A 280,922-nucleotide genomic window follows, 5' to 3' on the forward strand; every position below is an offset into this window, starting at 1 on the left:
GCACACACTGCAGCATGGAGGAAACCAAAGTAGGTGCTCTCCTGGCAATGGCCATACATGTGGGTGCTTGAGACTGCCTTAAGAGATCCCAGCCCCCACGGAGACTGAGGGGCAACTACTGGTGACCCCCTTCACCATTCATCCAGAGCATTTCTAGGGTCTCCCTGAACAGAAAGAAAAATTAAAAACAACATCCATGAAGAGTGTGAACAGCATGCATGAACGCTGCAAGCACACTGAAGTCTTACCCCCACACTCTTAATCCTACATTTAATTTAGTCAGATTTACTAGGAATGAAAAACAACAAAATCCCCCAAACCCTAGGGTATCCCCTTTGTTTGGGTAAGTGATCAAGCAAACATCTCCCTTGTTTCACCTGAGAGTGCCTAATTCTTTATTTACCCACTGGAGTGAGTGATGTGTTTTTCAGACCTTTGGAGCAATCAGTAAATTCAGCATGTAACTTTGGCAAGTGGAGCCACACGGCTAATTTATTCCCTAGCCCTCTTTGGGAGAAACAACGGATGCTTGTAACCTTGGTGCTTGGGCCTGTTTTACTAGCAGCTTTTAAATATACAGCGTTCTGTGTGACTTGAGGCAACCGTAAGTGGAAGGATTGTCTGGAAACGCTGCAGATTTCTTTCAAGTATGTGCCGTGGATCTTGGTGACAGCATGTACTGAGTGAAGTTTAAACATACATGTAATCAAATCATACAAAGTCATTTTTCAAAAGAAGCTGCAATACATATAAATAAGGCATGGCCTGTACACGATACATCTTGACTAACTGCCTGACAGGTAACATGAAATTAAAGCATTACAGCTTTTCTGATTTTCGTAAGGCTTCTGCTGCCCAATGTGCAGTGTTACGAGATTTTTTTTGTGTTTGTTGTAATTTTTTTGTTGTGACAGAAAAATAATCCTGTGCATTTCCCATCTCTGGAACACTCCCACCCAGCGAGATAGGTGTAGCAAGGACAAAATGCTGGTCAAAGCCCTCAGGTAGCTTGCTTTGGGGACTAAAACATGTTATAAAAAGGACTGCTAACAAGTGTAATGTTAACACAGGTACCTTGCCAGCTGATGGCTTAAACACAAGGGTAGAAATACCATTTTCACAGTTAAAACCGTGAGTCTTGACACAGTTGCATGTTCTCTCCTTCCCACTCAGTACAGGACTCCCTGTAGTGGTTCTTCCAGCCCAGAGGATGGGGTAGTGATCCTGAGCAACCACAGCCATAGGCAGAAGTTCCGTGATTTTCTTTTCTTCTAAAGGAGTTAAGTTATGCTTCCTACAGTCAAGGCAGGAACCTTGCACCACTTTCTGCAAGAGCACAGTTTAGTCCTGGTGTCTTGGGTCATTTGGTCCTCTCAGCTCTTGCAGAGAAATAGGTTTGAAAAGGTGTGTACTGAGAGCCAGTGGCACTTCTTGCGGCACTCTATGTATGTTTAAAGAAAACAAGTGCTAACAAACACAAATAGAAGCGTACTATATCCTTCCCAACTTGAACCCCCAACCCTGCATGTTGTTGCACAATGACAGATTGCTAGCAACCAGGGGGAGAGCAGGGAGGGAGCAATCGCTGGGAAGATTCACTGTTTGCTCAGGGTAAACAACTCCTCAAACACCAGTTTAGCATCCCTCCTTATTTAAATGGCCTCATTTTGTAGGGGAGGTTTAGACTTCAGAGCAAACTGACCAACAAACACAAGTAACCAAACATAAAGAGACGGAAGGAAAGAAGAGGAAAAGCATTTATAAATGTCACTGTCCAACGTCTTTTCAATTTAAACATAATAAGATTATCTACATATATCTACAAATATCTACAATTATCTACACTGTTTGCAGCTATGATTCTTTGGTTGTCTTCACTTTTTCCCTACTCTGGAACTAACAGGAAAAAAAAAAAAAAAAGCATTTGTATAATCTTTGAAAGAAATAATAAATATAACAACTTCATTAAACGTTTGACCAAAGCTTTGGCACTAATCCGTTTACACATAACAAATCATAACTGAATACTCTGAAATAACAGTGGCAAAGCAACAGAGCACATCAGAGAGCCTTTTCCCACTGACCAATAACAAGCACAAGGCTATTTTACATCAACCTTTCTGAGAACATTAATTATGGTTTAGTCAGACACTAAGAATCTCACAATTCACTGCAAATGTCAAATAAAATACATATTTCTTGCACAAGTCTTTTTCATGGATCCAGATATATTTTTTATAACAGGAAAAAAAATACACATAAAATATTCATGTTATCCTGCACCCCTTCTTAAATCCTTCCAAAAAGTTTTGGAAGCCCAATGCCCACTGTGAGACAGAATAAATGTTGCTATTAACACTGCCACCTGCACAAAGGGATTATATTTTAAAAGATATCAAACAGTTGCGGAGTTTATTGTTAAAATGCACAAATATGGACGAATGGAGGACTTAGAAGAAAAATATCCCCTCTTCTTTTCATAGAATCACGTGGAAGAATTGGGAGAGTGTTCATAATACTGTATACCAACACAGCTGAGGAGCTGTTCTATACCTTCTCTGAACACAACATGTCTGGCATTCGATGAGCAGTTGATAAAAAAACACCAGCCAACTGTTCAAAACGCATCACTGGAGTAAACCGTGATGAACAGGTCCATCTTTCCAACATGTAAGGAAAGACTGCTGAAGGAGATAGTTTAAAAAAAAAAAAAAAAAAGTACTTACCAACTTTAAGAGGAAATGCAGCAAGCAGGTAGGTGCAGAATAGGTGCTTTGGGACTACTGCAGTTTGGGTGAACCAAATACAAGGGGGAAAAGCTGCCCATTTCCTCTAAAAGGCACCTCTCAGTGGGAGAGCACCAGGAGCTCAGTGCAGGATGTAGGAAGGCAGTGTCGTGAGGCTGCCTCGGGAAGCAGCCAGACCACAACCTATTGCTGCGAACACCCCGCGGGGACGCCCCCCTCACCCCCAGCCTCGTTTTTACACCTTGGTGGGAGAGCGGGGAGCAGCTCGTGGCTGTGCTGGTGGCCGCGGCCTCGCCAGCGCTGCTCGGCCCGCCGGGTGAGGCCCAGCGCTGCCGGGCAGCTCAGCAGCGGGGCGCAGCGCTTACAGTGACGATTCCAAGTGTTCCCTTAGGTTAAACTCTGTGTCCTTTCACAGTCTCCTCCGGCAGCCCCCGCGGTGAGCCCGAGGATCCCGGGCCGGCTGCCGGCAGTTGGTGCAGGCGAGGCCCCTTCCCGGGGCCCGCCGCCGCCCCGGCCAGCCTCGCACCGCCCTCGGGGCCGGGGCCTCGGTCCCGGCACCTCGCCGCTCCCCCGGCACCTCAGCCCCGAGCGGGGCGCGGCGGGACAACGCCCGGGGGGCTCCGCTGAGCGCCGGGAGGCGGCGGCCATCCCCTCACAGCCCGGCCCCCTCACGGCGGAGCGGACGCGGCGCCGCCTCGCCATTGGCCTGGCCGCTTGTCAATCACCGAGCCGGCCTATCAGCTCCCGCGCAGGGCGGGCCGAGAGCGAAAGGCGGGAAGGAGGCGGCTGAGGGGAGCGGCCGTTTAACGGTCGCGGCACGCGGGGCCGGGGAAGGAGGAGGAGGAGGCGGAAGGCGGCCGGGGGGGGCGGGCGGCGTTACCGGGGCCCGTAGTCGTAGGCGGCGGGGCCGGCGGGCGGCGGGTAGACGTTGGCGGCGCTGACGGGGTGGTGGTGGTGGTGGTGGTGCGGGTGGTGCGGGTGCGGGTAGCCGTGGCCGCGGATGGCGGGCAGCGGGTAGGGGGCGGGCCGGCTCTTGGCCCCCAGGTAGTGCTCGTAGGCGGCGGGCGGGTACTTGTAGGGGTGCTGCTGCAGCGCCTCGCCGGCCTCCAGCCGCACCTCGTGCTGGGGGGGGCTGGGCCGCCCGCCGCCGCCCCCCAGGGGCACCAGGCCGCCGCCGCCTCCTCCTGCTGCTGCCGCTCCTCCGCCGGGCAGCGCCGGGCTCAGCACCCGCGCCAGGAGCTGCTGGTGCGCGGCCTCGGCGTGCAGCGGGGCCCCGGCGGCCGCCTCCCGCTCGTAGTCGCGGCGGGCGTCGGCTGCGTCTGCGGGGGGCAGGCGGGGAGAGGAGACGAGAGGAGAGGAGAGGAGAGGAGAGGGTGAGCTGGGAGATGGGAGCGGGGAGAGCCCCCCCCGGCCCCCGCAGGGTGGGACGGGACCTCCCGGCCGCCACAAAGGGAGCTGCCGCGACACGCCTGGCATCGCCGCGGTTGTGCAACGCTGAATAAATAGAGGCGGCCCGCGGTGGCTGTGGGAGAGGGGCCATGGGTGTGTGTGTGTGTGATGGGGGGGGCGGTGGGCAGGGGGAGCTGGGTGACCCGACGGCAGCTCCCCGACGCGCTGCTGGGGTGTGCCAAGAGGGCACGGGCACCGTGAGGTGCAGAGCTGGCAGCCCAGGAACCCCAGGTGGGACTCACTAAATAAATAAAAAGCTGTTGTTCTCGAAAGCAGCAAAGCTGTTGAAGCACGACAGCTTTACACCTAAGAAAGGGGAGTTAGGGTAAAAAGGTGGCTGGCTTTGTCTAAAAAATATGTGGTAGTGCAACGCTCAGGAGCAAGGGCAGCTGCACACCAGCATGGCAAGCGAGGCTGGCCCCGAGGACATGTGTTGGCCCGGCCCCGGAGGGTGCTCACCTTTCTCTGTGCCGTTCTGGTGCGCAGGGGAGGACACTGGGTTCCGTGATCTGGCAAAAGCACTCATGAGAGGCAGGGCCCCCGGCCTGTGATTCCTGGGCCTGGAAGAAGGAGGGGAGAAGTAATCCGGAGGCAGTGGTCCTGCCAAGTGAATACCTACAGCCTTGCTGCCAGCAAGCAGAGCTGACCCAGTGGCACCCAAACACCATGAAAAGTGTTGTGCAAAGGTGCACTGGGCAGGTGCACGCTACGCTCGGTGAGAAGGGGGCTAGCAGTAATCAAAGACACAGCCTTACCAGTCCTCAGGGTCGCAGTCTCTGAATCCCTTGGCAAAAGGGTTGCTGGCGATCTTCAGCTGCGTGATCTGTAAGGAGAAGGTGGGAAATGTCTCAAAGTGGAACACGGGGCAACTCCGTTAGCGAGCGTGTCTCTGAGCAGCTCCGGGAGCCAGCAGTGCCCGGTTTAATGGAGCCGGGCGCTCCCTGCCACGGCACAACCACGTGCATTCCCCATTAGAAAACGCGGGACAGGACGCCACCTAATACGAGTTCAAGGCAAAGGGAGAGGCGGCTGCAAAAGCTGTGTAAATGCACTTGTAAGAGAATGCCACATTATATGGGTCACCACCGGAGCAGCTAAGACAAATCACTGGATAAATCATACTTATGTATTTATTTAATTCGCCGGGGAGAAGGCAGGACATCTTCTATATTTAAGCAAATCCACGGATAAAGTATGTGATTGTGAGTTTCCGGAATGGGTTGAAAAACAAACTTTAAGCCCCTCCGTGACAGTTCCAGCCTTAGAGGTCAAACTGATAGAAAGCAGGAGAGAAAGAGCAGCTGTCCGGAGCCATCAGGCAAATGCCAGCCGGGGAGGGACTCCGGAGCCCCTTAAAGGCACAGCCTTGCTCCGGCCCGGCCGCAGCATCCCGCAGGGGCCCCGGCACGCCCGGAGTGGTGGTGCAGCGAGGCACGGCCCCGGCTGCTTGGGGACAGCCCTGGGGACAGTCCCTGTGGCATCAGCGCAGAGCTGGGTCAGCGCTGAAAAGCCTCTGCTCACAAACTGTGGTTGTGATCACGGCTGGGATTCCTGCTCCTTAATCTGTGATTTAGAGGAGCAATTGGATTAAGCGCTGCCCAAAAATCTGCATCAGTTTGGGGGACGGGTTGGTTCGGTTTTAAATATATTGTTTTCTGAGCGGGAACAGACCGAGCCCGGAGAAGCAAAATCACAGATTTAGCCAAACAAATAGTGAGTGACATCCCGCAGCGGGGAGCCTCCAGTTTCCCATCGAGCCCGAGCCCGGTTCTCGGGTTTACAGCCGCAGGGAGCTGCCCCCGGGCCAGGGAACACAGCAAGGGGGCCAGCGCTGCCTCGGGGCGCAGCTCCTGCCCGGCTCCCGGCACTGCCCCGGCCCTAAGCGCCCCTGCCTGCACTTCTGGGGCTCCCCCCCAGCGCCCCGGTCCCGCTGCCGCCTCACCCGGTGGTTCTGGTAGGCGGTCACGGCGGTGAAGCGCGTCTCCTCAAAGACGAAGGTTTTGAAGTTCTCCTCCGCGTATTTCTCGCTGTCTTTCCGGGGGTCCACGTAGACCACGTGAAAACGCGGCTGGTATCTGTGCATGGAGTTCAAAATGATCTGAATGATAAAACGAGCAAGGAGACAATAACTGATCCAGGCGGAGCTTTGAGAGAGGAGAGCGCAGCCCCCGGTCCCCCCTGCCCGGGGCAGGGCGCTGAGCCCCGCGGGGACACCGGGGTGCGGGCAGCGGCCCCCCGGGAACCAGGGCGCGGGGAGCCCCCGGGGCTCGTCGCCTCCCCTCGGGAACACTTACATGCCCGTTGTCGTCCAGCAAGTTGTTGGTCAGTTTGAGCTTATCGAAGGAAACGATCTGCTTCATCCACTGCGCCCCTTTGGCCGGGGAGTCCGGGTGGTAGTGCACCCTGCCGGGGGTGGCGGGGTCGGCTTTGCCGGCCACCAGCCAGGAGGAGCTGTGGAAGGCGTACCTGCCAGCAAGGGGGGCACCGTCAGCCACGGCCCGTGGTGCTCCCAGACACCCCCCCCGGGCTGCAGCGCTTGGGGACCCCCGAGGAGCCCGGCCTGGGGGTAGCCCCTGGTCCCGGGAAGGAGAGGAAGAGGCTCCCGACAGCCGGTCAGGTTGCGGGGAGAGAAATCGCGTTTGACAGGGATGGAGTTGGCGGGAGAGAAATCTGCGGGACGCAGGAAATTTATAGCTACCTGTACAGACTGGGGAGAGAAGCCACAAAAGCTCCCCCTTCCTCTAAAAAAAAGTGAAAGGGAGCTCTCTATACAGTAATGTTCTGGCTCTAAGCGAAGAGTGGAAATTTATGTGCAGATTAATAGCAGGTCCAGAGTTTAGCAGCCTTGTTTCATTCTTTCAAAGTCCGTATTCAACAGTAACATTTAAAACAGAGAAACCAATCTTCTATACACGTGTTTACTTTAAAAGCCAGTGTTTGCACAGGGGGAATTAGACACCATTGGACTCGAGCAGAAACATTACTTTTTAAAGATATACTCAATTGGATGTTATATATCCCACTTCCCTTGACAAGCAAACATTTCTAGGACGCCCTGAGAATTTGGATATCTGTCTAAATATTTATATATTGGACCTGCGATTCCTACGCGCGCTGCCTGCTCGGCGTCCTGATCTGAAGCTAAATACATAATGCGCCTTTCACTGTCTTAAAATTAAAGGGGTTGCAAATCAGACCGCATCTCTGCCTTGCGACTCGCCCGTTTCCGAGGCCTTCCTATGCTGCTGCTGGAAACAAGGGGAGGGTTTTGTGGCTTGGACAGCCGGTGCCTTCCCTGCGAACAAAACCCGCTCTCTTCACCCCAGCGCCCGGCAAGCGAGCTCCTCAGCCGGCACAAGCAGCCCCTGGGGGGATTTTTGCGTGGGGCAGTGGCGGAGCAGCGGGGTGGGGAGGCTGTCCTGGGCAGGACAGCACTGAGCCCCGCGCTTTTGGCTGCCCTGCTTGCGTCTGGGTGCTGCAGTCGCTGTGCACAAGCCCAGGAGGTCAGGGGGGGTCCCCAACCCCAAACTTGTCCCGGCAGGCAGGAGCGGGGTACTTGCCGGTATCGCTTGTCATCCACAGGGACAAAATCCATGAGGAGCATGTAGTCAGCCATGGGGTCCATGCCGAATATCTTCACCTGGAAGGTGGGGAACATGCGCCTGCCGCAGAGCAGAGAGAAGGGAGAGCTGAGCTGAGCCGAGCTGAGGGGCCACAGGGAGCCCCGAGGGGGCACACGAGGGTGCTGGGGCCGGCTGCGGAAGCCCCACGGCTGGGGAGAGGAGGGCAGGGGCATAATTCCTCACTCTGGATTTTCCCCTTTCCCAGATCAGGAAGCTGATCTGAACTGAGGCTGATGAGAGGCATTGCCCCTACCCTGGACCCACACCTGAGCCGGGTTAGGGCTCTGGGCTGGCACAGCCGGGCCCTTCTGCCGGCGACCCCAGGGAACCAAATTCCCGTTTCTACCCCTCCAAAATTGGCGCAGTTTTAAAGCTGCAGCCACAAGAGCAGCGCAGCCCCTGCACACAGAACAAAACCTCCCCCAGCCAGGAGGGGCAAACGAAGCCCCCAGGCTGGTAGGAACTGGAGGGCAACCGGCATCTCCCAGCGAGCCCCCTCCCGGTCCCCGCAGCTCTGCAGCAGGAGCGGGGCGAGAAGGAGCCGGGCGCTGGGCAGGGCGGCCCCGGGGCTGTCCCCGCGCTGCTCCGCGCAGCCCCCGGGGAGGTGGCCGGGCTGGGGCCGCGGGTGCCGGGCTCGGGGAGGGCACGGCTCCCCCGAGGGGCTGCGGTGGGAGTGGGGCCAGGGGCCGGGCTGGGCGCACGGCTCCCCACCGGGACCCGCCGAAGATGCGCCCGAGCGCCGGCGCTGGCTGCGGCTTCCGTTTGGTTCCGTGAGGATTTCCCCGAGTAGGAAACAAAGCGAGCAGCGGCGGGCGGCATTTCGGGAAGGGGGGCTGCAGCCGTTGAAAAACCAAACTGAAGCCGCCGCCCGCAAAAGCAATCCGGTCACCAGCGGGTACCAGCAGGCCCCCCCGGCTCTGTCTCGGGGCGCACGGCCGGGCTGCTGCGCACCTCCCCGGGACCGTTTTGGTTGCGTACTGCTCCCTGCCGCCGAGGAGAGGCTGCCTGCCCCTGCCTTCCCCTGCCTTCCCCCGCGGCCGTGGCATCCCCGGCCCGGCCCCGCCGGCAGCAGCGGGGACGAGGAGCGGGGTCTCCTTCTCCGTAACGCCTTAGTAAAGTCTGGAGGACGTTTCCAATAGCTTCCTCTGTTATTATTATTTTTAAAGGTGTAAAAGCCCCCATTAGCTCCAGTTCCGGTGTTTCTTGTTTTAAAACGAAGTTTTAAAACAAACAACCCGAGTTGATAAGACCCACCTAGACAAACAGCAGGGCCGGCCCAGAGGCGCTGGGAGAGAACAGGCTTCGCAGCGCCTTCCCCAAGCCTTTTCCTGCCGTTTTTACCCCATTTTCTCCTGTTTTTATCCGCCTGCCTGGAGATTTGTCGATATCATAAAATAAACGAAGAAGAAGGGGGAAGAAAACCCGCGATTCAAATCGACTTCGCTCCTTCAGGGGCCCTTTCGGAGTCGGCTACGGGCGACCCTCCCGCTGCCTCGGGAGAGCGAAGAAAGGCAGAGCGAAGGGCTCCTGTTTGCAGAGAGCGTCCGCCCGGAGCCTGGCCGACCTTTTCCGCTGAGGAAGGCAGCGCCGAGCCCGGCGGCAGCGAGCGGCACGGCCCGGCGCCGGGCGGCCACCGGCTGCGGGAAATGCCGCCCGGGGTCCCGCAGCCGCGGCCGGCCCCTCGGCGGCTGCTCCTCCGGCGGGCGCCGCGGTGGTTTGTTTAGTTTGAGGAAATCGCTGTATTTTTTAAAAAATACGCAAATATTTGCCTATAAATATATTTAAGTTTTGGCACCCCCAGGACCCTCCCCATGGCCGGAGGGGACGCGCGGCCGCTGTGGCTGGGCCGTTCCCGAGCGGCCCCGGCCGCTGCAGCCGTTCCCGGGGCTCACGGAGAGCAGCCACCGGGGCGTTCGTTGGTTTGGTTGCTTTGCTTTGCTTTCCTCCCCCCAGCCGGGACCGCTTTAAATCACGGGAACGACGAGCTCGCCCCCCAGGAGGCAGCGTCTGCCCGCAGCCCTCCGCAGCTCTCCGCGAGCGGCCCCGGCGATCGCAATTAACCGCAGTAATTAGCACAATTACCGTTCTTCACCCCCCCCACGCGCTCTGCTCCCTTCCAGCGCGGCCCCATCCTTTGCAGCCCGGCCGGGAGCGAGCTCCCGGTCCCGGTGCCGGGGCGCAGCGGAGCCGCCGTGGCCGCGCAGGGCCGGGCCGGGCCGGGCTGTGCCGCGCTCCTTCCCCGCTCTTCGGGAAGTGCGGTCGGCCTGGAGGGCGCTTTGAGGTTTAAAACCGCCTGAGCCGGGGGCTGTTTGCAGTCCCCGCCGAAAGGAAAAGTTGTGCCCGTGCTCAGCATTTATCCAGTTACAGGTACTGCGCGGGTGCGGGTCGGGTGTTGTTTTTTTTTCTTCCTCCCGTTCTGCTGCTGCCCGCCCCGGGCAGGTCCGTGTGCTCCGGGGACGGGGCCGCCTTTAAATCCCCAGCGGGACAACCGAGAGCCGGCGCCCGGCGCCCTCCCGGCGGCGGCGAAACCCCGCGGCGGAGCCTCCACGGCCCGGCCCGGCCCGGCTCGGCCCTGCCCGCCGCCCGCCGCCCCTTCCCCGCAGCACCGGAGGCCTTGGGGCCGCGGGAGCTCGCCAATTTCTCCCCGGGTAAGAGGCCGAAGGTCAACCGACGGCAACCCCGCGGCCGCCCGGGGCTCCGCACTGACCTGCCGGCCTTGGTGACGATCATCTCGGTGCCCAGCTGGTTGAACTCGTCCCACAGCGCCTTCATCTCCAGCTGGACGCTGACGTTGGCCACCTTCGGGTTCTTCTTCACCGGCGCCTTGGCCGCGGCGGCCGCCCCCGCGGAGCAGCCCGAGACGGCGGCGGGTCCCGCGGCGGCTCCCCCGGCGCCCTCGGGCGGTTCGGGGCCGGGGGGCGGCGGGTTGGGGCCGGCCGCCGCCGCCCCGCCGAAGGGGTAGCCGTGCTGGGGCTGGGGCGGCGGGTGCGGGTGCTGCTGAGCCGTGCAGGGCTCGTAGTGCGGCGGCTCATGCTGTCCGTACGGGTCCCCCGGGGAGGGGGAGAGGTGGTACCCCCCGGAGGCGTTCAGGCTGCTCAGGCTGTTGGCCGTGAAAGCTGCAACATCGCAAAAATGGGACAGCTGGGTGAGCCAGGGGCTGGAGATAGCTGAAATCATTCCAAAAAACAGGCAGGCGGTCAGGGCTCCGCTCCGGCAACCGCTTTCCCCCCAGCTCCGCGCCGCTCCGCGGGGTGCCCTCCGCCTCCGCCGCTGCCCCGCGCCCGGCCCAGCGGGGCGCCTCCCCCTTCCCGCTTCGCCTGGCCCCGGCCCCGCTCCCCCCGGGGCAGGCGGGGAGCTCGCTGCTCCCGCTGCCTGCCTGCCTGCCTCGGCGCTTTTTCCCCCCCCTTTTTTTTTTCTTTTTTTTTTTCCTTTTTTTTTTTTTTTTTCTCTGCAAACCCGAGAGATCTGCCAAGAGCCTCGGCGGTGCATTGCCGGTGTTATCTCTGCAGAAGGCCTCCCTCGCCGCACGCGAAATGGGACAAAGCAAATTCCCCTTCCCCCCCTCCCCCAAATTCTTTTTTTTTTTTTTTTTTAAAAAAAAAAGGAGGAGGGGAAAAAAAAAAAAAAAAAAAAAAAAAAAAGAACGAAACCGGTTCTTATTTCCGTGTAGCGCCGGTGCTGCAGGTAAAGTCCCTCGCTCTGGAGCCGCGGGGCCTTGGCTGCCAGAGGCAGGAGGAGCGGGGTTGGCAAATCCCCCCCGTGTGGGCATCCCTGAGCGAGAGCAGGGGGCGGCCGGGGCCCAGCGCAAGGCTCCGGGCTCGGTCCAGGGCCCCCGGCACGGCCCCGGAGCGCAGCCCCCGGCCGCCGGCCCGAGCGGGCCCCGCGGCGCAGCACAGGGCCGCCCCGGGGACGGGCGCGCTCCTCCGGGTCCCCTCCGAGGCCCCGAGGCTGCTCCAGGCCCCGCGGTCTCTGGGATCTCCTCCGGCGGAGCCCCCGGGCCGGGCAGGGGCCGCGGAGCCGGCGGGAGCCGAGCCCAGGCCCGCCGCAGCCCGGGGCACGGCCGGTGCCGTCGGGGATGCTCCGCGGGCAGAGCCTCGGCCCCGTCCCGGCCGAGCCGGGGGTGGGGGGCACCGCTGCGAGCCCCCGGCAGCGGCCCCGCGGGGGCAGGCCGGGCTCCCGGCCCCTCCGTCAGGCCGGGGGGCGTTCAGAGCGTCGGCCGGGCGGCGGGCGGGGGGTCGCGGCTCCCCGCAGGGCGCTCACCTTCCATGTCCCTGGTGACGGTGCTGAAGTGCATCTTCGGCGGGCGGCTGGCGGGGCCGGCGGGCGCGCTGCGGCCACCGCGGCGCTCCTCCAGCGCTCCCTTCCCTGCTCGCTCGGCGGCGGCGGCGACTGAAATCAGAGAGGCGATACTGAAAGCATTTGCCTTGGGAGACAGAGGGCTGTTTTCGTCCATAGGGGAGACACCAATGCAGGAGCGGCAGCCGCGGCAGCCTCCCACCACGAGCCCCCCCCTCCCGCCCCTCACTCCCCTCCTTTCTAGCGCACCATCCAGGGAGGTGCGAGCGGGACCCCCCCTCCTTCCACACAGGGGGGAGGGGAGCTAAAAAAAATAACACAACAAAAAACGCACACAAACAAAAAAAAAAAAAAAAAAAAAAGAAAAGAAAACAACCCAAAGCCTCTGCCCCCCCTCGGGAAAGGCGTTGAGGAGCAAAAATCTGCCCCGGGGCCCTGTGCGGACAGCGCCGAGCGCTGCAGCGCCCGGACCGAGCCCTGCTGGGGACAGGGGATTGGGGCGGGGGGGGGAGACAAATAAATAACCCCCCGAATTCCTTCCCCGGGGTCTCAGTTTCTCTCCCCCACAACTTCTCTCTGTGCAGTTTATTAATTTCTCTCCTCTCTTCCCTTCCCCCAGCCGCCACCTCCTGCTCCTGCCCCCCCGTGCCCCCCCGCACGCAGGGACAGTGGCTCCCTTGGAGGCGCTTTTCCCCCGTTCAGCGGCTGGGAGGCGTCACATGGAAGCCGGGGGTGTTTGCCTGCAGAAGCGGCGGCGGCGGCGGCGAAAGCGAAGTGAAACTCCTGCCGAGACGGTGTCAAAGGGCTGGGGAGGCCCTTCCCCGCCTCCCGGGCACGGCGAGCGGCCGCCGGGGAGGGCCGGGATGTGCCGCGGGGCGGGCGGAGGGGCCGCCGGTGTCAATCACGGCGCCGGGAGCCGGCCGACGGGAAGGGAAGGGAAGGGAAGGGAAGAGCCGAGCCGGGCCGAGCCGAGCCCGGCGTCACGCTGCGGATGTCCGGGAACCAGAAGGGGATTGCTCCCTTCCTCCGGCACCCAGCCGCCGCGGGGCTCCGGGCTGCCCCGGCCCGGCCCGGGGCTCGGTGGCCGCGGGGGCTGCCCGTCGGGGCGCGCTGCGGGAGCGGTGCCGCCGGTAGCCCCGGCCGTGCGGGCTGGGAGCCCTGGGAAGCCAAGCCCCGGGCCACCAGAGCCACGAATCGCACGCAGGCGTTGGAGCGTTCCCTTCGCCCATAAAAAAGAATACTAATACCAAAATACATTTCAAAAGCGCAGAAAACGGAAAGCAAGCGGCGGGGCACAAGGCGAGCCCTTGCGCGGCCCGGCGTGAGAGCCCGCGGTGGCGGCAGCACCTGCCTGGCTCGGGGGCCGCCGTCCCCGGTCCCCGGCGTTGTCCCGGCGAGGCGCTCGCTACTCACCGCCCGGCACCGGCCCCTCGGAGCGCCGCCGCGTCCCCCGGGCCCGTCCTCCGCATCGGCGCGGGGCCAGGCGGCTCACCCGCCCCGCCGGGCCCGGCCCCGGGCCCCTGTCCCCGGCCCGGCCCCGGTGCCGGTGCCGGTGGCTCCGTCGGGCGGCCGCGGCGAAGTCCCGGGGGAGCTGCCCCCGACGGGGCGGGCGGAGCCGTGGGGCGCGCCGGTGGCTACCGCCGCACCGGGGCTTGCATAACCCGAGCGGTGCGCCGAGAGCCCGAGTGAGCAAGCGGGTTATATATAGCTGCCCTGTCTGTAGCCTGCGGGGCTTGATTCTTCTGTTGAAATATTATCTTTGGATGCGGTAAAAATATTTGCAGAGAAAAATCTAGACTACTCGTACATATTTGAGCATATGTTCCTGCAGCTGAACGCACAAGGGCACAACGGGACGCGGGCGGGGGTTGTTTCCGTGCCGCTGCTGTTCCCGGCCGGGGCATTTTCGGTGCCGGGAGCAGGGGCAAAGGGGGGCCCGGTGCGGCCCCGCGCTGCTGCCTGGCTGCGAGCAACGCAGGAGGGGAACGGATTTCGTTAGGAGCCCACGAAGCAAAGCTCCCGGGGTGCGGGGGGAAACGAAGGAGCCGCGAACGCGAGCGGCAAAGCGGCCCCGGGAGGTGCCCGGCCCTGGGGCAGCCTCTCCCGCGGGAGGAAAAAATACCTGGGAATTAAGAAAAGTCCCGAACCCAGCGCCCCAACAGAGGAGGGAGCTGAGGGGTTGCTGTCCGTGCTTTGCTTGCCCCGACTTTCTCCCTTTCTCTCGGCTCTTTCCCTTTCCCCTTCCTGCTTCGTGGCTGCAGCCGCAGCGGGAAGCGGCGCCCCGTCGGGCACAGCCCGGGTGCGGAGCCCTCGGCCTGGCCCCCCGCGGGGGACTGCACAGGACCCCCCGGGATCAGGGGACCCCCCGGGATCAAGAGACCCTCTGCGAGCTGGGGATCCCCCGGGAACAGCCTCCAGCCGTGCCACGGGGCCGCCCGCCCCCCCCCAGCCCCCAAATCGCTGCTGCCCTGGGGGTCGTGGAAGCCCCGCGGCCCCGCTCCCAGCCCCGGGCCGGCCTCCCCGTGCTCCCACCAGGACCCTAAAGCCCCCGGCCACGTTTCGCGGCCGTCTCCCCAGCCCCCGGGCGCTTGTCCCGCTCCCCGGCCGCTCTGCTTCGCCGGAGCACTGCGAAGCGAATCCAGCCTCGACGCGGGGCTGTGCCGCCGCCGGGCTGACACCGCGCTGCCGCCGGCACTGCGGCCCTCCCCGGTCCGGGGCTGAACGGATCGAGCCTGGGGGCTGTCGGAAAGGCAACGAGGGTGAGGGGGGGTCCTCTGAAACCCCCTCCCCCACCTCGCCCGCTCAGGCTGGGGGGGGCAGCCCGGGCTTGTCCCACCGGGAGCGGCTCTGCGCTGCGGGAGAGGCGAAAAAAAGCCGCCCCCCCCGGCCCGGGGCACCCCTCTCCTGTGCCCCGCCGTCCTCGGGCCTCGGCGGTGCAAAACCCAGCGGCGGCAGTGGGAAAGCAACGCGGCGCTCCAGTCCCCGCGGCCCCCCGACGGCAGCCCCAGCCCCGCGGCCGGCTCCCCCCGTGGGGGTCCCGCAGCCCGCAACGCCCCGCACCTTTCAGGCGAGCCGGGGCCGGACGCCGCGGGCAGCTCCCTTCGTCCTCCCTCGCAGGGTTTTTCCCCCTCCGGCTCCGCTCCAGCCCCGGGGTCGGGCGGTGGCACTTTGGCCGGGCTGTGCCGCAGGTGCGGCCCCGACGGGCTCTGCCCGCTCCCGGGGGCCCGGCGGGGACAGAGCCCCCGCTTTCTTTCGCTCTCAGCCCTCCCGCAGCTCCCCTCCCGTCCCCCCCAGGCCCCGCGTGTCCCTCCCGCCCCTCACCTCTGCTCCCCGACGAGCCCCCGGCGAGCCCGGCCTGCGGGGGAGCTGGGGGGGCTCGCACGGCCCGGCTCGGGCTTGCGGCGGCAGCCCCGGCTCCCCGCCGAGCTGCGGGGCTCGGGGAGCAGCACATAAATAGCGGGGGGTGGGGGGGTGAAGGGGGTGGGGGGCAGCGGCAGCCAGCCGGGGCTGCGGCCGGGCAGGGGCAGCCCCGCACTCCGCGCACGGCCCGGAGGGGAACAGCCCCGGGGCCGGGGCCGGGGCCGGGCGAGCCCCGCGCTGGGAGCGGAGCGGAGCGGAGAGGTCCCGGTCCCGGTCCCGGTGTCCGGCGTCTCTGCAAGCCGGTGCCACAAACCGGGAGCCGGCACCGCGGCGACACCGCGGGGGAGCTGGGCTGAGGAGCCGCGGGGAGTGCGGGATTCGTTGTGAGAGGGCAGAGAGGGGACAGCCGGGGCTGCCGGCAGGTGAGGGAAGCCCGCAGCTCCCGCAGCTCCCCGGGAAAACGCGGATTTTCTGCCGTGGGGTTTGGGACCGTTATCGACGAGCACTGCTGTTACTCTTGCAGCCAACATCGTTATTATTCCGACTACGGCGCCTGTTAGGATTATTTTGCAACTGCCGCTTGAACTGTAAGAACCGAAATTAACGAATGCATCTGACGGATCGAAAAATCAAACGTGTCGTTAACCAGCAGCCACCGAGAAAGACTGACAGAAGGGCAGAACGAGAGTAAGAAGAAGGAAACGAGAAAGAGATAAAGATACATAAAGATAGAAAAAGAAGGAAAGAGAGAGAAGAAGAAAAGAAATTGAAGAAATTGAAGAAATTGAAGAAGTAACAGAACAGAAGAAGGAAAGACAGGAATAAGAAAAAGAGAGAGAGAGAGAAAGAGAGAAAGAGAGAAAGAGAGAAAGAGAGAGAGAGAGAGAGAGAGAGAGAAAGAAAGAAAGAAAGAAAGAAAGAAAGAAAGAAAGAAAGAAAGAAAGAAAACAAACGAGAGAGGGAAAAAAAAAAAAAAAAAGGTGAGAAAGAAAGAGAAAGCAAAAAGAAAGCGAGAGCGCCCACGACGTCGGGGAGACCGCTAGGAGCAGACAGCAGGCGAGGGGAGGCGGCGAGCCGGGCTGGTGGCCCCGCAGCCCCGCTCGCCCCTGGCGCTCTCGGGGCCGCCGCCGCCGCTCGCCGCTGCCCCCGGGGCGCCCCCAGCCCGCTCCCCCCGGGGCGCGGCGCTGCCTGGGCTCGGCCCGGCCCCGCTGCCCCGCAGGTGCCACCTGAGGCCGAGCCGGGAGCGGGTCCTGCTCCGGCCTCCCCCGGGCGCCGCACGGGGCTGCTGCGGGAATCTGGGCCGGGACCCGGGCTGGGGAAGAAAGGCGGGAGGTGAGGGAATGGAGAGAAAGGGAGAGAAAGGGAGAGAAGGGGAGAGAGAGTAGAGAAAGAGAAGAGAAGAGAAGAGAAGAGAAGAGAAGAGAAGAGAAGAGAAGAGAAGAGAAGAGAAGAGAAGAGAAGAGAAGAGAAGAGAAGAGAAGAGAAGAGAAGAGAAGAGAAGAGAAGAGAAGAGAAGAGAAGAGAAGAGAAGAGAAGAGGAACAGAAAGAGTAAAGAAAATAGCAAAGAAAATGAAAAGAAAAAGAAAATGAAAACGAAAAAGAAAAGAAACAAACAAAAAGAAAAAAAAGAGCAGAAAAAAAGGAAACAAAAAAAAGGAGAAACAAAAAAGAAAAGAGAATCAGAAAAAAAAAAGAAACAGAAAAGAGAAAGAAAAGAAAGGAAAAGGGAAAAAAAAGAAAGGAAAGGAAAGGAAAGGAAAGGAAAGGAAAGGAAAGGAAAGGAAAGGAAAGGAAAGGAAAGGAAAGGAAAGGAAAGGAAAGGAAAGGAAAGGAAAGGAAAGGAAAGGAAAGGAAAGGAAAGGAAAGGAAAGGAAAGGAAAGGAAAGGAAAGGAAAGGAGAAGAAAAGAAAAGAGAAGAAAAGAAAAGAGAAGAAAAGAGAAGAAAAGAAAAGAAAAAAGAAAAGAAAGAAAAGAAAAGAAAAGAAAAGAAAAGAAAAGAAAAGAAAAGAAAAGAAAAGAAAAGAAAAGAAAAGAAAAGAAAAGAAAAGAAAAGAAAAGAAAAGAAAAGAAGACAGAAGGAAAGAAAGCAAATAGGAAAGAGAGGCAAACCAAGAAAATTGATTGTGAAAAAGAACAAAAACGAAAGAAAAAGAAAAAAGAGAGAGAAGCCCCGAAGAAGAAGGAATTCAAGAACAAAAAATTGTTGTTACAACCAGCACAGTCCTCCCGAACAGCCGCGGCTTTCTCGCAGACAGGCGGTGATGCGCCCGGGGAAGCCGGGACTCCGGCGGCTCCACGGGCTGCCTGACCCCACGGCCGGGCACGGGGCAGCCCTCGTGGGGTCCGTGGGGCCGGGGAGTGGGGCTTGGCTCCCGCACCCCACACCCCCGCACCCCCCGCCAGCTCCCTCTTGCCAGCCTTGGCTCCACGTTATTTGCTATGGGGATTTTGGGCTGGTTTTATGGGGTCACTTGCCTGTAGATCCCAACAGAGAGATCACGCACAGTGAAATTCTCAGAAATAAAGCTGTCAGCCACCCACCGCCGGCATGCAGCCGGTGGGGTTTCTCCCCTTCTTTTTCCCTTTTTCCTTCTTTTTTCCCTTTTTTTTTTTTTTTTTTTTTTTTTTTTTTCCCTCTGACAAGAGCCTGTGTTTCCCCAGTGCAAGGTCTGTACCTTCCTGCAGTGTGGCTGCCCTGCGTGCTCACAGGTTGGGACCACGAAGTTTGCAGGACCCTGCTTGGCCCCTGAGCTCCCCGGGGAGCCTGGGGCCGGCCTGGCCAAGGGCCCTGCCATTTGGGGTTACCCCAGCTCGTCTGGTCGTGAGCACACCGGGACTCATCCCACAGCTGTGCAGGGGGTGACAGAGCCCTCAAGGGCAAAGTGGCCCTGCTCGGAGCTGGAAAATGATCGGGGTGAGACGGGATGCGGGGAGGGAGCTGGAGCTCGGAGGGGCAGTGTTAATTAGCAGCCCAGCGCCCGCTGTTCTGTCCTGCCCCCGCTCCAGCCGTGGCCCCCACGAGCCCCTTTCCTTGGTGAGAGCCCATCAGCAGCCCTGCACGCTCCCAGTGCACAGGCAGGCTCCCTCGGCAGCCCACAAAAAAAGGTATAAACGTGTCCTAATGGCGATCAGGGGCTCGTAAAGAAAATAAAACAAGATGTCTGCGTAGTCGGGTGCCGCATGGGACAGGCTGCCCCTCCGGCTTCCCCCAGCTCCTGCCCCGCTCCTTGCAGCCCCTCTGTGTGCTGTTCTTGAATGCTGTCAGAGAGCTCTGATCAGGGGTGCTGCTGTGCTGTGCTCTGTAGGGAATGAATTTGTGCCTGTCCCCTCTAGCCTGGCCCTTTCCCTGCTCGCACCCCAGCCCCGTGAGCGGGGGGAAGCTCCTGCCTGGTTTCCTGCACGCCCCAAGCACAGAACTGGGGCCACAGCCGCGGGGAAATGAGGCGCTTTTAGTTTGAAGGAAGGATCCCCCTCGCCGGTACTGAGGTGCCAAAACTGGTTCAGTTGAAGCGTATTTCCTTATTGCAGTGCAAGTTTGGGGCAGAGCAGCGGGGAGCCCCTCCTGTGCTCTGCGGGGCAGGACAGCACTGCTGTGCTGCAGCCGAGGAAAAGCGGCGACTGCAGCGCTCCTCTCCAGGTGCCCCCTGGGGGGGCAGAGCTGTTTTCAAGCCCTCCACTCGTGAGCGAGTCACTGGAGAGAAAGGGCAGCGTTTCTCCGTGACTCAGTGGTGGTTGTTGCACCGAAGGTTTATATTCGCTCAGCCCTGAGCAGCATCCTGTGCAGACATTTATTTTGGCTAAAGCCGGCCCGGTTTGCATTTGGATGCAGTCGCTGAGGCTTGACCCACGCGAGGCTGTGTGGTGCAGCCGTGCTGGCCACACAGGTTGGCTGCCTGCTGGTTTGCTTCCAAGCAGAGGGGCCCGGACGGAGCCATCCTGCGCGGGGCAGCGGGCAGGCAGGCACAGTCCTCGTGCGCAGTGGAACCCGGCCACCACCCGGAGACGCGGTGTCCCCAGAGCTCCCCGCCTGCAGCTGCTGCAGACTGTCCCGTAAGGGCTCTTTCCTTGCAGGGACTTCCCCCCTTCTCTGTTGGGATACCCGATATTCCTCGCTGTCCCACCTTGTTCCCTGTCACGGCAAAGAGCAGATCATCGCCACTTGTTCTGCAGCTCACATGTTTTCACGGGGATTTGGTGCAGCAGATGATGCTATATATTAATTACCGACATAACACACTGTGCCAGCACAAACAAATTAACACAAACAATAATCTGCAGGGCTCAGCGTCCTAACGGGAAGCTGCACAACCTACAGGGCTCCCGCTGGGATAATTCTTCTCCCCACGTTGCTGGGTATTTCACTGGACACGTTGCAAACTTGACCCAAGCACCATAAGGAACGGATGCTTCAGCCAACGTCAGCTGCTTCTTCGAATCCAATCCAGCATAAAAACTGACTAACTCCATCCCAGAGATTTTTCTTCTTGCGTCAATGCTGGAGCTGTACCCTCTGGAACGCATCCAGCCGAGAGGCACCCGGGCTCTGCGCTGTCACTGAGGGCGGCTTGTGCATGTTAACAGCATGCAGGAGAGTGCAGCCTCTGGGAGCATGGACCAGACCTGAAAATAAGCCTGGGATGCTTCCCAGAGCCCAGATTTGTCTTCATAAAGGCAGCGTGGCTTCTACCAGCTTGCTCCACTCCTTCTCCTTCTCCTTCTCCTTCTCCTTCTCCTTCTCCTTCTCCTTCTCCTTCTCCTTCTCCTTCTCCTTCTCCTTCTCCTTCTCCTTCTCCTTCTCCTTCTCCTTCTCCTTCTCCTTCTCCTTCTCCTTCTCCTTCTCCTTCTCCTTCTCCTTCTCCTTCTCCTTCTCCTTCTCCTTCTCCTTCTCCTTCTCTTCTTTCTCCTCTTTCTCCTCCTCCTCCTCCTCCTACCTTTGCCCACCTATACATGTGCCCATCCTCAGAGGATTTTGTGACCCATTTTTGTGGGTCTCTCCCTTTTTCCCTTTCCCCAGTGGGACACTGCCCATTTTCGGAGCGTTGTGGTGGGGCACCTCACAGGGAGGACAGATGAGGCAGGGCCTTTCCCAGCTTGCCGACCCACACCACACAGCACAGCCGTCCCCAGACACAAGGCACGTGAGGATTTCGGGACATTGCTCTGGCTCCTGCCTCCACCACCCAGCAGCCCAGGAGGACGCAGCCCTGCTGCGGGTGCTGGGGGCAGGCTGCCCACGCAGGGGACCGGCCGGCCGGGCGCTCAGCCCTGCCCGTGGGCAACACGTGGCCTTGCTCGTGCCCAGCTCCCTGCGTGTTCCTGCTGGCACAGTCCTGGACAGGGACCTGGCAGCCCGCAGCAGGCGCCGTATGGGCAGGAAGGGGCAGGGACCTCCTGAGATGCCGGGAAGGCCTCACAATGGGCTTTGTAATCGCTGCCCGAGCTCTGGTAAGGGCAATGCGTCTTACTGAGCTCCCTCAGCGCTGTGAAGCAGAGCAGAGCTGAGCAAGGCTCAGTGCTGCCAATCCGGCCTCAGCCGTGGCTCAGACAAGTTGGGTGTGGGCTGCCCAGGTCACTCGGCACTAATTTAAAGCCTTTTTCTAGCTGCATCTTGATGTGCTCAATGTAAGCAACAACGAAGACGTTTAGTCACCTTGAGAAGTCTGTTTGGCATTGAAAGAGATCCAGGATAATTTTGGCTTAGGCTTCTGTATAATTTATTTATTGTATTTTTAGGTTTTGTTGTATAAAATAACCCTGCACCATTTCTAGCTCTTCTCCAATGCCATCTTAGTTAACTCTTGTTCTTCCTACTCGTTACCTTGACTTCCCACTTTGTAGTTGAGATGCCAGCCTGGAACCGGTCAGGAATCACCATTCCCATGGATTTTCGTGTTTCTTGTGATTCTTTCAAATAACGCTTTTAAAGGAAAATGGTGATCGAATCCAACTTGTTCTCAACCAGGAGGAACATCCTCCTGCTTGTCCGGGACAGGTTACGGACGTGGAGGTGCGCAGTCAGGCTTCCCAGAGGTGAGAAGGAAAGCAGCCGCTTCCTTCCTCTCCAGTTTTGCAGGGGAAAACCTGGCGTTGGCGAAGCCAGAAGCGGGACCCCCATCACCCGAGGAAGGCAGATGTGTAGGGGAACCTGTAACCTGTGGGGCCCGAGCTGTGCGGCTGCCGGCCCCGTGGTGAGGGCTCCGTGCCTCCAGCAGCCGCCACGGGGAGCTCTGTGGGGCCATGGCCTGGGGATCGCCACCAGCCCTGCAAAAAATGCAAACCGAGTGGCACTGAGGGGTGGCTCGCTGTCAGGAACTGCCGATGCGGTGGCTGATCTTTTCCTTGCCAGCACAACTCGGCTCAGTCCTTCCTCTGCGGAATTTGCACAAGGACAGATTAAAGAAAGCCAATTTCCTTTCTCATCAAATCAATTCCTTCTGGGGCAAACAAAGCCACGAGAGCAGCGCTCTTGTCCTCCCGTGATCTTGTGGTTTGCTCTGGCTGGAAGAGGCAGCTTTGGAAAACCCGAGCCCGTTTCCTGCTCTGCGTGCTGCAGTGTATATCCTCGCTTCAGCCCTGGAAACGCTTTGATGGATATTATTAGGCCCGGAAAGCATTTGGAGCTCCTTTCTTCCGTACGAGCCGACCAAACTGCTACGGGATGAAAGAGGGGCAAATTGGAAGGGTCTGTGGGTGCTGTGGGCAGGCGGCGTTGTGCTGCTGCCTGCGATGGGGACCAGGGCTGGGTCACTGCTGGGCCGCAGGGGAGGCAGGGCAGCACTGCCACCAGCTGCCAGGAGGGGATGGCAGCTGCCAAAAGCCCCGCTCTGCTGCTGGCAGAGCCCGGGTGCTTTGAAACTGGGATGGAGTCAAACCCTGCCACCCCCAGGTTTCCACCCAGGTGCTGTTACAGCACCATGCCCCCCATGACTGGTTTTACCCAGTGACTTTGAGGCACGCTTGTGCTGGCTGCGGGCACAGGAAGGGACTCACCAGGCCAAGGCAGCGTGGCAGAGGGGAAGGCTGTGCTGCTTTGCCCTCGGGCTGTCTGCCCCTTGGTTTTGTTGTCCTCCAAGGCAGCTCCTGCCTTTCTGTCGCCCGCCAGCAGGACGGGCTGTGCTCGGTGCTGCCGGGCAGGTGGAGCAGGGGAGGCTGGAGAGGGGCAGCGTGTCACCAACTCGATGCCAGCACAGCCCAACCCCTGCTGCCTGCATCCAGCCCCAGGTGACGGACTGTGACCCCTTCTGAAATAAATATTCCAGGTCCAGCGAGTCCCATTCCTCCCCAGCCTGCTCACATCAGGTCCCAGGAGCGAGGCGACCCAGCCTGTAGCCCCTCTCAGAGCAGCCATTGCCCACCCTGAGGCCCCGTTCACACTCAGCCCCGCAGCCGTCGGGAGCAGGAGCCTCTCACCACTTTGAATGGAAAAGTGGCTAAAAGCAAAGCCAAGCAAAACCTTTCTGCAGCTTTGCTTTGCGCAGAGCTGGAGCTCTGATCAGTGCCTTGCCACTAACACAGTCAAGAAACGACCGTGCGGAAATCTTGGGGAGCGAACAGCGCTTGTGGTTGTTGGTGAAATCCCATATTAGTAGAAAGGTCTGGTAAGTGGAAGCAGGAGTCGCTCTGACTACAGCATCTGTTGGATGTGGAGAGTGGTTATGACTCTCTCCAAATACAATGCACATGTACTGGGGAAAATGACTGCTACAATAACAGGAATAAATCTTAATAGAGACTTGGGTGATAACAGACACCGTAGGGGAGTCATCGAAATGAAAAACACATGGCAGCGGCGCTGCCAGACCTGAATGGAAACCCCTTGGAAGGACCAGCAGACCCCGTACCTGGGAAGGGGAAATGTGCAGGGGAGAGCGACAGGGGAACGGGGCTGGGGTACAAACGAATCCTGTCGTCGTGCCCTGATGTGAAACTACAGCAGTGGGGTTTGGTGTCAGCCCTGCTGCCTGCTGCCCTCGTCCACAAGTCTGGGTCCAAACACCGCCCAGTTCACACGTACCCACTTCTCTGAGCTCACAGGGGCCATTTCTGACTGCTTTCAAACAAGACCTCAGCCTGGGCTGTTTGGCAGCTCAAGGTCCCATTTTCTCTGCCTTTAGGCAGCAAGCTGGGGCAAGGCTGGCAGAGGAGGAATCGTGGAAGAGCACACTCAGGGCCTAGGGAAGTTCAGGCACAGCCCTGGGCTGCAAGGGCAGGACGGATCTGTTTTCCTGCAGTCACAGGAGCTACAAACTGAGCCCAGACTTCATGGTATGGCAAAGAACAAGCAGACGGGAAGCGTGGCTGGAACTGACAGGTTTTTGGCAGGAAGCAGTGAGAGACAGGACAGAGCGACGTTAAATGAAATCGCACCTTCTCCCGAGCGCCGGGAAATGTCTTCAGCAGAGGAGAAACCACAGATCAGCCAGAGCGTGGAAACCCAGCTTCACTTTGCTCTCCCCGAGAGCAACCTGGTGGGTAATGATGGATAAACACGTGTGCTGCGGAAATACAGCCAGGTCAGCACGGGATGAGGGCATCGTTTCTCCCCTGGGTTTGCAGGGAGGAGCAGGAGGTGTGAAGGGCACCCCCAGGATCCCAGGGCAGGTCAAGCCTCTGCCAGTCAGACCCCGGACTCTGGGCCAGGAGCAGCCCGTGCTGCTCGGTTACCTGAGGGGTTTCCCACCACCACGGGGGCCAGCTGGAGCTCCTCAATCAGTTCAGAGTCTGGTCCTGCACCAAAGCCCGGCCGTGCCGACCCCTGTGGCCACACAATGTTGGGGCAGGGCCCAGGGACAGGGGTGGGTCTCAGGCAGGGACTGTCACCTCCTCGTTCCCTCTCAGAGGTGAATGTGCAGCCTCCAATCATCCCATCCAGCCCAAATGTGACAACTGGGGATCAAATGGTGGAAAATTCAAACCACAGCTGAGGAAGGGGCTTGTCCTGGTCAAGACACACGGCTTGCTAGCATGAGACAACCAGGGGCACCAGCAGTAAATAGAGATGTAACGGTAATGGAAACAAGGCTGCAGGGAGGGAGGGAGGATCACGGAGCAGACCCTAAGTGCCTAATGCCTCCAGGATGTCAGGCGCTTTGCCCCTTGTTGGCAGTATTTCAGTTGTATCCTAATTTGCAGCCTCTGGTTGGAGCAGGTGTCTGAGGACAGCACCCAGGGGACGGAGCGACTCTGGTGCTTGGCACAGCCCGGGCTGCACTGATGCCAGAGCTGGGCATGGCGCTGGGGGCACCACTCATCCACCCTGATCCAGGCCAGGTTTAATAACCCAGGCTGAAGTCTTGTTTGCTTACAGTCAGAAATCATCCCTGTGATCAGCAAGGAGGAGCCCGGAGCTTTGGGCTGGTCTGTTCCACCAGGAGAAGGACAGATCCTGCTCCAGCCTGGGACTCCTGCCCACGGCTGGGACAGTCGCTGGGACAAGCCTGGCGTGGTGCAGATGCCTGGTGTTGGCTCCATGTAATGTGCAGCAGGCAAAAGAGATCAAACAGCATCTTTACAGCAGCCCGGAACAGGAGTTTTGCTTTATCTTATTCTTAGTCACAATAAACAAGCCAATAAAATAGTAATAAGTGGTCACCGAAAATTATTCAAGAGTCAATAAAACAGAGGGAGAGCTTAACAAGGAGGAGTGAGTCGTTAACACTCCTCCTCTTCCCTGTCACAGAACACGGGCAGGGTTTTACAGGTGACGAGCGAATGCATCTGAAAACCCCCAAACCCCACCAGCAGCAGAGCCCCAGCTCCCGTTGCTGGCTGGGGACCCTCCCTGAGGCTGTGCCCCCCCGGCTGCAGGATGCGGCCGTGCCCGCGTTTCCCCTGCGGTGCCGCTGCCTCTCCCCGCACGGCCGCAGCTTCGTCGGGAGCCAGGCAGCAAAACCGCGGGCGCTGAGCTGAGCTCTCGCGCTGAGCAAACAAGCCTTCCGAAAGGTTTAGAGGACCACCTTCACGCGCAGAGTGACCCCCCGTGTTTAAACCAAACAATCTTGACCTCTCTATGAGTTGTAACCACATAAAAGCTCACCTTTTGGACTCTCCATTAGGTTTTATGATGTGCTTCCATATTTAAATGGACATGACTCACACCAGGGTTTCTGCCGTGCCTGTGAAAAGAAAGAAAAGATGAATGCCAGATGTTACGTATGACTTACTTCAGGGGGGAAAAAAAAAAGAAAGAAAAGTAAATTAAATGTTGGGCTGGGCTTTTGCAGATCTCCCCACTCAGGTGAGCATCAGGCTGCTGTTTGCGTTTGCTTTAAAAATGTCAAGATTTCCTCTGAGTGAACAACCTGATTGCTTCAATTACCCGCCTCCATCCCCACAGCCGCGGTGCTTTTGAGGGGAGGAGACATCAAGCCAAGGCTGTGCTGGTCCCACTCCCGAAAAGCACAGCCAGCACGGGAGCCCCAGGTGGGGCCCAGGACACCGCAGCTGGCCCAGGGCAGCGCAAGCCCCTGGGGCTCCTGGAGGAGGCAGAGCCCGGGCTCCCCTGGGCTGGGGGAGCGTTTTCCAGCCATGGTTTGTGGCTTCCCCAAATGCCAGGAAATTACTGATTTATTATTTTTTAACTCAAAATTACAATACAAAGACACCCTTCTCAGGGTATTTCCAATGTCAGTGCCACAGCCCCGGTGGGGACACACAGCCCCATGACACTGCTCATTTTTGGCACGGACAGGTCTCACTGGGCTCTGCAACATGAACTGGGACAGGCCCAGGTAGAACCAGTATGGCCCAGTGCCTTTACTGGGGCAGCTGAGCTCCTGGCTCCCTGCGAGCACGCAGCCCCCCCCCCAGCTCACCCTCCTCACCGGGGGGCTTCAGTCGTCTGTCAAAAGGCTGCTGGGCGCTGTCAGCACCTCCCTGTTTATTTGTGGAGAGGAAGGGAGCGGGGGGCAGCCCCGCTTTGGGGTGGTGCCATCCCTCACCCGGAAAACCTTGGGGAGGGCAGCGGGACGGCCGTGTGGTGGAGGAGCTGCAGGGGCAGGGGCTGAGCAGGCTGGGGAGGCACGGGCATTTCCCAGTGGTGGGCAGGGAACGGCACCCAGATGGTGGTAGGGGAGAGAGGGGGGTGTTTGAGGGGGGTGTTTGCTACCAGGGCCTCGCTTTAGGGCTGGGTCCAGAGCCTGGAGCCTTCTCTGGGCTTACTGAACTGTGTGCCGAGGACAACTTCAAGGTGTCTCTGCGGCAGACCTGGGGCAGTGAGGGATTTTTTCCCAGTGAGGTTGGATTGCTTATCCCAGAGCACGGTGCGGGACAGACAGACCTGTCAGGGTAAGGCACTGGGTGCAGCCTCGCAGCACGTTTTGTATGCGATGAGTGAAGCACCAGGAGGCTTCGCAAAGGTGTCTCAGAGTCCCCTAGGGGCGAGAGCGAAGCCAGAGCTCAGGTGCTGCCCCCACCGCTGGCACAGCACCAGGCAGGACCCAGCACTGGCAGGAGGCAGCCCAGAGCCCCAGGTCAGTAAAACATCACCACCACGAAGCTCTGCCCAGCCGCTCTGCTCCCTCCCTCCCCGTCTCTCCAGGTCTTCCCAGCCACCTGCCCAAGGTGCACGGTGTGAGCACACTGTGTCAGCCTGAACCATGCACACACCACCGGGCTGAACCAGGGCTCTTCTGCCATGCTCACGAAATCCAAATTGCTGGTTTTTGTCTAAAGCTTCAGTCTTGCGCTGGTAAGAAGCAGGCTGGGTTACTTGAAAACAACCCCTTTGTTTTACTGAGAGACTGCGGCTCCACTGGTGCCTTTTCTTTGCCTAGAAGCCATAAAGGTCTCATTGTGTGAACGTGAATCTTAGCTAAACAATCCCCTTTCTGGGGCAGCGAAGGCTTCTGAGAAGCCAGATTTAATTTCTACGCTCGGTAGCAGGGATGGAGGGGGGTGAGGAGTGGGGGGGGTTGTTCGGGGCCGTTTTTCAGGTTCCGGGCTTGTGCCAGCCCCTCCAGCCGCAGGGCGCTTTGCCAGCCAGGGAACCTGGGGGCAGAGACCGAGGTGGCCACGTCCCACGTGTGCTGTTGTGTGTGCAGAGGCAGTGCCTTCCCCGAGGGACCCACCCCGCATGTATCCCCTCCCTGTGAGCCCGGTGGCAGGGATTTTGGCTGCGCGTCGCAAGGAACAGGGCACCGGGTGCTGCAGCGACAGCCCCCATGGCAGCCTGCCCGCCCCCAGCTGGGAGTGATTGCCTTTTCCCTATCCATCCACCCATTTCATTTGACTCTCTCATTTCTGCACTGGGCACAGCCAAGGCTCAGCGACGCATGGGGACACACGGGTGCTGCCCCGTGGCCCGCCTGCTCCATGTGCATCAGCCTCCCCCCGCCACGTCCCTCCTCCAGCAGTACCATTTGCCGTATTCCTCCCTCGCCTCTGACTTTCGTCAGCGTTTTCCAGGCATTTCCCTGAGTCAGCCCCCACGTGGCCCTCCCCAGCCCCGAGGTGTCACAGCACCGGGCGGGCCGGGCGCTCCCCGCCAGCACCCGCTCTCGCCCCGAGCAAGCCAGGTGAGCGGCGTGGGCTCGAGGGTGCTCGGCCGTGCCGGCAGCTTGGCTCCCCCAAGAAAACCTTCGCCTGGCTCTGCCAGTAAAAGGAAGAGGCAGCTCCACTGCTCGCTGGTTGCCTGTCCCTCCTGGCAGTGCAGGTGCTGCCCCCCACTCCTTTCTAGTAGCATCGTTTCTTGCCCCATGGGGAGAGCAGGAGGGGGCCAGCACCAAGCCCTGCGTAACCGGCTCACAGCCCTCAGCATACTCCGGGTCTAGCGCCAGAAGTAACGCCAGAGGAACCAGCCTTCAGGTGCTGCCTGCCCTACTGGCCACACACCCGGACCACGACCCACGCACCTGGAGCGCTGCGGGGCAGTGGTGCCAAGGGGTGGATACCTGCAGCGAGCATCTGCAGGGCAGACCCCAGAGCACGCAGGGGAGGTAGGCATCGTGCCTTGTCCCCACCATAAACCAGCTGGGATGCATTTCGGGTTGTTTAAAAAAGGGTCACTCTAAAACCAGCAGGGATAAGCAGGTGAGCAACCCCCAGGCTCATGCCGTGCATTGGTCCTTCCCTGCGCTGGGTGCCGCACACGCGGAGCACGAAGCTCGGCTTTGCCCATGCTGAGGTCACGAGCACCAGATCCTGCCCATCGCAGCTCTCCCGGCACAGCTCTGTAACAGCCCCAAAACACAACCAGCTATTCGTGCTCAGCCCTTGTCGGGAGGCTCCTCTGGGGAGGACCCGATGCTCCGCATGGCCGCTGCTCCCCGCAGCTGGCCGGGGACCGGCACGTCGACATGAAAGGGGTCCTGTGCTCCCCACCGGGGCGGGCTCTGCTGCTGCAGACAGATGAGGCTGAAACTCCACACTAAGCGTGTGTAAGGACATTAAGCTGTTGGAACTAAAGGATAATTTGAAAAGTATTTTTCTTAATACTGGCATTAGGTTTCCCTAGCTTGCAGTTGGTAAAGAGAAAAAGAATGTCCTTACTAAGGGAAAGCGAGTGAAAGCCGAACCGGGGAGGAATTAGGGGGTGGTGGGTGCTCGGAGCCAGGTCCCCTTGCTTGCTCAGGGCTCCGACCACGCGTGGGGCGAGAGCAAGGCTGTTCCCAGCCCAGGCCCTGCTGAAACGCCCTGGGGGCCACTGCTTGTTTCTCACTGCCAAACTGCAGCATGGGGAGAGGGGAGCAGCACGGCCACACACCCACATCCACGCCGTGTCCTGCCCGCACCGAGCACGGGGCTCGATGCCTGTCACAGCCCTGGAAACGCTCGGGTTAGGCAAAGCTCTTTGCCAGCGGTGATGAGCTGGAAGGTTTCCATCTCCACGTCCCACAGAAAGCCCCCTAGGTACCGACTGAGCACTGCGAGGTCCTTACCCAGCTGCTGAGTGAGCCGGGCATGAACAGGGAGCACAAAGTGCTCTGCGACTTCTGGTTCCCTTCACATTTTGGGGCCTCGCTCCTTGGCTGGGGCAAATCAGTGCCGATTCAGTGCAATAAGGGGTTAGATGTGTCGGTTCTCAGCACATTCCCACCCCTGGACCCCACGGGGATGGCAGCGCAGCCTCTCCCCTGCCTCTCTGCTTTCCCACCTCCGTCCCATCAAAGGCCCTGGGGCTGTGGGCTCTGCGCTTGCCTCTGCTTCTGCTCGATGCCTCTGCCACCATGGGCCAGGGCAGGACGCAGGGCCCGATGCTGCGCCCGCGCTGCTGAGTGCAGGAAGCTGATAAGTCGGAGGCTCGGGGAGCACGGCGAGGCGCTGCGCCGCCCGCGGGGCATCAGAGGAGCCCACGGCCCTCATAGAGGAATTCCTGTGCCCTTGCAGAATGCCCGTGTGAACGGAGGCAGGAAAATTAGCTGCAATATGGCTTTTTGTGATCGCAGAGAAATTGCGAAAGGAAGGAAAATAAAAAAAGGTTCCGTTTTCCTCTCGCTCCCCTTCCCCGCGATGCTGGAAAGGCTCAGGAAGTGCCCGGCCATCAGGAACAATGTGCAAAAAAGCCAGCACCGCTTTCCCTGGTGAACCTGGCGGGGTCCCAAGCAAGGACCGCAACACCCGGCGGGAGCAGGGCTCCCCGTGCCCCTCGTGGGTGAACGAGGGCTGGGCTTCCCCTGGCTTTTTCATCCTCTTCCGCTGCCAAACCCCGCTGCCGTGCCCCTGGTGCGATGAGCCTGGGGAGAGGGTGGGGAGGCCAGCAGGGAGGTCTCACCCTGGCTCTTTTACCAGCCGTCTCCCCCAAAACTGCTTTTTGACTGAGCATCGGGGCTGCCCCAAAGCTGCCTCATTCTGACCCACTCGTGCCCCCACAGACACTGTGGCTGTGACAACGGGGGAGGAGGAAGGGTAGGGCCCAATTCCCAGGGTCACACCCAGTGCATCGCTCACTCCGGGGTGAGGATTGCTCTGTGGGCAGGACGGGGCCCCCACGTCCCCACTTTGGGTCAAGGCTGCCAGCCAGAGCCTGCCCCACAGCCTGGTATCCTCCAATGCCTCGCACATCCCCTGTGCTCGTGCACAAATGCTGTGCTTCCCCAAATAGCTGCTTTTCTGGGAATGTCCCGTGGCCCCACGAAGGCTCGGCTGGTTGGCATCGGATGACCGAAGCTGTTGCGTGCTCCCATTGTTCCCCAAGGCGGTTATTAATAGAGCACCATAATAATAGGGGATATTTATAAAACACCTCCATGCCTGGGAATCCAGAGCAATCTGCAAACCTAGGCAGGTCCCTCTGCCAGCCACGAGCGGCTCTGGCGATTGCCACCAAGGGAAAACGACCCCTGTACCTCATCGAATGGTATGGGAAACGTGCGGGCTGGAGGGGCACTGCAAAGGGCTGCTACAAGGCGTGGGCACTGGCACCGTGCTGCTGTGAGGGCGCAGGGCAGGGACAACCCCGTCCTGGCCACTTCCCTGCCAGCAGGGTGCAACAGGGCTGGGGAAGCCATAAATGCTGTTCTCCAGCTTGGGAAGAGCGTTCCCACTTTGGCTTAGCTTTACAGATGGGAGCAATGAAGCCAGGTGCAGGTCTCCGAGCGGTGCCAGCCCCGCTGTGCCCCGTGGGCCAGGGCTGGGCTCGGTGCCGGGAGGTGCCGTGCAGGTGAGCGGGTGCCAGCCACGGTGGGACGGGACGGGGCGGGAAGGCGCAGAGCCCGGCTGTTGCCCCGTACCAGCAGCATCACAAAACCCAAACAAATCCGGTCCTCCCCCCAGCCTTGCTTGAGGAATTAGAGAAATGAGGCCATTTATGTCTTCACACGGGCGACTGAGCCTGGCAATGACCTTTGGTCACTACGGAGCGGGGCTGGATTTGAAATGTGAACTAGAGAGCAGGAGGTGAAAACCTCTGTATCCCATTACAAATCCCTGGGGATGCCCAGGGCTTGTCAAGTCGTGGTGCTTTGCTGCTTATTTATTACTGTTTGTCCACCACCGGAGCCATCGCCAGGGCTCGCGTTACTGCCCGGCCAGTGGCCAGCTGCTCAGCGGCCTCGGGGCCGGCCCCGCTCCCACGGGGCTGGAGGCCAGAGCCCGGGGCTGGGGTGGCCGCGGTGCCGCTCCCTGCTGGCCCTGCCCCGGCAGCAGGCAGGGTCCCCGGGCTGGTGAGAGCCGTGAGCGCTGCCCCTGGGATGTGCCGGGCAGGTGAGCTGCAGCAGGAACTGGATTCATGCTTTAGGGTAATGAAGCACATGGCCCTGCACAACAGGGATTGAGACAGCACAGCCCTGAGCTACGTTATGGTGAAGTTACCAGATTGAGATGCAGACTTGTGTACTGGCACATGCACAGGCAGGTAACACCTCTCAGTACCGGTGCTAGTGGCCGTGCTGGTCCCGGTGCCAGCATCAGCTCCCAGTGTGGGGTTGGACCCTTCTGCAGCAAGGGGCCAAGGCAAGCCCGGGGCAGCCCAGGGCAGGAGCCCTGGAGCAGTTTTGCTGGATCTGCCCTCTGGACACAGGGGCAGGTTCCCGTACCCGAACAATGGGGTTTGCAAGAAGATGTTTTATACAAGAAGTTTTAGCACCCCTGTGTGGCATCACTCTGCTATGTGTGAGCCGAGCAGCACACAGAAAATCTGCCTGGAGCTTCGTGGACTCAGCAGCAGCCTGAGTGTGCTGATGGAAATGTGAGTCTGCCGGGAGGCCGAGCCCTAGCGACTTCCCCATTAACAGCCCAGCCTCCAGGGAAAGCTGCAAACCCTCCTCACGGCAGGGACAGACACCATGGGGCTCGCGGAGGCAGAGCTTACACGTACAGGAAGGTCTTTTGGAACAGCAGAGAAAAGCGTGCAGAGAGCTGGGAGTGATAAACTCACATGGGTGGCTGTGTCTGGCTGTGACACGACATGCTTCATAGCAGAAGTGATGATAATTCAATTGCTTACAGCATGGGACAGCTGACAGGTTACCGAAGCTGCTGAAAGTCAGCAGAGCTGCATCGATTTCCACGCAGACTCGGGGGCTCTGCTTGTTACACCTGCTGGGTTACCTCCTACAGGGCTGCAGCGGCTCAGGAGGAGCAGTCCCATTTTCAGGGGGGAGAAAGCACTTCAGTGCCTGTCCAAGAGTACCCACAGGTTTGCCATCTGGAGGTATTCAGACTCTGGTCAGTGATGGAGAGAGAGAACAAAGCCCAGCAAAGAGGAGTAAATCAGAGCAATGCTGGCCCTGGCCTCCCCACAGGGCTTATTAATTTCCCTCGGCACTCTCTGCACTAACCGGGGACCCTTACACACGTCTGAAGATGTGATGCAGGCTGCCAGATTGCTTGGACTCTCTTGACAATGCTACCCTGAGTCTCACTGACTCTCAGGGGGATTTATGCCCTTACATCTGTGACTCTGGGAGTGCCAGCGCTTCTTAAGGGACCCTGGAGGTGCTTTCCCCCAGGGCAGGCAGCAGCGTGTAGGGCAGCTGGAGCAGCTCAGCTGCTGCAGGTAACTTGTTAACCCATGGTGAGCGTCGACTGTGTCGGGTGCCATGCCTCTTCTCAGCCCTTCACTTCTTGGAAGCTCCTTTCCCCCGTGGGGCTGCCCTGCTTGGTGCTGCAGCCCATCTCCGTGGCAGTGCTGCCTCGTGTCCCTGCCCCTGGCACAAGGATCCCAGGGGGCACAGCACGAGCACCTGCTGCCCAGCGGACCAACACTGCTCTGAGGTCATCAAGAATAAAACCAAAGGAAGAGAAACGTGGGACTGTGAGAAAGTGCAACACAGGCCTCGTGCTGGATAATGGAAATTCCCAGGCTTGGGGCTCGCTGGTGGCTCTGCACGCCCAAAGTTAAGCTTTATTAATCCAATAAAGGGCATTGTCCAGTGCAACCTTTCCAGTAGAGCAGCTGACGTATTGAATAGGATTAACTTTGGGCTCAGAGCAAGTAAACACAACCTTTGTATCCGATGCTGAAGCATTCTGCCTCATTGCCTTATTGGAGCCTGAATTTATTATTTTCCATCTTCTTTCTCTAGCAGAGGCATATAGTGGTCAACCTGAAGTTACAGCCTGATTCAACATGCAACAGAAACTGTAAGGCTGCCCTGAAACACAAGGTAGTCATGTGTAAATAATGATTGTACTGTTTGTGATCCTAAAAGTTAGACTGGCTTCTAGGTAAAATTACATATCTGTTCGCTGTGTTTGTTTTTGTTACTTGTGTTAGGAGTAGTCCAAAATACCTAGGACTACCTAACAGCTTTGGGAATATCACGTTTTCAGCCCAGTGGCTGGGTTGTGCTGTAATGACTTTAGGCTTCTTGAAAACATGGATAGAGAGAGAATACATTGGCTAAGCGGAAAAAAAAGTAAATGTAAAATCTCCGTAAGACAATCAATGTGTGCAGTCATTGCAAAATAAGCTGCCGGATCTGTTCTTCTGTTGGTGTTCTGTGCTGAGAGCACTTCTCACTTCAATGCCGGGTTTTAGCGATTCCCACCTTCCTTCATGCTCCGACAAACCTTCGAGCACTTTGCCTGGCGCGGTGTGAAGGGCTGCGCTGTGCCAGAAGGGGCAGGCAGCTCGGAGGGCGAGTGGAGGCAGGAACCAGGCGCAGCTTTCTCTGCGGCACTCACCCTTGTTGGGCGCAGAGGAAACCTTTGGCAAAGCCGTGTGGTTACTCTGCCCATCGGCTTGGACAAAACTTTCCTTCTGCCCGGGTGCCGAGTCAGCTTCCAGCTCCTTTGCTGAAAATGTGCTTCCTTGTGAAATCTCCTGTCCGAGGCATGCGGTGGGCACAGGGAGCCTCTGGGTCCGTGCGGCAGCCTGGGCACCCCTCTGCCTTGCCCATCTGTGGAGTGTGCGGGGATTTGGGGCACAGCTGATGCTGCCAAGTCAAAGTGACAGCAGAATAGGGACGAGCTGGGGCAGCGATGGATTTTCGGTATATTTCGGGAAGTCTGGGTTCAATCACACCCTTTCATGTTCCTTCTGCACCAAGCCGTCAGGGCATCTCCGGGCACAGACCTCTCAAGCATTGCACTGCCTCTAGCGAGCGGGTGAGGCGTCCCTGCGAGGCAGGGCTGGCACGCAGCGCAATGGCTGCTTGCTGCAAACAGACATCGGATACAATCTCACGGCCAAATTGAGTGTGGGTAATTACATTTCCCCATTTAAACTGCCGGCCAGTCTCGGCTGGATAAAGTGTTCCCCTCTGGAAGTGTTACCATGCCCTGGGAAACAGCTGCTGTGACGAACGTGGGGGCAGCTGCCACGAGGAGAGGGCAGACGTAGTGGTGGCACGTGGCTGCCCGAGCCCAGGTATGCGGCCATAGGAGGGAGCCTGGCCATGAGCGCTGCTGGGCTTCAGAACAGCTCAAACCCAAGACCGGGAGGGAGCAATGGGGTAGAGAAGGGCTCAAAGCCAAGTGCAAGCGGGACTTACGGGGCTGGGAAAGGGGCCATCGCTGCCCGAAGCAGTGCCAGCAGCAGGGCACGTGGTTTGGGATGGGGGAGAGAGCTCCCTACACCTGGGTGTTGGGGTTCCCTGCGCAGCACGCTGCCCCAGCTGTGTGATCCTGATACCGTTAATTTTGCAAATGAGACCAAGTCCAAAGACATCTGAGTCGAAGGCAAGCTGAGCCAATGGCCCAGCTAAGTGAAAGCTGGTGAAATGCAGACTTTCCCCTTTTTCTTCCTTGCAGCCCTGGAGAAGTGCACAGTCTCTCAAGTAGGTCTTTATAAACGATCAAAGCATCTGTGTGGCTTTTCCACTCCCAAACCAAGGTCCAGTTTAATAATGCAGCTTGTTAAATAAACAAGTGGGTATGCAGAGCCCCAGCACTGTGACGATGGAGAAGATCCGGTGTTCTCTTCCCACTCCAGCGCCAGCTGTTGATGGACATCTGTCTGTAAAACATTGGGCCTTTTATTGTTTTTAATGTAAGAAACGCCTTTTCCTGGAGACCACCACCGAATACTGCTTTGCCAGAATGGCCCCTTCACAATCCAAACAGAGAGCAAGTGAGCATAGAGGATCCATTACCCAAAAACTCAACAAAATCTTCCTCACCCATGAAAAGTGTATGCACAGCGGAGGACGATCCCGGGGAAGGGACTTGGCGGAGGGGGCGGCTGTTCGGGGAGGGCGGCGCGCTGGGACCCGCCGGAGGAAAATGCGTCCATTTTCCTATCCGATAACTCCACTGCCAGCTAACAAAAATAATCCCTTAGTAAAGATACCAGGAGTCTGGCTAGCATAATGGATTCATAGAGACTGATGTGCTGAACAGTTTTCAGAGTTGCTGTGCCTTCAGAGAGACTAAAAGGATCGGCGTGCTGGTGGGGACAATCTCTTGCAGACACAGTTTGGGTTCACATTTTTGCACGTACACTGGGATTGTGAGCTTGAATCTGATCTCAGCCACCAAAACAGAGTTGTTGGGGTCTTCGCCTGCCCAGGAAGGTGGCCCACTCAGCCTAGCATGCTCTGGGTACCTGAGGGGTGTGTGTAAGAAATGCTTTTCACCACAGGCCTGGAGCCACGCTATCTTCGTTCTCATCCTTTTGTTAGACCAGAGATTTGTTTTACTAAGGAAATAGAGAAAATGCAAATGCCAGTAATACATTCCCTTAACTAAGCCAAATTCCACATTTTTGCTCTCAGACACTCCCACAAGCAGCATTATTTTGTACACAAAGCACAGCAGGCTCTCAGAGCAGGACGGCACGGCAGAGCCACGGGAGCTGTGGCACAGCTTCCACCCGCGGGGCTGGCCCGGGGTCCCCCGCCACGGGACGGAGCAGCCGGGGGGTTACGGCAGCCCTGCGGTGCCGCAGGTGCCCTCAGAGCCACCTCACCACCAGCACACGGCCCCGTGCTCCGTGTGGGAAGAGGTGATTTCAGGCTGACAGGGAAAGGATCATACGGATCGCTCCTGGAGGAGACATCGGCGGCCTGAGAGATGCTGATTGCTAACGAGAGACGGGCCATCGGAACTGGCAGGGGCCCCAGCTCTGAGGAGCTGAATAACCCCAGAGCTTTGTTGGCAGTAGAGCAAAAATCTGGATTTGTGCAGTGGTCAGCAGAGGTGAACTCAACCAGAGCAACCCTGGGGTGTGCAGGGGGGCTTCGAGGGAGAAGTTTAAGCCGCGGCTGTTTTACTGCCTCGCAGTATTTGTGAGCCTTTTTTGTGCCCGGAAAAGGGTTGCTTCATATAGGAAAGTTCCACCCGTCTCAGAATAGCTTTGGTTTTCCGAAAACAATTTGATGTCATCAACAATGATTTCACGCTTTGCCTCTTCAGGGGTGAAATTGCAGCTGGGTGACATTCTCACGTTATGCAGGGACACACGCAGCACAAATTCCTCCGATCGAAGAGCGCTGGATCGCGGGGTCACCTTGTCACCTCCCCACCTTGTCGGCCTGGGCAGCAGGCGTCCCTTCGGCTCCCACCGAGGGCAGGGTCGAGGGGGGCCTGTGCCCCGCGGCTCCCCCCGGCACTGGGCTCTGCCAGCCCCAGCTCCCTGTGCCATGGCAGGGCTGTGACAGCGCCCAGCCCGGCCGGCCATCTCCCTGCTCCTTCCATTGCTGTTTTTCACAGATGAAAAGAATGATTTCCTCCTGGTAACACCCAGGAGCTGGCAAGTTTCAGCCTGGAGTGATTTCTTTCTTCCTTCCTTTCTTTCTTTCTTTCTTTCTTTCTTTCTTTCTTTCTTTCTTTCTTTCTTTCTTTCTTTCTTTCTTTCTTTCTTTCTTTCTTTCTTTCTTCCTTTCTTCCTTTCTTCCTTTCTTTCTTTCTTTCTTTCTTTCTTTCTTTCTTTCTTTCTTTCTTTCTTTCTTTCTTTCTTTCTTTCTTTCTTTCTTTCTTTCTTTCTTTCTTTCTTTCTTTCTTTCTTTCTTTCTTTCTTTCTTTCTTTCTTTCTTTCTTTCTTTCTTTCTTTCTTTCTTTCTTTCCTTTTTTTTTTTTTTTTCTTTTTCTGAAGAGCCATGATAAAAATAACCCCCGGGAAAAAAAAAAAAAAAACTCAAGTGCTCAAATCCTTGAGGGCCTGACGCAACCTTCACTCGCAGAAGCAGTGGGGCCGACAATGCCATAATAAAGATCTGAGGTATCACCAAGAAAAATAGGAAGCAGCCGAAGAAAAAAAGGTCACCACGGGCTCGCTGTAAACACGCTCGCTTTGCACGTACCTCGGCTTTGCCGGTGTGATTGCTCGCAGGCGAGAGTGTGACGCTGCATTTTCGGTGCTCCAGGTATTTATTTTACACTCTGGCTCCGAGTCTGAGCCTCTGAATGTAAAAACAATCAGAAGGCTGAAGTGTAAATTCTCCCTGCTGATTTATTTACTGTTGTGTTTTTATAGCACCACATGGCTCTCAGTTTGCACTGGGCCCATTCAACCAAAACCCGTGTCATACACTTCCAGAGAAATGAATGACTTTATAAATTCTCTACAATAATAATCCCACGTACAGGAATGCATGCAGAGAACACCCAGACAGGGCTGGAATGTTTTAAGAATATAATATTGTGCTTTTTTGGTCAGGGAAACACATTTCTCTCAGGGCTATGTGGTGTGGCCTAGGCTCCAGCCCTGTCTGCCTACCACCTGTAATGAGCCCTTGGGGAGATTTTAGTTCAGGCCACCCAAACCGTGAGCTGGGCAGAGACATCAGCGCGCGATGTTAACAGCCTTAATGAAGCCCGGCCCAGCGGAGACTCGAAGCATCCACAGCAGGGAAAAAAAAAGGAAGAAAGAAAAGAAAAGGCTTTGATAGGAAAAACATCTGATCTGTGTTCTCTAATCTTAGCTTTGTTACTTAAAGCATCTTTAAAGGGCTTAATGCCTCTGGAACAGGGATCTCTTTCTCTCCCTTCAGAAATGCCAATTAGAGAAGCAGGAAACTGCTTCCCGAAAGGGATACTCTTTAAAAGAAAAGTTAGCTTTAGCTCGAGGGATCCGACCGCCTGTTTCATGGGCTGTTTTCCCCCGTGTGTGGCTGGACAAGGGCTTTCCCCAGGGCAGAAAGCAGCTCCCTGCGCCCAGCCTGCCGCGGAAAGCGATGGCAGCGGGGAGAGGAGTGGGGTGATGTGTGGGATGAGGGGACAGGGAGCAGAGGGTTTCCCCCTTAAATACACCGCACAGCCAGACTGCTGCCAGCGGGGGTGGCTGTGACACCCAGCAGCACCCCAGGGACCATGTGCTGGCTGCTCCTGCCCCAGGTGGGAGCAGGGATGCTGGGACGAGTTGCTGTCACCTGTCCGTGGTGGCTGCAGGTTGGGCCCCGGGGGCTGTCCCCCCCGAAACCACCCTCCCTGATGTCCCCGTGCGGGCCGTATCGCAGCCCCAGTGCCGGCACAGCTGCTCCAAATGATAAACCCGCTCATCTCCACGGGCCCTGCTAACCCAAAGCCGAGAAGGGAAACATCTGAACAAGCTCCTGGCTCTGTTCATGGAATTCCTGGACAAAGTCCATGCTAAGATCTTTTTCCCTCTCGCAGAGTGTTTTTCTTTGGACCTCAGGGATGTTACAACAGCTGTTTGTAAACATTTTGCATCCAAAGTTAGCAGGGGGGCAAGCAGGGGAATCGCGTATCAACTTTGTCCCCTCAAACATCTTGGAAATGTTGCAGCTTCATTGGCACTGCCCCTGCAGATTGAAGGAGCCAGCCTGAAGGGCCAGTAGCCACCGGGCAGCCGCCGTGCCTCCAGCCACACAGCCCGCAGCTGCCAGCTGGCTGGGGCCCTGCGCTGCCTCTGCTGGGGCTGGAAGCCGTCCCTGAGCCCGCAGCCAGGTAGGGACTGGCAGGAGGAGGTTTTTAGGGCAGGAAGGAGGCAGAGGCCGATACAAGCAGTCGGAGCCAAGACGCCACGGGGCAGGTGAGTGCTTTGTGGCGAAAAGGCAAGGCTGGGGCTGACGGGCACTTTGGACAAGCTGGTGTCCTGCTGCAAAGAGCCTGGGTGGCTGCCGGGTGGCGTAGAGCTGGGCTGGAACGCAGGCGCTGTCCCCATCCCCTCACCCTGTGCCCCTCACAGTCCCCAGCCCCAAAAACCAGACACAGAGCCGGGCCCTTCCCTGGCCTCCCCTCCACCACGAGTCCCTGCTCGGAGCCAGCTGAGATCGTTATCAAAAGGAGAAAACTTGCAACAAGATGCCAATAATCTCCCTGCGCAGTAATAGAGACAGAATTATATCTTGACACGACTGCATGAACGGATTTCTGGGTTTGGGAAGGATTACTGCTTTTCTGCCCAGCCCGAAATGGCCTGGTCCCTGTGGGAGCTCAGCCCCGCTGCGTGAAGCTGTTGAGCTGTGACCCCTGGGGACACCCGTGGGCTCTGCAGCCCTGACCCAAGACCTTAAAGCCGGGACAGCCGGGGCTTGTCACCCTCCAGAGAGAGCTGCAGGGGTCACAGCGCCAGGCACCGCAGGGCTGGGGGGCAGCTGCGGGCCACCTGACTTGGCAAAGCTTTTCCCATCCCTTTTTCTTCTCAGGGTGCCCTTGAGATTGTGTTACCTGTCATCATATCTGGCAACAAGTGTATTTTAAGAGACATCTTTAAAACTGGGTCCAGTGACAGGCTCCCGTTCGTGCACTGCCCGGTGTTTGCTCCCTCAGGCTTTCCCCGCCGGAGATGCCTCGGCTGCTCGGCTGCTCCCGGTGCCTCCGCGCTGCTCGCGGCCGGCCCTGATTGACCGGCGCCGTGTGCTGGCACAGCCCTGCCGGCTGACAGCCCGGCGGGTGTTTTTCTGGACGTGACGGATTGGCACAGGCCATCAGCAGAACCCAGAATTTTTCTTTCCATCCTTAGCTGGCAATCTTTCAGCTGATGTTGGGAGGACCTTGTTTGCTTTCTTCTTCGACTAACACTTTCCCTGGACGCTAAAAATATTGGCAGTGGTGCTGACGCTGGCAACAAGTCGAGAGTATTTTTTCCAGCTGCAGTGAAAAGGTGAGCCGTGACTCATTGTGCGCAGCCCGACACCAGATCATGTGGGGCATAGACGTGTGCAAGACGTGTGAGTGTCTTGTGTGCGTGTGCTGTGGCTGCTGCTCGCTTTCTTTCTTGCCTGATGCTATTCGAGGCAAGCCAAACGTAAGCAGAGAAGCACAGCAGGCTGGAGCACACGACTGCTGGCACACCACCGGCGGTGTGAGCTGCCTGGAGTGGGGGCGAGGGGGCTGCCCCGTGCTGCCCTGGGCCAGTTCAGTGCCCGTCTTTTGCAGCAGGGGGTCACTGCAGTCTGCTGAGAGCACCAAATGCTCCCCCAGGGACTGCACCGCCTGCTCGCCAGGTCCGAGGCTTGGTTAGTGTGCCAGCAGGGGTGCTCACGGGTGTCACACCCCAAAGCAAAGTGACCAGGACGTACGCTGCAGGTAATTGCTCGGTAAGAGAGGAGAAAGGCAAGGTGGACCTGGTCCGTGGGCTCTCCCAGGAGAAGGGCCTTGGCAAATGAAAGCAGAGCACAAGCCAGAGGCAGGGAGTTACCGTCCTCTGCTGCTGACCATGCCCACAGCCGGCTTTCTGCTCTCCCGGTCAGACGTTCTGCCCTGCACCAGGGCCCTCCGCTGCCTGCTGCCGCTCAGACGCTGCCTGGCTTTTGCTGCCTGTCCCGTCAGACTGAAACAATACAGGACACGTTTTACAAGGTACTTCTGCTGTGGGGAGGGAGAATTTGTAATTTTATGGAGCTTGTAAATGAACTTGTAAAGTCCTTTAAAACCCACAGCTTGGGCATTTCAGCCTAATGATGCTCAGGGATAAAGGCCAGCGAAGGCAGAGGCGAAAGGGGCCAGATTCATTGCTGAGGTGACAGCAGGCACTGGAGGTTATGCAGGGAATGAGTTAGTAATTGTTTAACTATTGCCTTTATAAAATCAGCCTAGCTTGTCTCCCTTGCAGCTCTTGAGAGCCGCTCAGGGCTAGTTACATCCTCATGGGGATATGTGAGCGTGACAGGCTCCAGCTCAGCGCAGCAGATACACTGCAAGGCCCCGATGAGCTCCTGGTTTGCACTTCACCAAGTGCGGTGGCAACTGACACCTCTGGCAGGTTTTGTTCATGTGCCTCAGAGGTCGGGGTGAGCTCCCCTGGGCAGCGACACCGCAGGAATGTGAGGTACCTGCTGAAGCAGCCCCGGGGAGGCACAAATAGGCATCTATTGCAAAGCACCAACCAAAATAGGCATCTATTGCAAAGCACCAACCATGAACATAACCGGGGCAAACGACAGCAACAGCGAGCGTAACGCCGGGGCTGCTAATAAAGCCGCTCTGTGTCCCGAGCCAGGCGCTTACCTGCTGCTGTGGGCTCAGCAAGGTAATTATTCCAGGGGCAGCCGGGATGATTGATGGAGATATTCATTAAACACAAACCTGACACTTTGCTCTCTAAGTCCAAATAATCCGGCCAGGCTCTCTTGGAATCGGGCACCCTCCCCTCAGCACGTTTTTGACGGGGGGGTTCAAACTAAAAGCAGCAGGCGAGTACCGGCGCCCAGACCTGACGGGGGGATCCCGGCTGGCTGCTGAGGGCCCAGGGCAGGTGCTCGGGCCAGAGCCAGCTGTGCACACACAGACCCTAAGCAGAGAGTATTAGGCTGTGACAGCTGCAGCTGGCTCTGAAATAAGCACTGAGCATGGAGAGATTATGATAGATTTTGCCTGTATTATGAAACTGATTTTACATCATATACGAGGTAAAAAAAAAAGCTGTCTCTCAAAGGGCTGGAAATCCTTCTGTAGGGCCAGAGCCGCCAGCAGAGCCGAGCTAACAGCACCTCCTGGGCACAGTGGCTGCTCTGCAGCAGGCGGCACAGCAAAAGCCAGTATCCGCTAGTCTGGCTTTTGTTTGAGGGAGAAATGATCTAATTCTTTCTTTTCTCCTAATAAAACAACTTTCAAATTCCTTGCCTCTTTTTGACCAAGAACCAGGCTGCTTTGGTCCAGCTGTTTTTGTAGAAATACAAGCAGGGGAGAAGGACTCGTGCCCTCTCTCTGTCATCACGGGATGCCGTTCCCATCGGGGCCGATCACGCTGTGTTTGCTGTGCTTCTCGGACCAGGCTGCAATGCCAAGGCTGGGCTGCCGGCAGGGCCTGCCCGTCCGTCCCGAAGGTCTTGGTTTCGGCAGGTTTGGAAAGAAACGGCCTCAGAGCAGAGGGGAGGCCAAAGCAATGGGCAGTGCAGCCCAACCCGGGGCCCTTCTGTCACTGCTACTCCACTAGCTGGGGGTTTCAGTCCATAGTCAGCAACTCCTTGGGCCAGGCAGACTTCAGTGGTAGGTCATAAAGCCACCAGCCTTACAGTGCTGAATTATACCAATTGCTCACCCAGAATCACCTCATTAGTCCTCCAGTAACCGCCTTGCAGAAGAGAAGTGTTTAAAGGAACGGTGGAATACAACTTTTAAAAACCACGAACATTTTTACTAGTATCTCTGCAGCTATTAAAATGCCAAAGGTTTTTGTTACTGGTGAGAGGCTGTACAGCTGCTAGTGAATTTTTATGAGTAGACTAAACTATAGAGCAAATAGGATACGTACTCATTTCTTGCCCAGATCACCTGTTCTGCGACTGAAATAGCATCTAATTGCCCTTCAGTTAATGCCACAAACCAACACCCATGCCCAAACTGAAGAAAAGCATTATAAATATATATATAACTTCAGATCTTATAAAACCCTGGCTGACGTCTTAATGAAAGGAAGTTCCAAGTTTGGACATCATAAAGTCTCTGTAAAAAAGCTATCGACGCCTGTCACCTTCCCACAAAGTTAAATTCTCTGTCAGTAACTCTGCTGTGAACTGGCAGAGTACCTCTTGGGCAGCAACCAGCTCCCAGGGCAACAGCTCTGTGAGCAGGGTAAGGCTCTCCCACACCTTTGCTCTCCAGGGGCAAGGGAAGGGTTCATGGACACCCATGAAGGAGCCCTCAGCGGAGCACATCGCAGGTTTTGTCTAAGGATGGACAGTGCCCCAGCAGCAAGTCACAGAACTGGGAAGCGGGGCTAGAAAATGATGACTTAAACACATGATCCAGAGAAACACGTCAAGGGGAGATCCCCTGATGGGCCGTGAGGAGTTTGTTTGAATCCTTGGAAAGCTTTAATTGGTTTTTCTTTCCAGATGATCCATCAAGCAACCCCGCTGCGAGAGCAAGGACTCTGCTGCAGGCAGCCGGCTTCGGCACAGCCTGTGCGTGGCTCCACGTGCTCGCGCCCTGCCCGGGGCTCCTGCTGCTGCGACACAGCTGGGGGGGGCTGGGGAGGCCACTGCTGCTGCTCTCCGCAGTCAAACTACTGGAAAGAACCAACTGGGGTAGCAGGAGTAGAAAATAAGAGCTTTGCAATGCCTTGCTGGATAGGGGTGGGTGTTTGAAGTCTTGCCTGATGGCTGTTGGATGTCACTTTGACCATCTCAAGCCAGGTTTGGAGCAACAAAGTGATTTGCTCCTATGATGAGGAGGATGTGAAGGACCAGCCTCCCAAGTACGCACACCGTGGACCATGCGTCTTCATTGCCCACAGACAAAAACTGCTGCCTTTCCTTTCCCCATGAGCAGTAAGTGGAGTGCCTTTGTGCCAGCCTTACCCAGGGCACAACAATCCCAGCGTGGGCTTTGGCGAAGCTGTGCCTGGACCCAGTGCTGCCTGCTGCACCTTGCCAGGGCCCTGGGTAGCAGTGGGAGCTGGTGGGACCCAGCATCTCCAGGACACTTTGCTGGGCAAATACTCACAAAGCTGCACATTTGAGATTTTTTATAACTTGCTCTTGACTCTCTTTGAAAGCCAGTGAAAGGCTCGTGGTTCCCAGGGTGCGTCTGACCCCTGTGGGATGGATCCTGGCTTCCTGCACGGACCAGGTGTCGGTCGTGGTGCCTGGGGAAATCCGCATGGGGAAGCAGGATGCATCACGGGCTTCAGGCTCACCTCGCGGCATTATTTAGTCACTGGGGTTATGGGAAATAGCCTGAGCTATCCAGGAACTGACAGCGGGACCCCATCCTGTTATCATGCTATACGATTGCCCATCAGGAAATGACATAAATACCCTCAATACACTCTATTTTATTTTTCACTATTGTGAAGCATCTTTTCTGTTTTGTTTCTGCTGGCAGTGGGTGAGCGGTTGCAGTGCCCTGGCTCCCCACATCCTGCTGGGCAAGGTCTGCCTCTGGCCCTCGGAGATTCAGGCAAAGGATGTGCCTGTTCGCCAGCGCTTTTTCTCGCCGCCCAGTGATATTGCCTAGGTCAGGAAATAAACTAATTTGGAAAGTGGCAGGAAGACAGGCTTTTATCGACCTGCCTGTGCTGAATGTGCACAGCAAGATGGGCACCGTGTGTCAGCCAGGACATGGGCTCTGGGACTGTGAGGTCCTGTGGGTCCGGCTGGTGTGATCCCGAAGGACCGTGGGTCACTGCATCCAGCAGCCGGCCCTTTCTTCTTGGAAACCTGCTTCTGCCTGGAGTGACCCTCACAGCAGCGCCCTTCGTCTAACGTTGGCACCCTGCGTCCTGCCTGTCCTCTGAGAATGGAAGCTCCTTTTCTTTGCATCTGTACAGATACACGAAATGTTACCGCAGGTTAACTGCCAGCTGGGAGCTGTGCACCAACCTGCTAGGCAGGACACTCACGAGACCCAGGGGAGCACCCGCCTGTGCAGTGAGCACCTTTGTCCTCCCTTGCCCTGGTGGCAGGCTCCTGGAGGGCAGCGATGTGGCTGCCCCGGGTCCACCCAGCACCTGGCACTGAGCACTGCAGCGCCAGCCTGGGCCCTGGGCGAGGGAATCCTCTTGCTCTCCTCTGCTTGTCCTGCTCCGAACAGCCCAGGGAGAACTGTCACAGGGTGATTCTCTGATTTACAGCAGCAATGTGGTAGAGTATTTCTAGCTCAGGTAACAGCTGTTTTGTTAATTCCCAATTTCTCCCATAATCTGTATATTTTTGTCCCAGCTAGGGCACGGTCTGTGATATATGATGGAGAGCTCTCCCATTAATCAAGTGCGAGTGAAAGCATAAACTGGTTTTTATTAGTTTTCAGAGTGCCAGGTCACATAAATTAACTGGAGCCTGTGTTTAATGTGTCCTGAGCAGTGTATCCCACCTTCTCTGGTGAGACCACATCTCACTGAAACTTGCTTTACCTGCACAGGCAGCAGGGCCGGACTCTTTTGTGCAGCCCCTGGGGTGACTTTTGCCTACTCTGCCACCCTGGGGTTTGGCTGATTATCAGAAAGACAGAGCTGGAATGAGCCTCAGCTGAGATTCAGAAACAGAAACACAAGAAGCGGAGCAATGAGAACGGTGTCCTGCTTATTGTTTGTTACACAGCAACTTTCCTAAAACCTCAAGAAACAAAAATGTCCCCTATTTTAATTACAACAGCACTGCTGGGGCTGTCCTGGCACTAGATCTTGTATTTGCGTTTTGAGTGGCCTCCCTGTCCCTGAGAAAAGGGGGTTTTACTATTATTGGAGGTTATGGATGAGGGAAAATAAGGCAAACTGAGCTGACAGCGGGTGTGCTGGCAGCATGGGCAGAGCCAGGAGCCAGCCCGTACCTCTTGAGAGAGACATGAAGGATGCAACTGTGAGACCAAGCAAAGCTCCCTGAAGTGATTTCACTGCAACCCAGCATGCTCCTGCACCTGAAACTCAGCTGTTTAGGGCAAAGCCATGCTATGAAAAAAACAGTGACTCAGCTTTTCACGGGTTCCACTGCATTTACTTTCCCCGTGGTACACAGGGAGTATCCCTCCAAGGGCTCGGGGTTTTTTTGGAAGGAAGGGGTGTAACCGATTCATTAGCTGACCCTGGCATCCCTGATTTGCATAGGATGCTTCTGCTCTGTAACTCTGGAATAATGACGGTGATTATAAACACACGGAGAGGGGTGAGGGTGGTGAAAACCATTGTAATCACGCATGGGGCAACGTGCTGACGGACGGGCGGTGCTTGCAGGGTCCTGGGCTCCGGGCAGCCCGCGGGGCTCCCACGCGTCGCGGGAAATCCCCCGCAGGGGCAGGGGCTCGGCTGCTCTCCCCGCAGGAATCCTGCTGCCCCAAAAGGGTCCTCCCAGCGCGGAGCCGTTGCCATTGGGCGAGAGAGAAAATAAAATATTGCCTCTCTGAAATGTTGTCATCCAACTCCCAGATCAGAGCCTGTGATCCTGCACGTGCAGTCTAGACAGCCTGTGTCTCGGTCCCGCAGCTCGGAGCCCCTGGCATGGCGAAGGCAGGGCAGCTGGAGCACAGCGACCGGGTGGTGGCTGCACGCTCCTGGCCTGGAAGGGTGCAGAGGCTGCCCAGGTGCTGACACAGACAGGAGCTGCCTTCGGGCTGATCTAACCCACGCTGGCTGCCAAGCCCCTGTGCTTGCTCTTGTATTGTAGGTGGGCCCGTGCTCTCTCCTGACCTTAAATATTCTCGTTTGATCTTATTTGGATAGCCAAATTTTGCTCCAAACACCTCCCGTTCCTCTTTGTCATCAGAAGCAGCTCAGCATGAGGAGCAGATGCGGTACCTGCTCTCCCAACACCCATTCACTCACACACAGGCTATTCATCTGCGCAGGAGAGTGTTATGAACGGTTTGATATGCATGTAAATCCCCGAGCTGGAGTGTTGTTCTTGGCAGCTTCTTCCACGAATTGATGCACAAAACTGTTTTCTTTGAAGTCTGCAAACAATTTGCTGGATCTCAGCACCTTCCATATGAATTAGCTGGGGCTCTCTGTGAGAGATGAGCTACGCCAGACTAACCTGCCCTTGCTTTGGGGAGCTGTCAGATCTTCCTCCTGCCTCGTTCCAGATGAATGCAGATTCCTGGTCTGTCCCACTCGCCTCTGATGCTCCCCAAACAGCTGCAGATAAGATTCCAGTGACTTCATTTTCCTGCTCCTTTGAGAAGGTACAAGCTGGAAAACACCTCAAGCCCCTCTTAGGACTTCATTTTTGTCTGTCATGGTCTTAAGGATGTGGGCATGGGCTGAGCCTTCATTGTGCTAGCTCTCCTAGCAATATTCCTGCTTGCCACCGTACCGTTTCATCTCTGGAGAGTAGCTTGCAGCAATCTTTCCTGTTAACTTCTCCTTGTCCTCCAGTCAGGAGGGACACTCAGCAAAGAAGTCTTTCACTGTTTGCAGCAGGCTTTAGATGAGCTGCACACTCCTAAATCGCAGGGAGCTAGGGACCAACCCAGGTGTGTCTGCATTGAAAACTGTGGGCTGAATGCCACCTGTCCAGCACTGTGTCAATCCACCCACATTTTCTGCAAAGCCAAGACATGAAACGCTGGCATGCTTAATGACTTCATGTCAAAACTGTTCAGCTGCCCCCAGACCTGGAAGCCCAGTGGCAGCATGGGCTCCCTCTAGGAATGATGTCCATACATTAAAATGTGACACACAGTGGAAGAGGGACTACTGGACAAACACCTCCTTGCTTTTCTCTAGTTATGGATTATGTGTTTAACAGATTTCTACTCCACTGTTCTATAATTCCCCTCAGCAGGGAGGCTTTTTTTAACCAAATACACCACATTTTTCCTTGTTTTTCTAAGGCTAAACCATCTGTGCACCAGGGGTGCACCAGGGAGTTTTTTTATGGGCTATGAAGGAACACTTCTAGGTGCAAAGTATCAACATTCCTGTAAAATTAAATTAATTACCTGCTAGGAACAAGGATTCCTTTTTCCCTGGTTTGATTAAAATTCCTGGGTCTGCCCTCCAGTTCCCTTCCAAACTGGGAGCGTGCTCAGATTCATCAAGGCTGAAGCCATTTCTGCTTGCTATTAAAAACATCACAACCCCAGTTTGCCCTTATCTCAGTGCTGTTCAGTCACACGCTGCCACGGCGGAATGGCTTGGTTGGGGCACAGGGACCGTGTGTGTGCTTCCTTTAGCTCAGCTCCAAAAGAAAAACCTCCTCCACGGGGACACAGCAAGGTGCTCAGCTAGCAAATGGACTTGGCAAGGTGGAATAAGCTAGGTTGTAATGTCACTGGTTCATCTTTCCTAAGAGGTCTGTGCCTCATTTTTGCTGCTCTTCTCTGAGACCGATGCATAACTTTCCTATCCTTAATTATCTTTAATTATCTTTAATTTTCAGATGGCATCACCTGAAAAACGGCTGCTATCACATCCTTCCCTTTGTTATGAAAAGGATCCATAACCCCTCAAGCAAACGGCCCCACGTTGGCAGGTATGTGCTCAAAATTCAGTGATTAGTGTAACATATACTGGGCATTTTGGTGTGGAAGGAAAGTAGGAAGGCAAAAGAGACACGGAGCAGTGCAGAAACCTATAGAAACCCAAGAAGCCTCTTCAGTTTAGAGCTGGGGCAAAATCTTTTCACACAAATAAACCAGTCCCTTAGAAAATATACCCTCCTTCTGATCGAAATACAGACTCGCCAGCTGCACAGTTGTTATTTCTGCTTCTGAAAGCCATTTCAAAGACAGGGGAATTTCACAAGAAGCTTACCAACCAAGCAATTTATGGATCCAATATGGAGAAATCACAACCAAAATGGTGGGATACCTTGCAAACACCTGCCCAGCTGTTAAAGCAGTTCAAGGATTTGGACAGTGAAAACTTGGCCAATTTTGCTTAAGAAGCCCAGCATATCGCCATCTGCCTGACCACAGCCTTCAGGAGCATCTACGTCTGAAAAACAAGCATGTACAAACGTGAAGGGCTGCCCATGGAGATGGTCACATCTCCAGGTTCATGCACACTTCTATAACCCAGCCTTGGTCACTGGAGCAACCCCTCCGTGGCCTTCTCAGCAATTGCACGCTACGAACGTTGGAAGCGGATGGAAGCACTTTGAGCTGGATGCTGTAACTTTCTATATTCTTACAGTTGGGGCTCGAGTTTTTAGGCAGTTGATTCAGATCACCCACAGCAGTGATGGAGCCCCTGTGTCCCTCCAGGTCCCCAGGTACAGAGCCCTGCCTTACACTGCTGTGTGCAGCTGGCAGCAGCAGAGCTTTACGTGTTTTGGACAAGGGGTTTCCCTCACTTCTCTTGGAAGATGTTTAGAAACCATCCCCTGGACATCCTTTGGCTTTAGCTTATTATTTAGCACGACAGTACTCATGGTGCTAGCCCAAGTCCCCGCAGGAGCATCCGTGGGCTGAGCTGGCCTAGCGAGAGCTCCCTGCTGAGACGGTCGGGCTGGGAGCAGACAGCGCGTGCTGGCACACGGCTCGCAGGAACTCGGCACCTTTAAGACAATTCTGTGGCCGTGCTCATGCAGGAGGAGGAGTTTCCCCCTTTCTTTTTGTCCATGTGACACGCACTGAAGGATCCCTGAAATATTAAAATAAACAGAAAGCTTGACTTGCAGAACCTGTCTGCTAAGCCAGGAATCACATTTCTTGCCGCAGTTTCAAACCGTCATCCAGAGACTTGTAAAACATTGACAAAAACCTCTGTGCCCCCAGAGCTTTCAACAAAAACAACAGCCCAGCACTTGCACCCATCCCTGAAAGAGCAAATATTTTAGAATCTGTTCCCGCTTCACTCTCCTTGCTTTTACCCCTACAAAAGGAGGAGCTCCGAGCACAGTCTCCTTTGTAATTTCAATTCCTTTTCCATTCTTTCTCTTCTAGCTGATTTAAGGATTAGAAGGCCCCAACATGCCAGATGTGGGGGAAGTGAGCTTAATGGATGTAGTAAAAGAAATGCAAGGAAAACCCCTGATCTAAGGCCCATTTCCTGCTAACTCTCATCGCCGCCTGCTTTCAATGAGCAACGCCTGGGCTCTTGTTCGCCAGAGCACTGCTGGCGTCAGGTGGGGCTGCTGGGGGACAGCTCGGTACTGCAAGGTGGAGCAGGGCACAGGCCTGTCCCCAGGCTCTGGATGGAGCTGAGTAGATGTTACATACCCACTGCCTGTGTCAGCTCCCTTCCCCAACAACCTGATGGCCTGAATGGCAATGACAGGAGAACCCAGGGCGTACACACGAGGACAGGGCAGGGTTAGGCCCTGTCTCACCCAGGAGGTCTGTGGCACAGCCAGGATCTGAACCCAGGTCTGAAGGATGAGCGCTCCTGTTCTGCATGAAGGTTTGTTCACCGTTGGAGATATCTAATAAAATGGCTGTTGCCATCTCTACTGTGAAAAGTGTGGGACTTCCCTAAATGACCTTATCAGAAAAAAATCGTAGCGAGCAGAAATCGTGAAAAATATTCATGGCTGGGGTGTGAGCTTCACAATAACCAAGTATTTTTTAATCTCCTAATACTTCTTGGTACCAAATAGATACTCAGAAGGATGCTGGAAATGTCTCACTGAGACTCCTGTGAGGTGAAGCACAGGTGATGATTTTTACAGATTGTGACCCAAACCCTTCTGCCCTTGTGTTTGGACAGAAGGTTCAGCTTGTATGTAACCCACAGGAGCCACCGAATCTTAAAAGAAAAAAAGAAAAAAAAAAAAAAGGAGTCATTTCCAAAGGGCCTTGTCTAGATCTTTCTGTTTTCTCTAGACTTTGCCCCTCAGCAATCCTAAGCAACAGAATTTGAGAAGCTAATTGAAATGAAAAAGCAATTGAATTCTGTATTATTTCCATGCAAGGCAGCTGACACTACCCCTCTGTTAGGACCCAACGGTGCCACCGTAGCTGCTGTCAGAGCATCCCAGGCTGGGTGCCCAGCACTTCCAGCACTGCCCTCCCATCCAGCTGAACCCAGCCGGGGTGGTTGGCTCCCCTTACTGAGCTGGAGCATCCCAGACTCTCTCCCTACTGTCAGCCTCGGTGAGCCTCGAGAGCCAAGCTGGAAAGCTGAATGTATCCAGACAGGCCCGCCGGTTCTTTTGGCGAGGGGAAGGACGGGTGCCAGTCAGCCAGAGCCTTTCTAAAGCAGCAGAGAGGGAGGGGGCAGCTGGCTGGCCCGCCGTGCTCTGGGTGACAGGAGACAAAACCATCCAAAAAGCAGCCCAGGGAGATCAACTGTTCAGACCCTGACAGCTCCCTGCTGGATGAGCGGCTCATAGCACCTCAACTGGTCCTGTTTCCTCCTTCCTCACCAACACTTGTGGCCATGTGTCTCAAGTCTTAACAAGAAATATTCCCTTTCCCTTTCCCTTTCCCTTTCCCTTTCCCTTTCCCTTTCCCTTTCCCTTTCCCTTTCCCTTTCCCTTTCCCTTTCCCTTTCCCTTTCCCTTTCCCTTTCCCTTTCCCTTTCCCTTTCCCTTTCCCTTCCCATTACATCATGATGTTGGTAGCCTGTTTTTCCTACAGCTTGGCTGGCTCTGTTTCAAATTCATTGGAGCCAACTGATCAAGAAGCTTCTCACTGCTCAGTGAAGAAGTCCAGAGAGGCTGTGGATCGCTTGGACCTCTGATCTGGCTGAAAGACCTTGACCCTGCTGAAAGGCCAGGATTTCACTGACACCTCCCAGCTGTTCGTTGCTTCCTTCATGCTCCGTTCTCTTGCAATGCAGAGTCCAGGGCTACAGCTATCAAGTTAATCCTCCACATTTCAGTAAGATCAGGCCTCTGCTCTAGCTCTTCTGCTGTACAGAGCTCTGGTGTCTGCAGGGGAGGCTGGGTGGTGGACACCATCTCAGGGACTTGTTCTCTGCCCACATCTGCCCATGGCATTGTGCTGCGCACAGCAGAAGCTGAGCCTAAGCGTTGCAGCTCTAAAACCAGAGTCTGGTGGCTGACACCAGGAACTAACGTGGCTCTGGCAAAAGGTATAAGCCAAACCTGGTCTAGAAACCTGCCTGCAGTCAGGAGGAAGGAGAGAGAATAACTGTTTTTGCCATGTCGAGGGTCAAATCAGGCCAAACAGTCTCTATGTCAGTGGTGGGAGCTGCAAGATAGGGGGGTTGGGAATTGGGCTGGGTTTTAGCAGTAGAGCAATAGCAATCTCCTGTACGGGGAGCCCCGTGCCTCGGGGATGTTTGCATTCAGTTTAATAGAGGACTGCCCATACAAGCTCCAGGCACTGAAGAGGCCAGAAAAGCACAGGACTTAGCATCTCAACAACTCGCCGAGAAGGTGACGCTGACATGGGGGGACAAAGGAGGGAACACAACTGTGAGCTTTTATTAGGTGCGGATGATAACACAGGCACTCTAGTGATGGCTGCGTGCTTGGTGTCCCAGGAAAACTGACTCCAGAACTGGCACCTAGGGAAATGAGCTCTCCAAACTGTAAAGCTGCTGAGAATGTAAGTGGCTCTTTCTTTATTGACTTGTGCGGGAGACCAAGTGAGAGAATTTGGTTCACCTGAACCAGCAGATCCCTGCTAGGTCATTGCCTGGGCTCATCTCTGCGCACAGCAAGCACGGCCGGCCGGCCTCCACCAGCGCGGGCTGAGGGGTTTGTGACTTCAGACATTGAGTGCTGGGAGCAAGGCACGGGGTGCTGGACTGAAATCACCCACTGACAGCTTCCAGGGAAGCGAGGGAAGCTTCCTGCAGCCCATTCCCTCTCACACCCTCAGACTCCGGTGACCTCTCCGCGGATGTGTAAATGGCACCGCCGAGGCCTGTGCGCAGAGCTGGTAGTTTGTCCTCACCCAGTCTATCCCCCACCGGTATGCAGAAACATGCTTGGTGTGAGAAATGAGTCCTTGGCACAAAGCCAGGGCCCAAACAGACAAAGAAATAATGTTTACCCCCAGGGCCTTTCTGACAAACAATAAAAAAGCAATAGAGTCAAGATAGATTACGCGTCAGCTAAAATATTACCTCTTCCTGCCAATTCTTATAAAAGGAGGCAAAGCTGCTCTTTGCGCTGAACTAAAACTTCTGTTAAAATACTCAAGGAAAATAATCATTTAGACAGCATCTTTCTCTCTAGCCAATGACATTAATATTCTTGTTAAACCTTTATTGTGACAGTCTGCTTTGTGGGATGCAACAAGCAGTTTGCTGTGTTTGAACACAGGGTCGCTGCCGAGGTCCTGCAGCCCGAGATGAACGTCCCGTGACAGCACCAGGCAGCCAGGCTCTGTGCAAGGCCAGGGAGCAGCCACAGGTGGGTCGCTGCCTTCTCCCTGCTGTGTGCTAAAGGCATCAGGAAAGCCTGGCCAGCGGGGCATCGGGCGCTGTGGGAAGTGGGATGGGCCAGGAAAGTGCTGCCAGGCACCGACTGGATTCCTGTGCTCACCTGAATGGGTCCTAACCACAAGGAGATGAACAGGCACCGTGTGAATATTTTATTCAGTAAACTTGGCTCTGCTGTTGTATGGAGGGTGAGGCGTGTGATTTATTACTTACAAGAATTTGGACAGCCCCTGGCTTAATGTGAAAGCACTGGCAAGTGTTAGGAAATTCATGAACTTTACACACATGATTATTGATGACTTTTATTAGCAAACAACCCTGGATATCCTCCCTTTTGAAACAATGTCACTAACCAGGCAGAGCAAAACAACTCCTGGGACTAAGGCAGCAAATCACATGCTGCCATTTGCAAATAAACCATAATCCGTTTTTTTCCTGGGTAACACCAGCAAAAGGCAAAGGTTCTGCCCTTTTCTTTTGCCCAGACTAAGAGAAGGGCTCACACTTCTGCAAAGCCTGGCAAGGCTTCAGCAGGCACCACCGACAGCAGCATCCAACACAAAGCAAAGCCGCGTCCAGCTGCAGCTCTCCTCAATAAGCATCGCCCAGAGTGCCCGTGGATGTCTGTGCTATGGCACGAGCTGACAAAGGCAAATCTCATCTTTACAGAGACAAATCTGATCAGAGAGGTGGATGAGATAAGCTTGAGATAGCATCCTTGCTTTGGCAAGCCTCAAGCTTCCTGTTGCAGATAACTGCTCTCTGCACCCAGCAGAACCGACTGTGAATACTGGGCTTCCATGTTGGTTATCAGATGAAAAGAAATGTTCTGTGAGTCAGCCAGATCCTACTTACATCCCCCCAGACTTGTGTGAACCCACAGATCTGGCGGTGAGACAAAATGTTTGCTCACTAGCATCCGCACCTGAAATGGAGAGTTCAAGAGGAGCATATAAGCTAAGTATTTACTATATAAAGTATGGTATCTTTTAATAAAGACACCAACATTACTTAATTGAGGCAGGGAGTCCCGTCTCTCCCAAAGCCCAGGGGTGATGTTTGCCCAGCAGAGATCAGATCACGGGTCCCACTGCGCACAGACACAGGGCATTAGTTTTGCAGGCAGGGCAATCTCATTCTGCACGTGACTTCAGCACTCACCGGTGTCGACGCTTTGGAGTTAAGAGGTTGTTCAGATCTCTGTTAAGTGCTTAAACATATGCTTAATCAAGACCTGTTTACGGACAAAGTGCAATGGAAACTAAGCCCCTCCAGTTTAGTGGTGTTTAAGAGTGCAGTTGTTTTTGCATTCCCTCTCCCACTGTGAGAGGGAAAGCAAAAACTGCCTTTCAAAGTGAGAAGAGCCATAGAAAACTACAAGAAACATATCCAGAAGCAGTGAACCCCATTACAGCCACGTATGACCACCCCATCACTCAGGAAGCAGACTCATAAATACCTACTTCTGGTCTGAATTTGAAAAGAAAGAACAGTGGCAAATTTATACCTCTCAGTGACAATGTCCTCCTCTCTGGTCCTTCAAAACCAGGGAGAACTTTCAACAGGAATCAGCCAAGTGATGTATTTTTAAGATCAGCAGAAGCGGGAGCTGTATGACCTGCTACTGTTGGTTTTAAGGAAATTTTGGTACATGAGGGAAATTCCATAGGACTGAAAAGAATTGCAAATTGTTCCAACATCTGAACAGGAGTGGATACGAAACCCCAGGTGGTATTAAGCCAGCTAATCTGATATTGATTCTGGGTCCAGTTGTGGAAAGACTGATACTGGATACAAGCATTGAAGACTTGAAAGGTAGCATATTTCATGCCAGTCAGCGTAGTTCTGGGGAAAACAAGTTTTGCCAAACTAATGTTATATTGTTTTCTGATGGAATTAAAAGCTTCATTAATAAAAATGTCTGTGTTGATGTAATGCAGAGAGTTTCCTGTAAGGCATAATGCTTAGTCTGCAAGACATTCTGACAAAAACAGTAAGCACTCTGCGAAATAGTGTAGCATTTCTAAAGCTGATTACAATTAGGGAACTGTTAGAACATGAAATAGATGTAAATGAGGAAATGTGATGAAATGGGGCTGTGTCTGGTAGAGCCCTAGCAGGCAGTGCCCTTGACCAAATGCTGGCCAATTTCTCTCTTAAGGATATTGAACCGAAAGGCAATTTATCCAGAGATGATGCCTACAGCTAGCTCGATGTGGCTGCCGGTAACAAAGACGAAGAGCAGCTCCAGAGATTGCTGGGGAGCTTGGGCTCGTTTGATCAGTGTGAGACTGAATTTGACCAAATGAAGAAATGAAGAGACTGTGTGAAAATTGGAGGTCCTATTTCTAAGATGTGAAGCCCTAAAAACGTTAGAATAGACTGGGGGAGCACAGACACAGCAGTGTAAGACTATGAGTAAGGGCATTTGGACTTTCAAAGAGGAGACTGTTGGGGGAGAAGAAAGTGATATTATCTTGGCCTGAGGAATTAGTGAGACCTTTGCAAGAATATTCTGTCCTGCTCTTGGGTCTGCCCTTCAAAAGGATGTGGAGAAAACTGGGATGAAATCCCAAAAACGTATATCTGAATGAGGCAAGGTTCGGAAAGTATGACATGCAATGAAAGGCTTCTAGAATGTAGTCTCTATAGTTCACTGAGGAGAAGCTGAGAGCAGGCTGTGATGAAAGCTTCAACATTTTTTGTGTCCATTTTCGCTTGGAGTGAAACCAAATTTTAAAACTTGACATCTTTCATGAAATGGATCTTCTGCTCTCTGAGCTGTTCTCATCACAGCACCCCTAAAAGCTAATGAATCCTGTGCTAAGAGTAACATAAAACTGAACTTTAACTGGGGATTGATCACATTTCTTTCTAGGTAAATCACTTGCTGGTGTGTGCAGCTACAGAATTACACACCCTGATGTCAGGAACAATTTCTGCCTGCACCCAAAGAGGCCAAGTGGCTGAGCAGTGGTTAGAGAAAACGAGGACTAAGCTGGAAGCACCCTGGGCTCGAATCCCCCCAAAGTCCCTGCCCAACATTTTGAACCTGAGCAAGTCATTTAGCCCCCTCAGCCCCCAGCCCAGCTGTAGAACTGTGCAAAAATTGAGATCTTGCTGAAAGCAGATGTTGTATCTCAGCTGAGCTTGGTAAATACACATTGCTAAAAAATAACTCAATGAAAGCACCTGCTGGGGAATGCAGGCGAGTGGATGGATGGAGGCTGTCGCAAATATTGTAAATTCACACTATTCACATGGATTCCTAGGGAGAAAGGAGGGGAGGCTTCTCCCCGGTGATCAGTTTATCCCAGTAGCATCCCCAGCATCCACATCCCAGTGATTGCACCCCCAGTGCTGCCAGCAGCCGGATTTGGCTTTCAAGGCCTGGTGGCCTGGGCAGTGCCCTGCCACAGGGAGAGGGGGCGGAGGGCAGGCACTGCCTTGCCACCCTCTGCTTTGGAGCAGGCCAGCGAGCCCCGCCACTGGAAAGCCCTCTGTTTCGGCTCATATTTATTTGTACACTTGTTTTTCTTGTTTGGTGAATATTGCCGGTCAATATTTAGTCATTGCTGTGGAAACAGCAAGATGCATACAAAGGGAAAGGAAAAAAAAAAAAAAAAAGAGGAAAGAAAACAGCATTTTAAGGCCCAACCAATTTGGCTGTACTTGCCCCTTTGACTCAGGAATGTGAGCTTGTTTTGCCTGTGAGCCTGCAAAGGGAAACAGGAATTGGAAAGGGAAGTGGTACCAAACTGTTTACGTGAAACTGTGGGCAAGAACAGGAGCCAGGACGTCTGGGAATCCCATCAGGCATCCTCCGTGTGCACGCAGCTCCCTCCAGGCAGGGAACAGCAGCCCAGCAGAGCGACCCAGGGCCAGTGCTGCAGCAGAGCTGTGGTGCTTCCAACCACCTCCCCTGCTCTGCGGGGCTTACGGGATAGTCTGCCCATCGCCGGGAGCAGTTCCTCTCCTGATGCCTGTGCCTGGAGGGGCTGGATTGGAGCTGAGTGTGGGCGGCGAGGACCAGAGATGTGTAGAACGAACAGGGATGTGAGGCTCGCTGTGCTGGGTGTGGAAGAATGCCCTGCTCTCACTCACAGAGGCATCGCCTCCGCTTTTGGGTGGGTGATACCTGCAGCGGTGAGCTGGTGTAATTCAAAGGCTTCCTTGGTTAGATGCTAGAGGCTAGCAGGCTGCCCTGCCCTGCTGCTATGCACATGATGCTCGTGGGCTGTGCATCTCCTGGCAGTGTTTCCAGCTGCCCAAGGGATCTGCCCACCCACCAACGAGGCAATACAGCTTTGGGCACCTGGTCCCCCTGTTTGCATGCAGCTCGACTGGAAATGCAGTGCTAACAAAGACAGTTCTCTAAAGACTTCTGCTAAGAAGACCTATAAAACACTGGTGACAAATGAAGTTGCAGTGAGTAATACAAAAAAAATTGCCCAGCATTTTTTAAACTTTATTGCTGCTGATAATATATACCTGCTGCATAATAAAACCTAAATGACATTGGGGAAATACTGGATTTTAATTACAAGGAAGGACATGGGAAAATTCCATAAGTTTTATGTTTGAGTTATATTCGATTTGAAAAAAAGAAAAAAAAAAGAAAAAAAAAAAAGAAAGACAATGCAGTGGATATGATTTCCTAAGAATATGATTCGCTTCACGTATACCAACAAGTTAGGAGAGATCCCCTTGTCTCTGATGTTTAACGTGGAAGGGGGATGCCTCTGGAGGAAGATCTGGAGGAAGAGCTGTCAATACAGCGAAGAGTAGTTATTATCTGTTGCACTTGGCAGTGGGTACATCCTGAACAAAGATACAGGGATGTGCATGCAGAGACCTGAGACAAAGCCTAACCTGAAGGGAAGGTCAGCTTGTGCTGCCAGGTAGGGCTGCAGGGGCTGTTCTGCTCAGGCTCCAGCCTTTCCGTACAACACTACTCGTTGTCGAGAAATGCCGAGTCTCGGCAAAACCCTGCAGAAAGGGGAGACCGCAACACCCCCTAGGCTTTGGCAACAGTTGCAGAAAATGTGTGTGTGTGCATTTAGATCCTTGATTGCAAAAGAAAAATGGCATTAAGCTGGCACAAAAAAGGAATTTTATACCTGTCAGTTTCTGCACAGGTCTGTAAATGGCAGAAACTTTCAACATCTGCCAGAAAAGCATCAGGGTTCCCAGACACAAAGCCAGAGAGATGATATATTTAGAACAAATATAAGAATTTGATTTTGATTTCACTACAGTCACTCTGGATGTAAAAGCTGAGTAACTTTGCAGAGACCCGATACAATCACAATGTCAATAGCCCTTGGTACTCAGAGCCATATCTGACATCTCTGTACTCAAACCAGCCTGTAGCTTATAAGCACCAACATAAGACTCTTTAGGAGATGCATCTAAAAGCTGCACTGATTTATAGTCACTGATGGTTGTGAAGGGGCTGATTTGACCTCTCCTGCAGGATCTAGAGCACTGGCACTGGAGACCAAGTGTCATTAAGCACAAGGCAAAGGTGATGTGTAGCTCTGCCCTCTCCATGGGAGTGCTCCCAGCCTGGTATCACGATGGTATTTGTGCGTTTTCTGCCTTCCCACGTGGCAGGGGCTAGCCTCTGTGTTAGGGCTAGCTGTGGGATGCGAACCCCAGTCACCACCACAGCTGGCCTCTGGGCTCCAGCCCAGCAGTGCAGGAGGGCTCTGCTGAGAGGCGTTGGGGTGGCCTGGTGCTGAGGGGGAAGGCACAAAACCCCCTGCAGCAGGTGTGTGGTGTGATGCCCTTTACCTGAGCCTCACTGTGGATCTAGTTCTAGTACCTCAGGACTGGCCTGAATCCTGAAGCCCTTCCATAATTCTACATGTCAGCAGCTGCAGATGATCTCTCCGTAGGTGCCAAGCCACTTACAGGTGCTTCCAGGCTTTGGGCCCGTGCTGCTGGGCGCCAGCTCAAAGGAGATCTGCGGGCCGGGCTCCAGGCCGCTATGGAGGGCTGCCTTCACCAGGAGTGCTCCTCCCCGTGGCTCTCCACTTGCCATGAAGAAACTGCAGAAAGCAGCTTCTGGCTTCTGTGCCACGTTCCCAACAAGACCAACGCTGTCCTTTCTCGGAGAGGGTGTGTAACTTGTGCCAGGGCTGCACTGTGAATGTTGAGTACACGCAGTGCCTTTTGAATCACAGGAAGCATGTAGGCTTTGGAGATTATCAGCCCATTATTAACATTTCAGAAAAATATAAAGTGGTTTCCGCTTTATCTGTTTACTCTGTGGCTGATAAAATATTACCATTTTTCAGCCTCCACTGAATAATCCCTGGTCCCCATATTCCCAGACAATATGGTGTGTGGCTTAAACAGATCACCCCAAATGAAGCTGTTTCTCTTGGCTACTGTCACGCAGGAAGCTGGTGAGAAAAAGGTTGTTTGCACAGGATTTAAGCATTTTGAAAAAAAAAAAAAGTAATATGAAAATGTGATGCTGAGGAAAACATCAGGCAAGTAGTAAAAGTGCTTTGCTTGTGCGCAGCTGTTTCCTGGCCATTTCTTTCTATTGCAGGGGCACTTGGTTTACAGGAAATTCCAGCTCACACACAATGCCAGCCTCCCCAGAAGACGGGCTCTGGGCTCAGCTGCACCGATCTGCTTTGTGCAAATGGTGGTGCCGGTGATTTCACCACCTGCACGCCCACGGGCAGCGGGGACTGTTTGGATTTGATCCTAAATGGCTTGTAGGAAATAGTAGTAAATTCTCCTCCATCTGTTTTCTAGTGGGGCTGTTAATTCCCATGGTTAGCTTTGAAATGACCTGCCCAGATTAGGTGCCGGTTCAGGTATAACATAGCACCCGAGCTCTCTGGGCAGGTGGGTGGCTCTGTGCTTGTGCTGTGCATGAACGAGTCCTGCATTTTGGTGGCAGCTCCAGTGGGAAGAAGCAGAATGGCACATCTATGAGCTGACGTACCTTCATGGGCCACAGATCTCAGACATCAGCTTGTCTGTGCATCCCGAATTTGTACCAAGTTTAGGGGAGCTGAGAAATGTGTGATTCCTACCAGCTTCTGGGCTGTTTTTTGACGTTTAGAACGGTGACAACGGTAGCTGGGTGGAAACTCCAGCGAGGCCAGATGAATGTAAATGCTTCCTATCTTCTGTTGGATAGAAACCCGAACACAATCCAAGCCCTGGTATGGCTCTGAGGGAGAAATCCCGTGGCAGATCCAGCCATGTTCACTTCTCATCCGGAGGTGCTGGGAGCGAGACAAGTGCAAGCAGGATTAGCTGGAGTTCCCATTCTGCTGAGTTGGCAGAAAGCCTCGTAGCAGCAGATGCAGGGGGATTGAGATGATAAATGGACTTTGGAAAGCAACCCAAACATGTACATACAAATTAGTATTTAACATACAGTTGCTATTTGCAAATTATCCCCTTGTGATTCTGCTCTTGAATAAGAGCAAATGTGTTAGCTGAGCAAACAGGAGCACAGGGCGCTGCAGAAATGCACCCATCCTCGGCCCCCCGCCCTGCGCACACAGCACAGCCACACGAGCCACCCCTGGGAGCTCTTCTCCCAGCAGCAGGAGCCACATGCGCCTGCCTCGCGAGCCACCAGCCCGTGTTGGGGTGAGGTACAGGGGGCTGACGGCAGGTCCCACCACCAGCACGCTGGTGGCAGGGCGGCAGGCGGCCAGGTGCTTTGCCAGCTGCGCTGGCGGCAGACGAGCTGGGTTGCTAGCCCAGCTTTTTAATGGGAAGTGAAGTCATGGCAACACATGAATCATAACTAATTTGACACCAAGAGGAACAAGCCACGGTGGCTCAACACCTGAGCACCCGCCTCGACATCCGGAGTGACACAGCGGGCTTGACGCAGCAGGCCGCGCTCTGACATGTGTTGCCAACCCTCCAAAACCCCGTAACCCCTCCAAACCTCAACAGCCAAATCCAGATCTTCCCAGCCTGGCCCCAAAGCCCTGGTGCTCAGAGCCTGCACTGCCACCGGACCTCTGTAGGGAGCAGGGCAGAAGGGAGGAAAGCACGGATGGGCAGCACAGCGAGCTGAAGCACCAGGAAGGTGCTGTACCTCGGCGGCCCGGTTCCTGCAGGTCAGGTCTTTCCCAAACGCAAAAAGAGGGAAAGGATTTTCATTTCAAAATAGTTTCCATGCCCTTTGGAGGGAGAAGCCAGAGGTAGAGCCAAGCAGCTGCTACCGCATGATTTAAGGAGATAAGAAGAAGCAGCAAGAGGGAGAGAGTGGGATTTATGGCATCAACCCTAAAAATAGCTGTTTAGAGAAAGTCTAAGCCTGGCAAAGCCTCACTGGGAGTAGCCCCATATGCGATTGCTCAGCTCAGCAGACAGCATCTAGGTGGGGAAGATTCGGCTTTGAAGTTTCTCTTCCTCAGGAAGTTGCCCCACTTCAGGTCCCAGTTTACGACTGGGTTCCAAGTGGCGCAGCCCCTGGTGCAGGTGTCCCCGGGAGACAGGCACACCGAAACCCAGCTGTCAACACGGGAGCTCACACGGGTTATAAAAAGAAAGTTCAGCTGAAGCCAAGCTAGCTTCCCCTTTGAGCATCTCTGAGCGGGGACGTGACTTGCCCAAGCAGGCTGGGGGCAGACAGCGGCGTGGAGAGGGGCTCTCCAGGCTGCATCTGCAGCCGAACCCGAATCACATGCCCAGGTTGGCAGCTGGGCCAAGAAAGATCCCCTGCGTGTTGAGTCTAGTCCTCGGCAGCCGCAGACAACCATGCCGTATAATCCACTTAACTTCCTTAACTACTGCGCATCCCTTCGAACCTACCAGGAGCCTTCAGCCCCTCTCCCGTCTGCTCTTGTCTTTTTTGCTTCCACGCCAAAACAAAAGTCCCACTGAATACACACCTGACACCCCACCAGGAAAAGCTGGCAGCTCCAGGGAAAGAAATGTAAAGCGAAACCCTAGTGCGAGTGAGATCAATAGTGTCAGAAAGGTGTCGGCTCTTCTGCTGGAGACGAGCTGCACAGGTACGTTTTGTGATACGCTGTGGTGAGAAGTGCGCCTCCATCAAGTGTCTGGTTTGGAAGTTACTAGGAAGCCGATTTGCTGCCCAAGAAGAAATATCCTCCTGTATTTCCAGGTAGGGAAAAAAATAAATCTATTTTCCGCTAAAAGGGCATAACCATTAAATTTTTGATCCACCTCCCGTTTGATCGCCTCTGTCTCTCCCCCCCCTCCCCGTGCTGAGCTCCCTGTGACCCCAGGCTGTGCCCTGAGCTGGCCTGGCCCTGCAGCCACATCCCCGCAGCTCAGCTGGAGCTGGCGGGCGCGTGCCGGGCATCGCTGGGCGCCTCGTCCTGCCAGCCTGCAGCCACCGGAGGCGTGCTCGCAATGCTGGCTTTGCTCAGACTGTCCACATGCTGTTTCTAATAAAACCTGATCCCGATCCTTTTGACGCAGACGACAGGAACTGGCCCTGGTTTCAGTCACCCTGCCGGGGAGCGCGCGCTTACGATAACACTGTGGGACTGCAGAGAGGGAATCAGGAAGCAATAAATCAACTGCGCTGAGTTATGACATTGGTGACAAAGGAACAGTTTCTCCTCCAGCACGCCCTGCTGAAGGTACGTGGTCTTTGAAGGCACTGTAGGGGCTGGGCTGGCAGGCCCCGTGGTGGAGCAAGGGGTGTTTATTTGTCCTGTGCGCACTCCAGCAACAAGCAGCGCTGTTGTGCACGTTTACACACACGCCTAATGAATAGGATCAATAAAACCGAAGGATTCATACCTCAGTAGCACTTTGTGTCCCCACTGAAAGTCTGCCTGCTGCTACACTAGGATTATACAGCCTCCTCATAGGAACTGGCTGGTCCCGAAACAGGGATGATGGATGAGGAAGGGAGGCAGCCGTGCAGGGAGCAGTGGGAAGATGCTCCAGGTCAGCCGGCAGCTTGCTGGTTCAGTGGGGCACTCACTGCTCCCCCTGTCCTTCTGCTATCACTCACACCAGGGCAGTATCTGATTTTCAAGTATATTCAGTATTATTGGAGTGCTAAATCCCGGGATGGAGACAGGAGGAGAGAGCCACTGGGAAGCCAGAACCAGAGCCCTGACAAGGTACAGCTGGTAGAAACTAGCCCAGAGGAGCCGCAAGGCTGCTGCTTGGACAGACAAAACCCTCCCTGAGCTCCAAGGCCACCTTGCACAACCCATCCAACAAGCACCATCAGTCACTACAGCCCCTCAGCCCTTCCAGGAGGGCAGCATTGTGACAGGGGAACTGGGAGTCCAGGGTGCCAGGTGTTTTTCCTACTCCATTGCTCTCCTGCTCCAAGCTAGAAGCAGGATGCCCGCTCAGTGCTGCCGGCCACCAGCACCTCACCCACACAAGATGTCCTCAACCAGAAGGAGGAATCTGGCTGGAAAGCTGCAGCAGGCAGCCATGGCGGCCTGGCTGGTTGGCCTGCACACAGACACAGAGCTGCGTGGCTTCTAGGAACAAAGTGTAGTGAGCTCAGGGTGATTTCCTCCGCGCTGCCCTTACTGGAAAGCAGACGGGTCTGGGCCGATCTCACAGCAGCACCGAGCCCGCGCGCCCCAGGCCGGGTTGTGCAGAGCACGGCTGCCTCCGCAGGCAAAGGCCGGGGTAATCCCCTGTGTGTCCAGCTCTGCAGGGGCTCCAAAACAAATAAGAAAGCACACATCTCGAACTCCGGGCTTGTAAAAATGTCATGTCGCCCTGTTTACATGAGATTCCTCTGTGATATTTGCTCAGACAGAAGGTAAAGTCACAGCAGAGGAGCAAACAAGAACGGAGAAGGAAGTCACACAGAGGTGAGCATTAGGGAGAACGGGGGCTGTGCGTATGGCCATGCCACCTCCCTCCCTCTCCTGTACATCCAGGTATTTGCAGCTGAGGAGAGCAACCCGTTAACAACCGCTGGGAGTTCTCTCGTGGAAAGGCTCAGACACCTAACGGGCCTCGGCTGCAGGGCCCCGTCCTGCACCCTTCTCCCTGCCTCCCCCTGACAAAGCTGTGGGCCTCGGCAGATGTGACGGAGACTCTTCTGCCCCTGGGGGTTGTCCCTTCCCTCCCGTCCATCTGACACTTCAGAGCAAAGTCGGAGGTGACGTGAGCCCGGTGTGGGTTACACTCGGGGTGCGTGTTGGTCAGGAAACAGGTGGACATGTGGCAAAGCTGCCATTTGGCACTCCTCGGGTATGCGGCGTGTGAGTGACCCCTGGCAGCATCCTGCTGGAGTCCTGGGAGGGCGCGGAGACGGCTGCAGGTGGAGGTGGAAGGCTGAGGGCTGATGGCACCGCACTTCATGGCCTCTGGCTCCGTGCTCTTCCTGTGCTGCAGGGCGGTGTGGGAGGGCTCGTGGCACCCACCCAATGCCGAACCCAGCGAGATACCCTCACAGCAGCTGCTTCCTGGCTGCCTTATCCCAGCGTGTCAGTGATACCATCCATGGCTTTGTCTTCAACACGAAAGGATGAGAGTCAAGGTGTGGGGGGACTGGGGGAACAGCCCTGCGCCTTGGAGCAGTGCCGGGTTTCCCAAGGTTTGCTGAGATCTGTACGCGCAGAGCCAGCCCCTTGGCTATCACACTGACGTGGTTCACAGCTCCAGAGTGCAAAGCCCCTTCAGCTGTTGGGGCTTCAGGAGACTTCAGCCCTCTGGAAAAAAGAATTTAAATGCTGCTAATCCAGACAAAGCGGGAGCTGGGGGGGTGTCTTTTCCCTAACACCCAATCTGAAGGTGTTTGCTCCCCGTGCTGCCTGCCAGCCCCACGCAGGCTGCAGGACCTGCCGGTCCTCCTCCAGCCCCTTGTCAGCAGGTTGGTCCATCACTCAGCCTTCAGCGCCCTGCCACCTTGCTCAAGCTGCATGTTTTCACACCCGCAGAACTGCTCCCAGCAAAATATTTGAACAGCTCCTTCTCAAAACACCAGGAGATTAATATTAGGCACGTGCAGCACTGTGAAGACATCTCTCCTGGCGCAAGGAGTGCGCTGAGTCCCACTCTGCTGGTAGGCACCTTTTTATTTCTGCATGGCCAGGCCATGGCAGCCACCCTGGTGCACGCCAGCATCAGCCTGGCCGTGGGCTCGGGCTGGTGGCTGTCACCTCTCTCGGAAATGCCACTGTCAGGCAAAGCTGCCCTCCGCATTGTACCAGCCTGGCAGTGCTGTGCTGGGTGGTACAGGTGCAGAGCAGAGCTGGGAGCTGCGCCCTGCCCCTGTCCTGTACTTCCAGGAGATGAACTGGGACTCTTCTGACCTCACACCACGGGTATCTGTAAGCTTGAATGGTCCTCTGGCCAAGTGGGTAGCAGTGAAACTCGGCAATCCCTTGGCATGCCCAACACCATCTGTTTTTTTTTTTCCTTCCATTGCCATTTAATAAAATATAAAGACTCTCCAGTAGCCATGGGTGCCTTCTCAGCATGCATGGCTCTCTCTGGAGCTCTGCCAGGGGTAGGGGCTGGGGCCCCTCCATAGGACAGGGTGAGTCTCAGACGGTCGTGCTTGCTGGGCTGTGCATTCAGAGCTACCCACTTCTCCCTCAGGCCCTAGGTGGGCTGTCAGCACAAGCATTTTTGAGCTCAAAGGTAAGAAAATAACTTCTATGTGACAACCTAACCCTTACATTTCTTCAGTCTCTTACTCTGCTCCCACAATTGCTTCTATCCCTCTTCTCCTGCCTCCTACTTTCCATTCTCATCCATCTCCATCCCTGTGAGCTGCCTCTTCTCTTTGCCATGCTTGTCCTTGCAGCAGCTGCCACCTCTCCCCAGCATTAGTGCAGCCCCTTTTCCATTGCACTTTTGCCAGCGGGGGAACCCTGAGCTGATACAGGTGTGTGCAGCGTACGGAGAGGTCTTGCTCAGCAGAGCTGTGTCCCGTCCCCAGGGTCAGGCAGGATCGGTGCTGGTGCATCTGCAGCCTGCGGTGAGACAGCGACTCCTTGCAACCACAAAGGTTAGAAACTTCCTTGAAAAAAAGAAAAAGGAAAACTGCCACTTGGGAGAACTCAGGACTGCATAAATACCTCGGCTGGATGGGACCTGTCCCACTGCCTCTGTGCCTGCACCTCTGGCTTCACAGGCTCGGACTGGATCAGTCCCAGTAAGGGACGGGAGGCTCTGGGAGCTGCACACGCCTGTCTGCAGCCTGCTCTGTCTGTCTTCCAGCTCTTCGCTCCCTCCTTCTGTCTTTTCCTTTCTGAGGGTGTTGATGTTGGATCAAGAAACACTTCTGATCAGCTTGTAATAAATGAAGCACAGTATTTTAGCTCCAAGATACTTTGGAGAGACTCACGCAAGGCTAGAATTTGGCTTTCATTCCGAAAGCCAGGCTGCAGAAAAAAGCCCTTTGAGATCACTTTATTATTACCTGGGTTACTTTTTCCCACCCTTTGGCAGGAGGCTGCAGCGCCAGAAAGTGTCAATTTACTCTTGCTATTGGGCCAAGAACATCCCTGGTACAAATTTATTGCTCTTAATAGGGCTGGGCCTTTAATTCCTAGCACATACCTGTGAAGAATTTTGGCTTGTCACTGAGGAGCAGGAATTATTTTCCTCTCTGCAGGTAGAGGCAGGTCTCCCTTTGGCTGAGGGCTCTGCACATCCCGAGAGAAGCATTACTGCAGCGCTCCCTTAAAGGAGATTTGAAAACTCCATAAGCACCTGCCTGTGCTGAAAGCCAGCAGCAGTGTGGCTACTGTTCAGCACAAGGGATTTTTTTCTTATTCCTTCCCCCTTTTTTATTGCTCTGCTACCAGTTCAAGCGCTACTGTGGGATCAATCTGCTCCCGGTCCCCTGAGGAATCCCCCAGCGGAGTGAAAGGCTCGTACACGGAAGACGGGGCGCTTTTGCTGTTGAGGTCACTAACAGCTGAAGCTAGGACTAAGGTTTCACAGCAGATTTTATGACTTCTTCCAATTTGTAAAGGGATCTGGCCTGCATGCTGGTCACACTCAGCTGGCTGGGGTTTCTGCCGTGCTTCTCGACACACGGCGCTGACGTCCTCACTGCTGCAAATCTGCCGGTGGCTCCCGCTCACGGACTGGGGAAGGGGCAGCCAGGAAAGGCAGCCCACGGACAGCACTTCCCTGAGACAGGCCTGCTGGCAACGGGAAGGAGCCTGCCTCCCGTGAGCTGACTCGGTGTCTGTTCGACAAATCTCTGCTGAACACAGCTCACAAGAACACCTGTCCCGCAATCAGACAATCAAAAACCAGGCTTCATGAAAGCAAAAGGCAGGGATGAGCGCACTGCAAACACGTGCCGAAAGTCTGGCCAGCCTGTTGGTGTGCCGCCTGGCACCCCACCAGCATCCCCAACCACGCAGCCCAGGAGAGATGAAGAGATGGCCCCAAGAAGGTGCCCTTTGCAACCCAGAGGTCAGCCAGGCTGGGCCAGCAGCTCCGCTCCCAGCTCTGGGAGACAAAATCGTGACCGCTGCAGGAAGCGGCGGTGCCAGCGGGTGCCACTGCCCGCTCACATCCCCACCAGCTGCACTCACGAGCTGGGAGCACCAGCACTGCAGGCGGGGGCTGAGCATGGCTGGCAAAGAGGCGTGGTGCCCTCTGGTTCTTCCCTATCCCCATCCCGGTCTGGCTGGGGATGTCCTGCCTGGTTGTTTCATCCTGTGCGGACGCTCCCTGCATTTTGTCAGGACAGGTTCTGCTCTCCAAATTCTCTCCTGAACATTCCCCACGCTCCGTAAATTCACACCTGCACAGCCTGGGTGGGACAGGGCCACTTTGCAGAGCGGATGGAGGAGCACCGATGAGAGCTCCCTGCTCTCTGCTCACCCCACTGTGCGTGGGGAAAGCTGTGTGCGGCTGCAGCATTTGTACCCCTGATCCCAGCTTGCAGTGGGTTTCCTTTTGGTATCTTTCCCAGTAACACCAGTAACTTCCCCCTTCCCCATGAGGCTGTTACCCTGTGAAAGCCCCATCAACAGCACATGGTGGTTTGCAAACTTACGTGAAAGATGGGATTTTGTTTCAGTTGTTCGCATTACTGAGATGTGAACGAGAGCTGCAGATAATCAGCCGGCGCTTTTCCTCTGCAAGGAACAAAAACCAGGCTCTGTGATCAAAAATCCTCTTTGGATTTCAGCTAATGGGTGCCCCTGGCTTGATCAGATCTACAAAGGAGGATTTGTGATGGTTGGAAAAGCCCAAGTAAGAACATCTGTGAGAATGGAAAACAAAGAAAATTCCAATGTCTGCCTTTACCTCCCTACCAACCGCCCTGGTCATTACGGGACATTTGTGAGTAGGTGTAATAAAAAGGGTCTCTGTTCTTGCAAACTGAAATGATGCTTACAACAGACCTTATCATCCTGGGGAGGGGGCTTGGCAGATCTGTCCCTTTCTCTACAAATCCATTTCTGCTTTTGGTGCCTTTGTGAGTCTCATGATGTTTCCTGTACATCTGAGAGTCAGCACAGAAACTCAACAAACCATTTGCCTGAAGCCTTCATTTCATGGGTACTAATGTGGGCTGAAGTCTCCAGACAGATAAGGTTGCAGAGGTTAAATAGCCAGTTACAGTACGTAAAGTTTTTATCCGCTCTGCCTAGATGAAGCTTTTCCCTTGTTTTAAATGTCCTTTAAGTGTTTTAAGTTTTTGTCTTTATGAAGAAGAGAAAGAGGACTGCAGTCACATCCCAGCTCTACTATACAATCCTAGTTTTATGGCAGTAACGTACAAAATCCTTCCTACTTTTCAGACAAACACCTGCATTTCCCTTCTGCAGCAGTGAGCGACACAGCTCAGCCTGCTCAGCAGTCTGTCCGGCCCAACGCGCTGCCACGTGCCCTGCCTGCCTTCCTCCTCTGCTCATTCCAGATTAGGGGCTTCCCAAATGCTGCTTCTCTAATTGATGTTATTCATTACGTGGTGCACTTTGATTAAAAGGATTACTAACTGGCATTAGAAAGTGATTTTATTCTCTGGTCTGTCAGATGCACAATTCTGGGACCAAGGTGAGCGAGGCAAGGTACCCGAGCTGCTGCACGCTTTGTGCCAGTGGGTGGCTGTGGATGTCCCCTGAGAAGTGCACTGCACTTTGAACCTGATCTTGTATTTGCACTTTTGGAGTAATTAGCACGTTACTGTCCACATCTAAAGGAAGTATCCTGGGATTTCTGCTGCCAGAATGAAACAACATTCATCCACATTCATCCCAGACAACTTTCCTTCCTCTGTTGTTCTCAACAGCAGCCTGAATGTGCCGTCATGGCCTTCCTTAGCCGAGGAAGCACACACATCTCCCAGGCATCCTTCAGCACTGAGCTCCCTCTGTAAGCTACCAGGCCTCTGAATCTTTTCTCTAAAAGAACCAACCAAGCACAAGACCAAACACACGATGCTGTATCTACAGCCTCAGTTAGGAAAAGAAGATACAGATCAGCTCTGGGTTGAGGTAAGGGGAATAAACCTGAAACACAAAAGGCAGCAGGGCTGCCATGCTTCGTAGCTTTGCAGTCTTAGCTCTGTGAATGTTTCTAAAGCATTAATAATTGCAGCCAACCCCACCCAGGCTCTAAGCTCAGACCAACATGAAGGAAATGCTGCTCTTAACCTGGGGAAGGACAGGCAGCTCTCTCCTTTCCCTTTTTATTTCTAAGCACATTTCTAATTTTTAACAGAATGTGAATGAAAATGTTGAGCAGAGCAGCATGCTTCATCCGGAGTTATTTGTGGCTCCATCAGAAGGGGGGAGTACCAGAAATCTACAGGCCTCATGGCACTTCCAGCCCAGTTTCGAAGACCCAGAAGACACAGAAAGAGAGGACAGGTCAGACAAGTTTAGTATTTATTTCAGCGATCCCCAGCCTTTCGCTCTGTATCATTAATTAATTACTTCTACCCAAGTGATCACTGTCAGAGATTTCTAGCATATCTTGGCACTGTCGTGTCAGTGCTGCTTGTTTGCTAACAGTACAGCGCAGTTATTTTCTTTTTCTTTGCTCTCTTTAAATAGTTCTGAGGTATTTAGGCAAGGATGTAAAGTTAAGCTTTGGAAAAAGAGATAGATTATGTGAAATGCAGCATGCTGGAAAACCCGCGGTAGTTAAGGGGTTGCCTTGGAGACACATGCTCAGAAGATAAAGGAGCTTAAAGTTAGAAAGTTCACGCAAGCCGTATAATGAATTGTTTTCATCTGAGCCTTTTGCCTGTGTGCGTACGTGTGTCCTTTTCTGCTGGAGCTGGGGGAACTATTCCAAGATGTGACCTCCACTCCGACATGAGATGAATTTTTCATTTTTTTTCAAAGAGCAGAAGAAACAATTTTTCTTAGAAATGGCCGAGAGAACCTGTACCAATGGCAGAGCACAGACCACCTCGCTGGGGCAGCTCACGGGGGAAAAGGGCTTTGGATTTTTCCCACATAGCAAAAAACTGATGGGACAATCCACAGGAGATTTAGAGAACCGGAGACAGAAAAACTCTGCAAACCTGTCTGAGCTGCCCAGGCCTGGAAGTCTGGGCTGGAAATCCCTTGGGAACAGATTCTGCCAGGAGTCTCCAGTATTTTCAGGCAGCCCCTCTGCTCAGGACACAGGGAGCAGGAAACAGCCTCTGGGGACTTCTGCTTTAGGTCTGACCATAGTGAGCAGGAGCTGGAAGAAGATGGGAAGTAAACCTCGCTGCTTTCAAACTCTGAGGCACATTTGGTTCCTTCTGCCTTGGTGTGGGCCAGCAGGGAGCACACAAACACCCTGCCCATCACACTTGTCCCAGCAGGAGCTATCGGATGTGTCCTTGCTGGGGGAGAGTATCAGCAACGCTTCTGATGCTGACCTTATGTCTCTGTAGTTCTTTAATACATGAAAATTGTTATTTAAGAGCGTCGTTGACGTGCAGATGATTCTCTATCTAAATAAAAGATCTCAGCTCCTCGATCCAAAGCCGCGGAGGCATATGACATAAAGTCAGTAGACAATGACATGAACATGGGACAGAACAAAAAAATGGGTGTATCCTTTATTTTCTGGGGCACCGTACTGCATCATTCCCTTCCCCTCGTTTGTCACTGCTGGTCAGGAAGAAGAACAAGGTGGCTCCCACTGGATGCGCAGAGGAGGCCTGCGATGCTGGGCTGGGCCTGGGAGGCTCTGCCAGACACAAAGGGCAGCAGCGATGGAAAACAAATTGAGACATCCCTACGGTATGCCTTCTTCCCACTGCCAGCGTTAAAAATGACACTGAGGCAATTACGGGAACAGTCACGGCAGAGGGGTTGTAAGGCTTAATTAATGTTGTAAAGGAGTTGAATTTCTTTGATGCAAAGTGCTCTGATTATTATTATGGCTGGGAAAAGGGAAGATTAAGAAATTAGGTTTGGAGGAGAACAGCATTGGTCTAGAGAGTGGGCTGTGAATGTTATGACAAAGGAATGACTTGTGAGAGCTCATTGCCTCAGGGGTAGTAGGTGCTTTGGAGGGGAGGGAGCCATAAATTGAAGAGGAATGAGGAGACAGGTCTCAGAGACCTGACAATCCTATATTTCAGACTTCTAGTGAGGTGAGCAGGGTTAGATACAGTGGGGATCCAGACTCCATCCCCAGAAATTGAGCTCCGCAAGTAATTTCCTCCCTTTTAGGGAAAGTATGTAGCCAGCATGCCAGTTCCTTCCTGCTGCGCTATGCTGGGCAATTTGGGATCCACCTTTCTACCAGATTTCACAGAGAAGGTTTACAGAAGCTCCTGCAGTTGGTAGTAGATCTCCCATTTCATTTCATTTCATTTCATTTCATTTCATTTCATTTCATTTCATTTCATTTCATTTCAGAATCTTTCCCAAATTAAAGGCTCATACCATTACCAGACAGTCTGTGGTGGCCTTGATGCAGCTACACAGTCCCAGGCATCTGGTGCCACCGCTTCATCCTCCCCCAGGCCAGGAAATGCCATCTCCCTGGTGGCCTCTGGGCACATCCCACAAGGATTGATTCCTCCAGGGGCTCGCAGGTTTGGTGCCTTGTTCCTAGCCGCTATCTTGTCCTTAATTGCTCTAGTGCAGAAAGCAAGGAATTTTTATATGACTCGTAAGATAGACAATTAGAGGAGCAACCTTGGCTGCATCTAGACTGTCCTACTACTGACTGTCTTTAGCCATCTCCTCCATGAGAAATGTGTTTTGTTTTTTATAATGATCCCTCTGTGCTCTGCACAGGCGCATCTCACAGCACGGCCTGCTCACTGGACCACAGCACACTCGAGTCTGTAAATAGATGTGAGGAAGCACAGAACTGCAAGGCAGGAAACGGCCACTTGGCCCAACGAGTCTAGCCCTTTAAGTTTATCTCAAACGCACCTCCTTGCTTTGTCTCTGCATCTGCAAATCTCCTTTCTCCTCATAAAAATGTCTAGCTGTCTCTTAAACCCATTCAAACTATTTGCTTAAGTGACCTAACTTGGCAGCGACTCCATAGCGTTCGGGCCGGCCGGAGTGACATAATGCTGCTAGAATCCCCTGTTTATTTTCCATGTTGCCCGCAATCCTGCCAGGCTGGGCTGGGCCGCAGCAGATAAACAAGTCCTGCTCAGCACACAGGAACCATCCACGGAAAACCCAGGGCTACCAGAAGTGGCAGTGCTGACTCAGCACCCCAAAGCCTTCCCACGAAATGGGAAGCCAGCCCCCTGCAGCTCAGGAGCAGTGCTGGTGGTTGGGCCAGCGCTGGGAGGACGTCGCATTGGCCTCTGTTGTGTTTTCAAGGACAGACGGAGAGCTTCTGCCACCCTCTCCCCACCTTAACTTCTCTGTAGTAGGCATATTGAGGCGTCTCTAGGTCGCAGTTGCCAGGTAGCTAATTTTAAACTTGTTTACAGTTAAATAATAAAGATTTGGGGACGATTAGTTGACTGCTGTGCTCCTTCTAACTTTTCTTAGGACAGCCACCCACCTGCTTGGTGTCGAACGAGCACTGCCATTTGGGACCATTTACTATGGCTCCTTCCTCCCAGCTTCACCTGTCTGCTCAAACCGACAGAAGCTCGGCCTCCCACTGCAGCTTACAGACCTCACTGCGCCTCCAGACGCGTTTTGGTGATGGCGTGCATTTGTACCTAGCAGTCCTATGCAATGGTTTTCATCCGTCTTTGCTTGACAGGCCTCCCAGTGCCCTCTGTGGGACCGTGCACCTGACAGCAAAGAGAACTGAAGCCAGTGAGCTTGGCACCAGTTTCCCCACCTACCTCACTGGGTCCTGGGGAAGACTCCAGGGTGAAAATCAAATCAGGGGGAAACTCGATTGGAGAACAGGGAACCAGATCCATATGCACTGTTACCTGCTCAGTAGTGGGTATACACATTTACTAGTGGATCTACACCCTGTCTAAAGCCTTAATGAAAGGCACTGCAGTAAATACCTCAATATCCAGCCTTTTGCCTGCTGTAATTCATATTCTTGAACACACTGAGAACAGCTAGCACCGGTCCCCCCGTTAGCTGCCTGAAAGCCAGCTGAAGTTCAGCAGGGGGGAGGCAGAAGAAATGTCTCCAACCTACTGCTTCCACAGGCGCCGTATTCTTAGCTTGCAAGAGAAGCCTACATATTCTTGTAGGTGTGGTCTCACTAAAGCGAAGTGATCGTTGATATGAAAACTTCCCTGGAGTAACAGGATCTCTTCAGTTCTTGTTATTTTCAGGACCATCACAGGTCCTGTACGTGGAAGGAAACCAAACCAAACCAAACCAAACCAAACCAAACCAAACCAAACCACCTTTGCTCTTGATTCGAATTACAGCTCTGTAAACATTTCAAGATACTATTATTCCAGTTTTGCAAATAAGAACAGATTTTTAAAGCATATGAAAACAGCTTTTTGTTTGTTTGTTTGTTTGTTTGTTTTTCCCATCATCCCTTTTGCTCTGCTCCAACTGTTTTTTCTTTGAAGTATTTTCAATGACGGGGTTCCTGATGTAGCCCTTCTACAGTCACTAAAAAACTATTGCTGTTTGATGTTTTGTTTCACTTTTTGAGTACCACTGATGTGTTTTATATCTAATGATGCCATCCACAGAAAGCATATGTCTGTCTGTTTTCTCATCTTGTCCTTGGGTGCACCTGTGCCTTGTAAGAGGACACTAGAAGCTGCTCTCACTGGAAACCTTAGTTCCAGCTCATTTCATCTGGTCTATAATAAGACCTTCTTCCCCTTCTCCCAATGGACTCTTACTGTTTAAGCCTACCACATGTACTACCAGGTTGTGCTGACTAAAGCTACTTCTTCATCCATGTGTGCACAGAGCAGTCAGCACGCACAGGGACGCAGGCAGTGCTGTGTAACACTTCCCTGCTGCAGGCACTGAAGAGTAAGCCCCAACCTGTGAAAGTCTGGATGAGTGTTTGCCAGTCTTAAGCCATTTCCCAGAAACTGTCGGTCATTTCAGCCTGCATTGGGATTCCACATTCACTTTTCCCCAGCCTGGCCAACAAATAAATTCACTCAACAGCTCGATATCGACAAATACTATACCAAAGAAAGTCTACAGCTCATTAAACTGTGCGCAAAGACTTATAAAAGCTCTGGAGAAGCCCAACAACACACAGCTACAAGTCCCATGCGCCCCGCTCCGCACTCCCTCAGCCCCAAGCAGCCTCACCCTCCCCGCACATCTTTCCCACAGCCAGAGGGCTGCAGCTGGTGCAACCCTTCCTGCATGGCCCAGCATGGGCACTGCCTCTGCAAAAGCCCTGACTCAGCCCTCGCTGCTCCCCGGTGTGCAGCTGTGGCTGTTAAGCCAAGGAGCACCCAAGTGCGGCTCGTACAGTCATTTAGCTCATTAGACTCAGACAGCTGTAGATTACACAGAGAACAACCGGGGGCAAACCTACCAGAGGAAAGGGAAGAGAACGCCCCAAGGATAGCTGCCCTGTAGCGTTGCTTCTCCTGTTTCCACACCACCAGTTTTGGCTTGCTCCTCTGAGTAGTCCTAAGCAGAAATCTGATCTGCACATTTGGGTTCAAAATGGGCCAATTTCCTGCCGTAGTACTCCATGTGTTTGGTATCTAGATCGGCATGGGAAGGGAGCTGCCTTCACAGCAGGGGCTCTGCAAACCTTCCCTGAATTTCAACGTGGAGGCCTGGCTGTGGTTTCACAGCATGCACAGCCCAACCATGAGGGGCAGAACGAGCCTGGGAGAGGGGGACAGCCTTTGGAGGAGAGCTGGATGCTGAGAGCAGGTTGTGTCTGCCCGGGATGTCTTTTGCCACTGATGACAACAGATTATGTCCCCTCCCGCATGTCCCCACGGCCGGTGTGCACAGAGCAGCTGCTCTTTGGGCTCTGTTGCCCCACGAGGGCACCTGCGTGTCCTACCTACACCAGTTGGAGCAGCTGTGAAACGCATCCTGTAACCTGCTGGAAGGTGACTTCCCCGTCACGTCATGGCAGGCGTATTTTCATGTGGACAGGGCAGGAGGAGCCAGGGCTTTGCAGCAATTGTGCCGAGCAATATTCCAAGTCCCAGTCCTGTCTCGCCGTCCAGATGTTTCTAGAGACACCAACCCAGTGCATACCAGACTGAGGGCTGCTCGTTCCCACCAGCCAGGCCCTGCATGAGGAAAGGATATTTGCTCTGTTTAACCTCATTTATTCCTTAGCAACCGAAAGCTCCCTGTACTTTCCCATCTTGGGGGCTTACGTGCGGATCCCCACTCAGTGACATTCTCACACCATGAATGATTAAGGAATCTGAATCTTTAAAAATTGCCAGATCCCATTTCTATTCCTAAATACTGCCCTATAGAGAGAGATAAGCCTGGGAGGCCAAGGGATTTTTGTCAGTGATCCCCTTTTATGGGGCCAAGAAGCAGTGCTAAAAGGGAGGGCTGGGCCATTCCTGCCCTCCGTGCCCACGCTTTGCAAGGATTTATGCATTCGTCCTCTTTCACCTAGCTGCACGAGGAAGGCTCGGCTCTCGCTCGGGTTGTACCACGCAGCCGTGCAGCAAGTCTCAGAGGGTATGGTCTGCACCAGCCAGTGCTAACGGGAAGAGGGGATTAATACCTGCTTAATCCCTGGGTATCCGTGCCAGCAGTGAAATCCTAACAAGGCCAAGGCCATGGGCAACTATCTCAAGGTTAATTGAGGTTAATATTCAAGGTAAATTAGATACGAGGCTACTTTGAACAGTCTTTTCCTGAGAGAGCTGCCCATTGCCATGGGCAATGTCTTTGCATTTTGGAAATGAATGGCATTTTGCTTCTCATTCATTAATATCATATTTTTACCCTAATGAGGGCGAAGTGCGGAGGGTTAACCTTTCAGCAAGGTCGCTGCTGTGCAGGACATTTTTCCCCAACAGAGCTCTTGAGAACATCGTATTGGAGTGCTTTCCTGATCTACTGCACTATTTTCCTGGCTGGATGAGGCTGACTGGACCTGTTTAATTTATGCCTAGGACCAACTCAGTCATCAATCCACTACAGCCTTGGTAGATGAGTTTCACTGTCTCAGCTGCATCTTCCTGTGGGAAGAGATGGGATTACAAACCAGGGGGCAGGAGAAAACAGCCAGAAAACACAGAATGTCCTTAGCAGCCCTGCTTGACCTCAGAGCCTGCAGGCCCAGGGCAATGGTAGCGTCACAGCAAAGCCAGCAGCTGGAATTCAACTGCCCCAGCAGGAACTGGAGCCAAACGGACTAACTGAAATATACCTTCACGCTGATCTCTCTGAATCAACACTCTGCTATTTACAGTAGTGTATAATAATATTGAATCAAGATTTGCATGGGGCAATTTCTATTCCACAGCTCAAGATAACTTTCCAATAAGTTTTTTTTTCAGAGATGCGAAAACATTTACTTTAATGATAATGAAAATAAAGTCAGTAAAATCTCTTTGTCCTGTCGTTTCGATCAGATAAACCATATCTACCAACTGTTAGGAGGAGGATTAACTTGGGTTGACATTTTTTTTTATGTACTATGAGAAAAGCCCTGGGGCCAAAACATTTACAGGCCAGGTTTTAGCGTATGTTGATCTAATAGTTTCTCTGAAGAAAATTTCTTTAGACCTGGCAGGTGTGTATTGGTTTTCATTACTTCAAGTGTCTACTAGCAAAGTTTTAATTAACAGGATTGTACATAAAATATTTCCTGTGTTGTAAGCGTGAGGAAGATGGAGGCAAGACTCCTGCTTCTCTTTCTGAGCAGGGCATGGTGGGCAGGGCTGCAGTACTCCTGCCTAACTCTCTGGTGGCCGTCAAGCGAGGAGGATAAAACCTCCTCCGATACCAGATATGCCTGTGGTGTGTTACGTGCAAGACCTCAGTCCTGCTGTGTCAGGCCCTGCAGAAACTCTCTGCTGTGGGCTAAAGGGAAACAGAGGGACCACGAGGTGGGGACACTCGGCTGCAGTCACCCGGCGGGTCTGGGACAGCTGCACCAGGGACTGGCCCTCACGTGCCCCAAGACCTCCCCGTAGGATCTAACCCTCCTCAGCTGGCTGTCCACCTCTGCCATCCCTCCTGGGGAGATGCCCACTTCTGAGGGCTGTGGAAGAGCAGGCAGCGAGCTCGGCAAGCTGCTCGCCTATTGCAAACATAACAGGAGAAACCCCAGCGTTTGCTTTGCCTCTTATCAGAGACGTTAGACCACAAGAGATAAGGTTATTAGCAAAAACATAACGCTGGTGCTCCAGTCAGATCGTGGAGGAGATAGACCACTTATCTTATCAGCTCTTTTAGAAAAGCTCCCTCACTGGTGCTGTAATTTTCTGATAATATTATAAACAAAATTGATAACATTTTATTCTTTCTGATCAGGTTCTTTTCACTTACTTTTTTTTTTTTTTTAAACAGGTTGTCTTTTTTCTTCTCAGTGAGTGCATTTTCCCTATGAAGTCCTCATCTCGCCTGCTCCATTTTTCTCTTTTAGATCCATTTCATCCTTGTTCTAGATTGTTTTGATTGCATTTTTTTTTACAGTCCTCTGCTTTCTCTCTTTCAGCAGAGATGCTGGTCAAGGGAATAGGCTTTTGATAGTGACAGCAACAAATGGGACAATTTGCACTTCATCCCAAGCCCCATTCTTTATCTGGTAAGCGTTTATTTAACATGGATTGTGGAGTCCTTTCGAGGTCTTAGGAAAGAGCAGCTTCATGATTTAGCTTTGGATTCCCCCAGGAGAGGAGGGTGTGTTCCTGCCCCGCAGGCACACAGTTAGGCAGGGCTCTCCTTTCCTTGGCATCTTGGTGGCAATGAGAGGTGAGTGGTGGAGAACTGGGCTTCGTGCACCACGGACGTGCTGCTGTGTGAGTCCAGGACCAGCAAACCCAGCTGCTGGGCAGCCTGACTGGGATCCAGGAACAGGCATTGCTCCTGTGTCCATAGATCTGTGTGCCCTGTGCATGTCCAGCAGTCCCTCGCAATTTCTCCTTTCACACCACCATCCCTGGTTTTGAATGACTTCATATTTTTTTCTGTGAATGTTCCCATCCCTGGCTCGGTGCTGCGATGCTTGGTGTCTGCTCCACGTGCCTAGAACATGATTTCTCTGGGGCTCTATTTAAACCAGCTCCCCCATAACCCTGCACTAACATTCAGCAGTGCTCTGAATGTTAATTCAAAGCTTGCTTTTACTACATTACATAAAACTGAAGAATCAGGAGGCATGAAAGCTCTCTGGTGAGCTGCTTGCAAAGGGAGGTTTCCTGAGCGGTACCTGCTGTAGGTGCCTTTTCTTGGACATTAGAGTTCATGGCTGGGAATGCAAAAGCACCTTCATGCAAACAAAAATTAGGTCCTAAATTATGAAGTGCTAATCCTGTACCACTCAAATTAGTGAGAGATTAGTCACTTGTTTCAAGGGGCACGGGGTCAAGCTCTACCAGAAAAACACAGTCAGCCTCGATTTATCGTGCAGGTTTTCACGGGACAGTCTTTGAGAAGATCTCAGTATGGCAAATTAACCGGTATGTAGAAACCCCCATTAGAGCCATCTGTATTCTCCTTATCGTGCCATGCAAGTCAAGCTGAAAATTTGGGTCGTTACCATGCAGATTATAACTAATTTCATACATATGATTTTGAAAGAGATCACTTTACAGGACCTTTGCACAGGGATTACTCGCAATCCTCCTTGAGGGGTGATCTCAAAAGTTTTTTCTCAGTATGATAGATTGATTTTTCTTTTGTCCATTTGGATGATTAAAGCAGAGATCTTGACAGGTCCTCCTACAAAGGGTCAAGTCCTGCTCCTGGAAAGATGGGAGCTGGCATCTGGTAGCCTGAAACTGGGACAGGCATTCTGAAATCCAAACGCTTGGCCATGGCATTAATTCAAAATGTCTGGATGGGACTGTGTTTGTCTGCCCGTGTGCTTCTCATATGCACTTTCCAGGACTTGTCCTTCCTAGAATAACATAAATCTCCGAGTGACGCTGTCTGACTGCCCTCAGAGTACCTCAGCCAGAGTAGGACACGTTGCCTTAAATCATTTTTAATCCTGTCCCTTCCGTGGCGTATGTTAATGCCTTGCGTATGCTGCTCTGCTCTTAGAGCCCGGGGAGAGGCTGAGTTACTGCGCTGGCTGGGGAACCAACAGCTTCATGCACTGGTGTATTTTCCCCATGTGTCAGTAGTATATGCTTTAAAAAGACTTTTTTTTTTCTGTGATATACACTCTGGCAAACCGAGTACTGGCAAAAAATGCAGAGCAAGATAGTTTTTCCCGATCAGCAGAGTTCCTTACTTATAAAGCAGCAAAGCAGCAGCCCTTCCCCAGGGGCAGAGCAGCGCTGCTCCATGCACAGGCTGGCAGTGACCGCAGCATGCTCCGGGCTCCGCGATCCAGCCCGCTTCCTTCTTCATTCCAGGAACACCATGCAGCCCTTAAAAGCTTGACTTTGCTAATGGATGTGGTTTCTCTATAAATACTGGCCTGGTTTGTAATATGTAATATCGGGTCATTTTGGCTCTGTGTCATATGAAGATCTCATTTATAAATGACTCCTAAAGGGAGGATAAGTGCTTAAAACCACACATTTTATACACATGAATGGGCTCTGTTATAAATGGTTACGACAAGATGAGAGGAAGATGTCACGATGTTTTGTAGGACCTCTTGGACTCTGTAAAAAGCAGTAACAATCAACTGGCCTATTGGTCAGTCAATAACAACTCACATTGTATTTGTAAAAGGAAAACTCAAAATACATCCTCTTTTCCTCTTTCTCTTTCTCTTTCTCTTTCTCTTTCTCTTTCTCTTTCTCTTTCTCTTTCTCTTTCTCTTTCTCTTTCTCTTTCTCTTTCTTTAATAAATATTGCAGGCTGAGGAATCCTTTAACTTGTAGGATCCCCTCGAAGATCCCCAAGATCCACAAGTAGGAACAGTAACTCCGATCCATTTCCCTCTCACTGCTCAAATCACAATCATGAAGCAAACGACCTCCAACACAACACACAAAACAATTTGGAGACCTATTTCAGCTGCTGCCAGAAGTCCAGTAGCCCAGAACACATAGTTCAAAATGGACTTATTAACATCTGCAGACAGACCCGAGACATACATACATCTCCTGGTTTGAGAATGTAGGAAGAATGTGAAAGGGACAAATGAAGAGAGACGCAAGTTCTCCAGCTGCTACATAAGGACAGAAGTCTTTACCTGACAGCAATGTAACACCATCATTTAATACAAACCAACCTCAAGCCCCTTTTCACCAAAGGAAGCGGTGGCAGAGGGAAGCAGAGCGGCACTATGTGAGTGCTCGGCCGGCCTGGCCAGCTGCTGCTGCGTGGAGCGAAGCGGCTGCGGGGTTTGGTGTGGAAGCGCACCCACGCGAACCCCGCTGCCGCACGCTGTGTGCCTCCAGCCAGAGCAGGAATTGCTTTGACTCAGCTGCAGAAGCACTCAGGGGTTGTGTGGGAGGCCCCAGAACACGTAACAAATCATGGAGTAACAAAGGGAATTAAAAGGTGGTAATGTGATCCATGATTTAAGAACTCGGATTAAATATTGAATTAAGCCCCATTCCCGTTCAGCCTGCAGCCAGTCCCTTCTTTGCTGTGAGATGGCACTGGGGCCAGATTCTGCTCCTGCATCCATCTGAATGAGGAACTGCAACGGAGTTATGTCAGAACAAGCCTGGGATGGCGAGAGGAGCCTGAAGCCAGGGCAGCAACGCGGTCAGGGCATGCCCAGGAGGGAATGGGATGAACGGGTCTCCTGACACAGTTGTCAGTGTAGGCAGACAGGCCCTAATTGGTCTGATCTTATTACTTTTTCTAAAAGCTTTGAACTTTGCACAGGATGCCTTGGGCCTGCAGGAGCCTCGCAGCTCTAGGTGGGGAATTAGCAGGATGGCCGGGCTGCCTCCACCTCCTCCAGCTGAATGTCATCGTCCAGGGGCAGCGGTTTGGTGATGAAGGGCTGGCAGGTGGGATCAGCTGATGGCCATGGCTGGGGCATCCACACGGCAGCTTTACCAGGCCGTAATGTATTCTGCAGTAGGTAAAGGATAAAGCTTGTAAAACGTTTGTTTTAAGTCTTAAAATATCAAATTCCCCATAACTATGGGCTTCCTAAAACTGGCCCTGGTAATTGTAAGTGTTGAGCCATGAATAATTTCACGCTAGGAGGTGCATTAATTTTAAACTCCCCCTGCCTCCTCCAGACATTGTGAAAGCACATTTCCAGTGAGGACAAGTTTATGATCTTATCCAGGACAACTGGTGCAATAATATGAAATGAAAACCAAGACAAAAATGTCATTGTCTGCGCATTTGGTACAAAGGGATCCTGAAGAAAGTTCCCTTTGCAGCCTGGGAGCAGAGGTGCTCCAAAGGTGTGAGCGAGATTTATGGAGCCTCTCCAACCCTGCCAGCTCCAACCATCGGCAGCCTGGTGTCTAGGGACTGTTTCAAGGAACAGGAAGGAGTTTCAACACCGCTGTCCCTACAACTGTTTGCATTTAAAATCTTTAACCACCCCTTTACAAAAATTCCCTGAGACCTCGGACCAGGTTGATCCAGATGTAGCACGCTTGGTTCCAGAAGTAGCCTGCAGTCCGGGGTACTTGGGTTTGTAATCTCACTGTCATTAAGTTCAAGGCGGTGGCATAAATGTCAAGGATCTGTTTGGCAAGCTCTGCCTGCTTAACATCTACACGTGTTTCTGTCTGTTCACATTTATGGCAGCAACCCCATCGTTTCCCAGCTCACTCAGAAATCACACCTCAGTCAGAGAGGAAACAAGCGAGGCTGACTGCAGAAAAGATGCGAGATTGCTATCTTGGGCAGGGCACCTCGCAGCGTATTTACCATGCAGGCTGTGTCTGAGGCAGCACTGTCAACACCGTCCTCAAGGAGGATGTATAATACAGATGTTAAACACCGATTATCCTGCTGAAGATCAGGTAAGTTAAATACCAGTAAGGGTGTGATGCTTAGCACTGCACACACTGGGGGTGATATTCTCCCCCCGACTTTCCCAGCAGCCCTCCTTCAGCCCGTACTGTTAGCACATCGCCCTGCATGAGCTGTTACAGCACTGCACATTGGGAGGCAAAAAATCTGTCCGGACTAACTCTTAGAAGCTGCAGTGCTAACGCACTGACAAATTCATTCTCAGTTGTTCTCAGTCCCTTTGGATTGAGCTAAACACCCCGAGCTGGAGGTGCAGGAGGTGCAGGCGGTCCTGGTTTATACCAGGACACGGCAGTTCAGAGGTCATGAAGTTCTCGGGCTGCACAAGGTAGAATTTTGCTTCTGTGCCTCATCTGTGCCCCTGAAAAATGTTTTTTAGGGGACTGTTTATGACTGTGCCCTATTTGTCCTTTAAAACAGTATAATACCACTGAAGTCAGCAATAAAATATTTTCTTGGGATGTTTTTGTGCTTCCTTTTGAACCTTTAAGAAAAATATGTCAGTGTGACACTATTACTAGGATGAAATTTTCCCCTAGAAATCAAAGCACAACGAAAACTCTTTATCAGTTTCCCCTTTCTCTTCAGAAAGCTGTGGTAGCAGATGCTTTAAACTCTTTCTTGGGTGAAGGGGAAAGGTTGGATTACTGAAAAAACAAGGCAGGCTTCAGCGTGTGGAGGAGGCATTAGGAACTGCTTAGGATCTCAGACCTGCAACACCTTGAACCCATCACCAGCCAGAACCGTGATGGATGGGAGAGGATAAAGGGCAGCCTAGCTGACCCATGATGCCTTCCAGTGCCCTCCAAGAAACAAGAAGAAAAGAGATTCTTATCACTCTGTGAAAGAACAGAGGGGAAAATTATCATTAAAATGCCTTCCTAATAAAACTAACAAACAGGGGCTCTTTTTCTTTCAAACGCCATTCTCTTATCCCTTCCCTACAAGCTTCAAGATGGCCATGACTTGAAGAATTTTAGTCCTTGGGTGAACCTCTCCTGAGCAGAGGTCACATCCTTTTGCCTAGACTTTAGTTTTGTTAGACAGTCTTCTTTGAAAACCTCAATAAAATAAATAATTTGGGGTGTATCTTTTTAGTCTTCAGTGCATCAGCTTGTTATGTAGAATTATGGTAATACACGTAATTAATACATGAAATACAATTGTTGTATTTGTGACTCTGAATGCACACCCCACATCACCTGCTGGAGAATCACTGATGAAACATGAGTGAGTCACTTTATTTCTCTGTTTGCTTTAGGTCTGGGAATTTTGCTATCGCTGTGGTAAACACTGACGTCAAGTAGTGAAGAGTTAGGTGTGCTATGGAAACCAGAGCAATTACAGATCTCATAGCAAACAACTTACAGGATAATGCTGACCACTGAAAGTTAATTTCCGCATTTTCCCCCATTGATATTTGCAGACTGGCACTCACAGCCCACCAAAACCCATCCATTTCCCCTCCCAAACTTCCATGCCCAGCTTTCCCCTTGCCTCTGCTCAGCATCATCCTGCACCCCAGGAACCTGACTGCCTCCTCATGCTCCAAACGCCTGCCCAGATGCTGTCCTGTTCGTAGCTCTCAGGGGACAAGCCTCTGTCTCTCCTCTCAGCTCTCAGAGCCCATCCTTCTTAACCTCCCAGTCCCCTTCTGCTCCCAGGGCTCTGCACCTCTCATCTTCCACGGTCAGTCTTGAAACTGAGTACCACTTAGTTTGAAAGCCAAAAAGCAGGAATTTCTTTGGACTTGTGGATGTTTAATAAGCCAGTATCTGTGGTTCCCTAACACCTGGTGCCCCATAATCCAAAGTTTTAGGAAGCCTTCAGGCTCAGATTCCACCTATGCATCAGGTTGTTTGTTAGGCAGACACCACGGCTCTAAGGGAAACAGGCACAGCTCTAGGAGCTGAACCCTGAATCCAAGGAATTCTCCATCCAGCTGTCCTAGTATTTGGTCACATATTAACCACTCCAAAACATTTGATTTTAGGTTCTTTGAAACCAATCCTTTACCCCAGTATTGGGTTTGGGTTGTTAGCATCATGCTAATCCCCACAGACCTTTGGAATTTATCCTGCAAGTTGATGACTACATCAAAGGTGTCTGGGTAGGAGAAGGCAGGACAGATACATTAATTCTTAACACAGGAAATCCCCACTGTCCTGTGGCTGCGCTGCCATTTGTGAAGGTATCCTCATGTTCTTTCCTTTGCCACCCTCACCACCTTGTCGCCCTCTCTTGACGTACATCCAAGAGTATTGCCCAAAATAGGTTTCCCTGGTGGGGAAACTGAGCTCAAACTCCTGAAAATCAACGTATTTCTGTAAGAAAAAAGCTAAACACACTCGTATCTGGTAGCTGGATGGGACCTGCTCTCTGCGTGGGTCTCAGAACTGATATGCAATTCTGGGACCCAGCAAATTCATTCCTACTAATTCAAAAGCTCACCCTGCTAATCCTTCTCCTTTATTTTCATGCTATTCAAACCAAGGATCAAGGTGTACTTTCAAAACAAAATGCCGGTCTTACTCCACAACTGCTCCATGAGAGCAGAGCCCTGTGCCCCTCGCAGCCAGCCAGATGCATTTACAGAGATGATGGGTAGCTTTAGGAGTCAGACCTGCCCAGAAGTGACATGATGCAGCAAGTGTGCTTTTCCATCACACCTTCTTGGTGGTCTCAGGGGCTGTTAGGAGAAGCCTGCAAAGCTGAGTGATTCCTGGGGCGTTCTGTACTGTCCAGCTACAGGACACCTCACATGGCTTCAAGTTCTGGATAACTGCAATCAAGGAATTGCACGCGGAACTGCTGCAGTCAGTGCTGAAACACTGCAGTGGGGATGCTACCAGGCATCGTGGTCTTTCTGTTGAGTATGGAGCTGGAAGTGTTTCCCAAAGGCTGTTGTGATATGGTGTCCCAGATTTTGCCTGCCCTGGGACATCACGCTAACACCAAGGAATTGCTTTTGGACGTGAAAAAATCAGGTCACTTATACATACAGGCAAAAGACTTGGTTTAAATGTAGCTAAACCAGCAGAAAAAGGCTCTTTTGCCCCCATGCTGTCCATCACCCAGCACAGCAGCTCCTCGAGCAGGAAGAGCTGTACCAGGCAGCCAGGGCAGCGGGGCTCACATCAGATGCTATAAAAATGTGTGATTTCCTGGCCTGCCACCACACAGCTCCGACCCATTGCAGCCTTGCTACCGAGTGCCCGACTTACTGAAACACCCCAGATCACTTGTAAACCTTGGCTCTTCTCCTCCAGAGCCTGCCAAGTTCCCATGATCACTGACTGGGGGGTAGTTTGTAACCTTTCTCCATTAAGGGTTTATTCCTAATCCTGTCGGTTCCTATCTCACAATGACATAGCTTGGATCCCCCAAACATTCCAGTAATTCTTCTCTTTTGAGCCGGCAGACGCTGTGCTTCCTTGGCAAGCAGGCGTCCTGCATTCCTGGACTCGCTTCCCAAGCTGCCTTGCCCACTCCTTAGGAATGGCTCCCTGCAGGGACTTATTTCCTTAAGGATAAGATGTTTTCATACCCTGGCCGGTTTCCCACTTCCTATCATCACATGTATCCCATGCAAAGAGGGAGCAGAGTGCCGTGGGTTTCTCCTCAGTAGTTGTGAGCGCCTGGACACCTCAGGAGGACAAACAGGTGCCTGCAGGGTGTGCGGTCCCTCCCTGCAACCTGGGGGCCTTGGTGCAAGCTCTGCCTGAGGCATAACAATCTACAAGGAACAGAAGTGCCTCATTAAGCCCCAGGGACTCCCAAGGAGTGCTCCCAGGTTTATGGCACAAAGCAGATTCTCAGAAGATACCAGCACTGGGAAAGCCAGTGCAGTACAAGACCTCACACTCACAAGCTGTGCTGATGCACGAGGATGTCTTGGACTCCAAGCCCCTTTCAAGCTCACGTGAGAGTGCCTGAACATGATGCTCTTCTCCAGGAGCAGTTGCTGAGATGTACCTGGGCTGAGTTAGCTGCTGTGTGCACTGTGTGCCTCCTACCGTGGTCCATACGCACGCAGTCCAGAAGAGCAGCATTTGGCATCCCACTGTCTCCCTGGTCCCACTGGGGTTCTGCAGCAGGAGCTGGTGCAGGGCCCCCATGCAGGACTTCCTCAAGCCTCAATTCAGGTGTTTTCACCAAGCAGCGTGGCACAGAGCTGGACACAAGCTAAACACCGACTGTTGGGCTGCTTATTGCAGGTCTCAGCCAACGCGCTGTTTGGTTTAATCTGTCTCCAAATGCTCTTAGCTACTTGTTTTCTCATTTGCTTTCCACCTCTGGGCTCCCAGGGTTGCTGCCAGCGCTTGAACACATTTCTGTACGAATTCCAGCTTATTTAGGACATGAATGAACTCCCTTCCCGTTGAGGAAGAAGCCCGGTGTTGGCAGGGAAGGTGACCCGGCTGCTCCAGAGCGGCTCAGCCCGCAGCCTCCCTCCCGCAGCCTCCCTCCCGCACGGCTCCGGCTCCGGCTCCGGCCGCAGCCCGGCGGGGGCAGCTCCCGGCCCGGGGGGACCCCTGGCGGGCACCGCCCGCAGCGCGGCCCCGGCCGGCCGCAGGTTTCCTGCTGCGGAGCTGCTGCCAGGAATGGTGGTGGCTTTTTTTTTTTTTTTCCATTTTCACCGAAAAATCTACATTGCAGATCTAGTTTCAGGGCCCTCGCTGCCTTGTGCTGGTTCAAACACAGCCTTTAATTACTTCTGCCAGAATTTTAAAGCAATTATATAGGAAGATAATGTAAAAAGCATTACGATTTTCACAGTATCTCTGCTGAGGAAGAACTTGGCAGCTGTGACTGCGCAGTGTGCCAGACTCCCTCTCGCTGTCCAAGCCCACTGGCCCCACGAGTCACTGTCAAAGCAGAAACGCGAACGGGGTGAGTGAACGTCCGTGTCAGCCTCGGGAGCACCCGAAGCCCAGCAGCAGCACAGCAAGCTGGGGCAGGAGGCCAAGGGCAGGGAGATGCACAAGTCTGCTGGCCAGAGCAGATGCTCTAAGTCAGTATCCAAGAAGCTGTCACTACTGCAGGAGCCCAAAACACGGGTGATCCTGGGACAGCCTCCTGCTCTGCACAAGTTTTCAGGACAGGCTGGAAAAGTTGTTCTCCTTTTTAATGTATGAGAAAAAATACAAGGCAGGACGCTGCATTGGAGCTGGGGCATTCTCCCATACAGAAAATGCCACACAGGCCTGCACATTTCCAGCACGCACCCAGCAACATGCAATTTCCTTCCCCAGTACTGCAGGGGCATCACCTGCTGCATCGCCAGGAGACAGGGAGCGTGCTGCAGCTGCTGGCTGAGCGCAGGCCTCTGCAGCTGAGCAGCTGGGTCCCTGTGGAAATGAGATGCTGGGAGCTTCTGGTGCTGAGGAGTGCCTGGGAGGTTGCTCTAGCTGAGCACTTCATTTTCCTCAGCTTGAAAACAAGGTAGTAATGTATGACCTGCAAGGGTGCCGTTAGCATTACAGAGATCTTTGACATCCCTGGATGAGAAGTACTGAAGAAATGCAGCCTATCAAAAATGCAGTTTTCTCCTTTGCCAATTCTATTCTGCTCCAAGAAAAGGCGCTTTTGCAATGACAGCCGGGATGAGCTGGTTTTGACAAGTCAGAGTATGCAGATTTTGATGGAAGATTTAAGTGAAACACAAGTGAAACACGACTAAAAGACCAGTATGGGGTACACTGCCTTCGCCTTCCTTGCACAGGTGCTTCACCTCCCTTTGAAACCAGAGAGGCAGGGTGCTCCAAGTGTCAAGGAACTCCTGCTGGATTACAGCAAGACACCAGTGAGTCCAGGAGATCACGTGGAATATGTTTGCTCAGATAAATTCTCCAGCGTATTCTCCCGTTGGGCTTTCTGCTGGACCAGCCTGGAGCAGAGCCAGCTGTGTCATTGCTGATCTCCTCAGCTGCTGTAACTCACTGTAGTTTTCAGGTGGTGGATTTATTACAGGGCATGTTCTCACACTTGCATGCCACTGTCTAGAATAAAATCTTTTGCAGCTAAAAAAATCTGCTGTTTTTATTTTAATTTTACACTGAGGGTGGGATTTTCCTCCAAGTTTGGCTCCCTCTCTCACACCTCCTTGTGGGAGCTGCACGAAGGCTGTCCAGGGCCAGCTGAAAGTCAATGCTTCCCTGCTCCAACTGCAGGTCTTTGTTGCAGCCAAAAGCCTGGCTTATGATACACCACTTGAAAACAAAATTGTGCTCAGTAATTCTGGGACTTGAAGCAAAGCCAAGATCTTGGGCATGTCCAGGTAAATAGCAACAGTTTCTTTTGGAACAGGTCAAGGTTTTGTCTGTTAAAACCTTGCGCTTGGAAACTTAGCTGCTTGGCCACCCTAGGCACCAACACCTGCACTTAGGCTAGCGACAAGCCCAGCAAAGCGAACGTGCACTTACTGAGTGCCCCGGACGGGCTTCGGGCAGAGCTGCACGTGGAGGTTTTCCCTGGGATGCCTTGCAGAGCGCTGCCCAGGCTGCCTGGGGTGGGCTGAGCCTCACAGCCCAGAGGAAAGGCGCTGGGCAGAGAGGAGCGTGCTGCACCCGTGCTGATGCGCTGTGGAAAGCTCCGCTGGATGCAGCAGTTGGTCTCGGGGCTCCGCTGACAAGTGCTGGCGTGCCTGCTCACGCACTTGGGAGAAGGCATTCGGAGAGGTTCTTCTGATTTTATAGCATCAGCTGACATCTGGGGCCACAACCTGCTTTGGCGGAGTTAAGGCAGAAGAGAAAGGAGATTTTGCCAATGTGTTAACTTTTAATTAAACCTTAATGCCTTAATTAAAGCAAGGAGGGCTTAATTAAGGACTTAACTAAAATTTAATACTTTAATGGGACTAAAGACTTTAATTTATCACTGAGCTGAAAAAGAAAAAAAAAAAAAAGAAGAGGGCTCCCTCGGAGATGCACATACACAGCAGCCAATTATGAAAGAATCCCGGGGTGTCAGGTTCGTCAGTCAGAGCGTGCTGTGCGCTCGGGGGATCTGCGCTTGTTTTCCATGATACCTGCCTACGACTTCAGCGTAACTTGAGGTTGTCTGATTAAGAGGCATGTGGTACCTTCGCTTCTTTCCAAACATTTTCGGTGCTGGCAAAGCCCTGTGTCTGGGCTGTCTGACTCACGCTGTGAGGTCAGCCCCGGGACGAGCCGGGTGTCCTGGTGCACCTGCAGCCACCCAGGCTCCCAGCCCACAAGCTGCGTGGCGGGGCGGTGTGTGGCTGGAGGTGCCCCGTCACCGGCACTCGGCCCACGGCTCCCAAAGGACTGGCCAGCCCTGCCCAGCGGTATGACAGTGGCAGGAATGCTGCGAGGCATTTGGCTGGCTTTTAAAGGGCAGGCTTTCATGGGGTTCAGAGCTCTGTACCTCCCACCTTCCTCAGACGGGATGTTTATCTACTTTGTGGCATTTTGTGCGGCTGGGAAATACAAATCCAAGCCAGCAGAGCTCACTTTCAGCTTAAGTGTGCTGGCATTACACAGCAACGTTTGGGCCACAAATAAGTGAACTTTAAGGGACTTCTGTTACAGCATCTGAAAGAGTCCCTCCATGCACTGACCTTTCAAAGGAATAATTTCCAGCCATTTGGCCTTTGAAAGCTCTTAACCCACTGAATCGATGAATGTAGTTACTTAAAAAGAAATCAGGACTATTGACAAGAACAAGAAAATCTACCCTTACACAACTGTGGTTGTGCCCCGTAGTATTTTCAGCAATGGGTCTGGAAAATCTCCTGAAAGGCCAGTAGGTATTATTGCAATTTTACCAGTGCAGAAGTTGAGGTACGGGGCAGTTAAATGACTAATCCAAGATCAGACAGTGACCTCGCAGATATTTTGAAGACCCTTCCCTACCAGGCAGTGTGCAGCTGCATGCCTTTGAAGGGGATTGGAGCTTAAAAAGAGCCTTAGGTTCAGAAAATGCAGCCCCTCTCCTGGGTGTAACGTGATCCTGTTTGGAGCTTGGCATTTTGGCCAGACTGTCATTTCTTCCAACAGCAATCTGCCCAGCCTATGCAGAAAGGACACATATGTTTCCTATAACGAGACTGTACGTTATTTTTTATATACATAGGAAGACCATAATACTTGAGAAGACTCATTACTGGCTATCCATTCATATCTGCCATTCTCTACGGAATTGCCTAGGCCTAATATGTTAACTGCATCAGACGTGCCGAGGGCCAGAGCTTCATCTCTGTCCAAGGAGCGCACAGCACAGCGGGGCGCGGGAGGGCCGGCGTGTCAGGGTGCCAAGTCTGCTCCCTGGCTCTCTGCCTGCCTTCGTCAGGAGCAGCGCAAGCCCCCAGCAAGCTCAGCGATGCTTCAGCAGCTGCTCACTGCCAGAGGGGAGAGCGCAGCTGGGGAGCAGTGGGGCAGGGCGTGATGCAGGTAGCCCAGACGCATCCCCTGGGCCAGTTTGCTACAGGGACACTGAGGCACAGGAGCCTTCAGGGCGCCTCGCTGGGGTGCTGGTCCAAGGATGCGCAAGCTTTAGGTGCTCCTCCAAACCATGTTGGCGATTCCTCCCATAAATCAGGAAGCTGTGGTAGGCTTTGCTGCTGGCACCCCTCCCCGGGACAGCGGGGGAGCGCCCTGACAGCACAGCCCGCTTGCTGTGTCCTCATTCTTGGCCCTGTGGAGGCAGCTGGGGGTGAGGGGCTGGGGACCTGCCCCGTGCACTGCCAGTAATTATTCCACTTTGATTCTTGCTCATCTCTGGCCCATGAAATCAAGGCCAAACTCTGGAGCATGTGTGGGGGTGAGGAGATGGAAACTGGGCCCAAACCGCCTTAACTGGTTCCACAGAGCTGCTGCTTTCCGCAGCGAGCAAGCCAGAACAATGTCATCTCAATACCCCACACTAATCTGGGGGAAACTGAGCGTGACTGACTTCACGCATGACAGCCTGGAAGCCAAGCATGGGAGGTCAGCACCAGCCTCGCTCCAAGCTCCCTCGCAGCCGGCTTGGAGAGACGAGGCCCACGGATAGCTGTCCCGCTGCCCTGTCCCCGGGGCTCAGCATCCACTGCCACCGGGCTTGTCCGTCACTCCCCGACCCCAGTCCCCATGCTGACAGCCTGGCCGGGCTCCCAGGGTCCCACCTACCCACCGACGAGAGAGGCCGGTGCACGTTTCAGGCATGCTGTCATTAACAAATGAGGCACAGCGCTTGATTAATTCCACAGGTTTCTTCCATTAGGAGCCACTACATCATTGCTACACAAGAGCCTTCCTCCCCTCAGCGCTGACCTTCCTCCCACAGCTCGCCCATTTCCCTCGGCTGTGGAAGTTATTACAGACTGGTTATTTGAAAGACCTGGAAACCGGGGCAGCCGCTGCTTCCTTTCATCTCCAGCTCTGCTGCTCCTCACTCCTTGGCAGTTTGGAAGGATGGTGGAAGTAATTAATGGCTGGGGAGGGGAGGAGGAGGTGCTCCTAAGAGGGGAGTCAAAAATTCCTCTTGACAATGACCACATGTCTGAGGCTTGGCTACCAGTTCACCTGACAGCAGTAAGGGCCTAATAGTCATTAGTCACCACTGCAGACACGCTCCTTGCACTTCTCTGTGTTCCTTTTTTTCCCAATGAAGGCAGAAAATAAAACAGCATCAGCCACCCCAGCGCTTTCAACCATCTTTTGTCATCTCGTGGGGAAGAGAGCGGAGAACTGATGGCTCGGAGAGCTTTGTCAGCATGCCTGGCCAAAGGCAGAGAAGTAGAGCAGATAAAACTAAGGTTCACAAAGGGAATGAGACAACTGGGAATGGATGGAGAATTCCCCCAGGGATTGGTATGGAAAGGTTGTGTGACCTGATTTCGTGTGGCTTTAGCTCACCGTCTGTTTTCTGTAGAGGACCTTCTGTAGCCTTTTCTCTAGCTCCCTGCCTTTCATTTTGCTCTGTACCTGACATTGGGTTATCTAAGGGCTTATTTTCAAATAACTTTTTTCCTCAGATGCAAATTACAGAAGCATCGTGTTTGGGGCAGCGTGGAGCAAGGCTCAGAGCTCAGCTCCTGCCACCGGCCCCGTGCCTCCTGCGGCTGGGAGGCTGAGGCACGCAGCCTGCATGCTGCTCTCCTCGCTGACTTCCCCGCCCGCTCACACATGATAATATCTGAGGTTTTGGCTCGGAGTCCCCCATAATTAGAACAAAACTGGCAGCTTTTTGAGGCTGAACTCCAGATAAAATTGGTTGGGAATAAAAAAAAAAAATAAAAGAGAAGGAGTGCTATAAAGTGGAAATGATATACTTGAGAGCTGATCAGGATCTAGAAGAGCGGCACAGGAATGCTAATGCTCCTCTGTGGAGGATTTGGATATTGCATTTTGGATCGAGTGCAAACCCAAAAGATTTTGAAACATACATTAGAAGAGAGCGCGGCTCAGGATCTTGGCGGTCAGTCTGCCTGCCAAACTGTCCTGGAGCCATGCAGAAAGCCATGCAGAAGGCGCAGACCTAGCGGCTCTGTGAGGCTGGCAAGCAGCAGGGCATGGCGCCTGGCCCACCTGCTGCCGCTGTCACAGCCCCACGCGCCGGCACACAGCGGGAGAGCTGGCCGGGCTCTGCAGGGCTCTCTGCTGAGCGCCTTTAGCATCCCTTGCAACGGGGCTGCTGCCCTCACCGGCTGCGGTTTGGACCCAATGTCTTTCTCCAGCAGAGGCTCTAGCTTTGCTTTTCAGAGATCCCGGCAGTTTTTCTAACTCAGCACCCTCGACCACCTACCCCCAGTGCCTCTGCTGGACAAAGTAATTCTGCTGCCCCCGTTTTACACAGGAAAATGGGGGTATAACAAATCACAGCAGCCGGCCCAGGGCCAGACAGACCTGACCTGTTGAATCCAGGTCGCACAGTTCCTCAAGCAGGGTCTTAATTGCTGTATCATCCATTCTTCCATCTACAGCTGTCCAAGACAGGATTTTTCTCCCAGAAAAAGAGGGTAAAAGATTCAGTGGGCCCAGCTGCATTTTGTAAGTGTCTTTGCCAAGCCTTTCTGCCCCATTTAAGAGGGCCCAGCCGTGCTTTATAAAATATCAGATGGAGATCTCTGAGATAAAGCCACGCTTTATCATTTTACACGAGCCATTTCATTTTGTCCTGCCTAGTACGGTACGTGATTTGGCTGCAGAGGAAACGCATTGCTTATTCGCAAAAGAGTTCTCCTATCTGTCTGACCCAGAAATCAGTCATTATAAGTAATTGTTGTATTACCGAGAGAAGAGCCTGTGCTTTCCCCAGAGGAGCAGCCATCCGGCCTTTGAGGAGAACTGCACCTCTCCAAGGAAAGCCGCGACAGGCTTGATTGGCGCCCGGCTGCCATGCAGAAGTTAAACCAGATGAGCTGTGTCAGCCCAGTGGAAGGCAAATGCATGGTAGCCACTTGGAAAGCCCCAGATTTGTCACTGACTGCATTGTTATCTGCAAGGGGGCAGAATGTAATCAGAAACACATTTTTGAGTGAAGGACTGACCTCTGCAGAATCACCAGGAATTTCTGAGGCTGCACAGCTGTGCATGTGCCTTCCCATCTCGGCGAGGCCGAGCCATGCCAGCTTCATTTCAGTGCTTCAGGCTCTCATGTAGTACTCAGTCCCATTTCTTTCCACCTTAAATCCATGTACCGTGCTTGAAACACAGCTGTGGAACACTGAGATGCTTCAGAAGATGGCAATTTTAGAGAGCCAGAAAGTTTCAATCCAGTTGAGAGAATCAGACTCCGATCTGAGCTGTTCCCTACCCCAGCACTGCACATAGGTACCTCCGTGAGCAGTGCTATACCGTGTGCTTGGCTGCTGCTCATGTGCCAGAAAAGCATGGTCTCTCGATTTGAAGACAAGCAAGAAGTGCAAAAATGTACAGGTAGCCTTATTCTAACAATTAGTTATTCGCTATTAATTATTTTTAAAAGTGCCTAATTTTATAGTTACTTGGCTTCAACTTTCAGCTGTTAATTCTTGTTCTGTCTTTCTGCTCTCAATTAAACAGCCTTTAGTACCATTGTTTTCCTTCTGAAGAGGTGCTCGTATACTGCACCCAAGTCACCTCCCAGCCTTGGTTTGGGTACACCAGCCGGTGATATCCCTGCGCTCTGCCCTGTCCCACAGCCCCTGTTTTACAAGAAAAACTTGTAAAGTTTTGTAAAACTGTGCTGGTACCTGCAGTTTGGCCCGTCCCTGGCTACCCCCAGGGACGGGCCAAACTGCAGGTCCCAGCACAGTCCCAGCGCTGTAACTCAGTGCTACAATCCTTACTGCCATGTGCTGATCCTTTCTCAGAGCGCAAGGCAGAACCCCAAGGCCATCCCTAGACACAGTTCCCGCTTCAAAAGTATTTTTGTGAAGGTAAAAACTCACTTTGGGCTGAGGTGTGCTCAAGCTGTGGATACTCTGGCCTCAGTCTCTAACGGAGCAGTAGGGGGAACTCTACAGAAGCTACTGGCAGCCTGGACCTGTAATCCCTTTCCATCAGACCGCAGTGGCCGAGGACAGCCCTGCTCTCAGCAACATGCAGTACCCGAGGTGCTCGGCATTGCAAATCTTTGTAAACGTGGCCCCCAGGGCCCAGCCTGGAGGGTGCCGAACGCCTTCAGGTCTCCTTGAGGCACCGGGGCTGAGCTCAGCACTCCCAGGCTGTGGCCTTCAGCTGTCAGTCAGGGTGAAAATCCCTACCGAAGCCCTACATGCACCGGGCTGTGCCTGGAGGCGGCGTTTGCGTGCCGAGGTGATGCGTTTGGCGCGCCTGTTCCTGCCAGCAAGCTGATGGCTCTGCTGATGTTTGTGGGCAATGCACACCCTCAGTGGAGCTCCTGGTGGCTCTCTGGGAGGGAAAGGCCTCTCGCAGCTTCCTGAAATGCGCCAACCTGAGAAAGAATGGCTTTGGGATGGAAACCCTGGGAAGGATTTGTTGGCATACCCGTGACAGGAGCTTACTGTTGCAATCACTGGTAAAACTTCATAACATAAGAGCTATGCTTTCCTTGTTCTCTTTCACCTTTGTTTTCAGGAATGCAAATAGAAATCAAGTGCAAGAATTCTGAACACAAAAATTATAAGGATAATAAAATACCTAGAAACTGAACAAAAGCATTGTTATTGCTCTGTTCCCTTCTCTTGTTCTAATAAACTTGATTTTTCTCTAACCCTGCTCACAAGCTTCCATCAACAGAATTGAGCTCATTCCAGCAAACGGGTTTCACTTTAGGAGAAAGGATGGCTCAGCAGTGATAAGGAACATCTTTGTTTTCCAGTGATTTAAGGTCACTGTGGTATCAGAGAGCAGGTGAGCAAAACATATGATTTTTTTCTTCTGGTTTTGCAAGTAAAGGCAGGCCTCACAATTTGCTTGCATACATTAATCCCATAACTGCCTGTGCACCTCATATACAGGATTAAAACCATTTCAAGGTGAGAAGTTGTAGCCACAATGCTGTGGTTGGAAAGCTGAGTCTTCACCTGGCACAGAGACAATTTATTCACAAGTTCCTGCTCTTGACAGCTGGCACTGCACTCTGCTAAGTGCAAGCAGAATGTTTTCAGAAGAGCTCCCCAAACTTTGTAACTTCTATTTCAGTAGCCAAAATAAGAACCAGCCCATCCAAAGCACTTGGCACCTAGCAGTGCCCCTTCGAAAACCTCCACAGTCACTTCTGTGCTTATTTCTATAACACTGATGACTCCCTGTCGTGCCGAGGCACTGCAACAAGCCCTGTGGCTCTGTTGTGGCTACCGCAGCTTTCGCTTGTTTCCATCCCGAGTCTCGGCTGCTGGGTGGAGGAGCCGGAGCCGCAGAGTACCTGGCTGCTTCTCTTGCTTACTGGGACATGCTTAAAAATGCAAAGCAAACGTGTCCTAGAGGCTCAGATGCCAAAATGAAGATTATATTTTCATGTCTTGATTTTTTGGCCTGCTGCATATGCCTTGATCACTGGGGCTTTTGCAATTATGCAAAAGGCTGAAGAGCCCTCTGAGGCTGCGGCGGAGCTGGAGTACGGAGGTATCTGTAATAAAATCCCTGGATGACTTAGGAGTGCCACTTCAGGCAAATACCCCTTTCCAAGATAAAGAGCAATATAGGATTGCAATAAGCTGGGTTCTTTTCATTCTTTTGCCTTCCCGATGTTTGGCACAAGTCCAAATCCTCTCTGTTCTCCACCCACCCATCAGACATCTTCTGCTAAATATCCTGTCCTCTTGTCGTTTTGGCAAAAAATAAACTATGCACGAGAAAGAATTATGCCTGTGAGGCTCTCATAAAAAAATTCCTGTGAACGATAAATCAAAACAAAATAATAATTATCACCAGCCACAGGACCACATTTATGTTTCTCATATTTTCCTCTTACTTTTCGTTGATTATCAAGTCTACACAAGAGTGAGAACCTGATTTTCCTAAAGATATTGATACGCTGGTAATCCCAAACTCTGAAGCCCAAGCCTACCTTGCATACAAGAGAATTCTGTGTAGTACTGATGAAGAGGGTCAAAATCCTCCCCTAGAACTCCATATGGCTCGTTTCTGTCCTGGAGCTGAGGTGCCTCTTTCTTTCCTATGGCTACATAAATCTTCCACCACCCCTCTCCTACATTCTGATTGCATTTAACAATTAATGAGCACTTACAAGGTGTATTTTCTTCTTAGACTCTCAAAGTGATTGGTGGGGAAACTGAGGCACAAAGGACTTGCCCAAACTCACAGCATGGCTGGGTGGAGGCATCGGCCTCCCGGAGCAGCACTGGCAGCAGATCCCGATCAGGCTCTGGGGCCGCTCCGCCGCAGGAAGGATGCTCTGCTTAAAGGCTTCCTCCAGCCACGCTGGGGTCAGGAACTTGAGGGGCAGTCTGAGACAGGAGCTTCTTGCTCCTGCCAGAAGGGTTGGGCTGCGTGAAGAGGGGCAGGGCCGGTGAGAACACCTCACCCCCTCTTGCCAGCTGGTGCCCCTCTGTGGATGCTGGGCATGGAGCAGCTGGACACGGTAGAGAGGGCAACAGGGAATGTTCTCTAAGGAGTGGTTCAGTCTAGGAAAAAAGCACGGAAAAGCAATACCCTACTCTTTGTTCCCAGTGTCGTGGTGCACTAATGCTCTCAGTAGCTGGAAACAACCTGGAGCTGTGGCAATCAGCACCCAGAGCTAAGGTGTAACCTTGCCTTTCTTTCCCCGGCAAGCTAGGAGTTTGAACCTAACTCCAAGAGCCAAATCCTCCAAAAAGGCCAAGAGCAGATGGGATTAATGTATGAAAGCCCACCATAAAACACATGTATGGGACTTCTGATCTCGCAGGGCCCCAACCAACCATCCAGCCCTTGCATCAGCAGCTGTCAGCACTTCCAGCTCCACCAGGCAGGCAGGAGCTGTGGCTGGGTGTGCTCTTACGACAGCAATTAGGCTCAGTAGAGAGTGCTTCAGAGATACTTTTACTTATCAGCCAAGTTCAGAGGGTTCCTTAAACTTAGTTTGATAACACGTTCCCTCCTAGGAAAAGATAACCATGATCCTACACTTTCACTGGGTTTCAGCAGTTCGGGAATGCAACAGCACCTTTTGCTGAGTAAAAACAAACCAAAGCAAAAAGCAACAACAAAAGGCTTATAATTGCTAACCAAATCCCCTCAACAGGGTCATTGAAATAATGACTTTTTGATGAGCACTTACTGTCAGGATTAAGTAGGAAATAATGGCAATGCTTTTATGTTAATACCTCAACTTCTGTGTCAATACATTAGCTGTGCTAGTGTCAGACAAAATCCCCATTACAAACGGAGGTAACATTAAAAGGTGCAAGCCCAGCCAGATGCTTCGTGGTGTGAGGAGTTACCGCAGGCTTTGCATAAGGATGAACCTCACTCCCCAAACAAACCAAAGTAATTAATGGTTTACAAAAGATAATTCAAGGCATGGAAGATTTACAGAGAGAAACAGCACACTTCTGAGCCATGGAGAGATGCTGGAGACCACAGAGACCTAAGCTGCAAGTTCATGTTTGGCCCAGCCCAGCACCTCCGAATATGCAGTTGGATGAGCTGAGCCCTGCATACACGCTAGTAAACTCTGAGATTTATTGGGCTAATGCAACCAGATTGCACCCAAATCCAAGCTGTTTTGTATTTAACCTGTTCGGGTATCCCTGCAACGTGCCCTCCTACTCATCTGGTCTATGGCTACCACAGTTTAATCCATCTGGCAGACCCTAAAATATCACTGAAGCTCAGTGTCTGTTGCCAAGAAGTACTGAGGAGAAAATCAAGCCCTCTGAAAGCATCCATGGAGAGCAGCAAATCATGCAACAGGTAAATTGCTGCAGGAGAAGGGGCTGAAGGAAGCAACGCACTGCTGAGTTCTGTGGTAGCTCGAGGGTTTTCGTTTTTGCTGGAATTTGGAGGAGGCAATGTCTGGGAGGAAGGGAGCACAGCGGTGACACGTTAGCCTCACAGCGGTGGCTTTGTAGCCATGAATAGCTTCCTCTTCCATAAGCCTGTTCTGAGCAAGGCCAGGACACTTATGCCTCGTCTCCTCCTGACCATGTACCAGGCTTTGCAAAGGCCCTGGAGAGCTTGTTCTCACCCTTCCTGCTCTCCCTGCTGGTGCTAACTCCATCCCCAGCCAGCTGACGTGGAAGAACTGTTATAAAGGAAGTATCGATACGCTCCGACTCTGTATGGGCTTTTCTACACCAGCTGGGGCTAAACACAGAGTTGTGTGAGTTGACCCAAACACTTCAAAGATAGGAAATGCAAACACTGAGATGGAATAAAATTTCCTGGCTGCTCACTGACTTGGAAACAAATGAGCTGAAGATTCAGAAGTCTCTCTGCCATTAATAGCTTTGTAGACCAGCATGGCTGAGAAGAAGGATGTCTGCGCAAACATGCTGCTAACATAGGGGGCAACCGATGAAATACAGCTCGTTGGAGAGACGGCTATGTAATACAGCTATTCCAGGGAGTATCCTCAAGATCTTCTTGCCCATTAAGGCTTCGTTTAAAAAAGGAGAAAAGGAGATGCTGCTGATATAATAAGCACGGTTGTGGCCAAAAATAAATAAATAAAAATAAATCCCCTTCCTTCTGAGAGAACCAGGAATACAGTGCAATATAGGACAAAACCAGGAATAATAAACAGCGCGGTCTGTAAAGCTCAGCTCCCTGCAAGCTGTGGAGAACTCTTGCAGAAGCGACGGTGGGACACAGAGATGGGATCCAAACTTTATCGCTGGAGCTAATCTGATCCCACTTGGCAGCACAGGGTGTTTCTGCAAGACAGAGCTCGTGGGACGTGCTGGGTCAGATATGTTTGGAGGGTCACAGGCTTTAGGGCCAGGCCGCCCGCTGACATGGCTCAGGCCAAGGAGCTTGCCCTGTGAATCCTGCACCCAGTCACCCGTGGCAGGGCGGTAGGGGGAAGCCTGGGCTATTAGCTTTATTTTCATAACTACAGTCTCCCAAATATAGAAGCCAAACAGGCACATCATAGGCCTGGCAATGTGAGCCACAATCTTGGAATGTGACTACATGGTAATGTCGAGGGCAAATTTCTAAACGCTCCCCACCCTTTCCTGAGAAATGCAAAGACATGGCTATTAAATAATCTCCTCATTTTAGCAATTTAGTTGCTGCAGTTTGAACGTGCACGGTGCCACAGCACAGAAACGCTAAGTACTGTGTTATTTAGCTGCAAAGCCTGTGATAATCCCTCATTATGAAATAATAATTAATCATCATCATTTTATTCAAGAGCTCCCCACCCCCTCCCAGGCCCTACAGGCGCTGACCAAACTCTCTCCTGGAGCACGTCTGGACAGGATGGCTTGGCTCTGGATGCAAAGTTCAGCTATGAACTTTCCCAAAGTTCAGGGCTGTGCCTACCGGAGCATCTCACCCAGCCCAGCGCAGGGAAAACACTTCCTAATCTCCAGCGGAGGATCAAAGCTGCGATCCACCCAGCCCAACCATTCCCGTCACCCTCATTAGTCCAGAGAGTGAAATTGAGACATTGAAAGGGTAATTGGGGACGCCGAGAGGCTGAATCAAAAGGAGCGAAGGAGCTCTGCTCTTCCCATGCAGGATGGAGCCGAGGTTCCTGACTCAGCCACCTCGGCTGGATGTTCAAACTGGGGCACGGCCTCTGGGCTTCCCTCCTGGGGACAAGGACTGCCCTCTTGGTAGTGGCTGCCCAGAGCAAGGTGAAGAGCACTGTGAGGCTGTTTGGTTTCAGACCTATCTTTATTAAATGTAATTTGACATCTAGCATATCACAAAATAGAGCAGAAATACAGCCATAGCTGTATAGAGCCCAGACGAGTGAGAAGCCTGAGGGGATGTGCTACAGTGACCCTGGGACACCAAACAGGTCTACTAAAGCTAAAGTGCAAAACACCGTGTGGCCGTTTGTGCTTCATCATGCCATCCGGGAGAGCACCGAGGTGATGTCCTAGTGAACAGAACAAGGACAAGCTTCGAATGAGCAGGGTTGTTCCTGAACTCCAAACAAACTTGAGCAAAGTTTTGTGTACATCCACAACTAAGCAGCACCCCCCAAGCGGCTAGTTCTGCACTAATTGTCATCGAATTGGTGAGTAGAAAGGAATGGCTGTGGGTGGGGACGGCTGCTATGAAGGGTCATTTAGACACAACAGTTGTGGTAATCCTGTGGTATGAGAAGAGCATGGGAGAGTCCAAAAAGTTGGTGTGCTGCAGGGGGCAGTCCCTGGGAGGTGCAGCTCCACTGGTGATGGCTCTTCCCCTGCTAGAGCTGTACAAAGCCACACTGTGCTGCTGCCAGGCCTCTGCTCTGCTTACAGTCTGAATTTCCTTATTCAAGTGTTCCTTTTGTAACCGTGCTTCCAGCTTTGTAATCAAAAACTGAGCTTTGTTTGATGCAAATGAAATACACTCTTACTGTAGGCTAGCTCAATGTTTCATGTGGAGCAAGTCCGCCTCCCTGGAGATAGCAAACCCAAATAAATCAGCATGGATGACGTGTCCTTTCAAGCTTCTGCTGTTGAGGTAGGAATGGTGTGAGCAGTGGTGTCAGACAGTGCCAGGTATAAAGGGAGCCTCACACCTTGAGCAGATGTCACACAACGGTTTCTGGCATGGAGCAGACAACAGCAGGACAACACAGCTGTAGAGAAGTACCCCTTACCGTCAGCTCGATTTCTATAAAGCACTACAGCAAGTTCTTCATGATATTGTGAGCTAAAAAATGCGACCAAAAATCTGTGCAGGATGCATTAAATAGCCTGAAACAATTTCAAAGACAGAATACAAACAATTTTTAAGAGGGAGTCTTTTGATTTGGGTTACTTTTGGAAGTGTTCTGGAACGATGTATTCTAGTGTTTGAATAGTGCTAGTTCAGCATGGCTGCCAAGATAGATTTGTTATAGGCAGATTTGCAATAATATTAAAGGCATGGTCAGGGAGACACGAGGAGCTCCCTTCCTTCCCCTTAAACCAGCCAGCTCTGACAACCCAATGGGCAAGAGACACAAAACCAGTCACAGGAGCTGAACTGAGACTGACCCACAGGGACCTGAGCTTGCTCTCACTTTGATGGGTACCACTTCCTGGCAATGGAATCACAGCATTTTAAAGAAGAACAGGAACACAACCTTTTTAGTTTTTACAGCATTCTATTGAAAGCTTATAGTCATGTCCTGCAGAGATCAGTAACAAACCTCAGTGCTTCACACAGCATAACGAAGTACTCATCACAGTATTTTGTCTTCTTATACCCATGGAGTGACCAGCCACTCTCCAAAGCCCCCTGGTGATTACACCATTTCATTGGCATCTGCCCGTTTAAAAAACCCCTTGGGAAAATAAAATAAAATAAAAACGGTGCTGTAAACTTCTTCCCATCAGAAACCACCGGGAATTCAAACCACAAAAGCAGCAAAGCCTTCCCTAGCGCCCGGCAGCCAGGCGCATTCCTTGCCGGACAGGAGGACAAGAGGTGACCTTGCCCTGCCCCACTTCCTGATCCCCGCCGGCTGCCAGCGCTGCACCGCGAGCCCCGGGCTGCAGCGGGCTTCTCCATAGCCCCAGCACTCAGCAGCCTGACGGGGCTGGAGGGAAAAGGAAGCCGTTCCTATTCCCACAGCCTGCTGTTTGTTTTTTGAGGCGAATGGCAGCTCCATCACTACAGCCCCCATGGCCCTGGGAGGGAAGAAGGGGGCTGAGCTGGGGCGGCAGTGGTGCTGCGCAGGTGCCACCTCGGCTGTGACCCTGCAGGGGCTCAGGTGGGGCTGCAGTGGGCAGCGGGTCCCTGGGAGCAGTGGGGTGCCTGTGAGCAACAGGACGTCAGCCCTCTGGTCCTGTCCCCAGCACAGTTTGGCTCGATACCTGATTTTTTAATTTATTTTCCTCTGCTTCCTAGCTTCTTAAAAAAGAGATGGTGATACATGATGTCATGTACATCTGATTTTTGGCTTATTAAGAAGTTAAGTGAAAATCATTGGATATTCTTGTATGAAAAGTGTAAAACACCATCATTGCAAAAATATAAAAATTTGAATAAATTCTAAATGTACCAATGAATCTAGACTAATAATAATAATAATAATAATGGTGGATTCACTAAAGTGTGTGTCTTTGTATTAAAAAATGTGAATGGGATAGTCATTGAAAAAGCCTCAAAACAGTTGAAATTAATGCCCAGCTCAGGGAAGAATCCTTACCCAATAGGGAAGGCTAAATGTTTATATTAAAAACTAAGCACCTACCTAAATGATCTGACTTACAGGTTACATTTCATTCACTGGAAAAAAGACTTACCAGTTACATTTCATTGCAGCACCAAAGACAGCCGAGCATGTAATTCATTGGGCAACCCAGAATAAGACAGGGCTCACGTGGAAAGGGAAAACAATGACACCCAGAGCTGGTTACTGGAGAGCTGCATGGCTGGAGTGAGCGCCTAGCCCTTAATCCCCAGTGCCTGCTGCCTCTCACCATGGTGCTCAGGAGCACGGCTGCAGTCTGCATGCATGCAGCCTAAGGAACAGCGTTGGCTTGGCCACAAGGACCATCAGGTCACATCTGAAAGGCTGCTGCCAAGGCCAGAGGTGTTTGGTCCCTCGCTCACAGGATGGTAGCCATCCTGGGTACTCAGCTGGGGCTGAACTCAGGACTACTGCCAGAGGGGACAGTGCAAGGTCTCCAGGCATGGGGACACTGTGGGAGAAGGTAGGGTACCAAAGCACATCATTCACTTGGTGCACAAAGCCAGACTTTTTTCTGGTTGCAAACGTGCCACAGAGGAGGGCAGCAGCTGGTGAAAGCACTGTTACTGTGTGTGCTACAGTGGCGCCCATGGAAATCTCAGTCCTGCTAGAGGTTTGTAGTAACAGAGGAAGAGATAATCAAGAATTCCGTCTAACTGGATCAAACTCCATCAAAATGTTTTTTCTGAGAGTAACCAGAAGCACAGGCAGTTCCTTTTGCTTCCGAGGAAACATCTCCGAGGGCATGCAAGGCAGATCTGCAGGAAGCTCAGCACCAGATCCAACTTGTCTTTCTCAGGTTAATCGCTTGTCTGTCATAACACAACAGGTAATTCTCATCGTACAAGCAGGCACTTGGAAGACAAAGGCAGCCAGCCATATATGTGAGGCTTAAAATGACTGGCAAGTGCAGAAAATCATCCTACCTGAGAGAATTACGTGCCAGTCTGTGAGTTAGCTTGGGGTTCCCCTTGTAAGGACCTGGCAGACATGCAGTGTTTCTTTTGCAAAAACAAATACTTTTTCCTAAATAAACCTGGGCTGGCCTGGCTGCCTCACGAATTCTTTGACCTTGAAGTTCTTTATTACTCTCTGGCTCTATGGGACGTAGCTTTGTAGCTGTAATATGGCTGTCTCACCCGACACACAGCTTCCTGTGAAGACAAGTAAGGTCTTTCCAGGTGGCTTCTGAAAGTGAAATTTCAGAGCGGTTTTGCACCAGAGCTTTGCAGCACGTGGAGCAGTGTGAAGGGCTGCAGCCTCTTTGCTTTTTCCAAGTCATCACTTGCTTAGAAAGGAAGAAACTCAAAATACTATAACCAATGCTCCTAGCCTCTTGCAGGGCTGCCTGCCCCTGCTCACCTCTGCTGTGCTTCATTTGCCCCCGTTCTGCCAAAGCTTTAGCTGATGCCACGCAGAACCAAGACGTGCACAGGCACACCGGTAAGAGAAGGCTGTTTCATGGCCTCCTCTGCACCGGCACTGGCTGGTAAGGTATATCCACGTCCCACGGCAAGAATTATTACACAGTCATTCATGACTATCGCTGTGTGCTTGGTTCTGTTCTGTATAGCTATTGTACCCTTAGGATTTAAATTGTCAAGCGAAGAGCCTGCTCTGTATTTTCTTTGCTCTTGTTTTGTGTCTGCTTTACATAATGATGGAGGATTACACTGGTCTTACCTGCTTGTCAGGCAGCTATTCCACTAAGTACTTACTGTATTGTTCTAAATGTCTCACATTTCTTGACTAAAATTCAATTCACTTTTTCGTCACAAGAACCACATATCTGATTGTCCCGGGCTCATTCTTTTTTCTCTGGTTTTCCTTGTCTCTTCAAAATTAAAAGCTTGCAGAAAAGCTTTAACTGAGCTAATGGAAGGAGAGATTGTTGTTTTTAAGACAGATGTGTGTCTAAGAGCATTTTGGCACAGTAAAAGGAAAAAAAAAATAGCCAAAGCAAAAGCTTCAAAGAAAATCAGTCTCTGCTGTCTTTATTCTGCATGCTATCTAGCAGTTGGCGTTTGGCAATGGCATGGAGCATAATGACTGCATGTAATCTCCTCTTTCTCTGTTCCCCTCCTACCCATGCCCACACCTCACCCCCGAACGCTCACTTTAGAGGTTCCCCTTACCTGAGTACCCCCTCTTCTGGCCCCGGGCACTGCCTGCGTGCCCCAGCTCTTGGGGTGGGAAGAGACTCAAAGAGCATCGAGACGTTTCTGGATCACGTGGCACAGAAAGGGAACGGTTTGTTAATGAGGAATGATGGCAAGAAGAGGGGAAATTTGGGGGCATCTGCCAGGGCAAAGGGGAGACTAATATTTCATTTGTTCTGGGGTCTGCAATAGCTCTTAGCAGCCCTGAGTCACTTTGCTACGGGGAGGGAGGTGGGTGCCAATTTGTCAGCAACGCTGCTTATACACAGCAGGGTGAAGACAAAGATTTATGGGTGTCTGGACGATCCTTGCAGCAACCAGATACTGCTCAGGGTAGGTGAACCTCACCCTCTGGAATGATAACAGAGCTCAGCCACGGTCACTCAGCCTGGCCTGGCCGGAGAGCACCGCTAACCTCGTGCTGGCAAGGCTGCAAGCTGCCCCACGAGTCCCTGCTGCCAGATGTTCAGCTGTGGCTGGGCATTAAGTGCCCTTTAATTGCCAGCCAGAGGGGTAAGGGACAGAGCACAGCCCAACAACAGACCCACGGCACAGCCGAGACAAGAGCCTGATCTCTGGACTTTACAGAGGCAGCGCGTGGTTCATACAGCGATACATCTGCGAGGCTATCAGCCTGTTTCTGACTCTCACAATTTTATTAAAACAATGTTTGTTTAATCAGTTTTTAATTGTGTCCTAATGGAAGGAACAAGGCACCAAGCAGCAGGACAGAGGTCCTAGGTTTTGTTCTCAGCCCCCTGTTATTTCCAAACACGAAGGACAAAAATAAACCCAGCAAACCAACGCGGTGTTATCTGAGCTCCCGATAAACCCTGACAGCTACCAGAGCCCCAGCCCAGCCCTCACAGGCACAGGCACACATCTCCCCCGTGCCACCCAGCCGTGCCCAGCCACTCGCTGTCCCCTCTGCCAGTCCTGCCCTGATGGTGTTTAATAAGCTTAGCTAAAACCAGATTGGTTTTAAAACATTTTAAACTGATTAAACTGAGCCATGTGATGTGGCTAGCCCTTCAGGTGGAGGTGAGACCTCAAACAATTATTTTACCTCTCAGGTCGGAGCCCCCCCGGGGGAAGGCGACGTCCCGAGCTGTGATGGGCAGCTCCTCCTGGAGCCTAGAAAGCACGGAGCTGTGCAGTGCCAGCAGCCTCAGAGCAAACATTTCTACCCCTGCTCATTTCGTATTGCTTCTTGTACTCAGGGAGCAGGGAAAAGCCAACTCAGGCTGATAAAGATATTAGAAACCATGGGGGAAAAGCACACAATGGAAATTGTGCCTCAGCTGTGAGTCAGGCCCCTGAATTCTTTTGCCTTTAATAATGCGTCTTTATAGATACGAGAGCTCTGAACATGAAACGCTGAGTAACCTCCTAGCCTCGGCTCTTCAGCTTTCAGCTTGGTTTTAATAAAATATTTATTGCCTATTAACAAAAGACAAACTGATAAAAGCATACTTCCGAGTTTAGCAGCTAGGTCACAGACACGTGCAGTCGTATTGCAATAGGAAGTAATTCCCACACTCACCCAAAATCATTGATCTACACGCTGTTTAAATAGTCTAATGGAATGTATTTCGTTTTCTTGTTACTAAACACAAACCAGAGGCGTGTCTGTGAGTCTTAGTGCTGAAGGTTCCCTAAAGCTCAGGTTGGAGCAGGAGCTCCTCTGTAGAGGGGAGGGCCTGGATTGCTCTGTTTGCATGGGAGGAGGCTAATGCCAGGCAGCTGAAGAGGCATAAAACAGTCGGGCAGCGAGGCTGTGTGTGGAAAAAAGTATTGCATTACTGGCATTAGATGGGTCACGGAAGGAATAAGCACTTGAGATTACTTGGGTAGGTAGTACAGCAGTGAGAGTAGAGCAGGCTCCAGTCAGCACCGTCAGGGGAACCTTCCCTGCCCTTTCAGTTGAACTCAGCGGAGGCGGGATGCTGTTTCCCAAGTGCTGGGCTGGCAGAGCTCCAGAATTTTGCCGGTACTTTACTGTGCCGCACATCAGCTACACTCCCACTGCCCTGAGCTGGCCGGGCACTGCCTAGCCTCCCGTGGGGCTGGCCCCTCTAGCTCTCCTCCGACGGCAGGAGCTGGGCATTCACTCCAGCAGCAGCAGGATGCAAGCTCTCCTGTGAGCTGCAGTGCTCCCAAGGCCCGGGCTATGCAGCGACCCCCCAAAAAATAGTGATTTCACACAACTCCTTTGGTGAGGGAAGCCTGGGGCACCTACAAACAGCAGCAGGCATCCACTTGGAAGAAGTATGCTGAAACCTTTCAAGGAGAGGTAAAACAGAGAGGAAAATGCAGGTCAGGAATAGCCAGGCCCATCCATTTCCTGAGATTTCAGCAGTCACACAGGGAGATGGGCAAAGACAGACAGCAGAGCTGCCACCAGACTCTGGGCACTTCTGGGAGGGGAGGGCACCACTGGAGCAGGTCCCTGATGGAGAGAGGCCGCTTGAACCTGTTCCTCCCATTGCCGTAGGAGCCCTGTGGCTGCTGAGCTGCTCAGTGCCCCTCAGCCCTGCTTGTCTTCACTGGAAACTCCACCCTGACCCCGAGAGTCCTGCCTCAGAAAAAAAAAAAAAAAAAAAAAAAAAGATTTTTCTAAAAAGAATCATATTTGTTTAGAATTGCTAACCAAACCTATTCAGGGTGAAAATTTCCAAGTCTTGCTCCTACTGCTAAAGCAATTATCACTGGAAGAAACCTGCAATATGTGTTGAAAAGAACGACATATTTTTCAGGAGAAATACCCCTACTGGAGTTCAAATTCAAGGTGGCATTCGGAAAGGCAGGGAGCACAGCCTCTGCCCTCCCCTGGCACACCCATGCTGGGTTAGCTCCTTGCTGGGGACCTGCTTGAGAAAAGGGTCCTCGATGAGTCAGGATTAGAAGCGGACACAAATATATTTATAAAATCATTTTTAAAGAGTTTTTAATCCTCTTACTCCTTCCTGTAACACAACAGACCTTTGAAACACAGACTCGTTTCCTTTGCCCAGCTACTGCAGCCAGAAGAGGCGAGATGGACGGGCCGTGTCCTTGGGCACAGCTCACTACAGCGACAGTGTGAAGCAGGCAGAGCGCTCCAGCAGGGTCCCTGCTCGGGGACAGACACCTCCTTGCAACTCACACCTCAAATCTGCCCCTTCTCACACTGGATGAGCCGGGGAGAGCACATCCCGAGAGCACCTCTCTCTTCACCACCGCCTGGTGCTGCGGCAGAGGGTCAAAGCCTGCTCCTGCAGCCAAACTAAGCAAAGCCCATCCCCGCCCCAGCTGAAAACCCAAAATCATTATCTTCTCGGAACAGCTGGCCCTGGGGCTGCGAGGAGGAAGGGTGAGGGACCCTCAGCCCCGCGCAGCTCCCACTGCAGATTTACTGGCCTCCTGTCTCGTTTTAACAGAACGAGGTTGGGGGAGAGAAATACCACACATAAATTCGCACCATCACTCATACAGGGGGAGAGAAAAAAAACGCAGTCGTCTCCAAGATTTACGAGCCCCCCTGAGCTACAGCACAGAAAAAACAAAGACACACACACATACACACAAGGAGCGAAGGGAAACGTGATCCCACTTGCAGCTTTATTCCTTTATCATGTTCCCTGACAGCGACCTGGACCTGGGCTGTACGAAGAGGAAGCGTACAGAAGGTGTGGCTGCAAACAGCAGAGAAACGGCCCCAATTAGCAACATGCATTTTACACTTGCTTGGCACTTTTCCTTCTGGATGGCCTCAAAGCCCCACAGAAATCTTCCAGGCCCCCTTCTGACCGCAGCTGGACCTGAACAATCTGAGTCCTGCCATCCCAGTCAACAGAGCTGCTGCAAACTCAGCTGGTGTAAGCTGGGAGCAGGGTGCGCCCCATCGCTGTTTGCACCTTCCCTATTTGCGGGCACGTGCCCCCATAGGTGCTCACTGTCTGGGTGTCTGATTTCTCTTGCAGTTCTGCAATTTTTAGAGAGCTGTGCTCTAGCAAGGAAGAGATCTGTGGACCTAGATCCTTAAATATGTCTCCCTGTTTTGGACATCTTGCTACCTGTAGGAACCAGATCTCTTTAAACATCCTCAGTTCGGGCATTCAAAACTGGAGGCACCAACCAGCCCCATTTTTTACACAAAATCTTGTTTGTGGAATCTCCTGTCTCTCACAGAGACAGCAAATGGTACATGGGTAAATGATACACTTAAAACTATCTAAATCAAGTGAACATGACAAGAGCTTATCATCAATGATCAATCACGCTGCTTGTTGCTACATTCCACTCAGCTCCTTACAATATTATATCATCCGCATGGGCTGCACCGTGACAGGAACATTCCCCTCCTGCACGTGTGCACAGCCCCGGCGCACACCTCCACGCCGGACCTGGGCTCTGACTGCTGGGGAACGCTGCCACTGCTCAGCTGCTTGTAGGGGTTAGAGCAAAGGAAGCTCTCATGCAAATTAATTATTTCAATTAGGATTTGGCCTGGTCATTGTCTCTGAAGTTTCCAAAGCCCCAGTGAACGTCATGTCCTTGAAGCTAAGGCTACTCATCTTCAGCAGGCAAAGAAAGCAGACAAACACCCCCACAAAGCCTGCAGCAGAACTTGAAAACTCCTTGGAAACAGCAGAACTGGGATCTCCTGAGTGTCAGCTGAATTTATGTTATTAATGTCCCTTTACAATGTGAATTTACTAAACATTAATTTAAATGTTAATTAAAGTCCTTCTACCATTTCCACACCTCTCTCCTGCTCCTTTCAGGCTATGTTCGAACCCACAGACCTTACACTCAGCATCAGATCTCCACAGCCTGTTTTAAAAGCTCCCTCTTACATGTTTACCTTTAACAAAATCCGTCTGAGGGATGCTTGGAGAAGTTGCACCTGAGCATCTGAACAGAGAGGTACGTCTCAAAGAGGCAGTCCAAAAGCACTGTACGTTTTCCCACTGGTGCTCCAGCCACCAGTTTCCACCTCTTTCCCCATTAGCTGACACAAGCAGTTTCATCTTCGGCTGGCAGCCAGCGACCCCTTTGGCTTTCAGGCACATCATATGGCCACTCCCAATGAAGGCTCTTGGAGAGCCCCCCTGTCTCAGGCCACTGGGTGTCTGTGGGGTTATTTGGGTATGTTCCTGTTCAGGTGGGATTTCTGAAGTCACTCTGTGACTTCTACTTTAGCTTTGCCACGACCTGGAGTAGTGTCTGCAGATGTGATGCTCAATCCCTCCGAACACGTTTAGGAAGGGAATGGCAGGGCCATCCAGCCCTGCCACGGGCTGACAGCATTATGCTAAGAAGTCAGTGCAAAGGTTTTAAAAATAAAATGACTTGGGCGCAAAAGCCATCTGTGCAAAAGTCAGTGCTGAATTTTGATAGCTTTCTAGGAAAAAGGGATCTGTGCGGGAGTGCGGGAGCTGTGCACCAACCTGGGGGATGGCTCTGCCTGCTCTGCGGGAGGTACTGCCTCAAACAGAACTGCTTCAGGGCCACGAGCGGGCTGGGGGAGCACTATCACACTGCCCCAGTGGCTGCAGGATGATGTATTTGTGTCTCGCCATCACACCTGCTGTTCTGGAGCTCAAACACGCATTGCAAAAAGAGCCCAAACCTCACTCCAACCAGATCTCATGCAATCCAAATCCTCTGCTCTCCTACCTCCCAGAGCTTTTGTGCAGCACTTTCAGTGCAATTACATGCTAAATATCTGTCTGTCAATATGCTGGATCCCCTCAATTTGTATGACACGCTTTAACGCAGGCCTAGCCAAGCCTGCTGGAATGACAGCTATGCCCTCCAACCATAGACCGAGTGCTGCTGGGAGAGTCTGCCCGGCTCTGCGGGGAGCAGGGGAGGGGGAAGAGGGAAAACACGAGTGCCACCAATTAGCAGCCACGCTCGGACCCCTGCCTCGTAAGGAGAAGATGCTGTCTTCTTCTGCGTTGCTGGCTCTCCATGCAAAATCAGGCAGCGAATGCCCCGTCGTGTGTGTCACCCTGCCCCTGAGCAGCACACAGCATCTATCGCGGGTGGTTTGCCAGCACCCTGGGTAGCTCTTCCTGATTTTTCCTGGGCACTGCTGGCATACAGCAGCTGAGAATTAGATCCCTGGGTCTTCGCACTGATGCCACAGTATGGGTGTTTTAGTCATGCACACCAGGGAAGAGCCAAAGTGAAAAAAAAGTGTTCTTTTTGAAAGAAAGCCTTAAGCCCCCAGGCTAATCTTCCATAATATCGATGAATCTCTCCAAGCTTGTTTTTGTCTTCATGTCCAAAACAGCTGGGAAGGTCCTTAGAAATGACCAAATCCATCATTCTCTGGTAGGAAACGAGAAAAAAGGGCCAGAGAAAACTGCCTAACAACCAGAGAGAATTCTATTTAGTCAAAACCTGGGTACAAGGGGAGGGGGGGGTTAAAATGTATCCCAACTGCAAGCTGTCAGGACAACGAAAACCGACTAGAGGGACACGGCACTAAAAATAATGATTTTTCAGCCAGCAGCCAGACAGCCGTCTAATCCCAGCTGAATAGAGACATCACTCGAATAGCACCCGTCACTGTGACTGCTGATGCTGATTCCAGCTGGACAGGTCTCATACAGCCCAATAAACAAACCTCAATCCTATGCTCCAGTTAAACCTTTTTTTTTTTCTCTTTTTCTTTTTAATTGTGCTTTCTTTTCTGCATCCTTACTGTCTCTACTGTAACCTGAGATTTTTTTTTAAAAGTTACATTTAAAACGTTAAATGAAACCCACACGTTAACAACCCTGGCATTTCAAGGGACAACTCTGGCATTTGGCTGCAAAGGTGTTTGTAGCTGGGCTGCGGGGCTATTGCCTTATGTGATGTTTCACAATGTTCACGGTACAACACCCGTTTTTTTAACAGATAGAGGTTGTTGTTAATTTTCTTTTGGCCATCACAAGCATTTAACAAACACCTCCATATACCAAATGCCAATTCTTTAGCCTGGTATACCAGCTCTAGACGGGGATTCAGCTAGGCTGAATCCCCCACAACGGCTTCTCAAAGGAAGCCCTGTGGTTGTTGATGCCAAGACAGACAGGTGAAGGCGGTCTTTTGTTTGTTTTGCTGTTACTCGTCTTTGTTGGTGTTTGGTTTTTGTTTTTTTTTTTTCTCTCTCTCTTTTTTTTTTTTTTAATTTATGCAAGAATTTCCTAACTTACATTTATGGAAGAAAAGACAATAAATCAAATGGATGCCAGCCAATCCCTGTTGCCTGCACGTTGTAGCCTTCCCTCTAGTCCTCCTCTCCTTGCGGGATCCACTGCCCTCTGCAAACCAAAGGCACCTCCGTGGCTGCAGCCAGGGATGCACTACAGGTACCACAGAGCTGGGCCTCCTGCCTGGGCCACAGCTCTACAAACAACGTTAATGCTGGAGCAAGGCTGTGTGGGCTGCAACAAGCGACACGCAGCTGGACTTGTCCTGTACGGATCCCTCGGCGTGTGCCAGGCCGGGCCAGCTGTCCAGGCTGGGGATGGGCGCTTCTCCTTTCAAGACTCCCTTCACGCAGGCCTCGTGTCCTGTCGAGTAGCTGATATGCTTGGTTGCACGGTTTTGCAATGATTGCGACACGAGCGTGCGATCCAGCATCCCAGACAAAGCACGGCACGGCTGAATCCATGAAACACCAGCTCAGTCCTGCTGTCTCATAATTATTTTTATAGCCTTGAAACACAATGGTCCTGCTAGCTAACCACTGCAGTGCACCAAGGATGCTTTGCTTTGTGATTTATGGGATCTTTTTCTGGCCTTTCATTAGTGTTTAACTATGTCTATGAACAGGCAGAATCCAAAACCACCTACTTTGCTTTATGATAATGAGAACCACAGAAAAGCACCCCAAGGAAGCAGCAGCACTTCAGAAGTACCAACACAGCATCTTCTGGTCTCCTTCATTCCCTCTTGAAAGCTGATTGCTGGATCTGTTATCATAATTCACTGTCCCTCCCACACCTGGACTTTCTGTGCCATGTGAGCTGTGCAACTACAAATCACCTGAGAGAAAGAACGAAGGTCACAGGCGAGGATTTAAACCTGGCATTCAAGGCATGCGGACACTTGGGCAACCTCTGACCTAGTCTCAGAGGGTAGGAAATGAAGTGATCCAGACTAAAATGCCCCAAAATGAAAGTGCTCGGAAAGCAAACTGAAACACGGCTCAAAGTTTCCAAGCAGCCTCATTTTTACAGAGGGCTGAGATAAGATGCAGTTCTGCATTTTAAGCATGTCTACTGAAATACAGAGAACACCTCTGCTCCTTTTGAGTTCAAGCACGTTCTCTACTAAATGACCTGGAATTAATACCTGAGCTGATGTCAGCAGATGTCTAGCATTTATAAAAGTGAAGGCGAAACAGCTCAGCCCAGTGATTTTCCAAATGCTCAGAAGCAAAACATCCCAAAACATTTTCAAACACGGTGAAGTCAGAAGTCCCCAGAGAGGTCTCTGTGGAGAGATTTTTGGTTTAAAGTTGGCTTTATGTTTTTGTTTTGTTCTGTTTTCTTTTCCAGGCCTGAATGATGGTGCAAATCTGATGAGAATTAAGACAGTAAAGGAGCCTACAAAATCCTTTGGCTACACAGCCACACAGAGGGGGTCTCCAGAGAAGGAAATTTCATCCGGCTGCTTTGCTGACAGGAGAAGGCTCAGCGTGATAAAAGAGATCCTGCCACTTGCTCTGAGAAACCCAAGCAAAACCCTGCACTGATACATCTCTGCTGACACCTGCTCCAGCTGGTCCTTTGCAATTTGACAGGACTGGAGGGCTGACGGCTAAAGAGGAGGTGGGCCAGGTCCTGAGAACAACCGTAACATTTCTTGTGTCTGATCTGGCTCTTTGCTCTTACAAAAGCTGAAAATGAAAAAGCTCAAACATTTGGGCAACCCTTCCTTCATGCTGCCAAGGCAGAGCATGTTTCCCCGGTTCCAGTCTCAGGTGCCTCAATGTATTGAACATCTCCTGCTATACAGACTAAAATTCCCTCTGTAAGAACTTCCCCCTTGGCCCCTTCTCTCTGTTGTGCTATGTTCTCCCCATGCAGCCTATCCTCCCCAATGTTTCTCTCCTACTGTAAGTTCATTTCTCAGTACAATGTTGCTAGACACTTATTGCTTTTGCTTTTTTTTTTTTTTTTCTTGTCTTACAAACCAATCCTTTCATCTCCCTGCTCCCTGTAGTCCTTGCACGTTTATCTGTATATGAGAGCCTGGCTCTGTTTAGCCCTCTCTAGTCCTCTGGGGAATCAAATATGCACCCTGAGAACACAAAAATGTGAACTGTCCCTGGTCTAGGGCACAGCCGAAAAGCCTTGGAGGGTACAGGAGACCTGATGCAGCGTTGGGATGTGTAACACATCTTTCTCAATTTACATGAAACGTTCTTCTGCAAATATTGACAACTCCCAAAGTGCTGATAACCTCCATGCCACGCATTACAGACCATACACACATGCCACAGCACGACAGCGTCAGCTAATGTTTCTGTTAGCAAGTCTTAGAGAAGGGTTTTGTACCACGAGGCTAGCTTCGTAACTGCCTGCTTCCAGGCTGCTCTGTGCGTGTTATTGTTTGAGGCTATGATGTATCTCAGTTCTGGACTGGGAGGAGAACAGTATTATGGTCTGAACGTTATTGGAAGGCTAATTTTTCAATCGCACGTACTGGCACTGCTTTTCTTTCTGGACTGAAGGAGTGTTCAGTCTATTTAGCCTTTGTAATTCATGAAACAATAAATAAACAGGCGCTGACTGTGTTGTTCTTTCCTCCCCTTACAAATACATCACCCTGATACGTGTTATCTGCTGCAAACACCAGCCAATTTGCTCTTTCCTTTAGAGATAAGATGAAGCATCTTTTTCCAGTGAAGATGAATAGCAGAGACAGACTGCGTTACCTGGGGTCGGGATGGAGGTGCCTACCTGCCACGCATCTCTAGCCCACAGCCCTCGGCTGCTGCGCTAAGTAAGCCTTTCTGCTCCCAGGTACTCCACTTCCCAGGTGTTTCCCCATGTTATAGCTCAGATCTTGTAAATGGTTCTGTCAGAGGAACAAAATGTTTTGCCTTCATTTCATTCACTTTCAGTGCATCAGTGTTTAAACCCAGCCTGTAGTCACTGAAACTTCCTTTGGTAAAAAAAAAGACGCAAGAACAAAAATCAAGAAGGATTACACGCTGGCAAAATAAATACATAAATAAACAACCAAATAACAATTTAAGAACCCACTCCAATGTTATTTTCTAAAGGCTGTGCCAGATGGAAGACTGTCAACTAGGAGAAAAACTTGGAAAACTCCCATCCTGTCTTTTGGCCGAATGACTGTGAGCAACTGTACGTTCCACCCCGCCGATAGGAAAGGCAGCGACATGCAGTTCATAAATTATAACCTGCTCCTGCCATCAGGCATGAGTTACCGACTTGTGATTTTGTACAGATTATGCCAAAGTCATGGGAAATGTAAGCCGACAGGCTAAGCTCGCAAAGTCTCCAAAACGGCCCATGCTTGGTGGCACAGGTAACAACGTGTGTCCCCCAGCACAGCACACACTGTAATTCAGACCTCTGCCTCGCATGAGGTTTGTGGTTTACACATCATAAGACACATCAGTTCGTATGAGTGCAAGATGGATTTTCACTGCTCCACAAAGTGCATAACAATAGCTACCAGGCGTTTGTAACATTTTAATAAAGTTTGGCCCAATCCAGCCCTCCATTTTTTGAGTTCTAGGTGACTGGCCACTTGATTAAAGACTGGTCCTTGATGCAGGAGTTTAGGCAACTGCTCTGCTCCATTCTACTTTCACAGGCAAACACAGATTACGCAAGTGTTCACTAACTGATGCAAAGATTTGACTCTGATGCAACTAAAAGATTTTCCAGTGCCTCCTTGCTGCCTGCCCCGATATGATTTGCCTCCACATTTTTCCTCCTGGCTACAGCAGCCTCCCAGTTCCTATCTCACACCTCCCCAGAGACTCCCTGGCTTACGCAGCCTGGACTTGTCGGGCTCATTCCCAAGGGCGCAGCTCCCAGCAGCAGGCAGAGCCCCCTGCTTCCACAGGAGGGAGCGGCCACGCTCCCCCTGCAGCTGGTGGGGCACGGTTTCTCATGGTCGCCCTCCATTTTGGGGTCTATGTCCCCCTCTGCGCTAGGGTGTCACACTCCTGCGTACCGATCCATGTCTGCAAGGAAGGAATTTGCTCTTTGGTGACTTTGGCAGAATCCCAAACCCTGGCCCAGAGCACAGCATGATAAATAGGCTCTGCACCGAGCGGGTCTGTGGAGCCCATGGGAGGAGAAATGAATCCTCTCCCCCCAGACAGTGCAACAGCTGCTGGGCTTATCCCTCGGTTAGCGCCGCTGTGCTCCAGCCCCCCAGCCTGCAGCCGCCCTGCCTGCCCGCAGGAGGTGTTGCCCTGCCCCACAGCAGCAGCTGGGACCGACAGCGGCGGTCCCACCGCCCCGGCACCCCCAGCTGCCTCCCGCTTCTGCAAAGTCCAAACTGCGCAGCTTGGTCCATCCTCCCGGCCAGAGCTACCCTGGGTTGTGACGTGCCAGGCAGAGGCCCCGGTCACCCAGCATGTGCTCGTTAAGCTTTCGTGCTGTCCTCACATCACCGCCTTGTGCTCCTGCAGCCCTGAGCTGACGGCGGTGCTGCTGGGTGAGGCCCCACGGCCCACTCCGAGCAGCCCCAGGAACGCAGAGCAGCCTCCCTGGGGTTCGGAGGCAGCCTGGGGAAACCACAGCCCCTGGGGCCACTCCTGAGCTGAATTTTCTTCCCAAGGAAAGGAGAGAGCTGGTGTCAGGTGAGAATTTCAGGGTCTGGCTCATCAGATTGCAGGAAAACGGCCACCCTCGTAACCCCAAACAGCTGCTGTGTTTATAGTAAACATAAATGATAACTGGGTGGCCTTTGAAGCCACCATGTCCATTGCTGGTAATTATGGACAAGTGGATACAGCCACAACGATCCAGAGCACTCGCTTAATGTTCAGACATAATTATGGCCATTATCAAATTTCTGCCCCCTCAGCAAACAGGGGGATGGGGTCAGCCCTGCAGTACCACAGGCAGAAACACAGAAGGAGGGGGTTCTTTGGGCAACTCACGCTGGATAAAATTCCTGAGTACCACCTGGCGCAGTGAATGGAGACGCCTTCGCTGCGACGGAGGCAGGTGATGATGGAAGGCCCCTTGGGCACCCCAGCCAAATGGATTCAACACCAGGGCCTCCCACAGAGCCGTCCCGGCCCCTGTCCCTTAGGTCCAGGAGCCGGAGTAGTTCAAACACCAAATACATGCCTGGGAATGTCACTTCTTGAGTGAGGGGAGAGGGCAGCAGTGGCATTCCTAATTGCTAGGAGGTCTCTCGTGTGTGTTGGGAAGCCTTGCCCCCCACAGTGCCACCCCAGCCCAACCCACGCTGACTGCTTTGTGAAGGATGCTCCCGCTCCCAAACTCTCCAGCTTCAGGGCAGAGGGAAGTACCTACTCTGCAAAGGGCTACTCCAAGCACCAGACCTGAAGAAAAAGGTAATGCACAAAGCCTGTGCAGTGAGAACATGGAATGACCCCCAGGGAGAATTCTCAAACAAAATCCATCAAGTATGTCACTGAGAAAGGCTGGAGGAACAGGGGATGGATTTTACTCCAAGGAACCAACCTTTACTATAAGGAACAAACTGAAATAACTTTTGTAAAGTCAGCAACATAATGCTAGGATCCGTGTGGCATGTTTAGATTATAGAGCATCCAAAAATTCCCCAGAAGCTGTGAATGCCCAGCCTCTTTCAAATCACATGGCAGCTACATGGTTGTCGTGCTCTACATGCTACTATGAGAACATCACTACTGTGCCCTTCCGCTGGGTGAAACGCACCACCCACTGACACCTGGGAAGCCCAAAGGCCTTCTCGGTTGTGCTCTCACACAACAGCCCTTTTCCCCCTCTGGAGAAGAAGCACCAAAAGAGTAAGACCTCAAAGTGTGTTGCTCCATCAGGAGCAACAGCCCCAGGGTGGCTGTGAGACGGCGCGGCGCAATGGGGTGGATTGCAGCCCAGGCCCCGCTCGAGTGGGCCGGGTGGGCCGGAGGGCTGGGGTGGCTGCTCCCCTGGGAGCTGGTCCCCAAGGTCAGGGCTGGGGCACGGTGCCGTAAGAGCACTGGGAATGTGCTTACAGCTCTCTATTCAGTGGATAAACACAGGGCTGAAGTCTCTGGGGTTGTTAATCTGTCACCTTTCTCCAGCACTAAATTAATTTTTTTAAAGTGTTTAAAAGAAAAATAAATACAAAGAGAAAACAGGAAAGGTGATAAATGAGTCCCGCTCTGCTCCCTTCATCCTTGGGCAATACCACCCAGGTATCTGGCAGGGAGGAAGTATAAAAGGTCTCCGTGCCTTGCCAGCCCCGAGGTGCATTTGGAGTGACGGAAGCCCCAGCTCCCTCTCTGCCTCCCAGATTTACTCTCCTCTTCGTGTAGCTACAGGGGCTGTGATGCAGTGACCCTGCTGAGCTCCCAGGAAATTCTGGACTGTGTGAGCAGTGTTGTGCAAGTAGAAACATAATTCAACACCATTCCGAGCTGTTCCAAAAAGATGCGGAATTTCCATTGTGCCACCTTGATTCTCCCACTAAAAAGCTGGAAGAAAGCATCGCACAATCGGAATCTATCCTGTGCAGTTTGCAGCTGTTAAAACAGCAACGCATTGCCCTGATGTGGATGTGTTTGATGTAGACCAGAGCGTGTGAGCTGCCTGCTGCACTGGGCGGTGCATGGAGCTGGGGCCCGCAAGACCCAGAGCCTGGCCCACCTCTGCCCCCCTGCATGCCCATGACCGTGTTACTTTATCTCTGTGCCTCCGCTCCCCGTCTCACCACTCCCTCCACTCCATTTCCCCTGCCAGCTCCTCGTGCTGGGTATGCCTGCTGGAGTCTGGTGCGGATGACACAGACAGGCCCTGATACCTCTCTTACTAGTACTAGCATTTGCTAGGCAGCTTTTGCGTGACTCCTCATAATCCAGCGAAGGATTGTCTTTCCACTGCAGAACGTGAAACCCAGTGAGAGCAAGTACAGACACCGCCATCGCCCAACGAGCACAGACTGCATGACACACACGTCCTGCCAATGTTTGACATCTTATCCCTAGGAATCACTGCCTCCACCTCTCAGGGAAGACCTTCTCTGCTGCCCAGTGCCTCTGCAGCCAGATGCGATTGGCATCTTAGGCAGGAGGTGCATTAGGAAGTGCATTCCTCTGGGGAATCCATCCAGAGTTTCTCTCTCTCTTTCTCTTGCTAGGAATTGTAAGTGAAGAAAACAAGTGGTAGCATGTGGCAGAAGAGGAACATGCTCCAGAGAGTGCCGGAGTGAGCAGATTCCCAGTGACAACCACGCTTTCTGGTGCACAGATCACCTCAGCTGGATTTTCTACTCACTTCCTAATGCAGCTGCCTTTAAACAGGTTGGAGCAGAAGACAAACGTCCATCCCCATTGCTAACAGTACCTCCATACATGCACCATCTTTCCAACCAACAGAGCTGAACATTTCCCTGAGGTTTCGGCCAATTACTGCTCCTGATGCACCAACGAGGGCTGGCTCAGCAGGAGACATGCAAATGCCCACCGGAGCACTGGGCTGCTCTGAGCAGAGCTGCAATAATCTCTAGCCCAATATTTACCTTCCCGAAGAGCGCAGTGAGCAGGCACCCAGCAGCACCTGGCGGCTGGACAAAGCCCGGGCGAGCTGCTTCCTCTGCTTTGTTGTGAAAGAGGACGAGGGGCAGCTGATCATTTTTTCTCTCTAGCAGTATCACAGGAGTAATCAAACAGTTGTTGAAAGTTGGGAAGGGAGGTGTTGGGGCAGGAGGGGGAAACAGGACCGTGTGTTAACCTAAGTGATAAGCTGTGCCCAGCCACAGCTCAGCCTGCCTTGCAGGCAGGATGATGGGTGTGCGGGGTTTGTTCTGAGCAGTTCACCTGCTGCTGGCTTTCAGCACGTTTTATTCAGTAATTCTGTTTATCTGAGAGGCCTATTGTCATCACCTCCGTGCCGCAGGGCAGCCCTCAGGTGCAGAGCGGTCCGTGGGGCACTCGCGGCACAGCCACCGCCACGGCCAGCAGCCACACCAGGGGGGGCTCCCTGCTCCCTGCTGCTTATGAAAATTGCTTCCTTTGCTGATGGTGATAAACGCAGGCAAACAAACACCACTCTGCCTATTGAGCTTGTCTTTCTCCCCAGGACTTGAATTGCATGGAGTACTCAAAGCAGAATAAATAGACCTAATTTCTAGTAATGAAGCTGGAGTAGACAGGAGCAGGTCTGAGTAGCACTTGATGAAAGGTTCTGTTATGGTACTACTGGGTGAATGGAGGTGCTAAGCATGGCCATTGTTTTCAAGCCTAAGTTCCAAAAACACTTTTTCCCATATTTTGAGCTCCCATCTTCAGATGTAAAACCTCACCCAATTGATCCAAATACATTTTCACAGGATTTTTGGACCACTATTGGCATCACATACTCAACACAGAGCCCATTGGAGGCTCCATGCGCAGGGGATGGCATCCCACCTTACTCAGTTCTGTAAATTTTCTACAAAAGGGGGGTGTAATTCAGTAGAACCTGTGCCAGGTTTTTAAAGAAGCACCTGGGCAGAAGACAACAAACAGGGGAATGTTCACCACTCTCTTATGTGCCCTGAAGAAGACTTTAACTAAAATACAAAGCATCATTCCCTTGTGTGAGTACATCATCCGCTTCCCTGGTATTTACCCTGAACACAACAGAAAGGTGGGATTTCCCATGTCTCCTAGATGGCACCAAGGTTTCCTTAGCGCTACTGGGAATGACTTCCCGGAGGCCCCCAGAAATAACAGTTGCCTTTCTCACGGTGGCACTGCACTGCGGGTTTTCACACCACGAGTGGCCCACTGCCCACTGCTGGCTTCATGACTGCTGCAGCTGGTCAGCTCCAGAGCATCACAAGGCAACAGGGAGCGCACCAGGAGAGGCCGTCTGACGGTGGCTGCACCGCCACGCACAGACTTGCGGAGCACCAGCCCTAACCAGTACTGCCAGCGGTACCTCCGGCCCCATTCGAGTTCCTCTCCCCTCTGACTGGGCACTTTCTGCTCTTGGATCGAGCACAGAAGGGGCTGGCTCTCAGGCCTCCCCTTCAGAGGCACAGCCCCACGGCCAGCCTAGACCACAGCTGGTCAGGAATAACAGTGTGCAGCTGCCAAGCCCCACAGTCAGCCTCTGAGAGCCCTGCTATGGGTTTTAGTGGGATTTACTGCACTGAAATGCAGAAAATTTCGTTGCCTTTAGGATTAGTCTCTGCATTTGCACATAGAGCAGTGTGTATTGGCTGGGTCTGCTCCACTGCACATGGTGCTCAGTCCTTCAGTTACCTCCACCAGGACCTCTGCCTGCAGGACACCCACGCTTTTAATTCCTTCTATCAGCAGTCACCGCAGCTGGGCAGTTTCCGAATGCTACTGGAGCAAGGACCATCAGCAATTTTACAACAGCTAACCCAACCCGGGTTAATTTGTGCAGATTATGCATTGACCCCAGGTTTTCCAATGGAGACCAACATTACTGCAGTACAGGATTTTTATAGTGCTCTTTGAACTAAAAAGTAATCTTATAATTTTGAGGCATTTTAAATTTCCATTGTAAACGGTAAATAACAATGATGAAGCAAGGTAGGCTGAGGAAATGCTGCCTGGGCACAAGCAATGCAGCCCTCAGTCTCCACTCCAGCCACCAGAAACTCCACGGGAAGTCCAGCTGCATTGCCAGGTAGCATCCCACAAGAATAACAGATAAACACACGCTTCCCAAGCCACTGGGCACTATATTTCTTCTGATGAGAACCATCCATTATTCCTCCATCCTCCTCTCTGCATCACATCAGCGAGAGGTTTTACAAAGCAAGACAGGGGACAGGTTTATTTACTCCCAGCTGCACTGCACAGCACCTGGGCTCGTTCATATTGGTTACAGATGACCTCAGGTCTTCCATTATGGGCTAATGTCTGCAGCCCTCTGACCTCCGGAAGTGCTCGAGGAAGAGCTGCAGTAAATCAGAGCAGCACTTCGCAGGGGAGGAAGAAAGTCGCTCCTTACCAATCTGCCAGCGGGAGAGGAAGGGCTCCGGCTGGGCTGCTGCAGGGGAGCGTGCTCGGCTGCTCGGCAAACTGCAGGCAGAAGTGGGCGTTGTACTTGCACTTTGCCAGCGAGGGGTTGTTGCAGTGAAGCGGACGGGCAGTAAGCCTGGCTGCATTCCTCTTTCCACCTAGGCAGGCAGGGGAGAGCACAACAACTGACTTCATACTGGCTTGTGACACAGCTGACTTGTGTGCACAGGCCGACTTCTGCACTCGGCCAGTACAAACACGCTCTGCATCACATACAGCTCGATGGCACCAGTGCATGTTCCTCTGCTTGAAGGCACTGCGAATGTCACTAGAGCCACGCTGCCCCGGCCTGAAAAGAGCTGCAGCAGCTCCTGGACTCACAGCACAGATGACAAGGACTGAGGGCTTGTTCAGGCTGCTGCTACCAGTGGTTTTCAGAATGCCATCTGAGGACCAGTGTTTGCGGTGGTGAGAGTGGCCAATGTGATGACCACCAACAACAGAAGGTCCCTTAGGAGGTTTTTGACAGCTACAAGTTAAATCCAGAAGTGTAAAAATGGTGGGCTGCTAGGCAATCTGGAGATGTCTGAGCAGGTCACTGCTTGGCACAGATGAACGGTTTTGCTGCTTTCATCTGAAGGATGTCTGCTCTCACACACCTGCTCTATCACAAAGTGAAGGCTGCATTTCAGAAGCCTACACTGAAGCCTACAATCAGACCCGACCACTCTGCTCACCAGAAGTATCTAAACAGTCCAAATTAGTCTGTGTGGAGTCAACCTGAGGATGTTGTTAAACACCCTGTGCACCAGAGCATGTAGGATTATAGGAGGAAGCAATAATGTAACCACACAACACCACACTTGCAAATCATCTTAACCACAAGCAGTTCTCCCCATGAGGATGGAAATAATTTGCCACATCCTCTGTACAGACAAGTGGAGCCCCAGGAAAGGGCACGGAGCAGGGAGACATGTTACAGAGCAGAGCTCCTGTCTCTGCAGGTCCTGTGATCAGCACAGGATTTCAAAATTTGTAGCATGCAGCTCCTGGGGAGCTGCAAATGTAAAAGCAGCTGATCAGCCTGCTCAGCTCTGAAGAAGGCTTGGAAATACAACATCGCACCTACATACATCCTTCATCCCAGGAGCAAGAACACCCAACAGGAAAAGTAAGGGAAGCGAAGGGAGCACAAGGATTTGTAATGTAATCAAATGCATCATGTACTTAAAAAGTCTTCTGTTTTCTCATGTACACTATAAAAAGGTCACTTTGTATGCGTTTTTTTTACTGCTGCCCATCTCCAGAACAAACACTGCAATTTTACTCTCCCATAACTGCTTCTTGGCTCCTTCTGCACATTCCAGTAGAGCAGTATCACAGACTGACTTCAGAAAGGACTTAACTCGATCAGCTGATCTAGTTCATTGCCAGACCAGCATTACTCCCTATTGTATGAGGACTAACTCTTCAGGGGAAGAAGGGTGTAACATCCACCCAAAGGACAGGCTCTGTCCTTCAGGATACAGGAATTAGTACCAGAATCATTATTTTTTTTCTGACAGAGCTTAAGTCCAAGCCATACAAGAAGCAGGGCCAATGGCGAAGCATCACTTCCTGATGACAACTCGCTAGGTCACCCGGAGAGGTTTTCTGTGGCTTATATGCTTTGGGGTTTTTATTTGAGGAAGAAAGTTTACAGTGAGGAGGTTTTTGTTTAGCTACAGTTAGAGACATGCTCAGACCAAAACCTCTTAATTACAAAATCCCAAATCTGGACAGAGCCACAGATTCACAATTCTGGCCCAGCTTTCCATTACCAGGACCAGTAATCCACTAGGATCAGCAAACATCTTTTTAACATACAAATTTGAGGCTCAAGCAGCCACACCAATTCAGATGTTGCAGCAGGAGCAGCATGTCAGTATACGTGCAATATAGCACAGATTTTGTTCTCTCAAGAGTCAGCAGTGCCAACTGTGAGACTGGGAGCCTGGATCCCAAGTCAGTCTGAACGCAGTAAATGTGACATCCCATTTCTCAGCATCTCCCTTTAACTGCTCGTTTGCCCCTTGCTTGGTGTTTCAGAAGTACCAAGCAGCAAGATCCAGCCCTGCCAATTCTGTCACTTTTCACTTGACAACTGTTCCTCTTCCACATGGTGATAACGACTTTGAAATTCACTTGGCGTTTCAGTTTCCTTCCTGCTTCTCTCAACAGCTACACAAATGATTGTCAACACGTACAGAACAGTAGTCTACCATGAGCAGATAAGCATGAAGTGCACAGGAGCCTGTGTCCATAGGGTGATTCCCAAAAGCAGACTTGCATGCATTACAAATTGGGTAGAATAAATAATTCTAGTGGAAAGAACGGCATTTACACCCCAAGCCAGAATTCTGCATGTGCATACATTACCAAACCTGTGCACGGTGATAGCTTATCTCAGTCCTATTAGACTTTCCCTACAAAATTATCATGTTCTCAGGAGGTTACTTGTCTTTCACTTTCTTATCTTCCTTGGTGGAAAAGTAGATTCGAACATTTCTCTAACAGCAATAACAACAAAAATGCAAAATAAAGCCCATATACAAAACCAAAGTTATTTTTTGTGTTGGGTACATTTAATGCCAGTTTCATGTTATGACAACTCAAAAAACTGGGGTTGCCCATCAAGACACTACCTGAAACAGAACAAAAAATGCAGCAAGTCTGTACCCGAAAAGCAGCATCACCAAGGTGGTATGCTGGTGGCACACCGGTTTTGGCAGTGAAGATATCCTTGCCTTCGGTGCTTCATCCTGTTCCCAGAGTGATATTACAGGAGCAGTTTTAAAATCAGGCTCATTCAATGACCAGGTTTATAGCCCAAGCAGCTAGGGAGAGGGGAGCAGGGGGAATACACATGCTGCCGAACACCAAGCCTTCCTCTACAGCAGTGCAAGGGAGTCCAGCCAACAGCACGCTGGGGAAACCCTATTGACACAGCATGCAGGAAGACCATGCCAAGAGATTCGTCCTGCTCCTCCTCATTCCTCCTCCACAAGCACTGCTTAGATCCCCCTGGAAATGTCTTTTGTTCTTTTGTTTTCTTTAAGCAAGCAGTTCTCTTTCATGAGCATACCCATCAGTCAGCTGCTGAAGAGCAAAATGTGGATGCTTACGTGGGCACTTCAAACACCAGTGACATTTCAACTTGTGCTAGAATTTTAAAGGTCTCTAAAACAGGAGTAAATGCAATTCAAGTGTGCAAAGTAGCTTTTCTATAAAGAGGAATAGATTGAATTTGACAGTTTTGAAAACTTGATAGTGTCAGTGAAATCTTGCTACTGTGAAGACATCCAGTCTTTGCTCCCTCCCATAATCTATCATTTTAAAACCTGTTTGCTGAATGTTTTTACAGGTACTGTAAAGTGAGAAAACTTCCAAATTCACACTTCTCACAGTATTTTTTTTTGCCACAGAGAATGTTACTGCAATTAGTCTGGTTTGTAATGGAAAGCAGATGAAAGTATAAATTAAATCAAAACCTTACCACATATCTAAGGTGTTTTCATGCCATGCATCCCAAGAAGTTTTCCCAAAACCAACAACATTAAATTTAAAGCTCAAATATTTCAACCAGACCCAACAAATGCAGATTAAGTTTAAATTTAAAAAGGAAGTTAAAAGATTTTTCCTTCTCCTCACCTGCCAAGTCCTCAAAGTTCGGGGCTCTGTGTTCTTCTTTCAACACTTAGCGGCAGAAACACCTAGGGTTGAGTGGAGAGATTTCCTCCTCACACTGGCATTATTCATTATTTCTGAGGTGTTGACAAATGTCTTCAACACTATACAATGCATACAAACACAGAGTCCCTGCCCCAATGAATTTACAGTCTGCGGCTGTTATCTTTGTTCTGCTTTGGTATATCACCACAAATTTCATCAGGGCACCAGATGAGCCCAATACAGCTTCCACCAGCAGTTTTCCACTGGTTTTGATAGGAGTTGGACCAGCCCCAGGCAGACAAAGTTATAGGATTAACTATTGCAGGAGAAAGCTGAGGTCTTGGCATGTGAGCAAACAGCAAAAGAACTGATTCTCAACAGTTTTGTTTCAAATTAAAAATATATTTCGAAGTTTTCTCATGTAATACATTTTGAGAACATAAAGAGTTCCCTTTCACTACATCTTTCAACCAACGCAGCGTTACAGATCAACCAGCAGTAGGTGATTTCTGAACCAAGGCAGACTGGCAGCTACAGTAACAGCTCCAGCTGGTGGAAGCTGGTGAAAGTTTTGTTTTGTTTTCTGGAATTTTGTGCTAAGCTTTCTGCCATCATGTTTCACATACTGGAAGTGTGTATTTTCTCTGACATTTTGAAAGTTCCCAAGTGTTCCTGTGAATAGCTTAAGAAATCTACTCCACATTCAAATTGCTGCGATTTCTGTATATCCAAAATTGTGCGCTCAGGTACTAGCCCTGCCTTTCCTCAGCTGTAGCTTGTGGAAGAGAGCGCATAGGCACGCGGTCCTGGGCGCTTACACGCACAGAAGGCACAGACACCTATGAACACCCAAAAGGTAACATGAGGACAGCACCAAATGGAGATATTGCCTGTCTGGTTTATGCTCTACATGGGTCTTTGGACACATTGCTCTGTAAGCCAAACTCTTTTTTGAACCTGGTAATCATTAATTACTGCTGTTCAAGCAGCATTTGGAATCACAAGTGAAACACATTCTAGCTAAGAGCAGAATAGGCATTACTGCTGTGACTGGGGAAAGAAGCATCCTAAAGCCACGTGCCCCAGTTACGACTGATTCATATGAAGCCAAACCCAAGAATTAGCACATCCAAACGCCATGAGGGCAGCTTACACCAGACTGGCCTCGCCATGCCATAAACTAGGCTAAGTTCAAACACCGCATGACATGACTGGGAATCCACAGAGTTCACAGAGAAGTTCCAAAGCCCCATTCCCTCCATGTCCCCATCCAAAGCCTTCTCCAGCCTACCTGGTGCTGTCTTTGGGTCTGGAAGGACGAGAAAGTGCTTTCCTGATGATCGTGTTTTGGTAATCTGCTCTCTCTTCCAGGCAGGACATGGCCATTAGCTGTGCTAACATCCAGGCAAGATGCTGGTTCCTCTCCTTCTGTCCTCCAGCTTAGCAGTGCTTCTTGCAGGTATCCCTGGTTACAGGTAGTATTTTCCCAATCATCTCAGAGACATCCTCCTGCCTCCAAGATTCAAATTCAAAAGTCATCAAATTGTTTTCCATCCTCTTCCTCAATCACCTGGCTCAGCCACTCAGCCGTCCTAGAAAGCAAAAATCAAGATCATGAGATCTGTGTAAAACCACACCCAGTTTACTAGAAAATGTGACAATACCACAAAAGTTTGCTAGTCCAATTTTTGTGTTCAATCCAACCAAATTGCTCCATAATCATTTTTAATGGCAAATGACTAAAATAATACTGTTTCTTGCTGGTTTTGCTATTGATGGTGGGTTTTTGTTTTTGTTTTTTTTTTTTTTTTTCCTATTTCTTTGATATTTTCAGAAATCCCAAAACAAATGTATGCATAGTTTTAATTAGAAAGTATCCAGCCTACTTACCTGGAAACACTGTTTGGGTATTTAATAGGCAACTACTCGTCTACAGTGCATGTAATTATTTACTTAATTTCCTGAACACAATGTTTAGAACTTATTGAAGTTTTAACTTGTTTGGTTTTTTTTTTTTTGTTTGTTTTTTTTTTTTTGGAAAAGCATAACCTGAGTTGTCTTGTCTTCTGTAGCATCATCCTACTGATTCCATATTCCATGAAGAGACAACAGGACCAGACAGTTATCAACTGGATTCAATGCATAATTCAAGAAAATCTCTTTCCATCCTAAAACTATGTTTTTTGTGAAACCACTATGGTATACAAGCCTTGTATCAGGTCAGTGATTTGGATAGGAAAGAGTTTTGGCCACATCTTTCATACGGGAATGGAATGCTTTGAAGTGTGTTAGATTTAAGTTATTATGAAAAAAGGAACCACTGGGAAGATCATATCCAAGCTTAATTTCTGAATGCTTCCAAGATTTTAAATGCTCAGGCTCAGAGAGCAATTCCAAGTTCTGTATAGAAGCTGCCTTATGCTCGAAGGAAATAAGGACTCCTGAGGAACTGTGACTGATTTCCTTTATAGACCCTGGAAAGTCTTTGGGGAAAAGAGACTTACATGGTCTACATTTTCACCATCTAGAAATAACCTCTTCTCACTCCCTGCCTCCCCTTTACTGCCTGCTGCCTCCCACTCACCCATTTCCCATAAAGGTTGTTTCCAGACACAATTGATTTGAAACCTCAGATTATTCTGTTAAAATTGCTGACTTTGGACTTGAGACCCCAAGCCAGATTGGGACAATCCCCTCAGGTCCTTTCTCCAGCTAATTTATAGCAATTTTTGTTGAGACAAGGAGTTATGGTCTGTAAAAGGCTTGCTGTCGGCCTCTCATAAAACCCTAGCACCCTGTCAGAGAAGGGCCAGAGCCTGGGAAGAAAGTTTCGGCAGCGATCAGCTGGTTTCCAGATGGGTGGCCTTCTACACACTGTCCAATCCCATGGGTCCAATAAAGCAGCCCTGATTTTGCACTTTAAAAAAACAAAGATACAAACCCTCCTCTACTCTCAGTTAGGCTTTATAAACACGCTTCCAGTCTCCACGTCAAATTTATTAAGGAGAAATTCATTCTGCCGTCTCTCCTCTTTGCTCTCTTTGCACGCATGTGACAGCCCCTCCTGCTCCAGTTTCTCACTTTTTCATGGGGTGGAGAGAGTTGCATCATGATTTACATCCTGCTGGGTTGTTTTCCCATCAGAAATAAAGAAGGGGGCAAACAAATCAGAAAGTTGAGGGATTGGCCTCCAAGGTATAAAACCACCCACATGAGGCAATGTTTGTTCTCAGTCTGGCAAAAATTCTCCTCTTGTTCTGTCCTCTCCAGCTTAACAAACCAAAAGAGGACGTGATTAAGAAGGTAAAAGGTTGCTCAGCAGCTCCAGTAGTCAGAAAACAGCACACTTCTGGCTAATTAGGTGAGGATGCTGCCTCAGCAGAACCAAGGAGCTCCTGCTCAGAGGGTCTGGTTCTGCCTCAGCACAGAAAGCAAATTCACCCCAAATTGAAGGACTTTGACTTCAGTGTGGCTTTGACTTCTAAGTAGGAAATCTCTAACAGCCTCTAGACAACTGTTTAACCAGCTACCATCTACATTAATTGTGATGTGCAGTATTTTCCCTGTATTTAGCTCAAATTCCCCTTTTACTTTCAACTCATTGCTCTTACTGACATCTTTCACTTCGGCAGTGCCAGGATTTCACACCTGGTGTTACCCTGAAGGGAACCAGGACTGGCTGATGTGGCTCCTGTGCCTGGCAGACATCTCAGAGCCAATATTCAGGCCTTGGATTTTCCTTTTAAAGCTGCAACTTTAAGCCCATTTTTGTTCTTATCTCAACTCAGTCTATAAACACTGCTACTCCTAAATAGGACTCTTTAGGACCATTTTCTCAGCTAGCCAGTCAAGATGACAACCCTGATCACAACTTGTTCAGAAAGTCAAAAAGCAGCAAAAAAAGAAAACAGTTGTAGGGGCAGTCTGATTGTCTTCACAAAGAGTGGGTAAATGTCACATTTAATCAAGATGTAGAACTAAATTTTTGGACATCACAGATGTCTGCTCACTAAACACGTAGTTAGGGGTGATCCTGGAATTGGAGTACTTAGACTTGGACTTTCTACCAAGCAAAATAGTGGGAACTGCTAAGGATAAGGCTGATCTAGCTAATATTCTTCAAAGGTTCTTGTCTGCTTGTTTGTTTGCTTACATTTTCTAGTAGTTCCCTTATCAAAGATTCTTAATGTTGTTACGGGGTGAGAAGAAACAGCCTCTTGTAGATTAGTAACTGATGAAAGAGAGTAAACTCCTTTCTCATAGCAGAGCAGGGTTGCTGAGACACTGTTCCAAGGAGCTGTCCTGGCATCTTCTAGGAGCCCGCTTTCATGCACGGGTTGTTGAGCTGTAGCACGATGCAGTAATGTCACATGGCTAACACTGCCTGGGAATGCTCTACCCACGTAAATACTTTTCATTGAAAAATGATCCATGTGAAAGGCACAGATGTTGTTAGGCCAACATGTTGTTAGATGCTTTATGGTACAACATGATTGTTGGCCTAAAATATCTGTAAAGCTTCTTTCAAATTCCACATCCGTATGCACAAATGGAAAAAACATTGCCCTCCCTGTTTTGCCTCTATATAACACTCTACGGCAAGGCATTTTGCAAACCAGAGACACATTTTTGTGAACAATCCCAGGTGTAACATTTCCCCATGGGAACAGATCTGCAGATTTTAATGCATTTTGCTACTGGTAATTGTTTGCAGAATGGAGAGCATCTCAGAATTGCAATTTTTATTTGAGGAAAATAAAACCTTTGCAAAACAGTGAGAGCTCTGCCTGTGTACAGGCAGAACGAGGTCTTTGGGAAGAACCCTGCAATGTGCTCACCCCTGGGAGGCAGAGTACAACCAGCTGGCAAGGGGGATTTCTAGACCATAACCAAATCACCATGCAAGTCCTTCACTTTGTAATGTCGGGCTTCTCTGCAGTAGCTATGTGTCACATCTTCAGCAGAGACAATGCGTATTTCCCCATCGTTTCTCTGAAATATCCATCATAAAAATCCAGCTTTGCTCACCATGACTTGCAGCCCCCTGAAGGCCATAACCAGTTTCTGACAGACTTCAGCACAGACAAGATTTCACTCTCAGACAGGAACAAATCTTTAAATAAAAACAAAGTGTCCCACAAACAATTACAGTGTTTTCCATCAACACAGTATTCGGCAGCCTCAGAAGTGCTGACACTGTTAGCGCAATGAATTTTTGGTGGGAGCCTACAGGAAGCTCATGGTGTAGGATCAGGGTTATTACACCATTTTTAGAGGCATAAAATTCCCTCACTAGGTGCACTGAAAAGTAGAGCTCCTTTGCAAAGGATTAATACTTAACAGCCACTATTAATAAGCTTTCAGCACTGCAGTTCGGGATTGCCACAAAATGCTGTTACCAAGATTTCCCGTGCAGCCCTGCCCATCTGCAGTATTTACCAGAGAATTTAAAGTACAGTGGACTTGAGTTTTCCAGGGAGCAGCCATCATTCCTGCGCTCTCTCTAGAGTGACTACTGGAAGCCAAAAGCATTTAAGCAAAGCTAGATAAAATCAGCAGCACCCAATGTGGGTTCTTTCTGGTTTCCTGCAAGTAAACAGACATGTTTACAAGGGGCTGTACATTCACATCAATCATAAGGTGACTTTGTTTACAGTAGAGGAATTTCCTGCAGGCTTTTGCTGTCCTGGTTTCTTTCTCTTTGTATTTACTTTTGTTCAAATGCAATTTAAAAAAGCCATAGGTACTCCAGCTCAATTCAAAATGTGACACACAGAAATCTGAAACAGGCTATAATTCATGCCCAGATTTAGTTGTTCTTTTTCTTGTTTGTTTGTTTAAGCTAACACACACCTCCGCATTAAAAAGCCACTTTTCTCTACCCATCCAATTCATCTACACCTGGCAAGAAAGCAGCTTTGATTTGTCTTCTCCATAAAGAACTGCTTTTCTCATCAAGCCCACAAAACACCAGAAGCCCACCTGACACAGGGATTGGGCTTTTACTTCAGGCATTTAAGAGGCAGATCTCTCAGAGGAATTAAAGTCAAAATGGTCTTGAATGCAAATGAAAGACTAGCATTAATATCAGCTGAGAAGCCAGGGATTAGGCAGTTTTGCTGCCGTGAATAAGAGCAAACCATTTCACACCCCTTGATAAAGTAAAGAGTGACTGCAATGGGGATTTAATTCGAAGAACTGCTGCAGAGTTTGGCTACAAACTCCAGAACTTTGACAGAAAAGTGCATCTCAACAGCAAGTTCTTCATTTTCTACGAAAGAAGTCAGAAAACCTCTAAAGACGACTTCTGTACAAGAGCTTTTTATCTGCAGTCACCCAGAGATGGATACAGCCAAAATTTGAATTAAAGGAGCTCCATGGTCACTTCTGCGTGATGCCACTCAGAGCAAACATGCCGCAGTGAGCCACAGGGCAGGAGGGAAGCTACAACACTCCTGGCCTCACTTCTCTCTGGTTCTTCCCTTCAGCCCCAGCTGTGCCCGGAGAGCAGACCTGCTGCTCCTGGTGCACAGCGATGAGCAGGGCCCACAGCGGTGCAATGTGACCACTCGTTAGGTCACTGGGGTTTGTGACACCCGAGCACAAGCAAGCATTAACAGGTCAAACAGAGGAAGTGCCAGGAACAGGCACTCCTTTGACACACAAGCTTGTATATCCCACAGAGGCCGCTAAAGACAGAAGAGCTAGAGCAGGAAGTGCAGAGCCAGGGGGTTGCAGAGAAAAGCGAAGATCCCTGTTTCCGAGCGGCAGAAGAGGGAAGCGCTGCCCCCACTTGCCCTTCCAGGTAAGCTGGAAAAACCTGAGCAGGGCCCACATGAACATGAGGCTTTGAGAATTTCTTTCCAGTAGTCTCCAATGTACAAGCCATGATTCAGTACAAAAATAGTCTAGTACGGGCTGTCTTTGTTAGCATCTGTTAGCAAGAATGTCAGCTAATCAATACATTTTTACTGCCAGATACCTACAGGGCTGGAAGAGACACCATTTCTGACATTATTTTCAATGTTCTTCTTACAGCTCACGATCCTGGAAGCAGTTTTCCCTCACCTTGTGTGGCATCGTTACTCATCTTCACCGATGCTTATCTAGCTCCATCAATCTGCAAATGCCCATCCAGAGAGCAGTGTCCCTCTAGACACAGCCAACTAAACCCGCACAGCTAACCTTCTCCTCCCCATCACTTCATCCTGCCAGGCTGCGGCTGGGTCAGGATTCAGTGCTTCATGGAGCGAGCACCCCTGTAGCTGACTCGCACTGTCCCCACAGAACAGCTTCGCTGCTCTAGGCAAAGAGAGTGAAAAGCTGGGACTTGGCAGTGCACAACAAACAAACCTTCCCAGTCCTGTAATCCAATTTACAAAGCAGCACCTCGTACCACATTTGTGCATCGCAGGTGAATAGAGCCACAAGCCATATCTGTTAGCAGCCCTTGCTGCAACCATAGACTTCTACAGAGCTATTTGGCACACTGGAGAATACACGTTAGCAAGCCTGGAACTGCCTCCTGGAAACTTCCCAGCCTCTCTTCTTGCTCTTCCAGACACCTCTTTTCTCTTCCTAGCTAGCTGTGTGTTTTTCTCTCCCATACACTGGCAGAGCCCGGGGTTCCTCAGTGCTTTGTGCTTTTGAGGAATCCCAGCTGCACACACAGAGCCCAGAGATTAACCGGCGAGGGATGCTAAGCCCCAGGTGCTACTCTGCAGCGCAAGCACTACTCAGCAGAAGGACGTGTAGTGCAGGCACAGGGTGCTCTGAGCCAGCTGGGCAGCCCTGCAGTCTCCTCCTGCCGCTCACCTCTTGGCACCTGGCGAGTTGCTCACCTCCTCCACGTGCTGGTAAGCTCAAGTACCGCTGTGCCTTGTCACTTCGGATTAATGCGCTGAGCCCAGCGATAACAACATGCTGCTGCATGGGCTAGGTGAATCCAAGCTTAAAAAACACAATCAGCAGAATAAATACCAAGTATACAAAATATATTATCTCCAGGCTACTGTCAGAAGGGAATAAAATCAAGGGAAAATTCTTCTACTGTCACTTTTAGTCAATAAGGCAATATCAATTAAAAGAGGGGACACAGCCAGCAGTTCCATGCACACTCTGGGAAACACATCAATATCAATAGTATCTTGGAATAACATATTTAAGAGAATTAATTTAATTCTGAATGCTGTCTTGCCTCAGGACCAGTTTCTATTTGTCCCAAGACATGTTGAAACAATAAAGAACATTTTCTTACCAAGCCCCTGCAAAAAAATTTCTCTTAAGGCTTAAAAAAATTGGCAAAAAGCCCTCTGCAACGAAAATGGAAATCCTCATTGCCACATAATCATCATACTGTCTTGAAAAATTCGTATGGATATCAGTGAACTAGAAAAACTTACAGGTTTAAAGTGTGATCCTTTTCTGGGAAGGACAAGCAAACAATCTTCCTTTGGCTTTAGAAAGGGACAGAACTGAGCAAAACTTCTCAGAGTATCTTCTCTGAGTAAAGAGCAAACAGATGATTTCCGTAAGTACTTAGACACTACACACCAAGAAGCACGTGCTGTACTTGACAGGTAGGTTGTGATATGTTTGTTTAGCTGCAGGAAAATGAAATTCTGGGGCTCCTAGCTGCTAATACAACCAAACGGATCACCAGGTATTTTGAAGAACTGGAAATAACCAGGACACCACAGTAAACACACAAGCATTTGGTATTTGCATTACATTAACCAACCTAACAGGTCATCTGAATATGCCTGGAATGTATGTAAAATTCCAGTGGGCTGGTCAAAATGTTGAGGCTGATCAAAATGGGGAGCTACTTTGAATTATATCTGACTGCAGCTTTCCGTTCTTTGAAGGAAAGTGGCTGAACTGTAAGAAAAAAGGAGGCTTACTTTTGTGAACCTCTTTGGAGCAGTATCTGCCACACAGAAGATAGTGAGGGAGAAGAAACATCCCTTGTATCCCACATGCCCTGATATTCTGGAAGGAAACACTAGGGGGTAGCCTGACATTCATCAAACTTCAGAAGGCAAAATGCAAGTTCCAGCAAGTTCTTTATAAATGTCTGGTTTTCAGTGGAGAAGACCATAACAACTGTTTAGCAATATACAAGGACGTTGTGGAATAACAGGGTAAAAGGACTTGCCTTGTTAGATGGATCTCGTTGGATAGTATCTGCTACAGCTCTCTCAGAGCCAACCAGCACTGGGAGAAGGAGGGCACTTGAAGGGAATTTCAGCGTGTCAGAGACCCTGCAGTTATCATCCTCCTGAGGCATCACTGGTGCAGAGTGCACTCACCACAGGAAGAGACAAAGAAGTGCAGTGAAATGACTCCTCCTGCATCACACACTCGATAGCTACACTTAAAACCCAGCAAGAGCACCTCCACGGCTTGCAGCCTGCTGGAGGCACCCTGCATGTGAAGAGGGGTTAATCTACACTGTAGACATGTACAAGGTACAATATGCGATCAAGGTAATAAGCAGAAAAATCATTGAACCTAAAGCAATGTCGTCACTGGGGAATGGCTTCCTCATCTTTGCACCCCACGCAAGGATAAACACAGTCTCTTCCCCCTTAACTCAAGGTAACCTTGTGAGCTTTGGTTACATTTTTCATTAGAAAAGGCACAACCTGGGCAAGGAAAATAAATGAGCTCCAACTGGGGGTGTTTTTCATGCTTAATGCACAGTGTACAGCAGTACACACTTCCGTGTTTGGGCTTTCTCATCTCCGTAAGAAAAGGGTTTCTACATTTCAAGAAAAGGAGAGGAATCCCCAGTGTTCTGGTCTCCTTGACATTGTTCATGGTGAACATTTGCATAGCAGATCCTGCAACCTGTACTTTCTTTATCCAGGCTGTGTGCATGCTCACACCTGACCACAGTCCTGCTGTATTTGCTGCCAGAGAGATTGCTTGGGAAACATCAGAGTTCCAGCAGCAAACCCAGCTATTGTTCTGTTGCAAGAAACCTAACCAATTCACATAGTTTTACTTAAGCTAATGTAAAAATCATTCAAGTGTTCTTCCCTTCCCCACCCTGCTGCTGATTAAAGGTTATTATAAGATTCACAGACCTCCCATTCCTTCCCATCTAGTAGAGCCATTTGTCCAATGCACTGGTGTGTGTGGTAGTCATTTGTGCCATCCGTAGGCACAGACGTAGAGAAAATTGTTGGAGCATGTAATTAAGGCCCTCTAAGGACAATGTCAATGCTAAGCACATGCCCAAATGCACTGCTGAGCTGGCAGCACTGGTAAATCAAGATTTTCAGCTGTCAGGCTTTGAATGAGAAACTCGATACCTGCACCAATGGGTGAAATCTTCTGCCTCAGAGTTTGGCGACTGCTGCAGCTTTAATCTGTTGGCAACTCCTGGGGCTGGTGCATCCCTGTCTCCAGGCATGGGCAGCACACAGAAAGCAGGCACCAGGGCAGAGCAGTGCTGATGAGCATGAAAGAGTTGCATGAGCAGTCAGGGACAAAACTCAGAAAGGTTCAAGGCGTTGGGTGAGATGTACAGATCAGGAGATGCCACAGCCAACAGGAGATATTATAAATGCTCTTGAGTATCAAGACAGTGAGGAAAGAAAGTGCCACTGGCCCGCTCACTTGGGAGCAGGGCTGTGATCCCCAAGCTCAGGAGCAAGAAGTGGTGCCAGCAGGGAACAACTGGCCCAGCTCTGCTAGCTCTCACACCCAGGTTAGGTTGTCCTGCTAACTCCTAGGCAAGCTGGCATGGCACAAAGGTGCAGTGGAGTCTGGGGGCAGTGCTGGACTCCTTGGGGGGATGATTACCCCGGCTGCACTGCCAATCACTCCTGGGATCTCCCTCAGAGCCCGGCTTGCCCTGTGGGCCTAAGCAAGTCTGTGTGCAGGTGGCGTGTCTTCGGGAGAGCATGCTCCTGCAGACACACTTCCCAGGCAGAAGCAGAACAGGAAAGGGGACGTCCTCCAGAAAGCAAGAAACTCCTGATGTTAACCTGTGACTGGAGAAAGATTCTCTTCATGCAAAGCCACTTTCCATCCAAAACCAACCCCACGGTCCTTCATTTTGATTTCTACCAGGAATTATAAACACCCTATCAGGACAAAATCCACCTCCTGTATTCTGCTTCCAGCTCTCTCCAGCATCATTGGAGTTCTGTATGTCCCACTGAGTTCTTTTAACATTTTGTAAGGTAGCAACTTAAATCCTTGTAATCTGTGCCCCTGACTATGGTTATCTGAATAAAGTATGAAAAACAGGATTTAGGGACAGTGGAACCAAAGTATCAAAAAGCAGCTTCTAAACATGACTGCAGCTGCAGAAATGAGTCTTTGAATGTCCAGGGATGGGGCTGCTCTCATGTAAACCAGGTCACTTAGACGCCAAATCTCCTGGTATGACCACACCTGCCAAAGCCTGAAAGAGGCAGGGAGAAAGGGAACATGCAGCAAGATGCAAATTCTCCATTTGCAACACTGGCGGTATGTATTTATCTTGCAAATGTCTCAAATAGGACAAAATCTAAAGGAATGCTCTCCCGTAACTGCTCTGCTCAGGTAATAGTAAAAAAGTGGCACAATTTCTCTGTATAAATCTGGGCAAAGAAGGCTTTTGCCCCAGAAATATGGAGAAATTCCTCCTCTCTAGATGCTGAAAATTGGTTAGCTAAAAGAGTATATCCCCAAAGGGGGTTGATGCCAGAGTCAATAGATGAGATCTAGTGCCCCTTTTTATGTTGGGGGCAGCCGAGATGGCCAGCTGGCTGGTGTCTTACTTCCCTTCTCCCTGGGCATCTGGACAAGTGGAGCTTTTAAACACCTAAGAGTTAGTATGTGAACCAGGAAAAAACCTTGTCATAACCTATCCCAATGTGAGGGGGTGAGGAGAGGGGGAAAGTTTAAGTCTGGATGAAGATCCAAATATTACACGCTGAATGTAATGTAACAGAAATCAGTTAAGAGCTAGCTACAGCTAATAGTGCACTAATCATTTACAATGAGTAAGTCATATCCTAAGCAACAACAAACACACCAGCTTCCCAATATGTCAGCTTTAAATGCCATTTATGCAAGCCCTTCCAGTGTGTTACATTTTGATCACTTACTGTCATGTTGGAACCAGTTTGTTCCTGAGACCATCTTGGAAATGATCATCAAAGGAAACCACAATTATAAAGTGCAAGCCATGAGTATCCAGACAGGCACAGAGATTCTCAGCAGCATTTGGCATTACACTCAAGGTCATTTTTTCACTAGCTTGTAAGGGATCTGTAGTGACCTGCAAGTGCAAGGCACAAACCTGGAGGTCTTAAATGAGCTAACAGCGCACACAGTCTCCAGCCTTTTAGGGTAAGTGTGAAGATGCCTCTTAGATCAGATCCTCGAGATAGCCTAAGGATACTGCTGCATTCAGGTTTGAAATTCATGCCAAAACAACCCCAGATAAAATTGCTGTGAAAAATCCAATCTCACAGTGTCTAGCTTGGAAATGAACGTGTCAAAAGCATATGAGTTGTTTTGCTGGGAACACAACTTTTAGAAAATGTGGGCTCATTTAAAGAGTGCGTGTAGAACTCTTGTAACAAAAATACTCTTAATTATCAAACAGTAGAGAACTAGCAAATGCTTCGTGTAAGATGAACCTGAGAGCATCTCTCTCTCTTTTTTTGTTGTTGTTGGGAGTAACGTGATACAGTGATCTTAAGGGACACATTTCCCCTAAGTATCCTGGATTGCACCTTCATAGTCTAGTGCATGGTGATTGCATGAGCAGTGTTGTATGTGCAGCTCTACCCATCTGGGCGTAAAATCTGCACTTACTATATTTGGAGGCAGAGTAGAAAGCCAGCTGACATCTGCCCTTCCCCTGCAAGATACCCCTTTATAGCCAGCAGTCACCAAGTACTAGACCGTACCTTTAGCCAGTCACTCATCCTGACCCAAGTGTTTGTAAGGGTTCCCATTAGTCTGTGCTCCTGTGATTCACACCTCCAGCATTTGAGCATTAAAACGAACCAAGGAGACACTCAGACATTACAGATCAGCTCAGGATACTTTATATTTAGAAATCAGCCTCAAACTACAACAGGTCTTGAGACTCCTAATTATCATTTGACTCGAGCATATGCTGTATTCCCTGAAAATCACTTCAATTACAAATTGCATACAATTACAAATTGCATACAAGTGGCAAAAGCCACAGGGGAGCATGGGGCTTCCACTGAGCGAGGAAAAATGCCAGGAAACAGAGGACATGGCCCTAGCCTCAAGTGAAATTTAATCCAAGGGTTGCTCTGCTCAGTGGAAATCTGGTTTTAGAAATAATTAGATCAGCCCCCTTACATTTTATAATTAGTTGCTTGCTTTCATTTTGCAAAATATTTTTCTCAAGCACTGGCTTAAAGGTTACCATACTCTGGTCTAACATGAGCTGGCAAAAGATAAACATGAGCTGCCTACAAGATAAATCTAAAGAGGCTTGCAGGCCATAGTACAATCCTCCATTGCATCTGTTCACTTCACATGAACAACTGCTGCAATCCGGCATTTCTATCCCAACATATTAATGTGTTTCATACATCAGTGGAAAGCGATTAGGCAGAGCAGCCCCAACAGTGCAAGCAGCTCACCAGCTGAACTGTGCGTGTGGGACGATCAGCTGCCAGCCTGAATCCACATGGATTTTGTTACCTGTTGCCCCTGTGCAACACAGTAATCAATATTAAGGGATTACACTCTAAGAACATGAGCGGGGTTCAGTTTTCTCTAAGTGACCCAAGCACATGCTCAACGTGTTTGGATGAGGAGATCAAGTGAAAGATCCATTAGACAATAAAGCAGCACAAGCCCACGTTCCTGTGGGCTGAAATCAAGGGCATATTTTCAAGCTCTGAGTAGGCTAAAGAAACCCGACGCCATCTGAAACGGCCCTCAGTCAGCGTGCAGAGACTGGAGAGAAAATTCTCATTATCTTCTTATCCTGCTTTGTACCTTGCTGGGTTTTTGCAGTGTCTCAGTAATAAAAAAGCTAAGCAGCATCCCAGAAGGACACATCGAAGTGTCACACGATGTTTTCTTTATCAAGTGGTTCATGTATCTGCCTCCAATAACTCTTACACAGAAGCTAAGGATACTCCTGGGATGGGGCACAGAGAAATACATCTGCATCTGGAAAAGTTGCTATGCTCCTTACTTGTTGTAACCCGAAGCCATTGACTTCTTTTTTCTTTTCTTTCTTTCTTTCTTTCTTTTTTTTTTTTTTTTTAATAAAATAAAATGAAATAAAATTCTGATACATATTTGAGACCTGAGCCAAAATAATATCAGAAGGAATCCTGCTGTGGCTTTGTTTGTTCTTTGAACAGGTCCACTGCCAGCAATAAACACCCATGCTGATAGCAGAGGATAAGGCAATTTCAATTCAAGCCGTAAAAACGCAAAGCCAGATGAATGCTGAACAAAACACAAAAAATCTAACGGGAATGCATGTGGTGATCTACTAGTGCAGTGTAACGCCAGGTGCTGTGGTAACTCCTCCTGCTCCAGGAGCTGAGTGCTTTACAAATACTCCTGAGCTAAACACAGCAGCATCCCATGGAAGCAGGGAGGTCTCCTGTGTGCTACGCTGCAGGCTGGGGACTGTGATCCCAGCAGGACCACAGGATGCTTGTTCAGGAAGCTATTGACAGCAGTGGGACTGAACCCTCCACTCCCAGCCTGTTTCTCTAACTGGGAATAGCATCCTTCCTCCAAGGCGTAAGAAGAAAATAGACAAAGATATGCTGATATGCTGAGCTGAGGACAAATGCTGGGCTGAATTTCCACATTAGATGGTTGTGATAAAGATTTAATATTTATATTGAATGTACAGGAAGATCACAACACATTTTATTTTAATAAATATTTAAGGCGTACTCATATAGTGTCAAACCCAAGTTTATGATTTAGTCCCCAACCCACGAGACTAGTATTAAAATAGCATAACATGGTGAGCTGGGTTGTTGTTTTCTTTTAAATTTGCCCCCTACTTCCTGAGCCTTGAGTTCTGTTTTACAGATTTGTATTAATTTCTTGGTATGATGAAGAGGGATAGAAACTGCCTTGATTTTTGGAAGCTGAGATTCTCCCCTCATTACATGCGTGGCCCTAGGAAATACAGCAAATATCACATAACTTGGCGTTCTTAATGTGTTTTATGTTCAAAGCACTTTGCAAACCTCAGCTAACAAATGCTGCAGCCACTGGTGTATTTGGAGGCAGTCAAAAATTATTGCTCTGGGCAGGTCTTGGGACCCAGACAGGACTCATTGGAGGATCAGGCCCTAAGCAAGCTGTCTCAGGGTCATAGGAGGACTCATAACTGGGATTACAGCTCTGAATTCCTCCTGTCCTGAAAGCACACTTCCCTTATAAAAGATATTAGCACTCAGCCAGAGCATGATCCGCTCTGGGGCATCTGTTTACATGGTCTAGGTAATTTTAACCTATTTCCATTACTGACCTATCCTTCCAGCCAGCCCTATGATAACAAAACATCATACAGCAGCAATAAAGATGCGTACCAACAGTTTTTAAGTTGAAATACTACACACCTCTAAGACCGGGGGAGCAGCAAAGCACAAAATGGCAGCTCGTGTTTCCACACCTGCCTTTCTTCCCCATCCACCCACCCAAAATTTTAACAGGAGTGTTTATTTGAAGAAAGACAAATTAAAAGCTAATGGATAAGAGATGCACACTGGGGATTCAGAGGCCCCCGGTCTAGGGACAGGGAAGGTCTCATTACACCTGGAGAGCCCTTTCTCCTTTCACTGCTAAATCCCACTTTTGGGCGTCCCTTCTGGAAGGCTTGCTGAGGTTGGCTGTGTTTGCCTTGCTTTGAAATGCAAGTCTCTCCCGCTCTGTTTGTTTTTGAAATGGTTTGAAAGGGAGGAGCAGACGTCCTTGGCTACTAAGGCTGAGCTTTCCCAAAACACAAGCTGCTGCTCTTTGTTTGCTTCTCGTTAATTAGCTGTGTGTCTAATTAGTGACAGGTTCCCTTTGGCTTTCCTGAAACCAAAGCCGCTCCATGTCAGTAGAGGTCCATCAGGGGACTTGTCAGTGCCCGAATGGTTTCCAGCTGCTGCGCAGTCCCCTGCACAAGCACATGTGTGCTCACCAATGCGTCCCCACTTCAGCCCACCGACTGGTGAGAGCCCTGCCAGCGCACAAACCAGTCACCACGTCTGCCCCAGTTCAGCCAGACCCAATGTGTGGTATTCCAATTCATATCAAATCCTAATTTACTGTAGATACAGATCCACAGCAGGATAGAAACCTGGGTCTTGACCTGTAACCCCGTGCTCTAATCCGCTTTCTCTTCCCACTTTGCTGTGCCGCCCTGGTCCAGGCTCAGCCCTCAGTCACTGCAGTCCACCCACACCGATTCCACCCAAAGGTGTAAGCAGCCTTTCAGCTGCACAGAGCATCGCTCAGCTTCCAGGGCACTCACCATGGGATACGCTAATGTAATTTGTTTATTTAAGCTGAGGTGAGTCTAGCCTGTTAGCGGCTTTAAATCCACCTTTTGGGGGACTCACTGAAAAATCCCTTCAACCGTACATGCTGGTGTGAGAAAGAGGAAAGACACAGACTTTAACCATCCCAGGGGACAGCCAAGACTGTTCTTCCCCCACGCACATGCTTCCTGCTCTTCCCTGCTCACTTCCCCCCTACGGGTTTCCATCAGCAGGTCCCTAAAGAGAGAGGAGTTTATTTAATTCCCCACTGATGTCAGATCCTGTTGGTGCCAGAATGATTGATGGGCAAGCCCCATGACTGACGGGGAGATGCGCTTTCAATTAGCTGTGTGGGCTGTTTCCCCCTCTCTGCCCTCGCTCCCCACAGTCCCTCTGGGGCAGTGCCCTCGTTTTGGGCTTCTCTTTGGGCCGGTGCTCTGCATTCCCTACCCTCCGCTAGATCAGCAGCACCATTTTAAACAAACACGGCTTGTTTTAAGCTGGGTAAAACTGAACGTAGAGCTCTTTGCTTTGGGCATAAAGCAACCCCAAACCCCATCAATCCTAGGCCAGCAGAGAAGACTTTTCTCCCAAGAAATACGCTCTTGGAAGCCACAGGGTTCATAGGATTTGATTCAAAATTTCCCCAAAGCCTTGCATCTGTTGTACCTGGCAGATCACAGCTCCAGGGAATCAGGCAGAACCAGGAGAAACACCGTACGTAGTCTTAACTCCTCTCTTGCAATATCCACTCTAAGACCGGAGTGCCCACACAAACTGGAATTGCTCCTGTGGAAAGCTACCAAGTGCAACGGAGTTGAGAATTCATCCTTTATGATTCCTTGTTTCTGCAGAACATGCAGTATCTTAGCTCTTGTCATTCCTGTGTAACAAGTCCATCCCCTAGCACAGCCACTTGTGAAAACAGGACAGCATGAGGACATCAGATAAGCGTTTTCACAACCTCCCTTTGGCATTCAGTTGAGACAGCCAAATTAAAACACCTAAACCAAAAAATTCCCGCAACTGTAATAAAGCCAAGACAACCTTCAGCATTTACAATGATGATGGTAAAAGCAAAGAATCCTTTGAGTTTTTAACACGGTCTTGAGTTAAACTGTGATTAAAAAAATGTCGCCCAAAGGATCCTGGTGTGCGGAGCATTAAACCATGTACTAATAAATCCAGTAAGTCTGTTTTACAGCAAGAGGACCATCTGCCTTGACAGCATCACGTCCTGGGAAGTATTTACCTTGCAAAAGGCACCTTATGTAGTAGAGTCTCACTTGGGAGGCAAACACAGTTTCCACAAAGGTAGTATGCTGTTATTTCTTTCCAGGTTGCACTAGAAGAAATACCATTTCCTGGAAATCTTTTCCTACACCAAGATTTTCCATGAAGAAGAAATCGTAAAATCTAAACATTAACTCCAACCCAGGAGGCTGAAACCACTTTCCTGTGTCAGAGGTTTAGCAATAGCCAGATGTGGATGAACAGCAGGTGCCAAAAGAAAATATCAGCTCTGAGCTCACATGCTCTTCACCAGCCAAATCCAAAGCATGAAGCTTTGCATTATTTAGCTTTCCACAGTATAGGCAATCTGTTCAGTGACAACTGTGTGGAGATCAAAGAAATCAGGGCACTAATGAGGGAAGAACCTACGTTGTTCTGGGACAATTGATCCCAGAAATAAAAATGGTAAGTTAAGAGTTGAAGAGAGGTATAGACAGACTTTGCTGGTGCCGTACTGAAGATATGAACGTCAGGCCTGCTCTCCTGATCAAACAAAGCTGTTCAGGGGAACTTACATGAAATTAAATCACGGCAGAGAAACTTACCTTAACCTAATCCACCTGTGATTGGTTCTCCTGTCCCGTACCCCATCCACAAACACATTCATAGCTTGAGCTACATCCAGCAGATCTATACAGACCACACTACAGAGCTCCCAGCCCACTGGCTCTACAAGTTTCCAGAAGCACTGTTGGCTTCTGCAGTTTACAGAAGCCTCTTTCATTCAGTTTCAGAAAAGCACATCTAGTGATATCCAGCATTTATATAAAAATAATTAGTTTGAGATAAACAGTTCTGTACTAGCTGGTAAGAAGATTCTCTACCTATGCAAATTAAATTTCATGGCTGTGTCAATAGCAATTAAATACAGATACAAATTTGTCTGCCTTTTCCAACACTGGGCCAAAACTTCCTGGTTTTATTCAGGCAATGTATCTCAAAGTCACTTACACTGTGTTTGCACTGCTTCAGGAAGAATTCTCCAGAGGAGTGGAAAGAAATAGCTTGTAATAGAGATTCTTTTCCGCATCTCCATGTGTGAAAAGAAACCTCCAAGGAATGGCTCTATTGTAGCTTTCAAGCCTCTGTTGCTTTTCTAGTTGAATTTGGAGCAGAGTCTGAAACAGCCCAGTGAAGGTTTCGTAGGAAGCTCTAACACAGGCAGCACTAACTCCTAAGCTGCCGGGCTCTTGATCACAAGGGCTGAAATAAAGAAGAGCCACACCCTGAGCTATATTCCCTGCCAAACATCTCCAGACCACCTGAATGATGAAGCAGAGGAAGGGCAGAAGCAGCAGTCGCTCCCCATGCACCTATTATTTCTGATCCAGCCACCGACCCTGTCAAAAACAACCTTTGCCTCGGTCACTGGCAGCAGAGATGAGCGGGGACAGCCACGTGTGTGCGAGGCGGGCAGCAGGATTTGGTGACATTTCTGTGGAGCAGCCCCTGGGGCCATTCCCCAGCCCTGCTGGCTGCGGGGAGCAGCCGGAGGGGAAGGTCTGGCTGGGAGCAGTTGGCACCCAACGGGCAGAAATCCACCCCCCAGCAGGAAACCCGTTTTCCTCCCCTGCTCGCTGGTGGAAACAGCCGAGCAAGTGCATCATGAGGACTCTCCAGGTTGTGGGTGCCCCCTGCCGACCACCGGGAGGAGGATGAGCCTGGTGGGAGCAGCAAAGGGGAGGAAGGCCCGGCTGTGTGCCAGCCCATGGCAGAGGCCTCAGCCCAGCCCTCAGCACATAAAACTTCCTCCCGCTTGGCCATGTTCCCTGCAGCAAAGGGACAACGCGTGCCACAAAATCACACGAGGGACGACTTGCAAGTGCCTTCCTGAACTTCACTGCTGCTCCCGGCCCTTCCCCAGTCAGCACGGGCAGGGCTGAGCCGAAGCCGTGTCCCAAACCACTCGCTTTGGGTTTGTTTTCAGGGAACAGCCCCCTCAGCACCTACTGAAGTGCCTCGGCCCCTCCAGTGCTGCACTACAACAGGACAGGGGAGAAGCAGCGCAGCCCATGAGCACTCTGTTCCAAGTGAAAGAAGGGATTGAATTATCTGATTAGGTCTAAACAAGTGCCCTGGAAGTTCAAGCGATGTCCAGAAACAGATGAAAACAAGCCGTACTATGGCCACTCTGATGGCAAAAAATGAAGGGGCTGATGGCTTAATGAAAACGGCCCACTGCATGAGAGAAATGGAGGGTGAATTGCTCTTTTTATTTCCTGTCCGTGTCAGCTGGTGATGAATTAGGCACACGGATCCCTGCCGCAGAGCTCCAGTGAGCTGACCGGCCGAGAATTTGGGAGGTTCAGCTCTGCAGGGACACACTGGGCTGCCTTGCCCAGCAGCAGCCTCCTGCAGCTGGGAGAAGCAGCCGGGAGGTGCCTGGGGACTGCTGCTGTGCCTGGCAGGGCAGCTTCCCCCCCCAGGCTGATGAAGGGGACAAGGAGACAGGAACAGGGGCTCTTTGCAAAAGGTGTCTCAGCCTTTGAACTCGACCTCTCCTCTGGGGTAAAGAGGGAAAGAGGCAGTGCAGCGATACGCCAAGATCAATATGCTGTGCTCGCACTGGCCTGGCTGATCTCAGCATTTCTTTCCACCATTCAGACAAATTCTAAGTTACGAAATCCATTCTCATTTCCAGCAAGGCCACTTTCTAAAGGGACTCCTCAGAAAAGCATCCTAAAGGAGTTTAGAACAAACAAAACCAAAACAACGAACAGCTTGAGCACAGGGCTGCAGAGCAAGTACAAGGACAGCCCCAAGAACACGGGGCATCTGTGAGCTGTGTCTTCCTTCAGCACAGGGCTTCCTGGAGCAAAGGGGATTTGGTATATGCAAGACAAAGAAAGTAATCCTCAAACTATTCCTCTGAGGCCCAGAAATGAGACTGCACATCCTACAGATGAAAAAGCTTACTGAGATTGTATTCAGATTTTAAGACGAGTTCATGCATTCAAAGCTTTTCTGCTTTTCCTGGCTGTATCAGCTCATCTGAAAAAGGATATTGCCTCTCTCGAGAAACCCAGCCAAGCTTTCAGACAGCAGCATGTGGAAGGAGAGAGATGGGCTCGCTGATTCCTTCCAGTAGCACTGGGATGTAAGGGCATGGGGACATTTGTCATTCAACAAGCTCGCCTTCTTTTGATCCCCATGCATTCAGCACACGGCTGTCCCACCACATTCACTTGGAATTTACCGAACCGGGCATCCAAGGAGTGACGGTGCTAGGAACGAAGCCATGGTGCCTGCTCCATGCAAGTCTGGGAGGGGAGGAAGCTGCCTGGTTCATCTGGCAGTACCTTTATCTACTCACTTTGCCCTCCTGGCAACAAGCTAGGCAAAAAAGGGCCCTTCTAGAACAAGAAAGAGTCTCCTTGGGAAGGAAACAGTGGCTGCACGGTGCTATTTGTCATCCAGGCATGCTATAGACAGCTGGAAGGAAACAGAGGGGCATTTGTGGCAGAGCCATCCTAGCAGGAGAAGGCTTTGTAAGTTTCTCCCTGGTCTTTGAGGGCTTTTTGCAGGATGGAAATACTCCTCCTTTAGCAAAGCTTCAGTAGGGACAACGCACAGATTTCAGGCCCCAGCAGCTCAAACTAACAAGCAGAGATGACGGCTTCCTTCAGCTCCAGTCTGTTCTTGTCCCCAACTGCTCAGGAGCAGTCAGAGCTGGCTCAGAGCACCTGCACAAGGGGTTTTGCAAAACCTCACAGCCACAATACTGTTACCCACATAGAAAGGAGTGAACCAGCCCCTCTAGAGAGATCCGCCAGCTTACAGCAGGCTTAGCCCTCAGCCACCCACAGCAGTTATTTCCTCTTTGTTCTGTAGGGTGGCACTGGGTTGAAGAGGCCCTTTCCCAGCACTGTCTTGGAGCCAGCTGACTTGTCTGAGAGCCCTGCTTCCTTGCCTGTCTCACCACACTCTGCATGTAAACGTAACTGTATTCATCTGCACCTAAAGTGTGGCATGCAGCAAAAGAGGAGAGCAGGCCTTGGCATCTGCTCTGCAGGCCCAGGCAGTGTGCACCGAGAGGCAACTGCTTTCAGGCTGCAGGAACAACAGTCAGGGCTGCATTACAGAGGGCGATGCCAGTTGCACGTCCACAGGTGACCAGGTTTCACCCACAGGAGACAGGCAGCAGGGTGCTTCAGTAAAGGGCACGCCAAGGAGAAGCACCTTCTCTTGGTTAACCTCTGCCCCCAGTCCTTGCCACCCACAGGGAGCTAAGGATGCTCCCTGAGCCCAGGTCACCAGCTTTGGTGGCAAGAGCACTGCTGGCTGTCACAGAGCACGGGCTGGAGCTCACAATAAACACTGCTTTATAAAAGCACTTCCCCGTGAGCTCTCCCTTGGGTGGCACTAGCAGCACCTCCCCTTCACAGGTGCCGTCTCCTGGCCTAGACCTCAATTAACTCGCAGCCTCAGGCTATAAATCAAGTCAATAAAAGGGGCTGTAAAATAAACACGAACAGCTCTTCCCCTTTCCATTCAAATGTACTGAAGTGGCAAAGGCTTTTTCCAAGCAGAGCTCAGACACCCTGTGCTTCACTGGCCTCACAAGAGGGAACCCAATGTGCTCAGGTATTAATACAGGTGACCAGGTCACCGGGATGCGGGTAGCACTAAGAGGTGCCCCATGGCTTGGAGGTCAGCTTCAGGTCACTCCTCCGGAGCTTCCATGGGATGGACAGGTCTCATTGATGCAGCTTATAAGAGCTGGAAATGAGGATTTTAGAGATGGAGGTTAAATAAGCAACTTGGTTGGTTTTTATTGTAAGATCTGGCCTAGCAGAAGACAGAGACACAAATTGCATCCAACAGATTTACCTGACACCTCAAATTAGGAGGAAAAGTAAATTTTTAGTCTCTGAGCCAAAATCTGCTCCGAGAGCTGCCCACAGGGTCAGCAAAGCTGGCTGCATGACACCATCAACAAAGAGGACTAAATTCTGCTGTTAAAGCAGCAGCCGTGAGAGCTGTGACCTTTCCTGGAAAAGTGCAGAGGAAGAGAACAAAGGGTCTGTAAAGCATTATTATTTGTGGTGCTCCAGTGCCTAAAGCTTCCAGTCCAAATAAAGGGCCACAGCATGCCAGGTGCTTTACGCCAACGTGAGAGAAACACCCTGAAGAGATGAAATCCCTCACATAGGCAAGAGGGGAAGAAGGGGAAAGCAGACAGAGCAGCACGAGCACAACTTCAGCCCAGTTCTCCGGATCCACGTCCCAGTATTCTCTCCCCGGGCAATGGAGCAGGATACCGTCTCCAAAGGCTGATGGAAACAGCCAAAAAACAAAGCAACGTGTCCCAGTTTAGGGAAAGTTTCAGTTAACTCTTCTGCCTTCATCTCCTGCAGTTTAACCAACTCTACTCATTGCCCTGCAGTCTCACTCACCTGGCCCACAGACAAGAAGCTAGATTCACTAACCAAAACCTGTGATGGGAAATAATTTTAAAACAGCTCAGAAGAACGGAGCTGCTCATTGCACCGGGGAGTGCACTGAGCACACGTGCACGTATCTGCAGTGGAACAAGAGGAGTAAAACCTTTTGTCCGTCCTTCTGTGGCCACTCCTTCTGTGTTGATCATGGGTTTGCAAACAAGTGCTCATTCAAAGAAGCAGGTGAGACATCTTTAGAGTCATAAGATGGAGCAGAAGATAGAGAAAAAAAAGAGTTCAAGAGAGGAGGAAAAAAGCTGAAGGGGACTGAAATCCTCCTTCAAGCCTTTGTCCCTCCTCTGTAAATGGGGAGCTATGACAATGCTCCTGTAGTTTGTCCAGTTAATTATAGAACAATACAAGGAGGAGGGCCGTGATGGATTGGTGATTTACAAGATAGGGGTGTGAGAGCCAGAGAATGGTAATTACACAAGCGCTTCCACACTGCCTATACAACCCACTGTTTGACTAAGGAAAAGAATCCCTTGTATCTGCCTTCCCGTCGCCGATAAGAGCCGAATGCCACACAGGCCCAGGCAAACAGCACAGCTTGGCTTCACTCAACCTCAAGAGGATGCCCGTTGTCCTTCCCCCACCCCCGATCCAGGAGAGGCACCCAGGGAGAAGGCACAACAGCGGCGACTGCTCACCTTCGCTGCAGGGAGTGGATACCCAGGGCAGAGATAAGAATCGCTCAAGCAAGGCCACAGGCGAGCGGACAATGGCGAGGCTTGGGCCACAAAGCCATCCATCACATGGCAAACAAAGCTGTTGTCAGCAGGGACGGCCGCATCCTCCAGGCATGTCAGCTGTTGAGTGAGCTGGATGACAGGCCCATCAAGGGCTGACAAGGCCTCCAGGGAGATGCCAAGAGAAGAAAAGCCATACAGGGACTGTCCTGATCCTGCACCCATGCCAGGAAAGGCCACGCTGCTTCACAGATTCCCTCCAGGTGAAGGAAGCATCTCACGGTATGACGATCAATTTTTCTTAATTGAAAGCTTCCTCCAGTGGCTGAGGATGCAGGACTTTCCTTAGCACAAGGGATTATTACAACTGCATAAATTAAAGCTCTTTATGTATTCTGACCAAAAATCCAGGCACAAAACATTCAGGGAACACCAAAATGGGATTTTCCCCCTTCTTTTCTCAACAGTGTGAGCTTTTCCCTAGTTAGACTGTTGTAACTTTGAGCAGACATACAAGAAACCCCACCTGCCCTACAGCCCAGTCTGTGACTGGCAGCTAAATGCAGCAACCTTTGCTCCAGTTACTTCATGACAAAACGAAGGAATGTAGTGGGGCACTGCCTGCTAGAGAAGAAGACATGCAGAGGAAGAGAGCTGTAAGGTGGTACACGTGACAGTCCTTGCTTTCCTTCATACTTTACACATATCCCACACCGTTACTTAAGGCTAGCCCCAGGAACAGCTTTGTTGACGAGGCCCTCCAGCTGGATGCTCTTATTCCAGACTAACACAGCCAGCTCACTTCAACTTCCCTACCCACTCGAGTCTCATCACCCAGTGTAGACAAGCCCTCGTGTGAGTAGCTTCGAATATCTGTAGTTCCACCAAATCACCCACCTTGAAAGAAAAAGCGAGCTCCCAGCAGGTCTGGCCTCCGCATGAAAGCAATACGAGAGGATTCGGAGTTCAATACTGGCCAGAAAACAGGAATGAAACACGTGGTGCTGATCATTTCAGAAGCTCCGAAGATGTTTGATCCAGAGAATGGGCTGGAGTTCGAAGGAGAAGAGGGGAAACACATGTCCTGTTTGAAGTGTAAGGGCTGATTTTTTTATTAAGCCATCTTAGCCACTCTTACCATGTGCACTTGAAGTGTCAGCCCAGGGCAACGTGCAGGGCGGTTCACGATGCAAATATGAGAAGTTAAGACATCCCAGAGCTTGGGAACTGCTGAATCCAGCAATGCGGCCTGAGCTCATTATAAAGAAAGGTTAAAGTGGAGATGAGGGTCTGAACTCAGACTCACAAATACCAAAACTTACACTGGGGTACATCTTGAATTATAAGCTGCTCTCCCTCCTTTCTTTCTTCTTGTTGCAGCTCCTGGGACTTTCCTTCTCTGTGTCATGTTTGGTGACTTTTTGCTTATTTTTCTGCAGTCGGGAGAGATGCCACGAACCTGGAGCTGGGCCCTTCCACCCATTAATCAAAAGCTACAAGTGCTCTGCAGGGAGACAAAACCTCTGTGTGTTTTCTCTGATATTTCTGGAGCGGGGCATGGAGGGCGGGGGGGTGGGCCAAGGACCCCTAGCTAGATTAACATTTTATTCAGAGACCTATTAATCAAAGTCAGAAGTGGCGTGAAGCAGCACCAAGGGAGAAAAATGGCTGGACAACCAAGGCCATTTCAAAAAAAAAAACTTCTCAGCTTGTCCTGATTTACTGCAATTCACAGTACTAGATGGGGAGGGGGGAGGATTTGCAGCCTCTATTCAGCAGGAGTGGACCATACAGGTAAATTCTGTTTTTTTTTCCTCACGTTAAGCAAACAGCTCCGTATCCTGCCCCCATCGCAAGTCAAAAAGGTCCCTATCTTTCTTTCTGTGGAGCATTACATGCTTTCATGCAAGCTTACACTTTTTAATTATTATTTTTGGAAGACAGCACTATTAGACTCCTTTTTCTTACAAGGAAAGACAGGCTCAGTTAACAGGAACGGGTCTGGCCAGCGTTCTGCTTGATTAGGGCTTTTTGGAAGGGAGCAGTTTGCCCCACAGAGGAGACAAATGGCCTCCTGCAGCATGATAGCAACAGGAGGCAGGCACGTATGTGTCAGGAGACAGAACAACCCCGCGCTTGTTCCCTCTGGCACCAGTGCTCACCCGCCCTGAGACAAAGCACAGGGACGCAGGCTGGAGGAGCCTGAAAACACACAGAGGCGCTGGGCACAGTGGAAAGGGGGTATTCTGGTTGAAGAGAAGAGTCCACCATGGAAGAACCGAACACTCATCTTCCCAGATGGGGTTGGGCCACTGGAGCCCAGCATATTTCAGCAATTCCCAGCCTCTGTCCCCATGTGTTGTTTGGAGTAGTTTAGCTCAAGGACCTTAGAAACCTTGAGGCACAGAAGGGAATTGGGCCCCATGGCCCAAAAGGGCAATGACAGAATAACATTATTCTCCAGGGGTCTGAGCAGTAGGAGGACTACATAAATTAAACAGAGCTCAGAGGAAAACCCTGGGCCTTCCTGCCCCCCTCAGAAAGCAGTGGGAGCCTCTTAGCTAGAAGAGAGGGAACAAGGGCTGAGCTGGAGAGCAGGGCTGTGCCCAGTCACACCAAGCACTCCTAGGAAGCTCTGGCAGCTGGCTTGTGCAAGGACAGCTCTGTTGCGGGGAAGGAAAGACTCGGCTCCTTCTCAGAGGAGATGGGGAAACCTCTGTGTGTGCATCCACAGACAAGGCCTCCACGCCCACCCAGGAAAAGCCGAGGCATCTCCAGCAGTGTTTGGTGGGTTTTCTCCCGTGGCAAGTTCCTGGCAGCTGCTGACAGCAGGGAGATTTGAGGAACTCGATCCCTTCCCTCTTCCCCAGGCTTTTGCGCCCTCGGATCCCAGAACACAAATACATGGATTTTTCCTGCACAGATACACAAGACGCCAGGCAAAGAGAGGTTTGTGGAATGCACAGCCCAGTGGATCTTGTTTCCCAGAAAGACTGGCCTGGCCTTAGCAGAAGGTTAATTAATTCTGGCAGCTCAGGGCTGGAAAATGTCCACTTCATGCATTGAAGTGCCTATCCACGGGTGGAGAGGGGGCCAGGCAAACCATAAGGGCAAAGGTCCATCTGCAAACATGTAGGAAAAGCTTGGCCGGGTTTGTGCCTGGGTCCTGCGGGAGGAACACAAGATTGACTTGGCCAATTGCTATAGCCAGCGCGGGGTGCAGGGGGAGAACACCAGAACCACAAAAGAGCTAGAAAAACACAGCCATGCCAGGCGTAGGTGGAGAAGCATTATCTTATGGGGCAGGCATGCGCTCTGCCCTCCCTTCTCTGAGCTCTGCAAGTGCCTTTGTGTCTCAGCCTCCAGCAAGAGTGGCTGAGGAAGAACGAGCCACAGACAGGTTTGAAGACCCAGCCCTCAGCAGGTGGTGTAGTTCCGAAGCCGTGGAGCTGTGCACGTCGTTGCAGCATAGCAGAGAAATAAAGCTACTTCATGGCCAAACAGACCTGCTGAGAGCAGGATCCAGCTGCCCTTGCCCACGGAAAGAGGACACTGTGCCATCTCTGCTCCCACTGCTAGTTCTGCGCCTTGCCAGACTGCAGGCTGCATTTCATGCTCAGCAGGACCAAAGTTAGAGATCTCACCCCAACACAGCAGCTCCCAACCACAGCACACACTGAGAAATGCCCTCGTCCCCTTGTCATTCTGGTAACATCCAGGATATGAATGCTTTGAGAAAACTCATGATGGCTTTTTATGAAACTTCTGTGAGGTGGCAGCTGGTGCCCTTCCATGCACAAGCCCTGAATACAGGCAGTGCCCCTCGTACGCTGGTGCCAGCACGGAGCACCGACTCTTCCAACCCCAGTTACGCCAAAACCTAAAGGGAACTTGAAGGCTAAATTAACCTCAGGCACTGAGGTCTGGAGATGGGAAAACCTACCTGAAGAACAGGGGAACAGCCCCTCTTCTGCAGTGTGCAAGATACTCAGAAGCTGAGGCAGAGCTACATGCAAGGCAACCACCTTGGGCTGTGCATCCTTCCCTCCCAGTTCCCAGGAAGGGGATGCAAGCAGCAGCAGTGTTCCCTCCCAGCTTTGCTGCTGACACACACCGTGAGAGCAGGCACATCCCCGAACTCCCTCCCAAAACATTCATCACAGGGTGGGTAAGAGGATGAACAGCGCTGCAGCAATTTTCAAGTGTCTCACCATCCAAAAGGTAACTCAGACCAAATCCTCTATCCTGAGTGAGGATGCAATGAGCAGCAGCTGGGGAGCTTACAAATCTGCCCAGGGAAGCCTTCATGCAGCAAAAGGAGGGTGAGACATTAACACAGAATTTCTGTGATTCCTTGGCTTGCTGCTCAAGATAAGTATCATAGCCTTAAATATTTGAGGGAAATATTAAACCTAAACAGGGTAAAGTAAGGCTCAAACTGAATTATTTGCAAAGAATAGGGAAAGAAGAGAGAAGAAATAGAGGCCAGGAGACATTGGACAAGCCAAGGAAAACATTTTGAGAACGTCATGCCACTTAGTGCAGTCAGATACATTTTAAAAGCAAAGAAAGAGTTTTTCAGAAGTTCCTGTATGGCCAGGCTGCAGACAGGAGGGATATCCTTGCCCCTGCTCTGAACCACAGATACACCCTCTCCCTCTGCCCAGCATTTTTCACTCACCAATCTCAAAGCGCTTACAGATGTTCAAACTTAGCATACTTCTGAGATTAATTTTCTTGATAACTCTACTCAATACAATGGATTTCAGCTTTTTCCTTTTGCTCACAAAGTCCCTGCAAAAGCTGCTTTGCTGTGAAGCTGAGGCATGCCTCGTGGCAGCCCACAAGTCAGTTCCACTGCTTTTCTCTCCACTGCAAGCTCCCATGCAGCAGTTCCCACAGAGTTTATGCTTTATTTTATGTACAACTTGACATAAACTGACAATATCTGGGAGCGTGCAGCAGCCCCAACAAAGTACCTCCCTTTCCTGCTGTGCTGGACTCAGCCAGGGCTGAATTAGCCAGGAAGGTGAACCAGCATGGAGAGGCAAGGAAATCCTGGCATTCCTCTCCAAGTCTGTAACCAGATCCTCCCCCCTCTGTTATTCCTGCCACTCATTGCCATCTGTAGGAACTGCTGAGGATACAGCAAGGCCAACTCAGTAGGCAACTCTGTAATCAGCCCAGACCGAGCTCCTCACTGTCAGGGAAACACCTTTTTTCTTCTCCCTCTGGTTCATAGTTTACCCAAAAGTCTGTACGCACAGATTTCATCCTGAGGCTGCAGGCTCTGAGCACTGCTAGCTCTGAAGCTGGATACTCCAGTGAGGTTTTTGCTCCCCACCTGAGCGAGGGCACATCTTCCAGGCAGCTCAGAGCAGCAAGTGGCCAGCAGTGACCTCTGTTGCGCAGGGCAAAGACCTGAGGATGGGCTAGTGTTGGCCACCCCGGGCAGCTGCTGAGGCTGCCTCCTGCAGCCCTGGTGGGCTCCCCACAGCACCAATCCAACCCTGCCAGGTGGGGTACTGCCTGTCCTGCTGGGTACAGGGAACTCTGGCAGCCCAGATGTGGTCCAGGGATTCAGGAGAAGTGGGGTACAGGAAAGTGCCCTGCACTCTACCAAGCGTCACCTTTCCTCATGGGCAGTCGTGAAAAATCAGGGCTGAGTTTACATAAGGCTCCTGCAGCTTCATGTGCCTTTTGTCCTGGGCACCGACGTGATTCCAAACCTGTCTGTGTCAGCAGTCCCCTCACGCCCTGCTGGTGCCAGCACAGAGGGCAGAGCACAGCAGCTAACGGCACCACGCTCAGCATCACACAGCCCAACGAGCCCTCGCCCCAGCCCCTGGGGGGCTGCACCCTGTGCCCAGCAAGGTGCGCAGCCCCTGCCCGCTCGGCTCCCCTCAGGTGCCTCCTGCCCCAGCAAAAGCTGCTGTGTGACGGGCACTCGGCTGCTCCCCAGCAGGGGAGATGTTCCCTCGCTGACTGCTGTTTCCTTTGAAATAGGAGGAACACGGTGGGTCCTGCACTCCCAGTGTGTCAACACGTGCAGCTCAGCACCTCCAGGGGTGCCGGGACTCCTTCCAAGACCTGTGGATGGATTGCTGTGCTTAATACATTCTCCGCATCTGAGCAGCAAAAGCCCTCTGCTTTCCAGGGGAGCAACCCGAAACGCCATCAGCCCTGTGTTGCTTCCATCAGGTGGATCCACCTGCACAACAGAACAAAGCTGTGACACAGGCCGGATCCAGCCTCCTTCAGAAATGGTAACTCCACGGAATTAATGCCCCAGGTGGGACCACAAGCCACAGCTCCTCAACAGCACCAGCCCTCCAGGCCCTGGGGCCACTGGCAGTCCCACCAGGAGAGATCAGTTGCCCCATCCTCAACTTTCTGTTCCTCTGCTGTCTTGCCAGGCACAAGAGAACACCCCCCAGCTGACAGACCCTCCTCACTGTACAAGGTAAAACGCTGCTGGACCCATACACTGATTTATTATTTCATCAGAACCCACCAACTTGTCCAGATGAAGGAACAATTGGTAGAAGTAACTATTTTTAAAACAGGGGACCAAAAAGCCTGTGGAAAGGTTCAATGTCTGTTTTCTAGTTCACATGTATTGAAGCTCCTCCTCCCCCTCCCTGCTAAGGTGGGAAACATCCCAGATAATTTCCCATCCCACAAGGATTTCACAATTTCCCATCCCTGGGAACACAGAGTGCCTGGCACGTGGGGCCCTGCAGACACCTACAGATAGAGGCAAGGCAAGGCAGGAATGTGGAAGCCCACAGACAAGCAGTGATTACAATTACATGCATTTTTTTCCACAAGAAAGCTACTTAACCGCTGGAACAAGGCTAGGGGGTATGCTCCCCAGTTTTCATCCCAATTTCCTCTCATTTTGACAGCCCTTGTAAGCTTTGGTGGTTTTAGAAACACCTGCCTTACTGTAGGTAACTGAAGGCACACTACCAACACATACATAACCGAGTGCCCTCACCCCCAGCTGCGCCTTCCCATGTTGGGTCTCACCAAGAGCCACGGCAGCAGTCGGTGAGCAGGGCCTAGCACACCTCTTTGGCACCCTCCAAAGGCTCGAGGAATCCTGGCTTTGTTGAAGTCAGTGGCAGCACAGAGCAGGGCTAGGATTTCCCTCCCTAGTTCCCCTGCTTTTGAGTTACACACATTTTCAGCAGTTGCAGCTTCACATTGTTTTTTTCCCCTGCACTTTGCCCAAGGAGTGTCTTGACTTCTCTCCCAGTGTGAACACCACCACACATTTCAAACTGTGCTGCATTTCATGCAGAGCCTGGTGCATGATCTATTTTCAAATTACAATGGGCAGATGCTAAAAACTCTACCTGAAGTACTGTGGGAAATCACAGGGGGATTTGCAGACTGCGGTACAGGTACGTGGCTGAGAGGGAACTTCCCTTCACTTTGGGGCAGAGAGCACAGAACGTACAGCACTGCTTCTTGCACTGTTGCAGGTCTCAGGCAAAGAGGAAAGGAAGCGAAGGGAGCATTAAAATGTCATCCTTGACAGATGGTGGCAGAGGGGATGGGAGGAGAGGAAGTGAACGAGCTCATCAGTGTCTTGCTTTCAAAGCCTTCTGCACTGGATAATCAGATTAATCACTGTGGTGGTTTTGGTGCAGTTTGGCCCATGAAGTACCAAGCGCAGCAAAGTAGCGAGCTGTACTTCATGTACAACCTGAGAAATGCTGACAGCACTTGGAAGGGTGGGGAAGAGCAGGTACCAACAGAATAGGCAGCGGGGCTGGGGATGAGGCAAGAAGGATGACGACAGCGCTGGTTTGGGAACAGCCAGCACAGGGTGGAGGCTCTGGACTGGACCTGGAGGGAGGTGTTACCAGGCAGAAAACCACGCACAGCCGCACGGGGAAGCGGCCCTCCGCTTCACAGGTTTCAATGCAGACACTCTTGCTGCAGCACCAGCTGATTTTTGCAAACTCAGTCTGAAGCCCAACCCCAGTGACTGCCACTTTGTCTCACATCCCCTGGAACACAAAGACTCGGTGCTTTATCTCCCTTCTCTCTCCCGGCAGGAATCCGGGCAGCTGATCAAATATGAAGATTCACCTGAGAAAGGTACAAAATGGCCTGGGGAAAAGGCCTCATTTCACCAGCAGGTTCATTCACAGAGATCACGCCACAGCACATAAGGGGGGCATTGTTTCTGGAATAAAATCTCCATTTGAGCTCTCTACTTTGGCCACAATCAATGGGAGGGAATTAAAGTCTCATCCTGGGAAAAAAAACTATTTTGCTAACACTGTGTTGAAAGATCAGGTAATGGAGATGCACCCACAGCACCTCTTGGTGAGTTTGAGAGCGATGGAGGTAAAAGCCCCTGGTGGAAAAAGCTCCCCGAATTCAGGCAGAGCTTTTGACAAGGGAGGCAACCAAACTGAGGGCTATTATTCACAACAGGTGCTATCAGTGTCTAATGGTACTTCAGCCCAGAGAATCAACACTATTTCCATCACAGCCTTCACAACGTGACACCTGCATTTCCCCGCCACAGTTTGTCTGGTATTTAGGAATGCCAGCAAGAAAGGGACTGCTGCAACCACTAGTCACGGGCTGAAAATGCAGTGTCTGCTGCTTGGACACTGCACCTGCCTTCATCCTCTCCCTAGCCCACATCTCACATTGGTTTTGTTAATAAAAGCGAACAGGAGATTAAAAGCTATCTGCTGCCCTCTTCTGAGCAAACCCCGACTGCATGTCGATATGGGTATCTGCTCGAGAAAGTCATTATTCAGTGAGCAGAGCCCTCTTTCCATGCAAGAGATGACACTGGATGGCATCACGCAGCTGTGACGGGGCAGCTTAGGAGCAATCAGCAGCTATGACAGATGGGGCCGGCAGATCATCCGCAGCCTAACCCGGCAGTTATCCATAGAGGGCGTTCTTGGCATGTTGGTTTGTAGCTCTCGGCTTAACGCTGTGGTACGGGAATATAAAGAAATACCTCCCAGCGTATTCTGTTCCCATAGGCACAAACGTTTCAGAACTGAAGCAGACCATAAGGCACACAAGGAAAAAAAAAAAAAAAACTCGTAGATTTAAAGAGGGTGATTTGGTGTTTTTGTTGTTGCTTGGCTTGGTTTGGACTGAAACCACTCAAATCTTCTGTCTTCCAGCAGAGCTCTATCATATCCTTCCATGGAATAAATGTCTTTATTTAGATATGCAGTATGTATAAACACATTATCTTCAAAAAGAACCTTAACACTGCAACCTGATGCTCTCAAAGCATTTATTCAATACTGCTAATCATTCACAGAAACCTATTAAATTAGAGTTTGTGCTCTCCATTCCTCTCCAAGCCTTAAAAAAAAAAAAAAATAATAATAATATAAAGACTTGTGAGCTGAGGGAGCCTCAGTTTTCATATGCAAATATACAAAAATGTAAAAGCCACTTCTAAACATATCTGAAATAGTTCTTCTCCCATGTACGCTAGGACAGATGAGATGTCCCATGATGTTGAATTACCACTGCTTTTTTTGGCACTCTCTGGGATGCCCTGCATACTTCAATCCTGAAGGGGAGTCAGGGTTTTGAAGAAGACCAGGTAGCCTCAAATTAATGACCATGAAAAATGTCTTTTGCAATTTGTAAGCAATGCAACAAACCCCAGACCAGGCTGCCACCAAGGCATCTATTAAATGTTCCCACTTGGGCACACAGAAAGCACACAGCTGTGACTATGTGTGACTGGAATATGCCATTCTTCTACAGGACGTGCCTCCACAAGATCTCCGAGCACTGCTTAATTCCTGACTGTCGCACAAAATTGGTCTGTCTCAATGACCAGGCCCTGCAGTGAATGTTAGCAGATTGTTCTTTGTGTGTACAAATGTGGTATTTTTATCCCATAAATGAGGGGTGCAGAAAGTATCGAAGTCTATTTAAAACAACAGAGGTAAGTTCCCAGGTGTCATGTGAACCCAGCCAATTTGTAAACGCCTGCAGCAATCCTGAGGCAAAACATAAAACTTATTGCTGCAAGGAGAAGGGACTTAAAAAAAAAATGATTTTCTGTGGGATTTTCAATTAAAATTCTCTAGGCTCCAAAATCAGCTTGTTCTGCTTTCAGGACTTGTTCATTCTACAACCCATGTAAGTATCACCATGCAGACACCTAAAAAACGGCACACTGGAAACAAAGAACAGCCGCTGCGTCACCTACCAGCCATTTGGTCCTTTCCTTAGATAGTACTGACCTGCTTTGTAGGCACCGCAGGTTTAGAGTTTTGCACCATGAAGGCTGCAAACACATTTTGGTTCAGTTTCCCATTTTTTTCAGCCAGTGTCTCTCAAAGAAAGATGCTGCTTCACAGCACCCTGAAATTTTGGCAATGCAGCAGCCTGTCCAGCAGGCCTGACAGCCCAACCCTGCATACCCAGATGTTGGCCAGGATTGGCTTTAATACCAGGAAACAATTTGCCAGGAAAGAAGCTTTGCAACTATTTTTGCCCTCTTTCAGCACAGTTTCCCCTTCAAGACCACTGTGCAGCCTTGGACAGTCCTTTCCTTCAGCAGCAGCACAGCAGATCCTCCGCAGGGCAGTGGAGCAGGAAAGCATCTGTGACATGCAGCTTTCTAAGCCAGGAGAAGACAAGACATGCAGGCTCTAGATTTATGGAGTAGACATGCTGCCATGGCCTACAAATCACTCTGCGCTCAGTGCCATTCATTATCACACTGCTATGGCTGTTCACATTCTTCACAGGTGCAAAAGATGCCAAAAAGGCTTTTTACCTTCCATGTGCCAAGACTTAATGAGGCATAGTCAGGACACTGGGGGAAGTGAAACCGAAGTCAGCAATCGTTCTGCCTTTGCGGGCACACCAAGTCCTGAAGGATTTCCAGCACCCCACGGCAGTGCTGACAGGCAGGCAGCTGAGCACTCGCAGCGCTGGGATCGTGTCTGCTCCCAATCCAGCCTCTCCCAGCAACTGAGCCCATTCATGCAGCACTGTCAGTACCTGCCCACATGTACCATCAACATCCTCCAGCCCAGGTAAACTCAGCTGAAAATCTGCAGGCAAAACTGGGGATTCATCCTGCCTCATTACCAAGCCTGGCAGTGGCATTAGGAAAGCAAGGGTCTTTTTACCTATTTTGTATGGATCAGAAAAGAAATGGGACTTTGACAACAGGCACAAGGCAGCTAAAATATTTGCATAATTGACCTAAAAAAAAATAAATTGAAAAAAAAAAATAAAAAAAAAAGAAGGGCTGAAGGGAAGACAATGGGTTGTGTGACTACTTTACACATCTGCGTCTTGATTCTAGGAGAAGGACACCAGAGAAGAACAAGCCAGGAAAACAGGCTTTCTATTCCTGTGGAAAGTTTGTTCCTCAGGAAAAATAATAATATTAATGCTAGCATACTTAAAACCCAGAGATTTGAAAGTGTCATGGGGCCTCATGGAGCATCGGTTTGGGCATCTCAGGGTTAGCCCCCCCAGCAGAGCCGCATGTCTCCTGGGCCAGAGTGGTTGCTGGTGATATGGATCAGTCCCCGGCAGGAGGTGCATTGGCTACAAAACCCATCAATGCCCAATCCCCAGAAGAAAAAACAAACACAGCTGGGGTGGAACTCCTTCACCCAGCCAGGAGAATGGCGGGAAGAGGCCGCCACGGCACTCACCTCACCTCAGCTCCGGCCGCTCCTGGCTCCATCTCCCCGCCTCAGCCTCCACCTCCACACCTGGCCACCAAGCGCGGGGGGTCGCCTGTCGCCATGCACCGTGCTGTGGTGGCCCCGCGGCCAGCCCGGCTCCTGGCCGCCCTCCCCTCCTTCCTCCCCCTCAGCAGCCCCCAGCCCAAAGGTGCGAAGAGGCTGCCGGCGGCGCCCGTCGGGGCCGGCCATGACCGCTAGGGGGCGGTTAGCAGCCGTTAGGGGCCTGTGGGAGCCGTTAGGGAGTCGTTAGGGCCGTTAGGGAGCCGTTAGGGCCGTTAGGAGCCGTTAACGCCCGCCGAGGCTGGGCGCGAGGCGCCCCTTCCCCTCAGCGCCGCGCGCGGCCGCCGCTTCCCGCCCTTTCTCGCCTCACGGCGCGTGCAAGCTGGGCAAGAGCTAAGATAATTAAAAATAAAAAGCCCCTCACAGCATCAGTCAGCGTTGTTTTATTTCACTTTTGCGTCGTTACAAAAAATATTTGAGGCATAATAACCGGCAGCGGGCACATTAAAGGGTTCTGCAGCTGGAGGCCCCAACGCGCGGGTCTCTGTGGGGACGGGTGGCACCAACATGGCCCCGAGGAGCCTCTGGTGCCACAGCCCCGGGCCAGGGGGGGTCTCGGGAACACTGGGGCCCGCTCTGACTCAGGACAGCTGAAGTCAGTATTAACACTAGCAGGAGGTTAAAAAGAATGAAGATGGGGTAAATAGGTAGGCTATTAAATGTTCCCCCTCTCTCCCACAGAAGAAAAATAAAACACACGCATGAGGCAAGAAGAAAGCAAGAAGAAACAAACATCCTTTCTGTTCTACTGAGGGAAAACTGAGGCAGAAGAAGACTTAAATCGCTCATCCAAAGTTACCAAAGCGTTCAGTGGTAGCACCAAGGAAAGTGTATTTTTCTGCTGTCCTAGTCCAGTATCCAGTTCACCCTCCACCTCTGTCCTGGCCTGACCCAGTGCAACCACAAGCATGTGGAAAGCACAGATGAAATACACCAGCACATTGGGGACTGAGCACAGCTGAAATACGCCAGCACATGGGGGACCAAGCACAGCTGAAATATGCCAGCACAGGAGGGACCGAGCACTGCAGCCCCTAAGAGCCTGTGAGCCATTTGAGTCAGTTCTGGTTGCTGTAGTTTATGGTTTCCATAGTCTACCAAACCAGAACTACTTCCAGTTCAGCAAAGCAGTGAAGATCATGCTGAAGAGTTAAAAAAGCATTAATTAAGAAGCACAAGATCAGCTTTTTGGAAACACAGCAAGTGTCTGATCAGTTCCAAGTCCTGCTCTGGACTGCAGTCAGGATCAGATGCTGCATTAAACGGTCCCCTCTGGGTATCACAACCCACATGGCTTTGGCATAGCAACATCCAAGGGGGAGTGGGACCCTCACTCTGCTGATGTTAATCACTGTTGTAGGGGCTAGGTATCTGCATGCTGGTGTAGATCTTGGCTGTTACTCCAGGTTTTGGCAGTCATTCTCTGAAATCTCCGCAGGTAGCAAATGATGAAGATGACCAAGATAGCCTGGACTAAAAGGAAGATTAACAGAAAGAGCTGAGAGAGGAGAGCCAGCGTGCAGTACCAGTGCTGGCATGTGGAAATGATCTCATCTTCTGTCAGATAAGCGATGATCCGGTCCTGAAGGTGAGCTGGGGAAGCACATCTCACATCCCTGTAAAAGGTCCGGTTCTGCTGCCACTGGAGCCAGGAGCGCAAATAGAGGATGTCACAGTTGCATTCCCAAGGGTTGCCCTGCAAGTAGACTATCTGGAGGTTCTTTAGGTTGTCAAAGAGCCCATTGGGAATAGAGGTGAGACTATTGTGAGCAAGGTTGATAATTTCAGCTGATGGCCGGAAAGCAACAGGTAGTTTTGTTACAGTTAGGCCTTTTGACGTGCAGTCAATAATGTTGGTGGCACACTTGCATCGCAGAGGGCATGTAGGTATCACGAGTGGGAAGAAGCCAAGGAAGGGCAAGAAGAGAATCCCTCTGTTCATCTTCACCTGCAAACACTCCCCCACTGGGAGTGGGTGAGGTGAAGATTGGGCAAATAGACACCACAGACTTTAGGACTACAGAGATCTGAAAAGAACAGAGTTAAAAAAGGTGTGAAAAATCTTGGTCTTTCATTACAAGAAAGGCAATAATTCTGGTCTTTCCAAATGTGAACTTGGGCAGAGATATGAGCAGATGAATGCTGGGAGGCTTAGTTGCAGCCATCAAATTAATTTTCACTAGTCCTCAGAAGCATACAAGAGTTGCTGGTACTTTCAGCATTACTACAGAACAATTTATAGGGAAACCAAGAAAATTCTTGTCAGGAAGTAAAAAAATAGAATATGAAACTGCTCATGCCTTATCATAGCACTGAATTACATCTGTAAGCAAAACTTTGTTGTCAACTGCAAGAGGAGATTCAGAAATAAAGTTACTATTACCACAAGTAAAAAAATAGTCTTTCCAGTTTTGCATAGACACGATAAAACAGTCTGCAGGCAATAGAGAGGGTGCTGACTACTGGGAGGAGGTCTGTGGAGCTTTTCACACTAGACATTGCTCCTGCAGATGCATAATCTGAAGCTGAGACCATGCTGAGAGACAGCTCATTGACCCATGTCTTTGTATTGCAGTCTCATGCCATCACTGAACACAGCCTGCTGTAACTTCTTTAAGAGAATACTACACGTGCCTGCAATGAGGCACTGTTATTTCATGCAATCTGTCGAAAGAAAGAAAGAAAGAAAGAAAGAAAGAGAGAGAGAGAGAGAAAGGGCAGAATGTAGCTTTGTTGACTTACTAAGGCAGATCAATCCTTGCTTTCTTGCTGGCTTTACAACACAAGACAAAGGTCTTAAGGCAGTCCAGTCAGTGCAGGAGTGTTTGCAGCTGCATAGCTGAACCCCTGAATAATCCCCTTACAGCTGGCTCACAAGATAAGGGTCAGGCTCATCCCAGGGACACCTCCCACATGAGGCCTTCCTGCAAGTTTGCTGCATGTCACCGGAAGCCAAGTCTTCATTGAGCAAGTCTGCCAAGAAATGGGAGCTGGCACTGCTTGCAAGAATGCATTTGCTGGCAGAGATGCTGACAGCACCGATAACTCTGATTCTGTGCCCACATGCTCTAGGTAACAAGTAGACCAGCAGTGCAATGAATTCAAGTATGCTGAGGATGATGACAGCAAAATATACTGCCCAAGTGTTTCCTTGTTATTCTTGTACAGGCAAAATACCTGCAGGGTGAAGACTTTGCCTTTCACCACTGTAAGTGGATGAGAAGAGCTTCCTCCATGTTATTTTCTCAGGTTTGAGCTTTTGGCTCTTGGAAATACAAAAGAGATAAAGCATAGCTGTTAGCACGTGCCCACTTAACAGCCAGCACAGTCACAGACTGCTTGAGGAATCCTCTTGTGGGTCCAAGTGCTCTGCTTTTTCCTCTGGCCCTTTGGAACAAGACAATTTAATTTCTTATGTTGAGCACCTCAGGGCTCACAATCAGCATCTTGTATGTGCCAAGTTGGCCTCACAGCCATGTAGAGCAGCAACAAATCTATGCAGAAATTCCAGTCCTGGCTGCTCCAAACACCAGCTGTTCAGCCTTGCTCCCGTGCAGTTTGGTGAGCAGGGAGAACCCTTCCCCTCCCTTCACTCTGGAGGAAGTTGGGGCATTGAAATAAGAGAGGATCAGGCTGAATCTAGCAGCATTTCTGTAGAGAGCCATGGAATTTGGGGACCTTATAGAGCTCAGCATCAGCTGGAATGTAATAACTCTGGGTGAAGCCTTATGATAATTTCCGTATGCTTTACATGTAAATATATCAACTTTATGCAAGTTTCACAAACTTCCTGAATTATTTCTCTTTGCTGTAAGCTCAAGAAACACACCTTACTTGTAGTCTTTTATCCCTGAATAGCACTAGTTTGAGAACTAAAGGAGAGAAAATACCTGCAAGAGGAAGCACCTCATTTTTATTTAGTCCAGAGTCACTTCCTCTGCATGACATCCCTTTTCTCCACTATTTTTTCTGGCCTTTTCTTTTAAAGATGATTCACCGTGAATAGAGCCAGGGTTTGTACACCTGGTGCACAGAACCAAGCAGGCCAGACAAGGAGACAAAGGAGAACACCATTCTAGCAGAAACATCACAAATTCTCAACTGCAAAGTAGTAACTCAAAACGTACTTCAACACAGAAGATGATGTTACCAGTTTGTTCTACAGTCTATGCGCACCGTGCCCTTTGGTTTCCCAGCTCATCAGGAAGACTCTATTTGGCAGAGTGGTGAGCCCTAGCACTTCGCAGTGTGCTGTCCCTGAGGTTTCTCTTGAAGCAGTGACACACATCTACTCCTAATCAGCAGTGGAAAGTATGCTGAAAGAAATGGATTTCCAGAGATCTCATTGCTGTCAGTGGTTAAGCCAAGGAAGAAGACCCCCATGTGCTTACAGCCTTTCTTGATTGTTAGAGGTAAAATACAACTCAGCATTTCACTGTCTACACCAAAATAAAGTTGGTTGGCTCCACAGGAAGGACAACAGACCGGGGAACGCAGTGTTCCAACGGACTGCTCTATTGATAGCCAAGTGACTTGGCAGCTTTCAACAAGTGAAGCTTGCATCTACTGAGAAAAATTGACCACATCCTTCATTCAGAGTTTGCATCACACACATATTCGAACAGATAAGTCCAAGGGTCAAAAATATTCTCAGGAAATATAGGCATAATTTTGTCTTCTTGTGGTCATCACACCTTCACAGACATTTTCTGCAATGGGCCTGGCTCTAGGCCATTGGCTATGCTAAAGGCTAAGGCCACCAGAACTGCATTGTGACACTGCTGCCCCACTGGGCCCAACTCTCCCTTGCCTTGCAGTGTGTACAGTACTCAGCATAATGTGGGGGAGCTCTGTTGGTTCAGAGCAAAAACAATGAACACACTGAATGTGCTGGTGTTAGGAGAATCTAGGGTGTAAGCAGAAGCAGAATTTGTCCCTAACCACTCTTCGTGATGCTCTAAAACAATTAAGCTTTACACTTCTAGTGGGTTGGAGCAGATCATTCCAGTCATTTCACTGTGGCAGGCAGGCAGAGGGGCAAAGGGATCCTGGGCTAACAAACTAACCCATTTTTTCCTGCGTTACGCTTGGGAGCAGCCTGACTACAGCAGGGTAAGTTTGCCCAGCCACAGCCACGTCTCGCTTGTTTGGGTGCTACTTTATTCACAGGCAGGTGTTCAGGCCAGGGGTGGCATGGAGCTAATCTAGAGCCAGACCCAGCCTGGCTGTGCACGCAGCAGACAGCAGTGATTCTTTGGCTACTCACAAAGTGGATTTCCTGGGATTGGATCCTGCCCAGCTGCTCACTGCTGATTTAGACACCGCTCCTAGGGGAAGCTTAAAGACAGAAGAACTTCAGGATCATCTCGTCTAGCCTCTGACATAAACACAGTCCAGAAATCCCATGCCTGCCTGGAGCCTGCTCTGATGGAACTGGATAAAAGGACAGACAATTTTGCCCTCTCCTGTCCATAACGTATCACCAATGCTGCTGAAGGGGACTGAAAAACAAACAACAAACAAAGGTTGTTTTTTTGAATGTATTTATTTCACTGATCAATTCAGGTAGTAAACATTATTAATAATAACAATAATAATCATTTAATAAAATGGATATGTTTTAAAAGGTTTCATTTTTCTTTGTTCACAATGACAAAATGTTCCAACAGAAATTTACAAAAAATATATATTATAATAACCCAACAGACAGATGGGAAACGAAGAGCTTAGGAATGGAGTGGGGGGTGAGGAAGTCACATGGCAGGAGCAAGCCAGTGTTAGAGCACAGCTGGGGTTGTGAGGAAGCGCAGGGAACGCCATTGCACAGCACGAAACGTGGGACCCCCTCCTCTGGGGGGAGGCATGCGGGGAGGCAGCAGGAAGCTCCACACAGGCAGGACCAGCACAGCAGCAGCACACACGGAGTTCATGCCACGGCTCCCTCCCTAGTCAGGCACAAGGTCTGAGACCTACCAACAACCCCAGCTGCAGCCCGGGACAGACAGCGCTGCGCGGCGGGACGCAGCCCCTGCTGCACCCAGCTCGGCAGGGCACGGCTTGGCAGAGGCGTGGGAATGGGCCTGGGAGCACAGGGGTCGCACCTGAGACTGCGGAGGGTTTGTGTGAGGGGAGGTGTTAGATCACCTGCCTATCCCCACTTCTCACTGCCAAAGCCCAACGGCTGAGCTGCATTTATTTGGGAGTCTCTTCTTGGCTCACTGTGCAGCTCATGCAACAACACAAAACGTTCATCCTCTTATAAACTGTTGTCACCTTCCAGGCCAGAGTCCGGATCCCTGGTGCCCCAAAAAGTCAGTCCCTAATCGCTTGCCAGGCAGCCCCCAACTCTGATGCCCTGGGCAGGGAACCTCTGACACAGGGATGTGGATTTCTGCAGCACCCCTGCCCTCTGTAAAAGCTGTCTCTGGTGCCTCACTGCTGTGCATTCTGAATAGGTGCAGCTCAAGCCATCTGCAGCTGGTGGCTGAAGACTTCAGCTCTGTAAAGAACAGAGCTGACGCTATCAACTTGATCTAGAAGCCATGTGCACTGAGCTGATGGAGACTTCCTCACCCAGAGGGACAAGGCAGATACACGCTCAGCAATCCTGCCTGCCTGTGACCACAGTACCCCGTGCTCTCACCAGCACGCAGCACAGGATAAAAGCTGTCTGCCCTCTTACGTCCATGCTACAGGGTAAAGGTCTGCTTTTTTTTTTTTTTTTCTGGGAATGAATCTGTCTGAAAGAGGAACATCTTTAGCTGAAAAGTGCTCATTTGCAACAGAACATCCTCCTAACAGACAAAACTCATGTAAGAAATGAGAGGGGACAGGTACTGCAAGGTGTTTCCAGTTACACTACCATGGATGAAGCTGAGACCTCAGCAGTTCTCCTGCTTCCAGCAAACCAGCTCTAGGAAACCTGGAGGAAGCTCCTACCTCAGGCTACTCCATCGCTCAGGCAAACGCATTGCAGAAAGCAGGGCTGTAATTCCTCCTTAAGCACCTGGCCCTGGCATGTTACTGAAGACAGGCTGAGCCCTTTCCTTCTCCTAGGCTGGCACTGCCCAATGTCGCTTATGAGCCTGATACAGGGGAGAAGGAAAGAAAAAAAACATTGTTGGGACAGAACAGCTGCCTTCACCCCTGCCCTGCTGAGCTCATCCCCAGTGCCCCCGCCCCACCTCTCACCCCTCCGAGGCAGCAGAAGGGCACTTCGGAGAGGTTTGCCTTGGGCACTGCTCTTGCCCAGCTTGCATGTTTCTGTCGGTGGGCTTTGTCTTTGCACAGTGTCGGGGTGCCTCCCCTGCCCCTACAGCCCGTGTTTTAGTCAAACAGAGGTTCTGTACAGAGAATGACCTGACCCAGCCAGCCTCTGCACCTCCTGGACAAGCCCTGATCAGGGCTCTAAAGCCCCACAGGGGGAGTCAGATAAATGCAGCACCTAACAACAGTTTAGGGCTTGGCTATTCCTGGCCGATGCTGCCTCCTGCCCAGGGAGGTCTGCTGGGAAAAGCCTGAGATGGAGCAGCTGATACAAATGGGGAAGGGAGACAGGGCAACTGGGCTGGCAGCCAAAGGAGCAGAAGGGTCCAGCCCATGGCAGCACTCCGTGGAGCTGGAGGGAAGAGCCAAATGTCTCTCACTCCAGCAGCCCCTGATGCTCTGCACATGGCAGCGTTGCTGGTGAGTCCTGCCCTGTCAGGCACATCACGCTCCAGGGCTCTCCTCTGGCTGGACTGGAAGTTAAAAATACTGCAGGAAGCAGAAACAGGACAGAAGCTGCTACGAAAAAAGCGCTCTTATCTCTGCCCAGCAGATCCACCAGCTTTCCCAGCACTGAGACAGGAAGAGAGGGGGACTGGGGAGGGGAAGAAGGGCCGAGGCTCAGGGAAAGGGCAGGGGAGGAAGCGCCGAGTCTGCTGGGCTGTGCTCAGCGCAGTGACGCTCCTGTACCTGCCACACTGACCCACAGCAGCTCTCCAAGCCCCCCGTCACCCTGGGCTTCCTGCAGCGGTCTGCCTGGCCGGGCAGCTTGCAGACCTCTGGAACGAGCCTTCAGAAACTGCCCCTTTCCTCGGGAGAAGCTCAGAGTGACCAGAGCTAAAGCACGAGAGAGCCTCTCCCAGCCACCGCAGCGCCCCGCTGTCGTGCTTCTGTCAGCCCCTCCAGCCTGCCTTGGGAGGAGAGCACGGCTGGCAGGCTGGGGAGGTGTCCGCTCCCATCATTGCTGGTAATCCTCAGTAACTCATCCTCTCTGCCACAAAGACACACCTGAGGGCAGTGGAAGCTGTTTTCGTCTAACCAGCCCCTTGACAGACTCAGCTCCCTGCCACTCAGTGCAAAGTTCTGGAGTTCGTAGGAAAAACAAACCCGGCCAACCAACCACCAACCAAAGACAAACCAAATAACCTGGGCAGGAAACCAGACAAGCAGCGGGCCCCCGGGCAGGTCAGTGCACAGAGAACCCCCCAGTCCCCGCTCTCTGGTCCACAGCTGGCCCCTGGCGGAGCAGGTTGAACTCCCAGGATGGAAGGTCTGCCTTTACAACGCTTGTGCTGGCCCTGGACAAGGGGAGTGGGGAAGGGGGCACAGCACCTCAGGTGGGAGTAAACATCTACGTGCATCGACACAGATATTCTTCAAGTTCGTACACCAGAGAAACCAGGACTTTAAATACCAGAGCATTCCCAAACAAGAGATTAGTACATGGGAAAGGGAGAACTGTTTCTTTTCCTTTTTTCCCCCCTTTTTAGGATGCCTTAGAGACTTCCCAGGCTAGTTCCTTTTGAAAAAACAAAATGAGAAAAAAAGAAAAGAAAGAATAATAAAAAAAAGAAATACACATCAGTAAACAGTTAAGTGAACAGCCTTCTCCACAACCCAGCTGACCGCAAAGCCAGCGCTGCTGCTAATAAATTAGAAGTTGCGGGTGCAGCTCTTGCCCACAAGTCTTTATACAACAGGAAACCTCTTTTTAAACGTCCACAGCTCTTGCCAGGCTTCAGTTGGTCGCTGAGGGGTTCCCTTTGCCCTCCAGGTACCCGCATCTCACTGATCCTGCATCTGCTGCTGCATCTTCTGCAGCATTTCTTGCATCCGCCGCAGCTGCAGGAGACAGAAGAGAGGTGATCAAAGACGGATCTGCTGGGGCTGGGGATCTGCACTGGGGGCTGGCACCATGAGATGAGTTTCTGGCTCCCCCCATCCCCAGCCACAGCCAGCAGGTGACAAGTCTATCAAGCCCAGCAGGACAGCTGGGCAGGGAGCCCAGTAAATCCCCGCTGCACCGCACAAAGCCACAGGGCCAAGTCCCAGGCTCTGCATCACGCCTCTGACAGCCAGGCGCTGCCAGCCCCAGTGGCTGGCCAAGGCAGAGGGCCTGGACAAAGAGAGCCCCGAGTGGTGCTGACTGACAGCGTGACGGGCTTGGGGTGACGGGGCAGACCCTTGGGGGTGGCAAAAGGGATTTTTCAGAGAAGACTAACTCCTGCCTGAGCACAGAAGCATCAGTGTCTGGAGTGGAACAGAGCCATGTTTCCCTGCCGGGGAAAGGTGGGCACAACATCCACATCCTGCCCTACGCACCAGGAGAAGCCCAGGGGGAAGCGGGAGTGGGAAGCCCCAGAACAGCCTCTGTGGGGCAATCCTGGGGAAACACCTTGGATTTCAGCTCCAATATTAAAGCTGGCCAGCTTTGAGGGTCTCACCTCCTCGTCCTTCATTTTGATCAGCTTCTCTGTCTCAGTGTCTGGTGTTGGGAGAGGCAGGATAGGAATGGGGCTTTCTATCCTGTTGTCCTGAGTCAGCTTGCTAGAGAGACAGAGAGAGAGGGAAGAAATGCAGTCAGTTATGCTTCGGGCTAGATGGCTTTGGTGTCACCACACGATGGCTGTCACTCACGATGGCAGACCTGCCAGCAACGTGGGAACGTGCACCCAGCCACACAGAAGGGCTATGGGGGCAATCTGGCATGTAGGTGTAGGATGCACTCGGAGAAACTACCTGAGAAAACCCAAACCAGGATTACACCAAGGAAAAAAAAAAACAAAAAAAAACAGCCAGAAAGAGCTGGCAATTCTGAGCACTTTATGTAACAGCACTGGAAAATTTAGCAAGGACATTTACAGCCAATTTTTATCTATCTATCAGCATCTCTAAGCCACTACATGCTCACGATGTTGTGGTGGTTTTTTATTTGTTTGTTTTTAAGGAAAATAAAACCAGAGGAGCAGTTTAACTGCTGCAAGTCTGATAACAAAGCCTGGTCCCTGTACTCAAGGGGAGGCATGGTGCACAACAGGCATGGCACAGCAGCATTGTGATGAGGGCTGGGGGTGTGCACAAGTGCTGGCAGGGGACAGAGGAAGGAGGTGACTTCCAAAAGTTGGAGGAGCTCTCCATAGAAAAACTGGGAACTCAAGTTGCCACTTTCTGGCTCTCACCACTTGGAGTCACCAGTTCCTCATTATTGAGTCAATTCCAGCTCTGGAGCTTGGTATCTCCTCCCAAAAGTTTCTTCAGAGAAGAACCCGTATCCCACTGCTAGAAACGGCCACGCTGGTTTTTCTGAGAAAGAACCAGCCATGGCGTGAGCAACAGCACCAGAGTTTTAAGCCGAGCAATTGCTTTTTCACCACTCTGTTCTTTTAATAGATACACAGCCTGTCTAAATAGCAACTGTGACACTTCTGACAGATCTCTAGTGTTTCACATGGTTATTTTGGGACTCCCTATTATCACTGTTGAAAAAGACAGGCTCATCTGCTATGCAAAAGTACTGGGATACAGCGTGTGTGAGCAGAACGTGCCAACCTGCACATTTGCACACACGCTGGGCTGTTCCTCGGTGCAGTGCAGCTATTTCTGCTCTGCAACGTGGCAGCACGCGGTCACCCAGCCAGCTCAGGCAGGAAGTGAAGGGGATGGTTTACAACAGAAGAGCCAAAATCTATTTAAACCTAAAATGTGTCACCAATATTTCAGTCATGGAAGGGAGAAGGAAAAGATATGACTTTCAAATGAAAAGCCCGTGAGTGCTCTCTGTTTTCTGATCTCTGTGATTAAAACTACAGAGAATCAAATGCAACAGCAAGATAATGCAGAGAAATCTTTGGAGATGTGATGAGACTCTTGCTAACTGCTTGGGTTCTGTTGTCTGAGAAACAGCAGCATCCCAAGGGTCAGGCTGTCTTTTGGACAGAACTGCAGATTGCAGAATGCCTTCTTTGGCAATGCACACAGCAGTAATCCACCAGAGAAATGGTTTATCTTGTGGTTCTTTAGGCTGGATGTATTTCACCCAGTGCTAGGAACAGCTCTTCTAAAGAGCACTTATGGCCAGGCCTATTTCCCAAGATCTGTGTGGGGAGTCCTTGGACAGGAACATGGGTTCTGAGAAGCATCCTCACCGTGAGCTAAGGCTGTGGGAGACGAGCTCGGATGTGCTGTATTACCTCCCAGTGCCATTCCCCACAGAAGCCGTTCTGAAAAAGTGGTCCCTTCTCCACAGAGGCAGAGAGATACCCCTCCAACCCGCAGGCAAAGTGAGGGACCCACCTGGTCATTTGCTGGATGCACTGGGCTCGGTAGTTCTCATAATGGACATCGCAAGTGACATCCTTCAGGTCGTGCATGTGTGTCCGGATCAGCATGTTCCGCAGCTTCACAAAGTCGCAGTGCGCCTGATTTTCCACTGCAAAGCAAAACCGGGAGAGCACCTGGATGTCACACCTCATCGGCCACATCCAGGGAGTCCCTCCTCTGCACCAAAAATAAAATTCCCCCAAGGGCCCCTTCCCCATCCATCCCCACTCCCCCCCTTGGCCCCAGCACAGGCCTTGATGGAGCTCTGCACTCCTCGACCCTGAGGCCAGGCTGCCGAGGTCACTGCGTTCCCAGGACTTTTTCTGGGTAAGAGGATTAATTAAGCACATATAGCAGAGCCCTGAGAGGATGCTGCTCCCAGGTACAGTGGATGTCATTATTATAACCCCAGTGAAAACAGCAACTGCTGGAGACAAAACGGCCACCTCCTCAGAACTCAACACTGATTGAAAGGCCGCTGTAGGCAGGATGGTTTCCACAAGGGATCTTGAATCAGCCCGAGGAGCAGAGCCATTAGCAAGCAATGGGCTAGAGAGCTGAAAAAGCTGCTGTTACCATGGGGAGCCAGGCCCCAGGCAGCCCTGTGGGAGTCTGGGGGGAAGCATGTTTGGTAGCTGGGTACTTGCTGTGGTAATCTCCATTTCTCTCTCCGCAGGGCTGGGGGAAGCTGGCTGTGTGAAGCCCAGGGTCTCACAAAGCTGATCTCACTGCCAACTACCAGCACTCTGACAGGTACAGCCCACTCAGGAGACAGCAAGAGAGAAGAGCCAGCAGCTGGGCAGCCCAAGCAGCTGACACCAACCCACAAGTGCAGAGGATTTGGGGATTGAAAGCTCCAAGATCTAAAGCAACGTGCCAGCACGGGGAGTCAGCAACAGCAGGAAAAAACATTGCAGGCTTTTTCTACCTATGAAATTTCTCATTTAGAAGGGGAGAACTTCTACAAAGAGACAAACACACTGTGTGGCAGCCCTCCTGCCCTCTCCTCTAGGTCTCGCTGCGGCTTGAAGGAACCTTCACAGCCTCGGCTCCATCCCCACAGCAGTGGCACCACATTCAGGCTCCTCCCTGGACGTGTGTTGCACAATGCACCCTGGCTTCAGAGGCAGGGTGATTGCTCTGCATGCAGCAGCAGAGCAGGCAGCTCCCGGCACCTCTCTGTACCCTACTTTGTCCCCTGCCACGTGCCAAAGGTCGTGCAGTTGGTCAACAGCTGCTCAAGGCTGCGCAGGGGTGAACTCCCCACTGCAGTCCCTGTTGTACGTGCCCACCTCTGTCCCTGCCCCGTGCTCAGTGCCAGCTTGCAGGCACTGTGCTTACCTTCCACAATGCCCCACGGGTACAGCCGTCCACGGACTCGCTGGCCTTTTGCCTCCACCACTGTGTTACTGCCGATGACAGCAAAGGGAGCACTCTCCTGGAACGAGAGGCATCGCTGAGCCTGGGGCTGCCCACACATCCCTCCTCTGAGGGCTGAGCTGAGGCAGAGCAGAACGGGAGGATGAAGGCACTGATAGGAAAGGCACAGGGATATCCACACATCCCACAGCATGAGACAGCACAACACAATTATAGAGAAAAGCCTCAGGCACTGGGATCTGAAGGCAGCTTGATTCCCAGCCTGACATTCTCAGCTCTCCTGAGGGAGGCTGTGTCTTTGCAGGTGCCTGCATCTCTTTTTTGAGGGGAAACACTACAAGGAAGTCAGAGCAGAGAAGCTGGGACACCAAACAAGTGGGACAATGGAGGTCAAGAGCTCATCCAGGCAAGGAAGTACAGGCTGTGCTCCTCTCTGCTCAGAGCCCATTGCCTTCATCTGGCAGGAGAAACAAAGCCATACTGCATGCACACGCATGGCCGGCTCAGCTTAGGAAAGGGTCAGGCCTGGGCTGCTGGGGCCTCCAGCCAGGCCTGTGTGACCCTGCTGTGTTTCCCACACAACTGAGGTATCAGAGTGGGGATGAGGCCTCCTCACCCACAAAGTGTTCACTCAGAAATGGGTGCTCACAAGTGTCATACAGCCCAGCCTCCATCTTAACCACACAGGCTGGGGTAGACCGAGGAAAGACTGGCACTGTCTGGCAGGACACCAGAAGTCCCGTGTCTTCATGCTGCACTTCATGGCACCAGCAAGGACATCAGCCCTCTTCTCCAGTCCACATACCACATGAGCCAATACAGGCTGCCTCCTGCGTATCGGCAGCACAGCACGGGACTGTGGCACGCACAGGGCAGCTCCGGCTCCTTCCGGAGCAACCAGTGTACCCAAGGGACAGACTCTGCAGTCCCTTGCTGAACTGACTCCTTACCTTCAGCTCTCTATCTTGCTGCTTGAACTCCTCGTCTTCGTCAGAGTCACACTCAGGAAACTGGTATACTTTAATGCCAAATTTCTCAATCTCTTCCCGGATCTGCGTCCATGCAAGACAAGAACAAAAAAAATGCAGCACTGAACGACACAGAAATGCTGAGTCTCTTCCCTGTTTGTACTGCCATGAATCCTGTAGAGTTGGCTTCTCTGCAGACACCACTTCCCTTCTCATAGGTATCACGTAGCACTGCTGCAATTAGATCTGCAGGTACTATATATGTGTGTGTGTATATATACATACACACACGCAGACACTATAAATACATACACACACAAGTTTATTTTTGCAGGCATACTGCTTTTCTCCTTTCTCAGCATATCCCTGCCACCACATCAGGTATGCCCCTGTAGGGAAACAGCATCTCACCCTCTCTTTTAGCTTCCGGATCTCAGAGGGGATCAGGCAGTCAGCTTTGGCAATGAGCGGCACAATGTTGACCTTCTCGTGCAGAGCCTTCATGAACTCGACATCCACAGGCCTCAGTCTGCAGCAGGAATGAGGAGAGACGTGGTTAGCAAGGTGAGCCAGGACACAGCGGGCAGCTCCCCCTCCAGCCTCTCCCGCTTCACCCATCAGCCCCAGGAAGAAGGGAAAAGGACAGCACTGTCACAAGAGTCTGGGGCAGCCCTCAGCTAGGGCTGCATCTGCAGGAAAGCCATCTCAGATGCTGAGACATGTCATGCAGACACAGGCTGAGCATTCACCTTACAGAACAAATATTGCCCAGGCCATGGCCACAGACCTCCTCCTGGCTGCCCTGTGCTGCAGGGTGCCAGCACGGCTGCTCCAGGCTAGGCTGGGACACAAGCCAGCAAGGTCTGGCAGGGACTGAAGGCAGCTTAAAACTCCCTTTCCTACCTATCAGTCAGGCTTAGGTAGATAGGAAGATACAAGTCTGTGTGGCACTGCTTCCCCTGATCTCTCTCTCAGGCCTGTGGCCTGGTTTTGATCAGCTCTGCCTGACCACAGGCTGTCGTGTCAGTGAGGAGGGAGGCTGTGTAGTGCTCAGCAAGGGGAGCAGCTGATGGCTCTGCACCTGTGTCAGCAGCCTGGACACTGTACAACACGCTGTGAGGCAATCCTGGGGCGCAAGGGTCTTCCCCCCCAGCCTGAGTCATTCCCCATCCCCAGAGCGGGGTGCCTCACCCGTGCCCAAAGGGCGAGATGAAGTAGAGGCAGCAGTGCACTCGGTTGTCCTGGATGTTCTTCCTGTTCAGGCCGCTCTCATCACGAAAATACTGTTCAAACTGCTGGTCAATGTAGTCGGTGATGGGCTTCCAGCTGGGAAGGAGAACTCAATCAAAACCAAATCACGTGTAACAGGACACTGTCTCCAGGGACTACGAGGCAGCAGCATCCCATCCCCACTGCCAAACCCTTTCCTGTGAAGCTGCCACAGAAAACAGATGTGGCCGAGGATGAGGAGGAAGGCAGCGCTGGCCTGCTCACCACTCAGTGTTGTTAACAGCATCTCCAAAGCCTGGTGTGTCCACTATGGTCAGCTTCAGCTTGACGCCCTTCTCCTCTATGTCCACCGTATGCTTGACAATCTCCACTGTCTGGTTGATTCTCTCTGAACAGGAATACACGAGTTAAGGCCAGGTAATGGTGGGGATCCCAACTCACACCCACAATGAGATGCTCCCCCCTTATCACTCAGCACAGGGACTAACATGGATTTCAAAAGACCTTGATCATCCTCTAAGGAGCCTCAGGGGAGGGGTGGTGAGGGAGACCAGCAGCAGGCAGACAGGCCTCTGAGAGGGCACACAAACTTTCCAACTGCTTGTAGCCCAGCTGTTCTGAACATGTCCAGTCACTGGGAAAAGGAATCCCTACCACACAGCGGCACCCAAGAACAAAAGACAAATCTCAACTTCTCAACCCAAAGGGTTAGTGCTGCTCTGCAGCCTCACCTCCCCTTCATAGGGCAGAAGAACCCTACAGCCAGACCCTTCTTGCTTGGATCCTAGTGCCCCTGCAGCCAGCAAAGGAGAGCAGAGCAACAAAAGCCAGGGCTGGGATCCAGCCAAGCTGTAGCTGCTGCTGAAGCAAGGCGCCAAAGGACTGGTCCTTAGGATGCTACAGACCTGGGGATGCAAGATCCCACTTGACCCCCTTTGCCCCAACTTACCCTCCGCATTGAGGAGCTTTCTGTCTTTGTAGAGGTCCGTCAGGAACAGGCTGTTCACCAGCGTGGATTTGCCCAGACCCGACTCTCCTAATTGACAGAGTGCAAAGGGGAGGAGGGAAAAGCAAACAACATGACCCACTAATTGACTTACAAATGAAACACTGAACAAGGCTTTGAATCCTGAGCCAGAGGAAGTGTGAGATATGAGCTGTCTGGAGCTGTTTATGGGCATTACGTTTCTCCAGCAGTGGGAGGCCTTTTGCTGCAAGAAATCTCAATCCTTGTACAAAACCATATTCCCTTCCCTTCCTCTCCCTCAGGTCCTGGCTGGCCCTGCCTTCACCGCCCACCCAGCCGCTCCGATGAAGCCCAGTGCTCACTTGAGAGGGCTACGAGTGGTCAGGGTGGGCCCCTCCACACCCACCGTGCGGCCCAGCCTCCTCCATGCACCGCAGCCTCACCTGCAACCATCAGGGTGAAGTCGAAACCTTTCTTCACGGATTTCCTGTGGACCTGGTTGGGCAGAGTGGCAAAGCCCACGTACTGCTTCTCATGGTCCTGCGGGGCAGAGGCGGGCAGGAGGTCAGGGTGTGCCACCACTCCTGCCTGAGCATTACAAAGCAACACGGAGCTGGGTTCAAAGGACTCAAAAAGCCCCGAGGCAGAGCCAAGGGGTGGAGGAAGGCTGGGTCCCTGCCCCAGCAGCAGCGTGGGACTCAGGGACTAGGCTCAGGGACTCCTGCCCTCCCTGCAGGTGCCTGCTGGCACCGAGAGCCACCTCCGTGCAACCACTGCCCGGCTCGGCTGCTCTCAGCCGCACAGGGACCAGGCACAGCCTGCCTCCCCCCCACACAGCACAGGGCTGGGCTGACAAACACCTCATAACCCTTTGCTGCTCCTGCACAGTCACCGCTCCCCAGGTCTTTCAGAGCCACTCGGGCACCTCTCCCAGCAGAGGCGTGCGGCACGCAGCAGAGGGCTCGGTGTAATTAGCAAGAGGGGCTGGAGGTGTCCTGAGCCACGGCCCGATGAAGGCACAGTGGTTGGCTTCTGCGTGACCTGGGAGGGGATTATTTCTTGCTGTGTCACAGCCACTCCTGGCTGAGTAAGAGGAAATCCTGCATAATCTCTGGTGTTATTTCTGAAGAGACAGAAGTTCAAGGAGCACGGCATGGGGGAAGATGTGCAGGATGGGGGAAGATGCGCAGGATCTTTGCCTAGGAGAGGTGCGATGGGTGCCCGTGTTACACGCGGTGTTACTGGAGGATTCCTTACTGCCCTACCACCGCCCAGACCCCGCTTCCTGTCACCCAGCACTCTCTCACCACAGAAAAGCCGCAGCCACCCGCTGTGGGCTCCGTACAAGCTCACCGAGCGCACTCAAGGAGCAGCACGTCCAGCAGCACCTCCCGCACACAGCACACATCCTGTGGCCACCAGCAAACACACAGCCTGTGTCATGTCCTGGGGTGCACCCCAAAGGTGAACACAGCTCATACGTGGGGTTCACAGCCCTGCTCCAGCTACTTTCCCCGCTGGGCTCAGCACACAGTCCTCTGCCCGCAGCTCGGGTGGCCGCAGGTAGCTGCGGGCTGCATGGCTCCAGCCAGCTCCACCTGAGCAACCCCAGGGTTTCGCAGCCTGCTCCCCCCACAGCAGCGTGTTCCCCTCCCCAGGGCCCGTCGAAGCTGAAGGGTGGGCACAGACCCTGGCAAACACCTCCCTACTCACATAATTTCCAAGCTAGACCCAAATGCCTAAGCTAACGACATCCCAGACAACATCACTTAGGATAAACACACCCTGGGATTCACACCACAGGCAAATCTCCGGAGCCAGGAGTTCCTCAGAACCAGCCCTGGCTCCCACCCGGTCAGACACCATCCAGCCACCCTCCCCACGGCTCTCTGGCACTGGTTCTCCAGGCACGGTGGGGAAGGTTCCCCAGGTTCCCAAGGTTCACTGGCTCCATTCCTGGGCACACACTCACATAGGTCACTGCCCTGCGTGTCGAGCTTAGGGCAGTGCTGGCTCTCAGCTCTTCCCGTGTTGCACTCAGGCAGGACGGACACTGTCACTGCCTTCTAGAAATTCACTGTTGGTTTGGGTCTCAGAATTGGACTCTTTAGCCCTGACAAATTAGAGAATTAGAGAGTGCCCACATTCGCATCTCACAGCAGCAGTGCAGCGAGCAGTGAGGCCCCAGGATGAAAAGTGGTGGCAGCCACTTGCAGGAAAGCAACATCTGCCTGGAGACTCTGCACGGCCACCCAAAAGGCTCTGCAAAGGGAAGACACGAGGTGTGCAAGGCAGGGTGAGAAACGTGTTAACAGCAAGATCAAGAAAACAAGATAAAACGTCCCCCTTCCATCCTTTCTGGCTGCTCTGGTTCCTGGTGAAACACAAGCACAACCCAGGTGCATGAATAACAGCCCGTGCCTCGCAGCACACAGAGCAGCGAGCGGCACAGATACACAGCATCCTGCCCCTTGCACCTCTCGTGCAGCCAAGCTGTGCTTCAGGAGCAGGAAAGAGATCTCACCAACCTTTACCAGACTTTGGAAAGGCAGCGATTACCTGCCCGCTGCAGTGACTTTATGTGCCAAACAGCAGTAGGCACACACAGTAAAACCATGGCTGAGACTGGGGCGTGTTTCTGCTTCCTTGCTTTTTAAGCTAGGTGACTAAAGGCTGACAGTGGAGATACTGGGGAGCTGAGCTCTGGTGCAACCCTGCTTACTTCAGCCAAGTGCAACTGGCTGAACCTGATCTCTTGTTTCTGTTCAGCCCAACCAAGAAAATGGGGATTTGTTGTAGCTCCGGTTACCTCCCCATAGCTCGGTGGAGTCAGGACAGTTTGCAAGAAGCGAGCAAATCCCAGCTGGTGCAGGATGCTGCCCTTTTCCCATGGCTCATGCGGTCATTTCCCTTGCAGTAAGGCAGAGCAGGGCTGAGCACAAGGTCAAGGGAAGGGCTTCCCTCCTGCAGCGGGAGGCAGCAGGGATGCGAGGGAAAGGGCCCCGTCCCTGGCCGTGCCTCCCTCCAAGCAGCCACAGACACTGTGGAGACCCGGTGGCAGCCAGCGTGTCCGTGAAGGGAGAGGCCAGAGATGTGGGGCCACCAGTGGGGTGGTCACATCCTTTAACAGCCCAGCTCTCAGGAACAGCCCCTGCACCACAGCCAGCCTGTCCCGTGGTTCTTCCCTGGCTGTGAGGCACCCAGTGTGTGCTCCCACCCTGGCCGTGTCGGGCACTCGTGACAGGCACACTCACCTGGGTTACAGCCACCTTCACCTGCGTGCCAACATCAGCGTGGTGTGCGAGGAGCCCAGGTGCCCTCCCGAGCCCGGTGCCTGCCTTCCTGGAGGCTCTGCGCCCCTCACCGCCCTCGTTAGCGCGCAGCACGGCTGCTGGCACAGCAACTGTGCTCAGGATGCAGAGCCCCAGGGGGGCAAAGGGGGATGGGAGGGCTGGGGGAAGAAGGCAGGTGGCTTCCTGCATTGTGAGAAGCCGAAATCCATTAATTAGATGAGGGACTTTGCCTGAGGGGCCTCCTGAGGCATCATAGTGCCCTTCATGTGCTGCTGACCCCCGAGAGCAGCTCCCCTCAGGCTGACAGGGGCCAGGACAGCTGGGCACGGGGCTCTGCTTCCCTCACCAGCCCCAGCTGTCAGGACGCAGCCCCGCCAGCAGTGCCAGCAGCGCTCTGCTCCGCGGAGCCCCTCTCCCCAGCACCCCTCCTCGTGCTGCCTTTGTTCCCGCTGGCGTCCTGCGCCTGGGAACGTGCCCTGAGCACCACAGCTGAGGCCACCGAAAACGTGGCTGACCTCTGGGGCCCTGTTACAAACCAAAGCTTCCCAAGCCAAGCAAAACACGTCTGTGCCCTCCTCCCTCAGCACACGCACTGTGGTTCGCTGGACATCACGGTGACATGCCGTGTCCTCGCATCCTCCACCACCCCGCCGAGGTGCTGAGGCTCCCTGGCACACAGTGAGGTCAAGCCAAGGAACAAAGCAGCCCTGGGTTCAGGTCCTGTCCCTGTCTGGGCTACAGATCCCCACGACAGAGGTACCTGGGGGCTGTCCGTACTGCCACGGAGAAGGGCAGGCAGGCAGCGAGGATGCCATCGCTCCTGATCCTTTCCTCACCTCCCCTGTGCATGAGCTGCTCAAAGCAATCCAGATCTCACATGACTTTGCCACTTATTCTGGGGATAAATGAGGCTTGCGGAGTGCATTCAGAAGTGCTAAAATTAAACACCATAGGATTACAGAAAATCTGAAGAATGGCCCCTACCCTGTCTCTGGAGCAAACCCCAGAAATGGTGAGGCTTGTGCCGGGGTCCCAATGAACCTGTCCTCACCAAGGCCCCAAATATTCTGTTCAGACCCTTCCTCCAAATCCTACAGAGCATGAAGCCACCGTGACGCCAACCGCAGCACTTTGGGGGGCTGCAGTTCCCTGCCTCGGGGCCCTGTGCCCATTACAGCAGAAGCTGCCCGGCCCTCTCCCGGCCGCCACATCCGCATCTGCACGGAGCAGCAGGGCCCATTCCCAGAGGAGGGGCAGACCTTTGCATCCTCTCATTCTCAGAAAGCTGCATAAATTCATGACACAAACAACCCCCAGGGGCTCCCCCATGTACATCTGCCTCCTCAGGCCCGGGGCTGAGTACGGAGCATTAGCAAAGCCGCCCGCCCACCAGCGCTGGGTGCAGCAGGAAGAAAACCGGCGAGCAAAGCACAGCTTTAACACAACGCAAACCAGGCTGCTCTGGGGCACACACACAGCCCTGGCTCGTGCCCCGAGCCCCCCAAGCGCACACACGCCATTCAGGGCAGGAATCACCGCGTGAGATAACCGCCCAGAAATCAGGCACGCATCTCCCAGCTGGCCAGCCTGCTCCTGCGCCCGCGGGGCTGCTCCCCTCCCCGAGCTGCCCGCTGGGTCTCTGTCCCCGGCCGTGTCCCCGTTACCAGCTTCCTTCTGCTGCTCTGCTCCTCGGAGGTCTCATCTTGTGCCGCACACATCTGCTCGGGCACCATCCTCCCCCTGCCTGTCCCCGCTGCTCCCCGGCTCGCAGGGCGCTATAAATACATCCCCGTACCTTCAGCCTGGCCGGGTGGCTTCGCTGTGCCTGCGTCCGGGGGGAAAGCAGCCTCTCCACTAACCGCTCCTGGATAATGATCGAATCCATAACCGCGGCCGGCAGGACGGACAGCCACCGCAGGCCAAGAAAAAAAACACCCAACCCATGTGTTCCCTCCCAGCCTTCGCTAAATCCATGCGGCAGCCCCCCCGCCCACGCATGCACACACACGCAGGGCTGGCTCGGCTCGCCTCGGCGGCCCGCGAGGCGAGGAGCAGAGGCGAGCAGAGGAGAGGAGAGGAGAGAAGAGGCAAGCGGGCTCCCACGGCAGCTGCCCGGGATTTCCTGCCTCCGCCTGTGCCGCGGGAGGAGCCTGCCAGCCAGGACAGGACAAAAGCCACCACGGCTGCAGGCCAGAGCCGATGTCTCTCGCTCTGCCAGCATCCTGCGGAGAGGGTTTGCACGTACCGGCTGCTGCCCCAGCTCCGAGGCTGACTCCTCGGGACAGCTGGAGGGTTTCTTGGATGTCCTGATACAAAGACAAAGGTTCGCAGCAAGGGAACTGCTCTGGGCAAAAATGTGCTGCTTCTGGCTGTGTGTGGGGAACGCTGAGGGGTCCAGAGCACTCCCCAAAAGCTGACTCCAAACATAACCTCCCGGCCCCAGTGCTGGTGGACGTGGGGCCCCCTCCACGCAGCGCCGGTCCCTCGCTATTCCGGAGCTATTGGCGCTTCACCTGAATCCACGCCTAGCAGGCAGCTGGGCTGGGCTGCACCCGATAGCAACTGCTCCAGCTTTGGAGAAATTTCAAAAAAAAAGAAGTATCCGTGCATTTGTTAAGCACAAGGATCCAGCCCAGTAACAGCTTAGCACTCACAGAAAAATCACTTAAGCTTCAAGTTTAGGATTTGAACCCACATGAGACCTACGCTTCAGCTTTTCTGTGCAGCCATAGAAACTGAGCACAAATTTATTTGAAACAAACCCTTATAATCTCATGTAATCACACGATCCCAGGAACTGGGGGTTAATGTCATGGCACTTATAATAGAGCCACACGAGATGGCAACGCCGGTGGTGCAGGAGGAACCTGCAGCTCAACACAAGGGTTCTGGGCAGCTTTCTGCCCGCGAACAGGGCAGGGTGCTGGCTCCCCGCTACGCTCCTGCCTCTCTCCCAGCCCCAGCTCCCGCTGCCTTTCTGGGAGCTGCAGATTTCCAGCAGCAACTTTGTATATTATGGGATCAGCGGGGCTGCCCTGCTCAGCCTCAGGCTGCAACCCCCAGCTGCACACCCCAGCTGGTAGGAGATTGTGCCGCAAGGTACAGAGACGCCAGGAGATCTCCAGTGGCCCGGAGCCTGGGAGCAGCTGCAGGAGTAGAAAGGTCTTAGAAGCCGGGCTTCTGCACAGACTGCACCGGGGGGAGATGGGACACAGAAAAAGAATGATGCTTTACTTACACTGCCATCCTGCAAGCTGAGGGAAGGTGAGGAGTTGCAGGCATGAGGTTCTGGAGGCTGAGAAACATGAGAGGGAGAACTGGGAAACATTCCCAGAGAAGGAAAACTCCCTCCCTGTGGCAGCTGTCATATCACATGCACATGCACAAAGCCCTTTTCCAAATGACCTTGCCCTACCAGTAGCATCCGTAAGTTCTGCTCACTGGGGTTTGTTCCCAGCCATTTCTGAGTGTAGTGGCCAAGCAGGTCTGCACTGAGATCCAGGTGTGCCAAGAGTTGCCACTTCCCAGAACAAGGCATTTTTCCTTGCCCCCATAAGGCAGCTCCATTTTCAGGGGGTAGATAACACTTACAATGTCCTCCCAGCTCAGCAGTAGGTCAGGCCATGCTCACGACACTTTTTTCCCCTCCAAGATTCCCAATGTCTGATTCCTGCTTTCCTGACTGGAGGCCTCCACCACCACGGTCTGCAGCTTGTGCACGACCGAGGAGCGCTGAAGGTATGGCACTGTCTGCACCAGGCAGCGAGAGCAATGGCTTGGGAGTGCACAAGAAACACATCCAGACTTAGCTGCAATAACAGCGAGGTTCCACCAGTCCTTCCACCCCATAAACCACAATAGCTGCAAGCAAACCCTCTCCAACCTCCACAGATTCTCATGGCCTGAACAACCCTTGTCTGCAGGCCGCAGGCCACACGGCCACCAACCACAAGCATGTGCCTGGGCACAGGGAGGCACGCTGCGTCCTCCCCAGCCCGCTGCACCCAGTGGGAGCATTCTTCTGAGCTGGGATCACCACGAAGCCAACAATGGTTTGGTTGCGACAAAACCACAGTGTTGTTCATGGCCCCAGGAACCGTGCTGACGGCGCAGCCGGGAACAAGGAGCTTCTGTCTCCTGAGCGCCCTGAGCTCTCACATCACACACGGCTCTCGGGACTGGCAGCCAGGGAGGAATTCCAGCCAGGAGGCCACGCCTGGGAATGCAGAGAGCAGATCGGGAAAAGAAACCCAGAAGGGAAGGTCTTGGCTACAGAGAGCACTGTGTGGCCAGCGCTACGGCTTCCAAAGCGCTGAAGGTTTGATGGGTCTCAGACTCGGCCTCCTCTGCCCCTCCTAGAGATGCTCATCTTGGCTCCTCTTCCACCCAGAGGCACCAAAGCAGAAGCCATGAGCCAAGGACAGGCTTGTGCCACACAGACATGCTGCAGGGCACACCCAGAGGCTCAGGTTGGTCCATGTGCAAGCCTCCAAAGATGGCCAGGCCAAACCTTATTTTGCCTCTGCCCTTTCTCATTTCCCCCCTCCCTTTCCACGCAGGTCCTGGAAGTGCCCAGTATAAGCTCCGACCTGCTCCTCCAGCAAGAAACCTGATGTACAACAGCCTTGAGAGAGAAACACAGCACACGGGACATCTCACACACTGCGTGCAGTGGAGCTCAGCAGAGAAACACACACCTTCACCCTTTCAAAATATAGCCCAAAACCAAAGTGTCTTCTGCCACCAGCAGAAAGGGAAACACAGCTGTGGGGTGCCCCAAGCCGGCCCCACCTCACAGACCAGCCCTCCTTTGTCATGCCTTGACACCAGAAAAGATAAAAAGTCACCAAGCGGTGCCATCAGGCACAGCCTGACCTCTCCGAGTTGCTGCTGCGTTGAGCACGTGCCTGCCAGCAAGGGGGCCAGGCAAGAGCCAAGGCACGTGCCCTGCTTTCTGCGGGGTTTCTCCTTTGGCTCGGGGCGGCTGCAGCCCAGGAGCTGAATTGTGAGGGAAGAGCTGTGGCTCAGCACCAGCGGTGAGGGAGCCATGTCCTACTTCTGCCTTTGTTAAAGGAGATTTCTAGCCTGCAGGGCTGAAGCCGGTCTCTGAGAAGAGGAGAGAAAACACACTAATTCATGGCTTTAGGCATACACCCACAGAAGGCAAAATTTACCCCTAGGCAGCTGGCCAGAGAAGAGAAAACCTCCCTGAGAGCAGGGCATCAGCCTCGGAGGGGGTAAAGGCCTCACGCTGCACCCCCCCACCACACCCCCATCCAGGGAGCATGGAGCTGCTGCAGCCCCGGCAGCGCTCGGGGCCTGGCAGGGACGGGCAGAGCTCGGCCACGCGGAGCCCAGCGCTGTGAGCGTGAGGATGGGCGAGGAGAGAATAGATCAGAGATGGAGGCAGGGAGAGGAAATTCTGCCCTTGGCTAAATTTACACCGTCCTGGCTGGGCTCCAGGGACAGCAACCAGCCCCCAGCCCCCACTGCGAGCTCCCAGCTCGGTTCCTGCCTTCTCCTCTCTCACTGCATGGCAAATCGGTGCTGGCTGCGGACAGGTAGATCCCTCGGGTGTCACGAGGCTTAGACTCTGCTGCTCCAACAGCAGCAGCGCAGCACAACCACCCCGAGGCTCCTGCTGACCTGAGCCAAGGGAAAACACCTGGCTGATCTCAACTCTGAGGATTAACTAAACCTTGAGCTTGTAAGCGAGGCTCTAAGTGGTCACTGGCAGCATCAGAGCCCTGACACTTCAGTCAGGCTTCATTCTTTGATGCTCTGGAAAAAAGCAAGCAGCCAGCTGAGCAGAGCTCTGCCGAAATCCCCAAACACGGGATTATTCCCCTGCACATACCGGGCCGCGAGCACAATCAACACAGCAACCAAATCTCCTGTGCTTTCTTTTACCTCCTCCACAGGTCAAGTTTTAATTTCTGCTGAAGGATCACTGCTGTTTTTCCACATAATCCCTCCCGAAATCTATTAAATTGCATTTTAATGGTATTTGTGCTCCCTGCTCCCACCTGAAGCACCTCAGGCTCCCCAGGCAGCCCTGTGTGACTCACCAGGTGCCTCCGCTTCCAGCTCTGAAAAAGGACCAGGGCCCATAAATTCCCTCCCACTTCTTTCAACTTGTGACTCCCTCTGGAGCGAGCTGACAGCTCTTGTCACACCCAGCTCCTCTGCTCTTCATTTAGGGTGATCTGTGAAACGTAAGAGCTTGGACAGGCACGGTCCCTGGCTGGAACTTTTCCACGAAACGCTCCGTTACCAGCCTCTGAGGAGCAGAGGAAAAGCCCCTTGCAGGCAGTCTCCCTGCTGCGGTACCGACACGATCCACGCGAGGGAGAAGCCGGCCAGCAGAAGGCAGCTCTGCTGGGGTCTGCCTGCCCTGGGTGTCGCAGCCGGCAGGAGCAGGGAGCTCCCACTGCGGCTGCCCCTGACCAGGGCTGAAATCAGGCCGTGGAGCAGACCCGCAGCCCTCGTTGCCCCTGCCCCAGGTAGGGTCGCAGGCAGCAGCACCTCCAGCTGGGGGCACACTCCAAACTGTAGCAAAAGCTGGGGATTTCCAAAACTGGGCTGCTCAGACCGGAGGAGAAAGCAGGCGGTGCAGGAAGGGCTGCAGCAGCCCCTCAGCTCTCCCCTGCTCCAGCCACGAATCGGGCTTCAATGGATCCCCTCCCTCCCACCTCGAAGCCACAGCTGGCAAAGGCAGAGAGGCAGCACGGAGCCCTGCCAGCCCTGGAGAGCCAGGAACAAGCATGCCTGGGAGAAAACAAGGTACACATCGTCCCAGGGCACAGACGTTGGCTGGGCTGGCAGCTCTCTGGAGAGACAGGGTGGGAAACAAAGGTGACTTATGCTCAGAAATGGCAAGGCACTGCTTCTGCAGCTCTCAAGTTGTCCGCCCCAATGCCAAGAGCATCAGCAGCTTTGGAAGCTGTCGATGCGCATTTATGTGCTTGCACAGCAAAAGGGTAGGGAGAGGACCCTACAGGAGGTCCACTTTCAACTTGCAGGCAGTGCTCCCAGTCCTGCATCCTTACTCAGAGAAGTCCCGCAGAAATAGAGACATCTGCTCACGTGATTAGGGGATGCAGGATCAGGCCTGCCTGCCAAAGAGGCTGAATCCTGAACCAGAGAGGGTGTCAGGGCCTCTGAGCATCATGAGACGCTCCTGCCTGGCCCAACAGGGCCAGCCCGAGGGCATCAGCAGGGAAGGCAGTCCCGGCTGGGGCAGCACGGCACGCCGAGCAGGGATCAGGCAGGGAACAAACATTGCTGGAAAAAGCATTACCCAGGCGGGGATGCTCCTGGTTCATCCCCGGTACACCCATCTCGGGGATACTCCCAGCTCTTCAAGGAGGCCTTGAACATGCTGCCTTTCCTGCAGGCTCCCAAAACAGCACTGGGAGAACACAAGCCAACTATCTTTGGGCCAGTGCCCAACCCCTGTCTGGGTCTCCCAGCTACAATTAACATAACTTTAGGAGTAGCTGATGCCCACAAGAGAGGAGGATGAGCCCACTCTTAGCTCACCAGATCATTTTTAATTCCATTACATTAGTAAAGGGAGAAAAGGCAGTGCTTGGAAATAACCTTCAGTCGTGGAAGGCACACAGCAAGAGGAAGGCCAGCCCCAGCCTGTGGGAGCAACCACCCCCAAAAAGCACCGCAGCCTGCAGCCTTCAAGGGCAGACAGACTGCAGTGTGCCATGGCAAGGGGGGAGAGCACCTCCTCCTTCCCAGGGGGGCTCCCGGGGGTCTCCCCCCAGCCCCCCTGGCTCCAGCCTCCCCCCCTCCCCCTGCTGTCCCCCCAGGACTCCCCATTTCCCAGCCCACATCAGCCTGCCCCGGGCTGGGCCCTGTGTCAGGACTAAGGTTTGTCTTTGCAGATGGATAATTAGATTCCCTTTCCATTTCCTTTTCCTCCTGACGGTTTCTCTGCCTGGCAATTTCCCCACAGCCCCGCATGATCCAGCAGCATTAGTCAGAGGGAAATTCTGCTCCCTTCCTCCCCTGGATGTTTCTTCTGGTTCAATATAAACAACAGAGCGAACTGCGCAACAGTTGGAGCATTTCATTGCAGAAGCATTTGTCCTTTTCAGCCTGGCAAACGCGGCTTTCCCTCCCACACCTGCACCCTGCTCCTTCTCCCCGAGTGGCACGGAAAATGACTGATTACAACCCGTGTGATGGTGTTGGCAATGGGAAGCAATCAGCTAATCAGCAGGAATAAGCAACAAGCCAGGCCAGGGTTGCAGCGCTCCTCGGTTTCTGAGCAGTGGTGCAAAACACTCCTTCAGGGCAGGCACGGGAGGCACACCTGCTTGTCAGCAGAGCTGTGAGATGTGCTCGGGAGAGGATCACAGCACACGACAGCAGGAAACAAAAAGCTGAAGAGATGGAGGAACCCTGAAAGCTGGGGAAACCACTGGGTAAAGCAGCACAGCTCGCTCGCAGCTCTCCGAGCACCCACAGAGATTCTGACGGAGCACACAGGATGCCTGCCCTGCCCTGCCCTGCCACCACGCAGCTCTCCGGGAGGCAGTGCTGCTGCCTGAAGCCCTGATGTTTGCTAAAGCATCCCCAGGACCCGCAGAGAGGCACAGACACAACACCTCTGCCCCACAGAGGACAACAGAGAGCAGAGCTGCCCTGCTGGGATTTACAGCTCCCCGCAGATCCCCGGCACCAGAGCGCACAGAGGCAGGCAGTCGGCTGCACGAGAGAAGAGAAGGTCGGGGCTGCAAAGCAGCAGTGCCTGTGCTAGGTCCACGCTTTAAAGACAGTCACATTGACAGCCCGAGGCTTCCTCGGCTCCAGCCAAAGGACAAAGGCTGGGAACAGGGTTGTTCCCTTCCCTGGCTGCCACCCACAGCTGCACGGCCACCCCGTGCCCCCTGCAGGTCCCTGCACCCCACCAGGCTGCAGCTCAGGATGATGCCATCAGAATAACCACAAGGGGAACAAGGAGATGCTGTCCCACACCTGCTGTCCCCTTCTTCCCCGTCACCTTGCTCCAGCAGGCACTAAGCTTGGATGCACCTCTGTGGCACACATCACCGCTCCTCTGCCCTGCAGCGTGCCTGGAGATTCACACATTGTTAAACGTGGAGATGGGAGAAAATGTCAAGTCACGGAAAATCTAAATCAAACCGTGCTGTCTGTCAGAGAGAATTTAAGGAAAGTTTCTTCCAGCCTTAAGAGTAGTAGGCAGGGACTGCTGAGCATTGCTTCTCCTTCCCAGAGATGCTGACGGCTAGGGAAAAATATGAGGAGTTAGCCTGAGTGCAGTGAGACAGAGCAGAAGGCCCTCTGCCCGAACCTGAGCAGAGATCGTGCTGGGTAGGGGAGCACTCCCCACGCCCTGCCATCACGCAGTGAAGCGAGGTGTGAGGCTCGCAGTCGGGATGCCCGTTTGGAGGCTGCACCAAGCCTGACAGACGCCGACAAGGTCCGGGTGGCTCTGTGGTACCCCGCTGAGCACCCTGCCCGGGGCTGCCAGGGGAGGCACCACCGCAAGGAGGGCAGCTCAGCAGCACGGCCAGATTCCTGCCGACCCCTGAGATGGCCCCGTCTGTTCCCACCTACGTGCAGGCTCGCAGGGGCAGCTGCAACAGACCCCAGAGATATCGCTCTCTCCTGAGCAGACAGAGACCAAGCAGCCAGTCTGTCTGTCTGTCTGTCTGTCTCCCCAGAGCAACCTCACACATCCCTCTGTGCCAAGGCACACCTGGGACGCCCGGCAGCCCTCCCAGTTTGGTTTTGCTCTCAGGCTCTGCCATCCACCCACCCAGGCCACCTCCCTGCAGGCACCGAGGACTTGCTCCCAGCACCCAGCACAACTGCACGAGGCACTCGGTGTCCTGCAGAGAGCAGGGGCTGACCAAGCCGTTCCCGCATCTCCTGCTCTGCCCCCTACAAAGCCCAAAAGAATCTGCCACTGATGAACCAGGATCCCCAAAATTAACAGCTCAGAGCAGAGTGGTGATAAAAACAGCAGTGAGTGGCACAGGGATGAAAACAGAATCAGTAGGAGGGAAGGGAGAAAAACTGCGTGCAGGGAAGCTTTGGCCCTGTCTGGCAGCTGAGCTGCAGGAGGACTCTGCCTCCTCCTTTTACCGTTTCCACCTGCTTCAGGAGAGAGCACCAGTCCTCTTGCTCAACGCATCTCATGCTTTGAAACAGATTGCTTAATTCTTGGCAAATTGGGTTCAGCAACTATCCTTTTCCTGTGGTTACTGCTTCCTCTCTGAGCACACAGCATTTTCTGGAGCCAGCAGAGACCTCGTGCTCCTCAGCCTGCCCGCCCAGGCCCTGTGACTGCCCTCAGCCGTTCCTCCCTTTGGAAGAGCCGTGTCTGCGGCGGACTGGCCATCACGGCAGGGCACGCACCAAGCTCTCCTTCCCTTCTCAACAAAACCTGCATAGTCTCGCTCAGAGGCAGCAGAACGGAGCTTTCTGGGGGAGCAGCTCTCCTCAGTCGGGAAGGACGAAACGCCAGGCCACAGCATGAGCACCGTGGGCAGCAGCAGCGCTCTGTGAGGCTGCAGCAGTGACAACTGCTGGACAAAACGACCCAGAATCAAAGCCACGGAGCATCCAGCACAGCTTCACGGAGGGGATCCTTCCCAACGGGATCTTGTCCCACCGTCTCAAGCCCACCACCAGCTCTCAGCCCACTTGTGGTGGTTTCGTGTGCCAGCTGCTGACTGCAGGAGATGGGCAGCTCTCAACGCCCTGGCGAGTGCCTCCTGCAGCCATGGCCATGCCAAACTGTGCACCAGCACCACACCAAAGCTGCAAGCAGCGATGGGAGGGCAGCCAGGGGAGAGGACCCCAGGGGCAGCAGCCCACAGGGCCCTGAACGTGGCACTGGGCAGCCTGGCTGCTGAACACCAACATGAGAGGCCAGCAGCCCCAGGAGCAAGGGCAGAGCGCGGGGCCGTGCCAGCAGGCAGCGCCCTACCTTAGCACCGCAGCCCCAGAGCCGACAAACCTCGCGCTGCCGGCAGCGCCTGCTACAAAAGCTCCTTTGTTCCTGCCACGCGAGCCCGGCCCAGGCTGCCGCCCGGACACACCGCCTGCATTGTGCCCTCCTGACACGGACGGCTGGCAGGGCTCGGGGGCTGCTCTCTGGCTGCTGCTGGGGCTGGCTCACAGGGGGTGCCGGGGGGCTGAGCCCAGGCAGGCAGCGAGCACCAGCGCTGCAGGGCCTCTGTCAGCAGCAGCACAAGCCTCCCTCGGGGCTCTGCTGACCCGAAGCCCTTGTCACAGGCACGCAGAGCTCCTCTGCCCCCCGGCTGGCCGCACTCACCTGCCACTGCACGGGCAGAGCTGGGGGGTGCTGAGCAGAGGGCACAAAGGGGACGTTTTAAAGCACAACCCCCGCTTGCCCATGCACCTTCAGGTTGCTCCATCACGCACGGGCACGGAGACCTGTCTCAGGCAGGAAGGAGGAAAACAGGACCGTGAGCTGCCATCCCCACAGTGACACTGCAGGATCTGCTTCCAGCCCCTGCTCCCACCCAGTGCAAGAGGGGCAGGAGGGGAGGGGGAAGGCTTTTGCTGGATCCCAAGAAGGGTTAAATTCTCTCTATTCAGCAATGATGGGAGGGAATTTATCTCCAGGCAGGAGCCTTGATACCACCTGGGCTGAAGCCAAGAGAAAAGCAAATTCCTCCAGTGAACTTATCCCCCTCCAGTGCTGCCTACCCAGCCACAGGGAGTTTCCTCTGCAGCCACGCAGCCACAGAGACACAGCACTGTTTTTATTTTCCCAGCCGCAGTCTGCCACAGCCCAGCATCTCTTCGCTGGAGCTGGAGCCAGCAGACAACTAGGCTTAAGGGGAAGCGGCTGGACTCCCCCGCAGGACTGGCGAGCCGGCGCTGCGAGGCTGCTGTTCCTGGAGCACTCGGTCCCTCGCTGCAGGAGGAGCTGCGCTTGGCAGGGCAGCCCCAGCAGCCGGGGTGGAGCTGGCCTCGCCTCGCCGGACACCGGCACGGTCCAAGGACTTCAGGCTCCAACTGTGCAAGAGAAAATCCCGGCTGTCTCAGGGGAGCAGACGTCAGGGCAGGAGGAAGAAGGGCACTTTTCTGTGTCAGGAAGGAGAATCCTGCTGTAGTCTCCACAAGCAGCGGCTGCCTGTGCTCTCCTCAGCTCCCCAGCACCACCTGGGACCTGGTGGTGACCGCTCAGCTGGCTGCCCCCACCCCGTGCTCTGCAGGACGGGGCCAAGCTCTTCACCAGGAGCTGCCCTGATACATGGTATTTCTAGCTGGGCCTCTTCTCCAACTGTCTTTGGACTCTGTGCTGTCATCTCTTCCTTCCAGAATGACAAAACACCCCACAGCCATCCCCAGCTCCCAGCACGCTCGCACCCCGTGCCACAGCCCAGCACCAGCTACATCCCTGCCCCAAGCAGCAGGGCAGCTCGGTGCCAAGCAGCCCAAAATCCTGGCAAATGGGGTGAGATGTCAGGACCTCACAGGGAGAGGTCCTCAGGAGAGGAGGAGCTGGGGGCTGGCGTGCTGTGGGATGTGAGATCCTACCCCCTACACGCCAAGAGCCCTCCGCTGAGCAGGGAGCACCGGGCTCTCCCCAGACACTCAGTCTCCCGTCTGCAATGTTCAAAGAGCGATGGAAGCTGTGGTCGGAGCTCCAAACACCGCTCCACCTCAGAGCAGGAGACGGATGAGGTCACCTCCAGGCTGAAATCACTTCCTTTCTCAAGCTGCTCAGAAAACCGTGCCACAGAACGAAAAGAGTGGGATGGGTGGGGAGGGAAACCCAAATCAGCAGAGCATGTTCCCCATTAAGAGCTCAACACTTCATTAATCTCTGCCTCCCCGTCAGCTGCCACCCGACCCCCCCCAGCTCCCCTCCCTCCTTCCCCTGCAGGAAGGAGCCTGGCAGGGGCCGCTCTGAGTTAAAGCCAGGCATGGCACAAGCTGCGTGGGTCTGTGCCTGAGCCCCAGCTCCCCAAATTCCACCCTGGCAGGGCACGGAGGATTAATCACAGCCTAGTGCTGCCACAAAGCTCAGCCACACTGCTCCACCTCGTGCCCAGCTCCAAATGCTGACCTGCCCTGCAGCAGCCCAACTCCTCGTCCCCATGCACGTGGTCTGAAGTGAGCCGTACTGCTAACGAAGCCATCCGCACCGAGCACAAAGTCCTGCAGACTCTCCAGCACAGCCCCATTCTCCAGTGTCCATGGAGAACACACGGCCAGACTCGATCCCAGAACAGGTCTGTGCTGGGAACCTGGGCAGCGAGCACAGCACAGGCTGATCCCAACTCGTTTTAGAGGAGGTGGCAGACAGGAGCAGCTGAGGATCTACCAGGCTGTAAAACTGCTGCAGGCCTCCAGACAGACAGTGCTGCAGTCAGCTACTGGGACACCACCACGCTGGCCACAGGGACAACAGGATTCTCACTTCACGCCCAGCTCAGGCACCTCAAGGAACCAGGCAGCACGGGGGCATCCTCAGGACAGGAGCCTTGCAACAGCCGCGCTTGGCAGCAGCAAGCAGAGGGACTGTTTGGTGGCATCATTTAGAAACACACTGACCACAGATGGATCAGCATCTCAGCCTTGGAAGCGCTGAGCTTCCCACAGTGCCTCAAGCAGTAACAGCCAGGATACGTCATGGTCACACAGCTCCTTCCTCCAAGGCCATGGTTTTGTCCCCTCACCCCAGAGTTTGCCCTGCAGAGGGAGGCTCTGAGGTTTTGTCAGCCCCTTCCAGAATTCCCCGTCTGCCATTGGGGTGGCAGCCACAACGTGGAAGGGGCCGTTTTGTGAGCAAATACCCACGCTGCAAGCCACGTGCTGTTCGGGCCCAAACCAGCTCCAGCCCATGCATGAAAACGCACAAGACCTTGGTCCTGAACGTGTGCCACAGCAGTGACCGGCCTAAAGCAGCCCTGGGCAGAACTTCTTGCTGCCACAAAGTAATGGAAGCTGCAGTAAGTGCAAATGAGAGAGACGCAAAGGGCACGGTATGTCGTGTGCACAGCTGTGGATCACGTGGCACTTATTTCTCAGATTTCCTACAAGCAGATAAAAAGCTGGCACTCAGGACCATTTGCTGGTGTCTCTAGCTCACACAACGTCCCTGGAGCTGAACAGCCAGAGAAGTACAGCATGACTGCTTCTTCCTTTGTTCCATAAACTTCTTCCAGAGCCCAACCCTGGATACCAACCAGCCAAGAAGATGCTGAAAGCTAGAGCTTTCTCCCTTGGGGGCTTCAGCCCTTCTAGAAGCAGTGGGCACCAGAGAAAGAAAACTCTTAAATTCTGGCTCCAGGCACAGAGAGCTGGGCTGTACACGTGGTCTTCTTCAGCACAGACTAGCAATGAGTACAGTATGGGATGGGCACGTTTTGGTGCAGGAAGCAGCAAGATGCTCCCACCTGGCTGCATTCCCACCAGTTTCTTCCTGCCAGTTCTAGCCTCACATCTGTAACTTGGTAAGATGCCAGCAGAAGTCATCAACATAGTGAGGACCTGGTGGGGAAGCAAATATCCAACAGCCGGGTCACCTCGCTGGGAAGATGAGCAGTTGCAGCCCTCCTACACAGCAGTGCCTGCTGGCTCCCATCAGGAGAGCTCCAGCAGCAGTGAGCCGAGTGTGCTTCACATCCCACTGCCCGGAGGAGCACCAATGCAAGGCAGAAACATGCCTGAAGTCAAACATTTGGGCTAAGGGCACTCCTGAGGCTCAAAGGAAGCTTCAGTTGCCGTGTGACTGACTCAGCCGCAGAGGAATGGAGCCACTCTTCCACCAAAGCAGCTGCTGTATATCCCTAAAAATCACAGCCTCCAGAGAGAGGCTCAGAGGTATCACGTCCCGGGCTTCAGTTCTGCCACCTCTGAAGCAGCTGTGAGAACCCACGTGGCACCTGCCCTGGCTGGACCAGGGATCCTGCCGAGCCATCAAGGATCCTGGGCTCAGAGGCACCCGGGAAGGGCTGTGCTTTCACCCTGCACCCAGCCACCCTGGAGAGCTCTCCAGGCACTCACACCAGCGCTGGTTGCAGAGACCTCCTGCTTCCTGTAAGCTTCCCACTTCTCCAGTACTCAGATGCTCCTTGTGTGCAGGACCAGGCAGTCATTTTATCCTCCAAGCAGTTGTACATGAATAACTCCGCAAGTGAGAGCAGGCATACACTAAATTCAGATTCAGAAATTTCATACACGTTTGTTTTGGTGGGATTTTGGGGGGACACTCACTCAACATACAGGTAAACGCCATCCAGACTGAAAGCAAAGGCTTTGCTCAGTGCAGCCTAATAAGAACCCGACTGTGCCATGCCTGAGGAACTCACGGATAAGAGGCTAACATACAAATACACACCCTGTACTTTCCAAACCTAAGCTCATGGACGGTTGAACATTCTGGGCAGCAAGATCTGAGGCTAGGAAAGGGATGCTGTGAACCATTAGTCTATTAAGATCAACAGAAAGTAAGCTAATTCCAGAAAAATCTCGCTTCCCAGGCAAACCAGGCTTCCTCTCTGTGAAGGAATTCCACAGGCTCGAGGACATCAGTGCCCTGGCAGAGCTAGAGATGACGAAGGTTGTATTTTCCTTTTCCAGTAATACTTAGATTTAACTATACAAACTGTTCCCTTTGGAGCAGATCCTATTTCACTGTTTACACACAGCCTTAGAACTGGATTTTAAAGGTGAAAGCGCCTACTCCCAAGCTGCAGGGAGCCCGCTCAGTACAGATGTTCCTGCTACAGCAAACAGCTGCTTCGCTGCACTTCTCTCAGACTCTTTGCCCAGCCACCCCTGATGTCATTTCCTTATCCAGGAAGAGCAGGGCACAGGAGGAGTTCAACCAGGCAAAAATGTCAATTATCAATACTGCAAAAGGTAAGAGGAGATCTGCAATAGAAAAGCTTACAAGTGTTTTACCTGCTGTGACAAGTCAGGTGAAGCAGGAACAGGCACAGGGGATGCAGAAGCTCTCAGCCTCAGGGCAAAGCACTGCCGAGCTCTGCAGCCCAGAATTTATCATCTGGAGAGCGGATTGCGACCAGCTACGTGCTCCTGGGGAGCACAGCCCCATGAAGAGGGTCCTGAGCCAGAGCACAAAGGCCATTCCAGCCCCGAATGGCTTGCAGTCTCAAGCACACAAGAAAACTAACGGGTTATCCCATCAGAAACACACAAAATAACTACACTTCCCTCCTCCAGCTGTATGGAATTGTGCACATGTGGGGTGGGGATAGGGGGATTGATCCCTTCAGAGCCATTTTCCAAGAGCCAGGGCTCTTACTATTTTTTTTTCAGGCGGAGATGAAAGGGCCATTCAGAGCAGCCTGGAGCCCGCCTCCTGCAGTATTTTCCTAGTTATTTTCCTCCACCAAGCCCTTTCCTGGATTTAATCCGGGGACCACAGCGCATGAAAGGCAACTGTAAGCCTGGCACCAGGTGTGTAAACTCCTCAGCAGCAGCTTGCTCATGGGAGACGGCGAGAGCTCCTGCTACACAGCAGCTGAGATCAGCTGCAGCAGTGGGGGGAGAGCAGCAGCAGACAGCTCACCGAGGCCAAGCCTGTAAAACTCCGGGGGTCCCTCACCCCTCTCAGTTTCAAAGGACTTGTGCACTTTCATCCACGTTCACAGAAAGCTGGCCATAGATTTGTATTTTATTGCAAATTCCCCCAAAGATTTGCCTTTAAAATAACTCTATTTGACAGTGGCCTTTGTGGAAAAGCTGCTGTTTCATCCTATTGTCTTTCATCTCTACGTCAGCGCAGACCGGAGGAACACGTCAGCCCCTGGTTGATCCCAAATACGCCTACAGAGGCACCACGAGTGGGATCGCAGCGCCGGGCTGTGGCCCAGGACAGGGTTTCACAGACAGCACCGCCACACGGCCACCAAGCAGCCCTGGCGCTGTGCCACAAGGCCCAGCCCTGGGAACAAGAACATCAGAGCTGCTCTTATGGTCTTCCCCCAGAGGCAGGGGGTTACAACCCAACCCGGCCATTCTGGCAGATTTCAGCAGAGGTAACTCAGTATAAAACAACACGGCCAGAGCAGGAAACACAGTTTGACCAGGACAGACCTGGAATACTGGGATTTTTCCAAGAAAATCTCAGGAATGGTATTTTCTACCAGATTTAAAGGCATTTTTCCTCTCTCATCATCAAAAAACACAGCCTTAGGGACAAACCTTAGCACAGAACTGGACTGGAGGAGACAGAGAGCTAAGCCCTAAACCTTGCAGAGGGTCATTAAAGGAAACACAGCCTGAAACACACTGCTCCACTCCTCCTCTAACTCTTTCCACCTTAAGGTAACAGTTTCTTCCCCCAAAATTGAGTGAAAAAGCAATCAAAAAAGGTTGGCACCCCAAATTGAATAACTAATGTCACTCTATCAGTGATACAACCCAATCGCACAGAATAATCAGGGTTCTCGATAGCATCTGTTCTTTCCAGATAACATTACTGTGGCTATTTCAGTCCTGACTGCCACTCTAATTTGCAGTTTATCCAACCAGAGCCATCAATATAATCTGCACTTGCCCTGCAGCAGAACTGTTAGCAGTGACTCACTGATACAGTCCTGATCTGAAGGAACAGCTCATTGTGAAATCCTCACTCCTGCGGATTTTTATTTTTTTAATGGACTGTTGATTTCATTTTTTTGCTGGGCTTCACCTGAAAATAACCAGAATGGTAAAGTACAGGAGGTGGAAGATGGGGGACATTAATGGAACGGGCACTGGAAGAGCAGAGTTCATGGAAATGTCACCTTTGAAGTGATTACAATGGATTTCTGGAAGCCAGAGAAGTGAAACTGGACTAAAGAAGTTATTAGAGGAGACAAAGTCATTTGACTGTAAACGCTGCGGTTGTTGGACACACAAAGCGCAGCAATACCCAACGTTAGAAAGAACTTTGAGGCAATGAAGAGGAAAAATTGCATTTGCTAAATTGTGCTTTCCTATGAGGCAACCCAAAAGCAATGGAAACAGCCACATGGGTGAGAAGGAAGAGTGGGGCAAGACCAGCAACGCTCAGCTCAGGCAGTAAGCTCAGAGCCACAGCTCGCCCCGTGCAACACAAGCACAAGGGAAAGCCATAGCAGGCCAAGAGCTAAAGTCACTCACGGCCTTTCAATGGCCATGAACAGCTCTTGGGACCTGCAGCACAGCACAAAGTCAAAGCTCTGTATTTGTCAGATTCCAGGGCTAAACATCTCCAAGCAAATCCCAGAAGCAACGCTACATGCCCAGCAGGGAGGGATTGCCTTGGGCTCCCAGCCCAGGTTCAACTCCCTAGGCCAAACAGAGGTCTCCTGAGATTTATTTCCTGGAACTGGTTCTCGAGGCGTGTTTTGTGGTGGGATCTCCTCCTGTTGTCCCTTACATGCTCTCAGACTACACAAAGTCAAGCAAATCCCACAGTCTTGGGAGATAAGAGAAAACCAAAATCTGTAACAAGAGCATTCCTGACCTATGCACAGGGTAATGCCCCCTCACCTGCTCGTCTCTGGAACGGACTGTTCCCACTGTGCATGACCAAATTCAGGGCCCAGCTTTAAGAAATGGTGATGGCACTCTTCCCTGATGTAATTTTGCTCTAAGTGGGGAAATATTTTTCTTTTCAGGCTCATTTACAAACCACTGCCTCAGGAATACAACCTCGGGAATACAAAGCGAGACCTGCTTTCTCCACAAGAGGAAACGCATGCTGGCCTATTCTCTGCACAAAGGAACATCCACGAGCTTTGCAGAGAAAAATAAGATGGTTCAGGAAGCTTTCAGACCAACCAGTCCCATGAGATCCCTCATTAGCAACCCCATGCACACTGCACTGCTGCTACACGAAGAACAACTCCACCAGCACCAGCACTTGTTTACCAAGAGAACAATTCTGCTATTGACCGACACCTGCCCATGACACTATGACCACGGGAGGAGCAGGAAGATGTTCAGATCACATCGGCCATTCAAAGTAGGCAGCAAAACGCCTGGCACTGCCTGGAGCCTTCCAGCAGCTGCTGAGGACTGGCCCTACCAGCTCAAACAGAAAGGCTTTCACTGACGTTAACGAGAGCTGCTGAAAATAATGCCACCACACAGCTAGGAGATGGCAGGCAGCCTTTCTGTTCGAGGACCAGCAGCCCAAACAGAGCAGGCACTGAGGAAGAGGAACCCTGAGCTCCATCCAGTTGGTTTTGGTTTATTTAAACTCCTCTGAAGTCGAATGCTGTGAAGCTAGCATCAGCTGAGCGTGGCGGGGCAGGCCAGATAAAGCAAGTGACAAGGACACGCTCCTGCTCACAGCAAAGTCAAAAACCTGTCCTGTTCATAGGAATGATGTTTCTGAGGATCCCAAACAGGTCAGTGTGCCAGTGCTGGGGTGCACACGGAAGACATACCTCTGACTTTCTCACCTCTGTGGGCCTGGTGTGAGCTTCTGAAGCATCAGGCTTCTGGCAGACTAGAGCAGATCCAGAGCATTCGGCTGCTCGGTGGACCTGGAGTCCTTCCCAAGCATGTGCCTGGATTAACTGCCCAGAAGAAGCACCAAGTCCTGTTAAATAACTGTCCTCTCTAATACCCGCTTCCCTCATAAACATGTGCTCTGCCAAGGGCTCCTTTCAAGGGAAGAAGAGCTCTTGAAAGTAAGCAGACAACAACACCGGTATTAACCTCAGGAGCGAGGCATGAGCAGCTCCCCTTCTGCGTGCTGCAGCCAAGGGAGGCAGAGCACTGCTCCAGCCACGTCGCTGAAACCACCTAGGCAGTGTCAGGACTGTAAGTGCAGCCTCTCAGAGACAAGAGAGCATCTCAGCATCTCTTTCTGCCGTGATGACACTCTCCTGCTCCCCTCTCAGCGCTGTACAGTCACAGAGCAGGACTTTTCTACGGGCCAGCTGTATCACTCCATTTAACCCCCTCAGCCTTGGCTCAGCCCGCTCCCCAGAAAGCAGAACGAACACCAGCTCCCCAAAGCCTGGGTTCTTTTTCTTCTCTTACTGCCTGACCAGCTGGCACCAGCTCCTCTGAGCAGCATGAAGCTCTGAGAATTTATAGGGTCCTAAAAGCCTGAAACCTCTCTGACATTTTTTATGGCAGGCCTTGAGCAGAGAGAACTTACTGTTGGTCCACATGGACATTTCCAACACCGTCCATCTGCATTTCCAACACTTCACACCACTTAACTCCCAATGCAGAGACTCAGGAGAGCTCTAAACTACACAGAAAACACAACCGGGGGACAACGTGGGTAGGACAGGCAGACAGCAGCTGCCCAGCTTTGTGAGTCATATTTCACCTGGACATATACTTTATGTAGTATGTAATTTATTTAGAAATAAAAGCGGATGGCAGGCTGCAGGCTTTAAAGAGACTTCACGTGTGCGTGTATCACGGCAAGAATGAGCTCAGCACAGCAGGCAGGATTAGAACAGTTCCCACACTGAGGGAAGAGCCAGGAGACATTACAGAATGCGTGGAAAAAAAAAAAAAAAAGAAGTGAAGTGACTCGTCTGGGAAGCGATCTTAAAAATAATTGTAACACAAACTGAAGCATTAAAAGGCCTGGTCTGCTCTCATGTGTGCTCACACAGCTCTGAGCATCAGGGGTCTGCAAGGCAAAATGAAACAGTGACCAGAGCACAGCCCATGTCTGCACTGCCAGGGGCTTCACCTCACCAAAAGCAGAAGGCAGATGTTGAGCCCTTGGAGCCTCTTTTCCCACAGGCGGAGGGGATCTTTTCTTCCCCTCCCTTGCTTCTGCACAGAGAACGTCCAGAGGTCAGCGGGACGGGCTCGCTCCCCGTGGCCGCTCTCCAGGAGCTAGCACTCAGCAGCCCGCGGTTTATTTGCTCAGCCTGCATTCCCAGCTCCTGCTTCCCCGGGGCCAGGAGTCATTCTGGGAGAACGGCACCAGCTGCCCTGGGTGGGGTGAGGAGGAGACAGGCCATCCCCGCTCCGTGCACACACCCTGGACACTCTTGATAACATGCTTCAAAACAGACGGGGCACTCCCAAAGTTCCCAGGGAGAGCAAAGAGCTGAGATGAACAACGCTGGCAAGCGCAGGACCTCGGCTCTCCTGCTCCGAGCACCCCACAGGGCCGCAGCAGTGGCAGCAGGGACGGGTCAGCCACCACCCTGCTCCCACCTCCCCACCAGCTAACTTCAGCGAGCACTCCAGTCCTGCCGCAGGCTCTCGGTGCTGTCAGCAAGCCCAGCTGTGCGGAGAAGCAGCACAAGATGCGAGAGAAAAGCTGGAGGTAGAGCTTGTAGCAGGGGCTGCCCACCTCTGCCTGGCTCCCAGCTCCCCTGCTGCCTGGCTGCCCCCTCCATCTCCCGAGTACGCACGGCAGCAGGAGATCCTCCGGCACACCCGGCTTGTGCAGTCCTTGCCCTGAGCCTCCTCAGCCCTTGCTGGCACAGCACCGGGCGGATGCAAGCTGAAGACTGCCCAGCTGCACCCAGCGAGGTTTCTGCCATCTCAAGCATCCCTGCGTTGTGCTGTCCTGCACGGCATAGCTGCACCTCTCTTCCAGACATTAACTTCAGCTTTAACTTCTACCCCCTCTCATTTTTTTTTTTAATTTTTTTTTTTTTTGATTTCAGGAGCAGACAGTTGTACTAAAGCTAAACAATCCTCCTCCCACTCTTGGCATCACACCCTTGCAGATGCTTGCGCAGGGTTTCACTTCCTCTTGGCCAACACTTGGCCAAGCTTTGCTCATCAGCAAGCCGGGCCCGGCAGCCCTCCGGTGCTCTCCTCCCAGCACGCAGCCGCTGTGGCAGCGCTCGGGGTGACACACGTAGGTAGGGACCGGGAGTGACAGGCCGAGGGAAGGCACTGCAGTCTGCAGCTGAGCGTCAGCAAGCTGTAAGATTCCGATTAATGAGCTGGAAATACACTCCTAGAAGACGGGGAATTAAGAATGCTAATCTAGTCAGGCCTCAAAACATAAAGGGCTCTTACTAGAATTGGGAGCAGCAGAAGATGTCCTTGGCTTTCTGCGGTCCAGCCGCTCTGGGTAGCGTCACACAAACAAGTCCTTCCCCCCAGCACACCCAGTGCCACCTTCCACTGCTCATTTTAAATGATTTTTCTGGGCTAGCAAGTCACGGATGACCAGCAGCACACACGCTGATGAGGAGCACATGTTCTGGGATGCGATCCCAGCCTTTCTGATACACCACACACAAATCCAGCTCCTGAACATCCCTGTGGGAACAAGATGACTGCAAATCTCTTCACTGCTCCAGGGACGATTCTTTGGGACAAAAGGAATGCGTAACAGCCGACAAACATTTTTCCTGTGCTTCGAGGCTAACCACACTGTAGACATACACACAGAGACAAAATCCAGCCCATGTGGAATTATTCCAGTATGCTGTGAAACAACTTGCATATGCCTCACAAAAATCTGAAGTCACACAATGTATTAGAGACGTCGCATATTTCCTTCAGAAGTAACCGAGGGTTGCTCTGGGAGATTTCACTGTCCCGAGGAAATCTCTGCCTGGGGCAGAAAGGGTACAAAGACCTAATGCTGGTCAGGCAAGAACTCTGTGTGGGTGAGCAAAGAAGGTGCCCTCCAGTTCGTACTCTGTTATCCAGAAAAAAAGTAGCACAGCAGTCACCTGAACTGGAAGAGCAATGAGAGAAACCCTCCTGGCTTAGTTAGCAGATACCTCAGCAAGAAGTGCTTGAAATGTTAAAGATGGAGCCAAGCTCTCCAGGCAGGGACTCAGCACACGTGGCTGTCTGACAGCAGCAGCAGAGCGACAGCAGCCACCGCTACGGCAGTGGGGTGACGCAGGACTGCTGGGGAAACCCCTCGGACTGAGTATTTAAAACTAATTCAGCAGAGCTCTAACGCAGCAGGAACCCAACCTGGCACAGTGAGCGACCAGCTGGCTGAGCACAGAATCCTCCCCGGGTTCCCAAGATGTCCGTGTCACTGGGCACGTAACGAACAGCAACTCAGGCCGAGACAGGGCAGCTGCACGGGCTCCAGCAGACGGCAGACTCAGGCTGTTCCCCTCCAGCCTTGCTTCCCCTCGGATCTTGCAGCAAAGCACCCTCTGCTCGAAGGGCAGGACAGGGCAGTGACAACAGCCTTGCATCTATTTCCTGCCGGGACAGTCCTGCAGAGGATAGCACTGGTGTGCAGTTGGTATTACTCCTGAGAGCATTAGGAGGTTGGATGAGACTTCTTGACTTTGAAGACTAAAAGCATGCAGGGACTGGGTTTCTCCTTCACTTAGGCAGCAGCAACGCTTTCACCTCTACCTATGGACTGCCTTTCATAAGGCCCCAGCAGGCTGCAACCCAGCAGCTGAGCACCAGTGTCACAAGCATCTCTTGGGGTTAAACGAACTGCTACCTCGTTAGCATCAGCGAGGATCAGACCACAACAACTGCCACACATTGGGCTAACGAGCCCAAAACGGCCCTGCCCAATTCACGTAAGGGCAGAACAATTTTGGACACACACGTAAGTAGCCAAGCAGTTCGCGGAAATTCAAGGGACAAAAATCCCCGTGCAGGAAACATTTACTTCTCCTTTTCATGAACTGCAGATTGCTACTCGCGCTGAGAAGGCCGGGGCCGGACCCCTCCCCAGCCCTGTACTGATGCCCGTTTCATCCATTTGGAGCATAAATAATTGAAGAGAGAACAGCAGCAGCAGGAGGCAGGCTGTGCCCAGCTCTCCAGCAGCCCTGTTTCACCATGCAGCCCATGTCCTGACCTGCTTTTACAGCCCTTTTCTAAGGGCAGGCAGAAAAAAAAAAGGGGAAAAAAAAAAAAAAAAAAGAAGTTGAAGTGCCCAGGATGGACTTCCCTCCAGAGCCCAGAATAGCCCATCTGTGTGACGCAGGGGCCTCCTGCAGCAGGCCTGCTTAGCCAGATGCCCAGCAGGACAAGTAGGGCTGAATCTCTTGACCTGCTGCAGTCCCACCCAGCTCCTGACACACTGCGCTGAGCACCGAGCCCTTGCCCAGTGCAGAGGGCAAGGGACCAAGCTTGCCTTTTGAAATGGGCCAAAAACAATGAATGAAACACACCAGGCTTCTCACAGAGAAGTAAAAGTTTCCACCCCTATGCTACGTCTGGCCAAGATACACTGGGCCAGCAGAACCACAAGCAGAGATGTGCTGCTTTAAGGCCTTTTCCAGTGTTTAGCTCTAGATGCTGTGACTAATTTGCTACTCCCTTTCTGGCAGGCACATATTGGTGGCCAGGATGCAAGACCACTATTGAAAAACACAGGTTGGAAGAAGCATTAACATGGAGAGTCACAGTGAAGCAGCCTCACCCAGAGCCATCAATGACACAGTGAGAGACGATCCAGCTGTGGGGAAACGGCCATGTGCCAGATGCAAACATCATTTTGCTTTCTCCTAGAGAAAAAACCCTCACCACAACCACCCCATCTGAACCGATACAGATCATGACTGACTTGTGCACAGGAACACAGATCCCTGTTACCATTCCCAATGACTCAAAGAATCACAACTACAAAATCATAGGGTTAACCTGGAGAAAATTAAAAAAGCCTGTAGAACTGTTTCTCTTCCAGGTTCTGTTTTCTGTACAAGCTCAGGCACAAGAAAGCAGAGCTTGCCCCACATCACAAGACTACGATAAGAGTTATTTTAAGGAAAATACTGAGGTGAAAGATAACAATGCTGCAGCCATGTAACACAGGTATGAACCCTCCATGCTGCTCCAGCCCAGAGTTGGAGGCCAAGACCTGCCCAGCAGCAAGCTGCTGCACATGGGAACTGATCCTCGCGCAGAACATTTCATCAGGTATTGCACAAAATTCAGCTAATCTATTTTCGTCTCATACACGTACACAGAAACTGAAGTCACGCTAAGGTCATCCTCAACTAGTTCAAGACACAGGAGTCACCACTCCTCCCTCCTCCTAATCTGCTCTTTGTCATGAGCAGCCACCTGCACCTGCAGCGTGTCATGGGCGGCATCTAGAAGTATCTCTGGTACCTCTGCACTACACGGAGGGGGGTTACACAGTTCTTGTAAGCCCACCTGAGGTTTTCTCTCCATAAACACAGTAGAAAAAAGGAGAAGGCGACAGCTCATATTAGCAGGGATTGGGGGATTTCCATCAGCCAAAGGTATCTGGTAGGCAAGACTAGGGTGAAGGTTGACCTTAAATTGATGCTCCGTATTGGCACATTCACCATTTTAGATGAGACATCTCTGCTTTTGTAATATATCTACACCACTCCAGTAACAATGGAAATCACTGATTTTTTCTTTTTCTTTTTTCTTTTTTTTTTTTTTTTTCCCTAAGAAGAAAGCAAAGGAGTTATGCATTTTGAAGACATAAAACCCAGAATCTCAAAAAGAGAGACAAATGCAACAAATTCAGGAGTTCTCAACACCCAGGCCATTCCTTAGCCAAACAACCTTTTGCACAGCATCCTCTTTATACACTGTACCCCTACGTATATTTTTACTGACAAGCAGATCACTTCAACATACGCTTAAGAAGAGAAAAAGACCAAGCTGAATGCAGAAGGCACAGCCCTGTAATTTCAAACCCACTGAAAGAACTGGATCCACCAGGTAGTCTCTGCTCCCACACCCAAACAGCTTTGCAAGTTGATGGGGTGGAGAGATCAACTTGGGAAGGAGAGGTTCCCATCCTCCTGATTTAAACAGAAACAATGACTTCAAAGAACTTTAGAGACACGGGCCTGAGTGAGCAGGAGCCAGCTCCAGAGACACGGCAAGGTAACACCCCAAACAAACACACGCCAACAACAAGAGCTAGGAGGCACGTTCTGCAGGAGCGTGCCAAGAGACTCCAGTTTAACTGGGTATTTAGAAGGTTTCACCTGTACTCCTCCCACAGAGATACCCTGGGCTTGGGCAGGGTGTCCTCAAGCTGCACTGCCCTGTTTGGTTCACAAGTCAATACAGTCTTGCGACAAATTGCTAGGTTTCCCTTACCCATGGCCTACTCTTATGCATATGGGTTATTAGCCACTGCCTCATCTGCCTACCCAGCTTCACCACGAGAGGCTTTCCCTCTTAGAAAGCTCTCCAAGAGTCCGTGAGTTCCTAGGAGAGAAACCATCCCGATCGGACAGGTGCTGAACCGAGGCTGATTGGTGACACCAAGCTCCTTGCTGTAGAGCTTTGGACCAGAGACTGATTTCTCCTAGTCCAGGGTCCCAAAGCAGGGTCCTTCCCCTTGGAACGTGGGTGCTCTGCGCACGGACAAACCTCCCCTGCCTTCAGTGGCACACGAGTTCAGAGCCAAAAACACTTTGAAAATCAAAGGTGAAGAACCTGAGAAAACCAGAAAACAGGGACAATCCACTGTTATTTTCTATTCGTAAGTGGTAGCCACGAGGAGCCAAACCCACAAATCAGAGTCCCTTGGACCCAGACAATGCATCAGCCCTGACTATTATCTGAGGGAAGATGAACGCACATTCTTTGACACCACACTGTTCCTGTTTTTTTTTGACTCAGCAACTCATTAACATTATTACTTTATTGACAGCTACCCTGCTTACATGCAACCTATTGTACTGCCGTCTCCTTAGCTTCTATAACATTTTTTTTTTAAAATGGTTCAGGCAAGAATTGCAGCTTCAGTAAACCCTTTAAAATTGGTACTTGCTGCCAGATGCAAGAGGATTGGAAAAAGGTGGCACAGGAAGAAAATCCCTGCTCTTGAAGGATGCTAAATAAGGCTATCATTTGTGGTTTAGTACGTTCACTCTCGTTTCAGCAGATTGCTTTGTATTCACAGCTTGGTTTCCCTCCACCATCCGCAAGTAATACAGCTGGCACAAATTCATAATTCACCATGCGCTGTCACCAGGACCTGCTCTACACTCAGCAGAAAACACAGGGACACACGCACACACCTCCGGACTTGAGGAAAGACCAATTCTGTGCCAGAAGAGCCTATGCTATCCTGCAAACACACACACTTTTGGGTATAGTCTCCAGCCCACTCTTGCCTATAAAGCGTGACAAAAGCCTTTAGGAATTACGATAACATCTACACCAAAGTACTCTGGTATCTACTGCACTTCTTACTCTGGGGATCAAGCAGAACGGAGCCCTATATATAACCTGCTTCCCTCTTTGTTTAAGGACAAATAAGCTAAAGAGCAGCGTGATTTTTGGGTCACAAATCTCCTCTTCAGTTCCCAGCTTACCCTGATTTTTCTGTAATTTCAGAACACAGCCTGCATTGTTCCCCTCCAAAATAAAAAAAATGTGGAATAACAGCAATATACTAACAAATAGCTACAAGATGCTAGCAAAGCTCCAGTAGCTTGAGAAAAACATGCCTGATAAGACCCCATTATCCCATTACCGCTAGATTTACTTTGTTCCTCTCACCACTGCAATCAGCAGCTCACAAAACCACACACGTGTCTTTTCACAGACAAGCGCCCCAGCCTGCGCTACAGGGAAACACCATTTCTTGCAGCGCCTGGGTGAACGCCTAAGCTGCTACAAAATCAGTCTGCTTCTTTGTGCTCCAGAAAGGCTGTGCAGTACCACTGCCTCGGCAGGTAAGGTCTTTGCTTCATGAGGAATTACAGCCCCAGACAGAAATAAAGCAGACCCCAAAACAAGTGCAAGCCAGGCTGGGAATGGGTGGATTTCTTCCTGCTGCATAGCCCCACTGCACTGCCCTGCTGTGTCAAGCATCGCCTCCATCCTTACCTTTGTGAGGCACAAAAGCTTTTCCAAGCTCATTTACAGCAGATGCTGCCTACAGTCATGATGACGGGTGCTAAGGAGCACACGGTACTCTGCTGCTTACCCCTTACACAGACATTCAAGCCCAGCAGAGAACAATTCTCCCTGTGAAACACCCTAAACCCCTCCAAATACAAAACGATGAACCAAAAAACAACCAATGTCATCTGATTGCATCACCCCCTCTATCTCTCGGGGACTTGGAGACATGCCTGCAAAGCAAAGCAGATGTTCCCTAACGCCCAGCAAGGAGGTGATGTGCTGCGCCAGCGAGGAGCGGCGCGACTGGGTCAGTGCCTGCGCATCTGTGCTGCGGAGGGGACAGGGAGCGATGGGCGACGTGAGCCTCATGCTGAGGAGCCTCCTCCAGCCCCTGCGCTGCCTTTCTGCATCCGAACCTCCTGGGCGCACCCAAAGGAGAGAAAGGGAAAAAAGGAGACACCATCCAAAGCAGGGGAGGGGGATGAAGCAAAGCAAAGGCGCGTTCCCCGGATGGACCCAGCTCACCTACCTGCTTCTCCTCTGCGGGGCGCATCGATGCGAGCGGGGCAGGCGAGGGCGGGATGCCCGGCAGCGGGGAGAGAAAAGAAGAGAGAAGGGGCCGTGAGGTGAGGGATGGCTTCGTGTGTCCCCCCCCCTCCGGCCCCGGCGCCTCACCTGGGTTGAGCAGCTTGCTCTTGTAGCGCATGCCGGTGCTCATGGTGCCGGGAGCGCCACCAGCGCGGGGCTGCCGCGGATGGGGCCGGCACAGCCCGGCTCGGCTCGGCACGGCCCCGCCCCGGGTGAACGCCCCGCGCCCGGCCCCCCCGGGAACGGTGCCGGCTCCCGGGCACCGGGGAAGAGGAGAAAAGCAGCGAGAGGAGCTGCTGGGGGCGGAGGGGAGGCGGCGCCGCAGCCCAGGGCCGGGGGAAGTCCTGGCTCCCGCCGCGAACCTCCCGGAGCGCAGCCGGGGCGATGCGCACAAGATGCACAACGCGCGGCCCCTCTCTGCTGAGCCCGTGTAAGAATAAGGCTGGGAGTTATTTTAGGTGAAAGCTGTCGGTACAGCTTTAAGAGGAGGCAGGAGAGAGCTGGAGTGAACCTAAAATGCTCCAAAAGCGGGACTAGCCCACGGTTTAACAGCTCCAAGGGACCTCAGCTGAACCGTGAGGGTGCAAATGTGGGGAGGGGAAGGCTCAGGAAACCCAGCGCCTTCCACGGCTGCAGGGAGGGCTCATCTCTTCCACCTTTCGAGGTCAGGTAAGTAGTCAGACTTGAAACTTCTAAATAGAGGACAGGACTGCCCTGGCACGGTGATGGCTGCACAAGGACAGGGCCCTGCCTTAACACAAACCTGACACCGATGCCACAACACTAACTTTTCACACCCCCATGGTCACCCCAGCATCTATATTGTCATGTCTTCCACCTGCTCATTGAAAGCACACCTCACATCCCAAAGCAGAAGCTGGCAGTCCGAGGCATGGATATTTTAAAAACTCATTAGTTTGTTCCCAACTTGCTTTTAGCCATTGATTCAAAGCATCAGAGAAAATATTTCATGTAGCTGTTAGCATATTTCCTCTATTTTAAATACTAGACAGCCACAGACCATTAGAGACTCCACACCACAATTAAAGGCACCAACAATCCAATGGGCCTTTCATGAGTTGTATAATAGTCTGCCACAGTGCTTTAAAACTAATGAAGACTGAAAGGACTGCAGTTGCCTGCTTCTTGATCCTCCTAAACAGAGTCATTAAAACAGTTACCTGCGGGTACTTTGTCCCACTGCTGGCAAATATTTGCCTGGAGAAGGCCTGGATGGAATTCACAGAGAAAATGGGATTGTCTTCCACAGCCGGGGCACTGCCAACGCCAACAGAGTGCAAATGGAAGGTCCAAAATTAGGCTCTTGTCAGAGCCATCTCTCCAGAGATCTTCACAGCAGCAGACAGCTTAACAAACACATCCCCCTTTCAGCTCTGAAGTATTTTAACAAAACCAAGTTCAAAAGTAACTGAAGATTAACATCAGACAGTATCAAAGAAGTGACATAAGAATTAAGTCCATGTAGAAAGGAAAACACTCAGGTAAGGTATCAGTAATACTGAGTCTGGTTTTGAGACAAAATGCTCCAGCTGGAATGGACAAGCCAGAGGGAGGCACAGACTGATCAGGATCAGTGGCTGCTACTGGTCAGTAAGGCTTCCCACACCAGAATTGTGACACTGATCCTAGGTGCCTTGCTTTGAAAAGAGAGGGGAAAAAAAAGCTCAATTTTTAATAAAATTAAAGACAAGATGCTTTTGAAAGCCTGCTTCCCTACTGTGCCAGTTTCTCTTGAAAGATGAACCTTTCATGTTACCCTTGCTTAAAAAACTACTGCAGTCTGCAACTAAATGTCTTGGTTTCTCAGGAAGGGTGTGGCTGTCCTGGCTTTCACAAGTACAAATGGACAGCATCATTTTAAGAAGGTTGCAAAATATGATGCAGAACTCTGGAAGAAAACCAAGAAAGGCAAACATAATTGGGCACAATTAATGAGAAAAAAAAATCACAATTAAATCTCTCACCTTGGCCCTCTTGACAGACATGCTTAAAATTCAAATCTCCGTAAGTCCTGCAGAGGCTTTGCATCTCAGAACAAAGCTGTCACCTCAGTTCTTCTTTCAACTTAATACAGTAGCCAAGATAACAACATTACGTCCATTTTATGCAGTTTAACTCTGAACACAGGCCAGATACACTTCCCTGTGATGCAAACTTTGAGTCTATCCTGATCAAACAGTCATCACTAGACAGCAGAATTAGGGCTAATACCTACATGAAAGGTGCTCCAATTTAGTACAGAAGACAAAGTACCTTAATCCCACATTTGCAAGATAATTTACACTTACGTGTATATAATACACACAAGACTACAGAAGCATGCAAAAGAGCTATAACGACATACAGGAAACAGCAACATTCATGAATTCCTACACGAAGGTGCGTGATCAGATTTTCCAATGTATTTACTGACCTAAGCAATGTCAGAAGATGCCTAATGGACTTTGCAAAAACAGCTAAAAACAACAAGAAACACCGCAAAAATTCAACTTTTTCCACATCCATACATTTATTACAAAACCTCAATGAAAATTAGTGTCATGGTATATAAAAGGTTCGGTACATGCCATCACTCAGCTGAGAGAAAAATGCCTGTGGTAGGAATTCTTGCAAGCAATACTTGAGACCTGAAGACATCTTCAGAGGCATCCACAGAAATCTCTGGCATGCATAGTGTTCACAATATTTTAAGGCACGATGATTTAGAAGAGCCAGCTTCTCTGCATCACTGGTGTATGGTCCATGTTTGTATATTTTCTCATACATCACACAAACACAAGTCACCAGAGAGGAAGCTTAAAAAGTAATTGGATCAGAGAGAAAGTTATGAAGAAACTGATACAATACAGAATGGCTTAAAATAGCAAGTGAAAGTTACGATACTGTGCAAACACATACATTTACTGTAAACAGGCCACAAAGTCTTTTAGAATTAATCACAAAACGGTTCAGAAGAATCTAGCAGATACACGATTAACTCCTTAAACCCAGCACAATGACTAGCCCAAACAGCGTACTCTATGCATTTCTGTATCAAAAGGTATAGGAAGGATAATAAAAACACATTGATAAGTATGAAGACAGTGTTACCAAAGTACTCAAAAAAGATACAATATAACTTGATTAACATTGAATATATAAAACAAGCAGTTTTACAACACAATCTTCAGACTTTGTGTTTGTTTTAACGCAGGTCTTGATCTGCGGCATCTTGCATTTGAACGTTACCACTTGGTCAAAGAAAACAGAGCACCCATCCACTTAGAGAAGTGTATACTGCTGTGAACGAAAGTGGAAAACAAAGAGCATTAGAACTGACAAATTCTCAGCACCGGAGCGTTTTTGGCATTCTGACCCCCTCCTAGCAAGCAGCGTAACGCAGGGAGCAGGGCACCAAGTTGCAGCTGCAGAGACCTGTGCTAGGACTGGATCGACTGAGCTGGCTGATGACTACGGCGAGTTCCTGACGCAGTTTGGCCCCAGATATTTATCACAAATGTCTAATAAAAGCACAAACAAGAATCTATTTTTAGTCGCATACTTTCTTAGGCACCCACACTCCCTCTAGCCTGTGAGAACACGAGCACTGTTAGGGCTCATCCAAACAGTAACACAAGAGATCAGCCCCTGCCGCCTGTTATGTGAAGCATTACTCGTGATGACAAAAACTGAATTAAAAAAAAATATCATCTAAACATGGCTAAAAATAAGCAGCAAGATTAATATTACGTATGAACACTCTTATGACACTGCTTAGGTAAAACAGGAAAGCAACCATTTTCCCAAGGCTTCATACAGCAGCACTGATTGACGTGGCTGGAGGCAGGGATATTGAGCTATCACTTCAGAAATGACCAGTTCTGGATGTCTTTGCAGTCACTTGCCAATTGAAAAGGCTGCTACCAAGAAAGCAGAATTCCAGCTTCTCCTGAAAATTAAGCCCTGCTTAAAAAAGCCGTGGCAGGTTTAGAAGTTGGGAGACCCCTCTGGTTCTCTAGTCCCAAAAGTACTTATTCACAAGAGGAAAAAACAGCTTAATTGAAACATTCATCTGCATGGAAATAAAGAAATACCCTAGAAAACATTGCTGTGCCAAGGAAAGTACGGTGCAACACCCATCCAGACTGCACTTACTGATTACAGTTGGGATAACAAGGAAAGGAAGCTGACAATTGGGGTCCTTTGCTGTTTATGTATTGAAAAAAATTCCCACTGTGAGAATGGCAGTTACCTAACATCTCAAGTAGGCCATCACTTCACGTAACCAGAACAAGCAAGCCAGCAGTAAGCTTTAAAGCCAGAGTCCATGCATTGCTAACCATATTCGATATTAAAATGCAAAACTACCCTCATGCTACACTGTTAGGTCAAATATGAAAAAGAAACTAAATTCCTGATATGGAAGGCATATCAAGAGGAGGTGGTAACTGATTTCACAAAAAGACTGGAGTTCCCAATAAACGTGAAGGCTCTGGTTATAAGCACAAGCGTGTTGGTGTTACCAACATCAGCAATGCAGCATCTGTTTTTGTTATTATGCTTGTGCAACATCACTGGGCGAAGTATGCTTGTGTGTTTTCAGTGTGGATTCATTTCACTGCTTTCTTCCTAATCTCCTCATGATGCAATACCTTATGAGACATTAGGTTGATAGTGTTCATTACAGATTTTATCTCCACTTTTATGCATGAAGACTCCCCCATACGTATCTTTATTAAATGCCTCCACCTGCAACATGAAGCCCCGTTATTTGATGTAACGCAATAAACACATTTCTGCAGTATGCCACTAAAACAGAACCAGAAAGGAGCCTAGCCAGCACTACATACACATGCACCCTGATGCACATCTTCAGAACACTGATTATCCTACATTTGTAAAGGTTTCAGAAGACTTTGGAAGGAACAGGCTTGTTTTGCCCCCCTTCGGTTGCTTCAAAGGACACCACTGTAACACAGGGCAGCTTGACACATCTCCCCCTAGAGTCCTCAGTTCCCAGGGAGGGAAGTTTTATAACCAGTTACATTTTCTTACTGACCTAAATTCTTTTTCTTCAAGTATCACCCATTTTATGTTGCAGCTACAACCATTTTGCTTTCCAACCCCTAGCAAGAGCTTTGAAAAATTGAGTCTTTCCACAAGGCTTGTGCTTTATAGTTAAACCCTGGAGCTTCTGTATCAGAAAAAAAAAAAATAAAAAAATCTGGAACCTTTATTAGAACTCCTGGAAAAACAAAACCATTAAGTACTAGATAAAACCAATATCCTGTTGTTTGCTACTTTTGATTCATGTTGTTACAACCTCAGTTTGGGTTATAGTTAAATTTGTCATTCTCTGGTGAGTCTCATGCTTCAAGTTTGTTCCATTTCCTTTTGCTAGTCTGTAGCAACACCTTTTATTTCTCCATAATAAATGCCATCAGCCAACTATACAGTTACAAAACTGGCTTTTGAACTGTTTTCCAACATTTATCAGTTAATTTAATGTGCTAATAGGCTTAATGTGCACTGAGTCACATATATATGAGGCTCCAAGCTCCACAACTATTACAAAAGTTTCTCTGAAAATGCTTATGGAGTAAAAAGCTGCCTGAAGCATTTAGAGGCCCACCACGATAACACGTCAGGCCTTGGCACAGCCCTAGTAAGTCTGCGTGCTCCCCTCCTTGGCCTGCTAGTGCCTACAAAACTCTAGCAGTGAGTGCTTCCCTTCACCCTCTGCATCCAGTGCAGAGTGTCACTGAGATATAATAAAAGGTGGAAATACTTAAATTGTATCATTCCTGAGAAATCAAGCCTTTCAGAGGCAGGAATGCAAGGTACCACTGCATATTCACAGGAACTGTACATGTCACTGCACTGTGGCCTTAATCTTTCCCAGGGCATGTACATACTAGTAAAAAAAAAAATAAATAATAATAATAATAATAAAATAAAAGGCATTTCCACTCACTCTGACATTTCCCCACAAACACAGGATTTCTGCAGGGACCCGCTAGGAATTTGATTTGATCTGCTCTCTATTCAGGGATCACTTGGCAAAAATCAAGGCAATTTGCATGAATCTATTTACTTACATTTTTGTGTAATTATGTGAAATTATCAGAAAATTTGCTTTTGGGTGTTTCAATTGTTTTCATTTTACATTTTGCAAACTCATCGTATTCCTTGGAAAGCTTTTAAGTCTGCAAAATGGAGACTGTTTTTGTTCTGGGGAGGTGGGAGGGTCGTTTCTCTCTCTGCTCTCCTCTAGAGGGAACAGAGCAGTTCTGGAAATTGGTCTCAATGGGAATGCAATTTTCAAGATGCATCTATCCTAAGAGTTAGAAATGAGACATCATTTCTATTCCTTATTGAAATAGGTCTTGACAAATTCCAGGAAGTTTTGCATACAGAAATTGTACAGAGAAGAAAACCCAAGCGAGGTTCTTTAAATAGACCATGTGTAGGTACAGCAGGTTTACCGACCTGATTAACTCCTCAGTCTTACCATATTAACAATACGTATTTTTTCTGTACAGTGTTTTGAAGACTACCACTTCAACAAAGTGCTACCTAATTTCCTACTGGGAAGAGCTGAACTGATTATTTTCTGTCAAAATCCACAAGCAGAGATAGTGTAGAACAGCCCAGGTCACAATCCAAGCACAACATCACCTCTTCTTAAATTCCTGGATTGCAAGTGGAAGACGACTGATCTACCGGTTGAGAGCAGTATGGACTAATAGAGAGGTGTCAGATATTTTTAGATGAAAGAGTTCAAATGGAAGCTTTGTCATTCTCTATGATGAGGATTAAAAGCCATGTAATGTCCATAACCTGTAAGTATGCCTAGCTGTCTCCACATTATGCACAAGGGCAGGCAGGCACCAACTCCAAGTGGGCAGGCACCAGCCCCAAGGCAGCTCTTACGGACACTGCTGAGATCTCTGTATCTGAGTTAACATCAAGGTCCTGCAGAGCCACACCAAGTCAGTGCTGTACAATAGCAAGGGGAAAATGTTGATTTTAAATCAGAAGTCAAGTCTAAAGGAAACTAAAATTTGTGCTAATCCATCAATGCAGGGTTTGTTGAACAACTCCAAAGTTCAAAGAGCTGGAAAGTGCTGGAGAATGACAGCGCTCCGCTAGGCCAGTTTTTGGCTAGAGAAACATCCCCCGGCAGTGCCAGGTGCTTGTTCCAAATAGTACAACTTTGCCAAAGCTCCACATTCTCTAGGCTTTCAATTTCAGCTGCCAAAAACTACAACATGATCTTTACTTCCTCAAATGACATTTCTCATCAGATCAATTCGGCATTCAGCAGCATCATTTTAGAAGGCTGGTTGCTATGACAATGCTTTGTGGAGCTCTGTTAAATGCTGTCAATTCATAGGTTGAAAGAACTAAAGAACTGGCTGTTTGGGGCCTTCGGAGCAGTTCTTATCTAGAATCAGAACAGTGTTAGGGAGCTCAGAACGCTTTAAAGTACTCATGGAAATCACGAGCTTTACTAAAGAATTAACATCCTACAGATATTTTAAAATGCCTTTTTTCCCCAAAAATACATTTCCCTAACCATAACTGTATTTCCAGCTGGCTATATTTGTTTTCCATTGCCTGGTTTCTGTTACTGCTCTGTCCCACTGTGATCTTGAAGCTGTGTACCAGACAGACGATTCAGATTTGTAAGAATAACAAGAGGAAAACAGATTGCAAAGACCCACACTTTCAGAAACAGAAAAGGAAGGGGAAAAAAAAGCATCAATAAACATCTCACTTTACAAAAATAACTGCAGCTTTTCATAACAGTTGCTCATCTGAGATAGGTTCAGAAACTAGTAAATATGCTGTTAGGGTTACTGCAGACTTACTTCAACAGGCGAGAAGCATTTCATATTGGAACCAAAAATTAAACCGCATTTTTTTGTTTTATTTTCTGGTAACTTCAGATCTTCACCTCCTTTCTCTCTGAGCTTTCATTTGAGCTGCCTAATGTAAGAAGCAATAAGCCCCTCCACTTTACAGCAGTCTTGCATTTTGGAAGCAAGAAATGTGGAAATTAAACTTGTCCTGAAGTCTTTATTGTGCTCCACATGGACTCATAAGACTAACATATCAACAGTTAGGGGAAAAATGGTTCCTGCTTATTCTACCTTTATTCTCACGTCTGGCTGTGCTCTCACTGCCTGCTACAAACAGCTCTACGTGCACGATTTGTAGAAAATATTTAGGTGGAAAACTGCTCTGAAAAGCTCTTAATCACCACTATCATGTAGAGTAAGTACTCTCAGACTTGTGTCAAAAACTGCACTTGGCACTATGGTTGCTACTGTCCACAAAATCATCTTCCTTTCCTCAGTCTCCACCAGTGCTTTTCTTCACTTCCCCGCAGATGTCTACTTTAAAAAAAAAAAAAAAAAAAAAAAAAAACCAGCCCACTGTGTACAACCTTCACCTATGTCACTCCCCCATGCTTCTCTTACACTAGCCTGAAAGCAAAGGAAACCAAAGGAAACTGCCTGAAGTCAGTTCTCCCTTCACTCCTTCCATAAACCTTTAAAGACACCTCTATTCAAATAATGATAACAATAATGATAATAATGACCAGATAAACCAGACCTTCCTTCCAGTCATCCCTTCTTTACAGCACTTCATGCTATACAGACTTGCTGGTCTTCGGGGCAAAAATCTGATTTCACCTTTATCATCGTGCAATGCCAGACTCTACGGAAAGCCCCAAAACATTCAGCAACCTTCCCCACCCCATCCCAAAGTACATCTGAAGGCCAGAAGTGGGTGGGTGTTTCACAAATTCGGACATCACCGCATTTAATTTTCCAGCTGTTCACTGCCCAGCTCTTACCCATGAAGACACTTAGACCACAGTGTTCTTTTTCCAAAAATACCTGAAAACACCTTTGTGCAAGCTTTACAGAGATTTAAAGGATTTCTGAAGAAAATGTATAAATATGTATTTGCCCAAAATAATAACAGTGACTTCACATGTTGTCCACGAAGTTACTTATTTTTCTCAGTGTAAAGATAAGTGCAAAAAAGCAACAGGAAGAGAGAGAATGCTTCCAGTAGCAGTACTGTCAGAGGCTAATACTTAAATTCTCGTAGAACTAGAGCCTAAGAGATGCTCGAGATAAGCTGAGATAGAACAAAAAGATACCAAGTATATTTTGATACGTGTTGACATTTCTGTTCTGTTAACTACTGTGTTAATTACAGGTTTCCTGCTTTCTCTGGAAATAATGTATTCAATAGAACAGCACAAATAAATTTGATGGGAATAGTGGAGGTTGAAATCATCATTCCTCCTTATCTGAAGCCAGTTAACATACATGAGAGAAAACTTCCCTAGGGATAAGTTCTTGATGAGGATTCACTTCAGCGTACTGATGGGCTCATACAGCAAGACTCCAGTTTAGCAGGACTGCAGCTGCAGTTCTGACTGTGCATATTAGCCAACGAGTTATATTAAAGTCTATCAATCAATATCTGAAAGGTTACAAGAAGTTTTCAAAACACTTTCCTGAAAGCAATCTATCAAACAATACAATTTCCCTAGCAGCTGCAGAAATCTAGCTTAGCAGATTCCAAAAAAAAACAGGAGGACCTTTGCACATGAAGACGTCACTCAAATCCTTCTCAACTTTTTTCATATTGACTATTTCAAACTTATTATTTGGTTCAAACTAAATCACTACAAGATCACATAGCCTAACCTGGAAAGATTTCCTGCTTAATATATTTAGTGATCCAAGATGTATTTCAGATTAGTAAACTATCTAAAAAATCAAATTTCACTTGGACACACATAAGCACGCTCAGAACTTTGTTTACTTATGTAGCCATGGCTGCGAATTCAGTTTGGGACACACCATGCTGCAATTTGTTTTCATAAATACCATATTCAGTATTGCCAGAAGCTGTGAAACACATGGAATCTGGTGCCATTGCCGGCTAACCCTTACTGTGAGCCCTCAGATGCCAATTTCAGACATCCTATGCTCTGCAAGCAACTATAGACAAGGCAATTAGACTTAGGGTGCTTTTTTCTTACCAAATATAAGTTTAAAGGATGCATGTTATTAAATGTGATTTGTAAGTCACAGAAATAATTGAGCTTGCTTGCAAATAGCAATAGTAATTTACACTATATCAGGTTTCCTGCATCAAACAGCTTTTATCACAAGATGCCAGAGTCTGGCCTTATGATAAAGTCAGCAAGAAATCTTGGGACCTTCAGTTCAAGCTAAAATATTTAACAGTCTGCATAATTACCAGCTCCTGTCTGAGGAAATGAGAGCTTTATGTCAGACACTGATATCACATACGGTGCACAGTCAGCCACAAATTAACCTCAGGGTTTAAATTTCCAGCTGTGGGAATATATATCTTAGTATGAAAGTTGGAAGACTTGATGCGAAGACTCCCCTGCCCACAAGATTTGGAATTGTAAGAGTAAGAAACCTAAGTCTGAATGACTTCTTTCCCTTAACTACTTCACTGAAAGATCACAGTACACATACCATTAAAACCATCAACTTCTGCTTAAACAGGAATCCAGTAAGTAATCTTGTTCCTTAGGAGATTCTTTATTTATTTATTTAATATAAACAGGAAGACTGAAGGTTCAAATAAAGGCAACAAAAATCTCCTTATTTTAGGCTTGGAATGTTGGCAGCTGCCACAAGGTCATACGGGATAATATAATCCATTTTATTCAAGCTTTACATTCCAGAAGACCAGCAATCACAACTGGAGTACTAAACTGAAGTATTAAGCAACAAGATTCCTCATATTCTATGTTTTATTCTTGCATTTAAAAGGGAAATTTTGCCAGAAAAGCTGTAGAAAGCAGAATTTCTGAAGAAACCGTATTTGCTACAAGATTTTTGCACTCACTCTGATGTGCCACAGAAGTGCAAAACTGACAACAGTCACTACAAAAATCTTATGTAGGAGGAGTAAAATGTCAGAAAAGTCATACCTGATGCATCCAGATGTTAAACATCTTAATCATCACTGGGCTTCATCCTCATTTGGGCTTGCATCTGTGCAATCATCTCCTGCATGCGGCGCAGCTGTAAGAGAAAAACACCCACATGTTTAGGACAATTTCTCTTAAACTTCAACATGGAGTCCAAAATCCTGGAAATTTTACATCTTTTTCTTCCATAGTACAAAGCAGATCCTATCTGCATCCTTTTAAGCTAGAAATGTTAAATTCAATCACATAACTGAACACTTTGCTTCTCCTATCCCAGATTCTTTAGAGCATTACATCCAACTTTCACAAGAGTTTTGTAAAAATACTTAAGAGAATTAATCAATAAAATCCAAATCTTTTGAAGCTAGCAATGTTTGCAGCTGTTTGCACCCGTGAATTAATATTTATTCTAGGATAAAGAAAAAACATTCCCATCATGTATGTACAGAGATACAATGCTTGAGTGAGGTGAAGAAGCTTTGCTCTGATACAAGCACTCAAAGCACACTATCCTTCATGAATACTCATCTTGTGGCTAACCAGATAATTACACAAGTTTTTAGAAACAATAACAGCCAAAATTGCCAACAGAATTTAAAAACTTCTTCAAAGGCAACACAGAAAGATGCTTATAAAATTTGGAAAGACAGGATAAACATATTTTTTTTTTTTTTGTTTTTTAGTATCTAAATGATGACATTTTCTTGGAAATAACTGTTTTTCATAAAGACATTTTCTTAGGATGCTGACAAGTTAATTTCCATGTAATAAAAAAATGCTTGTTATGTATCATGCCTTTTTTATCCTTTTTTTTTTTTTATATATATCATGTTTTTTTTTTTTTTTTTTTTTCATTTTTTCTTTCTTAACATTCCTAAGAAAGAATAAGAAACACTAAGGCAGATTTTAAAAATGCATATGCAAATACCTCTAATTTGGTATACAAATAAACAGGTGTTCTGTCGTAAAAATTGGAAAAAATAGGCTGCAATTTCCATGCACGCTGTATAAAATGATGCCATTTCAAACTGAAGATCACATAATGGATCTGCTGCTTGCATAGCAAATGCTTATTATTCTAAGAATAATTGTATTGTTTTAATACTCTGCCATTAAGCTTTATTCTTCAGGAATAAATACTTAGAGGATAATCTTCTTGGGGGGGGGGGAAAGGGGGGAGGTGGGGAGGAAGATGATGAAACATTTCAACTCACAATGCACTGTGTAAACAACTATACTGTATTTTCATCCAGGCAATCATAATAGCCACAGAGATACTAGTTACTTCATTACATTCAATCCAGAATGATCTGCAGTGTGCGTGCAAGTAAATATATGCAGTGTTGAGCTGTCTTGATTGTTTTAAACACAAAGAAACATCATGGAACAGGGATAGAATAAGCTAAAGGTGCCTCTATCACTTTTTCTTGCCTTACTTCAGATGTGGGTTTGGGAAAGAGTAAGAGAAAAGACGTGCAGGGATCGGAGCATAGCTGGAGGTAGCAGAGCTTGCCTAGAACTAGCTGGCTTCAGACTGGGACACATCTCTTGCTGCAGCAGCACAGAGAAAGGCTAATTCAGGTTCCTGTGACTACAGCACAGATACACCCTGACAGAAGATTCACACAGGAACAGCGTGGTACAGTTAAGTCTGTAGTGATTATTATATATCCGTCTACCTCTTTCTGCTAAACAGTCAAAAGGCCTCTGATCAAAAAGATGACACTGTTGCAGGAAGGAAGAAAAGCAGAAAGTCTCAGAAATGAAGGGTTGCGTTGATTCCCTGGTTCAGGAAAATAAAGTTTCATAGATGAACCTGTACAAATGTAAGACACCTGGTCTTTTGCATTTCCCCTCTGCAGCTTTACCATCAGAATAAAACCAGCCTATTGGAAGCTCGCCTACTTTCCTTCCCAAGAGCACTTGAAACTGAGCCCTGAAATATTCCCAAAATAGCAGCCATTCAGTAATCACAGTGAAAGATACTGCTGCACATGTATTATGGATATTTGCTCAAACACAGCATTCTGCTAATAATCAACATCGTATTTTTAGACTTGATTACATCACCGAGTCTCACATTTTCTTAACCTTAATTGCCACAAACATGCCCACACCATGAAAGAAATCATACGCTGGAAGACTCAAATCTAAGACAGGACAAAAAATTAGATCTGCTCTGCTCCACCATTGAGTAAGATTTTATTTTTACATTTTTACGTAGAGCTCTTGAGATCTACTGGTGAAGAGTTAGTCCTATCCCTTAGTTAAATAATGGCAGGTTGCTGAAGCTTTCAGCATAATTCAGTAGGAAAACCTTCAGGCACACACAAACCTGTTAAACTAAACACGTTGTTGTATCCCATGGCTGTTAGTTCATAGTAAGACATTAATGTCTCCTTTTAATAAGAGAAAGCTGGCCCAAAAATAAAGAAAAATAAAAAGACATTTAAGCATACCTATCTACCAGAGACAACCAGTGTATTTCACTGCATTTTGTTTTGGCTTTTGTTGAGCATTTGATATGCAAACAATCCAGAATGGTTTCTTGTTCTTAAACTGGAGCTTCTCAAGAGCCCTTATCAAACAACTATGCGTTTCGTAACAACATGCTTAACAGGCAACCTATGAGTAATGCTTGATACCACACACTAAAACCTGACCATGCTGAAGTTTGAAGTAATAACTGAGTTCAGAGAGAATGCACGTAAATATCTTAAGAAAATCATTTGCACTATATGAATCCTGGCAGCTCAACTGTAAAATTCACAAACTGGCTCTTCTGTGCCTTCCTTCTTTACTCACTCTTTATGTCAGGACTAAAGCTTAGTTTAATCTATTGTGTAACTACTGGGTATCTATTACATGCAACTGCTGTAGCAATACAGAAAGGACACGAGCTTCTAAAATGAGAGTGAAAGTTACTGAGTTAAAAGTGAATCACACAGCTTCCTAACGGATTCCATACCATTAATACAAATCACAAATAAACAGCTTTGCCAACAAGATTTCATCTGTAATGTTTTGCCCAGAATACAGACAAGCACTGCTCCTGTCTGAACAAGGTGTCTCTTCAGTGACAACCCCACAGATATCACAGGAAAAGCAATGTTAAGAACTGAACACTATTTACTTCCCACTGACACGCTTCTCCTCCCCACACCAAGTATGACTATTTCTGTCCATGCTTTTACATAAAAAGCTCCTAACAGAAGAGGCTGCGAGAATAGGACCAGATGGAAAAATGAAGCTGCAGACTGAATTTTCTAATACACCAGGATGTTCCCACAATAGCTGCTGTTGGTTTAAAATACTTTCAGTACCAAAGAGTAGAACTAAACTTGTTAACTGAGGACAAGAAAAATACTCCTGATAAGGTTGCCACATTGGAAAAGCGGCTAACAGAAAGCTAAACGTATACTTTCATAGCATGTGCTAACACTATAAATAACAGAAGTCACTATGGTCACAGCCATCATGCTACATGGGCAGCAAGGACTGTTCTTTCAAAGAACAGCTCAAAAGGACAAAAAACGCAGTTACTCAAAAAAAATCTTCTTCACTCCAGCCTCCAAGGGATTCCCACTGCTAATCATCTGCTAAGGGCCATCTTCTCATGATGTGCTCCCAGGACTCACTTCACAGAAGTCTGCATAAGGTGCACCTCCTTCCCCCTACCTTGGGTAATAACGGTCGACAAAACCAAATTAAACATTAGAGCTGTTTCTATTTCTGTCAGGTCTGGAGGCCTTTATCAGCAGTCACGCTGCCTCCCCACATGAAAGTTTTCACCTTATCTTTCATGAAAATACTTACGCAAATACCTGCAATTCCAGCCAGCTACCGACACATGGAAGCATTTGGCACACCCTCACCTGCCCACGGGGCTGCTGCGAGACCCTGGCACTGCAGGCTGCCCCCGAGAGGGCTCCCATACTAAACCTATGGCAGAGTTCTTGATCTCAACTGCCAAAGGGCTAAAAACAATTTAGGAAGTAGGACAAAGAAAATGTTAACATGGCGATTAATTCTCTCATATTCAACCAATTGTTGACCAACCCCTCTGAAGACACTGGAGCCTGAAGTCTCTGAGTAGCTCACTGGAGGGGAGGAAAGAGAAAAACCTTGTTCCGTGCTGTTTTCACATAATCACAGCCGTAACATTTTTCTGGAAGCATTCCTTCTCAAAAAACTTTGAAAGATTCTCATTACAAGATATTTGCAGGGTAGGAGAAGTATTGCACAACACTATAAACTTTCCTAAGTTTGGGCGCCCATTTACACCACAATGTCAAAATAATCTGAACTGCAGCGTGTTTACAGGAAGGAATGTGGATACCTTTAGTCTCATTTTCACTTCCCAGCTCAGAAAAACAGATCATCACTTGCAGATGAAGAAAAAGCACAACCAGACTGAGCAATAAATCCAAAATGACAGATTAGCTATTCCAAATTGCTGAACTGGGGACCACTTCCTTTGGCATAATAAAAGATCACTTAAAAGTGATGCCTTGATAATGATGATCCTGGCACTAACCCAAGCATTCATTCCTTCCAAGGTTATATAAACCTTAAAAAACTGTAAATAGAACTTCAAGCACCGTTACTGATGGGAATGCAAAACAGGAGGGGAAATGGATATTTGTTTTCTCTGCAAAGGCCATGGAATGCAAACCCATTTCCTCTGTGCCTCTTTCCTCCACAGACTTTTCCCAGTCCGAACCATCGGGACGATACAGAGATGAAGGGATTTCATACCAGCTTATCTACAGAAGATTCAGCAAAGCCTCTTTATCTCTTCAAGACAATAGAATGCAGAGCTTAAAAAATCTACTTGTTTTTTCAAGTTCTATCCTAATCCTCTGCAACTTCAGCAGCAGTTATTCAGAGATGATTACTCCCAGAGGGAACATGCAGAGATCATCCTCCAAGAAATTCAAGACTTCCCCTGCTTAGCCATAATATATAAGAACTACATTACATACATGCATGTAAAAACTACATATTCGTTCACATGGAGCAGTCAGCATAGAACAGTATATGATGATGTGCTTACTGTATCAACAGTTTCCAGCAGAAACGGTTACAGCAGTTTTTTTTCAGGTGTAAACCTGAAGACAAATAGTTCTAGAAAGATACTTAAGTTTCTACTTAACTGTTAGGCAAGTATAATTCAGTTTAAATAAAATAAGGAGAAACAGTTATCACTTAAACTCTTTAAGTGTGTCACGTGAAACTTTGAAACACTGGATTATAAAAAAGTATTTCCAAGCCATGCTCTTGACCTTTCCAAAGCATCTAGTACTCTCTGCTGTCAACTGATGGTCTGCTGTTGTTTTGCACATAGGTCAGTGAATCCAAAGCAGTCAATTTGTGTACAGAACACTTGCAGAAGCTCCACTGCCCTAAACACATTTCAACAATATAGCTGCATTTTTATCACTGCACAATTTCAAGTTTGTCGTATTTATTCTCTGATAATTCGTATTATTAGCTACTAGTTATGGTGATAAATACAAAAAAAAAATCCTAAAAGGAAATGCAGAAGCAGCTGATTATGTCAACATGCCAGGTAACCAGGGTTAGCTATTTTTAAATGTGGATGCTACAAAGGAAAAAGGAAATGCATAGACTGAAGTAACTATGCTCCATTAGCTTGCGTGTACTGGAGTCTGAATGTTTCATCTCAGAAACACACAAAATTGCCTGTATTTTTATTTATAATTTCTTACTCTAAATCACTGCATGTATGCATCGGCCTTTTAAATCATGAGTCCTCCATTTATGGACTTGGATCCAAGCTGAATTGGATATAAGAAGGATAAATAGGAAAAAACAACAACAACAAAAAAAAATATCTTCCAGTTGGCAGAAAGTGTTGCCACAATGAAAGCAGTCATAAGCCTTGGCAGTGTACTACTTGAATTTAAATACTAGGCTAACAATCTCTGAATCTTTAGAACTTCAGAATAAAAATATTAGGTTGAAAGGCTTAGCAGTAACTTGAAAGCAGAGTAAGAAATCAGGGACTGAAAAGATCAAATCCATAAATTGACTGATACAAAAGAAATATTAGGAGTTTTCTGCTGCAAGCTGAGACTGAAATGAAAAAAACATGCACATTAATTGTATCACGGGATTTTTAAGACTTGGTAACCTTTTTCTACTCTGTAGCCACTTAATGCATGGAGAAATTTATTGCTAACATGGTTGTACTAAATCATGAACATCAGAAATGACATTAGTTTACCAGTCTACCCCAACATATGTTGAAAAAAACACATGTAGCTGACAAATATAAATTGACTTCTTCGCTTAACAAAAAATAGAAATTATGCTTTGAAGAAATCAGCATATGTACTGGAAAAGAACAAAACCCTGCCTACACAACCAGGAGTCCACACACTACCTACTATCCATATTATACAATTAACTTTGGATGGGCAGCCTGTATGCTCAGATTAGGTCTTATTTTTCACAACTCTCATCTTACACTCTCTGGGCAGTAGTTGATGCAGAATACTGAAATTGGAGCATGGCATATTATATAAAAGAACAAGAAGTTTTAGAAGCTTTGCCTTACCTCAGCTTCTTTCTGCTGGAGGATTCTATCCTTGTCTACAACTTCTTCTTCAACAGGCCTGTTGGACAAAAGAATGAATTGATGGTCTAAGATACAGAAGAAAAAGTCTGCAAGAACAGATTGAAGGCTCATATTTCAGTTAATATAACAATGAAACAGCATGCATGCCTTCTTACAGGGAACAGAAGACATTGTTAAACTCACTGGCATCCCTTTTGTAAAAATGCCACCTTCTATCTGTTCTTTGCCTACTTTGCATTCTGTTATTTCCACCCTCTAATTTTCTTCTTCAGTTTCTTAAAATGGGATTAAACAGCAAAAAAATCCTATAGCAATGAAGAAGTCACAAGATTCCTCTGCCACCTGTCTATACTACAAAATCATTCATAAAAGCAGCTGTGAAATAACTGCTTAAGCTATTTCCTTTCCTCTAGGATCAAAAAGCTTAGCTGAATACTTAACAAGTAAAACATGGAGAAGAAATAGTTGCTATCAAGAAAGATGTAGCATGAATAGTTGTGGATTTTTTTTTTGCGTCAAATCTGCCAAGGACAGAAGCTTTACAATTAAAAAAAAAGACTACCATAAAATTGGGCTCAACTTCTCTCTGTAGCTATACATGAAGAAGTACAAAGGAATAAGGAAAAAAGCCAGCATGGCAGTCCTGAAATTACTAGAGAAGCAACATTCTACTTAATCAGATAGACTGTGTCCTATATAAAAACAAACTCCAGGAGGCATATTGTTTTTCCAGGTAGACATCATTAAATAAAAACCTATCTTGCTTGCAAGTCCATTGCTTCTCTATGCATAATTCCATCTGAAAGCATAGCGAAAAGGGAATGGATATCAAAACAAGACCAGCTGTTTGTTAGCAGGGCACTTTGCAAGTTTTAACTCTTCAAGAAAATAATCACATGTTTCACTAACTCCACAGACTGAAATCTCATGAGAAATAATGAGATACAGGGGAGGATTAGTTAGGAGGATGAGAGTGTCAGATACCACAGAGGAAAAGAAGAGACTCACCAGTAACAGGGCCCAGAGGGACACACATACTTACTTGCCAGTTCGTTTTAGCCTCTCTGAACGGAAGTTCTCATAGTGCAAATCTTGGGTCACCTCCTGCAGGTCCTGCATGTGCGTTCTAGAATGAGCAAAGGGCTATTGAACATTTTGTCCTTCTTGTCAAAGGGAAGAGAAACACCCTTTTATCTTCCATTTTCATTTTATATAATGGATATACTCACTGGAACATTAATTGCTGTACACTAAGTCTGCCATAAAGCTAACCAGAACACTGCTTTCATGTTCACTGGTCTTCGAATTCATAGTTTGGTGTCCTACCAATATTATTAAAACACAGAAAGTGTGCTGTCCTTTTCTTGTTCAGTTATTACTTTATAGGATTTTTTTTACATGAGCCTGAAGCACAAGAACCTCGTGAAGACCATTATCTAAAAAGGTAGATTAATTACTAAAATATTTTTTGACACTTAAGTGCTGTTAGCTATAATTTGTAACTGAAAACTAGGCAGCGTTCCCTGGCTAACGGAACAGCTGACATGGCATAACTTTCAATTGTCAAAAGAGAAGAAAACGCTTGCTAGAAATGATGACCAGTAGAGGGCAATCCCTGCCCAGCAGAGAGTAAAACTCAAAATTCACAACAAAATTCAATTTGCAACAATACCGAGACGTCATAAAAATTATTTAAAGCTATCTACACTGGCAGAATATTTGTATCAGCTGAAGTCATAAAGGGTGAAAGTTATCGCATTTAACAAAGGATTTCCCATGCTGGCAGGAAATCTGAGCTTTGCGTTTACAATACTCATCTTCATAGATTAATCAATCATTTTTGTATTTTAAAAACCTATCTGCCCCACCCACTGCACTATAAGAAAACTTCAATGTACATGTAAAGCCATAAAAGCAGTTAACATAAGATATAAAAGCTATTAAATGCATCTTACAAGAAAATATTTTCTAAATTTTGCATTAAGTCAGATCAGAGGATCATAGAAGTAAATCAAGCTGCAGGAGTATGCAAAAAAAAAGTCAATCTACACTGCCACCAGGACAACCACTGAATTCAAGAATATAGGTTCTTATGACTCTCTAGTCATTGTAACAGAATTACATCACCACAGGAGATGGGATAATTTTACCATTACTCACACCAGCATTGTGCGTAATTTAAGGAAATCATTGTGCTCTGGATTTTCAACTTCAACAACTCCCCAGGGATACAGACGGCCTCTGATTTTCTTCCCTTTCACCTCAATAAGTTGATTGGATCCAATAACAGCAAAGGGAATGCTAGCCTAGTTGAGACAAAGCAAAACAAGTTACTGTGTTGAGTTCTGATTGGCTATGGGTTTTTTTGTGGGTTTAGTTGTTTGCTTTTTTCTTTTGAGGAAAGTGCAGAAGTATTATAAGTAACAGACAGGAGACAGGGAAAGGAAGTGTTGACAAACGTATTTTACTAAAACCCTTCTACGTGAGAAAAATAACAAATCCTATTCTGAACAATGCAACCTCTCATTATTAATACCTGCAGTCTTGTTAGGATCAGTTTGTCTTAACAGAACTTGAAAAGGAAATGACGCTTTGCTTTAGGAACACTTGACTGTTGTTGAAATACAGTTTGGGCATAATGTGTCATCTGACATAACATCATGCATGGAAAACAGCCAACAGAAACATACTTCAGATTCAGATTAAAGTATCTGGAGACTGAGAATTTCAGATATGTTCTTCAAGCATCTTTGTAAGTATCACAACACAAAGAGGAAATGACTTCATTAAAACCCTTATTATCTATTCTAACAAGAGGAAAGTTGTTAATTAGTATAGTAACTGCACATTCCCTTTTGCTTACATGTTAAAACATTTGAGTCAGAAAACAGACAGCAACTCACAGTTCTTGGTGAACAGTTGCTTACACTTAAAAAATAAAAGTTGTAACACTACATTTGGAACTCTGACAAAGCAAATGGACTAAAAAGGATTATAGTTCACAAAGAAAACATTTTCAATGTATTGAAATGTAAGAAAACTTTTCAATACATATTATAAAGGAATGAAGTATTTTTAGCACACAGTAGGCCTGCATAGTTACTGCAGCAAAATAATAAATTGAGAAATAGTGATACTTGCCTTTAAAACTCTGGTTTGTTCTTTAAATTCCTCATCTTCATCAGAATCTGCATCAGGGAGCTGGTAAATTCTAATGCCATGTTCAGAAATCTCATCCAGAACCTGAGGAGTTTACAAAAAAATAGGAAGGAAAATAATAAAATCTTATTTTATTGAAAAGATATTATTAGGATAAAGATATATGCAATAGATCTACTAGACTGTTAAGTATAGAAGTCTCAAAGCATGTTTTTCTGCTCTAAGTAGTTTGAAAATGATTTAAAAATCCCTTAACAGAAATTATCATTACTTACTCTTTGACTACATTACATTAATTTCATCCTGCCCATGAAGAAAAAATACCTTTTTTCATTTTTCTTCATTCAGACAGATTTAGACCTCAAATCCATAAATACCTTAAGAAGAACAGCTCAAGTTATAAAAACACCCATTCAGCAACCTACATGTTCTGAGAGTGGGAAAAAAATCACTCATAAAATGAGCACAGAAACCCACATTACATACTTGGATTTTAAAGATTTTATTCTGCTACTACAAAAAACGTATCTTAAGAACATCGCTGAGATTTGCTAACATAGAGGTTCTCTCTTTAAAAACAGCTTACTAACAGGCATTTAAAATGCCAAAGCATTTGCTGAGATTACCTCTGCACTACACTAATCCATTTGTGATACAATCTACAGAATCAGAAATGGCTAAACACAAACAACTCACCTGTCTACTCAAAGGGAAACAGACTCACTGACTAAATAAATACATTTTGTGACATTTCTAAAGTATGTTTGTTTGCATATGACCTTAACTAGCATATTTCTGTAATAGAGATAAAGATCTTAAACCCTTTTTGGAATTCAGCAAAGCTTTTGATACTGTTTCTCACAGTATCCTTCTAGATAAAATGTCCAGCATACAGCTAGACAAGTACACAATGAACAGCTGGATGGTGGGTCAGGCTCAAAGTGTTACAGCAAATGGGATTACATCAGGTTGGTGGCCAGTCACTAGTGGGGTACCCCAGGGCTCCATTATAGGGCCAGTTATCTTCAGTGTCTTCATAAATGACCTGGATGCAGGACTCACTACTGCGGTGAAGTTTGGGCATAGGGTTTTCTTTTTTCCCCACTTTTTTTTTTTTTTTTTTTTTAAGATAGTCATAAAAAACATTTTTTAAAGCCTATGTAAGGACTCGTGCTGTCATTACAACATATATAGCTGCATCTGTTAAAAAAAACAACACACACCATCTTGATATTACAATTAAAACTAGACTTCAAATGCATGAGAGGTCTTAATGAACCTTCACATAGCATTGTTGGGTTCCTTGATCCTCTGCTGTGATAGCAACTGACAGCCACAGTATAAATAAAACTGTCCAAGTAGACCTTGGTTATTAAACAGCTGTTGAAAACAAAACAATCCCTCACACCATTAGATTAGAATTGACCATGTATGAACCACAGCTGTTTCCATGACAATGCTTTCTTGGCAGGTGTATAAACATCCCCCACAATCACACATGCGCACATACAATATAATATTATTAGCCCATTCCTAAACAGAGTAATACTTTAAAAAAAGAGAGAATTGGGAATAAGTCCTGCCAATAAGCAATTAACAGTTATGTTAGCTCCATTACATTTAAATCAATACATGTTATTATTGCTTTGCAAAATGGAAGATAACTAAATTGTCACCAAATGATAGTAAAACACAAATCTGGAATAGGTTGGGCAGTGCTGCAGTGCGATGCCTTTAAGTATCTGCATAAAATAAGAAAGCACATTTAACCTGACTGAGATCTTGAAGATAAAATGCAAGTGAAACAATAGCGGGAAAGCCAACAACAAGGGGTGCTAGAATAATATATTACAGCTGTTAAACCTAGTGCCTTCCTGAAAGGAAAAAGAAATGCAATAAAAACAAACTGTATTTTATGGTCCTAACAATGAAACAGCATTTTGCTTCTTCAAATCTCAATTTTATTGGCCTCAGAGGATTCTGTGTTCTTAAAGATTAGCCTTCCCATGGGAAATTAAAAAAAAAGTCAAAATATTAGTTCCCCTCTCATGAAGTCATTCTTTTGAGCATGTTTCCTTAGCAGCCTTGCATGGCACAGCTTGTGAAACTCCCTTGCATTTCTTCCCACTTGAGAGTTTTAAAAAATAACTTTGAATTCCAGAAAGACCAAACAGGAATTACTCCAAGCTGGGTTTCCTTTGCGAGCACCACGAACTGATTTTGCTGCTTAGTCCAAAGCAGCAAAACAAAAACATTTTACTTCAGATTGACGGCCAAATGGCAGAGAGATCTTAAAAAAAAAAAAAAAAAAAAAAGGCTTCAAGCTGCGTCAGCAAAGCAGGATTTAGATTCTTATTCTTGATTAGAGATTCTGTTAGCAGAGACGCTTTGAGTTAGAACAATATACAGTAGCTAGGCTTTCAAAGCTTTGGAACCACATTATACATTTGACTTAGTATAAACTCAGTTTGTTGAATGACCTTTACCAGCAGAACAAAAATAACGAAGACTGTTGTTTACCTGTTTCCTAACCGCTCCCTCAGACTACAGCACAACTGCTGTTGATTTCATTAGATCTAGCCCATGCATAAGTGTGGCTTGGTGTAAGCAGAGGCTGTTTTAAAGACTAGACTGAGTAACTAAGAGTAACTTTGCTTTAAACTGGAAGGAACTCAACATGGACTAGCAATACGTTCAAGAGAGGCTGCTTTTAAATTAATCTGTTCAAAGGATGTAAATTGCAATTCACCTCCATATTCCACAATAAACAAGTACTGAAAGCCCTCAAATCTAACTGTACCAATTCCAAATTCACATCAGGAAATGCATTTGCCTGCACAACTGACATGTTGTAGCTAAAACCCTGTGTTAACAACCCACAGAAGCAAATGTCTAACAGCATGGGCACTCTACTGTGCGTGACCCTGAGACCAACAAGCAGCAGATAAAAGGAGCACAGAAGAAAAACTTGAGATAATTACAGCAAGCAACGAAACCTAGTAAGATTACGTTCCTCTTCATTTCACCTAAGAACTGTTTTTGTGAAAGATGAATGCAGCTAGAAGCCATTTTATATCAACTTATTTTAGGCATTTGAACTGGCACAAAGCAGAACATTCAGCATTCCCAGTGAAATACATTGTCAAATATTTCTTTAATGTTCCATTTAAATGCCTGCTTCAACTCTCTCAACATCATTCTGTTACCAAATGCTGAACCGGAAAATCAGTACCTATGAAAACTGAGCTTGAAGTACGCTGCTGAAAGATCAAATACAATTTTATAAGTAGCAGCAGCTCCATGAACAGTATTGATATCAGATGAAAATCTTTCACCAACTCAGTACAACCACAGAAAAAAGAAAAAAAAAAGAAAAAAAGACGGAATAAGCAGCCACACATCTGCTTTGTTATTTCCCTATGAGTGATGTCCCTATAGAGTTCTTTCAATTTGCCCATAGTACCTGTTATCTCCCCATGACATTTGTAGAAGAATGAAATAAAAGCTCAAGAGCCTGGGCACAATTTCTTCCAGCAAGATCTAGAGATCCTTTTTAAGTTGGTGAATGTCTGTTTTTTGTTGTTGCTGTTGTTTTTTTTCCTTCCTTCCACCTAGTTCATCATAAAGCTGGTTGCTTTCATATAAACACCTCTGTCCCTTCAGTGGATGTTTGTCTATGTTGCAGACAAGGTTCAAGGTTCATGCAGCCACAGCTGACCCCACTGTAAATTCTCTCAAAAACAGCAGATATATTCATTTTTTTGGGCAAGTTTTGTTACATCACCAAGCTTTATAGAAACAGAACAGGAACGTTAGTAGTACCTTACTTTGCTAAATTACGGTTGCTTACAAGTCTACACAAACCATAATCAGACCTTTCACTGTGGGGCACTGGTCTTCTCCAAAAAGAAAAACCCTCTAAATTTAGGCTGAAATCAGTTCAGCTAGTGTGCTCTTTTGTAAGGATATCTAACTATATTATTTTCTCAGTTAAAATAAAGCTGTACTTCCTCAAAAAAATAAAAATAAAAATAAAAATAAACAAAACACAAACCAGAAAAATACCCCCATACAAAAGCACTTGGAGTAAAGATCAAACAACCATTCTAAAGAACTACCAGAAGCTAGAGGATCATAATCTAAATATTAGCCATGGCCCCCATCAGAACCAAAAAGCGGTAGTACAAAAATGAATTAAAAAATAATATAAAAGATTAAGGCAATCTTACCATTAAAAAAAGTTTGCATAATAAAGGCATTTTAGAAGTACTGATTATCTTTATACCCACGGCATAAGTTACTAAATATGTAAAAACTCAGAAGGTATCATTTTGCTTTGTAGGTTTCAAGTATGTCACGCTTTACAACTGATTGCTCTGCTTTTTAGTCAATAAACCTGAAAAATGCTCATAATCAATAAATTTTACTGATCCACCTTATGTGAACAGATAGCCTACTAGAAAAAATGCATATAAGAACACCCACATTTTGATAGTAATGAAGCTATAGAAAGCATCCTGCTAGTAAATCAGCCAACTATCCTACCTCTGTATTACTGTTCTCATTTGTATCATGGGTGCACTTACTAAGAAAATTTCCAGACGCCCCAACTTTACCATGTTTTAGTACAAACCATACAGCACAGTTAGAGCAAACAAAGCAAGTTTCTTTTGGATAAAATTAAATCTGAAGATACACTGTTAGAACATCCTTATCACACTCCCATCACTAAAGGGCATTCAGTCCACTACACTAAATTAGGACTAGTCTGAAACAACATCTGCACTACAAATATTTCAGAATGATTCAAGTCCTCATTACGAATGGTTTCATACAAAAAGCCTTCTCTACTGAGGTGCACTGCTTGCTAAGACAGACAAAGCCAAGAATGTCCAGATTTTTATCTTGTGTAACTGGTAAAGTGCATCCAACTTCAGAAAAGATTTCCCACCCCATGCTTCTTGAAGATTAGTTCCTTGGCCAGTATCATTCACCCCTCTTTAGTGTGAATTTACTTTATATTTGGCTTTAACATTGTATGGGTCACAGTGTTTCCAGGATGAAGTGTTAGACCTACTCTTCTCTTCAGCCTTTCTCTCTCCTTCAGTGTCAGCGTGTCGGCCTTGGCGATCACAGGGACAATGTTGACTTTTCCATGAAGAGCCTTCATGAATTCTACATCTAATGGTTTCAGCCTGCCAACAAGTGGAAAAAAAAAACACACATGTAACATAAACTGCAGTGGAGTTTGTTTGCTTTGGATTTATAAAAATCAAGTAATATATTAAAAATTATTTATTTCAAACTATCTACATAAATAGTACGTCCAGAATAAATTAAACCAGAGCACTTGGTTATTAGGTTGGCTGAATTGCAATTAATATTATCACTATAAGATAAATTCCGTACTGTAAGCTCTTATAAACAATGTAATACTGGCTGCTTCAAAACCATATTAAATGCCAAAAAGGGGACAAAGCAGAGGAGAGTGTTAATCCCCAAAGACCATTTTAATTGCATTGGCTAACTGACAGTGTGGGAAGTCACTCAGTTAACATAAAAGTTAAGTTTCCATTTCAAGTAATGAACACTTATGAACATTAACACCCTAAAATACAAGAGCTTTTTCTTACCCATGCCCAAAGGGAGAGATGAAGTAAAAACAGCAGTGGACCCTGTTGTCTACAATATGTCGTCTGTTTAGACCACTCTCATCATGAAGGTATCTTTCAAACTGGTTGTCAATGTACTGGATAATTGTTTTGAAGCTGTGGTATGGAAGGGGAAAAAAAGAATCATCTTAAATCAGTTTTAAAATAACAAAAAATGAATTATGCAAAGATAAGAACAGACAGGAGAGCATGATTATGCTTTTAAGACCTTTGCTGTTGCAGAAGTTCAACTTTGTACTATTGTATATACTACAGAGTAAAAGTATTTTGATAGAACAAAAAGGTATTTTCATAGCAGCCACCAAATGCTTATTTATACCTAAAGCTACTTTCAGGTGTTACTTAGTCCACCTGGACAAAAAATGTCAAGTGTAAACTCAGAAAAAAGCACTCAGTGGTGAGCCAACGGACAGTAACAAAGGACTGTCTACTTTTTTTCTGGGAATAGGGGGTGAGTATTTGTTTTTAAACCAGCTGAAAACTGACATATCCTGGATATCCTCTTGCTTTACAACCCTGACCTAGAGCTAGGTTTCTACAGTTACTTATGAAAATTCTAACATTCTATTTGTGTTTAATTCAAATAGATTACATTTGAAAGTCATGCACCAAAGTATCACACGATCTAGGCTATTTTTATTACCTAATAGAACCCTTTTCTGTTGGCAAAGAAACATAATTCCTACTTAGTTCAAAGCAAATTAAAATATGCTCTGCAAAGAAGTAAAGGAACACAAAATTTGATCATATAGATTAATCAGATACAAAGAACAGCAACTAGAAACAGAAAAGAAAATATGATGCAGTACTACGAGGCTTGTTTTAAGATATTCCAGAGCATGTAGACACCTGCAAACAACATTAATACAAAAGGACACTTAATATAAAGTACTGCAGGGGAAGGAAAATGAACACACTGATGCAGATAAGATTAGGCAGATAACTGTGTGTCATGAGCATATCTTAAACTACTTGGGGGGGGGGAAGTGAGCAGAAAGTTTATATTGAAAAATAAGCTTAGTGTTGTTGAGAAATTGTGAATTTGAGTCAAGAAATTTAAGAAGGAAACAAACAAGAGAGCACAGAAATAATTATTAATCAGGAAAACAAACACACAATGTTGGCAATTACTGTGACAGGCAGAGAAGTCCAACCCTGGGGTATGCAGCACTACTGAATATAATGAAATAAACTACTAGGAATGATGGATATGATCCTGAAGGGAAATTGATTTTCCAAATCTGAGTAAGCTTTTGGATCTGGGAGGAATATATATATTTATTCTACTATGGATTTATACCCACACACGTCTGTATCTTTGCAAAATTTGCACCGTTTTAATTCATTGCCACAAAATAAGACAACACAGCAAAACATGGAATCGTTTTTTGACCTTTGTGCTACTTGAGCCTTTAAGAACTAGCATCTTAATATTTGTGTGTGTTGGAAAAGGACAACGTGTTTTATGTTCCTGTTGATCTTTAGATACACTCCTTTTAGCTGGTGAAAGGTAACAAGACTGAAGACATACAAATATTAGGACAGAAACCAAGTACAAACAATGGGAAAGCAACTATCACACATTTCTCTGGCAATGTAATCAGTTTACGTGCAGTTTTCTAGTTCTAACAGCCATAATTTTCCCTATAAATGTGGTGTCAGTGTCCTGTACCTCCTGGCTTCCGGGAAACACCTGGCTTATACCACTGTGCTATCATTACTTCAGAGATAGCACATCCTGTATTATAACAGCAAACAACGTAACCATTGCATTTAAGAAGCCCATTGGGGGAAAATGAACAATATTACCAAGCTGCCAAAGCCCACAAAATACAACTTAACATAAGCCAGTGAAAAGGAAAAAAGATAAATAAATAGTTAGCAGCAGCCAGAAAGCAGTATCAAAAATGACCTGGGATGCTGTAACAAAGACAAAACAAGGCATATCATCACCAGTATCTAATAAGTTGATCTGCAGATTTATTTTTTTTTTTTTGTCAGCCATCATTTTGATGGCAGATTTAATCCCAAATCTGTGCATGAAGCTTCTCCCTCCCCACCTTAAATCATTTCTCTCCAGTCTGATGAAACACATTACTTCAAGAGCATATTTCTCTTATGATCCCAGAGTACATGGAATACCCATTCTATGCTTCAATCCTCCCACCATTAAGAATTTTGCACTTCTCCAGACATTTTTTAAGCCTATTTTATGGATTTGGTATAACACATTCACTAGTAACTCATTCTCCAATCCAATACTGCTATGCTTCCTATCCAGGCCACCCATCCAATAATCTCCCAACCATTACCAGCATTTCTTCTGTGATGAAGAGCACATAAAAACTGACCTCCAGCTCCCACCCTTGAAAGTCAAACCCTGGTAGGAAACTTACTCAGAAGAAAGATATTTTGAAGCTGTGTTAGTTTATTGCTGCCTGCTACAGGCATTGTGCCAGTTTGATTTGCCAGTCCAAAAAATAACCTCAGGAAAATTCATCACCCTAACAAACGGGTAGTCTGCATAAATTGCAGCTTTCAAAAAATAAGGTTTTTGAAATTTGAACTAGGATCAGCACCACCTACTGGTTAACAACCGCAGCAAATGTTCCTAAACAAAAACACGAGTTCAGGAACACGAGCCTGCTGCTTCCTCTGAAAGAAGGTAGCTGCATAGGGTTAGTCCTGATCAAAGTTTGAAACAAGGAGTCTATGCAGCCAAGTTCCTCTGACATGCTGTAAAGAACAGACTTTGTCAAAATGACATGCACCACAGCCCAGGTGAAGTCTCTATACGTGACACAAGAATATGGGACTAGAGAGAGAAATCCAAAATTAACTGCATATTTCTCTTTTGCATTCCGTAAGTAATGCTTGTTCCCGTAATATATTTTGATGATTAAGAATTGTTACAGAAAATAAGCATAAAACACCAGGTTATTCTACTGGGTCTGAATCATCACAGAATGACTTCTACTTAGCAAGCCTCCAAAAAGAAAAACTCTGAACACGTACGTCTCCAAGAAACATCTTAGCAGAATAAACAAAGGGCATTAGAACACAATCAACAGGAAGAGCTCTATGTAACACAATGCACGGGCTGCTGAGCTCTTAGCTCCAGCGGAAGGAAGCTCTAGTCGACAGTGCACAAAAGAAGTAAGACCATATTACAGTCCAGAAAGATGTCTCACTGTTACTCGAAAAGTTCGATTATTTTTAACTTAATAACATTGGAAAAGTGGAAGAAAAATAAAGATCCCACACTATAGCTTCACTTTCAAACTGTGATTTATTTCACACTAATGCAAATACCATTAAATAATTTTATTTCCTTCATTTTTGCTGTGTTTCTACCGTATGCCATAGAAAGAAATGAAAAATCATGTCTGATAAACATGTTCTGCACTCTGCTCTGGTTACTGCCGTATCCTGTCAAAAAAAGGCTAAAAAAAACAAGCACCTACAATGCTAATAAAATGTTTCATAATCACCTATATGCCTCTTTTCCAGTCCTTAACTTAAATTGAAAAACTCTAATCATACCACTGTTAACTTTACACTCCTTTTCTATACATAGTAACACCGTTTGCCTTAGTATTCCAACCACCAAAATAAATGTCAACAAAAATAAAAGGCTATGCAAAATAATTATTATTAGAACTTCCTCAAAGACAAACACATGGCAATTCAAAGCTTAGCTTCTAGTTGCACTGGAATAATTCAGGCTTCCCAGTAAGTGCATTAATACATCTCATTTTATTTGAAAAAAGTGTTACTACAAAATCAGTTTTCTATTAAAAAGCGTATGATGATTTGGAACTTAGATTTGTGAACAAACTTATTAATTCTAACATATGTTACAAACTGCCTGGCTCCTTCATTGCTACTTTACCGTTTTCTCTCTTCATGATAATTATACTAAAGCAATTGTGTACATCATCCAATGCATCTGCCCACATTTAGTTCAGCCATTAAAGATCATCAGTAACATTTAGGCCAGAGAGAGCTAAGTAGTAACTGCATCATAAATAAAATTCAGTTCTACCTAAATTGCTAGAAATACAACACAAAAAAAAGAGGGAAAAGTACTTATCTTCCTTACACAGGAAGTAAAAGACAAAGAAAAAGTTTCTCTCCAGCAGAATTCTGTCCAACCAGAGAGGCTACGGAGACAAAGTTAACTGCAGCTCTAACAGAGAACCTTACTGGAAGAAAACCATAAATTTTGAAGGGAGAATCCTATATAGTCTAGGGAACATTAACAAAACCTTTTTTAAAAAGTGGGTACAAAACTAAAACAGGAAGTTTTACTAAGTACTACAGTTTTCCTAGATCTGTACTTGATGCCACAACAACAAAAAAGAGAAACTTGGTTTGAAAGCTCTCTCAAATTAAACGATTGTGTCACTTATTATATGAAGTTGAACATCCAGAGCGTCAGAGCGTTTAGTGTCTCTAAAGAGATACTCAGCTATGAATTCAAGGTAACACTGCATTAACATTAAGAACAATGAACCTGTTGCTTCCGTTCAGTACATCACAGTTCCCCAAGACCACCACCTTGAATCACTTAAGTACAGATGGACAGACAGAGTAGAGAAGTGTTTGTGTAAGATACAAACTACCGAGCAAAGCAGTATTTACACACATACCAGTCCTGGCTGTTAATGGCATCTCCATATCCTGGTGTGTCTACTACTGTTAAACGCAGTTTCACCCCTCGCTCCTCTATCTCTACTGTAGAAGCTTCGATTTGAACTGTTCTCTCTATTTTCTCTAAAATAAAGGAATATTTTAATTGTTATTATCTCTATCAATGCTGCAGAAACCCTTGCAGGAGAGAATAATAGAGGAGAAAATGCAATTCCTGTATTGTAACCTACACAACATAGAATATCATAAAGAAAAAGGTTAATCAAAATTTAACACCATTTCTTTGTTAAAAAAAAAAAAAAGTGAACACAAAAATCAATTTATTCATGATAAAATGCAAACTTAAATACTTAGAAGCATGCTAGCTTCTTTGTCAAAAGGCATGTGCACCTCTAATTGGGATTTTTAGACATTACAGGTGAAAAACAGAGGAAATAGGGATCAGAGTAAAACCATATTTAGGTATATGACACCTACACGTGTTCTTATTAAGAAAACACAACAAAACAAATTGATGAAGAAACAATAAAAATGAGTCTTTGAAAGGAAATTAAAATGAGAAAGTGACATATCAAAAGGCTACAAGTGGGAGAATTAAAACACATTAAGATAGTGTGAAGAAAGGGTCTCGTGGGTGAATACTATCAGAAGGAAGCAATGCTAGCTGGAAGAACATGAAATTTCATCGGATTAGATGTATGTGTTGGACAAACTGCAAAACCACATTTACCTGCTGCTCCAGGAATATAACGTTCTGGATAAAGATCAGTCAGGAACAGACTATTAATTAAAGTGGATTTTCCCAAACCAGACTCACCTGTAAACAAAATAATTCAGGTTATTAAGCATATACAGCTTTTACTCCAGGCTTTTTTAAGTACCTCCTCTTTCCCAAACCCACATCAGAGAGGAAAAATAATTTGTTCATCAAGATCCACCCTAGCTTTGAGATAAAAATATCAAAGGTTCAGCTAAGCAGTTTTTAAAACACAGGAAAAACAAGCCTTTAGTGTTTTTATAAATATTACATGAAAATGCTAAGCTTACTGCAATAGATTTCATAATAAAATCTGAAAAGTCATACAGCGCTTTAACTATATAGATCTAGAGATAGCTTACTTCATGGAAATAAAGGCTGTTTTTTGTTTGTTTGTTTAAACTTAAGAAATCAGGACCTGTAGCTTTTCTGTTGGAAGTTTCTGTGATATTTAAGGTTTTCCTAACCTAGAAATTGAAGATGAAACATTGTTAGGAAGGCAAGTAAATAAAGCAATACCAAATTAACAGTAGAGCTTTGCACCCTCATAGTTAGGCTAAATACATCCTATGAAATATGAAACAAAGAAAATTATAAGAAAATCACTCAAATTTCTCTTGAGAAGTTCCATTATTCTATAATTTCAGGTCATATAATTTTTGCCCTACATCAAAGTAATAAAGTTAAACCTGTAAATGTAATCACTTAATCTGAATTTCAAAAAGTTTCTTTATCTTTCCTAACCCAAGGAATCAGAGGAATCAGCATTTAGAACAATTGGCCGTGTTATTTTAGATTCTACTGACCTAACCTTAGAGGTGGAGAAATTGTCTGTAATTAACATCAGACTGCATTAAATAAAAAAAACTCCACTCATCTCAAATTACCTATTTATCTTACAGACATTGCTAAACGCTCTGTCACCAAGTAATCCAAAACAGTACAACAGAGCACGCAGAATAAGAAGGAAGCATTATGCATCTCATTTTCATTTTTCAATAACATGCAATTCCAAGGTAACTACCACTACAAAAAAAAGGTAGTATATTGTACTCCCTTAGCATTTCTATAACACTAAACAGATTCTGTGCAAGCACACAACTTAAATCAGCTTTGTGTCTAAAGGTGCTTTCATCAAAGACTCCTCCTACAGGTGCTCACTCATGGAAAAGGCAAATTAAAAGTTTATTTATGATATCAGAATGAGTCAGTATAGAACAGTGGAAAACACAAAAGCAGTATCACCATGTCAACGGAAAGGCATTCATGTCTTCAGTGTGGAAATGGGAGTCAAATAAAGACTAAGCAACTATCCCTAACATCTGATGATGAGTCAAGAACACAAGAATGTCCTGTTGGCTCAAAGTCATCCTCTTTAATCACTACAAATATTCCCTTTAACATTACTAAATAGAGATTTAACTAGATAGAGTACAGAGGTTTGAAACTTTAATTCTGTATGCCAACAAATTGCTACCTAGGAACACATACTTGTCTATGTGTGTTTTGTTTTTTTTTCCTCCTGGTTTAACAGTCAAAAAAAAAAAAATCTAAAGAAGTGACTTACCAACCACCATCAGTGTGAACTCAAAGCCCTTCTTCACAGATTTCCTGTGGACCTGGTTGGGCAGATTAGCAAATCCCACATAGCCTGCTCCATCAGAAAACTGACAAGACAAAGAGAAGTTGAATACAAATGAGACCCTCTTCCCCTCCAAAAAGTTGAAACAGAGTTCATGTGATTCTATACCATAAATTGCACAGGAGTAAAGCACACAGAAAAACAGAAATAAAATATTTTTTTGCCGTTGTAGCAAAGCAGACCGTAAAACAGATTCATTTACCAAGCAGTCTGACACAGTTAGAAATTTGATAAAGAACTTTGGGCCAGCCCTAAGCAGAAGTCTCCCCTTGGGTTAAAAAAAAATAAAAAAAAAAAAAAAAAAAAGTATATATAGGCAAAATATAAATACACACACACAAGAAAATTTGCAAGAGCATACTCCTATAATCTAGAACTGTAAACAAACAAAGGAACAAAAAAACCATGACACAAACATTTTAAGCCAGAGGGCAAAAAATGTCTGTTCAAATTTGTTATCTGCTGCTATCACCTATAATAAATAACGCATACACTAACGTAGAAAAACAAGAACACTGTAGTAACACAGAGATAACCAAGATACAATCACACATCCACCTTCTGCTTGTTAACCTGTTCACCTATCTTCATAACGCTTAACTTCTAACACAAAAGCAGGAAAAAGAAATGTGCCTGAAAAAACTTATCAAATAAGAGATCTGAGCCATAAAAATGGCAGTCTGTTTCACCATCTGTTATAAATTGACTTAATATCTAATACAAGCCTAAAAAAGAACCACAGCCACTTGATTTAAGGACATATGAGCTAGCTGTAACCAAATGTTTCTTCATAAATGAGCTTAGGAGGAAAACAATTCTTATGCAATGCCATACGTCCAATTGGGGTGGAGGGGAAGTCACTTAAAAGCCAATTAGTTTTTTCTAGCAATCCTTTTAAAACCCACTCAGACGAGCAAAAATACTAGAAATGAAGGATTGTAAAATGAAATTTCTTGAGGTAAAGGCATCATTTTAAATATGCAATCAAGCACTGAATGTATGGCAAATATCTAAAAGCATACTACTAGAATCACATATAAGCACAGTTTTCATTAAGTAGTTATTTTTACAAAATGGATCTGGAGCATTAAGGTATCATCTATTTATAATTTAACTCTTCAGTAAAACCACAAGTATTTTCAGAAGTCGAATAGATTCAAAACACAGAATTTTGGCTATGCAGTCATCTCTTTACCTTTACTTTTTCACCTGACTGAGACATGTTTCGTCACTCCAAGTTTCAGACACTGGAAAATAAAATTCAGAGTACATGTTAGGCGACTTGAAGATTACTTTAATTTTAAACTGATTAATTGCATATAATCACTGCATTTTATTTCAGTGGAATGAATTGTTATGCTGTGAAAGATATGCTGCAGAGTAAACCAAAATCAAAATGGCTGCTTCCGTGAAGCTACTCAGACAAAAGAAACTACTCAGGATTATCAAAATCAGAATACTTCATTTAAATACTTCCTTTAGGGGCAAAAAGTCCCCTCAAAAACTCAAAATATTAAAATTCAGTATCTTTAAAGATCTTTCATCCATCCTGTCTTTAAAGGAAAACCATCTACTGAAAGCTAATGCTGAATATGCATTCATCCTACGGATGTTTGGTTTGTAAGTTCACTGTGGTGAAGCTAATAAAACTTAATTCAAATATTCTGCTCCCAACCCTCTATGCAGAGGTTCTTCTTCCTTTTATTTTCACCCTTTCTACATATGAATTATATTTTTCCTTAAAGTTTGGTTTACAAATAGCTTACTGGAACTGTTGTCCAAAAAGTAACATTTGGAAATTGCAACCGCATATAAAAATTGTCCGGAGAACAGGACACCTACTGGCTTTCCAGGTGAAGGTTGTAACGTTACTTTCAGTCACTTCAAATTACTTTCTCTAACTTTTAACCGAACGCTGTAGAACCTTGGCATATCCACACAGGACACACCAATTCACGCCGCTCTGAAGGGCCACCAAAGCTATTTGTACTGTAGTTTCAGACATCAAGAAAAGCTGGGTTTTGGCAAGCCTTTATCTTTTCACTCGAGGCTGTTAGTTGTGCTATAGATTAGTTATCACGGCAATAGTGAGGCCCTTTTATTTAGAGTAGCCAGAGAACACTGACAGGAAATGAAGAAGTGGAAGGAGCACTTCACAGCTTGGTTTGTTGACAACACAGCTCTTGGCCTGCAAAGCAGGGAAGTGACCTATGCAGGCACCTGTGTGTTCAGACATAAATGCTTTCCTGTTGGGCAGCAGCAGTCACTGGAGCAGGATATGGTGCGGGCTCTGACAACGGCCGCTTGACAGTCAAACCCCCGTACAGAAATACCAGGCTCTGGACTAAAGGAAGAGTCAAAGTTAGCAAAATTGCTACTTGGAGTTTTAAAGAAAACTCGTCTTCAGCTCACACACATTTAATTCACCCTGAAGCAGGCATTTCAAATCTTGCCCGTGTGTAGACACCTGCAACCACGCAAGCAAGGACTTTTTTTTTCCTCCTCCAACTACTTTCTCCATATTCCCAGTTCATTTGCTTGCTAGCAAAAGCCTAAGACATCCACCACTGGGAAAAGAGGAGGTCTCGATCCTAATCACCTTCTGACTGCCTCTAATCAGGCGTTCCTCAAAACAGCCTCAAACACCCCGTAAGAATAACTTTGAAAAAAAAAAAGTTTATTTTTCTTTGGCCATGACGTAAGGCTCGTGCAGGCCTGCGGCCAACCTGTGATGCAGATCCCTGAAGGCTTCACAGCTTCACTGACAGATGCAACTCATCGCTTTGTCCAAGTTTTGTTTCCACATTTGGAACCCACTGTTCCCGCCTCTGTCCAAAAAATCAGCAGCGTAATTCAAAAGCCTCAGAAAAGCTCCCAAGGTGTCACCAAGCACTGACATGGGCAGACCTGGCCAGTTTGCTCACAGCAATGGAAGCAGAGGAGCCACCCAGAGCAGCTGCCAGAGGTAAAAGGAAGGAGGGGAGCAACTCAGATTTGGATATGTATGGCAAATCCTCTGACAACTCCAGTTTTAAGCTGACAGCAGTCACATCCCCTGAAGCATTAACCCAAGATACACGATTAGAAAGAAGAGTCAAAATTGACAACTGCATTTGAAACACCTGGCTTCAGAATTCATCTGTCATCTCCCCAAACACTAGATGTACAAGAAATTATTCCACAAACAACTTACAAAGCCTGTTTCCTGTGGGCTTTGTGCCTTGTGGTTGAACCACCCCCTATCTAGTACTACGTGAGCCCTGAACAAAGCTGCTCCATCCAATGCCAGCTTTGGCACTTGTAGCTGCTGCTTGCCCCTGGGCACGGCAACCTCCGGCTCCTCCCTTCCACCCCTTGCCAGCTGCCTGTTTTCCTTCCAGCTTAGAAGACTTAACTCCGTTTTCTAAACCTTTGAAAACTATGGCTGAAAGCCATCCGAGGCTCCCTCATCTCACTAATAAACTGCACCACTGTTACAAACGTGGCCTAATTACGTAGTAAGGGAAAGACCAGTGAGTTGATGGACTCAGTTTGCCTTTCTGAGAGCAATTATCAACATCATAAAGTAGCCTTCATGCAACTGGCACTTCTGGAAGTAGTCAAAACAGAGAAGTCAGGTAATAAATATACTTGAAAATTGAACCCACATGAACCTTTGCTTTTCCAAATGATCAGTTTTCCCACAAACTACCAACCGTAGGCCTAACGTAACAGCCTAAGCTATGAAATGAGCTATTGCCCTTACTTGCATAAATATTATTAATGGAATAAATAGTTAAAACATGAACTCAGTCACCTACAAGAATGATTTAATCTTAAAACTGCCCCAGGCACCCGTATTACCGAGGCTCTGCTGTTTCCCAGATCCCACCAGACAAGTTACATTCACCTCGCATCCCTCTGGCCAACAGCTGCCAACAGAATTTCTATTCCTCATGGTATCTACCTCATCTTTCATAAAGTACTCTGGAATCAATTAAAGTACAAAATGCAGAGGCATTTACAATCACATTTCATCAACTCCTAATTTTAAGATACTGCAATCTGATGAGCACACAGGACTTTTGGAAATTAAATTTACAGGTGTTTTTTAAAATAGCTATAAAATAACTTGAATCAAAAAAAAAAAAAATCTGTAAAACTAGGAATTACCAAGTTCCCTTCAAAGGTTTTCACATCCTCTTTTACATGGTTCTATTATTAAGGATAGCTTAAATTAAAGATGGTGTACTTATTAGTTTAAGGCAATTGAAGCAATTTTCAGTTCAGGTCCTATCCTACAAATGCAACGTGACACCTGTGTGTGCTGCTGCTTTATCAACAAAGGATTTAGAATGAATTTGTGTCATGTTATGAACCTCCAGAGTCTTCTGGGAGATCGTAATTAGTTGCACCGGACACTTTTCCTGATTAGTAATTTAGGTTAGAAGGTCTATTTCCTTGTGATTAATGCTTGCACTGAACATCAATCAACAGAACTAAAAGTGAAATGCTCTCCCTGTAGTCAGAGAATCAGCTTCAAAAAAGTCTTTTTTCTCATCTTCTTATTCTTTCCACCTTTCTAGGCATATTTTTTTCTACCCAAAGGGCTAGGATAGTTCAAGTTGAACAAAAATTCAACTGCCGTAGGTACCTATCATTCTTAAGAAAAAAAAAAAAAAAAAAGACCTGTTCCACAATGCTTAAATGAGTTCGGACGAATCCTCAATCCTTCAGCCTCAACACATTTTCTAATTCATAATACTGCCCTCATGAGGTTTCCTAGAATATTATTCAATCAAGCAACTTCCCTGAAAACCCATGAGCTGTATTTCTGCAGCCTTATTGTATCATTACAAATCCAAATCTTAGAATTAGCCATTAAATGTTGTATGTTACATCTTCTTGCAGCTTGAAATACCTGCAGCACTTAAAACACCACTTACAAGTTCTAACTTCTAAGGAATCACACTGCACAACGCATCAATGACCGCTGAGATCTGTCCACACACAGCTCAGTCAAGTATTAAAATAACATTGGAAGTTCAGTGTCTGACAACGCTCTGGATAGATAAATTGTGGTGGTTGATACTTCATCAATTCTCCGTAATAACTAAAAAATAATGATTAAGTGAATACAAGTCACAGTTGTTCCCCTTGTTTTTAGATTTTCAAAGGACTATCCCAACTGCTACAAGAAGAACAAAGCAACACATACAAAGTATTTCAAAAAGATAAGATAAATGTTATTAACAAATTCATCAGCAGTGAAACTTGTTTGTAAATACTTGTAGGTCCCATTTTAGCGGCTCTAGCAGGAAAAAAAAAAAAAAAAAAAAAAAGCCAAGCTGGAGTACAGGAATGTTCAACAAATTCAATGTTTAAACAACAGATATTGCAGTGACATTTCAGTTTGGAGATCAGTGAGTTCTTATCCTAAATACTGTGTTGTTCAACAGTAAGGGCAAGCAGATGGCCACTAAGTGCAGCTGCAGCTGCCTCCCCTACACGCACAGAGGCCCAGGCCATGCCTTCCTACCATCTTCTGCTAGGAAAAAATATTCCAGCGAGAGAGAAAGAAAGGGGAAGGAAAATGGGTCATTTCCTTTGTTCCTGTCAGGATGCAAGAAGTAAACTCTTAGGAACAGGCAGTCTGGGAGTTTCTTAACAGTAGGGAGCACAAAGAAAATGCTATGAAAACCGTACAAGGCGTGCTTCCATATAAGGCTATTTAACAACATTTGAAAGTAATCGCTCTGCAGTGACCCCAACCATCTCCACAACCAGAACAGCCTTTCTGATTCATCCAATGAGTCAACTTTCTTTTCATCCGAGATTATATAACTTCGATTCTCTTTTAAAAGGAAGTATAAAATAACCTAATACGGAACCACAGAAAGCAGTAAGGACTTCAGTGGGTTTCTGAGTGCTGAAAACAGCTTCAACACCACCAGCCTTCTGAAGCCACATTTTCAGACTTAAAGCAGACAGAGGAAAAGAGGAATATCTCAATAAAATATCACAGGCTGGTTTCTCTCTTATCACAAAAGCCCACAAAAGAAATGGCACAGCCAACTCCTGAGGCACATTTAAAATAAATAAAGGATCTCAAACTTCTCAAAGTGTCTTACATAGAAACAAAAGTTATGCAAAAGTTAAAAACTATCTCACTGTATTCTAAGCTGCAAACAAGGGTATTCAAATACAAAACAGTTGTTTTTTTTTTTTGTCACTTAAGTTACCAGTCTCGCATGAATTGCCCAATTCTATCAAACAACTGTGGGTCCAGCAGAACCCACCCGCTGTCATGCTTTGTTTGCAGCACATCCTCACCTCTGTGGCTGACCCGCCCCCCATCAGAAGCTGGAATAAGAAGTGCTCGCTCCCTCTCTGCCAGCAACCCCAGCCAATGCCATTTTCCTCATCCGAAACAGTTGCTACCCACTGAATCAATCCTCTTTTACACAGCGACAATTTAATTACATTCCGCTTTACCCTTACTCAGGAAAATGACTGTATCACTTCCACCAACCACGGAGTTCACAATGTAACAGCAGATGGAAAAATAACCAAAAACCCAACTACAGCACTTGCAGGTAGACGAACTTCAGTGTCTGCCACTGCTTTGCCTGTCAATTCAGATTCAGTGTTCAGAAGTTCTACAGACTTTTATTTATGATAACTTTTGAACCAATGGCACACAACAGTGTTATCTTTGTTGTTAGGAACGCAGCACTGTTCATCACAACTGGTAACATTTATGTGTCTTTAAAGGCCCTCTTGGTGTTAAAACAAGCACTGTAGCACGTTTCCCACTGCCAATGCAGCCTGGTGCACTGCTGTGACCCCACAGCACGCACAGCCCCAGCACGCCGAGGCAAGGATTAAGCAAATAGGAGGAAGGCGCGATGCAACAGCTCTGGCCTTACAAAACACAACACATGAACCCAGAGCTGCAATCCTAAAAAAATTATTTAGGGGTGCGCTTCAACGTTAACACATTACTGTAGACAACTCACTTTCTTATTGCTATTTCAGTTAATTCGGCCCCTTGAGAAGCCCCCAGTGCAGCGCTGTGCTCCCGTTACCCACTGCTGGCCCAGCCCTGGGGGTCGCTCCCCAGCCCCCTCCTCAGGCCGCCCCCACCCTGTGGCCGGGGCAGGCCCGGGGCCCCCCCTGGGCGGGCCGCCTCTGCCCGGGCCGTGAGCGGCGGGGCCCCGGGGCCGGCCTGGGGCCTCCCCCCCGCCCCCCCGGCGGCTGCGGGCCGGGCCCGGCCCCTCCCGGCCCCTCCCGGCCCCTCCCGGCCCCCGCCGCTCACCTCCGCCGCCGCCGGGCTGCCAGGCCGCGAGCCACCACCTCCACCCGCGCGGTCCTCCAGCATCCCACGGGCCCCCGCGGCGGAGCGCCCGCCTACCTCCCGCGCCGCTCTATGGTCCGCGCCGCTCTATGGTCCGCGCTCCTCCCGGGGCGGCAGCGAGGCGCGGCTGAGGGACGAGCGAGAGGCGGGCTAGAGGCGGGCTAGAGCGCCTCTCCGCCCGCCCGGCCGCGGTCCTCCAGGGCGTTTCACCTGACGGTGAAACGGGCTTACATGGCTCACGCATTCAGTACAACGCTGGCAAAGTTAAAACATAGCATAAGTTTGGGAAAGGCTCATTCCCACCTAGTAGCTGCAAGGACTGGATTGAGGAAAATACTTTGCAATCCATCCAAACATTTTGCAGAGTTTGTGTGTGTGATCTACCAGCAAATCTTTGGCCTTGCAATTTTGAATACCAAGAAGCACAGCTCTGTTCTGTTTGCATTTCCATCCGTTAAGCAAACAGGGTTGCAGTTCACAACAGGAAAATGTGGAAGTGAGACAAATGCTACAGAAGGCAGACTGGCATTATGTGCTAATTCACATTGTGCTCGTACTCACAGCAAGCTGGCTCCACAGTCAGTCAGATTGTACAGTAGGTCTGTTTATGCAGCGCTGGGCGACACGGGGGGTGGTCCCACCAAAGTCGTGCGCCCCTAACATGGCAACTTGCTTTGGTTATATGCAGTAAAGACTTATATATGCATGAGGTTTCCCAGTATGCCTGTATATATACCTGTCCCCGCTTAGTATTAAAATTAGTTCCAAGAAGTCATTTCCATAAACTCCTCCCCTCTGCGCTTGCGTGGTGCCTTCTGGTGGTGGGCGCTGAGGGTCGTGAGGATGAAGTAAGATGTCTTCATCGGGGTTGAACTTTTCACATTGTCTCCTTGCACATGCTCTCTGAGCCCCTCGTCACAATTTGGGCCATAAGGTTGCTTTGGTCCGGTTCTCTGAATCTGAGGGGCCCCTGTTACCTCGAGGCCTTGCATGTTTGACGTCCTTTTTTAAGAACAGTCCTTATCTCTGAGCCCTTGGTCACAGTCCGAACCATATGGTTGGTTCAATCTGGTTCTTGGAGTCCCAGGGGCTCCTGTTATCTGGAGGCCTAAGCGCAGCACAGGCACATCACAAATGTAGCACATATTAAGCAATGAGTGTTGCATACATATTCATTCCTAATCAATCGCTCTCTAATTGCTAATCCCCTGTTTCAGTCCCCCCTTTTCTGGAAAATCTAGTAAATTCTTTTAGTTTATACAAAAATACTTCTTCCCTATCTCTATGATATGTACCCCTCAATGCCATGCCATGTACTTTTATCAAGGAAGCTAATATAGCCATTCATTGTAACAATTTCCAATTCCAAACAAGTATTACAAAAGATAATATTAAACTTGTACCAACTAATATCAGTAAAACAATAATTGGGTGACACAATGTTTTCAAAATCCCAGTTGCAGTTGGCAACTATCCAAAGACTGTGTCCCACCAGTTGTGATTTTTGTCTTGTTTTACTCTTTGCAAAACTCTGCTTATTTCCTTTGTATCATGATGGACAGTGATTGGAGTCTTCTCGCCATTTTCCTGAATGCTTTTTAAAATTTTGATCAGGTTTTGGTGTTTAACTAGTTGCTCCACTAACGTGAGGTTCATCCCAATAGGTATAAGTAATAACTTGTGATACATTGTGTTGTTAGACTTGATCAACTGGTGGGATACCACTGGTGCCAAATAGAGAAAATCACACCCGACGGTTCTAACAAAGTTACAAATACAGAAGTTAGAATAATTTTTGCTAGGGAGAGTTATGTTCTCCTTATCTACTTCTACAAAAGCACAAGCAGTTCTTAAACACGCACAGCCTTGACCAATATGTACATGCACAGTCTTTTGATGAGTATTTGGATGAATTTCAAAGTGGCAAACACCTTGCTCTGTGTCAAGACATACATCCTGAGCATCAGTTGTGTTGCTTTCACAAATAAATCCTTGTTGTTCCCAGGTAACACATCATTCTAGATTTACAGACTGCCATTTCCCATTCTCCATCCATGCCCATGTTCTATGCTCCGAAGGATAGAGCACTGTCTCCTCATGGTTTAATCCTAGTGCAATGATGGGGTGGATAACATAAACTGGTATTACGTATAGTAAGCACAAAGGCAGTAGCCATGTTAACAATGGGATCACAGGTCCATTGTTAACCAGAGTCCACCAAGACTGGAACTTCTTCTCAAAATCATTGGCATTGTCCCAAACAGTCTTTGGGACTTCAGCCGGAAAAATGCCTTCACTTCCTTCCCTAATGATCAAGGCAGCCGTTGCCTGCATCCATAACCGTGCTTGTACACAACTAAGAGTTAAAGATACATTATCTTGCACCATACTAAGTGCATCTATTATTAGTTTGTGGTCTTGGTCTTCAGCCTTTTCCCATCTCGGTAACACCTTTGAAACTTGCCATTGGCTAGTTCCCAATGCCAATAAGGATGATTTTAGGGGCTGTTTTAGTTTTGTCCCACTGTTGTAGGAAGTACAGCCAAAACCAACTAATTACTAGTCTGTGTCAATATAAAATTATACCAGCAATCTGATTTACCTGGGCAGATACAACCTTCTTGCCACTTTTGGAAATCAGTTTTACTAAAATCCCCATAACTTTCTTGTCGGTCGTTCCATTAATCATTCAGCACCCTATTTTAATTTTGTCCCCTACAGTTCTTTGGTGTGTCCACTCTTCCCCAAATTTTTGCCTTTTTAATAATGTATATAAATGGTCACCATTTGTTCACCAAATACCCATAACTGCTAACTTTCCATTAATGCTCTTATCCTCTGTTGTTACGGCTTCGGACCAAGGCCACTCACCTTTCTCTATTATCATAGAGGCACCTTCTTGAATCACAATTACAACTTATAAGCCATAGAAATAAAACAATTCTGTTAACTAAATTCCTGCTAACTATATTACTCAATACTCCTGACTGTGATGTCCTCATTTTGCTCGACTGAGCTTTAGTTTCAGTTCACCATCACCTGGCGTTACTTTCCAGGGGGCTTCTGGAGCTTTCTTCACTTGACAATGGTGAATCCAGGCACTCTGTTCCTTCATCTTAATTGCAGTGAAGGTTGTAAGGAGCACCTGGTATAGTCCTTCCCACTGTGGTTTCAAAGTTTTCTCTACAAGAGACTTAGTTACCTCTCAGGCTTTGGCAGCCCTAGTGGGGAAAGCCTCTGGACATCCTGAAAAGGTATCTGTTAACACCAGTAAATATCAACAACCCCCTTTTCTTGGAAGTACAAAAAAGTCAATTTGTCACTGTTGCCCGGGCCTATGGCCTTTTCCAATTTGACACAGTTTTGGTCTGGGGGCATTTTTGGGGTTAGTCTGGAGACAAAGATCACATTGTTAAGTTATTTGAGTGATGGTGACATATAAGTTCCTGGCAATATTTTTTCCAATTAGATAGTTATACAAAGCATCTACTCCCCAATGTGTTTTCCCGTGTTCTGTCTTTACCAGTGACCACAATAAATTGGAGGGGATGACTAGCTTCCCTTCCCTTCTTTGCTAATAGCCCATCCCTCTTGGTTATATTTTCCCTTCTGACTTTCGATTAATTTTCTATCCTTTTTGTTCCGTTTCCTAAGACAACGTGTAATGTTATTACACAAAGTACTGTTGTGCACTACAAGTTAGAAGATGGCATTTCAGCCTTCTTTAGAAATCAAAGTCTTCTCTTAGATTATTTCATGGATACCACTATAGGTGTTTTGTACTATCACCAATGGAACAATGGTGGCAATTTTTATTCTTTCACTAAATGTGACCACTGTGATGCCTAAAGTATTTCACACACATAAATAGGCACTACAAATAAATATTTACCACCTGAATAAACCAGAAGAGATTAGTGTGGACAATGCCAGATTACAGACTGGCACGAACACAAAGTCTAGCGGAAATTAGTGCTTTCCCATGATTGTCACTCCTTTGATTTTGCAGGATTTACTGCAATGGGTGAGAAATTCTCAAGCCATTTAAAATGCCTCGATACCAAGGCATATAAATCATTTCCCCAAGTCATGGGTGAATCTGATGCTGACCAACTGTTGTACAAAGTGTTCATCTAAGTCGCAATCCTCCCAAAACCATCCAGTTGTGCCAGCGTGTAACGTGAGGGGCACTCTGGGTGAGAGCAAAGATCAGCTGTAGTCAGTGCCCTACCTCTGCAGTGCCCAGTAGCAGATGCTTCGGAAAAGATAAAAGTAGCCCTGGGGCTGTGTATCCTCCCAGCTTCCGGCAATCTGGAGCTCAGCGACTTCCTGAGCCAAGAGCTTTATCTTGATGGTTTTCTCTTCCATGAATTTTTCTTGCTGCTTTTTGAACCCATCTCAACTTTTGGCATTAAGAGCATCCTGTGACAATGAGTTCTACAGTTTAATTACGCAGTTTGTGAAAATGTATTTTTGTCACTTTTGAAACCTGTTATGAGACTTGTTATGAAACTGCAGCACGCAGGACCCCCGAGCAGCAGAACTGGAACTATTTGGTGCAAGTAATCAAGAAATGCTGCATGGGAGAAATCTACATATAATGCATGACCACAGAACACGTTCTGCACATTTGTTATTTCTCACACTGGTATTAGCAGAGGTGTAAATACAAGAAATTCTTGTATTAAACAACATTGTTCCTCCCAAATTGCTAGTTAGTCTAGAAATGCTAATGCAGTCAATGGCAGTCTGACTGTGAATCAATCACTCGTTCCCATAATTATTATTTCTGAATGAATTTTGTTTTATTCTTCCCTTGGAATCTCAAATGCCTTTTGTAAATGTTCCTGCTATATCTAGGTTTATATTATCAAAAGCACAGAGTCCTTCCTTGAATTCAAATCTCAACTTTGTGTGGAGTCACGTCTTAGCAAGTTAAAAATTCCTCATACCTCCAGGAAAAAAAAAAAAAAAAAAAAAAAAACATATTTTGTTCTGCTTTTTAACGTAGAAAATGGTATGATACTGATTATAATAAAGCAAATGCCACCATATAGCTGAAGATTGGATTGCGCTTTAATAGATAAAACAGCCCCATGTTCCTTGTTATGATTTCTGTTAAATCAAAACAAATTAGAAGATATGCTGCTTAGATGTAATAAAATGGTTTCTTTTCAGTTATAAGATCCCTTTTAGCTTTATTTCCTTTCGATTGTGTCTGCTCCTCACAAAGCTGAATAGTTGGGATTTAAGCCTAAAATTACGTGTACTGCTGCACTGGCTGTGCCGTTGTTATGTGTTTTGTTATAAGGGCAATTCATGCAGATAGTGACTGACTACCATAGGACACCAACCATACTGAATTCTCTCAGTCTCCCCTGGAGATAAAATTACTCAAGTCCTGATTTAACTACTTATTCTTAAGCATATTTATAAATCCTTCTCATTTCCATGAGATTTAAGGTTGTGTTTAAGACTCAGAACGTCTGTGTATACTTTGCTAAATTAGAGTCCATGGTTCCAGGACCACTAGGAACAAATACATAACAGTTGCATACTGTGAGTGACATCCTCTTTCAAGGCATTAGCAGGAAAAAAAGAAGAAAAAAAAAAAAAAGGTACTTTGAAAATAGCTATACTGGATGTCAGATACTCTAACTTAGATATTTCTTGGGCTAATTTAAAGTCCTTGGGCATGGTTTCACATACTTGTGACAGGGAATTTCCAATTTTCTGTTAGTGTTTGGTAAATCCATGATTTGATCAAAATCCTATTTTAAGTGGTGATTTATCTATTGAATAACTAATGGGGTACACTATTCTCACATCTCAACCTTTTCTGTTTTCACCTGTGATTTTGCAGACATGCTGCACTGGGAATTGGAAGTCTCAGGTCTCCTGAAAGCTGTTGGCACTTCTGAGCCCCTTTAAAGTGTGCAGCGCAGAGCTGGAGCACTGGCTGTATGCAAATATTAAGCCAGTATCTGGGGATGTACCAGGAATTATTGATGGAAGCTAATTTGCAAGTTATTTAATAATCTAGATAAATGTGCAGCAAATAAATATTTTCCCTTACTACAAAAGAGAGAAATACATTTTTAGTATTGTGCTACAGGAAATGAAGATTGTGCATGAATTATACCAGTCTCAGAGGAATAGAATTGTTACCGTTGTGTTTATAAGCACACACAAGCCTATGTCTTCAAGATGCTAATTATGGCAACAAAGAAACAATATTTTACTTAAAAATGTTCTCTGGAATAAGAGACATTTCACATCCTTTCACCAGTAACAGCCATCCTTTAAAGTGCTTCCCAAACATCTGAAGAACTGGCGGAATTTATTTGCTGATGGCTTCATTTCCTTATCTATTTTTTCTGTATCACAGAGATGTTTCCTGCTCATACTGGTAAGAATGAAACCCTAGTGCAAAATGAAAGTTATTCCTGAGGTAACATTTCTAAGTAAAAATGAACATTTTCTCCTTTGCTCTTCCAATTTTTTTATATTACTGGAAGCCAACTTCACATTTAAGGGAATCGGGACTGACGAAACAGATACAGGCTTTCTTAATGGCAAGGTTTGTCTCACACGTATCTCGTTGAGAACAGGGACAGCGCCGCTCAGAGTTAATCACTCTTATAATAAGAGTCCCAAACCTCTGACATGTTCTCCGGAACTCTAATTTCCTGGGACACTGGAGAAATGTATCATGTTTCCCATCACTAGCCTTGAAGATTTTTCAGTTAACTCTATGGTCATGTTTTTACTAATTACTTTCAACATCTGCAATGTATATTTAAAACAATGGCATTTGTCCTTGCTGACGCTGTTCTTTACAAAATGACATCTGATGTGATTTCCCAACAATTACATGGGAAAGAGATCTACCAGAGTCCTGGTACACCACAATCCGTGGAAGGAGGCTAACTTTGGAAGAGGACAAAATTAAACTACAGTTCTCCCGATAGGAAACACAACATAGAATAGACTCTTGGGCATGAAACAATGTATATTTCCTATAGCTTTTTCCCCCTGCGTGTCCAAGCTTTAATACATTCCCAAGAGCTGTCCATAGCATACATGAGAAGTATTTGAACCGGCACGACCTAGGCATACATGCAGGCTATTTAGATATTGATCTACAGAAGGGACAGGTACTGATCTATGAAAGATCTTTGGGAAAGGGGCCTTCACCATTCATTGTATTAACTGCCCTGAAACATCTTTAACGTGCAGTTACAGCTGTCCAATTGCACCACAGTGTCCTCTGGAAAGTCCAGTTCAGAAAATAAATTGCCGAACAGCTAGGTGCACCCCAAGTCTCCAGGGCAGCACAGCTGGTGCTGACAGGGTGTCTGGGAAATGCTTCAATCAGGGATCTGCTTTAGTTAGACGCAGAGATATGGAGATAGCTCAGACCAAGGGGAAGTTTCAAACACTGATCTAGAGGTTTGTATGTAGAGGAATTAGAGTAGGGAGGTGTGGAACTCAGTCCTAATGATGGTTTTGCACAATTAATTTCCACATTTTGTCAGGAAAGGGCTCATAATACTGTCTCAATGTGATGTGATGTGCAGCCCAGCCAGAATCCCCTTCTCCTGGCTCCCTGGCAGTGCCAGTGGGCAGTACACAAGAAAAAGTCCAGGCAGGGAGTGCCTGTAAAGTGCACGGACTGATACAAGGTCAGGACAGCTTTGTTTAAAAAGGGAAGTGCAGCAGCAAATACATGAAAGCTCGAAGCAGATCTGTAACCTCTTTCACCTTTTTTTTCCAACTGTATCTGTTTCTTCCCTTTCTTCCACGCAAGTTTTGTCCCATCATCACTGAGGAGGAAGAATAGCTTGGGCATTCATTTCTCAATCCTGAAGGGTAGCAGCAACACTTGTGCTAACAAAAGGTATTGGGCAACCACTTCGACTTGTTCCCAAAATAAACGATCTTGAGATAAATCTTATGGTAGAATTACGTACTTTCATTTTGTAATAACCTGCTCATTTGACAAGGATTCATCCTTACATGTCACTCTCCTGATGTGTCACACTGGTCTGAAGACGTGTTGGCACTGCTGATGTACAGGAGCTTCATGGAGGCTCACTTTTCTGTGAAATGTAGTATGTGAACTCAAGCTCCAACTGAATCTCTTCTTTTGGGAAAAACAGTTGCATTTGAAAGGATAATTCGGTAAGGAATGATCTTGATGGAGAAAACTGAAGCTTTCTAAGTAAAGAACAGCTAGACTAACGCTTCTGTATTTGTAAATTTCTTTGCCTTTATTTCAGCATCCATTAGGAGACAAAACATGGCACAAAATTTATCTGTAATAGGATTCCTGATTCTTCACTTTTGCTTCTGTCTGATCCAAAAGCTATTGGTAAGCTCCCTTGAGATCACTGGGCTTTGAATTTATCTTTTGACTCATGATCTGTCTTATTCACACAAACAATACCATGTTTGTGCATAAGCTTGATACCAAATGGCACTTTCCTATCTTCCAGATGCTTAACATTTTCGGGGTGAGAAGGAGCAGAAGCACTTATGTCTGAGACACTCTACAAGTTATAAACCAAGCATGCTCAGCAGACTATCTTTCAGGTCCCAAAAGGCAAATCTATCTAAACATTGCTGGTGGGATGCTTTGGGGTTTAGCAAAGCCCTGGTCAGACTGGAGGGCTGGGCACAGCAGTTCTGTGCCATGGTGCAGGGCTCGTATACCAGGACAAGCAATGCTGCTAAGAGCCTGGACCCCCCCCCCCTTAGCAGCCCTTCCAGTGAATGTGCCTGGTATTTGTCCTGATTATGTCAGGAAAAGCGTGAAAACACAATCACTTCTAATCCCAAAGCCCCTCTAGCTATAGTATGGTTTCTGTGCAATTGTTCTCAGCTTGAATACCACTTCCGCCCATTTTCACAAGTCTCCAAGTCCTCTATATATCCTCCCCCAGGATGATTTAATAAATGCATAGCTGGAGCAGTAATAGACATAATGACATAAATGGTCATTTGTTAATGACTTACTTTGTTTCAAGAACATCACGCCTTTGAATTGAAAGGAATACAGACTTTAACAGCAAGGATTTCAGTTATAAGTGGTGAGTGATTTAATTAATATCTCACACAAAGCACCATGCTGATTCGCATTCACTTTTAAGAAGTTCGAACCTCTTAATTTTTGGAAGTTGAAATTATTTCCCAGTGTTGTGAACACCATCAGAAGCCACAATGTGCTTGCGAAGGCTGGCGGGGTCCTCAGCCCCCCCAGAAGCTGTGTCAGTCGAGTTACCTGTAAGTAACCAGGCCGGAGAGCTATGGCAGTCCATGCGCTCACGCTCACCGTCAGGATCAGGGAACAGAGTAATTAAAGATGGATGTTATTGCCAGTGGCCAGGATAACAGACAGTATTTGGGTAAGGAGAAGTAACAAACACAAGAAGCTGAAACACCAAGAATGGCAATTCCTCTTTAAGCATAAAAGTTGGTTTCCTCTGTGATTATTAAGCATGCATTTCCCCAGGGTAATAATTGTCCTGGATTAAGTGATTTGAAGGAATCAGTTGCTCGGTAACAGGTAGCAAGGGAAGGTGGGGTGAGGGCTGCCGAGGTAAAACAAGCCACGTGCTGGTTTCCCTTCTCAGCGTGAAGCCCTGGGCAGCCGCACAGGCCCCACGAATGCCTCCCGCCTGGCGCAGGAGCACACACAGGCCGTTTATCGGAGGAAACTCAGAGTTCCGTGCTCTTGGGCAAGTGGCAAGGGTGGGGCTTTCCTGTGCTTACGGGCTAAGATAACTGGCATTTCTTCACCCCGTTTTTAATTGTTCTTCTGTGGTGTTTTCTATATAATCATTATTATCATCATAAATACAGATGTTATTCAGTTTCAGCCTGCGTTCTGGGTTTCTTCCTGTTCACCTCTGAGATATCTCTGTCTCCGTGGCTGGTTCTGGTACACATTCTCCTCTCCCTGACACCAGGGACTTTTCTGACTTATGTAAGCAGCCGCAGTTCGACAGATGCACAGCCCCAGTCACACATTCCTCCTGGACTTGCACATTGGAATGTACAGTTTTAAATAATTGAAGTAAACTGTATGTATTTCATATACAACTGGAAGAGGAGATAACTCCTCTTAACTCCTTATACCAGGCAGCCTCTGTTCGGAAGATATTTTCCATGCTAGAAATGTTTACAGCTCCTCAGGCAGAGATAATCAATGAGAGGCTGCAGTTGTCACATGTTATCATGTCCACACTATGATGGTCCACAAGCTGCTGATGTTCTTTGGTTTGATTTTTTTGGGGTGTCTTTGGGATAAATTCTGTCTTCTTGTTGGAATTACAAGAAGCAAAGGGCCACGTCCCATGTGCTGTGACCTCATTGGCACCTTCCTGTTACCAGCACTTGGGTCCTCTGCAGGAGTCACCAGTGCTGCTGTCAGGACGCAAGCAGGGCATTGCTCAGTGTTAACTCATAGTCATGTCCTTGGCTGTTAATGCATGTCGATGCATCCCTTTAACCTTTGTTCTATCATGTCTTGTGCTTCTGCTTCACACATGGGCTTTTCCATTCATACCTTACTCATACCAGTCTTATTATTTCCATCACAGAGCTCTGCATGCTGTAATACATGCTGTAAATCACTGCCCAGCAGAGAAAAATGCTTACATAGGGGCAGGAATGCATTATTTTCCTCTCTGCAATCTGCTCTGTACCAGAAGGATACTTTGGACTAAATAAAACCAAATCTTTCCAAACCAATTCAAAAGTAATTGTGAACATAACTCTCATTTTTGTCTAAAACATTTTAACTTAATTAAGACAAACCCAAACAATCCCAGTTTAAATCAGAACAAGCCTTTCTCAGGGCACCCAGCAGAAAGCCACCCGAGTGCAGCTCCTTGCCAGTGCAGTGAGGCAGCTGGTGGGATCTGTCTCTACTGCCTCTGTAACAGCAGCATTTACAGCACGACCACTTGCTGCATCTGCGAGCCTGCAGGTTTGCACTGCTTGGCAGCCGGGCTATTGGCCTGAACCAAGGGTTTGAACCAAGGCTGGTTTGCAGGAACAATCCAGGATGCCAGCGGGCCATGAAGAGGCTGTATCAATCACAACCTGTGTGGCCTGATGACGAAACCACTTGCAAAACCACTCTTTTTGACATGGGCACTTAGCTTGTTGAGACACTGTGAAGATTTGAAATGTACTTGAACAATTAAAACAGCAAAGTGAAGCTCAAAATCCTTCTGGCAACATATCTTAATGGGGTGCCTTGCTCTGTGCTCTACTATCAAACCAAGCAGAGTTTCCTGGCTGGCACAACCTTCTTGCTGAAAGCATTAAAGCACTGCTTGGTACCGACAGATGACGTGCAGAGCCCATTGTATAAAATTCTGTCACTCCTGGGTGGTTCCTAAGGCCTTTGGTGGTGCTTGCTTGCACTTTTGCCTGTCACAGTCCCCAGGAGATGTGCTGACACGTGCTGGTCGGTCAATCTGCTGAAACATTATTAATTAGGCTCTGATAATTGGATCGTCCATACTGCTGTACGCCTGCATTGGCAGGTCCTCTCCGCGGGTTTAGCTCTGGGCTTTACTAGCAAATAGGCAATAGAAGAATAAACGCACTCAAAGGAGGAAACCTGAGGGGGCAAAATCCGTGCGATTTCTCCATCCCCACACTTTCCCAGAAGCGCAAAAACTTCCTCGCGAGCTCCTCGGGGCTCGGGCGGGCAGCAGGGTGCCGGGAGCCGAGGGAGCCTTCCCCAGCTCAGGCGGGAGCCCCCCGGCAGCCGGCAGCAGCGGGGGAGCAGCGGGGGAGCAGCGGGGGAGCTCCGCGCCCCCGGCCCCGGCCCCGCTCGGCTCCCCCCGGGGCGGGCGGTGCTGCGGCGGCCGGGGCTGCTTCGAGCCCCCCCGCGGAAAAAGGGCCGGGCCGGGGGAGGGCCGGAGGGCGGTGGGAGGGCGCCCCGCGGCTCCTCAAATAGCGCTGCCCGGGGCCGGCGGCGCTCAGAGCCGGCTCGGCAGCTGCCCGGGGGCGAGAGGTGCGCGGCAGCCAGCGCCGTCCCTTCTGCGGAGGCTGGGGCAGAGCAGCGGCGGCAGCATGACTTCGGCCGCGCTGGAGATTTTGGGGCTGGGGCTGGGCATCCTGGGCTGGGTGGGGGTGATCCTGGCCTGCGGGCTGCCCATGTGGCAGGTGTCAGCCTTCATCGACGTGAACATCGTGGTGGCGCAGACCATCTGGGAAGGGCTGTGGATGAACTGCGTGGTGCAGAGCACGGGGCAGATGCAGTGCAAGGTGTACGACTCCATCCTGGCGCTGAAGCCCGAGGTGCAGGCGGGCCGGGCGCTCACGGTCATCGTGGCGCTGCTGGGGCTGGTGGCGCTCATGGTGACCGTGGTGGGCGCCCAGTGCACCAACTGCATCCGGCCCGGCAAGATGAAATCCCGCATCGTGATCGCCGGCGGGGCCATCTACATCCTCTGCGGGATCCTGGTCCTCGTCCCGCTCTGCTGGTTCGCCAACATCGTCATCAGCGACTTCTACGACCCCTCTGTGCCGCCGTCCCAGAAGCGGGAGATGGGGGCCGCGCTCTACATCGGCTGGGCGGCCACGGCCCTGCTGCTCTTTGGAGGCTGCCTCATCTGCTGCTGCTCCTGCTCGCAGCGCGACGAGACCTCCTTCCCCGTCAAGTACTCGGCACCGCGGCGGCCCACCTCCAACGGAGAGTACGACAAGAAGAACTACGTCTGAGCAGGGCTGCTCGGCTCCCCCGGCCCTGCAGGGCCGCAGATGGACGGCTCTGAGCCGGCGCTGCCGGGCTCTGTTGCCCAGGGGCACAGGCAGGGACCAGTCCCGGGCTGCTCGCCCGCTGCGCCGGGAGCATCTGCGGCCAGCTCGGCCGCCGGGCGCTGCAGCGCTCCCCTGCCTAGAGGCTGTCTTAACGGGGCACCCCAGCAAGCGGCGGCCCTAGGCAGGGCAGCGCCCCTCTGCCTGCCAGCCCAGCCTCCCGTCGGGCCCTTGGAGCACCACTCTGGGCCCTGCTACCACTTGCCTGCCATGCCGGCACTGGCACCCACCTCCCCGGGGTGGCAGCGGGCACCAAGGAGCCCGGGAGAGCCGTGGCCAAGTCCTCCAGGGCCGAGCCTGGCTGCTGTCGCTGCCTCCATCTGCCTGACGGCCCCCGCTGCAGCTCTGGCCCCGGCCGGTGTTACCGTGGGAGGCTTTGGGAGCACTTCGGCGCCTGCTCCTGCTGCTGGTGCCTCTCAGGGCACTGCCTGGCTGCTGGGACAGGCCATCGGCTGCGCACTGGCATGGAGGAGAAGCTTCCCTGCTTCATTTTCTCTCCTGAAAACCTGCGTCTGACTGAGTTCTGCCGTGGCTTTAACTGGTTAAGGTTTTTTTCTTTTGTTCTTCTTCAGTTTGGGCAACTAAACTAGAGTTCCTGTCTAAAGCATGACATTAGCCTTGGTCCTTAATCCCGCAGCAAGTAACTGTTTGGAGAAAGGCATGTGATTGATTTTCTTCAGTTGTGTTTGTCCCTCAAAGGAGTGCATTGCTCTGTGTGCCTATGAGACTTTTGAAAGTGATTTCAGACAGTTGCTGTTGTTTAGCAGAGTACAGAGATTATCCTAGGTTCTCCATCCCTTCTCCTTTGTCAGCTTCTGTTCTGTTTTTACTTGAATATGAACTCATTGCAGGTTGCCAGAATTACTGCAGGACTAGGTTCGGAGACCTATGAGACCTTTGCATGTCGTGGCTCCAGCAGGGCGACCCTCTGCGTCCTCTTAACTGCACTACAGGAGACTGGAAACATAAATATTGCCCCTGATATTGATGGTTAGGTTATGGGAGGCTTCCGTGGCCTTGCTGATGAGCACTACTTGCCGCCTGTTTTGAATCACGTGTGTTCAGTTGGACATGCACTTGCTTGACTCACTCCTGTAACTTTGTTAATGTGTGCTTTCCTTCATTTACCTAATCAGACAGAAATTAAGTGCTAGAAAACTTTCTCCGATTATTTTGACTGAGCCTTTATGGACGGTAATTGGGAGATGTGAAGTTATGGCTCTCACAGCCCTCGTAGCTCCTCCATAGCGTCCTGGTACCTGCAGACTGGAAGGAAGATGCTCTGGGCACCATAACTCTTCTGAGCTCAGCACCTGTTAAACTTCACCACAGCCTGGAACATTAACACACCTTTCCTTTTTACACTGTAGAGACAAATGTTTCTTAAAGAAGGGGCTAAGGGGTGGTGTGATGCTCTCTCGCACAAATTGTGAAGAGGGGAAAAAAAAATCTTGTACCTTTAAATCGACACAGATTTCTGCTGCAGACCGGCAGCATCTGTACTGGCATAAGGAGCTTTCTGCCAACAGCTAGGGAGGAAACGTGCTGTGAGTACTCAGAGCACAACGCTACAACCTCGTGGGGCCCTCACAAACACACAGCAATACAGCACCACCTAAACCGGGTATTAACTCCTACAAGTTTCTGATGATGCCGAGACTTACAGACTAACCATTACCGGGGGGCGTGACAGGTTCATATTGACTGCGTTTTGGCTTTGCTTAGCAAAATTAACACCCCAACAGCATCAATACATACACAGACCTGGAGGAGAGACCAAAGCGTTGCCCCTGCATATATAGATGTTGAATACTGAGCACAAATTTCACCCCTTGAAAGGTTACCTTCATTTCAAGCGCATACACTGCAGGGTCCGAACCCGTCAGACAGTACAAAAGCAGAGCAATATGTCTAGAACTAGTTCTGTTCTATAAAGAGGTGCAGTTCTTATACTGTCTACATTTAAATGAAAGCTATAATGTTGTTGTTGTGATGTGATATATAGTTTTGGTACAAGAATGAAATATTCTCTATTTCATCATTGCAACTTCTTTTTTTAAAGCAGTATAACCTTGTAAACTGTAAATGTATTTAAATGCATATGTTTTGCAGGAAAATACCAAAGTTGGCTTGTTATATGGTTTGGTGCCTTTATTTCTTTCATGGTTATTTTATTTGTATTTTAAATGGTAACGTCCAACTGTTTTTGTCACCCAGCCCTTTCCTACTGACATGTTACACCATCACTCAGACCTCTAGTGTCTAGCAAAAAGAGTCAATGGATATCAGCTCAACTCCTGCAGACTTCACTTCGTGTTTTTTTACAGATCTCATCAATTTAATGGGAATTTGTCTCAAATTAAAGAATTAAAAGAAAAAAGTCCCAACCTTGCAGACATGCCAGCACGTATCATTACTCTAGAGCCTACAGAAGTGCTGCAGGATTTGGGGTCTACCAGAAGGTGAAATCTTTCTGAGGAGTTGGTTGCTAACATTTAGAATCCCATCAGAATGGCTATCCTGGGGGGGAGGGAGGAAAACTCACACCTTTGAAGGGATTTATTTTTTTTTAACAAGCCAAAATTCCTGATAGACAGCTTCATGTCATGGCAGGGCTGGGTCCATTTATAACTAAAATCCAACAATTGCATATGAAAACCTCTTGGAAGAAGCCAGTGCTAACTGTGTATGTACCAGTAAACACAGCATCGCCCAACCAAAACCACAGCTCCTTGCTGATGGAAGGAAGTTTCGCTGAGGCCAGGGGGGCAGCACCCAACAATACTAGCAGGAAGGGGGCCCCGTTTAAAAAAAAATAAATATATGATTAATCTCGTCCTTCAATGTACTTGTTGCTGTGCTTTAAAAGAAAACCAAACAAACAAACCAATTGAATGCTGTTACTGACGTCACTGGCTTCAGGGTGTAAATTGTTTTTTTGCTCTGTTTTGTTTTCCAAGACCAAAACATAGTCCTGGAGCTTAAAAATCAGAAGTGCTCAGGATCAGGCCTGAACCTCATCCCAGTGAAAATAAAAATCTACAGCACTTGTTTACTATTTTTATTTTGTATTTATGATTTCGCATAAAAATAAAAACCACCTAAATCCATCTCTGGTTGGTCACTTTTTTTTTTTTTTTTTTTTTTTTTTTTGTGAAAGGCACGGGATTGTTTGGGCTCAAGAAGATGGGGTGTGATGTTGGTGGCCAGAGGGCAACCTTTACCTAGGTCACTTTGGGGGAGAGAGCTCCTGGAGAGGGTCACCTCTGGGGAAGTGGGAACCTCCCTTGTGAAGGAGCCAGCAGCCCAGCACTCCACTGGAGACTCAGACAAAAGAGCAAGTGGCAGCGGTTGGTCTTGTGATGTGAGCCCGTTAGGAAGTGGACTATGAGTCCCAGCTATTTTGGGAACAGCTCTAAGCGTGAAGCCCTTTAAGCTTTCAATTTCTACAAGTTTAAAATAAAAGGAAAACAAAAAAATAAAACAAAAAACCACTGCTGCTTGGATCAGCCCCAACCTGACCTGATACCCTAATCCTTTCTGCCACTCCGCTTTTTTTTCAAAAAGTGCATTCAAGCTGGAGGAAAAACATTTTCACAGTTGCATCAGAACAGAACCTGTGAAAAAATAGCTGTTAAAGGAAAATGTAGAGGCTAATTGATACTGGGGAAATTTGCCTAAGTTACATGACTGCCAGGGAGGTCTTGCAATATTCTGTGGATTTTTTTTTTTTTGCAAGATTTCCAAGCTTTCTTGAACAAGCTGTTACTTTAAAAATGAAGAAAAAAAAAAAAAAACATCTTCAAAGACTTCATTTTGCAGCATTCTTGCCAGCTCGGTTGAGATTAACAAAAGCTCCTTGCCACCCTCCCATTGCTATGCACATGCTGAGCTGGAAAAAGGGTGTCTGCCGGCTTGGCCTTTGTCCTGCTAAACGAACCATTTCATAGTTATGAAGTTGAAAGTATCCTGCAGTTCATACTCTGCAAATCTGGTTAGATCCTGTCTGTGCAAAGAAGGGAAATGCACCAGGCAGAAGGAAAGGGAAGCTCAATCAGTCACGTTTGCTGCAGGATGTTTAAGGAAATATTTCCTTTTCCTGCACAAAGATGTTTGTTGGGCATCTGCTCTCTGGAACTGACTGAAAAGCTTTACTCTGGGAGTGAGAAGTACGTGTAACTCCAGATTTTCATTTATAAATCTATTCCTTGGTCACATAACACACAATATGTTTATTCTCTTTCCTTGGCCATCTTTCAAACCACAGATGCAGGTAAATACTCTCTTAAACCTACTTTCCTCGGTCTGAGAAAGATCTGTGCATCAATAATGCTAAATGAGAATCCTGCCTACCAAAAGCCATGCGCCACACAAAAATGCCACATCCGTGCAATATTCAGCATCAGGTGATGCCTACAATGCATCTTTGTGTGTGTGTGTGTGTGTGTGTGTGTGTGTGTGTGTGTGTGTGTACTAAAAAAAAAGGTTAAGTACATGTTTGAGGATTTGCTTTTCTGAGTCCACTTGGTAAGACACCACAAATATTTCTGCTTAGACTAATCAAGAGACAGCAGGTGAATTCTCTTTTCATGGCAAATATTGTATTTGTTTTACCTGTACACTGATTGTGGAGGAACAAATGGTTCCAAAAGCGGAGCCTCAGGGAGGATCTTGTATTTATAGTTTGGAGATGACCAAGCTCTATCATTCTTCTTTTGATCAGACCCTTGTGCATATCTCTGTGTGTGTGACTCTGCTCCAATCTGTTCCTTGCTGATTCTCTGCAGGAGGGGGGCTATCTGCCTAGAAAACCCCCTCTTCTTCCTACCATAGACTTCAGTTACAAGAAAAGGACAATTTCAACCAATGCGTCATTGATAAAACCTCCCATGGCAACAGTAAAGGCTTTAGAGTTGCTTGGATACACAAGTCTTGCTTCACCTTTTCTTTTTCTTAAACACAGATTGAGACATTCTGCCATGAATCAATTTAACAGTGTCTTTTGTCTGTGGCATTTTGGGGTTTTTGTTTACAACTCTGAACTTCCCCTCCTCCCGAAGCTCACCACGTAGCTTCAGAACAAATTCTGGCAAAGGAAGTTGAGGAGTAGTAGGTCTTAACATGGAAGCACACGTGTTACATCTAAGGCATCTGCTCAGGGCTTGTGCCAATCTTCTCATCACACTTCTTTCCAGCTGCACCTCAGCCACTCATGTTGCCCCACAGTACAGCTTTGCTTTGCTGAAACTGGCCCCTCCTGTTTGGGTTGCTGATCACCCCGAGATACTTGGGACCCAGAACGTGCACTAAGCCTGTCCCATGCGAACAGCAAGGAATTGTCACAACTGATTATACACATTATGGTCTTGATTACTTCAACACCCAGTCACAACATCCTCTCTGCCTCCAATTTATACATGTACAGACAAATTCATATAGTCCTTTACACATTTGTAAAATAAATACGGCATTGTGCACCCCTATTCTGACAGACACCTGAACTGGTACATCTTACAGTCACTCCCACCAGTACCATGTAAATAAGCTCAAGATAATGGGGAATCAACATACAAACTTTACCACTTAGAGTGTGACAAAAATGAGAAAATATTCATCAGTAGGAGGCTGTCTTAAAAGTTCTCTAGCAAAATGAGTATATCAATGAACTTGGGCACTAAGTAGCCTGAATATAAATAGCCGCTGCGTTTACTGAACTACTGACTTTAGCTTTCTGCTTTGATGTCAGTGGGGTCCTACAGCATGGGGAACTGTAAATACAGCACTGATATCCTTAAAGCAAAAGAAGGGTGAACCTTGCAACCACTGTGCAACTATTCTGATTTCAATCTACAAGAGGAAGAAAAAGAAACCCTTACCAACAGTGCCATCAATGAGAAACAGCAATCTCATAAAGTTATTATAGGAGATTAAATTAAGAGAAGACCTCCAACACCCAAGACACAACAGTACAAAAGGACTTTGACCAACTAGAAAACCAGGCAAAAATAATAATCTGCATCTTGTACTCCAGTCCTCGGTGCAGTTTGGTTGGCAAAGACCAATCACCAAAGGCCTGGCAGCAGCTGGCAGAAAGTTCATAGCAGTTACAAGATATTCCTAAAGCCCAGCTGAGATGTCATTCACATGAATCACTACCTCTTTGGGGAAAAAGATGCTTAGTTGAGACAGGCTTACAGTGCCTTGGTGCTATTGGGTACAGCAATAGTGGCGGATCCAGTCCTTACAACACCTCACCTTCAAGTCCAGGGAGGATGTCTGCTGCTGGGTGCTGCAGGCTGCACGGGCCAGGCTGAGCATCTGCATGATGCAGGGAGGTGCTCTGGTATACACAAGCATAACAGATCAGACAAGCCAATCCACGTTTATTTACAGTTGAGGACAAAAGTAAATACTTGCCTGTAAAAATCAGCTATTTTAAACAACGGATAACCCTTTCAAAAGGGACCCTGATCCAAATTGCAAGCCATGAACTTTGTACCAGTTGTAGCTGGCCTGGTTCCACAACATGGTATATTACACATGGACAAATTTCAGGTCTTAGCATCATACTGAAATGGCTATGTATTTTTTTTTTTTTTTAATTATTTTTGTAGAATAACAGAGGATTTTAATAGTTTAGACAAATGCACCAAAAGCTAGGAGATGCACAAAGCCAGATCCCACAATGACATTTTTAGTCTGGTAGTGAAAATAGTTTGCAAGGTTAAAAGCATTTTAGATTTCATCTACGTATTTTCCTAGAGTTTCAGGCACCCAGGTAAGGTGACAGAGGTCTGAGTAACACTCATCTCAAACTCATTCCAGGTACTAGAGCAATTAATCAGACTATATATGTCAGTACCCTTGAGCTCTGTTCCCACTCACACACACACTGACCTGAATCGATTCCCCCATTATACCCCTACAAAACTCATTAACAGCATTCACAATCAGAACACTTCCAAAGAAGGTTAAACCTTCAGTGAATTTATATGTGGGCAAAAAAGAGTTCACTCTGGAAAGAAAAATAGACGCTCCTTAACAAGAGCCCATGTGAAATCTCAAAAATGGCATGATTTGGTTTCGATACAGCTTCACATATTTGAAGGAACAAGTTAAAAACCAACAGTCACAATTCTTATCAGCTCTAACAAGTGCCTAGCACGGCAAAATTCTTCTTCTTATGTATATTTTTAGATTACTTCCAGTTATAATGTTCTGTCCTTACTGTATATCTTTTGTTAGAATTAGGATATCTGTTGCAGCAGCCTGGATAACCTTTAGCCTGAGCTACAAAACCTTTAACAGTTTCCATTTATAACAGCAATCTTTCATTCTATAATACAAATAAACCTAAGTGTTATCTCAACACAGAAGACTCACATGAATACCCAATGACTGCTGAATGATTTCACTATTTTTTTTCTCTATAATTTCCTGCTATTATTTCACTGGAGATGACTGCCAAGATCCAAGCAACATAATACATTTCACTGTGCTTATTTCTGAAATTGTTTACATCTACTTTATTTTTGTTACACTGTTGACGTTTAAAAATGTTGACATGCAAGACTGAGGATTTTTAAATCTTATATCTACTCTGAATTCCACTATGTTCTTGGACCCCCAGATTATTTTTCTCCTGATTTTATTGTATTATCCATCTGGGAAGGTCTACTTGTCTCGTTAAATGACGATTTAAGATAACTTCCACAGATTTCATATGCAGTGTGCGCCGTGGAAGAGGAACTTCAACAATTCAAGAAGTTTTAAGACACACGAATAAGGGTAGCTCACCAGATATATGGAAATACCTTCCACGAAAGTATAATCTTAGTCTACTGTAACAACATAACAACATGGATTGAGCATCATTTCAGAGAAAGGATGAGTCCCACTGGGTGGTATAGCGAGAAAGGAAACAACAAAGGCCTTGTTGAAACAGTTGCTCTGCAATAACAGCTATTGGCTTTTCCCAGAAGCCAGCATCACATTGCTGTTTGGGTAATATGGGAGAAGAGACCTCTCGCTTACTCGGGGTTATTAATGACCACAGCTATTCAAGACATCCATATCATTCTTATTGTCCCTCCTAAAAGGAAAGCTATTATCTATGGCATCCTGCCCAAATTCCTTCAGCGCTGATTACATTCTTTTTAACCTGCATTTTGTGCTCCAAAACAGATTCTGCCACCTGTCCTCCAGGCTGATCATCGGTGGTGGGAACAACAATACCTTTGTTTCCTAACTTTCACACAGGATTATTGATTTCATTTGATTACCACCTGGAAAATATATCCATAGTCTTATAGAAATGGCCCTTTGGTTGTTTGCGATGCTAGTATTGAGCTCCACTGGTGGGTAGAGAACAAGTCCACAGCAAAGGCAGAGTGGGAGAAGGAGGTAAAATGGCTCATGAAGCTTTTTCTCCGTAACAGTTAATAAAGTTTCGTAATCTTATTTTGTAGTTATTTGTAGTGAATATAATCACTACAAATTAGTGATTACAAATTACATTAAAAATTACACCTATTACTCATTAATTTGTCACAGTAATGTCCTTTTGGGTCTCCCTGTCCATTTGAATCAGAGGCAGTCTTTCTAACATCAGCTTTGCTGAAGAGAGAAGGTGAGGGAAGGAGAAAATTAAAACAGTTTGAAATTTAATGAAATAAAAGACCACAAAAATGTGCTGAATAACAGAAAAATGAGGGGTCATCACATTTTTTTCTTAAGGGCTGTAAGCAGGGAGGAGGAGTAGCAATTCTGAAGTAGTTTCTGCCAAGTCAGTGCAGTGCTCTTGGAGCCATGTACAGCATTGCTATCTTTGAAAGGTTCAGAGAAGAAGCTTTCTTTAAAAAGGAAACATCTATTGGTTATTTGGAGATAGTGGAACAGATGAGTAAGCAGATACATGCATACATGGTGGCCAGTCAAAATGGGACATTAGCCAAGAACATGAACAATATTTACATTTACCAGCAAAAAGTCTCCATAAAGAAGCACTGAGCTAAGAGTTTAACAGACAATAGGAGAAAAAAAATAAATGACAAGGATGAACACAAACAATGCTGGCATCAGCTTCTAACCATTCCAAAAATACACATCTCTTCCCAAGAGATCTTCTCGCTTCCTATCATCCGCTTGTTCAAAGAAGAGATGTAGATTTTCAGTCTGGGTAGATGGCCCCTGTTCAGCTGCACTACATTTCATTCCCCCTTTTGTTGCAGATACGGTTTAGTGGGGCACACTCCCATATCCTATTCCCTTTCCTTCATTATTCACAGCAGAACCTTTCACTTAGCATTTCTAATAGCATCATGTAGTGCTGTCGTTTCAGGAAATGCCTGGCTGTATTCCCTGCTAAATCAAGCAGGAGTCGTGCTGGTAATTCAAGGAACATCTCATCAGAAGAAAAAAAGCAATTGCCGCCGAGCTATTGTTTTCCATTTCATTTCACACACTCAAAAGAGCTCTGGTGACCACCCAGTGGGTGCCCCGAAATACAGATTTCAAGACACCTTCCTGAGCTAGAAAGGCAAACCGGATTTACTGCTCACCCTCTATTGTTACTCAGTCTCTCTTTTCCTGTTAGCCTTTATTTTCTATTTTTGTCTTTCACCCTGTCATTTTCAGTCCTTTTCAGGTTCCCTTCTCAGTTTTGCATGCAACAGTTGGAATGCTTCCCTTCGACAGAGCGTGCTACGCTCAGTTTGCTGAAGGGATATTCTACAACAGTAGGCAGCAGGACTGAGTCAGAATTCAGTAGCTTTAGCATGGAAAAAGCCTCTCACAGAGGATATGTTCGTTGTTATTGTTCTAACTACTCTGTCCTTAACACTGATATGAGCTGCTCTGCCTCCATAGCTACATTACGAGCGGAACCAGCTGAAACAACAATCCTCTTCCCCTTCTTCATGTTCATGAAGCAGCACATGCTGGATTTGCAAAGCAGGTAACTGTATACCTACTCCCATGCATGAGCAACTGCTGTTTCTGTGGGTGTGAACAAACTATGACCAAATACCAGGATAAAGAAACCTAAACTGTTATCTTGAGGGAGATTCTGAACACTAGTAGGAAATAGGGAAGACAGCTTAGCTTGGCATTAGAGACAGATAACATGGAGGTAGCAGAATCTCACAAGGAGAGAGAAACAGCAGGCAGTGAGAAAAATAATGCATAATGGTTTGTTGTTTTTTTTCTCTCGCAGATTGTTTTAGGTAGACAATATTTCCTTCCCTAGAATGAGCCTATCTGGGAAATTCCACCAGTGCTTTACCATACGTGCATATGGGTATTGGAAGGATTGTGCTTGATTTTTCAAAGTTTAGCTTTGAAAGCTTAACACAGTTCAAAAATGGCATGATTCTGAGAGCATGCACTTACGGGGTGCCATTAACACCAAAGGGTAATACATTTTACTGACAAGTGTAAATAAAGAACTTACTGCATTGTATTATGAAGTAGAAAACCTATTCTGTCAAGAAGATTTCAGCGAGTGAGAAAATGAAAGAAATGGACAGACGTTGCCTTTAATGTCCTAGACGCCTTAAGCAGAACATCACTATCTGTATTTGGAGCTCAGCTGGCCTGGTACTAGTTACCTGAAGCCTCAGCTGTAGATAAGATTAAACCTGGATATTGATTTAATCTAATGAGCAGGAAGCATCTGACTGAGGCAAATATCAACAGCATAAATGCACTAAATAACCTTCAGAGCCATTTAGGAGGCAATTACTGTAAGACAGGAGAATATGTTACATACCAAACTGCACAGCATAAAGCACCGGAGTTCCCACCTGAAGTACCAAGTTACAGAATTATATTGCAGCACAAGTTCTGCAGCTGTTAAGAGCAAGATCCTCTTTCCATTAATTGATGAACTTTTCTAAGTGCTCTAAGATTTACAGGACATGCTGAATAACCTGGGGAGCAGATTTACATCACAAGACTGTACAGAAAGTGTTTTTTTTTTTTTTTTGTTTTTTTTTTTTTTTAATTTGAGCTCACGTGAACAAGAGTTCCCAGAACGTAGTCTAACCCTCAGAGTGAGTAGCTAGAGAAGTAGCACATTGCCCTTCTGAGTTGCTTTGAACTGGACAGTTACCAATAGGGGAAAAACAAACAAACAAAAAAAAAAAGGTGGTGGTGGTGGAACCAGAAAACTGTTTCAAGAGCACCTCTTTTTATAACGCAAGCCAGCTTGTCTTCAGGGTGGAGCTGGAAAAGACAATGCCACAGCCTGTGTAGGTTGACTGATATGTTGAGGTAGGGTGCATGTCTGGACTGAGATGGAAGCTGTAGAAGAAAACATTGATTTGCTGAGGAATGGAGAGAAGGGGAGAAGCAATTACATCCTCACAGCAATGGAAGTCAGAATCAAGCTCTAACTGAATTCCTCATACATAACTGCAGATACGTGATGGAAAAGGCCCCTTCCAGTTAAAACGGGCTTTCCTGAAGCAAACACAGCAGCCTCAGGTAAAAATTGACGATGCTTATTATTTAATGGTTACCACTCTGTACAGTAGGAAGAAAGAAATTTAGACAGTGCATGTGGAGTCAAGAGTTGTTGTTCCTTCCAGTTCTGCCACCTGCACCATACTACACAAGTGTTTTGAAATGCAACAATCTCTTAAGAAGGGCTACAGTTTCAAATATGCAGCCAGAATGTTAACAGCAAGTAGTTGCCATAAGACAACATAGCCTGAAAAAATTATTTTACTGTCCTGGTGCTTGAGTCCCAAATTACCATGGTGATCACAACAGTGTGTTTAAAAATACCATTTTACACACCCATTTCTTATAGGCTAGTGATCCAGCTAGACTTTCAGTTCAGACAGGAGAGAATTATTAATGCCATACTCATTTCAGGAGCCCCTTGGTGACTTCTTTCAGCAACTAAAAACACATAAAGAGCTGAACACCCCTGTGAATTCTTTCCAATTCAGTGGCAGGTGCCTCCGATTTTCCACTGACATGCTGCAAATGAATGATTAAATGAAAGTAAATTCCACCGAGCTAAACAGTGGAAAGAGACACCAACACCACAGGGACTGAAAAAACAGACATGCTGCAACAATGAGAAGAGGTGACTGAGAACTCTACTCAGTTAAAAAGACAGCACCTCTTTTTGTAATGGAACATTACCTTTTTGCAAGGGCCAGGAAGTTATCACCTCAATTAAAACTGGTTTAGAAAAGAAAACAAAAGACTCAGGACATCATAGTATTTATCTGATCTAGGTAACTTACTTAGCATCAAGGAATACCCAGAGAAATAAGCTATGGTTCTTAAATCACTAAGTTGTTTGACTTCAGAAGAAGAATGTAGTTGAGCTGGGGAATTAAAAAACAAATCTAACCCAGACTTAATTAAATAGACCCAAATCCAGCGATGGAATGAGCTGTGCTGTGAGATTTGACTTGTGTATACATTTTACCTTCATTTAGTTCGTGAGATACGATTAGGCTTGCCCATAAATTTCTATATGAAAGCTCTCTACATAGAGCTTGGTTTGAATTCTAATCTATGGAATTCTTCCACCCCTTCAGTTCATTGAGAACAGCACACAGCAGAGACTCTGCTAAATGCTTAAGATACTAAATTACTAGACACCTTCTTTAGCATCACCACTTGTTATTGGTATGTTGCCTAGATCCACGACTGAATAACATGTAGCAAGAAAAAGTATCAAGTGTTGGAGCAACTACCCAGCAGACACAACTGCCTCAACCGGACAAAAGACAGAAAATTTTTTTCAACACAACAGCAATGGCTGGAAAACCCACATTCCCTGTTCTCTGTCAGACCCAGGACCATCATGAATTTGTGTACAGTTGAGTAAAAGATCTCTTGCTTACTTTGATGTGTTTGACCGTTGTCTTGCTTCTCTAATTCTGCCACTTCGGGAGTAACAAAACTCAATTGCAATCACGTTCTCTTCCAGCATTTTGAAATAAAAGTTCACATCATTTTCTTTCCCTAGTGAGTGTTTTGTAATATTTCCTCCTAAGAAGTTTTATAACCTAGAGACTTGTGCATAAAGGTGCCACTGTGCTTTAGAGCTCCACCCTGGGCAGCAGTTTTTCCTTAGTCCTTGAATTTGATCCAAAGGGAACTTTCAGTACCACCTTGAAGCCAACAATGGTACACAAGAGCCAAGAGGGACTTCAATTTTTCCATCTAGAGAAACAAACATTTCTTTCCCTTCAACAAGCCAGACTTACCCTCAAAATAACTTTCAGAGGAATGTTTTCAAGAATATTCCCTCTATGGAGGAATCCAACCCATTGTGACTGACGGATATACGCACAAAGCCAGTGATGAAATGATGATACTGTTTACTCTGCTGAGAGCAGTCCCAGACATTTTAAGTTTTGTTTCTTCCTCAGTTGTGATAACCTATTGATTATTCCAACTTTCCTTTTTATAAATACCCTTCTGTTCTACTCCCATCTTTGCAAGTTAGCACGCCCTCAGTGGCCAATTCAACTCAAGACAAAGTCATCTTCAACAATCTACTATACAAGAGATGGATTTTAAAACTTCCATTTTTTCAGGCCTTAAAACCACTGTTCTCCAGATTAGTGGTTAAAACAATGATTTATTGCTCTCACATCATCAGATTTAAATGCAATGGTTGTTCTCTGCTAACAAACTAGTGTCAATAGTAGACTAGATTAAATCAAATGAAAATGTCTCCATTTTATTGCTTCTGCCATAAAATTAGTTGGCTTAAGACAGCAGTCAGAGTGAGTAGTAGGAAGAAACAGCAGCTACTGCAACTGATTTTGTTATGGCTCAAGAACTAGAGCAGTTACTATCAACCATAATTTCATCTAAATACTAAAGCATAAAAGTCTGAGGATAGACATACACACTCCACTAGATCAAGGAGGAAGAAAAAATAAAAGCTACTATTGCCCACTATTCAGCCCAGGAATATTTTCAGTTCTTATATAAAAGTTTTACGGTAGCAAATAAGTGAATATTTGCAAAATAAGTTTGCTCAGAAGTCTTTTACTTCTGAAAGAAGAGGCTTTTACTTTCACAAGAACAGAATGAAATTATCTTCCAAAAATATTTCAGTTCTAAAATTGCAAACAGTTTATCATCTTTATTTTGGTATTAGGCTGTTTCACTTTCTTGCCTTCTTTTATTACCAAATTACCAAAATTTATTTTCTACATCCACTTATACGTCATTCAGTGATGGAGAGCCTGACAATTTTTTTCTTATACTTTTCCTATCAGTTTTTCAGTGCAGACTAACTGTGCTCTTGCTTTGACTTGGAAAAATAATCACCGCTGAACAGATTTTGCTTGGATGTGTGTAAAGTGATGGACCTGCCAAGAAAATAATGCTAATTTGGACTATTACCAGTCAGGAATGACATACTGGTGTCACAACAGCTGTATCAATTCAATCATAAGATTGGTGCACAGTAGCAGTTAAAAAGTGAAAGGCGAGTGTTAAGAACTATTAAACAGAAGAGAGAACCAGCAACACGATTATGCTCTTGATAACACTTGTGCACCTGCATCTTGAATACTGCATACAGTTTTTATTCTCGCCTGCCTGAAAATGATTTAGAGAGGTACAACAACAGTAATCAAGGCACAGAACAGCTGCTGTAAAAGCAAAAAATCAGCTGTGACTCTTCAGACAGGAAAAAGTTGACTGGGGAATACAAGAGAGGTTTACAAAATGAGTACACAAGGGAAATGTGAAAGGACCATACAGCATCAAAATAGGCCAACAATTGGGAAGTTGAGAAAAATATTAACGATTCAAATGTTTTCACACAACATCTAGCTACGTGTAGCTACCGATCTGCTCACTACACAATATTGCTCAGGATAAAATTTTACAAGGATTCAGGAGGAAGTTATCCAGATTTGCAGATAACTACTGACAGGTACCAAATGCACAAAAAACATATCTGGTTCAGGATGTCCTTGAGTGCAAGGGCTGGGAGAGTACTTGTGTTTGTATGTGGAAGGAAGCATCATATGGAATTGCTTTGTTTCTATACTCTTTCCTAGCACCTGCTTTTGACATTAGAGGTCAAAATACTGATTAAATGGCCCTCAGGTCTCCCCCCGTGGTTATTTTTGTGTTCAAGTTGGTATAAACCCAGAACTCCATTCATACAAAAAAGCTGTAATACTTGCTCTTGTTTTTCTTAAGAAGAATAAAGGAAGTAAGAATTAATTTTTACCACTATACAACCTTGATGTTGTTAAGTACAAGTCTGTTAAGTCACTACAGTTCTTCTGGGGAAAGAGATTCACTTCAACTCTAATCATGAAGTCCTTACTATGCAATTTCAATTATGTCTAAACTTATCACCCCAGAAAGAAAACGATCACGAAGCACTGTGCCGGAATGGCATGATTTAGTCAGCTTGTTCAGCTGCTTCAGTATTTTGGTATGCAAGAATGCTTGTTACTTTATTTTCTTAAAAAGAAAAGAAATCTTAAAGGATTTTCGTTTATTTTGTACTTTCGTTGTTCTGTAAAACAGTAGGAGAAACAGAAGTAATTAAATGAGACTATTTAGTTTGCTGTAGCACTACAGCAAACAAATACACTGGAGGAAAAAGAGTTACTGCAGCTTAAATATAATCCTTAGGGAATGTTTCTATTTGCATTCAGACACTGCTAGAGGAATGTCACCATACATCTAAGAGGGTAAGCCGATTTCTTCGTACTCTATTTCTCTTAAAATGACATGTTAGAACCACACTTTCTGTTTGGGCAAATAAATCAAACCCATGATAATCTCTTCATGAACCATGTCAAGAGTTCTTGGCTTGGAGTCTCTGCCCAACACTTAACTGTAAGAGGAGCCCGATTTGCTAGCCTACACAGTTTCAATGAGCCACTCAAGCCACCAATTTACTGCTCTTGCACTGAGCTACTTGTATATCTACACACTGGGGACTGCACAAGTTTGGATCTTTCTATACAACATTTCTCCAAGTAAATAGTATTAATGTATCCATCTACAAATTCTATAGAATAAAATAAACTATATAGGAATTATCTGATACTATTTCAGATATTCTAAAGTGTTCACATTAGAAGTTCTATCTATTGGCAGAAACATTTAGATTCTCATACAGATTTAAGAACTTTCTTTTAAATATAGTATTTAGGATCACTGATTGATTTTGGGCCACAGTTGATAGCTTTAGGATCAGTTCAACAGCTGATCAATTCTAAAATTTGCTAAAGCATTCTTGGCAACTCCTGTAGATGTTAGTAGAGTTAGAACCTCTAGAAAAAAAAAAAAAAAAAAAAAAAAAGCTTATTCTCCATTTAAAGTATCCACAACCCACAACTTGATGTACTAACACATCTATTTGGAGGTCAAAGAACCGGCCAGTAAAGCAATTAACAACACATCCCAGCACAAAAAAATAGCTCCCCTTTCTCATCCTCCCAGCAGAACGCAATATGCTTATCCTGAAGGAACAATTTGCCTGTGAATTTGTCCATTTTAAGACGTGATAGTCACCTACTAACACAGATACATACATGCACATACACACTCAACTTTTCTTTAATGCAAGGCAAGATCTGCATTTATCAGAATAGCAAGAAAATGCAGTAGCAGTAGAAATCAAACATACCCTGACAGGGAAATGGAGTAGAAAACAAAGGGTTGGGGGAACACAACAGCAAATGAGAATTAGTGAGGTGAAACGAAGGGATTCACGCAGAGCTTCTAATGAGGATGAAGCAAAAACAGTAGAAACAAAACCTCAAAGAAAATAATGGTAATGATTTGCCAAGATACCCACCAGTCGCAAGACTATGCCATGTATTGAACACAGCACTAAATCTAAGAAAGCACAACTTTTTTAGTCACCATAGTTTGGCACAGGGATTTTATTGCTCAGATAAAATGACAGCATTAAAAAATGCTTTTGTTTGAATAAAATATATAGATTAATTAGTTTTCCATTGGCTACATCTAAACACATTTAATATTAAATTAACTTGTATTAAAAGTCTGTACAAAGTATGACGCAATGATACATAACCTTTACATATCCATTACAGTACACTGAAACTATTAAAGTAATTCATAATTCCAGCAAACGTGGCAAGACAAAAAGAATTTTGAACATACACATATACATACCCACCCCATATGAAACAGG

The 280,922-nt window shown here is 48.9% G+C and overlaps 5 protein-coding genes across 22 annotated transcripts; 1 reads left to right on the plus strand and 4 right to left on the minus strand.

Moving 5' to 3' along the window:
- Positions 1-1,739: 1,739 nt before the first annotated feature.
- Positions 1,740-145,654, minus strand: TBX1 (T-box transcription factor 1; the record flags this gene model as incomplete). Of its 6 annotated transcripts, XM_084538988.1 has the most annotated exons (11): positions 1,740-4,066; positions 4,656-4,756; positions 4,952-5,019; positions 6,139-6,294; positions 6,491-6,662; positions 7,757-7,858; positions 10,527-10,986; positions 12,080-12,208; positions 25,513-25,591; positions 127,900-128,200; positions 145,352-145,654. In XM_084538988.1, the coding sequence occupies 9 exons, from the start codon at positions 25,526-25,528 to the stop codon at positions 3,624-3,626; spliced, it is 1,647 nt and encodes a 548-aa protein (XP_084395114.1). In that variant the 3' UTR covers positions 1,740-3,623. The 6 variants fall into 6 exon arrangements, with proteins under 6 accessions (XP_084395114.1, XP_084395116.1, XP_084395117.1 ...); XM_084538990.1 differs by lacking the exons at positions 25,513-25,591; positions 127,900-128,200; positions 145,352-145,654 and adding an exon at positions 15,437-15,494; XM_084538991.1 differs by lacking the exons at positions 25,513-25,591; positions 127,900-128,200; positions 145,352-145,654 and adding an exon at positions 15,176-15,304.
- Positions 145,655-162,680: 17,026 nt separating this feature from the next.
- SEPTIN5 (septin 5) lies at positions 162,681-210,260 on the minus strand. 9 transcript variants are annotated; one of them, XM_084539002.1, is made up of 12 exons: positions 210,169-210,260; positions 178,888-178,984; positions 178,427-178,513; positions 177,742-177,865; positions 177,439-177,573; positions 176,659-176,776; positions 176,230-176,331; positions 175,241-175,337; positions 173,873-174,008; positions 172,024-172,126; positions 165,056-171,421; positions 162,681-164,340 (listed from the first exon to the last, which is right to left on the minus strand). In XM_084539002.1, exons 2-11 carry the CDS (start codon positions 178,895-178,897, stop codon positions 171,365-171,367), a joined length of 969 nt encoding a protein of 322 aa, XP_084395128.1. In that variant the 5' UTR covers positions 178,898-178,984; positions 210,169-210,260; the 3' UTR covers positions 162,681-164,340; positions 165,056-171,364. The 9 variants fall into 9 exon arrangements, with proteins under 9 accessions (XP_084395128.1, XP_084395127.1, XP_084395126.1 ...); XM_084539001.1 differs by lacking the exon at positions 210,169-210,260 and adding an exon at positions 210,023-210,119; XM_084539000.1 differs by lacking the exon at positions 210,169-210,260 and adding an exon at positions 209,476-209,550.
- On the minus strand, positions 163,677-164,255 carry GP1BB (glycoprotein Ib platelet subunit beta; the record flags this gene model as incomplete). Its single annotated transcript, XM_084539230.1, has 1 exon — positions 163,677-164,255. The coding sequence occupies one exon, from the start codon at positions 164,253-164,255 to the stop codon at positions 163,677-163,679; it is 579 nt and encodes a 192-aa protein (XP_084395356.1).
- Positions 210,261-212,586: 2,326 nt separating the features above from the next.
- LOC311446069 (septin-2) lies at positions 212,587-250,990 on the minus strand. Of its 5 annotated transcripts, none has more exons than XM_084538817.1 (13): positions 250,868-250,990; positions 244,766-244,817; positions 243,496-243,595; positions 241,902-241,988; positions 241,171-241,294; positions 236,480-236,614; positions 235,924-236,041; positions 230,829-230,930; positions 229,848-229,993; positions 228,730-228,813; positions 227,667-227,724; positions 221,084-221,177; positions 212,587-213,378 (listed from the first exon to the last, which is right to left on the minus strand). In XM_084538817.1, the coding sequence occupies exons 2-12, from the start codon at positions 244,790-244,792 to the stop codon at positions 221,109-221,111; spliced, it is 1,050 nt and encodes a 349-aa protein (XP_084394943.1). In that variant the 5' UTR covers positions 244,793-244,817; positions 250,868-250,990; the 3' UTR covers positions 212,587-213,378; positions 221,084-221,108. The 5 variants fall into 5 exon arrangements, with proteins under 5 accessions (XP_084394943.1, XP_084394939.1, XP_084394940.1 ...); XM_084538813.1 differs by having other exon boundaries at positions 212,587-213,381; XM_084538814.1 differs by lacking the exon at positions 250,868-250,990 and adding an exon at positions 250,569-250,670 and having other exon boundaries at positions 212,587-213,381.
- An 11,924-nt stretch (positions 250,991-262,914) lies between these two features.
- Positions 262,915-266,856, plus strand: CLDN5 (claudin 5). The gene has a single exon (XM_084539022.1). It carries the CDS (start codon positions 263,000-263,002, stop codon positions 263,648-263,650), a length of 651 nt encoding a protein of 216 aa, XP_084395148.1. The 5' UTR covers positions 262,915-262,999; the 3' UTR covers positions 263,651-266,856.
- The last annotated feature ends 14,066 nt before the right edge of the window (positions 266,857-280,922 follow it).

This window comes from Aythya ferina, assembly GCF_964211825.1.
Source record: "Aythya ferina genome assembly, chromosome: 17".
In the NCBI taxonomy this organism is placed as follows: Eukaryota; Metazoa; Chordata; class Aves; order Anseriformes; family Anatidae; genus Aythya; species Aythya ferina.

Bases quoted from the DNA above. Each gene is read 5' to 3' on its own strand.
- SEPTIN5 (XM_084538997.1), bottom strand. From the start codon at position 181,926: ATGCAGGAAGCCACCTGCCTTCTTCCCCCAGCCCTCCCATCCCCCTTT. The intron at 177,866-178,426 runs GTAAGTTGGGGC...ATTCCTGTTCAG, and splicing joins AAAGCTCCTCAATGCGGAGG to AGAGAATCAACCAGACAGTG. The intron at 176,777-177,438 runs GTGAGGCACCCC...TTCCTGCTGCAG, and splicing joins ATCTCGCCCTTTGGGCACGG to ACTGAGGCCTGTGGATGTCG.
- LOC311446069 (XM_084538817.1), bottom strand. From the start codon at position 244,792: ATGTCTCAGTCAGGTGAAAAAGTAAAG. The intron at 230,931-235,923 runs GTAGGTCTAACA...TAAACTCCTCAG, and splicing joins GAGAAAGGCTGAAGAGAAGA to GTTCTGGATGAGATTTCTGA. The intron at 228,814-229,847 runs GTGAGTAATGGT...TGCTCATTCTAG, and splicing joins AAATTACGCACAATGCTGGT to AACGCACATGCAGGACCTGC.
- CLDN5 (XM_084539022.1), top strand. From the start codon at position 263,000: ATGACTTCGGCCGCGCTGGAGATTTTGGGGCTGGGGCTGGGCATCCTG.